At 29.8% G+C, this 288,358-nt stretch overlaps 12 protein-coding genes and 3 long non-coding RNA genes across 17 annotated transcripts; 9 read left to right on the plus strand and 6 right to left on the minus strand.

The window, feature by feature from the left end:
* Positions 1 to 779: 779 nt before the first annotated feature.
* Positions 780 to 11,307, minus strand: LOC136975455 (homeobox protein HMX3-B-like). The gene is made up of 2 exons (XM_067270516.1): positions 11,031 to 11,307; positions 780 to 1,327 (listed from the first exon to the last, which is right to left on the minus strand). Exons 1-2 carry the CDS (start codon positions 11,305 to 11,307, stop codon positions 780 to 782), a joined length of 825 nt encoding a protein of 274 aa, XP_067126617.1.
* A 19,686-nt stretch (positions 11,308 to 30,993) lies between these two features.
* On the plus strand, positions 30,994 to 46,153 carry LOC136975410 (homeobox protein slou-like). The gene is made up of 2 exons (XM_067270458.1): positions 30,994 to 31,337; positions 45,517 to 46,153. The coding sequence occupies exons 1-2, from the start codon at positions 31,160 to 31,162 to the stop codon at positions 46,038 to 46,040; spliced, it is 702 nt and encodes a 233-aa protein (XP_067126559.1). The 5' UTR covers positions 30,994 to 31,159; the 3' UTR covers positions 46,041 to 46,153.
* A 24,222-nt stretch (positions 46,154 to 70,375) lies between these two features.
* LOC136975406 (DDB1- and CUL4-associated factor 10 homolog) lies at positions 70,376 to 108,741 on the plus strand. Its single transcript, XM_067270453.1, has 7 exons — positions 70,376 to 70,460; positions 80,209 to 80,424; positions 89,362 to 89,475; positions 91,792 to 91,989; positions 97,534 to 97,705; positions 105,148 to 105,357; positions 107,341 to 108,741. Exons 2-7 carry the CDS (start codon positions 80,225 to 80,227, stop codon positions 108,289 to 108,291), a joined length of 1,845 nt encoding a protein of 614 aa, XP_067126554.1. The 5' UTR covers positions 70,376 to 70,460; positions 80,209 to 80,224; the 3' UTR covers positions 108,292 to 108,741.
* On the plus strand, positions 91,787 to 154,363 carry LOC136975407 (inducible metalloproteinase inhibitor protein-like). Of its 2 annotated transcripts, XM_067270455.1 has the most exons (4): positions 91,787 to 91,791; positions 153,681 to 153,756; positions 153,827 to 154,009; positions 154,146 to 154,363. In XM_067270455.1, exons 2-4 carry the CDS (start codon positions 153,690 to 153,692, stop codon positions 154,325 to 154,327), a joined length of 432 nt encoding a protein of 143 aa, XP_067126556.1. In that variant the 5' UTR covers positions 91,787 to 91,791; positions 153,681 to 153,689; the 3' UTR covers positions 154,328 to 154,363. The 2 variants fall into 2 exon arrangements, with proteins under 2 accessions (XP_067126556.1, XP_067126555.1); XM_067270454.1 differs by lacking the exon at positions 91,787 to 91,791 and having other exon boundaries at positions 153,667 to 153,756.
* Positions 115,994 to 127,237, plus strand: prel (preli-like). Of its 2 annotated transcripts, none has more exons than XM_067270546.1 (4): positions 115,994 to 116,144; positions 122,138 to 122,232; positions 126,192 to 126,405; positions 126,478 to 127,237. In XM_067270546.1, the coding sequence occupies exons 2-4, from the start codon at positions 122,141 to 122,143 to the stop codon at positions 126,808 to 126,810; spliced, it is 639 nt and encodes a 212-aa protein (XP_067126647.1). In that variant the 5' UTR covers positions 115,994 to 116,144; positions 122,138 to 122,140; the 3' UTR covers positions 126,811 to 127,237. The 2 variants fall into 2 exon arrangements, with proteins under 2 accessions (XP_067126647.1, XP_067126646.1); XM_067270545.1 differs by having other exon boundaries at positions 122,141 to 122,232.
* Positions 127,361 to 128,466, plus strand: LOC136975484 (uncharacterized). The gene is made up of 2 exons (XR_010880789.1): positions 127,361 to 127,464; positions 127,782 to 128,466. It is a non-coding gene; the product is annotated as an uncharacterized lncRNA (long non-coding RNA).
* On the plus strand, positions 144,097 to 145,210 carry LOC136975485 (uncharacterized). The gene is made up of 4 exons (XR_010880790.1): positions 144,097 to 144,218; positions 144,645 to 144,850; positions 144,931 to 144,984; positions 145,075 to 145,210. It is a non-coding gene; the product is annotated as an uncharacterized lncRNA (long non-coding RNA).
* A 2,705-nt stretch (positions 154,364 to 157,068) lies between the features above and the next one.
* Positions 157,069 to 160,023, plus strand: LOC136975486 (inducible metalloproteinase inhibitor protein-like). Its single transcript, XM_067270547.1, has 3 exons — positions 157,069 to 157,227; positions 157,300 to 157,488; positions 159,587 to 160,023. Exons 1-3 carry the CDS (start codon positions 157,170 to 157,172, stop codon positions 159,808 to 159,810), a joined length of 471 nt encoding a protein of 156 aa, XP_067126648.1. The 5' UTR covers positions 157,069 to 157,169; the 3' UTR covers positions 159,811 to 160,023.
* A 3,889-nt stretch (positions 160,024 to 163,912) lies between these two features.
* Positions 163,913 to 165,600, minus strand: LOC136975487 (chymotrypsin inhibitor Ani s 6-like). The gene is made up of 3 exons (XM_067270549.1): positions 165,524 to 165,600; positions 165,256 to 165,447; positions 163,913 to 164,256 (listed from the first exon to the last, which is right to left on the minus strand). Exons 1-3 carry the CDS (start codon positions 165,576 to 165,578, stop codon positions 164,075 to 164,077), a joined length of 429 nt encoding a protein of 142 aa, XP_067126650.1. The 5' UTR covers positions 165,579 to 165,600; the 3' UTR covers positions 163,913 to 164,074.
* A 15,034-nt stretch (positions 165,601 to 180,634) lies between these two features.
* On the plus strand, positions 180,635 to 183,058 carry LOC136975488 (uncharacterized). Its single transcript, XR_010880791.1, has 3 exons — positions 180,635 to 180,851; positions 182,588 to 182,683; positions 182,831 to 183,058. It is a non-coding gene; the product is annotated as an uncharacterized lncRNA (long non-coding RNA).
* A 9,407-nt stretch (positions 183,059 to 192,465) lies between these two features.
* On the minus strand, positions 192,466 to 195,055 carry LOC136975456 (venom peptide SjAPI-like). Its single transcript, XM_067270517.1, has 3 exons — positions 194,978 to 195,055; positions 194,723 to 194,911; positions 192,466 to 192,650 (listed from the first exon to the last, which is right to left on the minus strand). Exons 1-3 carry the CDS (start codon positions 195,030 to 195,032, stop codon positions 192,466 to 192,468), a joined length of 429 nt encoding a protein of 142 aa, XP_067126618.1. The 5' UTR covers positions 195,033 to 195,055.
* Positions 195,056 to 196,679: 1,624 nt separating this feature from the next.
* LOC136975489 (chymotrypsin inhibitor Ani s 6-like) lies at positions 196,680 to 198,382 on the plus strand. The gene is made up of 3 exons (XM_067270550.1): positions 196,680 to 196,828; positions 196,905 to 197,096; positions 198,076 to 198,382. The coding sequence occupies exons 1-3, from the start codon at positions 196,774 to 196,776 to the stop codon at positions 198,255 to 198,257; spliced, it is 429 nt and encodes a 142-aa protein (XP_067126651.1). The 5' UTR covers positions 196,680 to 196,773; the 3' UTR covers positions 198,258 to 198,382.
* Positions 198,383 to 203,932: 5,550 nt separating this feature from the next.
* Positions 203,933 to 206,827, minus strand: LOC136975458 (probable helicase senataxin). The gene has a single exon (XM_067270518.1). The coding sequence runs from the start codon at positions 206,825 to 206,827 to the stop codon at positions 204,014 to 204,016; it is 2,814 nt and encodes a 937-aa protein (XP_067126619.1). The 3' UTR covers positions 203,933 to 204,013.
* Positions 206,073 to 220,843, minus strand: LOC136975408 (E3 ubiquitin-protein ligase rnf8-A-like). The gene is made up of 2 exons (XM_067270456.1): positions 220,805 to 220,843; positions 206,073 to 207,736 (listed from the first exon to the last, which is right to left on the minus strand). Exon 2 carries the CDS (start codon positions 207,733 to 207,735, stop codon positions 206,983 to 206,985), a length of 753 nt encoding a protein of 250 aa, XP_067126557.1. The 5' UTR covers position 207,736; positions 220,805 to 220,843; the 3' UTR covers positions 206,073 to 206,982.
* A 6,965-nt stretch (positions 220,844 to 227,808) lies between these two features.
* LOC136975490 (dopamine receptor 1-like) lies at positions 227,809 to 229,147 on the minus strand. The gene has a single exon (XM_067270551.1). It carries the CDS (start codon positions 229,145 to 229,147, stop codon positions 228,008 to 228,010), a length of 1,140 nt encoding a protein of 379 aa, XP_067126652.1. The 3' UTR covers positions 227,809 to 228,007.
* Positions 229,148 to 288,358: the final 59,211 nt, after the last annotated feature.

A 288,358-nucleotide genomic window follows, 5' to 3' on the forward strand; every position in this document is an offset into this window, starting at 1 on the left:
TATTATATTAAATTACGTAGGATTATAGATTAAATTGCTAACTATAGTAATAATTTGTATCTGAAAATCAATTTTCCGATTTTAATTTTAAAAAAAATAGACAAGTTCTTCGATTCAATCATCCGATTATTCTTTTTTTATGATTGATTTCCGGTTTACTTTGTAGAATTATACGCAAATTCGTTTAAATCTAATTAAATTATTTTAAAATTCTATAATGTATATTTATAGAAAAGTGTTTTTTAATAAAGATCTTTCCTGAATGCCTTTCTCCGCGAGTGTTTAATGTGATTATACTTTTCCATAGAAAAGGCCGTGGAAAATGATTACGTTCTGTAAGATTAGGCCCCGAGGCCCTCAATATGTTCTTCTGACTTGAAGCTCAAATGTTATCACGATTTTATCATAAAGATTCTGACTCGGGCCTTTATATACGCTAGGGATCATGGCTATGTCCTCAGCTTCCCTTCCTCGTTGGCCTTGTGTATAGAGAAGTAAATATATAGTTTAAAACACACAAGAGAAGTGATTAGAGCAAGGCTCACATAGTGTATTTATTACAATATGATCATGAGGTGTACCAAACAACATCATCGGTGTCACACACCAAGAAAAACAAACTGTATATATACACTGCGTCGTCGCAAACAATCACTAGAAAATAAAGGATGAGGAAGAGATTTTCCACGTCACTTCCACGATAATCACGACTTTTTATTTTTATTTTATTTTATTTTATTTTTTTGATTCTCCTAGAAACACTCACCTACAGGCGAAGGTCATACGAGAGAGGGTAGAGGAGCTCGAACCGAATTCACCTGATTGGGATTAAAGGAGGGGTGATAATAGATGGGTGGATAAGGCGCAGTGGTGGAATCGCTGTTGTGAGCGGACCCACTATCGTGATAGATGATGGGTACGCGTACTAAGCGTTGAGTAGCAGCTGCGTGAGCCATGTTTGCAGCTTCTAATTCGGCTGCCAATTGACGTTTCCATTTATTCCTACGATTCTGAAACCATATTTTCACTTGAGTTTCTGTCAAATGAAGGGATGCGGCTAAACCCGCTCTTTCCGAACTGGAAAGGTATCGTTTCATGTCAAAGGTCGATTCTAATTGAAATACTTGACTTCTGGTGAACACAGTTCGAGTCTTTTTCTTCCTTCGGCTCTTTTTGCTGTCTCTGTTTCCATCTTCTGTTAGATCTTGTTCTCCTTCTCCAGAATCTGATCTCGGATGTCCTGATGGAGGAGAAGATACGGGAGAAGGTAACCTGTTAGCGATGTTAGTTTCCAGTCTATTGGAGATGGGAGATGTCGTTGTTGGACCTGCAACAACAAAACAAAAGTACAATAAATTAATTAATAAAAATCATTAACATCGTTAGCATCATCTCCTAATGAGGAGATAATTGATAATTGATAAAATTTTAATCCGTTAATAGAAAAGAAATGGCTTTTCTATTAACGGAATTATTAACGATGGATGAAAATACAGAAATTAAAGCATCTTCCTGATATTTTTTCTCGTGTCAAAACGTACTTAACAGTCGTTTAAATGGAAACTTTTATATATAAATGTCATAAATTAGCATCATTAAAAATTAATTAAGGAGTTTAAGGATATTAATAAGGATATTCTTCTTAGAAAGGTTAAGATATTCTAGAAATTTATCGTTTAAAGCTATTAAGTTTTAAGTTTCATGGAGAATAAATTTGATAAAGTGAGAGAGAGAAAGAAAGAGAGAGGGAGAGTGAGTGAATGAATTTCTTACAACTTTCACTTGATTATCAATTGTTACACTTTATTTGTTTAATTATAATCAAGCCTGAGGGTATTTATTTAATTTTTGGGAAAAAAATGTCCGCAGGAACAGTTTTAGTATTACCAAGGCATGAAAGGTTTTTAAATAAACGAAAATTTCTCTCCAAAGACGAAGGCAAAAAAAGAGGAAGAAGAATTTGTTTGCTGAAAAAACAATATTAAATTTAACAAAAGAAACGAATATTATTCGTGTAAATAGCCCAATTGATAGGAATTGTTATGTACACAATTGCATTTGTCGCCCCACAGGATATCATTTATGTAACGAAACAATTTTCCACTTTTTGAGTTTTATTGAATTAAAAAAAAGCATTTTTAAATCCACTTTACTCTATCGCAAATTAAATTCCTATAATTTTTTTAAAATCTTTGTTTTCTAATTAAAATGTTTAGATAATTGCCATTTTATAATTTATAACTTAATAAATAGGCCCCATCATAAGGGAAGCAATTTGGCTCGTGTCTAACACTTACTGTGGCCTCAAAAACATAAGTGATCCGGGATTCTCCCGACTCTCGAGAAGCTCTGAATTTGAGATAAAGAGTTAAAATCTATTTAATTAATTATATATCATTAGATATTAAATATTTAATAAGATATAGAAAAGTACTCATAAAAGTAATTATATGATTCTTAATTATAATAAATGATGTGGAAGTAACAAAAATAATATTTATAGCGATTTCATTGAGCGCATTGACGTATTAAATTTTTGAAGCGTAAATACTTTAGAAAATACATCATTTTCATCATCATTACAGGTATTTAGTAGGTTCTAAACTGTATCTATGTTCTCTATTTATCTCTAGAGCTTGGCATTGATAACTCTTGCATCTTTCAAAGAAAAAGGGATTTTTCCCTTCTTTTTCTGAACCTGTCCTTTCACAATCTGTCCCAAATTCGATGGGACAGGTTGTGAAAGGAACCGAAAACTGTTAGAAGGATGTGTAGAAGGATAAAGACAGAGAGAAAGAAGCAGGAAAGGATGTTAGATGATTTGATCGTTTATAACAAGTAATCTATATAAATTCTCCTTAAGAATCTTTCCTTTTCCTTCTTCCTATATAGTGATAGATAATTGATATTCGTGTAAGAACCTTATTACACTAATTATCTACAGGTTTACAGCTGATAAATCTATATATGGATCTAATTCAGCATTCCAGCATCCCGGATAAAGATGATAATCCTCCATATATGTGTTCTTACCGGCATTCTAACCATTTCTAGAAAGTATTGAAGCTCATATGTACTGTACAGTACATGTTTTTCTTTATTGTTATTCAGATACATACCTAGGCATTTAGTAAAAAATAAGAGAAATCTGAAAACAAAGTTAAAACCCGTATTTATTGATTGAAATCACATATGGGTAGAGAAAGAAAGCCTAAGTTATTCCAAAATAATAGTCCGGACTAATTCCCAAGACGTTCATGTTTTACTCTTCTAAAAAATCACAAACTTTATATTTCCTTTTCAAACTGTGGTTAATGTACTTGGATATATTTTCTTCTTTATCTTCAACAAAAGATCCGTCTTTCAAATCCTGGCTTCGGATGGATGGACGTTCTCTTCTCCCTTTGATGTGGACTTAACTGTGTAAGTGTATCTCGGTTTGTATTCCTATTCCTGACATCATCTTGAGAATAAATCTTACTGTTAAGTTTAATACGATTTCCTGCCCCTCTCCAAACTGTTACGAAATGCCTTTCGATTTAAAAATCTTCTCTTCACAAGAAGAATTTATTAAATTTTCGGTTTATTTAAATGAAACTTTTGCTTTTCCTTCACCAATTCCTCTAGACGTACCGCTGTCTTTTTTCCAGAATTAGTCATTCGTCATGTCTACGTTCCAGCATCACCTCCGCATCTTTCTTCCTACATCACGCTCTTCGTATGACTCATTCTAATTACTCAACGGTTACAACTTACAAATCATATTGTTTAAAATATGCTTATATAAATTTCGAGTAAGTGAATAACTTATTTAAATCATAATTTACATAATTTAATTCTTTACACTTCGAAGGATGAATTATAAAAGCATCTCTAAAGAGTGTTACGTACGCTTAAATATTATTAAATATCTCAAAATTTCTATAGAATTCAGGCTTAATTTTATCTTTAAATTAAAACTATACATAAAATTCAATTATTATTAGGTTTTTTGTTTTTTAGGTGTAGGTTAACTTTAAGCCTTATTTAGAAAACGTTTAAACATAGCTTCTCTCTCACTTTCTCTGTGATTGCTGAATATAGTTAAACTGTTTAAACATCAGGTATTAGTTAAATAGATAATCTAAGCCATGAAAATCTCGGAAATGTTGTAATTGATCCATATTACATATTCACATATGAATAGACTCGTGATATTTAATCATCTGCATTAGTCTAAAAGGCTTCTCACTATCGCAATCCCTGAAATGATTCTGTATTCCTTCAAAAAGATTAGAAAAATTCGTTTAATTTTAAAAAAATATTTGATACCCTGCTCTAAAATTCGATAATATAATTAAAAAGCTGTTGAATTTGCTTTAAAATAGTTTTAAAAATCCTTAAGGTAAGATCAGATTTTCATTTTCTTTTAAAGAAAGTGGCGACCAGACAGAAAAACGCATTTATGAAGGTGTTAGACTAATTCTCTTTCCTCCTTATAGAGAATTAAATACCTAATTATGCATCTTAGTATACAGTAGTACCATATATTAGTCATTTATAATCCTATTAATAACGATATCTCATAATATAATTGCTTAAAGTAGGCCTAACCAGAATATATAGATGTAGTTCCTTAGCTTTAACGTTCCGTTAATTGACTACATTCTCGAGAAAATATAGAAAAAAATATTTTAAAATTATAATCAAAGGGAAAAACTAAGCGTAAAGAAGATCGGAGGAACGAGAAATATCAACAATTGCCTTAAGGATACAAAATATAGGCCTGTACGGAATAAAAATGTATGTAAAAAATCATGTAAATTTACCTGAAAAGCCATGGAATTTACCCAAGAAAATTAATTGTATAATCTATATAATATAAAACATAAAATATAAGACTAAGCTGTATAATATAACACCGATTCTGTATAGGCTATGCTGTATCAGTGTGTTACACTACAAAATTTACACTCGGTCTTATATATAGAACTGTATATATGTAAAATTGTATACACTAGTAATATATATCAGTAACCTATATTACATTATACAATCTATATAGAGTTTTAGCTTATATTATATAGATTATACAATTGATTTTTCTGTAGTGTCAGTGTATTAGACAGTAGTGTAACCAGGGAGAGACCATAAGTGAACCTGGCCCCCTTTGTAAATAAATAAAGAAAGAACAACAAATAAATATAGGATAAAAATTTGAATATAGGAAATAGGAGGCCCTAAGTTTTCTCCGGGCCCGAGGAATATCTCAACTTCCCTCTCTCTCTCGGCAACGCTGCATATATACAATATAACATTGTGCTGTATTGTACAGTACAGTACGGTACATTCACAGGGAAAATATAGGTTTGCACATTTGAACTCGGACCCGCTAATATCGATTCTAATTATGCTACTGGTATTACATTACGTATATTTATATATAAAATAGAGTAAAATAGGCATAAATAACAAAATTTCTACTACAGAAAAGCGAAAATTACACCCCATTTATCTATCATTATATAAATAGTATCTCAATTTACAGTAAAATTTTACTGTTAATTTATATTTATAAATGATTTTAGAAACGTTTCTTATACGTTAAAAGATACAGAAATTGTCCTAATAAATAAAAATTTATTTAAAAAAAGTTACTTAATTAAAAAGAGATGCGAGTAGAGTTAATATTAATTTTAAAATATGTATCTTACTATTTAGCCCAAAAGACAGTTAATCATTGTCAAACAAAAACAATGCTCGGATTCAGTTTCAGTTTACGATTCGTTTTCACAAATATACTTGGACACAGATACAAGATGCAGTCAACTGACAAGTCACCTTGTTGTATACGTATGTACAGTGTATAAATAGCATCATTAAACTTCGATTTAAGACTCCCACTTTTAAAAAAGGGATATCTAGGTGCTAATTACAAATAAAAATAGCTTAATTAGAGTAAAATAGAATTATTAATAATGTGTTTAAAATAAATTAAGTAAAACTATAAGCAAACAATATAAAATTTTATTTCATGATGATTTCTGAAGATGGTGAAAGAAGCACCCCGATTTAAAGATTCGGGATCATCTTTAAATCCCTTTAAAGACCCTTTAAATCGGGGTGTTCCTTTGTTTCGAGGTTTGTATCTTAAATTGTATGTTAATATGTAAGCTCTATTTATAGTAAGGTATATTTAAGAAGTAAATGATTAGATGCTTTGCTCGTTACTTCCTTACTGAAGTGGATATCAGTAAGGAATAAAAAGTTGCAAAACGATATTAAATGATTTCAAATAACACAATTAAAATGATAAGGAGCTTATATTATTAAAAAAATAGAATTTTTATTTAATTTAATTCTCATATAAAAGGGATATTGGTTCACTCGATCTTATGGTAAACTAAGCTTTCCTGCATAGATATTTAAGTGTTTTGGTTGAAAAAATGTTTTTAAAATTTCTTATTTTCCGCAGATGAGTGAAGATATCTTTCTCCAATTTATTAAAATTATATTTATTGACATCTTTCATTAATTAAACTAGAGATATTTATCGATATCAATCAAGGTTAATATAATGGTAGCGCTCTTTAAAAGATATATTTATATAAATCTTAATGAAAAATACCCTTATATAGAGCTCAATGGAAAATAACCTTTAAACAGAGCTCAACGAAATATACTGTATCTTTACATATAGCTCTTATTTAGAGCTCTATGAGAGATATTCTTATGTATAGCTCTATGAAATTATATAGAAGTTATGCAGAGAAATTATATAGGCCACCCTTAAACAGAGCTCATCGACATACCTTTAGTGTTCAATGGACGATACCTATCTATGAAAGATAGGTATCATCCATAGGCAAATCTTAATAGTAGTGTTCAATAAAAGGCGTCTGTCTCTATTGATTCGTTTCCAGTTACCGCCCTTAAAATGTAATTTTAATTTTATATTATATTTATTTAAATTTTTCATAAATTTTTATTGTTGTAAAAATGAAACATTGTGCATAATAGCTCGTCAATATGAACATTTTCGTACAGGATCAGCGTCATTACAAGGAAAACCCTCTTCCCTGTAGGCTTGCGCCCTTCCAAATGGAAAAGCGATGTAGTCAGTAAATAGCAGCTTGTGGGAAGAAAGTCAATTTGTCACAAGGCCCAGTCGCCAATGACGACATGCATTTTTTTTTTTTTTTTAAGTGACAACAGCTTTATAAAGGGCCTACAGCTTCATTAAAAGATGGAAATTTCTTTCGTTTTCTATTTCTGTTTTACTCTTAAAGGGTTCAATTTGAGGCTAAATGATCGAGCATTTAACACTTTTTTCCTCCTCCCCCTTCTACTCGATACAATGTTTATAAATTTTAACAAATTAAAAATGAAGAGGAAAGATTTAAAAGTTAATTGACGTCATTAAGTTAATGATGATGAACCTTTAAAAATCTCCGCATTATCGTTAAGATGATGATGTAAAAGATAAGTACTGTAGTAGCATTTTATAAAAGAAGCTTTAATACTCATTTAATTCGTAAATCGAGTGATCAGTATTAAAGTATGAAAATAGAGCGTAAAATAGTTTACTTGAAGACTGTCATATGTTATAAAAAATATTCGAAATTCCTGTTGACAGTTTTATTTAATGAAATTCTATTGTCTGTAATGGTTAATAACGCTTCAAACTTTCTAAATTTTATAGAAAATGTGTGAAATTATCTTTATTTAAATATATTCTTTATTTATCTTTACAAAATTTAAGTATAATAACCGAAAAATAGGAGTACTTAGAAGACTTTTAGAGTAACTCTCATAGGACGAATGGGTGCTTATATAAGCTCTATAGTATATTATATACTAGATATATTATAACTCTAATATATCTCGGTAAAAGAGATAATTCTAGTTAAAATTTTATAATTAATAGAGAAAAATATGTCTTTACAATATTCAAATAGAAATAGGCTATAAGATATCCTTACAGCATTATGAAATCACGATGATAATTCTGTACTAATGCTCTTAAAATCATTTGATATTGTTATAAATTTCCTATAGAATATCTTTAACAGTTTATCAACATTATTTTTTATTTAAGGAATAAAAGAATTATAAATAATTTTCATAAAAAAGCTTGATATCTTCTTTTTATAAGTAGAAAATTCTTTTTTTTTATAATAATTTATTTAAAATATATGAAATATTTATATTTTAATAGGCGATATAATTTTTAAACTTATAATTTTTATGCTTATCAAGGAAAAAAAAAAGTTAAAACTTTAATTTTTCTCGACTAAAAACCAGTCGTTAATTAGAGAAACGGTTAATTCTACGATATTCTACATTTAAAAAATGTTAGAAAAAAAAAGAAATAGTGATTAAATATCTTAAATATGAAATAAATTGAAATAAATATAAATTCACAGAAGTATGTAATAACATATTAGCATTTTTCCTTCCCTTTAACTTAAAATCTGAAGCTAATTTACACACAAAAATCTTGTTTTTTGCACGTTTTTTGAATTAGAAATTAAGAAATATATAAATATAAAATATAAGCTATTAGCATAAGTTGTAATACACTGGATGGCCCAGTCAGTTTACTGTTTTCTGGGTACTGTACACCAGCGTGTATATTAATAAATCGACGTAATCTTTTACAGGATTGGTGGAAAAAAAACCTATGACAATGGTTAACTTTTGTTCATCGTACTCTGTATAAGCTGGCCTCGTAATTGACATAAATAAGTAGTATACGGGATGTAATCGTAACATTTTACGTGGTACAACCATACGTAAAATGTTACGAGCCGCTTTAAAGCATTATTGTCTGGAGATTTAATGGAAAAAACACAATCATCTCCTTAATTTGAAGCACATATTTGTAAAATTTAAACAATTTTTTATTAATTTGATACCGAGGTCAAGTGGGATGACGAAAATGTAAATTCAATATACTGTTTATTTATCGTATAAACGATGCTAAGGATTCTTTTAGTAAGCGGGGAAGAGAGGAAGAAGAAAAAGGAAGGAAAAGAAGAAGAAACTTCATTTAAGAACCTATTTAGGGAGTCGGGAATAGGTAGTATTAGGGAATAAAAACCTTATTTTCAGTGAGATATTTTCGGTTTCTCTTGATTTGCTCGGGGAGAAGTTCCAGCAATTGCGTCGATCTTCTTTTATTTATACCTTCCCTATTGAAGGAATTTCAGGAGCTGTTGCAGGAGAATTGCTCGACCCAGAAGTGGGAAGAAGTTGGAAAATCCACTCTTTCATCCTGACAGAAGAGGGAGAGGGCCGAATGCGGGTAATCAAGTGGCGATGTCGTCGGGTGCAGTCCAATTTAGCCGGGTTGTCGGCCTGTCACACTCTCTTAAGAGGCCCGATGTCCACTTGCTGCACCAATCGAAGGATGGCTGATGTCGGTGTTAAATGTTTCATTGGTATCTTCCGTTGCTAAGCAACGCTATCTTGGGACCTCTAAATCCGTTCAAGAAATAGGATCATCTCAATTGGCTTTAAGAAATCTTTGGGGGAAATTATCAACTTTTAAAGAAGTTGTTCCTATTTACTATACTTTTAAATTGACCAAATGTCTTTTTCTATAACTCTTTGTTAACATCTCGTTTCCGATTTAACCAACTGTAACTTAAAGAATGTAATAGTAATGGGGTTATTAATTGAGTTTTATGTAACAGACCATGACACACTTGTTGAAGCCATCAACCTTCGAAATTTCATTCAATTCAACCTTAAAAAAAAACAAAAATTTCTTCCCCAAAATTTAAATTTAACATATTTCAACGAATTAAAAGCTTTTTAAATATATTTTAACACTTATAATACGTAATTTTTAAGATTGTTGCAACAAATATCACAAATCCTAAGCCGCACATCTCCATAGAATGTAATAAATATCCAAACATATTTCATTATATTTATAAAAATACTAAAATAAGCTTACAAATCCTTCAAAAAAGTCGTTTATTTTATGAATTTCTGGATACTTTTATCAGATTTAACGCATCACCACTATGATTAAATTAGTTTAAATACATGATTAATTAATGCTTTTAATATACAATATATTTAAAAATTATTTCTAGTGTATTTTAGCGTAATTTTAATTCAAAAATATCGATTTTTTTAAAGATTTAGGGCCTGTAGGCCGCAACGATTTGATCGTCGTTTTCCTCCATTCGACTCTTATTCCCCGAGAAAGAAGGAATTCCCTTCCGTCTTGCTCAATTTTTTAAGATTTGTGTCGCTGTCAACTCTTATACTCTAGCAAATTTCTCCTTAACTTAAGCAAAAATCTCCTTTTGTTCGACTGGAGTCAATTCAAATGGTCATAAAGACATTATATTCCTAACAAATAGGCCTATTTATAAATATAATTTGTCAGCAATCGTCACTACTATCCTACTACTTTAAAATCGAATAAAAATCTACTTAAACAAGAAATATTTTACTATTTTTAAATAATTCTGAATTTATACTAATAAATCGGAATATTTTCTGTATTTTTACACAGTTTATCAATATTTTATCAGGTTTCCTGGCCTAAAATTTGTCTTTTAGAGAGATGAAGATAGTAGCGGTATTTAAATTAAGATTTATTTATTTATTCGTTTATTACAGTTTTTAGAATTAATTTACATAAAATTTGACTAAATTTGACACGTGTTTCTTAAGAATTTATTAATTAAATCAGCTTTTAACATTAAAAACGCTTTGTTTTTCTCTAAAACACCAAGCTTAGACTTACATTAATTTGCATGAAAACAGGCTTAAAATTACGTTTAATTCTCCTAATTTTTAAAGATTTATTTTCTTACAGAAAAAGTTTATTATTATTATTATTTTTTTACAAGATTTACTAAATTTAAAGTAATTATTTCGCAATTTTCTAACCTGGAAAAAGTAGTTTAAGTGTTTTTCCCCCGTATGAAAATAACGAAAGAGTTATAGAGGCCCTACACGAGTTAAAGGATCGATGAGGCGAGAACAAAGTAGATGATGAGGAGGGGATGAATTGAAATTTTACTCACCTGAGGCCCACGGGTACCACGGACTTGGCTTCCGCACCGGAAGCAGACTAGAAGGTCGTACCACATTGAGTGGCGTGTCAAAGGTCAACCGCGAGATGGCAGCACGATCATCCACACTCACCGAACTATCGGCCAAGTTCTTTCTTTTTGGTTCCGTTCTATTCAAAATGTTAATGATAGAAAAAGGATTTTTGGAAGCGGCAACACCGGCCTTGGCTTCCTGATTGACACTCGTTTCGCTTTTGCAAATCTGTTCCTCCTTCCTTTCCGACGACATCTTTAAAAAAATTTTTTATCGGAAACTCATCGGGATATGACGAAATTATTAACTAGAACACGGGCCTTTAGACGTTTGAGGCCCGAAGACAGCCATTCTGATCGAAAGCCCTATCTGGATCTGGCAAGACGCCATAGCGACGCTCCATTGGATGGACGCGTATGGGACCTCCCCTGTCTCATTCGTCCAATGGCAGGCGGTCAACTCTCTTCCACTCTTCCAGTTATCTTAATTGAGAACAAATGTATAATAATTGGCAGAAATAAAATCTCTTCCATTATTTAATACTCGCGCCCACCGAGTCGAACCCACTTTGCAATTAGTTCCGACATTTTTTCGATTTAACCAATCACTTATCCTCTTTCGTATATAATTTTTAGACCTCGTATGCCACAATTTGCATTAAATTTGGAAGATTTATCGGAGACCGAAAAATCTTCCGATTTTAAAAAGTAAATCGATGTTTCCCACACCAACTTTTCACTTCTTAATTACCAAACGTGAGGCTTTTTTCGATTAATTTCTATATAAAGTTTCCGTTTATAAGTTAATTAACATATACGAGGCTCACTGAGTGAGATTTTTAAGCTTGATTTATTAAAAATTAGAAGACTTTTTCGGTTAATTCATCCCAAATGCGAGATACTCTATGTGAGGTTTTCACAGAATTAATGTCTTGTATGAGGTTTTTGAATGGAATTTTCGTTTATTTATAAATTTAAACAAATTTTTTCTTTAGATAAATTAATTAAAACATTAAAAACGTCATCAGAGAATGAATAAAATTATTATCTGATTAATTCTTTATTAAAATAAGTAAACAAATTATTAATATTATAAAAACAATAACTTAATTAATATTAGATTATAACAATATTAATTTTTTTAAATGCTTCATCTTTACGGTATTTTAACAGCTTTTAAATGAGTACTTAATTCGAATTAATTTTAATTAATTTTTTTAGTTTATTAAATATAATAATTTAAATATTATTTTATAAAATGAAGAATCCAGAGTTTATTAAAATGCTTTAAAAGTATAATTTAACATATATTTTTATATAATAAGATGGCTCTGAACTGGTATTTGAATTTAATATCAACGTGTATTAATTAGATTTTATTTAATTAAAATAAATGAATATTTATAGAAGTTTTATTAAAGAATTGTGTAGAATCGAAGTCAATTTCTTATTATTTAGTTTATTATTTTTTCAGGTGTTTGTTTATATTTTATTAAGGTAAAATCTCTCAGTTTTATTAAATAAATTAGCGACTAATGCGAGGTTTACATTATATACATGTGTCAAGCGTGAGATTTTTTTCGATAAATTACTACCAAATATGAGAATTCTACTAGTGTCAACCGCGAGATGACATATATTCATGTAATATATTCATAAATATTCATGTAATGTAATATTTTCGAGGGTTCAGAAGGAATAGGAATATTTCATATATTGAATAAAAGCACTAAAACGAAGCTTAGTTGATAAAACATAATGTTTTTGAAGAAGACACACTTCATCCGTGGGCTAACTGTGTTGACATAACTTTTAGTGTTATAAGGACATTATTACTAGAGAGGCATTGTAATTCTTCCCTTCCATTTTCAGTCGGGACAATGCACTGCTTGATAATGACCGAGGTTTACATAGAACCCATCTCCAACCATTGTGCACCTCCGAGGGTTCCTCTTCAAATGGATAGATTTTACTCGCTCTATTATGTTCTAAACAGCTTATTGCAAACTCAAATAGAACGGAGAAGCTGTTTCTATTCATCCTGCACAACAGATGCTGTTGAATGAAGTAGAGCCTGCAGCCACGATCGCTCTCGCAATATTAAATATGCGGCATAAAGAAATTATTTTCGACTTCACCTTACTCTCTTTCCAATTTGCATTTCAAGTAGCCTTCAGGCGACTGGTCTACAAATTTATATCTTTCAAAGGCTACAAATGTTCGCTAAAGGAGACCGAAAATTGTGGCCCACGAGACTTTTTTATATTATTATCTACCAAACAAACATCCTAAGTTGAATGCTTTTACATGTCAAAAAATATATTAAAAAATATATTTGAATTTATGCAGATTTATAGGAATTTTTAGGGACTTTATGAGGATATAGGAGTTTTATATATGAATTTATATTCTAAAAATTCTAAAATATATGGTGAAAATTTGAATCACAGCAATTTTAAAAAAATGTTATAATGGAAGGAAACCATCCGTTTGTTTGTCGGTCAGTAGATACTTCAAATCCTATTTGGTTACATTCAGAGGAGAATGATCAAAAGAAAAATCGGCAAAGCGGGTCCGCAGGACTTTTTTCTGGACTGATGGGGTCTGCCACTAAATCCATTTGGGATCGAGGGAGCATGGGCAAGTAATGGACCGTCTGACATTCATTGTGTCATGATCTGACTGCAAATCCCCCAAGATCGTCCATTACCGTCTCATAAATTTCTAGACGGCCTGGTCCGTCCTTCTGCTTTAAATGACTGCTAATGGGACATCGTGTAGCCTTCTATTCCAAATATCGGGGCATGTTTCTCTTACATCGACTTCATTTATGTAAATATTAAAAATTTCCATGATAAAAATCAATAAAAAGATTTAAAATATATTTAATTTAACATAAAATTCCTCAAGATTGATTCATTTTAATGGTAATTAATGTTATAGCTATGTATATATTTACAATAATCGGAGGCTTACAAATATTATTGATTTTTTGAAAAATTACGTTCGATAATTAACTTTTTTTTTTTTACATAAAACGTCATTATATATTTATCATTTGAAACGTTTTAAGAATTGTTAGTCCATAAGCACTTATTAAACAAATAAAAAAGAAAGAAAAAAGGAGGGAAGAAAGCTTCCATCTACGATCAGTGACGTCAGCTATTTGCTTGGTGTTTCGATCATTATGTTTGTCCGTCCAAGTGAAAGTAGTTGCAAAAGATAAAAAACCTCAACGCCTTTTCAAAATCGCGATTTGGAGCTATCCAAACTTTGGTATACGACTATGTATGCGGCCTTCAATAGTTGTCAGTTCCTATTTGATACATGTCGGCCCATCACGGAACGATAAGGTGTAATCCCCCTGTGAGACCAGCCATCGATGGAGTTGGTTCCTTGCTTCAATGCTTCTGACGTCCCTCGAGATCCCGAACAGAGCTTCCCCCTAGACTGAAGCGACACTCCGTGAAATTTCCTAATCTGGGATGGAATCAGGATGCGCCATTTTTTTTTTTTTCCTTTTTTCTTTTCCTTTAGCTACTGCTGCTGCTATCACTTCTCGGTCGTTTCGTATATAGAGAAGAGTATCTTCGTCATTCCAGCTCTCTTCTTGCAAGTGGCAAGCAAATTTTCTAAATCTGTTTTTCTGCATTTTTGCTTAAAAAACCAATCTCTACCGCTATTTTCTTTTTTTTTTTTCCAAATCCCGGAGGTGACGGAATGGTTCGTTATGTGGCAACGTGTTGATTTGTCTGTATTCGAGTTCAGTAAGGCTTGAAATCCGGAGTGTGACGAGTGCGAAGTATTTTTTCCACTCAGATTTGTGGCTTTGAATGTTTCGACAGCAAAAATCCGTCGAGAAACTGTTCGAAATTACTTTAAAGCCAGAAAAAACTTCGATAGTAAAAAAAAATCAATCAAAAATTCGTTTGACGTTCTTAGTTTTGGATATTTTTATTTTCTGTTTAGTCAATTCGGTTTTGTATATTTTTTAAAGATAAATAAAAACGGATATTTTCTTACTTATCTTCTCTCCTTTTCTCTCGCTCTCTCTCTTTTTTCCTTTTTAAATAACTTGCTTATTTTAACGAGTTATCATGAATCGAATATAACTTGTCAGCATGAAAACGCTGTATAAAAACATTGTCTAAATGAGGTATAATTTATTTTATAAATATTTTAAATATATATATATATGAGGTATTTAATGTCTATTAATTTAAATATAGCTTTAAAACATTATATTTAACTAAATAATAGTTTAGAGAGCTTGCTTCATCACTTACCTTGTCGAATACACGAAGAGTGCTTAATATGAGCTCTATTGGGCCAGGTCCATAATGGGGCAATACCTAGAAATATAGGAAAAGGGGCTTATTTTCATAGCTATCAATTGAAATCTATTTTCTTGGCGAGTACAGGAAGCGATGGAAATGAAAATAGGCCCTTTAGCGCGCACAGGAAGAGGAAAACTTTACGAAAAGAAAGCTGTTTATGAGATTTTTAGATGAACTGAAGGTTCTATACGGTCCAATTTAGTAAATTTCTCTTTGTCACACATAAAGGCTTAATTTTTCTATAAATTACAATTATATATAGATCAGTTAATAATATTTGTATGCATAAATAGTAGGCCTAATTAAAATTAAATTAAATCCTAAATGTGGATATTATATATATATATTTAAATAAACGAAAAAAATCTTTGAAAAAATATAGAAAAAACAGAAAAAAGTCAAACATCTGAAGGACTGTTACATTACCAATATTGTGTGACGTAACCAGTAGACTATAAATGGAAATATAATTAATCCAAGAATGATTTTATCAAATCCTTATAATCGCTAGTCAGATTACAGGAGCCATCTGTCAGAAGTAAGATCACGTGATAACGAGGGCTAATTTAGAGATTAAAAGTTAGGGAAACTAAAGCTTCTTTTCTCTCCGACCCTCTATAATGACAGGTATTGTAACCCTCCTAATAGCCATATAATTCTGTAAATTTAATTATAAATAGCTCTTTTATAACATTAGATAAATATATATATATTGAATTCTTTCGGTTTGTTAACAGAAATCTTCATGTAATTTCGTTAGATTATATTTGACGGTAAGATCATTTCTTCTACAAGATAATCAGATGAGATGCGAATTGATTATCTTATTATTGTAGGAAAAAGGTTTATAAGCTTAAATAAAGACTTTGATAATATAGGTTATATTTAAGATTTTACATATTATTTAAGCTTTATTACATATCTAAAGTCCTAAGTTCTAACATATAAAAGGCCCTTCTACTAAAAAGCGTGAGGACCTAAGCTGTCTTGTTTAGCTTAAGTGTAAATTTTTCATTCTGTTTATCTAACGTGTCTTTACAGTTTAGAGTTTATAAGCTAAATAAAACTTATTTAAATTATATTTAAGCATATAAGATCAAAATAAACCCTTTTCGACATTACTATTTAAGCCTTATTTACTCATATTTAGACTTTAAAGTTAATTATTAACCGTTTAAATAGATTAAAATTTAGCTTTTTATTATTTATTTAAATTATATATAACTCATACAGTACATTTGTTTTAATTACCGTAAATAACTTAAAATTTAAATTAGTAAGGCCTTATATACATCTATAGATTTATAAGCCCTTAACAATTAAAGCCGCGCGTGGGGAAAATAATTAAGCAATTAATATAGTTAAAACCCTTTTCTTTAATTAGCATTTACGAAGGTAATTATTATAATAATAAGAGTTAAGAAAGGAAAAATGATGTAGAAGAATTGTAGAGAATTGGTTTCATCCAAGGATTTATTATTACGTTACGTAGACATGCGGGCCAGATAATGAGGCGATTATTCGTGTATAATTTTGCAGATGTTAATATTTGAAGAGCCTTAGAGGGCGATTCTCTACTCCCAACATAAAGGATCTAATCCGCTTGTAGTAACCGGTTATCACTAAGGAGATTTTCACCGAATGCTCCTGAGATTCCAAGAGAAAAAAGGATGATTACGATCCACAGATTCGGCAATCGGCTCTTTCTGAATTATACAGAAGGCGAAAGCTCTGATTGGCAGAAGGACCGCGAAACAAAATTAATGTTCACATTGTTTATTTAAGCGGAACTTTCTCCAAATAAACTTCAACCGGGATTACCTCTAATCTCAACTAGCCTATTTATCTTTTAATATTGCAGTTTTTACGATGGTTTAACTCTACACAAATATATACATTTTTTCCTTCTTTTTCTTCTCCTTCTTTCTAACTTCTATATTTAAATGCCTTTCTTAATAATTAATTTTATTATTCTATCAATTAAAATTTTAATTATGTTTTTGTCTTTATATCTTATTCTATGGACGCTTATGTATTATGGCTCTTAAACGTAGGACTGTAGACACAAAGGATCTTATAGATACTATCTCAGATATAAAGGTTCTTATAGGTACTATTGAAGTGTAAAGGCTCTTATAGATATTATCGCAGGTGTAAAAGCTCTTGCACGGTCAATTGCAGGCGTGAAGGCTTTTTTAGGTGTTATTATAGACATAGAGGATTTTTATAGGTATTATCGCAAGTGCAAAGGCATTTATAAATTAACTATTATGTATACTATTGCAGATGTTAATCATCATCATCATCATGTAGATTTATTTGTACCAATATACATATAAATGAATAATAAGAAGAGAGTTTTATTGAAGATGAAGAAACAAATATAAAAATTGAAATGATTTGTGTTCAACGTGTTAAAAGCTCTTACAAGTAGCACAGAAGAGGCCTCTTAAGAGTATCGAATAGAGGGCTCATTAGCCAATTAGTTGTAGTTTAATCTTAGAAGGTATATGCGATACAGAAGCCTTATTTTGAAGTTTAGGTGACAGAAATCTTACAAGAATCCTTATAGTTTGACACACTGCATGTCAAAAAGCAAGCTGGTTGTCAAAAAATCATTTTTCATGTTAAGATTTATTATGGATAGATTTTATTTTTATTGGAAAATTATTTTTAAATCTTAAGAGATTATATAAATGCAAAGCTTGAGAAATTTTTATTTAATATGAAATAACTTTCGCATTCGTAAAATTCTTAATGCATCTTGCCTTATAGACTTAATGAAATATTCATTATTTGAATGATAATAATAATGAATTTAATGATGACAAATTATTTAATTTTTAAAATAAATTATAAAATAATTTAATATTATTTTCAAGAAAATTTTCATATTATACTAGCGCATGTTTCTGGGCCTTTCTAGGCCTTGTATAGGCTTACAAAGTTAGGTCTATCCCTGAACATAGAACAGACCTTAAAATTTAGCTTTTCTTATATAAACATTTTCACACGAAAGTTATACAAATTAAATAAATCTATTTTTACTTATTTTATTCACATATTTTACTTTTATGACTTTCGGAGAAAAGAGAACTCCACATTTGCGTGTAGATAGGGCCTTATTTCACCTGCCTTCTCTATATATAAGCTTTTATAAAAATGGAACACTTCAATCTTTCGACTTTTATATTTTTCACAAGAATTATTTTCAAATTTGTCACTTATTATTTACTCTTTCAATTATATACTTGTATATTAAATTTTAAATTATATTTTTAAATAAAGGCTTAAAGAAAATATATACGAAAACTTCTTTGTATTCCTCAGACTATTCAATTTACCTTTTAACACCTCCAGCAGTTCTTTTATTATTTTTTCACATTTTACATCCAAGGGAGAAGTCACCCGCACTCTAAACCTCTCCAGGACTTCCTATCTAATTCTAAAGCCATAGAATTCACACTAATTTTTATATTTTACTCATTTATAACATCTGCACTATATTACACCCCGTAACCCGCAGGGAATACACTAAGAGGTCTTCTAACCTTCCGTACAACAGAAGGCAAGGGAGCAGGAGAAGAAGAGGAAAAACAAGAAAAATGCTTGACAAAACGCTTGATTGGAAATATATAAATAATAATAATACAAACAATTAAGTATATTTTTCAGTATTTGGTAGGAGAAAATCGAGGAAACATGTTTTGTTCACTTGACCAATTTCTCCGGAGGCGGATTTCCATCTCGGTTCGATATTCGCAACGAGACCACAAGATATTCACCTGACGTACTCTATGTAAATGATGTGACACAAAAGACGATGCCACTTCTTGTTTAGAGGGAGGGAAAAAAAGAAAAAAATATATATAGAGAGAAAAAGCGTCCAGAGATGCCTGAGGCAATCTCTTACGACAACAGATCCATTAGTCTGGTTGCATTTCTTTATACAGATGTCTTGCAGATTTTCGTTCGTCTTTTTTAAAAAGTAAAAGAAAAAAAATCCTCTTTGCTTCTACAACTCGCCGGCTTTCTTTCCCCTTATTTGGATTAATAAAAAATATTATTAAAGGGTTTATTCTTTAATGATTTCCCTCGGTTGAAAAATCGTCCTTTGCCCTAGAGACGTAAAATGAAATTTAGGTAGGTCTATGGCCAAATTCGATGATTTCAACTCTTGACAAATTATATTAACATTTATAAAAACTTGTAAAAAATATTTCCTTTTTTTTTATTTATTAATCGATGGTTCTTCTGAATCTCTTCTAACAGTACATACTACTAGAACATTGTCCTAATGGAGAAAATTACAAAAATTGCATCAAATATTTAATCTATTATAATTTGCTATTAATATCCTAACGTTAAAAACTAAACTTAATAAAATAAAATAGCATTAATTAATTTATTTAACGTTATAATTTTTTGTTTATTAATCTATGCTTCCTCTGGATTCTTACTACGGAAACAAGTACAAGAGCATTGTCTTAATGACCAAAATATCAAAAATTGCATAAAATATTTCATCTGTTATAATTTGTTATTAATATTCTATCATTAAACACTAAATTTAATAAAGAGAAAAAGATTTAATTAATCTGATTTAACGTAAGAATTGTTGTTTTCATGAAATCTAATTCACAAATAATTACATATTGTTAGAATGATATTGATCCCTAAAGCAATGTTTAAATATATCAAATCAGATTAAATTTATGAATAAAAATTAATCTCGAAAAATCATGGTTTTAAATAATCTATTTAGTTTAAACATTTATGTAAAAATTAATTATAATTTGCCAGAGTACGGGTGAGTTCACCTGCTCTGTATCCAGGTGGTAACTTTACTAGACATGTATACAGTGTAACAATGCAGCGCCCGTAACGTCCTCGATATTAGTAAATAGTATACGCTTAATTATTTATAAATTAATATCATTAATTTTTATAAAATCATAAAAAAATAGATAAGTTCTGTGCAGGTGGAACTAACTCATAATATCTCTAACTATAATATAATTTAATGTCATAAAAATCAATAATTAACTCAGGAGATGATTTAATATTTTGTCATGTTTTTTATATCTATAGAGTTATAAAGTCATATATTGGGTGGCCCAAACGTCAATTAAGCACCACACAGACTAAATTTTCATCTTTACAACTCACGAACTTTACAAAATTACTCGAAATGAGACCCTTCTCGTTCGATGTACAGTACGACTTTTTAATATCTTTTGATAGCTTATTCGAGCGATAACTGGCTTTTGAGCCATCCTATATAGGCTATAAGAAAACAATAATTTAATATAAGTTAGTAACTACCCGCCTGTAATTAAGGAGCGACGAATACATACGCGAAACAGCACTTCTTTTTGAAGGATACGAAGTGAATTTTCATTAATCTCTTTAATGTTACAATATAGCTTAATCGACGTAATAACGAATGAATTTTATAGGCAGCAGTAAAGATAATGTAGAATTAATTTAGGAAATCTTTGAACATAGCTTAAAAGAGCGAAGAGGCCGGAGTAAAGATGACCCTACTGTCCCTGATCATCGGGGATTAACGTCAGGTAATCACTAGGTCTGTAATTTTGCCACGGTAATCCGATAACTGTTCCGTCACAACAAAATTCGGATTCGAGATTAGAGTTTCATTTAGAAAGCAGCGATTAACCTTTACGCTTTTACAGTTAATTACTGCCTGAGGAGTATCTTTAATTGGAAGGATTTCTACAGTTAAATATAAATATTTATAACTTAAGCACACAGAAACGAACTTCGCCGACGATAAGCGGACTACAGACTTAAAAATATACTATATATAAGATAAAATAAACCAAACTCGCCCTATTGAAATTTATAGAAGACTATAAAAATTACAGAAGGTAAGGCGAATCGAGTATCTTAAAGCGGAGTTAAATTTTAGAGGATATCATTTTAAAGCAAAATGTTTACATGTTGTTTATACCTGCTAAGGGACAAGGATTATATTATAAATAAAAAAATATATAAGGATAAATCTATCAGAGCAGAGAAGAGTTTTGAATAGAAGAGGAGGACTTTCACCCACAGATAATACTGTCTGCCTAAGGCGGAGGGAGAGTAAAAATATGAGGGCAGAGTGGCTTAATTCCCCAATCATACTGGTTGGGAGGAAAATCACTATAAAAGCAGAACTAAAAGCTTTGATTCCACTTCATCAAAGAAGCGAGCATCCAAGCCGATTTCCTGTCCCGAAAGATTTTTTCCAGCGATTTGCCAAAAGATGGATTTGATTCGTTTTCTGGGGATTCGATTTTTTTCCTTTCCTTTTTTTTAAAAAGAGGGAAATATTTTCAGGTGTACAACCAATCTAGATATGAACTGTTTCGATTAAAAAAAGATCGCCATGTCGACCTCTTCACTTTGGATTTCCAATAGAAACGTCTCTTCTCTCTTTATCAATAATAGATGAAGTGGTTCATTTTCTTTATGTAAGATTCATTCTTCTAAGAACTTCAAGTGTATTATAGATGAGTGAAGTACGGGCTGACCGAAAGTAAAAATTAAGAATTGCTGCCTAAAATACTTAAAAACTTGGAGAAAAATTATTCAAAATGTGAGTTATTCTCGTTTAATACCGGAATTACTAAACTCTCTTGCAAAATTCGTTGATTTTTCTCAAAGACATCGGTTAAATGAACCACCCCGCACTTTCCAAAATGGCGCATTTTACTTATTAAATGCGTAAGTAATAGAATTAAGCATTCGAATATAATAAATTAATTATAAGTAAGAATAAAATATAAAATTTATTACATTTTCTCTTACATAATATTTTTCAAATGTTAATTACGAAATAAAATAATATAAGTTAAGCTTATTAATATAGTTAATAACTAAAAATATAAATAAGCATCACTAAGCCCGATGAGTATATAACGAAATATTGAATACCAACGATCGCCTTAAAAAGAATAAATCGTCATATTTATATAATATTGTTTTAATTTTTTAATTATTTATTAATTAATTAAGTCTAAATATTTTTAATATAAATCAAAATTATACGAATTAAATTATAACAATTGATTATAATTAAAAGTTTTTACAGTGAATAGTGCTTCCATCTGCAGGCAATAAAGTAATTTAAACACAAATTATTTTTTATTTTTAATAAAATGATTTGTGTTTAAAATTAAAATTATTATATTTTGAATAGTTAATTATTATTTCAAATTATTAAAAATTTTATTGATTTAGAGATTTTACTTAAATATTTTTTCTAGAATTTCTGAAAACTTAATAGTTCTCTATCGCCATCTGGTGTTGAACAAATAAATTATAGTTTTTTATAAATAAAAATTCGAAAAATTATTTATATTAAAATTTCTATGCTTTTGCATTTTTAAAAATTATTTTAAAACATTTGTATTTAAGTAAAAATGTAAAATTAAAATAATATTTAATTAGATTTTAATTTTTAAAAATAAATGTAGAAAAATGTTCAAATATTCGTGCTGCCATCTATTAACTTAAAAAGCACTTAAAAACCTTCTACAGAAAAAATTAATGAAAAGATTTTCGTAGAAAAAGTCACCGATAGGTGGAACTCCAACGCCACCTATCGGTGTCTTTTAGAAAGAAAAATTTTTATTTAATAAATGGCGAGCGCATCACCGGAAGGGCTTGTTGTTCAAATGATGTTTAATTTCAAGCAGTAGAACACTACAGAACCCTCTGAAGTTGGGAAAATTTATTTTCTACTACCCTGTATAATATATGTGGCTCCATATATGTATATAAGGACTTACATTTGGTACAAATTTCAAAATTTGTTGCCAGGTCCACAAACCATTGAGACTCGCTGGAGTCATTTCGTAATTTTATGCTTAATATGTCGGAATGAAGTAGATTCTAATATACCAAATAACGTAATTAAAGTAAGTTATAAATTGTTATAAGTTATAAGTCGAAGATGCCAACCTATCACTTCACACATTATTGAAGTTGTTGTGTACCACACCTGTCATTGAACAGCTAATGAATAATATTGCAGGGTCCAGTAGTGCACATGAAATCTCACAACACTAGGTTATTTGATGTGCACAGTGTAGAAGATACTGAAAAAGTCGGTGCATGTTATTGGTATGAGATCAATCACAGTTGCTTGCCGCCAACAGGGAAATTCTACTGAGCTTTGCGTTAGCCTATCTTGCCAGAATGGAAGTGAATATGTCGTAGTATGGAATATCCTGTGGAGCGACGAAACACATCTTTACCTCTATAGAACGGTGGATAACGTAACTGTTGCAGTTTGACCATGTAAATCCTTGTTTTTCAGCACTTATCTAAATTTACACTCTCGTGTAGATTCAAAGTCATATTTCTTCTTCGAACATTTCTCTTAGAAATTAGTCTTAATGATCTTGTGACATATTCTGTAGCGGTTGCAAGAGTTATTAGTAAATGCTCAATACTTTTGTGTAACTTTAATGCAAGATGGAGCGTCTCCACATATCGGATTTGTGTAAAGCAGCTTCTGATACATTTCACCAATAACAAAGTAATTAGTCATGAGTTTCAAACTTCCTGGCTCTCTCTTTTCTCAAATCTTAATTCATGTAATCTTTGGTTGTGGAGATACTTAAAAAGTGTGGTTTATTGAGAGCATCTCTCAAATTTAGTATTGTTGAAAGACAGTATCTTGCTGCACGTGAGAAGCATCACAGAGGATCAACTATAATCTCCCGTTAAACACTCCGTTCATCGTCTTCAGTTATACACCTTCATAATGGAGACCATATTGATCAGTAGGATCCATGTGAATGTCTTGTAGAAATAAACGTTTCTTGCTCTCAGAACCATAGGTGGTGAGTTTTAGAACTTTTTATGAAAATGTCTTCATGAAAACAGTTCTAAAACTCCCAGGAGGACTTTCTCCGGAAAACAGGCCCTTATTTCATAAAGAAAACCCGGAAATTTGCACGTTGGTCAGATGCTAGCCTGTGACCAGTTATTAGTGTCCAGTCAGGTGTCATGCATTATCCACTCGACCACTCGTGGGCATCTCGAATATGACGAAAATTACAATGTAAAATTAGACCATATGTTAGAAGGTGTTCAGATGAATAAAGCAATCTTCTTCCTCCGTTTACACGAAAGGATGTATTTATCGGGATGTTTTGTTCATCGTGATCCTCTTAAGACAATGTCTTCACTCCTCATTACCCTGCTGTCCATGGCGAATCAATGACAAGCATAATAAGAGCCCTTTCTATTACCCGCAAGAGGAAAAAAGTTGAAAGATTGTCTTAAAACAGAGCATGAATTTTCCAACTTCTTTGAAATAATGTAATTTATGAATAACAAATTACAGCCTTACAATGGAAATAATGGATTAGAAAATATATAAATTTTTGTACATTATTAAAGAGTTAAGACAAACTAATGTTTGAAAATTATTAATAAAATTTCAATGTGTTGAATTTTTAAAGAGATTTATTCGATTAATTATTTAAAAAGCTACATTTAATATAAATTCTTATCGACAGATGGCGACATTTTAGAAAATTCTTACTACATTGAGCTATAGTACAAGAATATTTTCAGTTTCTGCCAATAGATGGCAAGAATAAATTTTTGACAACATTTAACGAAATTAATTAAAGCATTCGACTTAGTTTTAAAAATTATTAAATAATTTAATAGTTAATTTATATATACAGTATTAAATAATAAATAAAGTTATTATTATAATTTAGAAATAAGATGTAAAATTGATTCATCACTTTTATGAATTTTATAAATAATTTAAAGCTTTATCAACAGAGGGCGATAATATAATTTATTTAAATTTTAAAATAAAGTTATCTTAATGGATTAAAAATTTATGTAAATTGTAATAACTTTAAAATAATTTTTAATTAATAAAATACTTGCGAAGTTTTAATATAACAAAGTAAATATTAAAGTAATTAATTTGTAAATGTGTTTTCTATGTAATATATATTAATGTTTACCAAACTTTTTTCTTCATGCCATTACATTAATGTATGAAAGATATTTTAATGAATCAGCCAAATCTTTAATAAATTTTTAATTTAAATTCGATTTTAGTATCAATATCTGTAATAATTTCCCATCTGCCTTCAAGGTTTCTTGGAATTAGACAAAATACATGTATTGCCAAGCCTTTTATATATATTTAAATGCACTAAACCATTATTTAACCGACTTTTCCGGCAGCTAAATAATGCTTAAACATTTAAATATATGTAGGCTCTATAAAGGTATTAAGGTTTAAGCTTGCCTCTCTAGAGGAACGGGTTCAAATTTAGATAGGAGCCTTCATGAGTGGTCATTCATCATTGGTAGAACATGGCATAAAAAATATCCTGTTAGTGATCGCAAGGCGGAGAGTAAAAAGCCCATTATGACAGAACCGACAATAAGTATTTAAAAAAAAAGCCCTCTTAATATGTCTATACGGAAGAAAAGAGTTGCCTATATTTTGGGCTTAGCCGCGACTCTTAATAGTATGAAAACCAATCTTACTGTACGGTAGAACTTATAATAGATTTAAGAAAGGCCTCTCAGCGATCACAGATTGGAAGAGCTTTGATACAACTCATAAGAGACATGAGAAACATGCCTCCTTTACTACCCGCATGGTGGAAAGAGTTAAGGAAAAATAAATCGTCGTTAAAAGGTCAAGAGAAAATGAAATGTTATGATACAAGCAACACCCAAATGTTGAAATCTAAAGCTTCAAAGGATATATTTACATTGAGAATTTAGGCTGGAAGGAAACAACTCAACTTTTCGTTGATCTTCTTGAATACCGACCTTGTAATAAATTAAGAGTTAATTTATGAAATAAATTCAAATTTTATAAATAAATATGGATCTATAAGCTTAAAAACAGAAAAGCTATTTTAGCGGTTGAAAATGCGAATGTAATTTATGCTTTCAGAAGAAAACGAATGGAGATGAAACAGAGTTAAAACGAAGAGATGAAGAAAGATGAATTACTAACTTATCTGGTTCATTTCCAGTAAAAGAAAATTTTATATTAAAAACATTTTCCGGATAGAATATTAAAAGTCATTTATTTAACAGAGGGAAGTAGGATAGCCCGGAGCACGGAGAGACCCTTAATTCCCAAGGGAACCCGACCGACTGATAGGGATTAACTTAATTGACATCATACAGTGTTCTGTATTTATCTAACAAATTAAATTTATGTTCTTTCGGTCATACATCGGGATAGATGGAAAGCTTTTTGTCAACAAATCATGAAGGAAGAAGGAAGCATCGCTTCCAGGCAAGTCTTTCCGATTACACAGATGTATCAACCGACAAAAATCTACTGTTTGCCCACATTTCCCGCATGTTGTGGAGAGATTGATGTACTCTCTCAGGTACTACGTCGCCGATTGAACAGTAGATTGATAAAATGGCGTTATGGTGTCCAATGGATGAACCATTAAGCCAAGATCGTCTGACTTTGTTAGTTTCTTTACTTGGAACAAGCAAATTCTTTTTTTCCCCCCTATCAAAATCCGTCCGATACAATTCCAAGTTTCTGTACTTTAAAACAGGTTAACACAGCAGTTTACCTTATTGTAAATCGGAACTGCACTTAAAACAGATTTAACTTATTTTTTGTATGTAAAAAACTGGTGATGTATTTTCTAGAATAAATAAAATTTACCTGTTTTTAAGATTTGAGATTGGCAAATTGTTGAAACCATTTTCATGTTAATCAAACCTTGAAAACAGAGTTTTATTATAATTTAGTCTAATAGTGGGCCTATTACTATTCAAAGCTATAATATTAAATAAATTAAACGATTATTTTATACCCTAATTATGAAAAAAAGGCTTTAAAATGAGATATTACAGTTAACAAAATTTAATTAAATGCAGTTTTCAAATATTCTATATATTATTATAGAATATAGAATTGAAAATTGTAGAGTCTATAGGTCTTACTTTTATATGTGATATTAAGCTTAAAAATATAATTTTCCAGGAGTTAGTCAAATATTTTAGGAATTAACAGGTGTAAATTCGGGGAGGAGTGGGCTGTCGAGGTTTTATAGGCTACTATAAAACCTAGGCTCTAAAACCTACCCTTTTTGCACAGGGATGTAGAAGCAATTATGAAAAATTCCGTATCGCTCGGGATATAACAGACATTCTATTTTATACACACAGTACAAACCCTAAAATAAAAATATATTTTTCAACACAAAATAGATGTAAATTACTTTAATTCTTTAATTAAATATTTTAATTTGATTTAAAAATAATAATTTAATTTAGGAAAATAAATTAATTTATATAAATATAAATTTTAGAATTCAAATGCTGATCTCTTGTGAGTGATAATTGTAATAAGTTTCGTAATAAAACTTTAAAAAAATATATCGTTATTTAAGTTGAATTTAATCATTCTATTTTTAAAGATAAAAAACAACAACAAAAATTAACTAAAATATTTATTCTGATTGAAATATTCTGATTTATAACGAGACTAAGGTTTCTATTAATTGGAATGATTTTTCTTATTAAATTTTCACCGAGTTTTTCATCTTTCCTTAACAATTTCTGTCTCATTTGTACATGGAAATATTATAAAAAGCGAGGAAAGTTATTGACTCTGTTTTCTAATTAGTTCTTGACTGTTCATCTAATCAAGCTTAATCCCAGAGGAAGATGGAAGAGACGGTTCTTTCTCTTATTTTTTGCTTAAAAATTGAAAGAGGCGCAACACGTAATAAAACACCAGACTCTACGGGTAATACAATATTTATTGTCTTTAATTGTAGATATGAGGCTTTAATTTATATGTTTTCTTCAATTATCAATTCGCGGATAGTTGACAGGTCCTGTGAGATGAGAAAAATCTTCTTCATACCATTTTTAGTACATACTAAACATGTTTTTTTATCTTTTTTTTCCTACTTGAAATTGCTTTCGAATTGCATTTAGTTTACTTCTTCTGTGGTTTGTCATAGGACTCATTTCACTAAAAAATTAATATTTAATAATGAATTTAGTGAATTAATTCTAAATTTCCTAAGGAAATTAAATTAAAAAACACGACAACTCCGGAGATTTATTAAAAAACAAAAGAATATATATATATATATATCATCTTCTACATAGCTTACGTCTCTTTTCTTTTGGAGCTTACCACACTTCACTTGAACCTTTACTATACTCACCGTATAGTTTAATTAAAGATTATCTTAATTAATTAATTAAAATAGCATAATTTTTAACTAAATTAATTAGTATATATAGATAGAACTGTGTTAGTAATTGGAGAAAACTACAAGAAGTTTTACACGAAAATTGCTAATAAAACTTGAATGGAAATTCCTACGGGAATTAGGCCTAATTAGTTAAATTAAAATAATGTAATTGTATCGTTTTACAGTATTTGAAGTAAGCAATTTAAAACTATATTTGGAAGTAGCAACAATAAATGCCAAATATCATTCTTGCCAAGCATCCAATCGCAACACACACAGAGAATAGAAGCGATTTCAACAATATTTTCAATCCCTTGGAAGAAAGATTCGCTAATCCCCTTTTTCGCGATGTAGAAATGGTATACAAAAGCATTTCATTGAATAATTTATATTCAATGGAGTCCTCTATAGCAGGCGATTGATCTAGAGGCCTTCATTCAGCGCCTAGTTTATCAGCTGTTTGCATGCCTTCGTTGAAACGCTACTAATCCGACACTAGCCTCCTCGATAAGGCTGACACTTGACACGTGATCTTCTCCTCTCCGGATTTCACGGGTTGAAGCTTTTATGCTTTAATTGCCTATTTGTAAAATTAATATTGTCGTGACGTCTTCGGCCTTCCGATTCGCTTCGGTTTTAAATGTGCCCATAGGCATTTTGTTTCATTCTGATTTAAATATGCGAAATAAATTGATTCGATTAAGAAAATAGTTTTCGTTTTAACTTTAACAATTATATTAACTAGTAAATATATTATTATAGAAAGGCCTAAGGATATTTAAAACAATGTAGATGCAAACTAATGATTTTATCTCCATTGAAGAAGAGAAAGAAGAGGAAGAGGGAAAGAAAGGAAATAAGAAGAGGAAGAAGGAAAAAAAGGGAAATAAAACAATACAGGAAGAAACGGTTATTTCCTTTTTTGGTCTATCTTTCAAGCATACTTCATTAAAGAAAAACTTTTTATAAATATTATCTTCGGTTTCATTATAGTAAAAGTTTGACTTTTCTGGTTTTATATTAATCATTTATATATATATTCAGTTAATGGTGTACTTCTGTAATGAAACACGAGATTTAAAAAGGAATTAATTTAATATTCTCTTTGATTACTCATCTGATATTTACTAGATTTTATTTATTTTTTGAGATTATATTACTCTTTAGCTGGTTTTTTGCACTGATAAAAATATAGATAATTCTTCCTGTAAAAAATATACTCTAAATATTTAATACAATAAGAATATTCGTTAAAAAATTCGATTAAAAATAATAATAACACCCCAGAAATTCCTACAATCAGTAGAATATATAAAATGAATTTTAATATTAAAAAATAAATTAATATATAATGTGATCCATAGTCAGTTAACCGCATGATTCGCTTGATTTAGCTATCAAAACATTTGAAAATATTATAATTTAATATATTACACAGTAAGGATAATTATACAATTATATAATTGGAATAGATACAAAAATATAGAATAGATATACAATATATACGTAAATCTATCCCGGTTGTGTTCCTGTGTAATTAGTTCTCTTAATCTTGTGTTTACGTATGATGTTATTTTCGTAAATTTTTTAAGAAGTAAAGAGAGATTCAGTTTATACAATGGTTATCTGACTCTTGGGCCACTCCCCGTATCCACTTAAAAGCTTTTATAAAAATGTATCTTACATGAAGAAAGTAAATAATTTTTGTGGAATTTGTAAATGATAAAGACGAAAATGGTTCCACTTTTTCATTAAAATCTGTTCGTTTAATTCTTAAATAGTATTGTAAAAAATTATAAATGTATATACTGTACTACAGAATTTAGTAGAAAATTTTGTGCTTTAAATAATATAAATTTCTTTTTAATTTAGTTTAAAAAATTAATTAATTTAAAGGGGAAAAAAGAAGTCAAAATGAACTCGATGGTACGCTAATTTTTACACAAGTAACCTGTGCGTTAAGTTAGCGACTTAAGTTTAATTTAGCTGAAAATAATTAAAGTTATTCTAATCATTTTAATGTTAAAGAGAGTCTAATTAAGGTAGATTAATTATTTCGGATGAGTTTTGTCTAACATGTAGATTAGTAAAATTCAGAGAAAATATTCTACCTCATGTTATTCGTTTGATATGTTTTCTATTTCCCCCCTCTGCGGTTTAATCCGTTTATAGTTACGTCGTCGGGAGTTTTAAATCGAAATTGCGTCCACCCAATGGAAAGACAACTTCATAATGAGAGAGAAACCCAACCCCTCATCCAGCATCCGAAATCGTCAAAGTATGGAGGATGCAGCGGGCATGCGCATAACCATACCTTCTCTGGGATGAAGAGCAGCGATGTTCAGTACGTGCTAATCGTCCAGTTGTGCTCAACCCATCATGTAATTGGATGACCCATTATCAGGCTGTGTCCAGCCGCTTTATCATCATCGCTTCTTTTTAATTCTTCGATATTTCGTTCGAATTATTTTTTAAACTCTTAAAAAATATATACATTCGAAGATGTTGGTGTAGAGTCGGGATGGATGAAATGCTGGCTAACGGTTCCTCTCAACTTCAAGAAAAAGATGTTGAAGATTGTTTGGCTAAAGGTGTACAGCAACACACCCCCTTGGGTCATACACCTTTTTCGGTAGACGACATTCTCGACCCTAGTAAATTTACGGGTTCTCATCGACATTCTTCTAAAAATTCTTCAGGTGAGTGTAACTCAATAGTCCTAAAAGCAGACAGATGAGGAAATGAGCAAATGTCCCGGGACCTTAAATAAGAGATTCGTAGGCTACGCTACAGAAGAAAGTACCAAAAAGCTAATTCGATTTCTGAATTTTTCAAGTGAATTAAACTAATTAAAATATAATTATCTGGTACAAAACTATTATAAAGTTACGTATTATTTTATTTTAAATAAATTTACTAAACCTGTAAGTGCCCATTATGTATCGAAAAGTTCGTTTTGTAGGCCTTTAATTTATTGTTTATTCGTGTAAGAGAATTAATAAAATAATATAAATTATAATTAATGGTTAAAGCCTAGGATAATTTGTTTCTAAGTTATAAATTTAAAAAAAAGAGGCTAAATTTTATAAAAACTTATGTGTTTAATGAGATGACAATAAATATGAATTAATTAATTCATATTTTACCGTTAAATGAAAAAACTGTGTAAATTTTATAAAGAATTGTTTATAAAGAATATTCGTATTAAATTTTCTTTAGGGATCCTTAATGTAAGCAAAATAGCACGTATACGATAGAATGCTGCATAAGTAGGCTATATAAATTTAATTATACTTTAAAGTTAATTTTTATATAAATTTATATAATTACTTGTTTTTTAATATAAAATTAAGGACATTTCTTCATATATTTTACTTAAAAAATGTAAAGTAATATAGTCTATATCTAGGACAGCATATATGATACAGCCTGTGTATGGAAGCTTAATTAGCTTAAAATAATGCCTAAAACTAAGTTTTCTATTGTTTAAAATCGATTTTAGAGCTTATAAATTTGCCAAAATATTAATTATAATATGAGATATTTAGAGGATAAAAGTTTTAGTTATAGTTAAATTTTATATTTTGTATCATGACAACCTAAATTCTATGTTTAATAGAAAATCGAAAAAAAGAGAAGATTTGTCTATAAACTTACTACCTTTTCTCTTTTAAGGATACTTATCAGAGTCTACAATCCCAATTGGTTTCTTGCTATAAACAGACCGCTTATTATTTATGAGGAGTTTCTCTTTCATTAACTGAGCAAATCACAGGGAAACCATCAATTCTACCAAGATATTCCCTTAACAATAGTCGAATGAGGTCATTGCAGTCTCTTAGGAATTTTACTCCGCACGTTGACGTAGAAGTGGAATCGGTGACACAAGAATCTCCCCATTAATCACAAACTCTTTAATAATATATTAGGCAGTTCAATTTCTAAAGCGATATTAGCATGATATCGCTCATTATTATATTCCAGGAGTAATCGTAATTGTCGATATTCAACATAGGTTTAGATATGCAAGATTACATTTTGTTTATGCGACACTCTAACTTAATGGTGCGTGTGACATTTCATTATAACTAAAGAATGTATTGTTTTTTTTTTTTTTTTTTTAAAGGAAATTATACAAATTTTGAGATTTATATTATAAAAAAAGGTTCTAATCATCATTTATTTAACTACTTTTTGATAACTTTTTAGTAGAGCTACTGAATTATTTTAGTCGATTCGTACTTTTAAGAATTAAACTATCCAATCGTAACGTTAAGAATCAACAAGAGATTCTAACAGTAACCTTAAAAAATAAATTTTATTTTAAACTTATGTAAATAGTTTTTAAAATAAGAATATTTTATTAATCAGGAAATGCCAAATAAAATAGCAATTCTTTTACTATAGAGAGTTCAAAGATACGGTTCTATCTAATGCATCAATATCTTTTATTTTTTAAGAATAAAACAGCATACGCTTACTAAATAACCTTTTTTCAACAAAGACAATATGTATTTTTTTCTTAATTTAAAACAAGATTTATTTACATCGAACAGAAATAACAACATAAAACTAACTTACACTTACCATTACGCAGTTGTTCTATTTTGTGCAGTTTATAAAACTAAAACTCATAAATCTATTACAAAAAATAAAACATTTAAGCTATTTTTTAATTAAGTAATAAGATATCTCGATTTAGAATAAAAGAATTAAATTAAACCCATTGAAAAATAACGAAAATTGAATGTTTCCGCTCAACTGAATCTAGAAATCATACACAATTATGTTGCTTTCGAACAATTTTTGTTTTGATTTTCGAAAATAAAATTTTGAAAATTATCTTGATTTTTCTTCTTAAAATTAAACGTAAATCGTCACTTTAATTATAAACACTCGTTTACTGTATAATTAGCTTCCGCTATTTACAAATTAATACGGTCAAGAAGTACGAAATTTCGATTTCAACCAAATACTTTTAATTATAAAATTATTTCTCATTTAAAAATATATTTATTAGATAATTTTAAAGATTAATTTATATAAATTTATAAAAAAACTTCTATAAACTAAACTACGTTCATTCTTAGATCTACGAATGGGAAGTAGATTAATTCATTAAAATATAATATAGGCATATATAAATGAAAATTTTAAAAATAAAAAATAAATAAATTACATATTTAAGTTAATTTTTAATTTTTATTTGTAGTTTTTTCTTGATTTTTAAGCTTAAAACTTATCATCATTTTTGTTGTCATTGTTCGAAATTTATATACTAAATAAATACAAATCACCTATTAAAATTAAAATAAATATAAAATCATCCCTAAAATAAAGAATTGAATTACTAAAAAGCCTAACAATAAGAAGATTTTTAAAAAAATAAAGGAAAAAATTATTGAAAATATAAAACTCAATTATTGGTGTGATCAAATCTACTCTTTATAGCCTTAAGAAATATGTGTTGTCTATTTGATACTAGATAAACAAATAAATAAAATGGCCCACAGGTGTGTTGTACATCGATTAGACTTTATTGTTTATCATAAGTTATATGAAGCTTTAATAAGGTTGGATATTCAAAAAACGCTGATTTGTAGGGGTCGAATCTCTTGATTTGTGTAAATCAAGTGATTTAACTCCTACAAATTAGTGTTTGAGTCCTGCAAAATGTATGAAATTAAGTACTAAATCATTTGATTTTGTAAAAATTAAGTAATTTAGTGCTTAATTTAATCATCGAGACAGCCAATACTTAAGAAATTTCACTCAATTTTACATTACTTTAAAAATTTCAAGAATTTTAACAAATTTGTTACATTTTAATACAAATTATAGTTATTATTTATGATTTTCGAGCAGTAAAATAATGAACTTAAATTATTACCATAATTTTAAATATTTAATTAGTAAAAAATTAATTAATTATATAAATAATTTTGTGCTAAACTGTAAAATTGCCAATTTATAAAATTACTTTGAAAAGGCAAAAAAATAAAAATAAGTAAATAAATTCACAATTAATTTTTTAATAAATTTTTAAGCTGTTTGCCACAGGGTTTTCTATAAAAGTTTAAAAAAACAAGTTAAATATTTCGAATAATATTATTTTTCATATTCAAGATTTATTTTTCTATAACGTTTATTTAAATGATATGACGTATGATACCAAGAAAATATTTCGACGAATAAAAACAAAAGACGAGAAGAATCAAATTGCATCCAGATGATTGGTTAATTCCCTAAGTGACGCTTTTGAGCACGTGTTTAGTGGGTGGAGCTAGAGTCAAGTAGGAGGATTAGAGTAAACGGAATCAAAGATAATGATACATTTATATTTTAAAAAATTGCTTATATAAACTATATTTAATCAAAAATATCATTCAAATACAGTTATTATTATTATTGGATTTGATTAAAATATATACATTTAAATATCTCAAACAAGTTTATCATCTTTCAAGTTAGATTATAACAAATGATAGATGTTGATATAAGTGTTAAATAAAACAAGAATAGTAGTTTGAATTTCAGAACTAGGCCTTAAATATACCTAAACTAAACAAATTATAACTCAGGGTCTCGTCATACAAGGTTACAGTTTAGAGGCCTTGTCTTTACAGCCTGTGTTATAAGTTTAAATCCGACGCTTTTTAACTTCTACTTCTATTTATAGTTGCTTTATTTTAAAATTAAAATGTAAAAAGACCGTATAAATTAAACAGTTTTATAGGCCTTTTGATATATTTTACTTATAAAATTAATTTATTCGGATACATGTAAAGTGGACCAAGAATTAGTTAACCGTAGCATAAACTAAACTTCCCTAATTCGAATGCTTTATTACTTAGAAACTTTGCAAAAATTGCTTGAGATGACATGTTTCTTGTTCAATACGAAAATTACAGCGCTTGGAATAAATTGCTTGGCATAAATCTAGCAAAATAAAGCACGGTTGGGTCAATCTATGTGTGTCTCAACAGTCAGTTAACCATGTAAAGGCAATATTTCATATATTCCATACAAAATTTAAATTTCTGAAACTTAACTAACATATTAAATTATATTAAATAATATAATTATAACTATATTAAATGATTAAATGTAAAATATTGACTTAAAAAAGGACTTTTAATTTATTTATGTTGAGTTATTTTATTTTATTTAATTGGTTTTTTCACTTTGTTTCTAGATCTAATTATATCTCTAGAGAACAAAAAATTAAGTTGAAATTATAAAGCGTTAAATATATATTAGTGTATGAAAAATTGATATAAACTATCATTAGTTTCATTGAATTAATTTCGTTTAAATTAAATGTAAATAATTAAGAAGTTTTAATTATTATAGCAGAGGAAATTTATTATAGCTTTGACTTGGTTTATATTTATTTTAAATACTATAAATTTTAATGTCTGTTATATCAGGAGTGAGCGCATACTGATTTCGTTGAAAGTTAGAGAGTAATTTAAGTTTATTTTCAGAAATTCATATTAAAAAGTATATAAAAAGATAAAGTATGATTTAATCCAAAATTTGAAATATATATATATATAATATATATATATATATATATATATAGCCTATAGGTATAATATTTAAAGGATAAAATCCTGAAAACGATCTAAAACCAAACCTTGAACCTTGTATAACAATTAATAGCATCCACATTACAATTAAACAATTAACTGTATTGTCTTTAATTATTACATTGATAACTTGATTTTATATTGAATATAAATTTCTTAGAATATTTTTTAAGAAGAGCGAAGAACATTCGTCTTTTCGTCGTCAGCTGTCATTGAAGATCTGGTTGGATTCGATAAAAGTCTCTCCACTTCTCCGAACTGTAACAACAATGTTATTCCTAGGTGAATGTTGAAGGAAGAGTAGTTGCCTACTTGTAAAAAATCTCTCCGCATTGATATATCTACTTATCGCTTTTGTATCTTATTTTAAACAAAGATTATTTAGAATACAACTAATATAATTAATTAACGAGCTTTTAATTATATATTAAATTATGCTATAATAATCATTAACTATTTAAATTTGTCTTGTTAATACTTAGGCCTATATTTTCCCACATATTAAAGTTATTTCTGATATTTATATAAACAACATTTAAGATAAATATAAACCGAAACATTTTATAAATCGGAAATTTTTCTACATTTAATAATTTTAATTACATACAAATTTTTATGCTTGTAAGTTTGATCCCGCAGCTTCATTCTGATAGAAAAAATTAATTGATATGAATTTTACGATATTTATTTTATAAATAAATAAAGTGTATATAACTTAAAACAGATATAAGTTATATTAAAAGTGACACATAATTCTTAGATTTAAATCAGCTACCTCTATAATTTCTGATGAAAGTCTACTAATAGTGTAGGCCTATAGAATAAAAATAGGAAATTTAATCTAAAATACAAGATGTGGTATAAGAATTATTGTTAATATTTTGATTTTTTTACGTTAAAAAAGTCTTTTTGAATTGAAATCTTTGAGATTTATACAATGAAAGAAGATAAAAAGATTAATATAATATATAACTGTCCACACTGAAATAAAGTACTGACGTACAAAGTACGTCAGTACTTTATTTCAGTGTGGACAGTACACTTTAAAAACCTGTACAATTTTAATACATGATTATTCTATAAGTTTTAATAATCTTCTAAACTCTAGTATTAATATTAATTACAACAGAAATAACTGACTTATTCTGCCTTGTTAATACAAAATAAAATAGAAAATTGTACAGTACCTGTATGTAACTTTTCTTCAATAATATGTACTGTACAGTACTGTACAATATGTTTTTATTTTTAACACTTTTCCTTTCAAAAACATAATAGTCTAACCTAAAAATATATTAAGGCATATATTTAGACATATACTGGAATAGTTCAAAATAAATAATGAGACTTCAAAAATATTTTATACTGAATTAGCGTTATCGAAACAAAACATTTTTGTACGAAAATATATAAAGAATTATCTTATTCTAGAAAATATTAAGAACTAATATCGGAAAGATAAAATGTTTTGATTTGGAACAAATTTACCTGCTATCTTAGAAATGAGTAAAGATATTATTTACAGTAAGCTAACATAATTTCTGATCTGTAAGACTAAATATCTGCATCCATAATTCCAGTATAATAAGTCCTGTTAATTGATTTAAAAAAAAGTACTAGTATAGTACTAGTAAGATAAATTTTAAATTACAATAGAGGACACAAAGGCATAATAATTAATTAATTAACTTATATTGTTTTATACAGAAATCACTGTATAATACAATAGAATAAGATTTTAAACAGAAAGGTATTGAGAGAACGTGCGGTACCAAATACCTCAATATAACGCTAACGCTTTCGTCCTTGTTATAAGGCTTTATCAAGCCTTATAATAAGGACGCGAAGGACAGAAAGCGCTCGCGTTATGAAAACTTTTAAGCAAATTTTAACTCATGTTAACAAAATGTTAAAATTAAAATTGGTTTAAATCCGGAGCTGATTTAACTAAATTTGAATTGAATTGAATCAAAGATTATTTACTGTATTTTAGATAATATCGCTAATAGGTTAATCAAATTCTAAACAACTATTCTCTCTATTTATTTTTATATTAGACTAATTTACTTTGTATTATCAAATTATAGAACCTAATTTACTTCAAGCAGTGAGTTTAATTTTTAGAAGTTAACAACAATCTATTATTGAACGTTTCAGAAGAAATCAAACTCATTACAAGACATATTCAGCATAGCCACTACAGTGATATTTGATGAAGATAAGCTTTTAGTTCATTGTTAGTGAATAATTTAATGAACTTACTACATGTTATTTTAAAAAATTAGGAAAATACAATTAATAGTAATATGAAGGCGAATTAAGTTTGATTGAACTTCATTTTATAAATTTCTAAATTGTTAGAATTAAGATCAACTTCATTTGAATTACTTTCTAATAAACAATTTCTTAAATGAAAAATATTATAATAGGTTCATTAAGGTAGGCCTACATTTAGGCCTACAAATAGTATGCAATAGTATGCCTATTGCCTTTTGTAATAGGTTTTTATTAAATATCATTAATTCCCCAATATAAGATCAAATTTTTAAAGAATATTAAATAAAAATAAATTTCCGTAAATTTAATGTTTAAATTAATTAAATTAACGATAAGAATATTAAATAGTGTACATTAAGTAAACAATTCATAAGTCGTAACTGAAACTCACTCTTCTTACGACTTTGAATGAAGTAGATGCCGACTCTAAGGCTAAAATGAGAATGAAATTATCTGTATATAATCTCGTCTTCACTTCTCTTTATTAAAAATTAATATAAACAACATAAACATGTTTTTAAATTTATAAAAATGTTATACTATCTGCCAGATCCTTTACAAGGCGATTAATGGAAGTTCATTTTATGGTATACAGATTCATTTACGGGCAGTGTAATTCTCTTCATAACAAAAATGAAAATTATTTCAGAATATGATAACTTTTCTACTTTATTTTTCCAGATATAATACACAAAACTGCATTATTATCAGCACACAGCCGCGAGTTATCTGTTATAAACCTTATAGTCTATTAGACATATCAAGCAAGATCTGATGTAATATTACGTAATTGTATCACATTATTATTTTTTCACAAGACATAAAAAATATGGGATGAATATTTATGAAATACGTCTAATTATAAATGTAATCGCAGTGGAATTTAATATATAAATTTTGATGGAGTTATTTGTTGTAAAGTTATACTTCTTGATTATGATTAAAAATCTTGAAATATTCTAAGAAATAAGTCAAATTATTTACTATAAATTATTTTATAGAGTAAAGTCTATTAATATTACAGAAAATTAGAGAAAGAGCTGGAAATTTTATTAAAATTATTAAATTTGTTTAACGTTTCATAATTATTGTTATAAGAATTAAAATATGTGACAAAATACTCGAACAACCTTTATTAACAGAAGGGAAAATACATATATTTCGTATATATATATATATATATATTATTTATAGGCCTATATAATCTCACAGGTTTTTATAAATTCTAAAATTGTAAAAAATATATATATAAAATGCATGCTTATTATTATAAATTAAGAACATAAAAATATATTTATTAGACCATTTATTAAAAAAATAGGATATTTAATAAAATAAAAGAATCTCATCGTTTAAAATTTTCCGATTAAAATTGATTAGTTGTAATTTCTGACTTCTATTATGTATTTATTACATGAAGATGACTGAATTTATCAATAAGTAAGAGGCGAGTGATTTTTTAGCCTAGGGAAACGACCACTTAGTCAATATGAAATCAAGTAAAGTAGATGTAAGTTCCAGGTCGTCACATAGGAAAAAAGTATAAAAAAACATTTTAGATTCTCTAGAGAATAATTCTTATTCTTGATGTTTTTTGTTAAAGTCTGCAATAATGGAAAACTGATAGTTTTTTTTACTAAGTTTATATAAAAAAGTGGAAAAGTATTTAGTAAATCTAAATAAACTAAGAAAAACTAATGGCGTAAAGATGGAATGAACTGGCTTGAGTTTTAGTGTAACTGTTTAGATACGGAAGAGGAGGTCAACAGGAAAGCCACAAAATTCAGTTTTTTTATATTAAAAAAATCCTATAAAGTTCTAGCCTACATGAATTCTTACAAAGGAAACAGAATGATAATCTTTAAATATACAACTTTAGTTAGAGTTTATTGAGAGTAAGTCGTTAACGAAGTATTATATTTCAATTTTAATTTAATATATTTACTTAATTAGATATGAACGAGGGACTAGCAAGGCCATAAATATAGACAGGCCCCAAAATTTAATCTTGTGTTAAAAACATAAAAACTTCTAATTGATATAAACTCTAGAAATAGAAACGGGATAAAATTCTTTTAAATACTGTAAACATCAGAACCCATTCTGTGAAAAAAAAAAACAAATGTGATTTGTAAATGACTGAAAAGCTTTAGATTAACGTAATATTTATAAAAAAAATTTCATTATACAATGGAACCTCCAACAACGGCCACCTGTAACGGAAGGCTATTTTTGTTTTCGTCAGTGGCCGTTATTCAGAGGTTTGGCTGTATTTGATAAATAGTGATATAATAGTGATGTATTTCGTTATCTTTTACAGAGGAGTGGGCCTCATATTTGATACGAACTCGGACCCTAATCTCGCTTCTCTTGTCCTTCTATTCATAATAAAATTAATTAGACAATTCGCTTTATTAACATTTATTTCAATTTCTCCAGGAATTATTACAAAAATAATTTTAATCCAGGTTAAGTTTACGATTTAAGAATTAACTGTTACAATATTGAGTTGAGATAAATAGAATGCTGATAAAAATATTTTATCTAGACCAATAGATTGGTTTATCAATAAAAGTCTTATTTAATAAAAATACAGTAGTTTTTATTATGTTTACATGCAATTTTGGAATTAATTCTTCTGATTAAATAATAAAGTACAGCATATTGTTATATAGAACATTGTTTAACATCAAAAATGATTTGATCTTGATAAAACCAATAAAATGGATAAAATAATAATAATTTAAAGTTAAAAAATATATAATTAGTTATTAATTAAGCTGTATTAATTAAAGCTGTATAATTTTTGTTACTTATAATTAAAAAAACAGTATTAAAACTATAATTATTAAAATGAAACCATTAGAATTGAATTAATTGTATAAAATCACGCAATACATGAGCTATCTGCCAAGAGGGGATGCCTCCGAGAGGACTTTCTATGTGAAACTAGCTTCTATTTAAGTTTTAGACACGTGAAGAAATCCTGGAAAACTCCACGTGGCCAGACTGTTGGTCAGGCGCAAACCCGCGATCAGTGTTCGGTGGTGTTATCCAATCTCCAATGGTGGGTCCCATTAATGTAGAAAACCATATGAATGGTTCTAATAAGTTTAAGCATGTAAAGATTAAAATTATAATTTTTAAAATATACTATCTGTAGTTAAAAATTCTAAGTTAGATTGTAAAATATCTGAATTTACAGAAAAAAATAGTTTAAAAATAGTAGTAATTTACAGAAAAATAGTTTAAGTAGACTTATAACTAAATTAAAAACTTTAATTTAGTTATAAGTCTACTTTATGGACTTATGAAACCCATAAACTTATATATAAGAAAAAAAAATCAATTATTTAAAATATAAAAATCGAGATAATAATATATAAAATCCGGAATGTTACCATATAAATTTAATAAAATAATATTTTATTTAAAAAAATTTTGAATTTTATGAATTAAACTTTAATGTTTCGTATTTATTTATTGCCAATAGAAATGATTGTTTTCCTTCTTGAAAAACTTTAATATATTTTTCTCGCTTCGTTTGCTTTTAAAATAAATTAAATTTAGTTATAAATATGAAATATAATAGATAATTAAAATTAAATGATCATCATCAAATAAATATTGATAAAAATGTTTTTCATCATATTAATGCAATATCACTATTATGTAGGATCTAGTTCTAGAAGAAAAACAATCTACTTTATTGTAGAATCATTTTTAAAATATTAAAATATAACGAGATTTCTATCAGTTTCAGCAGTTTGTTTTGCTTTTCTTTTAGAAAATTTTTTTCATATTTAATTGGATATCTTATTTTTTTAGAACGGAATTTTCAAAAAAAGTTGTCAATTAATAAAAATTAAGTTCGTTCTTAACTTAGAGAAATTTAATCAGTCATTTGAATTTTAAAATTAAGATAATTTTCAATTTATTATAATTTATAAATATATAATAAATATTAAATTATATATCAATAATGAATTACATATTTAGATCAATTTTTACATTAAATTTTTGCCCCAGTTGCCCCCAGAATAACACCACCGAACTCCAGTCGCGGGTTCGAATCCCGCAAACGGTAGAGCTTTTCCAGGTTTCCTCACGTGTCTAGCACCTAAATAGAAACAAGTTTCCCATAGAAATCCTTCCGAGATAAACCTTCATTGGCAGTGTTGAGTTGTCTTATTCCATCAATTCAATCCACTCCATTAAATTTCTAATCAACTAATATTGATATGATGCTTTTTCTATTTCTACGGTTAATTTCTAACAAAAAAGAATTTGATTTCAATAAAGAGTTTGGTTAATTTTAAACATATAAATAAGGATAATAATTTATATATAATATGCAGTACAGAATTAAATATTTTTAAAAAGTTTTATCACATAACTTCGGAAAAAACAAGCATTAAAACCTTATAGAAGTAATTTTTTTTTTTTTTTTTTGTTGGACCTTAGGGCAGACATATTACTAAAGTAAACACTCCCAAAGTATCAGGACAAATAGAGTTAATTGACGAAAATCTTTAAAAAATAAAAAATAGCTAAGCGATAACTAAATAAATCTATGTGACATATAGGAAAACGGTCAGTCATTTGGATAGATACTGTATTTAAAGAATATTGGTTGAGTAATTTAATAGATATCTTAAAAGAAAATAGGTTCTAAATTTTCTTTAGATCTTGTTTCATTAGAGATATCTCTTAATTTCTTTCACTAAAAGCGTTATCATTGTAACTAGAGTTCTTACTTTTGAATGAGCACTAATGAAAAAAGAAAAACAATATTTTATATAAAAAAAGCAGAATAAATTTAAGTAATAATTAATTTATTCAGTAATTGTGCGAAAAGTTTCTTTAGATTCTATTCCATTGGGGATATCTTTTAAATCATTCTTCCTGGAAGAAACAATGAAAAAATTGAATAAAACAGGATTTATTGGATTCTGTTTCATTTAAGATGTATTTTATATTTCTTTTAGCAAAAAGATTATAATAAAATTATTGAGGTTTTTATATGAGGTTTACTGAAGATATATATATATATTTATATATGAGGTTTACTGAAGATAGAACCATTGAGAATGATAAGCTAGGGATTTTTTCCCCGGTTTGCAGAAAACATAGTGGTGGTAGCCCGTAGTGATTCCTACCTTTAATTAGTAGAATTAATTTTGATTTTACTATAAAAAGAATCTTTAAGACTGCTTTTTATTAATTAAAAAAACATCCTACGCATTTCATTTGTTTAAAAAAAAGGCAAAGGAGGCTCGCTTTACCCAGGCCCAGAGATTCATACCAAGCTTTCGAAGGCCCTGACTGAAGAAAATACAATATTTTACTTATATAATACAAAATCATATTGAGGTAATAATTATTCAATAAGCAAATATATGGAATTTTCTTCAGATTTCGTTTCTTTAAAGGCATTCTTTAAATTAGTTTCCTTTTAGAAATAAAAGGAACAATAAAATTGGATTTAAATGAAGTTTATCCTATTTTATAAAAGCTGTATGTCTAGCCCTTATTTTTAAATGAGCAAAAGTAAAAAACAATATTAATATAGAAAAAAAAATAATTAACTTTTTGAATAAATACTTGTGTTGAATATACAATAATTAACATTGTGAATCTCTCAATTGTTTCACTGTAGGTTTTAATGTCTGTCAGATAATATAGGCCTAGGCCTATATGCTATAACTAAACTTCTTATGATGTTTGTAGAAAATTCTCTTCTAGATTTATTTAAGTTTTATTATATAAACAGGCCTAGAGATTTATTTAAAATAATCACATATTTATAATTAAAATTTCAATATAAATTATTGCCGAATTAAACTATAAGAAAAATATAGTTTATTTAATATAAGGTTTATTGGATTAAAGATCTATTTCTGTGCAAAGATAGGGCCTCTCAGGGGTCAAGTGAGGCCAGGCCTTTAGTACTGTACATTAAACAAAATTTTAAAAATAGTATTATATTTTTAAATCTCTGGACAAATAATCTGTAAACATTTTTGAGGTCTCTGTAAACACGAGACCCTATCGCAGGACCCATCCTGCATACTCTTCTGTAATAGGACTTTTACATAGATACTCCACAGAAGCAGTTCTCAACCGGTGGTACAAGTACTGTACCACTAGGATACCGATTAGTACTACAAAACTACACATAAAAGGCTAATGAGGGAACAAGAGTGGAAAAGGTTGAAAATCGTTGTTTAGATATTAACAGAATATAAATTAAATTAAATGCTTAAAAAAAAGTTATTTTAAAACAATAAGGGAAAAATGGTCTTTTAGTTTATTTACATTTATTTTTGCTAAAATCCGTAAAAAAAATTATATTAGCAATTTACCTATCCATTTTTAATAGTTTTTAGTAATTGCGGGTTGTAAACAATACAAAATTTACATGCAAAAAAAATTCGATTTGTAAGTATTAAAAAACACTTTCAACATGTTAACTCGTTAAAAAAATTATCCATTAAATATATTTTAAATTTTATTTTGGGAATTTACCTTACGGAATGTATAAATTTTAGTAATAAAAGATTACAGATGTTTGGGACCGGATGACTCCCAAAAGCTACAATGTCTTAACAGAGTGAGATGATAAACATAGCAGATAAATACAAATAAGATTTTTTTTCCTTCCTCATGAATTATTCTATTATGAAACCTACACAGCCAGGCATAAGAAATAAAAAAATATATCTGCATGAAAACTATTTTAATGTTAACTGCTTTATTATTTCATTTAAATGTATTGTTTTTCAATATGTCAAAGGGAATTTTTTAATTAAATTAAAATAATTATAATTTTTTAAGGTTATATCAATTAAAATGAATCATTTGATTTAGGTTATTTTAATATTTAGCTTGCTGTAGTAAGTTTTTCTAATAGTTGAAATTAATCATTGGTTTCCATTCCAAATATTCTATAATGTTAAAACCAAATAAATAAATATAATTTATAAATATTTCTTTTCTTTTTTTAAAGTGGGAGACAAATCAGAAGTCATGAGATTGGATTCAAAAGATGAAATCAAGGGAGTGGAATCAAGTAAAGATGATGTTCGAACAAACAGAAAAAAGAAGAATTCGGGAGATAGTAAAACAGGAAAACCAAGAAGAGCAAGAACTGCTTTTACCTACGAACAATTAGTTGCTTTGGAAAATAAATTCAAGACAACTCGATATTTATCTGTGTGCGAACGTCTAAACTTAGCTCTTTCACTCAGACTTACTGAAACCCAAGTAAAAATTTGGTTTCAGAATAGGAGAACAAAATGGAAGAAACAGAACCCTGGAATGGATGCCAATAGTCCCACTTTGCCCCCTTCACAAAATAGCAGTCTCAGTACTTCTTATGCATCTCCTCCCGTATATCCTACCACGTCCAGTTTGTTGTATGGTAATCAGTTACCCTACCTCTCCACTTCAGCTCTTCCTTACCCTTTAATCGCCACTAATCAACCCTTCACAACCTCTCATCCATATTTTACACATTTGGGACATTCGTAGATGAAATAAAAATCCTTTATAGGATATAACCTATACGTTATGACATAACAGTCTGCCAGGGAAGTTCTGTAGTAATTGATTTAAATAAGTTTAAAATATTCAAAATTTATTTGTTTTTTTGCAAAATTAAAGCTAATTAGATGTAAAATTAATGATAAACAGCTGAATTTCTGTGCAAATTCTTCTTTGAATGTATAAATCAAATACTTCTTAACTTCTTGGCAGTGCTGCTTAAGAGAAAATATCTCCATGATGTGTGCTTCTCAACATCCGGATCTAACTCTCAAGATGAAGAATGTTTGACTAATTTTCTCACGCGTAAGTTCGATATTTTTGTACAGAGTCAATACCATAAATATTTTAAATCTTTCGTTCTCACCTAATTTAATTTCCAGTTTCAAATTATTCCGAGGAGCATAAATCTTATAAGGAAAAAAAAAAAAAAAAATAGTGTCATCTCTTTAATCGGTAACATTCCACAAGGAAAAAAAAGACTGTAAATCAGGGATGTCAATTAAAGATTTTGGTGCCAAAATCTTAAAAAGTAAAATAAAAATGTTCTTTTTTGTCCGTTTTATTTATGAGTGATTTACTTAAACTGGTTGGGTCAAAGGTGACACGAAGTCTAATAATAAATACTCTGTTTTATTTTACTTAATTTTCGGTTGCAAATTATTCCGAGGGACATAAGATTTATGTCCCTCGGCTTAGAAGGCCTAATTTATGCTTAAAAAAAACATCAAAATACACATTTTTTAAAGGCCTGATTGAATCATTTTTCTATACAATGCATTTTAGAAATAATTTTAATGAGCGTGATGAACTCTAGAATAATTAATTTCTCTTTAATTATTATTATCATCATTAATTTTTGAAGATATGAATGTTAGCTAGAATATTGAAATTCGTGAATCGCCGGAACGTAGCTTACAATAGAGTTAGTAAATGATGCTCATGAAAGAATAATTAATATTATCTGAATAAAATTAATTGTTGTTTTAATTAATGAGTGAAACAATATATTAAATAATGGACTTTTATGTAACTCTTTAACTCTTTTTTTTACTCTAGAGTTAATCATGTTTGGTTAGCCTCTTTTCATTTGTTTCGGGTCAGTAAACTAGGTGAATAGAATCACGAATCCGCAACTTTGCACAAGAACACTTCCAACATTCAGAATCCCGTGACTCACGACCTCATCGATCAGGACACTAATACTAAATAATCAACGCTGTTTTATTTTATTTAAAGGCCCAGAAAGCCGAATTTAGACTGAAACAGTAGCGAGAAAAAAATATCTACCTTCTAGTCCAAGGCCTAACTAATTGGATTTTTCTGTGTTTTGTAATTTAGAGATAAGTTTAAATTTATTATAAAATGTTAAATTGGAATATATTTTAGTATATTTTCTTACTATTGATGTTTTTAATGGGAATAATTGCGTACAGAATTGAAAAAAGAGTTGTTTTCGAACGACAGAATAGAAGGGAGCTAAATATCTCAATTAAACGCAACTCGATCAGAAGGTAATAAAACAGTTTTTTATCATAACTAGATGTTCCGAAGGGAAATTCGAGTAGGAATTTCCATTTGCATCGACTAAGAGGTAATCTTCATTTCGCGTGGCAACCTGGCGACAATTGCAGTATGGCTCAGTCAAGTGAAGCACTGCTTCCTCTAGAGTAATATCGGGTGGCATAAAGCACCGTGATGAATAGATACTGCGAACAAATTGACTCCTGCAAGTGCAACCGTCTGCCAATCCGACACGCTCTGCGATTTCTAAATGATTGGCTTATGCGCCTGGAAGGAGTAAGTGATGCTATAGTATCGGTAATTTAACGAATTTGTCACACCCAAAAGCGATTGTGTAACGTCTCCATCCATTAATTACTACCTTCTCTTCTACAATTTCCAAATCAAATCAAAAGAAACCATGCCTGTAATAGGCTTAAAGAGTGCAACTCTGACTTCTTGTAAGTGTTGCGGAGGAGACAAAATGGGAGATTATGTGATGCGATTGGAAAGATGTTTAAGTGGATTACAAACGCTTTAGCGAGATGATAACAGTCTTCTAAATTGAATCAAGCAAAATAGCCGAGGATATCGCAAAATTGATTGTCAATTATAGGAAATTTAGTTACTCTTTATTAATAACTATTCTGTTATAGTTTTATGTTATTTAAACTTATATAAGCGTAATATTCATTTATAACATTCTTTAATTTGATCCTGACATAAATTACGATTAAAATTTATATAATTATTTTCAGTTAAATTATTATAAATGCTTTTAATTAGCGATGAGAGAACGTTAAGAGAAAATTGAGCGGAGAGAGATACCATCTGTCGTGGGAAGCGACAGATGACATTTTGTACAGTACCTGATAAATTCTACTTAGTGGTCCTTTAACAATGATGATATATACACTACTATAACAATTAAAATATTATGAATCTGAAAGTTACCGAAGAAGGACAAAAGATTTATAAACCCATTTCTGACAATTGTCTATTAATAACTTCATAAAAAGAATTTTATCTTAAAATGAATTTTAAAAACATTAGAATTAAGAAAGATAATAATGCGAAATGTATTTTAAAACTAATTTTAAACAAAACTAAACACAAGATTAAATAAATTTCAGGATAAACATTAAAATTAAAACACTAAACTTGCGCAAAAATTTCGTTTTAAAAAATCATAAATATTGAAATAATTAGTTAAAATATTGAGCAGTTTAGGAACAAAGTAAAGCAAGCTCTCCCTCTTTTTTTTGTTTTTCTTGTTTTTTTTTTTTGCAGAAAAGAGGGAACCAATCGATCGACAGTTGGGCAACGAATTGGTCCGACTCTAATCCATCACAAACGCAGACTGCGGCTTTCACTGTGGTTCCTAATTGCCGCAAATAAGAACATAATACTCATCAATGAGAAGGATTTGGACGTAATCCATCTCCTGCAATGGCCAGACCAGGAGAAGAATGATTTAAGTTCATACTATTTATTTTCCTTCTTTTTTTTATTTTTATTTTTTCGTTTTACTTCTCTTAGCTAAATCCCTGCGGTCGGGAAAATGTTTTACATTGTTCTTGTTGAAAATCGGCTTTAATTTTTCAAATGCCTCTTGTAATTCTGGTCTATTTTCAAATTAAAATTTCAATTAGAGAGTTGCGTGATTGTGATTAAAATGCTAAAATGCCCCCCGGTTATAAGGCAGTCACTCGTTTCAGTTACCATAATAATAACGAAAGCATTTAATTCAATTTTCTAATAATTTAGAAGAAAAAAAGATAAACAATTAAAGTTTATATTATTGTTCGTAATTGCATCCTCATGATTAATTAATGCCTCAATCAAATGCATCTTGTGATAATGTTGACGCTAACTAACAGCCGCATGATGGTGATTTAAATGCTATTTATTAAAAATACTAAAAATTCTCCCGGTTATAATATAATCACTCGTTTGTGTTACTACTGTTCGTAATTGCATAATTACGTTAACTCAAACGAGTGATTGTCGTATAACCGGGGGATTTTTAGCATTTTAATAGCATTTTAATCTCTATCATGGGTTAGGATAGACAGAATTATAAGAGACATTTGATTGAGACATCTTATATTTGTATTTAATCATAAGCATGCAATTACGAATTTGTATTATGCTTACATTTTATACATGTATTATGATTAAATAGAAGTATAAGATGTTTCAATCAAATGCCTCTTGTAATGCTGTCTATCCTATCTGACAGCCTCTCGATAGCGATTAAAATACACAAAATCCCTTTGATATACGACAATCACTCGTTTGAGTTATCATAATAATATGAAAGTATTTAATTCAATTTTCTGATAATTTAGGATAAGTATAAGAAGAGATAAGCAATTAAGCTTTGTGCTATTATACAAAATAGCGCACTTATGATTAAATACAAGGATAATTATGGGATAAAGATTAGACCCAAATAACGTATTGATAAATTTTTAAATTTCTGTGAAGTGTATAATTAATTTATTATTCTTGTATAAAGCGAATTTACTCTCGCCACTTTATTCAAGCATTATCTTTAGAAACATAATGAGCAGATTATTATTGGACTTAATTGCTTATTAATCCTGTTATTCTACATCCTTGCCCTTTTTGTATCTAAAATATTAATTATAGAGCATCTCTTGCAACATTTTCATGCATTAAACTTGGTCGGAAAAGTTATAAAAAGGTCATTTTTTTAATTAAAAAGGTATAAAACATCACAATTTTTTATAAAAATATATAAAGTAAATTTCATAAATTTTTATTTTCTTAAAACAATTGAAAATTTGATTAAATGAATTATAACAAAATGATTTTTTTTTTAAATTTAAAATTTAATTTTTTTTCCTAAAGAAAATAAAATAAAAATTCTAAAATTGTTTATGAAAATTATCTTTTCTTTGAGATAAAAAGTAATTTAATTTATAAAATAATTTTTAAAAAAGTATATTAAAAATACTTTTTCATTATTTTGCGAAGAATGTTTTTAAAACAGTAATATAGTTATATATATATATATATATATTTATATAAATATTTTAATAATTTATATTAAATTAAATTTTAATCTAATATTTTGAAAAATAATTTTATAATAGAAAATCATTGATTATCTTGCAAAGATTAATAAAGATAATTGAGGAATATATAAAGATTAATCTATCAGGAATATAAGGATAAACGTTGAGAAAAATAAGGATTAAAATTTGAGTTGAAATAAGAAGTCTAATTGCAATTTGAAATCCTACAAAATAGATGAGATAACACATTTAAACGAATTCAACACAATTATGTTTATATAATAACAATTTTCATGTAATTAAATTAATTAATAACAACAATTACGTTATTTTAAAGCAATTTTTGAACGATTTATTTTTATAAAATTTAATCTAATATAACAAAATATAATTAAAATTCGATAAATAAAGTGATTAGTTTTACACACGTAAACTTATTTTTATTCATTTATTTCAAAGGAAAATAAAATAAATAAATGAAAAGAAAGATTGAACAATTTGCTTTAAAATTTGATTGATTTAATAATTATATAAATAAAAAAGAAAATTAGATAATTAAACGGTGATTTGTTTCAGTATAAATTATCGCGTGTTATTCTAAGAATAACTTGATTGGTTTCTGATAAAAATTCTCCGAATGACTTCTATTTCTCACTTACCAAGAAATTCTCTATCTATTTTGATATCGCAGATAAGAGTAGAGATGCCAATCATCGCCCGTCATGCTTACTCAAAAGCAGATGCTTTCTTTCAAGAACACTATGACAGTCCCTCGATTAATAGCAAAGCATTACTTAAAGGGCAGAAAGAAAAAGATGTAATGCTTAGTTATAATTACAATTTATTTGTCTTGAATTGATTGTTCATACAAACGTCAAGGAAACAAAATTACATATCGATTTTTTATGCTACAAAGTTTATATGTTACAATAAAACATATGTTTATTAAAGAAGTGAGAAGTGTTTTTCTAATTAAAATGCCAGATAGGGCCTTCTTTTTTAGGGAGGGCCTCTTTGACATTCTACAGAGCCAGAGAGGGATCTTGCGGTACAATCGATGTTACAGTGGGCTTTCCTTTTAATAGGGGATCACATATAGCTTCATGTTACATTGCGGGTTACATATTGGTGTACGATCAGTATGCGTGCATAAAGTGAAAATATAAAATATATAATAAAAAATAGCATTCGTAATCTGTTTTTTTAGCTAATTTATTTGAAATTGAAGAAGAACTGTTTCATTTTTTATCAGACAACACTAAGTTTCAGGCTCTTCACCTTACAGCCCTCTGGCTTCATAATATTCATCAGATGTTTATTGGACATTATTACGACTTTTATAAATTTTAATACAATCTATTTGAGGTTTAAATGTTGAAAATAATTAACTAAATTATGTAATTTATCCAGAAAATATTCCACTAAAATGTGAAATATCTCAAGGAAGAGGGTAAAGTCGTTAGTATTTCAATAGTTTAGATCGAGTTACCAGAATTAGAAAAAGGGACGGTTGACCGTTCTGAGGGGATGATATGGGGCGAAACTTCCGCACTTGCTTTTAATGGACTAGAAATTATTAAGTCGGTAAGGAAGCCAGACAAGATGTAGCAAATCTACTTTTTAAGTTATTTACGAGTGTCATTTCAATATTAATGAATACTTAAAGTGGCTTTTGTCTTAAGAATGATAGATTGATGCTAGTTTGACAAATAAGATCAAGTGAGAGTGGTCCCCGAGCGATGTTCCATTGGCAAAAAACTATTCATTCTGCGCCAGGAGAAATGTGTAGCCAGCCACATCCCCGGTGTCACCCTTCATTAAGAGTGATCGTCCGTCCCATTGGTGGTGTAGCTGATATAATTGGCTGTGCTTCTAGCTGGGATTCCGGGTCTCAGGGGAAGGCTCACCATCCCGTAATAGCCACTATTTTTCACTTGATCGGCGTAAAGTGTCAGAGAAAATCGGATCTATTGTCCAAATGAGATCTCGGGACTAGTAATACCGCAGCTTCGTACAAAATGCTGTCTTTCCACTAAATATTTTATACCCTACGACAAGTCAGATTTGTTTTGTGGTAATTCTAATCTCCTTCTACTTAATAACGTCAGTGAAATAAAGACCCGCTTCTCTCCACAATATATATATATATTCTTTTTCTTTCAGTATACGAGAATGATTTTATTTTTCATAACACGTGATCGAATCGAAGTATGTAATTGGTCAAGAACTTTACAAAATTACGTAAATGTACAGTACGTCTCCTCTTTCACGATTTATAATTAAGGTATTGTTCTCGTTAATGAGGAGTTTATAACGTCAAGTACTAAATTTCTTTCCCTTTAAGTAAAAGATCAATAAATTCCTATCTTCTGGGCTCTACCTATAAATAATAAATAATACAACTCATCTATTTTTATAGAAAAAGTTTGCGTTCTTAAAGATGAATATTTTATTATTAGTAAAACATATTGATTAGACCAATGGTTTAAGGGCAATAAATGCTGTAATGACGTCACAATTTGCCACGATAAATAATTAATAAAAGGTTTTTAATAAATAATTGCAGGTTTGGGGTCTTTATTTTATTTTATTTTATTTTTTCTTTTATATTTTAGTTGATAAAAAAGTGTAATAAAACTTTTATGAGTTTAAATACAACAGATCTGATACTGTAAAATTCCCACTGTTCTTTAAATTCATCCTTAAAATTTAATGCCCTAGTAGGTAGGGCCTTTTATAGATCAACGGACGGCCTAGACTCTTACCTTTTTGGGGCCTTCTGTATATCGAAGAACGAAACTTGAATTTAAAATATTTTATTTTTGTCGAATTGTATGAAATAAATAATTTATAATAAGTTTTTTAGGGCCTTATAAATGCGAAGCCCATGCCAAATGACTCTGCTGATCCATCTGTATTATTAAAAAATACACATAAAATGTATGGAAAAAATTATTTTGTGAGGACCCTTAGCCAAATATCCCTGTTTAAGAGTTCTTTGTTATTAGAAGGCACTCACCTAAAATATATAAATGTATAGAATGAATTACTTCTAACAAAGCTTTTAAATGAGGCCCGAATTCGATGGCACATTGGCTTCTGTGAAGGGACCTGCTTATTAGAAATCAATAAACTTTAAATTTTTTATTGATTAGAATAAATTCTAAAATTTCCAGAATATATATTTCTTCTTTTTTAAGTAAAAAAATCCAAAATTATCAATGATTAACTGTCCCTGATGGAGCATGAAATTCATTAATTTTTCTTTTTTCTTCTTCTCCTTCTGATATTTTACATATTTATATAAATTAAATTGTGAGTTATTATTATGTTTAAGAAGCAATTTAACTAAAATAGCAGTCATTAGAAGCAATCAATCACGAAATATTTCGCATCCCCCATTTATAATTAATGAAAAAAGAGTAATTAAATTATGCAGAATTTTATTAGTTTTCGCATCATTAGGGAAGACTGAAAAATCAGCAATAGAAAGAAAAATAAAATAAAAACAATTTAAAAATAACAAATTAAGCAATTTATTGCCCAAAATCTAATTATAAACTCTAGTCAATATATATATATTTTTTCCATGTTTAATCATTCAAAAGTTATAATAATCAAAGAGGATGTCTTATCATCATCTCTCCAACTTTATTAACAAATGTCAAACAATAAATTTGAAAGTATTTATTAATATTTTAAGACTTTATTCTTTCAAATTTATTGCATAAGAGATCATAAAAATGAAACAAAAGAGAGATTTGATGTAGTTGTGGTAAAATCTTAAGTGCTTGTCAGCTTATTTGCTTTCTGATGAATTATTGAACACTTCATTTATAGTCTAAATGATACAAAAATTTACCTTTTTTTAAACTCAAATGCATTATAAAACAAAATCTAAGATTATAAATAATAATATCTCTTGTTACCCCTCAGTACAGCCCCCAAATTTACTTAAAATGAATTAATTATACGTGTATTATCGAGCCCGTCAAGAGGTGAAGCGGGATGTTTTTTCCCGGAGTAAACTTACAGAAATAGGAACCACTACAGGCCCCTAAATTAACCTTTTCTAACAAATAATATAATCTCATTAAAGCTTTTTATTAATAAAGAAACATTCTACGTATTTCATTTGTTTAAGAAGGATGCTAAGAGGCAAAAGGGGCCCACTCTAACTCCATGTCCCATAAAACTCTCGACTTATTATTGTGATAGGTGATTTTAGATTAAAATAAGTCATTTTTGTGAAGGAAATTGTACAATATTTTCTGAATTTTATTCATATTTTCTTCTTATTTTTTAACTATAAAATGAACCCCTTTTAAAGAATTTAATTTTTAATTTATTATATAATAATAATAATAATAATAATAATAATAATAATAATAATAATCAGGTAGGGAATTAAAAACGAAAATGTTCGAAAGGAAAATATAAATTATTAATATCTTTCGTGGAATGAATTTCTTAAAAGGAATCTGGTCAACTCGGTTTTCTTTAGTTAACCTTATATCCGCATGCCAAAGCTATAAAAGTCAGCTTTAATTAGTGGTAACAGATCGTCTGTCTTATGTGTCTCCAACAACTTACGTGGTATGAGAAGTTCTCACGTGGTAGCAATCCAACAGCGTTTGTCACGGTTTGCCTCATATCGCCAGACCATGAAAAATTTGATCTTAATCAACGTAAGATACTGAAGCAGGAGGCACCGAAGTATAATTACTTTAACGATGTTTAAATTCATACTAAATCCCCAAAATTGTTTACGTAGTTTGACAGAACTAATTCAATTTTTTTTCCTTCCTCTTATTTTTTTACATTGAGAGCGAGTTGTTAAATTGAATCCTAGCCAAAAAAGGATACCTCTTATTAGCTTTCTTGTTATTTCTGGAAGCTTTTGGGTGTGCAATTTAACTCTTTGCTTCATTGTTTTATTTTTATTTTCCTTTTTATCTATTTCATTTCATTTGAATGCGGCCAGAAACACGATAGAAAAGGTATAAAACAGAAGTAATTTTATTGTGACGCTTGTTAAAATTATATATATATATATATATATATATTATATTAATAAATGCCATTAAATAAACTAATTAATAAATAATAAAAAATTTAAAAATTGACTCTTAAATTTTTCACAAAAATATTATTTAATTGGCTTCCTAAAAATTTCAAGTGTTAAATTAAATAATTAATTGTAAAGTAAATAGTAGCGTAATTGAAAACTTTAACTGAATAAGGTTTTATAATTTACTGCAATGAATTTTAAATTCGAAGGCATGAAATGTGCTAAATGTTCTTCAAAGCAGTAAATTAGAGGACATGAAATAATTAGTTGGATAGTTTCAAATGAAACTATTTGATAAGTACTAAATGTCAATATAATTGAAAAAGGAAGAGAAAGAGAAGAAGATGAGATAGAGAAAAACAGGAGACAGATAAACAGACCCAGAGGAGAAGAGGAGAGAGGAGGGATACAGATCCGAGAAGATAAAGAGAAGAATAACAGAAAAAAAGGAAGCGAAGACAAGATAAAGGGAAATTTCCAAAATGTCACTCCATTCTTTATAAATAAATAATAAAAGATGTATATTTTACAAAGGTATGTATATATATATATATATATATATATATATACACCTTTGTAAATATGTATATATAAGAAAAATATGAGCCTATAAGTTAAAAATAGAATAAAGAGAAGAGGAACCCAAAGACAAAATTAACAAAATAATTAAAAGTTGAAAAGTGTTTTGTTCAAAAGCTTAACAAAACTAAGAGGGAAAAGGATGATGTTAAACAGAGAGATAGCCAAGTCCAGGGAGATATTGCATCAGGAAGTTGGGATGTTTTTGTCAAGACGGAGCTTAGTTCCATCTGTCTGGTCCCAGTCCCCGACCGATCGTAACAATAGAAGGATTCGTGCAATTGATGCAAGCCACTTCACAGATTTAATTTCTTTCCAATCAGTAGAGGTTCAGTTCCGTACCGAGCTCGCTAATCGGGAGATTAGTGTGTCGATCGATCCAACCTTCTTCCATTAGACCAGCTGTGTATAATGCATTTACTCTAAGCTGAGAAGGAAAATTTCAAAACAGTCTATTTTATCACCTTCCTCCAAAAACTGCACCCTTTATTTTCACAGATGGTTGACTTAATTGGCGAATTTGATACTTATTGGTGACAGATCGATACTCCAGTTTCTATGGACTCTCTTTATACGGATATACATCCTTTGTAAGGGTATTTCTTTAATAAATTTACTTAGATACCACCTGAAGGAGTTTCGCTTTGATTTATTCGTTATCGCCAATTTTCGCATCTAAATCGGGGTTAACACATGTTGGAAGTCGTTAGCTTGTAGCACACGAAATCTTCAAAATGTCGTGCCGTTTTTATGTCAAATGTATCATTACGGTTTCAAGATCAATCGAAAAATATATCAAGTCATTACAGCGTAAGCATAATTGAAAGTAATGTTAGCTACAGGCCCTATCATGTGTCTGTAGTTAACATATTATGTCTGTGGCATGGCCATCTACGGGACCTCATCAATATTTTTTGCAAAATATTCATTTCATTACATGTCTTTACATGTAATGAAATAAATATTTTCATTATATGAATATAATGATATATTTTCATTACATGTCATTACATTGGGCAGAAAAAAATCTATATTTTTTTCAAATTTTATTATTTTGGGGGCCTCAAAAAGACACATGATACGAGTCTCTCTTGATTTCTAAGAGGTTAGGATTGGTTCTATTTCAATAGACAGTTTTTGGAGTATATTTAGAATTTACGTTATAATAGTTTATTACATAAATTAAATCTAAAATACAAATATGTTAAATTTAGGCCGATGTTGTATTAATTTTCTTTATTATAATGCTGCACTTTTTAAAATATAAACTAATTTGAAGTTTTATATAATATATTATAAATTATGATTTTTTTTAAATGAAAAATATCTAAAAGTTCGATAAAATTCAACTGAGATTTATGTATTTTAAATCAAACTTTCTAGAGTAATTCCTATCTCAGGACTTCATAAGGTAGCATGTGGCATTGAGGACTTGTGGTATATAAATATATGCACGAAAGTATGCACATACATTACTTATATACGTATCATTAGTGCAAAAAAAAGATTTAAAAAAAGTAATTTTATAATTCAAAATTAAGCTTATATCGTTTTTTTTATTTATTAGAGCCGCACTAGAAGCTTTAAAAGACAGTAGGTTTCAACTATTGTAGAGAAAAAACAAATTTCTGATACATGGATGCACAAACCTCCGTTTAATAGATGAAATTTAATTTATCGCCACTCATTAGTAGACGTTTTTATAAAATAAAAGGTGAATATAATAAACTTTATTGCATTTCGTGTGTACTAGACTGTACACATCACTACAAATGTAATATATTACCGTATGTTATGTTAGATCGCTGATATCTTAGATAAAAACTTTTAAAAAACTCGACATTTTTTTCTTATTTTAACTATTTTTAAAGGAATTTTATAGTTTCGTGTGAGTTACACGAAACTATAAAATTCCTTTAAAAATAGTAATAAATCAATTTGTATTTGCTATAGTTATAATTAATAATATTTTTTATTAATTTATTAAAGATTTTCTTACGTTAAAATGTCCTATATTCTTATAAAAATAAGAAATTCTCGTAAAAAACAATTTTTCTTTTTTTCATTAAAATTAGTAATCGAAACCTTTAAATGCGAAAATAAAAGAAAAACAAGTCGTCAATAAATAAAATAGGCCTAAATATTTGGATTAATTTAGTTTCAGTCCGGAATATGATCAATGTGGTTGAAGTACCAAATTTGCACGTAAGTTAATAAATTACAGCTTAGAGCCTCGCATTTTTACATGTATTATTATTTGGTGGAAGGAAAGATTTGTTACATGCTATAGCTTAGGGCCATACAAATCCAAGCCCAGCACTGTGTAGACGCCATTTAATTGAACGCATGTTAACACGTCTAATGTTATGTGCACATACATTACAAGTACTGTACAGTACATCCCTTCGGAAGAGCCGGTGTTTTGTATGGAGACCTTTGAACTCACTCCTGTATAATACGTTAATGTAAAGTTACAGATTTTATATAAAACATATTTATAAATCAATAAAATAAAAATAAAGGTTTTATGCTTATTTAGAATGAGTTTAATTAAAATTTATTTTATGAAACTTTCCTAAATTGCACGAAACAAATAGACTCAATATATATATAATTATAAGAAATTTCGTTTACTTACAATATTATAAGTGTAATTCGTATGTATTTAATATTTAATATAATTATTAATTTAAAAAAATTTTGTCGAAAGATTTAATCTTAAAATAAAAATCTCTTGTTTAGGAACAAATTATAAAAGATATCATTTAAAAAAATATATTTTTTAGTTTAATAGTAAGAATTTCTATTTAGATTTATATATAGCCCATACTTAAAATATAAATCGAATATTTAATAACCGTTAAACCTCTGAACAACGGCCATTTTTGTGTTCCCGTCAGTGGCCGTTGTTCCGAGGTTTAACTGTATGTGGACTATATAGAAATATATATGTCTAAATAGAGTCTATTATCATAAATATCATTAATATGGAATAATCGTTTGGTTATTTATAAAGACTAAACTACATTTAAATAAACTCACAAAGACAATTTAGGCTTTCAATTAATTTCTTAATAAATATCGAACTAACATTCTTTGAACAGTTCCAGTAGCGTAACTGGATCTATTAGGGGGTTTCAAGTTAGAGAGTCAAAGCTACATTCACCTCTCTATCTCTGTAAACGATCGGGAAACTCTTAGATATTGTACTGTATACACATGTATACAAGTGCATTTGTCACATTTATCTACAAAGGTAAGAAAAACACTCCCGTGAGCTCCTCTCTGGTTACGCCGCTGTACACTGTACTATACTTTTTTCAAGTTTTTTTTTGTTTTTTTCTTTTGCTTAAAAATTTAAGTTCAATTCAATTCAATAAACTTTTATTGTATAAGGATCAATTTCCCGTTATATGGTAAAGGTTTAAACCGTATAACAATTGTTAGTTTATAACAGTGTTATTACAATAGTTTCTAAACATAAGATTACATTAGTCTTGTACAATAAAATTTGAAAATAGTTATTTATTTAATTTATTCAGTTATAACAAGCAGCAATTTCTCCCCGTTACCTGGGGATTAGGATACAATTGTTAGTTTGTAGAATCTCAAACAATGTCTATGTAACATCTACACATAAGAAAGAAAATAAGACATTAGTCTTGTACAATAAATTTTTGAAAATAATTATACAAATTAAATATTGTAAAAAAAATGAATACAATAGTTTTTATTCGAAATCCGTTTATATTTTGCGCTAAGGATTTCTCAAAGATGTTCTGGATCAATTAGGAACAATGAATTTCTCTAAGATCATTCTCCTCCATAAAATCATTCTTCTCCATTCTTCTCCAATGGTCCTACAGCGTATATCATAATATAATAAAGATAAACGGTTCTAGAATAGGCTATGTATCATAATAATATATCATTATAGAAAATCCATATGTATTCAAAATACAAGAAACTTGGCAATTCAATTATTCGTATTATAGGACTAATTCGCATTTTTTGATGTAACATTTTAATAAATTAGAGTTATAATAAAAATTACATTTTCTTATAGTAGAACTGTTGTATTATATATTGGACTACTTTGGCTCTAGACAAAATATTATTATGGTAAAAAGTAAATTAATTTAAAAAATATTAAAAATTCTTAGAAGTGTAAATTAAATAGCAAATTATTACAATTTAAATTCAATTAAGATAAAAACCGTATAATTCAGAGCGATTTTAAATCATAAAATTGTGAAGTAGTAGGAGGAGCAGGAGCAGGAGAATGAGAAGGAGGATAGGTAAGAAGAAAGTACACATCATTTTTAAATGAAATCATATTCACATCATTTATTCTTACATTAATTCAGCCGTTGGCGACGAAATCATTTTTATTTCAATTAAAAATCAAAAAGTTTTTTATTTTTTATTTTTTAAAGATTCGCTTGGGTTTGTTGAAACAGATCGGGAAGCTATCAAGGTAGAAGGGCAAACAGTTGAAAATTAATTTAGCGAACAACACAATCAGAGGATCTATTAAGTTTTCTAAAGTGGAATGGACTGTCAGTGAAAAGAAGACGTTTTTACTCCCAGGAACCTCATTAGGGTGAAAGGCGATCAATTTATTTGAACGCTCCGGATTAAGATATCGACTCGACTCTTAAAAGTGCTCTCTTTTATTTTTAATTGCGGTTTGTTTTTAAACAATGCTTAATTTTTTCATTATTACTTTTATATTTATTAAAATAATATGACTTATTTATATCTGGATGTTATGAATTATATGATTTCTATCGTTAAAAAATTAATTATTATTATTATTTTTTTTATAAATACTGTAGATGTCATTTAAAAAAGCCGAATATCTTATTTTTCAAGAATTAAAACGATTAAGTATTATAATTATTAAGAATATTTATGCGAATAAATAAATAAAAACATGAAAATTAAATTAAATTGCATTTTTTATAGTAAACTCAGAGACGGATTTATTTATGTGGGGCCCCATGATACTTGTAGTTGTGGAAGCCTCTGTAGCCACTAAAGCTTCGTGCAACTTATACTATAGCTGGGCTGGATTTATAACTTACTGCTACTATAACAGGTCATTTCCCCCTCTATCAAGTATGGTTATGACTGATAGAATAAGGCAACGTAGCATAGGCGATCTCCCAACTCAGGAAATATTTCTATGGAAAAATGGCCCCTATTTATATGTTAGACGCGGAAAACTCCAAGTGACTAGTTCGTTGGTCAGTCCGAACCCGCAAATATCAGTATTAAATGGTTTTACACACTGGTGGGCCCTTTACAATATAATAATACGTGTAAAAATGTGATACCCTAAGCTATAGACTGATAATGCTAGGCACTATCTAAGCTGTCTATTTTTTAGTTAAACTTAACTATCGCCTTCTCTTCTGTAAATTTATAAATATAGCCAGTTGTATTTCGTTTCCTGGATCTTTCATTACTTCTTTTTTTCTTTTCTCACTTTTTATTTTCATTATTGTTATGTTTTTCTAGAGGCCCTTGGGCACACGCCCAGGATGCACAGCCAAAAACCGTTCCCGAGTAGATTCTAGTGTTAGTTTCCTTAATAATTTTATATGAGCCTATATAATGTATTAGAAACTATTTTAACTTCTGTCTTCTTTACATTTATAAATTAATTTAGATGGCATTAAATTAGTCATTAATTAAATTAGTTGTTTGGTAATTATCTTTTGGCACAAGAACCTGTCTAAACTGTGCCAGGTGCAAATAAAGTGGTAAATAAATATAAAGACGAGATATGAAAATAAAATGAACAGGTTAATGACGTCCCGTACAACTGTATAAGGCCTTAGCAATAGATCTACTGTAGGAAACAGTAATTCGAATGATTTAATTTTAATCTAATTAAATTTGATACAATCGGATGAGAATATAGCCTTAGTGAACGTAAAATTTTACAACTTTGATCATAATCGAAGCTATTATTACTTAATTTAATGTATATATATTTTAAAAAATTCATAAACTTTTAGGAAAAAAAAGAAAATTTTCAGGAAAATATGTAAGGTTTACATCTATAAAACAGCAATATTTCTTGAGCGAAGGCAGAGATAGGATTTATTATACCTATGATAAATCTTTGTCAATGCTGAAACTATGACTAAGTAACACAAAATTATTCCAAGAAACAAAAATAAATCTTTTGAGATATTATTTACTGTATTTTTCAATTCTGTGGATAAATTCTGTCGCATTTGTTTACGTGTAAAATCATCTTCGGAACGGATTTTTAAATAAATTTATACAATAGCCCTTATGTTATCTAGTTTATCTTCTAGTTTCCCTACTTAAGAATAGCTTGAATTAAACATTACAAATTCACAATAAAAAATTATATTTACACGCGGTAAGATGTCGATACTTACAAACTTATTAAATTACAATTAAATTAAATTTTTACTTAAATTAAAAAAAGCGATTTAAAAACCTAAACAGATTTTGTTTGTTTTTATATTTTAAATGTTTATTTTTTTATTAAGCAGCATTTCTAGAAATAAGATGTAAATTATTCGTTTATTATAACTTATTATCAAAAATACTGCCGGAATAAGAAATGAGGAAAACATCAATTGAATATTCAACGAGTAGATCAAATCAAGGTAAAAATAAGTAAGTTACGAAACGTGTTATCTGCTACAGCTTTATTTAAATATAGCGAGAGTAGAAGGGGGAACAAACAAAAACAAAAAAAGAAAAAAAATGGAGATGTAGTAAAAGCGCTTTAAGAGCGTATCCACCCCCTCCCGGAACGACTTTTTCTGCTCGTATAAATCACATTTAACAGAATAGAGGCTCCATTATTATTCGCCAGACAATCTCGGAACAAACACAATAAACATTTTAGCAAATGGCGCCCGTTTCGTCCAATCTCGACTCTTATTACCGGAGATTGCGTGGCCGTAAGTAGACTGCAGCAGTGTCATCACCTCTGATATCGGGGCAGTATTTCTCTATTACAGGAGCGTCCAAGCCATTTCGTTGCGGACAGCCCATCTGGAAACCCGCGCCGCTCCATTAAATATTCACGGCCTCATATAGACCGCAACATCTCCTATATTTCAGATTTCCTGAAATATTAACGAATTCGGCCGTTTTCTGATGAAATGGTAGGTGATCAACCCAGGATTTATACGTTGTTTGTGGCCGGATGCAGTTTTGTTACTTCAATACTTTGTACCACCGCTTGTTATTAAGAGAAAAATAGGTCCATTTTATCCGAAAATTGCCGAAAACTACCAACCTTCCCTCAATAACTTTGTAGATGAATATTTATTAAGTAGTGATACCGTTTATTTACATTGAATATCTTATAATTAACAATCAAATTCGAAAATTTTATATTTAATTTGCTTATTATTTATTCATTTAAGAACGTTCCGCCGCACTAACGTTATAAGCTATAAATTCCTATTAAATATGGCAAATAAAACATAATAAAATAATTAAAATAAAAAAAATATTTAAAATTCTACAATGAATCTCTTTACACACAGCGTTGTCTGTTAATCGAGATGTTCTGTAACCTATGAATGTTATGAATTCATTATTTAATTGTAATCTTAAAGTAATTTTAAAAAATTAAAGAAAAATATTACGATCAACTGAGTTTTGGACTATTTCGTATTTATAACAAATATAATCGAAATAAAAATTTAAAAAAAAACATAAAATAATAAACAAATTAATAATTAATAAGAATAAAATCAAAAGTGATATTTTGTAATCTTTTAACAATAAAATCATAATTCTTAACCAAATTGTCAAATAACTTAAATGGTCTTTAATATTAAACGAATGGACGTAAAATAATCGAAGATTTTACGTCTATACTGCGTATTAATACTGTATTAATCAAAGATAAATTTATAATTTTTAAAGGCTTTTTTAAACCGTTTAAACCGTTCACATCTCATTGGTAACTGGACTTAGACTTATATAAATAGGCTACATATATATACAATAAATGAATTCGATTATTTAAACTAAATGAAATTAATATTTAAAGATAAGAATAAATATTTAATTCTTGATTATTCGAAATTTTATCCTCGTTTACAGATAAAATTTATAATTGTTGAGCTTTAAATATTTATACAGCCAGCAAAATCGGATCATTCTAAATACGATATCTTCCATTATTCATTAAATTTTTTAAAATTAGTGATCATAGTAAGATCATACGTATTATAAATATAAGAGCCTATTACGGTTCATATAGACATTATAATAAGTTCCTATCTATATATTTATATATAGATAGGATAGATATATATACACACGCCTTATCACAGTTGTAATCAGCATTTACAAGGGCCTCAAAAAGTTAAAAAACTAGATATTTCTCGATATATGTTTAACGACCTACGTATTTATGTTTAACTATCAATTAGTTTAAAACTAGATTAGGAATACAATACATATTTTATGCAGAAAGGCATAAGTAATACGGTTTTATATAATATATATATATAGTAGAAGCATAATATTTTACCATAAACTGTTATAGAAAATATAAACCTATAATAAATGATATTATATTAGAGTCTTCTATGTCTATAATATGTTTTAGCAATTATATTAACTAAATATTTTCATTAAATTTAAAATTTGCGAAAGAAATTTAATATTTATATTAATTTTAGAGCAAAACAAAATCTATTTTTAGTTCGAGCACATCAAAAATTTTAAATTATAAAAAATAAACAGTTTTTCAAGAATTTCATTTTAAAATTAATTTTTTTCTTTCATTTTTTAAATTTTTCTTATAAAAAAACTTTTCTAACGGCTAACTTGTTGGAAAGTTATTATTTTTTTCTATAATTATGTTATGAGAATTTTAATATAAAACAATAAAATGATTGTTAACAACTAATATAAGAATATATAAGAATAAAAATTATTTCTATAAATTTTATATAAGAACATACAAAATTTATAAAAATAAACAACTTCTAAAGATTTTAGTAATCGTTTTTAAGTCTCTTAGAAGTCAAGGGATGTACTGTACGAGTCATTTATTTATTTACTTATTTTGAGAGGGGATCCCAGTATATTATAATTCAAAATAGCGTTAAAAGTAGAGTAAAAAATATTTTTAAATAATAAAATTTAAAACATTTTCCCCTTAATTAATAGACAAGAAATGCAATGAAATGAATATTTTGTGACAAACGTAAATGAAACCCCAGTCAAAAAAGTCCGTTAATATTTAAAATATTCTTGAAATTTATAACAATTAGAAATATTATGTACTGTACAGACACAATGAAGTGACGTTTTTTCCCAACACCAGGCTAGTTGAATCTTTTATTTAGTTAGAACGTTTTCCCATACATCAACGTTTCGGGCATCAGCCCCTCTTCAGCTAACTAAATATATATATAAAAAAAAGAAATTAATCTACAGAACACAAATAAAATCGAACTCGCATAAATTTTCTGTAAACCATACCTCACTTCGACGTGGGTATTGTGCACTCAGCAGAAATTTGACTGCACCCAGGCTTTTACATTCACAATATCAATTTTTATCACAATTTACCTTTACAGGTCAAAACCCTTTCTACGTTTTATTACACAGATAAAAACCAGAACCAACGAATCACGAAAGTCTCTTCACCACTTCATCGGCCAATCTGACAATCCAATCTGACAATTAGAAATAATAATAATAATAATGTTAATTGTAAATTTCTTACTATATTGTAGTGCAGTATTTTATAGTAGTAAGATTTACCATAAACGTTACTACTAAGAAAATATTGAAAAATAAAACTACCGAAGATCAGTGTTAAACAGTAAAGAAATATTACTATAAAATATTTATTTAAAGTAAATAGAACTAAACCTCATTAACCACAGTAGAGAAGAGTAATAAACTTTACTGTTCTTTACCGTATTTGTACTGTTTGGTCTAGATTAGTCAAAGGGTTTAGAAGTTAATACAGGGGAATAAAATTAGGGGAAGAATGAGATGTGATAGCCTATTTTTTGCATGGTCCTAGAGAGAGAAGATAGGGTAACTATAAAAAATTTTGTCCGGATCAGTCAAAAGGATTTAGAAATGTATAGAATAGAGAAACACACTATTTTATACATAGGCCTACAGTAAAGTTTACTTTGTTTATCTGTTTCTGATTGTTATTAATTTTATCAGATAATTTATTTATTAATAAAACGTTATGATAATTCTTCTTAATGTTTTTAAAATTAAAGCAAAAATCAAAATATTAATAATTATCTATTAATGGTTATAAAAATTTAAAATCCTACTTTGTTTTGTTATTAATTTATTGTATTTATTTTTAACAAATTTAACAATGTAACGCAAGAATTATTCCTAACGCAAAAATATAAATATGGAATTTATATATTTACTGCTTTATTTTATAACTTATTATATTTGATATGAGGTAATAAGTAATAAAAAGAAATAAAATAACTGTTAACGCCATCTGATGTCGTTAATGTTAATTACGTTGTAAATATTTCTAATGTTCTAAAGTTAGTTTACTGAATAAAAAAACTAATTACACATTAAAAATAATTATATATAAATATAAATAGATTTTAAAAAATTAGACTCAATAAAATAATTCAAAAATTTTAAAATATTGTAATAATTAATTCTTGAAGTAATATGATCCAAGGGCGTCGCCAGAGGGGGGCAGAGGGGCAGTTGCCCCTCCCTAGACATGCGAAAAAAATTATTTAAATGCTAAGTCATTTATTGCCCGATTTATAATTCCCGCGCGAAAAACCCAAGAAGATTATGTTTTAATTAAAATAATCTTCTTAAGCTTCTTAAAATTTATGAATCGTTTTTATTTTACCTACATACAATTCATATCCTCTATCAATTTATATCATCTTGCCCCCCCTGGCCCATTGGCTGGCGACGCCCTTGATATGATCTAATAAATAAAATAAAAATACAGGAGGAACAAAAATCAGTTAACACAGGTCATGTGTTCTACATAACATTCATTTTGGTCAAGTTAAAACATAAACATAACAGAAACAAAAACTATGCTTCAGTTCTGTTTCTGAGTTTCTGTTTTCAGGTAATGTGGATTTCAGGCTTTAAGTTTGGAAACTTTCTGAAAACAATGATTTTCCAATATTAATTTTGGAATCAGATTTCTGTTAGTGAGCAAATCCATTGTGAACAAAAGACCATAAAAACATTTTATTGAAAATTAAATCATTAATGGCAGCAAAATTTTCAAAAAATATTTTGTAATAAAATAAAGTTAATATGAAATTCGAATTTATTATTACATATTTGTTCGATTATAGTGTGGCCGTCTAACCCTTTTTCCCTTGGGTAGGATTATTTTTTCCACGAAAATAAGTGAAACAAAAAACGGTGTGGGGCTCTGGGGCCAAACGGACAGAGAAAGAGTCACTTTTGGTGAAAACCTCGAAGAAGTAGGGAGGGAAAAAGAGTGCTCCAGACCTCGAGAAAGACGATCTGAGACTGAGAGGTGCCGAAGAAGTTAGAATGAAAAAATAGACTACGGATAGAAAACCTTGGGGACCATCGACGAAGTCAAGAATAGACAAAAGGTCTACGACAAGAAGAGGGTCACAATAAAGGAGAGTTTCGAAGTGGTAACGTATCCAAGAGCACGTCGCTACGAAAAACCCCGGGTATTTCTATTCCTTTCGCCTTTTTTTTTTTTCTTTGCTTTTTTTTCCATTTTCCTCAATTGTAAGAAAGTTATGAGTCAGTATAAGCTGATACGACCAGCGTTTGATTGTCGCGCGTGTGAGAATTTTATATATTTATATTGTTATAAATTAAATAATTACTATGGTGTATGAAATAACGTCGGCTACGATTTTACTTTATTGTGATAGTAGCGAAACACCAGAGGACGTTTTACATTTTTGCATGTTTGTTCTATTCTATTCTATTCGTCTCCTCTCTGGTTCATATGGAGGTTGTAGCCTATTATTCACCTTTCCTCCGACGAGTGGTGTAATGATCGCTTCGCGACCGAAGAGCCAGCCGTAGATTTCACGGCCTAAACGTACGCGCGGGAAACCGTGCCTTCCTAGAGGACTTTTATGGGGAACTGGCCTCCTATTCAGTCGTTATTGGCTAGGAAAAAACCCAGAAAACTCCTAGCAGCCAGCCTGTCCGAGTCGCGGCGCGAACCCACGACCGAACTTCCCAGTGTTTAAGGTCCGGTCACCACCGCTATGAGCGGCGACGGAGACCATTCGGCCACTGGTGGGCCTTTGCATGTTTGTCGCAAAGGCAGTTGCCTAAAAGGGGAGGTCGTCTCCGTAATTTTTATAATTTTCGATAGACGACAAACGGTTTGATGGTGTGCAACGACAAAGGTTTAATCTTTGTGAATGCTCCGTATTTTTACATTTTATTATTTATTTAAATTTAGGGAGTTTCAGATAACGTCATTTATGTTTCGAAAAAAAATTAAACTCAGATTTATGGTATCTCAAAATCCCATAATATTTGAAGCTTGAATTTAGGTGCATTAGCAGTCCATAGTTTGAAACAAACAAAAATCAGTAATTTTACCAAATTAGTAACAACTAATAATTGAGAACCTTAGTGAAGTACTGGAGGAGGGTTATTTCTATCAAATTGCAAAATCCGAGCTTGCGAAGCCGCGGGTAACAGCTAGTAACATATAACTATGCAATAATATGCCCGAAACACTTAAGAAAAATAAATAACTAAGGCAGCATTATCAAAATTATGACTTCTCAGAAAACTTGATTCGATTTTGGATGTTTTAGGATTTGACTGTGGTAATTGCAGTTAGAAATTTCTTAACTAAAATTTTTGGATTTACAGACCAGCAAAATGCTGTCGAAGATTTGAAAAGACCCATTAATCTCTTAAGATGCCAATTGTAGTTGTAGGCTAAATTCCGAATTCTGTACAAGATATTTTGTAAAAATTAGAATTTCTCTTTTGCACGTTGCAGATTACAACGTCATAAATGAGTTCATAGCATTAAAAAAAAAAAAAAAAATGTCATTCAAAGCAATTTTTCACGTATAATTTTACCGCCCTCTCAATCTGTCGTTCCCATATATCGGGTTTTGATAAATGGTAACCATTAAAAGTATTCCCGTTTCTCGAAGACACTGATGAACAGCCGCACAGGTACTGTACTTTTGGCTGAATTAATTTAATTCAATTTAAGGAATTAATTTAAAATGAGTTGTTTAATAGTTAGATTTTTAAATGGAAATGATGTCATGCCTATATACCTATATTGTAAAAGTTAATAAACTACATAACAAAAAAATAATTTATTTTTTTCAAAATCCCATTCTGCGAATCTGAGGTTCATGGGCGAGGTTTTCTTAGCATACTGAGGATTGCTATAACCAAATTATAAAAGGAGGATTCCAAGAAAAGTTTTGGTTAAAGAATAATATAATATAATAATTCAATATCTACAAATATTATCTTGTATAATGAAAAAGACAGAAAAGTATATACAATTTTTAATTTTAATTTAATTTTTTTGCTTTTTCCACCCTGTGGGCACTAAGAGGACCTCATTTAGGGTTCGGCCAGGACCACAACGAGGCGGACGGGTAGTGAGGGACGGGGGCTGTACAGGAGGGTCTAATGATGTGTTCACTTGTTTATAATCGATCAGCGCCGCCGTAACTTATCCGTTACAATTCCCAGACACGCACCTGTTATCAAAGAGTTGACCGTTACGATTTGACCGTTACGAGATTGACGGTTGCGATTTGCGCTGATCGATTATAAACAAGTGAACACATCATTAGACCCTCCTGTACATATCCAGACGAACCCCCCGAAAAATTCCTAGGGATTTTTCGACCCTTCGGCAGTCGATCCCGGATCCTTCAAAGCGGTAGACTGCCACCTTTATTATCAATAAAGGTCATCGGTCATCCGACAGAAGTCATACATTTAAGTCATACAATTTAAATCAAACATTAAATAACAATATTTAGACAAAACTTTATTTCAAACATAAACTTTTATAGGATTTTTAATTAAAAGGAAAGTAATAAAATTATTTTTACCTTATTACATTTTACTCGATTTTACAAAATTGGCGTGTCGCTGCGATCGGTAATAAGATGGCGATTGTTTAAGTTGTCATCTAATGATTTCTTCAGATATGAATTAAAAGTGAGTATTATTGAAATTTTTAAATAAAGAATTGCAACTGTAAACCAGATTTAACCAATTTTAGAGTCATTTGCGCATGGTTTATCCAATGAACTTTGTTGGAGACGAATTCGTCTAAGCCTAACTTAAGACACGGAATAAGTTTCTAAAGAAAAACTTATAAAGGAAAATATATAAAAATTTATTTATTTTATATTATTTCTACAATATAATAATTAAATACAATAAACATCACGTCATGACACTCGCTAAATATTATTTTCATTCAAAATATATTAAATACGTCAAAAGAAATTCTGTAATCATTTAATTGATGCAATCAATTGACAATGCAGATTACTTTATTAATATAAATGGAATTTTGTTTTATTTTAATGATCGTTTCCCTTATGAAAGTTCTTTAATGTTAGTTGAATTTATCACTTGATTCTGCGTTATTGTTTATTGTTTTTCTTCTTCAGATGTGTTATGTAATATTTGGTAAGAGAAGCGAAACTTATTTATAATTATTTTGAATGAATCGTTAAGTATTCTTCAAGAAATGATGAAGATAAGTACAAAATTATATATGGTAAAAGTCCATTCTTGTATTCTTCTATATGTATTGTTTTATTTACATATTTATTCGAATAACCGTCATGCCATCTATGTTTTTCAAGCTTGTGTTTACTATTAGAGGGTGACAATTTTATTGTTTGGGAATTAAGTGTGATGATTATTTGAGAGCAACTATTTGTACGACAAATCTACAAATTTTTTTGCTTTACTATTATTTGAACGACACTCGACACACATGCATACTTGCACTCGCACTTTATTTTAACGTATGGTAAGAATGACAATGCAGAATAGAATTTTTGATGAGACTATGTCTCGTCTCTAAAATCATGTTGCTATCGATGGCTGTATGCCTTAGAGCAGGGATGGGTAATCCGTGGCCCTCGGGCCGCATGCAGCCTGCAGTAATATTTTTTGCGTTCCGCCTCGCATAAAATATGAATAAATATATCAATTTTCCAGTTTAAGGAAGTATGCCACAAAAATTCAAACGTTATTTTCTACAACTTATGTTTGTGAATAGTTTTTCCGCAATGAACTTGGTAAAAATTAAAACAAGAAACTGGCTAACAGATACGTCGAAATTAATTTAAAACTACCAGTGATTAATATTTAACCAAATATTTCCAATATATTACATTTACATCAGTTCCAGAAGCTAAATTAAGTATACCTATGCTAATTTATAATTATATATGAATAAATAATTGTGATTTACTGACATAAATTTTCCTCTTTTCACTTGTATGTGGCCTGTGTCAGTTCAAAAGTTTTGAAATGCAGCTCTCACATAGAAAAAAGTTGCCCATCCCTGCCTTAGAGGTATGAAGGAGTACATGTCGGGAGTTGCAACTTGGCACAGAGTATTTGGTGCCCAAATCATGTGCACATAAAATAAACTAGAGTTGTAGGTAGTCGGGGAGACTAGGTCAAAAGAAAATATGAAATGCTGAGACTATTTCTATAAACAGGCGTGAGTGCAAGATTTGCACGTGCATTGCGCACATTTTTGGGACAAGACATATCTTCCTTCAATAGACTGCACACTTACTATTAGACAGCAGTGTTTATACTTACTTAGCATTTATTTGTATAATAAACACAACATGTGAAATATAAAATATAGATATAAGGTGTCTGTGGAGTGGGGCCAAGAGGAGCAATTACAGTTCCTGAGATTTTCTAAACTTTTTTCCTTAACTTATTTGTTTTTTTTAATAACATTTTTTTAAAGCATTGGTATTTTATAACACAATTTTATTTTAATAGTCAATACACAAGTAAATACAGTGAAACCTGTGTAAAATGGAATTGCACACTACCAAATATTTTTCTGGTTTGGCTGGTTTCTGTTTAAACAAAGAAAAATGCTGTACCAAAGAATTTTTTCTGTTTAGGCAGTTTTCCTTTTTATTCAGTTTCTACTTTTAACAGGTTTTACTGTACTGTTTAAATGCAACAAGACATTAGTTCTCTGTTAAGTGTATACAGATGCTATAGTCTTTGGAAGGCCTCACATTTTTTAATTGGAGATTTTGCTTGTTTTGTTTATTATTCACTTTATGAAGATTGATGAAGATAAGTATGTAGAAAGAAACTTTTTTAAAGATTGTGATTTATTGAATCTATTTTCTGGTTTGTAGCTTAAATCAATGCTGCTCAAATATTGGACCATAGAATGATACTAGTCCACAAGCTATTGGTTGCTGGTCCACAGAAAGTTTCCAGGAAAGCATAATATGAAATAATATTGTTTTCAGAAAACATAATTATGCCATACTACTATGATTTATTAGATCTATACTATCTCATAAAAAGTATACACTATTTTTCAAATTTGTCTAAATCAGTAAACCTGTGAGAGGCAGAACTTCTCTAAGACAAACTTGTGAAAGCTAGAAAAGGGCATTTATTTCTGCATTACCATAAAAATTTTTTCACATTGTATTATACTTTTATAAATTTTCATTACATAACAAAAATATAATGAAGAATACAAAATAATTTTTGTCTTTAAAATCCACCATTTTCCAGTCAACATTGACAACCAAAAAAAAAAAAAAAAAGAAAAACATATTTTCTCTTACAGAGACAACCTTTTATTTGAAGCTAAACCTCTGTAAAAAGAATGTAAATTTGTATAAAGACATCCAGTGACAATTCATAAATTAAAACTCAGCTTCTTTAAAATATCTGATGGTAATTCATATAAAAATATAATGAATACAAAAAAAACTGTCTTCAATTATGTGATTTTTTTTGTTTTGTTTTGGTTGTCAATGGTGACTGGACAACAGCAGATTTTGAAGACAAAAATTTTTTTTGTAATCTTCATTATATTTTTATTATATAAATTAACATTAGCCATTTTAAAGTAATTTTCATTACTTAGAAACCTGTTAGAGATGGTAACTTTAACAAGTATTGGATTAAAAAGTCTGTCAAAATTATTAGAAATAAAATCCATTCTATCAATATTTATTTTGCTGATGATGAATTTTAGGAAAATTAGAAATTTAGTTAAGTAATAATATATTTGACATTAATAAGTTAGTAAATGGTATCAAAAACATAATACAGGATGATTACAGTCTTGATCTATTTTTGTGAAAATGATAAAATCATTTGTTTGCAAGTTGTATGAAGCATGCTGACTCAAGAAAAGAGAATCATAGTGGTTTTTGCATGTTTGAGTGGATTATTATTTACAGACATATCAAATTCTCGTTCCATAGCCTTCAAGAGATCATGATACATTGCTTGGCAGGTGGCATAGTCCTCTTTCTCTTCCAGCTTATGTAACACCTATGCACACTATGCACATTTTATAAGTTTGTAATGATGGATCTCCCACATCGTCAGTTGTGACACAGTGACCACTTGGCTTAGTCTTCTGGTTGATGACAGACTCTGTGTTATTGTAGTTTCTACATGTTGAACTGTTTTGTGTGATATGGTGGGTTTCCCAGAACATTGTAAATCTTGTACATTATCTGTTCATTTGAATTTGTTAACTAACAATCTGATATTGGTAGGAGCAGACACTGAATTTCTGGATGAAGTTTGTCTGTACTTTCATGTATGTTAATCCACTAAAACATGCAAACAACAGTGATTCTCTCTTCTTGGATCAGTATGTTTCACACATTTCGGCATACAAATGATTTTGTTACCATTTTCGCAAAAATGTATCAAGACTCTATTATCACCCTGAACATGTGATTGAAGCCTAACAACTTGTATACACACAAACTACAGTTAAAATGATTGACAAGACTTAATAACAAACAGCAAAGTGAAATGTTAAAAACTAGTAATCTTGAATATGTGCAATGTGAATCTTAAAACAAATCTAGATTTAAACATCTTTTGGTTTGGTGGCCTGCAATTCTGGTTGCTCTCAAAGAATTTGACTGTCCGAAAAACATCTACAACCTTGTGAAAAACTATCTATTCAACAGGCAAATCATAGTCTCTACCAATAACAACTTCCTACAAAAATATGTCAACAGAGGCTGTCCCCAAGGTTTCAGGTCAGGCCCCTTTCTTTGGAACATTATATACAACGGTCTCCTCAATATTCAACAAACCATCCCCCAAGCTTACAACGCCTGTTTCCAAGGTTTTGCCGATGATACTATGGTCATCATCTCTCATCAGAACCAGGAGATTTTACAAGCCAGGATGAACAAAATCTTAAGGAGTATATCACATTGGAGTGAAAATAACAAACTAATTATTAATTATTACAAGTGCAGCTATATTGTTTTCCCTAAAACTACTCCACTACAGAAAGGACCAACTATTAAAATCGATGACATCAGGATAATGAATACCAATTCGTTAAAATACTTAGGTGTAATCCTGGATAATAAACTAAACTGGAAGCAACATGTCCATTATATTTATAACAAGGTTGTAAGTGTTATGCACTCGCTAGCCTCTATCGCAAGGAATCGGTGGGGATATGGCAGTGAGGCAAGTAGGATAATCTACACCACTGTTATTGAGCCTATTATTACCTACGGGTCAGAAATCTGGGGTACCACAGTGGATAAAACACACATCAACAGGAAACTACTGGCTATCGATAATCTCAGTAGTCAAAGCGTACAGGACTGCCCCCACTGATGCCATCCTTGTCATTGCAGACCTTCTTTCCATTGATCTCATAGTAAAGGAGAAAGTATGGAAATATAATCTGCACAAACTAGCCAACCAGCAACTCACCATTGATTCTTATAACACCAACATCAATGACATTAGGGTCCGCACTCCTGCTACAAACATCGCTACTCTTGTTGTGGAACACAGCCTGGATCAGCATATGCAACACCATTTCCTTTATCCATGTACTTCTACAGAAACTTCAGAAATTATTGTTCAGTAAAGCAGATTTTTTATAATTTGAAAGAATTTGGAATTATTCCTCATTAATTAACATTTTGTTTCTCTTCACATATATGTTGTATTTTATGTATTTGTATTCTTGGCCTAAGTCATCTTTTGTTTTAAAACAGTGAGAAGATTACCTTGTATTCCAGCAATTGATTTAATAAATCGTAATTAGGATTTGTAAATTTACTGACTTTTTCATTTATCAGTAATTCGGTAAACAAAAATTTGAATACCAGTTTACCAGTAACTTACTAGTAAATGTTTTCTGAAAAATAACATGTTAAAGATGATAAATACAAGAATTTTTAGTTTCTGTTTCATATTTATTTCAAAAACAAAATATTGGATAGTAATAAATGTAAACATTTAAACACTAACAAAATATTCCATTTAGGTTGCCCTTCTCCAGCTCAAGAATATGAACATCAAATTACCAATCATCATTATGTTAGATTTTGAGTAAATTAATACACCTTTAAATACAGTAATTGCTTTACAGTTCAATGTGCAGTATTGATGTTCTACAGTACCCAAAATGCAAAAACAGTGCAAGATGTTCAATGCAAAAGTAATAATAATAAAGTGTGATATCCAATGAACAACTATAATTTTGTGGTAGAACAGATTATTTACAGATCTCGATCTTTATACACTTTCCAGGTTTCTCTGTGATAACAATACAACAAGATATTTAAAACAGATTCTGTTACAATTACCAGTCCTATACTATTAATCATACAATAATACATATCCTACAATTGCAAATCAAATCTTAACCTACTTAAAAACTAAAAGACTCAGGAGATAGGAGGGGAAGGAGGAAGAATTGATAGGATGGGGTACCCAATTTCTCAATGAATAACTTGGTGTGATTTCTTGTTTTCAACTTTCATGTTCAAATGGATGTTCTCTTCTGAATTATGATTTCTCCAAGGAAGATTTATCTCAAGTCTCGCTTCTGAATTTCTAGTAGGTCTCCTACTCTGAGGTCCGAATCACCAGCTCTAGTCAATCTCGAGAACTCAGAGCCTTGCTTGTCCATGACTTACTTCCTCCGTGTTCGGCCAAAGAACAAAAATCTGAAAAGAGGTTTTGTCCTAAGGGCTACCTGTTAACTTCCTACACTCTGGTGGGGAAGGGTTGGGTCAGAATTTTAGAAGTATGGAAACAATAGAATAAGGTGATCAGACATCCTGCTTTTGGTGGAACAATCCCGATTTTTAACAATTTGTCTCGTGTCCAGCGGTGTTTTAAAAAAGTCTCAACTTTTTGGATGGATTAAATGTTTGTCAATTATGTGTCATAAACTTGTGTCTTATGTTTAAGATTCGGTAAAGATTGTTTCGTATTGTGGTTGTACGCCATATTAGATATATATTTTGTTCTAATTTTTGTATATTTTCCTTTCTTTCGTCTATTGTTTGTCCCTTGTAGAAATTTCCTTCCCAACCCTTCCTATTTGGGTAGTGGTGACTAATCCCTTTAGAACAAAAGAGAGAAATGTGAACCTGAGGGCTGTGTGTGTGAACAACGGGCATTCTTTGCTGGGACATTACAATGATATTTAACATTTTTATTGGGTCATGTTAAAAGACAATGGCGTAGTGAGGGGGGCATGATACACCCCCTTCAAGACAAACTATATGTGTTTCTGGAAGGGGAGGGGGTGCCAATAAAGTGTCATGCCTCAGGCACCAGTTATGTTCACTACGCCACTGTTAAAACAAGAACTTAATTGGGAAGATGTGCAAAAATCATTCGATCACATTAGTCAACATTTTCCAGATAGCAATATTTCCAAAAATGATCTTTTTAATGAAGTATCATTATTAAAACAAATATGATAAGGAAGAGGTTAAATCTTGGGCATCAGCAAAAATCTCAACAGAGAACAAATGGCTAGAAATATTTCATCATTTTGAAACAAACTATGTTCCATACAATAACACATTAAAAATTGTGGAATATGCACTGTTCTTACCAGGAACAAATGCCCGACTGAACACGTTTTTTCTACCGTGAATAAAGTGTGGACATCCGACAAATCACAATTAAGTGTTGAGAGACTATAAAAGCAATATTATGTGTAAAATATAATTTAACAAATTCTTGTGAAAAATTTTATGACATTTTAAACAATGACAGCAATTTATTAAAAAAAAATTCACTCAAATGAGAAATATGTAAAAGAATAAAGAGTTTTTAAAAATTTATAATAGTATATGTATTTATTATATTTCTAAATTTTACATATGTTGAAATTTAAAAAAATACAATACAATTTATACATTGTTTTGATGATAAAATTTTGTTGCTCTAGAACAATTTTTTTTAACAAGACAACCCCTCCCCCTCCCTGTGAATTTTGTCCCGCTTTACCAATGTTAAAATCTGGTCACCTTACAATAAAACAAAGAAAGAATGGACAGAGAGACAGGAATAAAAGAGATAAAATATGAACTTAAAATTATACAAAAAATATGGCATACTGCCACATCAGGGTGTTTCTTGATTATCTGAATTTTTGTTTATCTGAAAGCCCTGGTCTCATTAAGTTCAGATAATTGAGTTTCTATTATAATCTTAGTTTAAATATAATTGATGGTATTATTTTATATCAGATAGATGTTTTATGAAAGTAAATGTTATCTTGAAAGAAAGAAAATAAAACTAATTCACATTTTTCTTTTTTCTTGAGCATTCTATAAATAAAAATTATAATATATATAATAAAATTAGTTATCTGCTCAGCGATGATGTATAGCCTTGGAAATAAAACATTTAACAGCATTGAAAAATGAATAAAAAGTAATATAGCAGGGGTGGGCAAGCAAGAGTTTAGTGGGAGCTGAAATGTAGGTTTTACAAAATGCATGGGAGCCACAGTTCTGTACTGTTGTGGTGGATAGTATGGTAAGGTGTGCGATTTTATTATATAATATAAATATAATATAAAACAAATATTGAATTTTTTTAATAAACATATTTTCACAAAATTATAAAAATAAAATTGTAAAAATAATAATAATAAACAGAAATTAACACTTTCAGCAAGAGCCGCATGTAACTCAAAAAGAGCCGCATTTGTCCATGCCTGTAATATAGCTTTGAGAATAAAAAATTGGCACAGTTTAATTTTGATTTCTTGTCTTTATTAAACAGTCAATAACGGAGTATGATATGTTTTGGTGAAGGAAAAGAGTTTTGCAATATATAAATACTATATAAAAAAGATACAAAGTTGTATTTAAGACAAGAAACAAGATACCACTTATTCCTTTTCTTATATGAGGCTAGATTGGATTTTTGAATGATTTCTTATCTCTTCCAGTTTTATTTTTGGCCAAGTCTACAATTTTCTTATAGGTGAAGAAATCTATATTATATTAAAGTAAAAGTGTCCTTTGTGTTACAAGGTAGATACCTTCCAAAAAAGTGCTGTGCTACATGAATTCATGCTATATGATGCAAAGGACTAATGCAAAACATAGGGTTACGTTCCAGAATTTAGCAAAAGTATACTATTTTTTTGTTACTAAGAGAAATATGTTTATTAAAGCAATCAATAATTAACTAACGACCATAATTAAAAGTACTGTATTATGTGTTAATATTAATTTTAATTAAATGGAGGTGTTTTTCTTTTACAAAGTATTGTTGTCATCTTAGCTTTTTTGTTGATCTTGATCAAAAGTATCAGCAATATTTTCATGTTTTGTATTTTTATCATAAAAAATTTTTATGGATAATGAAATAAAAATAGGATTTTAATCGAAAATTTGTTGTAGTGGGTTGCATTTGTCCAGTCAAATATTGAGTGTCTTTTTTCTAGAATTTGTGTTTGAATTCTTTGAATATTGAGATACTGCCATATTTCATTCATCATTTTTATGAATAAAGTAATCATTTGTAGCTAATTAATACCTATGGTAAAGAAGAGTTTAATAACACTTACCTAAAAATGTTTAAACAAACATTTTTAGGTAAGTTAAACATATTTAGTAAAAAATATGAAGATTAACCTATAAAAAGAAAACACTGTGACAGTTTTAAAGTCTGAAAGCAATGATAATGACACCTGGTGGATAGGAAAGTTAGTAATTTTTTTTTTTTTATCCTATCAGTTTTCATTAAAGTAACCTGACAAAAATCATAAAATAATTTGAAAATTTCAATATTCTAAAATCCGTGAGCAAATTTGAGACAACACATATGCTTACTTGAATAAAAAGAAATATCAAATAAGGAAGTTTACACTTAAAAATTGTGAAATTTTGAATGGAAGATTTCCAAAACAGTGTTAGACTGAAACTGAAAGTTGTGTTGTATGGGGGATATTTCCAGTTTTCAAACACTGTTAGAGCAAAACTGTGTTGTAGTATTGTGTTGTATGAGGGATACTTGTATATCATAATACAAGCAGAATAGATTTAAAAATAATTTCATTTGTAAACAGATTTCTTTTGCTATAAACTATTTCTAGAAATTAAAATATTAGAAAATCACATTAAACATATGTAACACAATGATATATAAAATCAAATTTCTAAATGAAATCTATGATGATAAAAATAAGTGAATATAAAAAGCTTAATGTTAACTGTTATGGCATTAAAATTATGATATTAATTAATATTATAAATTGTTTTTTCTTTTGATATGAAGATAATTTTATCCTGATCATTTGAGTAATTAAATAAAAGTAAAAATTTTCATTTGATGTAAGGATTTAAATGTGAATATACTTAAATATTTCCAAATTTTAATTATAGGAATATATTTTCTTTTATAGTTAATCAACCTGTGCCATGAATAAAACTGGATTTAAATTGTGGAGCAAATTTTTGCAACATCGAGAAGAAGGAGGGAAAAAAACTGTTGGTTATATTAATCATTTGAACAAGAAACTTTATTTTTCTATTGCAAATGTTGGTTTATGGGACCCAATTGATTCAACACAATGTGCACATCATGGTGGTGTTTTTAATTTAGAATTTTCACCTGAAGGGTAACTTTTTTTCTTAAAAGTAGTTCTCATGATGTGAAATACAAATTTAAAATTAAAACTTATATGATGAAAATATTCAGATTTAAATACAAACTAGATTCAGTATTTGAATAATCTTGAAAAATTCCAATAGATATAAACATTTTTTAAAAAAGTAAGAATGAAAATGAATTATTAAAAATTATTGTATTTTGTTCAAATTCAAATAAAACAGTTTGATGTATATTCTGTATTTATGATAGTTAAATGAAGTTATTATTTTTATTGTATATATAACTTTGAAATCATTAGAATATTTTAAAAATGGATGAGAACTAAGGAAAGAATGATGCCACTTTTTTTAGTATACTTATTTTTTTAATAATTCTTAATTGAATATTTTCATTCTTAATTTTTTTTCACTTGGTGATAATTTTAAATGTAAAAATATAAACATTGATTAACTCAATTTTAAGATTAAAACTAAATGATTGTCAGATTATATTAGACTTTATTAATTAATTTAATTAAATTAAATGTTAAGTAATTTGACCTAGTGGTGGGATTAGATGCCATCTTTTCATAAATTTATTATAATTAAATTTATATATAATAATTAATTTAGAAGGTTCTGAAAATTGGCCTGAAGCAGGATTCAAAACCACAACTCCCACTTATCATGTGAATGTGTTGTCAGTTATGTACTTGGACTCCATCAATCTTTGCTTCCAGAACTATTAATTTAGATATAGCTATACTGGCTACTCAAGGCACTGACTGGGGATGCCTTCAGGCCTGTAAGATTTTCCACAGCACTCAGCCTACTATCACTTTTCTCAATATAGTGTATACATACAAATATAAACATTGATTAATTCAATTTTAAGATTACTACTAAGATTATATCAGGCTATATTAATGGAATTTAATGTGTTCTTCTAGGCCAAATTATTTCACATTTAATTATTAATACAATAATATCAGTAATATAACCCAATATAATCCAGCAATTATTTGGTGTTAATTTTAAAATGTAATTTAAATGTAGAAAATTATGATTAAAAACATCACAGCTGATTTAATTAATTCTTATTTTTGTTTATTAAAAAAATTTAATATTTTCAATAGATCGTAAAGAACAGTTTGCAATCAATAAATTCAGTTAATGTTATTCATTAATAATCAATTAATGCAGTTAAACCAAGTAAATGTTGTATATTTAGAAGATTTTCAGAAAATAACTCAGGTATTTAATACACAGTTTGATAAATGATAGATTAGAAATTTAACTTGAATTACCAGATAAAATACAGTATTAAACATCTCAAGAACTGGGATATATTATCTGAAAACACACCAGTACACTAAACACCAAAAATATAATATAATGAACATTTTCATCTATATCAATTGAACATCCTCAGGTTACATAAGCCTATTAAAGAACAGAACACCAAATTGGATACAGAACTTAAATTGAATTTTTTAAACAACCAAGGTTTACAAGATGAAATGAAAGAGCATACTTTCAATCAAGTTTTTTAGCATGTAATACATTTCAATATGTGCTCCCTTCACGGCATTACAAACATCCAAGCAATATTCTGTCACTTCCCAGTGTCTGTACCAGTACGTCGGGTCTGATAGTTGCAGCAGCATTAGTTACTCTCTCTTGCAGATGGTCAAGACTTGCATATATCATGTTTGTTTCTTGTCTTCACATAAAAAAGTTAAGAGATGATATGTCTGGACTCTGAGATGACCATAGAATTGGACCACCGCTTTTCACTTGACTTGTTAGAAAATTTGTTTATTAAAGCCATACAAACATAATTACTGAAATGGGATGGTGCTTTTGTGTACCATTTTGTGTACACTGGTCGTAACAAATAGTAATTTCAAACTGCATCATCCAATCACTTTCATGGATTTTGAGTGCAGAAAACTCTGATCATTCCACATTATCTTCTGATATGCATGATCTTCCAGGTGGTTTACCTTTTAAAACATTTCCTGTCTCTTTAAAGTGTTGCAATCACTGGCAAATAGCTTTATCTGAGGATACTTTACTGCCATACTCACAGTAAAAATTTCATTGAATAATAACAAGAAGTTTAGTTTTGAAGAACTAAATCATACACTGCTCTTTCTGCTGGAAAGTCATCACGTTACTAACACTGTAGTGCCTTTATAGTGTTATTTTTACTTAATATGCCAAAAAATTTTTTGAGTTTCTGAAGACACTGACACCAGCATATTTCTAATATCTTATTTAAGAAGATTAATAAAATTTTTGAAATTTCAGAGTTATTTTATGAAGATCCTGTATAATAAGAACTGTAATAAGAATTATCATGTTTCATGATATTACAGAAATCATCATAATGTTCTAAATTTGCAGTTACAAATGAAAACAATAGCTTCAAAAAGTTTTATAAATAAAAAATTAAAAAAAATACACTTTGTCAAATTACTCAATAGACATTAAATAGAATGTGCTCAGCAAAAAATTATATAAACAAAATCTAACACCTTATCTTTGCCGAGAAAAATATAGAATTGAATTTTTCTCTAGTTTGCAAGATAATTCCTTATTAAAATTCAGGATTGAACACCTTGTATTTTAATAAATAATTATTCAATTACAAATGGCTGTATTTTAACAAGGAGGCATAGACATATGCTCAAATGCCACAAAATGAAAGATATACTCACCAAATTATGAGTTGTTATGCCATCTACCATTGTAGTTCAGCTCATAGCCACAGCTGATGACTGAAGGCAGAGACTTTATCTTACAGATAGATGGTGACCCACCACATTTCCATGATATTTGTGCACATTGAATGAGGAATTTCCATATTGTTGGAATGTATGATCAGGAACTCATTCTGACCACCAGGTTACTGGACTTGATCCCAGAATTCCTTGTGGGGTTATATAAAGGAAAGTATGTTCATATCACTCCTATCATAGGTCCTCCAGGATTTGCAACACCACATCACAGCAGCCATTGCCACAATCACTCTGATATGCTGGGTTTGGGTATGGAGCAAAATAGACTATAGGTTAGATGTGTGCAATGTGACTAAAGGTGGACTTATTGAATATTTGTAAGATGTGAAAACATAATTTGGTGAATACATCTTTTCTTTTGTGGACATTTGAGTGCCTATCTGTTTCCTTGTGAAAATACAACTGTTTGTAATGTTTCATGGACTTTGTAAACACTGTATATTACATGAAATTGCAAAGGAATGGTTTTATGAAAAAACACACACAAAAATTGCACACAGAAAAACCCCAGTGTCACATTTGTGCACAAGAAAAATGGGCACGTGGGAAAATTGTTCACTTTGAAAAATTCCTATTTCATATGGAAAATTACTCACATCAATGTATGTGTCATTTTGAATACCATAGATATTTATATTTGTAGATAACCATTATCACCCATTTGTGAGAATGAATAGGTATTACCTATATATTAAATTATTATTATTATTTTATGATTAAAATATCTTATATTTATATGCAACAATTTGTATTATAATTTTGTTGAGTATAATTAAATAATAATTTTATGTTATAAGTATATTGATTTATTGCTGTACAAAAGTGTATGAAGAGGGCTTTAATGTTCTTGAGTGTAAATGTTTATAAGGGAAAATACAGGAAAAAAGTGAACAGTTTTTTTATCAATAAACTTTTTATCATAAACTTAGTCAAAACAGTCAAGTATTAATGATGGGAAACTGCCAGTTGATTAAACTTATGGGGTAAGGAGAGTTATAACACCATAGGAAAGTATCAACAATCCAACCAGACTGTCCAGTTCGTGACGTCCTGTATCAGCCAAAACTGGACACTGCTCAAACTATGAACTAGTAAATCTAGTATCATGTTATAACTCTCCCACGCTAAAAACGTTTAAAAGGGGTCACACCCTGTCATCAGTGGGATTACAGAGTGGACTGACTGGCCGACAGCAGATTTACCCAGATGAAAAGGAAGAGAACAGGGAGAGAAAGTGAAGAAAGAAGCGAAGACAACTCTTTTCCTGGTATGTTGTGAGTCACACAGTTTGGATACCCCTCATTAGGTACCCACTCAGTTTTATAGATAGAAGTAGGCTAATTTCCTAAATTGGATTTTATAATTTTGTTCAGAACTTTGTATCTGTTAATAAACTTGGTATTTGTCCTGAGAAGCTCATTACTGGACTTCAGAGTGACTCTTACCCTTGCGCCTTAACTATTTTTTTTTTTTTTTTTTTTTTTGTCTAAATCGAAGGTGTGTCCAACAAAATGCACCTAGTAGCAGGACCCTACCCTAAACTTGAGTAATCTGATTTTTGACAGCCCCCCTACAATATACACAACTTTTTAACGAGTAAGTTACATGGTGTAAAAGTCTTCAAATATTTTATGTAATCACTTATCAGTATTGTACCTTTAGTGTGTTTCATCTGTGGGTAATACCCCACATTTAATCATTTACTGTGGTGTCACTACTACTGTACAACTATACACTGAAGAGCAATTGAATTAGGGATAGCTGGTGTTATAAAAATTTTGAGTTGCGCGTAAGCATGAAAGTGATTTGCAGGTGAGGTAAGCAGCAGTTTGACAAAATAAGGAGTGCTGCTAACAGTATCAGTAATAGAAGCAAAATGGGTAAAAGTTTACTCTTACCCATTTTGGATTAAGGTCAGGTGACCGTGATGGCCAGGAAGGCACATGCAGGTCTGTAGAATGTTCATCCAACCATTCCGATACAATTTGGGAGCAATGGCATGGTTAGAAGCAAATGGGTAAGAGTTTACTCTTACCCATTTTGCTTCTAAATTCATTTGATCATAGAAAAATCGTCAGGGCCCAACGAATGGGTCACTCCATTTCGGAAGTAGTGGAAACACTGGGATTTTCACGCACCACTGTGTCGAGGGTGTACTGTGAGTATGTCGATTCAGGTAAAACCATTGCTGCCAGGGTCAGCTGCCACGGACAACAGCGTGTGGATGAGTGAGGTTGTCGGCGGCTAGCCCGCATTGTAACAGCAGATAGATGGGCCACAGTGCAACAGATCACTCGTCAATTTAATGCTGGTGCACAGAAGGTGTAAGCTGCCACATCATACAAAACCATCTCCTCTCGATGATCAGAGTCCCCCTGCTGACTGCACAAAGCAGGGCACAACGATTAGTATGGGCACGGGAACATCACCAATGGACCGTCGAGATGTGGAAAAATGTTGCCTGGAGTGATGAGTCGAGATTCACTTTGGTACATGCTGATGGCAGCATGTATCAAAGTGAGTCTCGCCATGGAGTACATGTACGCCATAAAGCACATGAAGCAATGGATACTTCCTGCTAGCAGGGGACTCTTCAAGCTGGTGGAGATGGCATTCTTGTGTGGGGACTGTTCATATGGATTGAAATGGGACCCCTGGTATGTGTGACAGCATCGCTGACAGGTGAACGTTACTGGGATATTTTTGATGACCATCTGTTCTTGTTTGTTTGTTCTCGATAGCCCACTACAGAGATTGTCTTTCAACAAGACAATGCATTGTGCCATTGCTCCCAAATTGTATCGGAATGGATTGAACATTCCACAGACCTGCATGTGCCTTCCTGGCCATCACGGTCACCTGACCTTAATCCAATCGAGCACATCTGGGATGCAATTGAGAGAGATGTTCGAGGCTCTGACCACCTTCCATCTAATCTTTGTGATTTGTGGGAGATTATTCAGGACTCGTGGAAAATTATGGTTTCCCATCACTTCCAGTTCTTGTTGAGTCCATGCCAAGACGAATCGCAGCCATCATCAAGACAAAAGGTGGTGCTACATGCTACTATACAGGTATCCCTAATTCAATTGCTCTTCAGTGTACATTAGTTTTTACCAGTGTATACTGTATTTTCAATTCTTTTTTCATTTATTAAGTAGGCAAAGCAGGCATCCATGGTTCCCATAATCATCTTGAATCTTTCCCTGTCTACTTTCCCTCCCTAAATGCTATCTCTTCCTCTTCTTACTTCCACAACTACTATTTCCATAGGGTCAGTGTCAGTGTCCAAACAGACAACCTCTACTCCTTTTTAATAAATAAATAAATAAACATAACATAACATAACATAAACTACTGTACCAAATGTTAAAGCCATAACATAAAATTTAAATTATTAATACACTTCAACAAGACAAAATAATTTAAATATCTTAAGTCAATTTCCCTTTACTTTTATTTTGACAAATATGTATGTTGGGTACACCAAGTGACTATGACAAAGACTATCTAACTCTAATAATAAAAATCTTATCTGTAATGAGAAAGGAGATATTTAGAGACAAATGCACTAAACTAAAAGTGGTGACAAATGAACTATAAGAAGAAACAACTGACAACAAATGCCACAATTGCTGTCCTGCACACAAAGAGAGATGCACAGAACATTCAATTTATTATAGTTTCCTTTAAAAATATATAATTCTTTTATGCCAATAAAAATCTACTTGTCTTAACCTGACCTAATATTGCTACAGAGGTGCTATGAACACCAAAAAGAAGTGTACATATGCTTTATTGACTATGAGAAAGCCTTCGATTCAGTAGACCACAACCTCCTAATTGACCAACTGAGAAAACTTGGGCTCGAAAACAACGATATCAACTTTATCACAACTCTCTACTGGAATCAAACAGCCTGGCTCCGCTATGACAACGACTTGACAGATCCAATACCAATACAAAAAGGCGTCCGGCAAGGCTGCCCGTTATCTCCCATTCTTTTCAACATCTATTCGGAAATGATTTTTGACCAAACACTGGCTGACAAGAACATTGGCATAAAAGTTAACGACAATACATCAAAAACTTGAGACATGCCGACGACACAGCACTAATATCGGATTCTGAACAAGATTTACAGACCATCTTGAATGAAGTGGACACAGAAAGCCAAGCATGGGGGCTATGAATCAATAAAAAGAAAACAAAGGTGATGAAGGTCAGCAGGACTCCAAGCGAAATCACGATCAAATTAAAAAATGAAAAGTTGGAGCAAGTACACTGCTTCAAGTATCTCGGAGTACTCATTGATGACCAGCTTCAAGTATCTCGGCCACAAGGCTGAAATCAAGAGCAGAATTGAACAAGCCAGGCATGCATTCACCAAATGGAAAACACTCCTTGCCGACAGAAGCTTGAACATCATGTTCAAATTATGCACATTGAAATGCTACATCTGGCCAATCCTGCTCTATGGTGTAGAAACATGGACTCTAACATCAGCCACTACAAAAAAGCTACAGGCCTTCGAAATGTGGCTCTACCGAAGAATGCTGAAAATCCCGTGGACGGCCAAGATAACCAACGCACAAGTCCTGCAGAACATGCACACAGACCGGGACCTGATCAGAACCATCATCAGCAGGAAATGCAAATACTTAGGCCACATCACTAGGAACCACCAAAAATACCATCTACTGCCACTCATCCCGGAGGGCAGGATTGAAGGCAAAAAATGTCCAGGCAGACCGAAAATGGCCTGCCTAGAGAACATCAACACCTGGCTTCACATGACAACAGCACAAATTCTACACACAGTGCAAGACAGAGAACTATATCAATATGAAGTTGCAAATGCCATTCGGCAGCATTAAAGAAGAAGACGAAGTCTTAACCTAATAACCAGAGTGCTAATGCTCTATACAGTAGAGCGTCGAAAAGTGGAACCAATTGGGGACTGGGGTCCTTCCAGTTAATGATTTGTTCCAGTTTCCGACTTTGTACGAAAAAATACATTAACCTGTCCGATGTTCAAATTTTTCTCCGTTGCGTATCGCTTCCTGTTGAATTTTTCTCCGTTGCGTGTTGCTTCGTGTTGAATTTTCGTCGATTTTAAGCCTAACGAAAATTTTTATAATAATCATCGAGGCTATCGTATCGTTAAAAATTATTTCTGCATTTTGTACAAACAAAATAAATATATTAAAGAATATAAAAAACATGAAAATTATACTTTAGAAGTAAATTTAGTATCAAAAACATTCGATTCAGCACGACACAGTCCGACTGAAAATCGTTCCACTTTCCGGCCATTCCACTTACCGACGTTCCACTTATCGACGCTCTACTGTACTTGCAAATGTTTTCAACACCCGTTCTGGGCTCTGGGTATTAGGTTAAGGCAAGTAGATATTTATTCATTCCAGTGTGGTGGTGGATAGTCAAGTACGCCAATAAAAGTTATAGCATGAAATAAAACTGTAATATTATGAATATGAAAATTTTTGTATGTGCATATTTTTCTGTACAGGCATTTTTTGATGTGAGCAGTTTTCTTGTGTGAGCTATATGACAGTGGAGTTTATTTGTGTGGGCTTTTTTTCTGGTTACACAAAGGAATATATAAAATATGATGGTAAAAGTGTTTGAACAAATGATGATTGTTTTCATTTGAATCTTGATTTTTACATTGATTATTAGCTAGTAAAGAATATGATAAATTTTTATATAAAATATTTTTCTATTTCCTTTATTTATTGAAAAATTATTTCTTAATTTTCTTTATTAATTGTTTTAATAAAGAATTATTATGTGAAGTACTGAAGACAGAATTGCATCAAGAAAGATTTTAACTATTAAGTGCACAACTGGAGTAGCTATAAAACTATTACAAACCTTTATTTCTCCATCAGATTGTTTTTCTTGATTATTAAATTACTAGAAGTGTTTCACTTCACTTTTTTCAATTAGAATATTTTTGGTAATTTATAATATTGCAATTTATAGATATAATTTGGAATAAACACATTTGTTTCATATTTGCAATTTACTTTATGTCAAACTTTATAATAAATTGAATGTATTTGATGAATTTTGATCTAGATGATATAATTAATATAAATATAGTAATGATCAAATGCGGAATTTTTATTTTTGCAGGTCATTATTAGTAGCAGCTACAGAAAGAAAAAGTATATTAATATTTGATCCTCTTAATCACAAATTAGTGAATTATGTGAATGAAGCACATAATGATTGTGTTAATTATGCCAGGTAACTTTTTGTGTGTTTTGATTTTACGATATTAAAGTTTAAGATGATTTTACAAATTAAATTCATTACATGTTTTTTGTAACAATAAGTTATTAATTAATAATTAAATAAATTAAACTTTATTTTATGTTGATAATGAATAATTAATTATTATTAACAATTAGCTGATTTGTCAATAATTAATTATTGACAAATCAGCTAATGGGTGAAAATATATAATATAAAAAAACATCACTAAGCCTGATGAGTATATAATGAAATACCAACGATCACCTTAAAAATCAGGTATAAATTGTCTAATTAAATGATTGATATAAAGTAATTTGTTACTAGAGGTAGACGTTGGGCACCATCTCTTATCTAAGTTAATAATTATAATTTAAGTAAATATTAAATAAATTTAGAACCTTCTGGAATAAAAGAACTGATCTTGGGTGAGGCTTGAACCTGCAACCGCTGCTTGATGTGTGGTGCGCTTGCCAGTTACTCCACCCGGATCCCAAGCAAGTCTTCGCTTTCAGAAGTATATTAATTTAGATATAACCTTACTTGGTTAAATACCGTACTGGGTTGGGGATGACTCCTATGTCCATGGCCTAAGAACAACTCCACAATGACACTCAGCCAGCTAATGTACTACCCAGTGAGGTATATATATAATATATATAAAAAAAAAAGTTTACCATATTTAATAAAGTAAGGTTATATCTAAATTAATATACTTCTGGAAGCGAAGACTTGCTCAGAGATCCGGATGGTATAACTAGCAAGTGCACTGCATGGCAAGCAGAGGTTGCGGATTCAAGCTCCGCCCTGGGTCAGTTCTTTTATTCCAGCAGGTTCTAAATTTATTTAATATTTACTTAAATTATAATTATTAACTTAGATAAGAGATGGCACCTAACATCTACTTCTAGTAACAAATTACTTTATATCAATCATTTAATTGGCTTATTTATAGCCTGATTTTTAAGGCAATTGTTAGTATTTCATTATGATGAGAATATGTGTATATATATTCTCAACAATTGCAACTTACTTTTTGACTCTGATGTCAACACTGGTAATATTTTGGCTATAAGGTGTACCATATTTGTCAATGTTGCTGCAGAGGTTAGTCTGTTTTCAAGCATGAAAGATGATGTGTCATTTGGACATTGTGTCCAAATTGGAAGCTCATGCAGTAACTCATTTCTTATGAACACAAAGGTGTAGCTGCACTGAAATTCAATGCCAGTTGAGGAAATTGTATAGTGAGAAAGTACTTTCTTCTTATGCCAAAAGGGACTATGATTAATGTGGACATATATTGGGAAAGGCTGAGAACGGTGATTAAATGTTGCCAGCCAGAAAAATTGTCAAAAAGCTTTGTGCTTTTGTATGACAATGCCAGATCTCATATAGCATGCATCACAAAGGCTCTAGTGGGAAAATTCAAATGGACTGTGAGGGAACATCCTACAGTCCAGACCTTGAGCCTTGTGATTTTCATGTGTTTGGCCCCCAAGATAAAGGATCTTTCCAATTACTGACATTCTGAACAGGAATACTTCCAAGAAGGAATAGAAAAACTCATTTCATTCTGCAATAAATGTTTAAATAAACTTGTACTTGGATTATACATTTTCACAAATAAAAATTATTGACTCATATATTTCATACTTGTATTTTTGGTATGAGTGCAACTTACTTTTCAACTCATCCTTGTATTAAAAAATTTCAAGTTGATTTATAAAATTTAAAAAATTTTTAATTTTAATTTTCCACTGGCAAGAATATAAAAAAAATGGTTGTTGCTGGAGGCTATTCTATATATTTTTTTGTTAAAATAAAAAAAAAAAACAAAAAAGAAAACACAAATGGATGGGACTTTAAACTATACAAGAAATATATGGTCCAGTACTGACACGTATCAATGTGAAGGAGCCAGCACTGGTTGGTTGAGTAGCTCTACCGTCATGTCTGGAAATTTTCTGGGTTGCCACCAGCCCACACATTCCTGCAAAAAAGAGGAAACATCAACATTTGAAATATATATAGTTGTGACCAGTTTGACCAGTTTTTCAGGAACTTTTTTTGGTTTTTTGGAACAAAAAATGCATATAAAATAACTTCTGAACAACAACCATTTTTTATATTTTTGTCAGTGAAAAATTAAAAGAACAAAATTTTTAAATTTTATAAATTATTATTTTTTTAATCTGATACTGTTACTTTTAATAACTATCAATATCTATATTCTATAATAGTCTGTTAATGTGATATTTGTTAGTATCAAAAGTAAATAAAATTAAATTATTAATGCTTTTTTTCCAGGTTTTTAGATTCAAGGATGTTTGCTACATGTTCAGATGACACCACTGTTGCTCTTTGGGATATTCGTTACTTGAAACATAAGATACGCACATTAAAAGGACATTCTAACTGGGTTAAAAACATAGAATTTGCTAGTAATGTTGGTCTTTTAGTAACATCAGGATTTGATGGCAGTATTTATACATGGGATATTAATAGGTAATAATAAGAGTAATTAAATATAAATAAAAAATTAATTACTTTAGTTTCATTGCTTAATTAGTGACACAAAAAATACTGATATATTGAATATTTAATAAGTACATATTACTGTCAAGAATGAGATTGATTATTTCTTGATATTAATATCACTTTGAAAAATAATAAAAGTTATTAAACTTATCAGTTTTTAAACAAGTACATAATACTTTTTTAACTTTCAGTTATTAAATTTTGAAATTAAACATGATTGACTTGTATTTATTTCTTAGTTTATTTTTATTTATCTCTATAATAATCCAACAAAATGAATTCCAGTCAATTATATAGTTTAATTCTGTTAATTGAACTTGGAATTTAGAATTTTACAACATATATGTCATAAAGTATCTCAAATATATAATATGACATAAATTATTTTTGGAGAGCAAAAATCTTAATCATTCAGGCACATTCAAAAGTATATATTTATCTTCAAGATTCAACTGAAAATGAATTAATTTAGTTGATACATGAAGATGGATAGATGTGTAATCGGAAAGTGCTTGATTTATTTTTAGATATTTTGCAACAACAAAAAAATTCAGTAACAAAGAATTTATATAATTTTATTATTATTCAATTACTAAATTAGTAATTAAATTTTAAAGTTTATAATAAAGTTTTAAAAATTTTTCTTAATTTTTTTTTAAGTTTGATATTGTAATCAATAAAAAAATTTATCTATTTTATCATTGAAAAATTTATTATATGCCCTATCATAATTTATCTATGATAAAATTTACTTCGTAAAAATAAATTCATTAAATCTTTAAAATATTGTGATGTTAAAAGTTTTCCTAATGTTGATGAAAATTTGCACACCTAAAACTTTTAATGTTAAATATATATTTCTCAATTGTGAATGACATATTTGTAAATTCTTTCTTTAATACTATGATTATTCCATAATTGAATTTCAAAATTTCCAAAAATAAACATTAATTTATAAATTAGTCTGTAGCTACATGTATTTCTTTAAGATAGCTAGAATGACAGTGATTGTAGTTCAGATGGCATCGTAACTACATACATAGCAAAATGTAGTGTAATAACTAGAACTATAGATTAATAGGATTAATTATTTTTAAATTTACAAAATTTTATAAAACTAAGTCTTAAAGTAGACAATACATAAAAATGTCTTCTCACTTTGTTCTTTTTCACATTTTTATGTATTGTCTACTTTAAGAATATTCTTAAATTTTATAAATTTAAAAATTTTATTTGTCCTGGCAATTTTTATGAAAATAATTAATTATATTAAAAATTTTAATTAAAAAATTTAAAATGAACTTTAATCAGATGCCAGTCTGCATTTCATTTTCTATCCACCAATACTAGAATGAAATAGTTTGAAATTTTTTAATAAAAAAATGCAAATCTATGAAGTAGGGTTTCTCTAACAAGATTCTGGGATCCCAGCTGTTTTTTAACTTGGGAAATTCTTATCCCAGGAAATCTGGCAAATTTCTTAAAAGTTCACTTTTTCCTTATTTTGTGTTAGGGTTGAGGAAATTTTGCAAATAGAAAGTACAATGGGTGACGGATAACGAACATAATCTGTTCCAACACTTTGTTCGCTATCCGAATTGCTCGTTAACCGATTATCGATTAACCATAGGTTTTTATGAAAATTTGATTAATTCGTTTTGGAGACCCCAAAAAATAAAAAAATATATACTTTCTTACTACGTTTATTTATATGTAATAATAAAAATACATATATGCACAGTCTTGCATTTTTATTAGTCATGTTTTTTCTGTTTGTGGGGGTTAAAGAATCTGTCTAATGTCGATTGCTTTTCTCTCTTCTTTAGGATTTTTCACAAGTAATTAATAACATAGTAATTGTAGAGATTCCTAAGCCTATTAATGTCAACCTGGTTTTGATGCCATTTTGAGACCGTTGTTCTGACATCCTCCCTCTTCTACATAAGATCTTTAATAGCAGATATTGGCATTAATCCTCTTTTTCAGAAGAAAACATATCTCGCTGTGTTTCCTGATGATCTTCATTTAAGAGTTCTTGGCGTTCTTCTGTAGTCGGATCCATTTCAGGTTCCATTATGAGCTCTTGAATGTACTTTATTTCTCAGATATGATTTTTGTGACTCCTTAAGCTGCTTGAGTCTTCTTGATTATACTGTATCTTTCTTAGATAGGATTGAACTGTAAACTACTGTAGACCAGTTCAAGCCATACTGCCCAGCAACATCAGACATTTTCTGCCCACTCTCTACCTTTACTATTATACTCTCACCTTTCAAAAAGAAAAACCGAAGCAAAACATAATGAGTGCCCACCCGACAGTCTCAAAAGAATTGTTTCTGTCAGAAAAATAAAAGGCTAGAATTACAAGGGAGAGTTTCAAAGTTTGGAGGAATACTATTCGATCAGTAGACACTGGGTTGAGCGTTGATGTCGACATCTCCTGCACTCTGAAAAGTTTTGAATTGTTGCCTTAAAACAAGGGAAGACCAATCAGTATTCATTATTTTACGTCGATTCTTCTTGTATTTGTTCTGTGAGGTGTTCATAATCCAAAAATGTGTTTATTATCAGAACATAAAAATCTTTCACGAAAGTGTTCATTATCCAATTTGTTTATTAACTAATCCCCCACTGTATAATTAGCTCATAAACTGACAGAATACGTTTATATTTATTAATTTTAAGCATGCTTTTTAGTTTTTACAATTTTTCTTGTTATGGCATGTCACAGATTGCCAATAACCAATACGTAGTCTATTTGTGGCAGAACTCTGAAAATTAGTTATTTGACAGAACCATGTCAAATATTAACTAAAACTGTTGATAAATGTGTATGCACATTCTATACTTAAAAACTAAAAGGAAAGTCTCAATAAACATAATTTATAAAACCCATAAGAAAGAGCCTATTTTATTATTTTTTTTACTTCCTTACATCAGAGGTGACCATTCTCAACCATAACACTGCTGAGACTCCATAATATTGAATGCCTTACTCTAAATTTTCAGGCTGATTTCTAATATATAAAATCAGTGCAATTATTTTGAATAATTGCACTGATTATATATATTTTGAATAATTGCACTGTTGTTGTCTTCATTTTTAACCATGCCCAGTAGCTTCAATAACTGCATTATGCCAGGTTGTGCAAATTGGGCAAGGATACAAATGAATATGAAGTATGCAAATATAATGCAAATATAAAGTTTTTCTTCATAAACCTGATTATTAAAGCCAAACAAACTGCTGAATTATTATGCTATAAGCTTGATGCTACTATTAAAGCAGCTGAGGCAGCCAAATCAAGAATTCTAGACAGCAGAAGAAGTACTGCAATAGGTATCTTGAAAATGAACTAGAAATCTTTTAGGCTATGGGTGAAAAACACATAACATCTATCTTCTCTTAAATGCATTAAAGATGATTCCACCCACATCAATTGAATTGAAAAGGTCATTCAAGGTAGCAGGATTTTTCATTACTAAAATAAAAACCAGATTGAGTGATCGGAGTATTGACCATTTTTGCTTTTTAAAATCTTGTTATAAAAATTTAAATAATATTTTGTATTATGTTTTATTTTGAAAAACGAAAATTACCTTGTAGGTTAAAAGTTTGATCTAAGTTCATTTTTTCTTTAACTTTTTAACTCAATTCGAAGGCCTGTTTTTTTTTTGTGTTGTAAGCAGTTTTAATAAACTTTAATAAATTTTTTCTATTTGTGAAAATTTCTGTGTAATTCAAAGGTAATTTTTAATTTATTTTACACAGCATTAGTAATATTATTATTTTGGATGTTGCATGACATATTAAATTACTTAAAAGTAAAAAATATCATTCAATTTCAAGATTTATTTTATATCTTAAAAATAATTAATTATATCCTGGGATTTCCTAGAATCCCGGGAAACAGATCAGTTTTTTCTTGAAATCTCAGGACAAGCAAAGAACTGAGAAATGAGAAACCGTATAATGAAGCTTATAAATGAAATTCCAGTATAAAATACAAACATTTATCTGCATTAAATTATACTGGAATTTCATTTATAAGGTTCATAGGTTTGCATTTTTTATGACATACTTTATTTCATTCTTGCAGTGTTTGAAAATTTTTTTTTTTAAATTTAGAGCATCTTCAACAAGATTTTACATCTTCTCACAGATCATTAGTAATTTTGGAGTATTAAATCTGAATTTGTACTTAAAATTTCTTCAAAATAAATAAGTCAGAAAGGAAAGAAAAATTGATTTTTTGCTTATTTCTCTACAATACCATTAAGTAAGAATTGGTTAAAATTTCTTGTTCTCTCTAACCTGGCCAATTGTTTTCCGTGAGCATTATTGTGCAGTTTTACTGACACAAAATTGGCTAGTATTATATATTTATTAATATAAAGTAATTATTTCTATTGTATCTATTTATTTATTTTATGCCTTGAATTGTCATAAAATTTTTATTAAAAATGTTTGTAGATGTAAGAGAAATAGTGCATGATTAATTATTGAAAATAAACATGCATACTTGATGAAATGGCAGGTAATATTTATGTGAGAATTCGAGAGTAGAGAATAATTTAATTTAATTTATTCAATTCATCAACATTTTAAAGTAACATTTTTAGCATTAAAAATGACACATTTTTGTCACTTTTTGTGGGAAAAGGGAAATCGAACTTCCCTTCACAATTTTGACGAACATCTGGACATCTAACTCATTAGTACGTCCTATCAGCTGATGCAAACCCCAATTTTCTATTGGAAGAAACTTATGCAAAAAAAGGGCATTTCCCGCGATTCGAGGCAATTGCTGATATAATTGCTTATAACAGGCAGTCAAAGGAGAATAAGAAATTGCCATAGAAGAAAGCGGTCTCTGATAGTAAGCACCTGCCACAATAACGAGCAGCTGACAATCATAGAGGACTGCTATCAAGACGGCCATATAGTAATTTAAGTCTCTCTCGGAAAGTAAGTCCATTCAAATAGAAGACATCAAGTAACCAAAGGTATTATTATTTGAACCAATTGTAAACTCTCTCTTCGTGTTTAGAGGTGTACATAGTTAGGCATTGATATAACAATAGATTGTTCTTTGATGTATTTCTTCATTTTTTTCATTAAATTTTTGTTAGTTATTTGTTAACCTGTCTGTTCCCTTGGTTAAATACAGACATTCAAACCTCCTATGATTGAAACTTCCCCACTCGATAATTATACAGCCCTCGTTTTTACTGTAGATTTTAATATTGCAAATTAGGGTGCAAATTGCTACCCTAGCTGGTGTCAGGTCCCGACGATCCTCTCCACTTGAATAATAGCCCTCCTAAACACCATCCAGTGACCCAGTGAGCAGAATTAATGGTTCTGATGATTAAAGGGATGTCAAATCTAATCTCATACCCTTGTGTTCTCACATTTAATAAAAAAATGAAGATGAGTTATACTTAAATATTTTTGATTTACATAAAAATAAATAAATAAATAATTTAAAAGAGTGACTTTATTTATAGATATTCTGAAGAAGATATACAGTTTCAACGAGTGTTTCACACAAATGGATTGATGAGAATGAGACTTACTCCAGATAATTCTAAAATGGTTATATGTACCACTGGAGGTTATTTAATGGTCATCCATAATTTGGATCTAAATAATTTAGCTGAGGATCTCATGGGATTTAAGGTAATTAAGAATTATTGTTCATATTTGTAGCATGGAGTATCTTTAAATATTTAATACATTGTAACTAGAGAGTAAATTTTAGTAGAAATGCATTGCTTTTGGTTACTTTTATGAATTTAAGAATCTGGTTTTATTATTTAAAAATTATTTAAGAATTAAGATATTTTGTTTTTCATAATAAAATTTACATATTTGAACATTATTGCATAAAATGGTACTTTTAATATTGTAACAAGAATGCGCTTTGATTGGAACTTTCCTGAAAGAATGATAAGAACAAATGGATCAGTCAGTTGGCTGACTGGGTTGCTGATTTTTATTTTTGGAGTAATTCCTTGTCTTCTCCATGCCAGTTGCAACTGTGACAGAGCTACAAGTGCATGTCAAGAATGTATTCAATGGTATTAGAAATCAGCCTGAAAATTTAGCGTAATTCATTCAATAATTCGTTAGAGTCTCAGCAGTGTTATGGTTGAGAATGGTCACCTCTGATGTAAGGAAGTAAAAAAAAAAAAAAATAAATAAAAAGGCTCTAACTCCTTTTTTCTGGATTTTATAAATTATGTCAACAGTTTCAGTTAACCTTGTGTAGTAATGAAGGGTACACAAAGGTTGAATTTGCAAGTTTAACCCCGGTATTCAGCAACACGAGTTAGAGTTAGAGTTAGAGTTAGGGTTAAATCTTGAGTTAACCAATCACCGTTTGCTTTACTTTTAATACGTGAATGCTCATTGGTTATCTTTTAACTCTAACTCTAACTCGTGTTGGTGAATACAGGGGTAAGAGGTTTAAAAGTTATGTGATTTGGTAATGACAATGTCATTAGCAGTGTAAAAGTATAGATTTAGTAAGTCAGATATTAGAGGGTTTTAATTTTTTTTACAAAGATTTGTTTGTAAATGTTCATTAGCATTTTCAAGGTGATGCTATGCATATATGGGAGTGTGCTATGTAATGGTTTGATGATATATTCAAAAATAACTGTTTCTAGGATAGAGTTAAGTTCTATTAATAAAGTGGATAAAAGTTCTAATTTCCTATGTTTCATGTTTCAAATATTATATTATGCTATTATTTATAAATACTGATAAAACTGAAATATTGATAGGAACTGTTTAATATTTTTCTTAGCCATAGTTCTTTATGAAAAATTTTTATTATTATAGAAATAGAGGAGATAGGTAGGAAAAAATAAGTTTTATACAAAATCACTTAAAACATGAAAAAGTGGATTTAAAGTAGATTAGGACTTGAAAGTGCAACTTTCCTTAAAAGTTATAAATGTGTGTGTGTGTGTGTGTGCGTGCGTACTTAAAAAATAAAAACAATACTCAACACGTACCTGAACCTGTTACCGGTGTTGGAGAAAAGACGAAAAAAATATCGTAAATGTTTTCGAATCTTAATAGTTCTTCTTCAAACGATAAAAAAGAAGGAATGCAGAACAAAAAGAGAACTTTAAAGAGACGTGTGTTTGATTTCTGTTTAAATATCGATGTTCATTAGAACATCGATATTTAAACAGAAATCAAACACACGTCTCTTTAAAATCGTTGGATTGGACATGCACATTCAATGTGGATAGACAGTGATTAAAAGTCTGCATCAATGAGGGCCTGCCAGGCAATGGACAAATTGAGTTCTTCTTTATAATTTATGCACGTGGTGGTGTGGCTGGATTTATAAATGGAGATAGCCTCCAACCACCTCAGGTGCTCAGGGTGAGGCAAAGTGATGATGAGCCTCACTGGGTTGAAGGCTGCCTTGATGTCAGGATTGGCTGTGTAAACAGCAAGAGCCATAAAGTTCCTCCCATGTAGAATGTCTGCATTGTGCTCATGTATTCTGATTCCCAATGATCGTTTGGTCGAACCGATGTAAACAAGGTTCTTAAACAAGGTTACCATAAGCTATTCAATAGATTAATTAATCGTTACTACCACTCCACAAGTGTGTCCGCTATCTGCTCATGTGATGACAACCCTCCGGAAGATGAGGCACGGACCCCCATCACATATAATCCATATATGGCTTCGTTACATAAGGCGATTGCTAACAAATACCGCATTAAGATCACATACAGAAGATGTCCTACCATCTTGGACATCCTCCAAAACAGGAAGGAATCCTTCCTGTTTTGGATACCAACAGACTCCCAGGCATTTACTCTATACCTCTTAAGTCCCACAGGTGTGACAGGAACCTTGTTTACATCGGTTTAACCAAACAATCATTGGGAATTAGAATACATGAGCACAATGCAGACATTCTACATGGGAGGAACTCTATGGCTCTTGCTGTTTACACGGCCGATCCTGACATTGAGGCGGCCTTCAACCCTGCTTCATCATCACTTTGCCTTACCCTGAGCACCTGAGGTGGTTGAAGGCTATCTCCATTTACAAATCTAGCCATGCCACCACATGCATAAATTATAAAGAAGAACTCAATTTGTCTGTTGCCTGCAGGCCCTCATTGATGCAGACTTTTAATTGCTGTCTATCCGCATTGAATGCACATGTCCAATCCAACGATTTTAACGAGATGTGTGTTCGATTTCTGTTTAAATATCGATGTTCTAATTTTTTTGTTATGCATTTCGTCGCTTCTTTTTTATTGTCTGAAGAAGAACTATTAAGGTTCAAAAACGCTTGCAATATTTTTTTGTCTTTTTCCAACACCAGTAACAGGTTTAGGTCTGTGTTGATTTCATCCTGGTGTTTTGTAAATGTAGAAGTTTAAAAACAATATTTTGAAGAATATCTATTGGGTAAATCAAAGTTAAAATGTTATTTAGTCATTTTAGGTATATTCTATTCAATTTATTTCAATATCTAAAATTAATAAAATGTTGGTTTCTATATTGTAAATTGAGATTTATTTTTATTTACAATTAAATAGGTTATAACTTCTTTTAGTTATCAAAGATTATTTATTTAAAAATATTTTTGGCTCTACTTCAGCCATCATCATTTTAAACTTACAGATTTGCTATTCATTTTTGGAATATGAATATATGAATATGATTTAAAACTGAAAGAACATATTACTTTGATCAAAAAGTATCAGGAAAGGTTCATTTAAACTGTGTGCAAAGGAACACTTGTCATTTTTTTTTTTGCAGTTTTGTGCAACTTTCATCAACATCTAGCAACAATCTGTATGTCATTGTCTGTTTTCATTTATAAATAAATACTTGTTTTGTATGTAAAGAATTTTTGTACTGGTAATTTTTTTAAAAAGTTGAATGTAATTGAGCAAAGAACATGCATTAAATTTTGTTTTCACAATGGAATTACTGCTACAAAATGTTGAAATGTTGCAAAAAGCTTTTGGTGATGACACACTATCAGAAACAAGAGTTTTTGAGTGGTAGACGTTCAAGGAAGGCAGAGAACATGTCAAAGATGAACTACTCTCTGGTAGACCATCCACTTCAACTGATGAACAACATATCACTCAAGTCAATGATTTGGACCTCAATGATCATCAGATAAACATGTTTTGCTTTTGTACTATATATTGCACATTTTCTTCTTGAGGGTATGTAAGCAGGCTGATGTGCAGAATTCATGAGATACACATACAGTAAGACCCTGCTTAATGTGGGGGATACATTCCTAGATGACAAAGCACTAAATGAAACAGTGTTAAACGAGGTCATTTTAACATAGAGTAAATAGGGATAGGGGAATACACAACCAAAAATAAGCAAACTTTAATTTTAAGTTATTTTTATATTAATTTGCATAATAACATATGTTAAATAACACACAAACATGCAAAAAGTGAACTGCACACAGAAATGTGAAGTTCACTTTTTGTGATGAAGGTCCTGCTTTTTCTGAAATTCTTGCTTTTTGTGATAAAGTCATGAAGTTTCATTTGTTGCGTTTTTCTTTCCTTAAGCAAATGTTGGTAGCAGAAGATCACATCCAAAATGCCTTATTTTGCTTTTGCACTTCTTTCAAAATCTTGATCATTTGCTACGATTTGATAAACGATTTCGGTTATCATTACCAAACTTTCACTAAGGAAATCTGTAGAGAAATTCTTTGGGTTCTTTGTTTTCAGAATCTCTATTTTCCAGTTCTACACGAATTCCTTGTTCTGCCAGTTCTTAAAGGTCTTCGTTGGTAAGGCTCTCACCAGAAACCTGCAGTAACTCCTCACTATCCTGCTTGTCTACATTGCCTAGTCCTGCTATATCAATTAGGTTGAGTTTGGTCAACCTAATGATATAGCAATAGACTCTTCATGTTGAGAATTCTTGGATACCTTCAGCCATAACTTCTTCTACACTTTGTTCTTGTATTTATCAGTTAATTTTTGCCAAGCGAAACTGATATTGCCTATGGCAGGGATGGCAAACCTTTTTGAGTACGTGTGCCATATTGTAAGCATACTTAGCTTTAAAGATGTTAATGCATGCCAATGTCTTAGACTTTGAATAATGATATTTAAGGAAATTAAACAAATACGCTTTAATTCGAATAAATGTAGAAAATCTAATTAAAAAAAAGATGATCAGGTGATAAACAGAAAGGATGATTGAAAAAGACAGAAATCATATGATACATTAAGTGCCAGATGATTTCTCTTACGTGCCACTTTGGGCACCTGTGCCATAGGTTCACCATCCCTGGTCTATTGCATACACAATGTTATATTTTTTCCAAAATTGAACCAAACAAACATAGATTTAAAGAAAGTATATCTTTTTGCCACCTTTTGCTGATTGGTTTGTGTTTGCAAATAACTGTATTATATATGAATCAATGAAATGTCACAATAATTTAAATCAGTGTAAATTTTGAGCTTTTTTTGAGGCTTTGAGCAGACTTTGTTATATCGAGGCAGCATTAAGTGAGGTCTTACTGTACTTTTCAAAAGTGAAATTGCAACATCATGAAGGAATGTGCATAGCGACATGTACGTTGATGGTACCAGTAGAAGTGACAAAGATAAGCAAATGATTAAAAGAACAAACCAAAATATGCAACAGACACCTGTTTATTCAGTAACGAATAAACAGGCATACTATCAATGAGAAGATTAATGGTTGCCTGAAGTATCACTTGCCAAACTGTATCCACCTCAATGCATATGTTGTTGTCTATGGTGTGTAGTGGTGATCCCCAGTGCACCTCACACCAGGCAAGGTCCCACAGGTGTTCAGTGGGAGAGAGATCAGGTGAAGCTGCCAACCAAAGAAGGATGAGAATTCTGTTCAGGCTGGTGAGAGTTTGCTGTGCAACATGTGGTTGGGCATTGTCTTGCTGGGACACAGTGTTGGATGTGGCCTGCACCAGTGGCCAAACCATAGGTCCCACAACTTGTGTGATGTACTGATCTACTGTCAGAGTACTGGAAATATGCACCAGAGCTGTATTGGGGGGGGCATCATGTTTGATGCCTCCCCAAACCACGATACCTGGTGTGGGGTCTGTGTGATGTTTGGTGAAAAGGGCTGGAAAGTATTCCTGTATAAGCACTTTTATCTGAATGGACTAACACTTCTACTTTTATTATTTGTCACAGATCTAAAGGGTTCCTAAAATCTTACATGTACATACATTAATGTAGACCATGTAAAAATAATTTTTATTGATGATAATTTTATTTCATATATAGTCAAACCTGTTTTTATCATGTGTTTGCCTTACTGATTGTTTTAGAGTAAAACATATATATAAATACACACTATTACTTTTCTTTACATATACTGATTATATTAGTATACATTACTGCTTTTATTGTAATTTTAATACTTGTTTTTTTAAATTTTATTTTATATTAAGAATACTATTTAAAAATCTTATGTTGTCTTAATATGTACTTTTAATTTTAAAGTATTGTATCATATTCAAAAATCTGTTTTATAAATTCACATGATGATGAATGTTAAAAATGTGGAAAAAACATTTTCCACTGGTTTTAACAGTCATCATCAAGCCATACATTCAAAGATCAAATAAAATATAGAATAAACATTTTAAACAAGATAGAACAAAAATTGCCATTTGCATAAAGCCAGGAGCATTTGTGATGAGAAAACATGCTATTGGTTCTATGCAAATGGCAATTTTTATTCTATCTTATTTAAAATATTTATTCTATGTTTTATTTGATTTTTGAATGTATAACCTGATGACGACAATTAAAAACAATGGAAAACATTTGGTTCTTGCATTAAAACCTTGTTTTCTTGCTGGTTTTCTGGTGATAGGGGTTACTTTATAGTATATTCATTCATTCAGTTTATCGTACATACATTGAGGATTAATGAATTTTATTTACATTGTTAGATTTTTTAATAATTAAATTATTTATAAATTGTGCATGCTTGCTCAGTTAAACTATGTCTGCAAGCTATAAACGATGCATTAAATTTATCTTTGTATACTAGTACATTTATCAATTAACAGGACTTATTATACTGGGAAATTATGGATGCAGATATTTAGTCTTACAGATCAGAAATAATATTTTTTATTTGGTTGAACTAAATAAAAACTAAACAGGTGAACTAAATAAAAAATATTATCTCTGATCTGTAAGACTAAATATCTGCATCTATAATTTCCCAGTATAATAAGTCCTGTTAATTGATAAATGTACTAGTATACAAAGATAAATTTAAGCTACGATAAAGGACACAAAAGCATAATAATATAAACGATGCAATTTGTTCATCTTTAGGCCTAAAGATGAACAAATTGCATCATTTATATATATATAAACAATATATACCGTATTTTATGGACTATAAGATGCTACGGACTATAAGATGCACCTTAATTTTTAAGCAATTTTTTTAAAAAATACCTATAAGACGCTACAGACTATAAGACGCACCTGAATTTTGGAGGCAATTTTTTGAAGAAAAAAGTGCGTCTTATAGTCCGTAAAATACGGTATATAGTTTTATATATATATAAAATCACTGTGGCAGATTTTATATCATGTAAATGCTGAAAAACCTACTAGTGTTCCAATTAAGACTATCAAATGGTAAAGTAGAGTTTGTCTTATAATTCAGTCTGTGTTTAATCAGGAGAGAAAATTCAGTTGGCAAAAGAAATTTTATTTGCTAAGCATTAAAACCTCCTCTTTGAAATTCATAGTGAATAAAAATTTTTTTTACTGGTTGAACTTTGCTTCCTGATTAAAACAGTCTAAATTATAAGACAAACTCAGGTTTACTGTTTGATAGTCTTAGTTAGAGCCCCAGTTGGTTTTTTTTCATTTATGTAAATTTCATAGTTTAATTATCTAATTAATAACACTGTTATAGCCCATTTATAATTTGGTAGTTTAGATTTTTGATTATTTAAATAATAGTTAATAGAAAGTTTAATTTATGTATTTGAATAGTTAGTTTTTGTAACTTTAAGAATTTATTCATTAGATTTTTTAATATGAACATAATTTTTTGTAGCCAAACATGTACAGATTAATGCAGATGGGAAATACACCTTTTCCAATTGGTTATTCATATAATCATTTATTTACTGCTCAGCGTAATCGAATTGAACTTATATCAGATTTTCCTGAAGGAAATGATGCTGAAATTATCTCTTCATTACAAGTGCATCCTTATGGATGGTGTGTGTTATCTCGTAACACAAGCAGTGATGAAAATACTGAGGTAAGAAATATATAAGCTATTCAACATGGTATGACTTGCTAATCACAGAGATGTATTGTAGGAAAAGCTCTTTCTAAAAAGTATTGAGTAGTTTATCTGATTACAGTTAACCTTAAATCAGCAGTTCCCAACCTTTTTTTGACCAGGGACCACTTTGATTTCATTGTTGTTAGCAGGGACCACAAGGTTTAAGAAAAATAAACTGTGTCAATCTAAAAATAAACTTTAATCAAAACTGTTTACATAAGTAATTGTTAAATGCAAGAGTAGCATGCTTTAGCAGTACTATTATAATAGAAAACATAACATTTTTAGTAAAAATTAAATTCAGTTTGTATCAATGTGGGAATAATAATTTAAAACGAATAAAAGTTTTAAATCTTTCGCGGACCATATTTTAGCTCTTGCGGACCACTGATGGTCCACGGACCACTGGTTGGGAACCGCTGCCTTAAATCCTCACTTAAATACCCATGGACAATTACATTTTCCTTTTAGTATCATAGTACCTGTAAAGGGTAATTTCCATTATACAATTTTTTCCAGAAAAATAGATTCACATAGACCCACAACTGTTGCCTGGCAATGGCCCATTTATGGACTTTTGAAATCATGCTTATAGATAGACATCATCAAACTTGCCAATAGGTAATATTTTCAGTTCAAGGTTAGTTCAGTTGTCTTGCAATGAAAACCTTATTGAGCTTGTGGGGAGAAAAACATTTTCTGTTCAATGTCAGTCTGGGAGAGAATAGCATTATAAAATTAAAATAATAATAATATATATGTGAACAAAAATATCAGATGCATTAGAATTTGTTGCTAATTCTTATCACGTTTGTTATTGAATGGAATACTTAATGGAAAATATCTAGTGTGATGAAATGGTTGAAACTTCCATGTACCATTGCTCACGTAGTTGTTCATTGGTGGTTAAGTGAAATGTTTCCAATAAAAATTGTTTTTAAAACAGGAATGCCTCACCTAATCACTGATGGGGATTAGGTTAGGATTTATGGTAATAATTAAGACTAGAATTTTAATTAATTTTGAAAGTAATATCTTTAAAAATAATATCCTGAAAATTATTTTAAGAAAGGAATATTTTTCTTTAGAATAAATATATACTATATACATACATAACTATACAGGTATACTGGGTGGCCCAAAAGTCTAGATTTATGGAGAAATAAGGTATATGATTTATTTAAATATATATAATTGCAACAAATGATATGCTGAAATTGATGGTCTTTGGCTTTCAAGCACTTGTAAAAATGCTGAGTGATCTGTGAACAATGTTCCCTCTAAGCTGTGCAGCCGCGCACTGCTCAAATTGTTGCTGTACATGAAACTATGTGCCGCACAGGTGAGCATGCGCACTGATTTGAATTGTTGTTTACTTATTTCTCACTTTGTCTGCAACATGATTATTGCTACATATATTTCAATTAAATACATTAAATCATTGACAAAAGATAATATTTTGTATGGAAGTATGTTTTAATATGAATTTTAATCTCTATGATTAATTATTTTAATTTTTATAGGAAAAAATAAGATTTTATATATATATATGCTCAGAAAAATTTTTTGCTCAGAATCTGCTCAGCAAAAATTTTTTTTGCTCAGAGAAATATATGTTCCACTCATCTACAAAAAAAATTAGAGGGAACATTGTCTGTGAATCCTTAAATTACTTTAGTGATGTTATCTTGTACCAATATACCAATATAATTGTCATTGATAGTTCTATTCTAACAAAGAAAAATTTAAATTTAACCAAAAAAAAAAAAAAAAAAAGGAAAAAGGAAAAATTTGAACTGAAAAACATTATTAAGATTAGAAAAGGATCTTATATAAGGCAAATTACTTAAAACCCACACTTTCGGACATCCTGTATACTTATTTATTTATTTTTATTCATACTAAGTAACTAAATAATTTGGTAGTGATATTAAAGTTTTTGTAATGTTATTTCAGTGGACTTGTATTCATGACATTCAAGAAGTAGAGAAACCTTACAGTCAAGTGAGTGATGATTCCCAGTTAACAACTTTGATTGGTGTTTCTCGGAATGAAAATGAAACAGTTAATGAATCAAGTGTAAATAATTCAGAAAGTTTTAATTCTGTTGAAAGTAACAGCCTGGAAATTTCTCGGGAAATTTCTGGATCTCAGTCACTTCGAGAAAGACCAGTTGTGCACATTAGACTCAATTACGGTTCTCAGTCTCTCAGACACCAAGAAGTAAGTCATTCTGATACTCAGGGCAATAGAAATACAACAACAGAGAGTTACCGTTTTGGTAATATCGAACTGCGTATTTCACAACGAAGAATTACGCAGTCAGTGCCAGTAGGAACTCAAACTTCTATGAATTCTCAGGAAGGAACATCTGGAGCAACTCAAGCTTCTCCCACTATTCAAACTAGATCACAAAATTCTGATGATAGTAATAGCAGTGAAGAAGCAGATAATAGTTCTACCCATATTGTTCCTTCAGAACGTCCAGCATTTTTTATTAGGACAGGATCAGAGCGTGGTGCTCATACATTTTTGTTGTTAGGTCCAAATAGATCTCAGGATCAATCAAATCATACATCTCATAAGATTTACAGAAATACTCCTCGACTAACTCATTATATTTCAGAACCTAACGTCGGTAGAGGTTTTATCAAAGAACTCTGTTTTAGTACAGACGGTAGATTGATTTGTTCACCATATGGCTACGGAGTTAGATTATTAACATTTCATCCCTCTTGTAGTGAATTGTGTGACAGTGTTCCTAAATCCGTTTCTCCTCTTCATGAATTAAGGTCTGACTCTAGTCATTCAAATTATGTTGTCAGCACCAAGTTTTCTCCCACTCATTGCCTGTTTGTATCTGGTTGTTTAAGTGGTAAAATATGTTTCCATCAACCTGTTATATAGCAAATTAATTAGAATTATAAAATTACAATGCATTTATCAGATACATTGTTTTTATATTATTAATGTATATTAGAATCTTCCATTTTCAGAATCTCATTTCAGTTTTTGAGATTAATTTGTTTGTGACAAAGCCAATATGTACTTTTGAGTGTACTATAAACTCTTAAGCATATGTTTTTCTGTTATTTCCAAAAATTTTGGAAGAAGAAAATTCCATAAATTTTGATTGATTGATGAAATGAAAATGTTGGTATGACACAAGAATTACATTTTTAATAACTTGAAACATCATTTATAATTTTAATAATCTTAAAAATATCTTGTTTTTAGAATTGCAGAAATAATCTGTATCTAATTCACCTTATTGCACATTTTATGAAAAGTCAATTGCCTTCCTTACATCTGTATTTTGTGAAATTCTTGTAAATAAAACTTTAGGATAAAATCTTATCTATGATACTCTAGTCTAAATTATTAAGTTGCTCTAATTATCATAAGCCATATTTAATATTTTTTGAATTTATATTTTAATTGCTTTACTTAAAAATCAAAAAAATTCTCAAGAAGAATAAAATATTAAGATTGCTTCATAATTTTATTGTATGTAAGAGAAGAAACATCAAATAAGTATAACTACTTTAAAAACCAACAAAGTTTGAAAGTTTGGTTTATGGTATTTTGTTCTACACACAATGAGGTTATATAATAATAATAATAAATTTTGTGCAAATTAAAATTTTAAGGATTTTTAAGGCAAGTTTTCTTATTTGATGTAAAAGGAATTAATGTAATTTAAGAATGTTCATAAAATCTTATTAAAACTTTTATTCTATGAATATATTTTGCATAATTTTTTTAATTATACACAAATGTTTACATTATGCCATTTCTATCATTTCTTAAGGGATGATACAGGGTGGCCTTTATCCAGAAGGCCACCCTGTATTTTATTTACATAATTCTTCCCATTATATAAGCAATAAGAAAGTCTTTATTGGTATACATTATAGATTTGGCCAATGCTTTCCCTTGTTATTTATACATAACAGCCGAAAAAGTAAAATTAATTATGTTTAGAAATAACTTATTGGTACAGAATATTTTGCCTTGTTTAGAAACGTTTAAATAAAGGGTTGAAGAAAGAAATGTATTGTTATTTACTTTCAAAATTAAAAAAAAAAAAACTAAGTAGGATTATTTTGACTGGCTGGCACCATCTCAGTTAAGGGTTAAAACTCTTCCTTTGCACACTTTTACACGAGTTGGAATATTCTAATTGTTGCCTTTACACAACACAAACGTACGCCCCCTTGGTGATCGGTTAAGGAACAAAATCCGTTTCAAGACTCTGTTGCTATCCGAATTGTTCGTTAACCGATTAACGATTTACCATAGGTTTTTATGGGAATTTGATTAATTCGTTCTGAGATCCCCAAAATAAAAAAATATATACTTTCTTCACAATTTTCTGAAACCGTGTTTTTTAGTTTTCTATGATTCACGAACACAAACTGTGCTACTACTTTAACACTTGGCGATTAAATAAAGTTGGGAAATCGCCAAGTGTTAAAATAGTAGCACAATTTATGTTCGTGAATCATATACTTTCTTACGACGTTTATTTATATGTAATAATAAAAATACATATATACAGTCTTGCATTTTTATTAGTCATGTTTTTTCCGTTTGTGGGGTTAAAGAATCTGTCTAATGTCGATTGCTTTTCTCTCTTCTTCAGGATTTTTCACAAGTAATTAATAACATAGTAATTGTAGAGATCCCTAAGCCTATTAACCTCAACCGGGTTTGGATGCTATTCTGAGACCGTTCTGACATCCTCCCTCTTCTACATAAGATCTTTAATAACAGATATCGGCATTAATCCTCTTTTTCAAAAGAAAACATATCTCGCCGAGTTTCTCGGTGTTCTTCATTTAAGAGTTCTTGGAGTTGTTCTGTCGTTAGATCAGTTTCAGGTTCCATTACGAACTCTTCAATGTTCTTTATTTCTCAGACGTGATTTTTGTTACTCCTTTAGCTGCTCGAGTCTTCTTGATTATACAGTATTTTTCTTAGATAAGATTGAACTGCGGCCTACTGTAGACCTGTTCAAGCCATACTGTCCAGCAACAACAGATATTTTCTGCCCACTCTCTACCTTTACTATTATACTCTCACCTTTCGAAAAGAAAAACCGACGCAAAACTTAACGAGTGCCCGCCTGACAGTCTCGTGAATACTATAAAAGAATTGTTTCTGTCAGAAAAATAAAAGGCAGGAATTACAAGGGAGAGTTTCGAAGTTCGGAGAATACTATCCGATCAATAGATACCGGGTTGAGCGTCGATGTCGACGTCTGCCGCGCTCCAAAAAGTTTTGAATTGCCTGAAAACAAGGAAGACCAATCGGTATTCATTATCTTACGTCGATTCTTGTGTTTGTTCTGTGAGGTGTTCGTTATCCGAACATAAAAATCTTTCGCGAAAGTGTTTGTTATTCGATTTGTTCGTTAACCGATCACCCACTGTATATGCTCTCTACCTTAAACTAGCAGGATCTTGCTCCTATATATAATACTTTTCCGTTAGCAATAGAGTCGTGCAGATAATTCATTATCTAACTCCTTTCAGAGGAAACATTTTGAATTGAAACAACGTGAGTTCCAGTTTTAAATCGGAAGTTCGTATATAGTTAATCGGAGCCTCCTGTCCCTAATCTTTTCACACGTGGTCTCGGATTTTATCTATCTAACTCTGCTCTCGAGATTAAGGAAAGACAAGCAGACGACATTGGGAATTTATAGGTTTACAATTTTTTCAAATTGCAGCCCAAACAGGAAAAGTATAGAAATTATATTATTGTTTCCTAGTAAACATTTAGTTGTTGATGCAGAATTATTTGAAAAATGTTTCAATAATGATATACGTATATATATATATATATATACATATAGTATAATCAGAACCGTGGTAATGTTTTTAATGCCCTAGGCAATACGTTAGTTTTTTAGTTTTAGTCCACGGCTCATAAATGTTTGCCAGGCGTGAGAGGCATTTACGTCTGGCAAACATTTATATAAGACCTTAGCAACAACGTCTTGGCACTTCCCCGTTGCCAATACAGTGCTACCGCTCTCAGTATAATAGATTTACACAACAAAAAGTATTGTAATAAACAAAATTCAGTTTAAATATTGACTAGAATTAACATTAAATATGTACTATACAAATATGTAAAATTTTATAGGACTGAATCGCATCAAATATATACAGTGGAACCTCGGTATACGTCTGCTTTAGAATACGTCCAATTCGGAATACGTCCTGTTTCGACGAAACAAATTTTGCTCGGTATACGACTTAATCCAATTATACGCGCATATGAACAAGTAGCACTATCGGTGTATTAGACCAGACTAGACGTTCGCGGTCCCGCGGTTTATAACTTTGTTAAATTTCTTCTGATTTTAATTTGTAAGTAAAATTTTAGTATTTTTATTAATCATGAATTGCAAAAAGGCAAATGAAAAGCAACAGAAAACTAAAAAAATGACTAGAATTACAATGGACTGAAAAAAGAGAGTGCTGAGAAATATGAAGTTCGCATGGATGTTCGAGATTTAACTGTTGCATACCGTATTCCGAGAATGACGATATCGACAATCGTGAGAAATAAAGACATTATTAAATCTGCTAACGTTGCGAAAGGGGTTTAATCAATTTCTAAACAGATTATAACTATTAAGGAGAGTTCGATTTGATTTGATTTTATGATTTAAATAATATAATACAATATACTGTAATAACTTTAAAAATCTATAATAAAATCTATTTTTATTAATGTGCTCAAACAGTGTTTAAATTATTTTACAACCTCATTAATATATCACAGTGGCGTGCCGTCATTGGAAGCGATGGAAGCGCCGATTCCACCTTCCAATGACTTTCCCTTGAATTTTATAAAATATAAATTTTCATATTTTAACGTACTTTGAATTAATTAAAATTAATATTTTATTATAACTGCATTATGTATCTTTTACAAATTTCTATACTACATGTGAAAAAAAAACGATAAGATTGCTATTGTATATTCGAATAATTCGGTGGCGGAAGGAATGTCGAAACCGGGTCAGTCTCCAATCAGCCAGATTATATAGGCATTAGCACATGCGGTTTACAGTGCACCAACCTCACCCGGTTTAGCCGGGTGAGCTAAACCGGGTAAGCGACACACTCGTAAAGAGTACAGCTTTATATCCCGGAGCGGTTGTGGGCTGTTAACCACCTGCCTGTCAACTTCCAAGCAGGCAGATTATAGGCATTGGCGCATGCGCTTTACAGAGCACCAACGTCACCCGGTTTAGCTGGTGGATGCTTCACACATAAAGCTTCTAACTTTATATCCCGGACCGGTTGTGGGCTGTTTAGCCGCCTGCCTGATAGATATTCGGCCGCTCTCGTCCGATTACGTGAATCACGAGTAGACTAGATCAACGGCGGGCAACCCCGGCCCGCGGGCCAGCTACGGCTCGCGAAAAGTTTCTATCCGGCCCGCGAGATCTTTAATAGATTATTAAATTGGAAAAATAACTAATTAATAGTTAATTTTCCAATTCTTTGTAATTTTCGAAAACGATAAGAGAAATAAATGTAGTATAAACTTTTTATTTATTTATTTCATATTTGCAGACTAAAAAAATTACGAGTCACAAAAAGGCGTCAATTAACTACTACGGCCCGCGGAAAAACGTAAAATTTATTCTGGCCCGTGTTATAAAAAAGGTTGCCCACCCTAGACTAGATTTATAACTTAACCCAACCGATAGGAGTTTACTGGCATGTTTTTATGATAGTTCTGTATAGTTGACGGGAGTTTAAAAAAATCCATTAAAATATTTGATATATTTATTCCGCTCTCCCATCTTATATTACTTACGGGTTTCAATGTTAAACCGGTGATATTACGATTATAGTATGTCCCATCTGTAAGGGAATGCAGAAAAAACGTGTACAATTCTTGTATAATGTTAAAAAATTAACTGTTACTTTGGCATCATTATTTACAACCAAATTTAATGAATGAGACGTACAATGGTACAAAAAAAGCTCTAGAATTTATTTTCCTTAAATGTACGATCTAAGTATCGGTTGTCATAAAAATTTCTTTCCACTTTTTTCCCAAGACTACAGATATTCGAGTACAAAGTAACTGGTTTCGAGTTATTTCTACTAAGAAGTAGTTAAATAATTAAGAGATTAGGGAATGGTGACATAAGTAAAACCCTGCTGACTTAAACAAAAGCTTAACCGAAGCAATTACTAGCTCGGTACAGTGGGGAACTGATTTCCGTGTACACCTGGTACTAAAACGAATTGCAGTAGTTAGAAAACAAATGACTATTAAGTTTAACATATTTACATCTATGGTGAGAAACGTTTAAAATTTACAACGGCCCTGTCGCGTCCTTTGAGATATACTAGTGATGCGACAAAAGAGGCATTTGACATTGACCGGTATCGGCACCCTCGGGATTTGTCATGCATGCATTCACTGTACACCTACCAAAATCGTCTCTGTTTCCATTCGTGAGCCACTCGCAGGGAGCAATTTTAACTCAGTGGATTGTTTAAATATTTAAAAATAAACAATATTTTATGTTATTTTTATATACGTTTCTTCGCAAAAGTATATTCATACAATTGAATATTTTGTACCAGGTATGTATAATTGTATATCCATCACAAATTTTATTTTACTAAGTAAGTTTTAATAATTTTATTTTTAATTTTAGCCCTTATATCATGGCTAGCGATTTAAACTTTTAAATACGTTGATGGAATCAACGACGAGTTTTATGATAAAGTAATTAACGACTTTGCGGGAAAACATCGCCGAATAGAGTTAATTTATAGAAAATAAAAAAAGAAACAAGTTTTTCTATAATTGTATTATGTATGTATTATTTGTATTTTAGAATTAAAGAACATAAATTGTTTATTTTTGTCATTCGCACGTACGAATGGACCCTAGACCATCACTGACGCGCAATTAACTGATTGCCCCTGAAAGTCGGCTTCTTACAGAAACACAGCTTCCCTATCATCAAATGTCACGGCACGCCACTGTTCCACAAAACCTATAAAAAATTGACACATTTTAAAAATTTTTTAATGAAATTTTTCGTCATAAGTGCGAATGGTCGTAACTCGAGAAGTGACTGTAGATCATTGGGACTGAGCAGTATTAATATTCTTATATTTATTATACTCTTAATTTTGTACAATTTAAAGGATGGTCTGGAAGAAGTAAACTATATATCTATTTCATGGTAAATAATGAAATTTGTAACTAACCATATATATAAAGGAACTTCAATAAAGACCATAGCAATAGCTAATAGTATTGTATTAATAGGGAAATTATTATCCTCATTTTTTCAAAATACTAATTTTGCTTCTTACTCCTTTCTTCCACAGATCTCGTAAATTCAAATATCACATCATATGCCAATTAATATCTGTCAGATTAACAAAATAACATAAAAAGAGAAAATTACTAAACTTTACATTAGAGAACTAAATTTAAAATAGAGCCAACTAAGGTTAACAGGAGATTGGAGATTGGTTAGAATGCAACACATCATTATGTAATTAACCTCAGGAATTAAATTGCAGTCAGCCATTTCTCTTTCGTCCCAGGGTAGGCCTATTCTTCATGCGGGAACGAATAAAACTTTGTACTTGGCGGCTCAGTAATATAGGTAACACTACAACCGACCACACAACAGTTATTTTTTGAAGTTTTGTTGGCAGAAAGCTGTTTTTCATTATCACAGGCAGAAAACAAGCACCGCGTCTCAGTACGTATCTAACCCAAAGACGCTCGTGTTTTCCCGAAAAAGTTTCCTTTGCCTGCGTACAGGTGGCGCTCAACGCAGTTCCACTAGCTCTATAGGCCACAGATTAATCTGTTATAGGCTCTGTAGGTCACAGCCACTCTATGTAGTATATTCTAGCTCGTTGGTACTACAGTACTACACGTGAATCATAACAAAAACTTAATCACAATGAATTTAAAATGAGAAAGTCGTTTAATCACTATAAATAATCTTGAATATTAAAAAAAATTTTATATAATATTTTTTCAATTACAATATAACTGTTTTGCCGATTGCCGGCCTTGATTTAAAATTACCGGTCAAGCCCATATAACCCCACGAATGTTTTCTGTGATGTAAGCTGTTCCAGATATGTCGGACCCATTTATCCCATTTTGGGCCTGAAAAAAATCCTTCTCTATGCCCAGAAGGCGGAAAGATTCGAGTAAAAAAAAAGTATCGCCATAATTAATTCTGTTTATTCTCTAGCGTTTAAAGTTTCTAATCACTTGTTTATTTAAGTATTTCATCCAATAATAGCGCAAAACTTGATGCCTTTTTAAATATATAACATGAAAACACGTAACAATAAATACAGTATAACAGTGATAATTATGCCAAATGGCGTCTGAAATATACTGTATTTCCTTATTTTTCCTATTTTTACCAAGATATTTATTAATTATATTGAAAAACACAGTATCATATTTTTGCGATTTATTTTAGATTAGAAAATATTCCAACTTTAATATATTAAAAAAAAATTAGTAAATAATTTTGGCTATATTTTGGCGATAAACTCAACCACGATCCTCGAACTACTACTTTTTTTTTCTGTTAGCATCTTGTTTTGTAGCATGGCTGACTCAAACTGCAGTGTCCAAATATATAGAATATTTACCGTTTAAACGCTATTTAATATATTTTATCTTTTATTATTATTATTACTTTTACATTCAGAAGGATCTCTAAGGTCGGTAATATTTTTGTATTATTGTAATTTTTCTAATGTTAATATTATAAATAAAATCAATAATTGAAATATTTGTATTAATTTTGTATTGATACATATTTGTTTCCAGATATTTTATAATGTTCTGTGCTTACAAGTAATGGAATATTTTTTTGAAGTGAAGAACATTTAATTAAAGAAAATGAAATGTTGCTATTTTAATATTTAATATCACATTTTTATTTCAGCATTTTTTTTTTGTTTAAATTCTTAGAATAAATTTTTTCCAAATTAAACATGTCTAAATATAATTCATTTGAAGAATGAACCAGCAGTTCTTTTTATTTTGAAAAGATTTTTATCAGTACTTAAGTTGGCCTTTGTTCTTAAACAATATGGGGTATTGTTATAGAATTTATTGAAATATTCTGTTTTAATATTTCTTTATTAGCAGTTCAGGAAAAATACAAATATATAGGAAAAAAAACCTCGGTAAATATTAGAAACTGTTTTCACAAAAAATGGAAAAAATTTCTCTGCAAATTTCTGTAATAAAATTCTGTAAGAAATTTGCACATTTTGTTACAGAACAGTAACAAAATGTATAACAAAAAATCTAAGTCCTACAGTAACAATGTTTTAACAAAATACAAATGTGTTCAACCTCCTCATGAGGTCTGCATCAAGTTTACAAATACAAGTTCTATAACATTTGTATTTTGTTACTGGAAGGGCTTAGGTTTTTTGTTGTATTTTGTGTTTTACAAAAAAGAATACCATCTTAGGTAAAATTTAACCTGTGTGTACTGTCATGGCAGCCGTTGTGACTCCCGACAGATTCTTGGAGGGGAGTTGCTGGCAGGCCGCTGATTGTTTAACGTCACTAGTTATTGATATGTGTGTTCAAGAACTACTGTGAATCAATAGTGATGTTAAACAATTGGAGGCCTGCCGGCGGCTCCCCTCTGGGATGAGCATGAACAGTCTCAAATGCCACCATGACAATGCACATAGGTAAAATTCTACCTCATTTTATATCTTTATTTAGAAACTTTGAGTATAGTTATAAGTCACTGTAATACATACAGGATGTCTCTTTCATAAGTCCGGAATCTCAGGAGTGAAGTTGATCTTTGTTCATTCTTTTACAGGTAAAGAAATCACATTGCTGAGTAAGGATGAAAGAAAATCAATTTATTTTGATAGTGGGAATCTGCAGTCAGAAATCTCCAAAGAGCATAGATGTATTATTCGTGAGGCTAACTAGGCTGAAATCTAGGTGGTCTAATAGTTTTTTGCCAAGGCATTGAGGATTTTTTTAAAGTCATTAGCTTGGTGACCTGGTGGATCATTTTAACATCTACAATGTATTTAGTTTAGGAACACATGCTTTCCTCATTTTAATTTATCATTAATGTTTTCTCATCCTTGATATGTCATAGTTACCATACAAACTATCTTGCTGATATGGTTAGGATGGTAAGGCACCACAGAAGCTGTTGACATCACTTGTGTGGTCTAGGAACAATTTTTTCAAAAATAGAGAGGTAATGGTGAGTTTAGGAAAATCTTCACTGTTACCTGTACCCTAATTTCTAACAGTATTACTGTTGGACTGAATATTCAGCATTATTTGGTATATTTCGCCACAAAATCGGTATTCATTATTTGACTGAATACTATGCACACACATTTGATATTTTGACCTAATACTTCCTCACAGTCAAGCTGTTTGGATGAATAGTATCATTTTAGTTTGAGGAGAGAGAGAGAAAAGGAAGGAAAAATAAATGATTTTGAGCAAATATTATTTATTAATAATCAAAATTCAAAAGCAATAAATTGTAATGAAGAAACATTAATATCTCTGCATCTGTAAGAAGTAAGCAATTTTGTTGGTCTTCATAAATACTTCCAGCTTTGTTGAACATACTATATGTTATGTTTACTATAGACTCCATTGTGGGACTGCCAAAAGAGCAACAAACTTCAATGGTGTGAATTAATTTTTTATTTTCCATTACATAATTATAATCTTTTAAAAACAAAAACATATATAATCTGTATTATTGAACAGAAGAGGCTGCCCTTCATCTTATTCTAAGGCCTAAGAGTCTAATACTATGTTTGCACACAATCCATGACTCACTTCGATCTCAATTTGGATTGTGACTGTCGCCAGTTGAACGTCATGCTGTTCGCACAGGCATTCTGCTTGAGAAGAACCTGGCTATTACACGCAATGATAAAACTGGCGTAACTACTCAGTAAGTCATGAACACCAACAATAAATACTTTTTCTTGCCATATATCTAATAATAGACAAATGTCATTGTCTCTCCAAATATTTTTTTTATTTTTCTGTTGATAGCACGACACGTGTTCTGCCACCATCTTGTATTTTCTTGCGTGGGTGAGATTGTGGGATCTCTCTTATGACTGGATCTAGTTTCAAGAACTTTCGAGTCAATCGCGATTGAACCTCGTTTCAGTCGAGATTGAAACGGTCGAGGGAGGTCGCACTAAGGCATAGTTGCTGACCTTGGTCACAATCTAGATTGAAATGCTCGGTGCGAACGGGGTATAAGCCTTCTGTTTTAGGAAGTTCTAAATAAATCAACAGCTATTCAGTATTTGTAGTCAGAAAGGCAAGAGTAATTGATATTTGATATTTGGCAACACTAACATCCAGATAATTATTTGATATTTGGCCAAAAATTATTCAGTCCATTTCTAATATTTATCCATGTTTTAGAGGTATAATTGTATACTCTCATTTTTTAATTTTATCTCCAAAATTTGCTTCTCTGAAGAATTCTACATGCACAATAAAAATAATAAAAAAAAAGAATGGCTAGAATTTTTCAGAAGACCATGAAAATGTATCGATATAGATCTATGTATTGATCATACAAGATCTGACTGTCAGCTGTAAGTGAGTTGAAAAATTGAAGTATCAAAAGGGACCTGAAAGCCTATAGACCTGGTCAAGGGTTAATATGACTTCTGAAGAGTTTAATGTTTAACAGGCTGCACACATTGGTATGGATGCATCCTATTAAACTTTTCACAGCTTGTTGACTGCAAGTTTCCACTAAAAATTATTGGACTTCATTCCTCCTTATGCAGTGCCATGCTTTGCCTGTATCAGGAAAAAATCAACATAATTCCTAAAAATTAAAATGTATAAAATTAAGTTGAAATAAACAAGATACACAACTGAAAATACAGAAATAATACAGAGTTACATTTGAACAATGTGGGGATTAAGTGGAATTACTGAAGATGCAGAGTCAGTAATGAACGTTTATGCTCATCTCCTATCCTAGTCATAACTGTATCAAGCCCAATATTGGCCTAACATTGAGGTCAATAAGAAAATGTATGTGCAATCCCAAGTGTCTATTGGCAAAGGCCTCATGAATTTACAAAATTTGTCTTAAAAGATGGGTTTACTTCACTTTAGAATGCTGTATCTTTGCTTAAGAGTATTAGACTTGAGACAGATTTTCATATGGGAGACTATTAGACATTTAGGGCTATAAACCATCCAACAATATATCTGTCAGAGTATTGTCTAATTCTGTATGATTTGCTTTGTTCTAACAAAATTACATTATTTTCTACTTTTAATTAATTAATTTATTTATTTTAATTTCATTACATATTGAAAAATTTGACATAGTTTGTTGGTTTGATTTAAATTTTATTCAACACGCAAGAAGTTTGTAAGATTATATTGTAAGATTATGTCTTGTTTGTTTTTAAAATCAATTTCCTGAAGATGCCATCATTGTAAATGTCAAAATCATTTAAATTTTGAGTAATTTTCTTATTAAACTGTGAACAAACTAACATCAAATTCTGGGTTATTCTCTGAACAGATGATAAGTTAGTGCTGTAAGCCATAGTAAAGCTTTTATTTTAATAGTTGTTTGTTGAATGCTGTTTTTATAAAAAAAAAGTTTACAGAATATTTTATCTGAGAATGAGGTAATTTTTGTAAGTATAGATGTAAAATTTTTGGAGAACAAATTTAATAGCAAATTATTAATTACTACAACTTTCATTTGATTGTATAGTATTCTACAGAAAAGCTATCCCATGCTTATAACTCAGGTCCTAGTAGAAATAAAAAATCAACTAGCATATTGTGTCACTTTCCTGGCTGTTATGAGATGTTTATTTAAAAAAATAACTTTTATATTATTAATATTAATCATAAATAAAATTGTGTGTGGTGCCATCTGTTATGGATTTTATAAAAAAATAAACATTTATATTATTATAATAAAATAGCAAAAAGCTTAGTTTTGAGTGTAGTGAGTAACATCAACAAACCCTTCAAAAATATACCAGCAAATGTAATTTAATATAAATATGCTATGATAAACATTTTCACTCTGAATATGATCTGTTTTAAGTCAAAACATTTGATAGAATTAGAATGCTAAAAGATCAAATTTAAATTTTTTAAATTGTTGGAAGAATTAAGTATTAGAACGAATTTAAAAATCACATCTATGTGTTAACATTAAAAATTAAAATTAACATAAAAACTTCTGTAGTTTAGCTTCTACGCCAGTATCAGAAGCATACATGTCTAGGGCGGTGGTCTGCATTTTGCTTTGTATATCATATTTATGTTCTGCCAGCTGTTTTTTAAGGGTCTGCTTGATCGAACCAATGTACTGTACTATACATCAGATCTCTATGAAATGTGTTGTCTCTCACAGGTATAGTATACTTGTGAGAGACAACACATTTCATAGTATGTCTCTCACAGGTATACTATACCTGTGAGAGACATTTATATACCCCAGTGTGTTGTAGGTGTTAATGGCATCCTTGCTGTTTCTTAATAACGAAAATAAATGGATGGGTTACATCTGTATGTTATCATTCACCTTTTATTAGTAACAATTTCTTTGTATAAAGGCTTTATACACTCCTCAAAAGTGAAATTGCAACACCATGACAGAATGTGTGTAGCCATCTGCAAATTGCAGGACAGATAGAGGTAATAGAGAGAAGGAAATGATCAAGTTTGCATACACATTGGGTCATGTGGTACCCAGTTTTGGGTTTTAAAGAGCAGCAGTTGGCTTGGGCCATAAATGCTAACATTGTTAGTTCATGACAGCTGAAATTTCAAAGAACTGTAGAAAATACCTTGGAGATGACAATGAGCTGAATACCACCAGTTATTGGCTGGGTAACAAGACTATACTGGAGCTGTGTGATCTCAGTTTGTTGATTCACACAATCATCATGCATGTTGGGCATGATGTGAGTACCATCCAGTAATGTGTGACACAATTTCATGTGAACATGCCAAAGAGGGAGTGGATTGCACCAGTGCATGACAGAGTGCACAGACTAGCAGATTTGCTAAATGGTCTGTTGAGATGGGTTTGCCGCAGCATGTGACATCTGAAGCAGCCTGTCACTGTCAATGGGTCCATCTATGTGAACCCAAACCATTTGCAATAGGTTGCATAAATTTTGCTAGGTTGCATAGATTTTGGGATTGCAAGATTGGACTATAAGTAGCAGATTGAGAGATTTGTAGGATTCTAGCCTACTACATTACTATTAGTTAATGGAAATAGCATTCTTTATATGTAGCTGTATTCTATTTGCTTAATAAATTACATTAGTTATATGGCATTTGGCATATTGTAAGAAATATGTAAATCTTGGATAATTTGAAATCACAATTATTTCGTCTCTTGAATTTCAAGCTAACAAGGATATCCTGTACTTGATTATCAATGAAATTTCTTATGATGGAAAGAAACTTGATCAAAAACAAGCTTATTTGTTTGATGATAATCTTTTGTTATATATTATGAAGCATAAGTAATTGATGGAATTATTTATACAGTAATTTATAAATGAAAAAAATCTGTTTGTTTACTTACTTAAAGTAACTTACTGAATAAAGTTACATAATTTTTTACAAAGTAGTTGTGTTTAAACTATTTTTGTTAAAGTAATTTTTTTTTTTCCAGCAGATGGGTAAATTTTATGAGAGATCAGACATTTTCAAATACACATGGGATCAAGTAGCACAAGCTTTTTGGTCCAGATATCCTAATCCATTCAGGTATTTTTAAATGTTATGCTTAACATATAATTTAATTACTATGAAAACAAATTAAGAATGAGATTAAGAATAAAACAAAGGTTGAAAAACTGGTTTTGTTATGATGCATACAGAATTGTTAGTCTTAACTTTAACTTAATTAATCAAATTAAACTATTAATATATTGATTAGTTGATTGGTAACTGATCAATACATTCATCTTAATATTGATCAGTGGCTCTTCATTTCTAATAAGAACAAATGTATATCAGCTTATTTAAAAGTATCAATCTATTATTGGATATTGGTAGTTAGTAAATATGGAAATATGATGTAAATGTATAAAAAATTTTACAGTCTTTTGACTGTAATAAAATTTTATTTTATTACATTCAAAAGCATAACATTCATTCATAACAATTTCCCCAGTACTTCTTAACTAAGTTCATCTATTAAAAAAATTCTTAGAACACAAATTCAAAGTTCACCATCCTTGAAATCATGAATTTCTTTACTAAAAGTGGTTTTTTTTGTAATATCATCCCATGAAGATAGACTTAATCACTCCAAAAGTATTTGGAATGTTATGAATGAAAGTAACTGTTGGTGATTTGAATTTTGATTGAATATTAAAAATGGAATAATGTTGGATTATGTTTGAAAAAATGCTTAGTTGTATGATCCATGGACCACTTAAACTGAGTTAGATCAGTGGCAGACTATTAATTTTGTTCACTCTTTTATCATGTAAATATCATTTTAGATTTGCACCATATACACTCAAACCTGTTTTTATGCGGTCAAATTTAATAGGTATGTGATGTATGAAAATGGTTTTTCCTCTAGCTAAAGAACATAGATATGCATTTTGGGAAAATGAATAGGTTTGAGGACCACCTCCAAGCATGCTCACAGATTACCAGTGGTCCATGCATCATACTTTGACATCCACTATTATATATCATTGCAATGTATTTTGATATTATATATAAATCCCAGTGATAGCTTATGATAACTGGACAGTATCTAATTCTTTGATTATTGAAAAACAAAATAAATAAAAATGTTCAATTGGTTACTAGTTATTGAAACATTAAAATTTAAGAGAAATTTTAATTCAAATTTCAAAAATACTTTATATTTTGATTTTTTCAGAAAAATAAGAATCTATTTTATTAAAGCATCAAACTACAGAAACTTTTTAGATTTATTAACCCTTTCCACAAATTCATACTGAGTCCACAGAGGAAGTTAACAGTGGTCCTTTTGAGGAATGAATTATAGACCCCACCTATGATCTGATATGACCTACTTACATACATCTTTGTAAAATGTTGGTTTTAGTTTTGGTGGAGACAACATTTTGCTTTTAATATATACATATACAGATAATGTATTTTTATGAATTAAAAACAAATTCAGAGTATAATTACAATGCTTACTGGCTTTTAGCTCTTAAAAGGACTATTTGAGAATTTTGCCTTAAAATATATAGTGATATATACCTGACTATCATTGTACCAGATTATCACATTGAAAACGGACTTAGGTTAATAAATAAAGATATTAGGTATACAGATTTATTTTAAATTTCATTAACTTCATATGCATTTTAGAGTTCTGTCTCTCTCTTCAGCCAAAATTTAAAACAAATCACAAACAACTTGTCCCAGAATGGCAACAAATATAATAAAATATGTAATATAAATCACAATTATGAATTTAATTCATGATATGTATACAAATTTTATAACATTATACTTAAAATGCATGTGAACTAATGTCGTTAAAAGTACTAACACATGCTGTCTTCTTTTAACATATTTCCTTTCTTTTATTTTTTAGTGCTAGAAAAATATCAAAATAATTACTGTTATAACATTATAGCATATTTATTATAATATAGGTTATGCAGATGCTTAACGTGAAGAAGGCCATTTAAGATAGCTGAAAAAGTTTAGTTTGTTTAATTTTAAAAATTTGCTAGAAAAAGAGGAAAGGTGTTTTGAAATTAATACATGTAATTTAATTTTTCTCTCTATAATGTAACACTAGTGTCAAATAAGTTATTGTTTCAGTAAAATAAGAATGTTTTATTAAATCAAACTACAGAAACTTTTTAGATTTATTAACCCTTTCCACAAATTCACAGAGGAAGTTAACTGGTGGTTCTTTTGAGGAATGAATCATAGACCCCACTTATGACCTATGATTTACTGGCAACACTTGTTAATAGTATCAATTCTATGTGTTAGCAAAGAATATAACTCCTTTTCCAAAATACCACCATGCAAATGTCACTAACTCAAAAGTAACCACCAGTCCAGTAGCATAGCGAGAGGGGGCAAGAGGGTCTATCATGCCCACTCGCAGAGGGGCACCCGGGGCATGAAGGTAATAGTAACTATTTGTAATATATTATAGATATTTAAAATTTATTTTGTATACTAGTACTTTCTATATATTAACAGGACTTATTATACTGGAAATTATGAATGCAGATATTTAGTCTTACAGATCAAAAATAATGTTCTTTATTTAGTTCACCTGGTGAACTAAATAAAGAACATTATTTTTGATCTGTAAGACTAAATATCTGCATTCATAATTTCCAGTATAATAAGTCCTGTTAATATATAGAAAGTACTAGTATACAAAATAAATTTTAAATAGAGTTAAAAAGGACACAAAGGCATAATAATTAAATTAATATTATAGATATTTTAAAGTAGGTACTACATTCTATTATTATTTGTATTATATTCTTATTACGAGTAAATTCTATATATTATATTACTATGTGTTTCTGGAGGGGGGAGGGTGTCAATAAAGTGTCTTGTCCTAGGCGCCAGTTATGTTCACTATTCCAGTGCACCAGTTTTTTTAATTAAAATTTAACTAGAAACAGAAATAGTCGTTATTTATATGTAATTAATACATACACAGTTTTGATTTATTATATTTGTCACCAATCTGGCATGTTGTTTGTGATTTGTTTTAAATTTTGGCTGAAGAGGAACAAGGAAGTCCCCAATGCAAACAAATTTAATTGAAAATAAATCTGTGTTTATTAACCTCTGTCAGTTTTCACTGTGATGAGCCCTTGCAGTGATAGCCAGGTATTCAAGATGAAATTTTCGATTAGTGTATAATTAATTACATTACGAAAACAAAGTTACATTAAGAACTATTGAACACTAATCCATTGATGTTCATTTATATATGAACTATTGAATATTTACTGTTGAAATTAAATTACAAAATATACCTTATTTTACATCATATACAGTAAAATGCACATTTTGTTCATTAAAAAAAGCTAAAAAATCCTATGGAAGATCATACACATAAAATGCAATATAAGTTGTGATCTCCCATAGGCTAATGAATTTCCCAAACACCCTTTAATATGTTATAGGTAACCTGACTTAGCCCAGCTCTTGAATAAAGATGTTATTATTTGCTGTATCTAAGCAGCTTTTGTATATATTCATATAGAATAGTTTAATAATAAATTTTAACTGTAAATGAATTATTTTATTTATTAGTGAGAAAAGGTGTTAAAAGTGTATTCTAATTTTAGCTTTTTAACTAGAATACAGTAAAAAAACATTTGGAGCCAAGAGTACAAAGCAGCTTAAATACACTAAAGAATACTTCCTAAATATTCTGCATTGAAATGTGGTTGTGTCTTATATGCCATAATATATGGTGCTTTTGTAATTTTTAATTTGTGTACGTGTAGCAATAATGTTTAAAATGCAATTTAGTACTGTCTTATTCCAATTAAATAATTTTTAATTACTGATACATTAACTATAACTTATGGATTACTTAAAATGTTTCAGTATAAATTATCATTATAACTGTTTACTATTTGAAAATCAAATTATAAGAATTTTAAAATTATTTATTTATTTTAAACTGTTGAAAACTGGAGAAAATATATACTAAACTTACATTATTGTTTTTATATTAGTCAGCACGTTTTGTCAGAGGATGTCGTTTTTCGGCAAATAAAAGATGGCAAGTTACATTCTAAAAGACTTTTGACCAAAACAAACAGGATACCCAAATGGGGGGAGAGATTTGTCAGTACAAAGTGTGTTCGAATAGTTGAAGAATCAGTGGTTGATCCAGTCAATAAGGTTATAACAACATATACAAGAAATATTGGTTTTAAATCAGTAATGGTAATAATAATTTATTTCTAATTATTTAAAAATAATTAATCGTTAATTTTATAAAATTTTCTTATTATTTAGACAATTGAAGAAAAATGCGTATATCAGATGTGTGAAGATAATCCAAAATGGACTATTGTGAATCGATATGCCTGGGTTTCGTCGTCAGTTTTTGGATTTGCCCGAGCCATTCAGGCATTTGGAGTGGAAAGATTTCGACAGAATTCAATCAAAACTTGTCGAGGCTTCAATTACGTACTAGAAAACTTATTTCCTCTGATTCATAATCAAGAAACTGTTCCTAATTTGATAGTGAACAAAGAAAAGTTAAAGGACAAAGCAAAGAAAGCCACAGAATTAGCCAAATCAAAAGCTGAAGTTCTTGTTGCTGCCTGTAATCCAAACAGTCAGTAACAAATACATTTATTATTTCAGTACTTAAAAATCTCTACAAGAAATTCTCAATTGTATATGATCAAATTGAATTTTTAAGTAGAATATCTAAAATTATCTCTCTAAATTACTTTAGTTAAGCTTTTCTTTTCACAATTTCTAATAATTAAGATTGAGAGAGAAAATCTTAATATTTTACATTTAAAAACTATACAAATATTGACATTCGAAGACATCTGAATTCAAACTGCCATATAAAAGTATCTTAGCCATTCCTACTTCTTTACTTACAAACCACTTTTGTATAGATTAGTACAAAAAAAATTTACATCATAATTTCTTTTCTTCTATATTAATTTTTGTACTTTGATCAAAGTGTATATTACATAAAAATTTTCAATTATGTTAATAATTATACAGTAAAATAAATTGCACTGTTTTTGCTGCATTCCTTTCTTTTTCTTTTACTTTGAAACTCTAAATTCATACAAATTAATTTTGATCTTTTGGTTACTCTTACTCTCAAATCTTTATTCTGTACATTTCTTAATGTTCTACAAAATATATGAAAGTTAAGACTTTAAAACTTGTATTTTTATTGATTTTCTGTTGAAAAAACTGTTTCCTCATTGTGTCTGCATTAAAGTGAGTCTGCTTTAGGTTGTTGTGCTTTAGGTCAGTGATTCTCAACCACTGTGCCGTGAGATTTTTAAGTGCCGCCACTGGGAATGCCGTGAGATTTTTAAGTGCCGCCACTGGGAATACCTACTGGGAGTACTACTGTTCTACTTTCCTAGGGAACATTTGGAAATTGTAGCTGGTGTTACCAAGGGGTTTAGAAATGTGACCTAAATAATGAACGGCATTTAAAAATTACTGTTATGACGTCACCAGTTGTCCTGTGGTTCTTACTGAATAAGCATGTGCCGCCAAATTTTTAAATTATTATAAGTGTACCATGATGTAAAAAAGGTTGAGAATCACTGCTTTAGATAAAACTATATACATAATATAAACCACAAAGTGTGGTCTTATAATACAGAGGTATATTGGAAGAGGGATAGAAGGTTACATATGTCTATCCTTAATCTGAATTTTTTAAGTGTCATTTTAGATCTGTCTACAGAATATGAAAATTTGTTCCAACATACTCTAATGGCAAAATCTGACTAAGTCTGGGGATTATTAGACTACATTTATGAATAACACAAGCCTACAAAAAAAAAAAAATTGGTGCCTAGGATTTTAGAACTGATTTTAGCTATATTTGGGTCCCTGAATCCAAATATGAAATCAATCAGCTCTACTTTTTTAGATCACTGTTTTTTAACATACAGTGCTACACGAAATGTGCAGCTCTAATTACAGTTTGTACAGTTCTAAATCACATGCAAGGATTGATTCCTGTATATTTTCCGCATTGTCAGTCTGCTGTCCAGTTAGTTCCAGGTAAATCCACCAGATGAAGTAAGCATCCGGTAACGAATTGACGTTCAACACTCCCAACTAGAGTTGAGGTAAGTTTGTAAGTTCTAGCCGTGCAGTGTATAGATCGAAGTTGGCCTCTTGTGATATTTGTGTTAAGGCAAGACTTGTTATAAAGTTAACCTAAAACGTACTGTGTTCTAGATGCTTTTATTGTGTTGTTGAATAGAAATAAAATGAGTTCAAGTAGAAGTTGTGTAAATCATTCTGATGTGTTTTGCTACATATGCGGATAATATATGTTAAAAACAGAAAAACTATTAGTGACTTTGTAAAGAGAGCTTATCTTGGATACTTTGGTGTTAGGCTTGGTGATCAGGATAAAAGCTGGGTACCACATCAGGGCTGTAAAACTTGTACAGAACATTTACGACGGCGGACTACCAGGAAAAGTAAAAGTTGAATTCGGTGTACCGAAGGTTTGGAGAAACCCCAAAAATCACTTTGATGACTTATTTTTGCCTAGTAAATATTAATGGAATCAATCAATCAACCCTAACAAGTGGACTTTAGTTTCTGCAAGACACCCGGTCCCTCACTCAGAGGAAGTGACGGTTCCATCGTTTCACCAGCTACCAGAGCTCTGTGAAACAAGTCTAATCTGTGAAACGAGCTCTGATCCTAATGAAGGTGATTGTAATTATAAGAGAATGTCATCAATTCAACGTTTCAACCAGGATGAGTTAAATGACCTTACCAGAGATCTCAACTTGCCAAAAGAAGCTTCTGAATTATTGGCTTCCAGGTTGAACAAGAAAAATTTACTGGAGCAAGGAACCAAAATTACCTTTTACGGTACAAGAGAAAAAAAATCTGCTGCCCTTATTCTCTCAAGAAGACAATCTTGTGTTTTGTCACGAAATTAAAAAATTCTTGGAAAAAAATGGGTCGTCTTGAATATTTTTCAGATGATTGGTGCCTTATTGACAGCTCAAAACGAAGTTTGAAATGTCCTTCTACACAATGGGAACAAATATGGTTCAATACCAATTGCTCACTCAACGAAAATGAAAGAATATAACACCATAGCTTTTGTCTTGGAGAAGACAAAGTATCATGAACATCAATGGGTAATTTGTGTAGACTTAAAAATAGTAAACTTTCTCCTTGACAGCAAATTGGCTACACCAAATATCGTTGCTTCTTGTGCCTCTGGGATAGCAGAGAGAAAACACACCACTGGGTTAGAAAAGAATGGCCTAAGAGAGAACACATGGACGTTGGAGGAAAAAAAATGTCATTAACGACCCCTTAGTTGAACGAGAGAAAATCATCTTTCCTCCACTGCATATCAAGCTAGGCCTAATGAAGCAGTTTGTAAAGGCTTTTGATAGGAACGATCATGCTTTACATACATAGGGAAAATGCCTCAGTTGAGTATGGAAAAAATTAAAGCAGGAATATTTGACGGCTCACAAATAAGACAACTCATTAACGATCCTGCCTTCGTAAATTCGATGAATAAACTGGGTTCTGGCCACAAGTCTTGTCAATATGGCATTATGGTTTTTAGCCACCCTTTGCAGGCCAATTTTAGTCTCCCTAATATGTATTTAAAATGTGCTGATGAATTTGAATTGACCAAGGAATTTAAGGCGTTAGCCTATACTGATCTGGAGACCTGAGATCAAGTCAAGGCAGTTGGAAAACCTCATAAACTTTTTGTGGATTGGTTGGAGCCTGGCTGTACCAAGATGAGCATGATTTAAAGATCCTCTTAGTGTCCACAGGTTGGAAGGAGTAAAAAAAGGGGGGGTTTGGCCAGGCTCTTTTGCCTAATAGTGCAACAGCAGCTAGCCCGTTGATTAGGACCAATTACTAGTGCCAAAGAAAAAGAAATTTGAAGTTATACAAAATTCTTTTGGCTTAGGAAATATAATGAGCTCTGCAGGTAACATTTAAAAAAATAAACTATGCTATTAGCCAAAAATGTGCACTTAGGCTAGCAATGTTATGGATATATGCACTATCCTAATTAATAGAAAATATTAAATACCATTTAAGTAAAACTGGTATTTATCACCTTATCACTCCTAACCGGGCTAGGACCGAAATCAAAATGTTTTCTCCGATAGAAGAGTTGGAGGAAATGGAAATTCTTACTATTGGGTACTCCCACGACCGATTATTTCAATTTGAGAGCCTTTTAGCATCCCCATTATGGGTTCGGTAAGGCCCACAATGGGACAGACCACGATCCCGGTCCCCAGAGCGGTAGTCTGCCGCTTTAGCAACTCAGCCATTCGGCGGTTCTTAAGTCGACCCTATTCGAGATATGACAAATCACCTTTATCTCCCTACTCTCTTGACCTTTAGCCTCGAAAATTAATAGCATCAACTTATAAATCTCCCTGCAAAATTTTGGAAATTTTCGACAAAGACCGGAGTTATTAAGCTTCAAATTAAGTGAACTGTGAAGCTCCACATATCCGAAGCCTCACTAAACTTCCCGTTAAAATAGTTTTTGAAAAAAAAGAAGCTAGAAATAAATATTTTGTATAAAAAACGTGACACGAAGGTATAAATACAGTGGAAGAATATGTCTTAAGATCGGCCATTTCCGGTTAGAATCGAATTAAACGTCGATTTTGATCTCCCGCGATCTAAGTTGAGAACTCGTTACGATCATCAAGGAGTGATCAACCACTTAGAAAGCGAGAACGAGGAAAAGCGACCAATCGCAATGGGCGATCAGGGACCAGAAATTAATAAAAACTTGGAATTTCAAGGACGTGACGATTCCCGAAAGTCATTGGAAGGTGGAATCGGCGCTTCCATCGCTTCCAATGACGGCACGCCACTGGTGTCTCGTGCCTATTTTGTCTTCCTTCTTCGAATTAACTTCCCATTATCGGAAGTCGACGCATTGTCCAGACATCGAGAAACTCTTACTTGGGAATTAGGGACACACTTTCATCCGGGACTATCTTGGAAAGATGAAAACCCAGAGATCGCCGCTGACTTAGAATTTTTAAGATCGCGGAAATCTTGTAAGTTCCTTTGGTGTCACATAAACGGTTTCTCGTAATCGTAGAGTTTGTCTCGCAAGTCTGCGGATCGCATCCAAATAAGATCCTTCAGCACTTCTCGTCCGTCTTAACCATCTCACCCCATTTTAGGCAATCTCACAGAACAAAATAGTGTTCTTCCCCCACACTTCCATACATACAAAAGACCCCAACTTTTTGTTTTTGCATTTCTCGACGTTTAAAGGATCTTTGGATGCAAAAATGTAAACACGTTGGGGTCATTTTTTGACCGATCGTAGTACTTTCTATTATGCATAAGAGCCGGGAAAGTAAAATATTTTGAGAATATATCGTTCGTGCCTTTAATGCCACAAAATTCTAAAATATTAGTTTCTAAATATAAATAAAAAGTTAAATCATATATTTAATATCAGCATTAACTTCGTCAATAAATTTTCATATTATTATTATGGGATCTCCCGCGATATTCGCACAGAATTGATTTCAGCACATTTCGCGGATACCAAAATCAGCGAATTATCAAGCTCATTTGTGGCCTGAAGACCACGTTTTCTGTTGCCTTACCGGTTCGTAATCAACCCCTTGGGTGGTTCACGGTGTAAAGTAGAGACAGGACCTCGTAGCGTAAAAGCTTCCTGTTGTAAAAGTTAATGGGAGAAGGGGAGCTATGTGGTCCAAAGATCACGTGTTCTATTGCGTGATCCTTGGATGGACCAGTTTTCGGAGGAAAAAAAAGGAGAGAGGGGAGATCGCGCATGCTCAACGGAAGAAGACTTTTTTAGGGAAGAAAGAATGGAGAGAGGACGTGTAGACGATAGAGTCGCGAGATTGTTTTTTTTTTTGCGTGTGTTGTTTCTTTTGTTTTAGTGTCTGTTATAGCGAAGGGACAGAGTAGTGATTGGAAGGACTAAAATAAACTTTAAGTTCCTTGCATTGGAGTCATAGAGCGTGTGATTTATTTCTTTGAAGTTTCTTTTTGTTTTGTTCCTGCACGGGGAATACTCTAAAGATCGAGTACTTCCCCACACATTGTATAAAATGGCGGAGTATTTGCATATAACTTAAGAACATTGCATAATTTAAATTATCTCTTGAGATTTTCTTATTATTTAATTGCAAAACCGTCTTCAACATCATCTTTTTGTCTAGTTCATGATTGACGATGAAAGTGTTTTACTTTCTTGACTGTTAGATAACAGAGGAAAAGTATGGCAATCGGAGAAAAAAATGATCACTCAATATTTTTACATTTTTGAATTCATGAAAACTTAAAACGTCGAGAAATACAAAATAAGTTCGAGGATTTTCAATATGTATGGATCTTTGTATGGAGGACTGATTTTTTCACCCACTTTGAAACTTAATGACGTCTGTGCTTTTTGTCGAAAATTTATGAAATTCTGTAGGAAGCTTTGTGTATTAAAGAAAAATGTTTTCAGAAATTTTCGGGAAAATCGAACCATTGGTTTGGGAGATATTAGGGAGATGGAGACCATGTCTGAAAAACCTGTTATGAATTTTTTAAACTCAGAAATTTTTAGTTTACCAAATAAAAACTCGCCTCTACCTTAAAAATTACTTTTTTTTGTCTTTTTATTAGTTGAGTAATTAATAATATAAAAGTTATTTTAAAAATAAAATCTCATAACACACTTTTTTGAATTTACTATGTTTCTTAATTAAACATATTTTTCGCCGGTAAAATCACGCAACTCGTTGCTGGATATTTTATATATTAATACTACTAAACAGTTTTATCCCTTCTTAAGTTTGCAATAATTCCTTTATGAATTGTTTCTAAATAAAATTATTTTATTATTATGGTTATTATTCTGAATATTTGCGCTGTAAACGCTTACACCATTATGCTTAGGCCTAAGGGATCTAATGGGAAATCACTCGGTTTTGGAATGAATGTGCACGTTTTTTTCTAATCCATCTATCGATTGTATTTCATTTCACTAAAGAAAAAAAAAAATGCCTAGTTTCCTGTGGTGACACTTTCTCCCTCTTTTAGTCTCTGAAACACAAAAAACATTTGTGGAAATATATATTAGCCTATTAGCTGTTAAAATTCAATTTTGTTTTATTTGTATGTAAAGAATAGAACAAATTTACAAGTCAAGAAAATTGTTTATAATTTACTTTTAATTTAAAAAATACATTAAAAGTATAATATATTGATAGTAGAGAGGTTGAGGCCATCGTATTCAGCCCCAAACCGCCATCTGGCAATTCTAGACGGTCGACAATGGCGTTTGCTTTGTCTACGATGGTGAGTGGAAGGTCGGTTAAACTTCTTCAATTTTTTTTCTGTTTGGGGTTAAAATTATGACCTATTTTATTAAAATGACGATTATTTAAGCATTTATGAATAACACTGCAAAGAAACAGACGATTTTAATCCAAAAATTATTTAATTATTTAATATTTTTTAATGTAATGTGAAGTGACCACAGAAACTCTAAGGCTGTGTTCACTTTTTCTTTTTTTTTTATATTTTATTTTCGCACAGTAAGCATTTAATTAAAATTATATTTGTAGTCTAGTGATGAGGTATTACTCTTGTTGGATCATTATGAAAATGATGAAAATGCCATTTTATTATATATCACTAAAGATCTATCTACCTGTGACAAAAGCAAGAATAAATTTAATGACTGATTCTGAGGGGATACTATAGATTACCACCTATAGAATTTCGGGACTTTCAGTATATATCCGAACTGAGGGGACCGAGACGAGTTCAACGATACCCTACTTTTGGACCGAACTGCTTTGGAAAATAAAAAAGTTATCATAGTTTTTAAGTTATACTTTTTTATGCTTTCATGCAGACGGCACCGCTAGTAGTTGCTAGTGCTGCCATCTCGCGGTAAAGTTTGCAAACAAAAAAGCACTCTGAAAAGCAATAAATTGCGAACGTCACTTATTTTTTTTCCTTTTATTTAAGAACTACCATGAATCAATAACTAGTGACGTTAAACAATCGGCGGCCTGCCGGCGGCTCCCCTCTCGGGGGTGTCCGTCGGGAGCACGAACAGTCGAACGCGTGTTAAAGTTTTGTCAATAAATATGGTGAGATATGGGCATAAAATGCATCGTAACGGCAAGCGACGCGACTCCCGATCGCGATAGCGTTGTCTGCTCGTAGTACTAGCCGACCGCGAGCGATAGCGAGGCTGAGGGGCCGTAGCCCCCGAGGTCGAGGAGCGCGAGGGTGTGCGAAAAGAACTTATCTCGAACTGCAGACGATCAGTGTGCTCGTGAATTAACATCTGCCTCTGTTGAAGGTATATACGGCCGACTTGCCGGACTGCCTGTTAAACACGAGATAGGCTTAGCAGAGAGAGCGACGCAACTCCCAATCATCGCGCGATCGCCTGAAAAAAGTATGATAACTTTCTTATTTTTTGTCTCCGGTCCAAAAGTAGGGCACCGTTGAACTCGTCTCGGTCCCCTGAGTTCAAATATGTACTGTACAAAGTCCCGAAATTCCATAGGTGGTAATCTATAGTACAGCCGATTCGGATTGCTTGTTTTATTTCCGGTAAGTGATATATTTATAAATTAAATTACATACTTAAAAAAAGGAATAATACTTATAAAATTTTTAATTTTAACAGAGACGATTTGTTTCATCTGCATTCTGCTTTACGCCTTCCATCTGTAATCATTTGTGAAAATGGATCACGCTCACTTGGAATTGATGCATTATGTATTTTATTACGAAGATTAGTTTATCCTTTTTATACTCGCTGCCCATCAAATATTTCATAATTTTTTGTTACCCCCATTTTTTAAATAATAATTTATATTTCATAATTTATCTATAATAAATTGATTTTTTTATTATTGCTTTATTTTATCATATAATAAATGTAAATCATAACTTTATTATTTCATTATCTATTTAAATAACATTCAAACTTCACAATTAAACATGAAAACTCATTAATTTTTAACAGAAAATAAAATAAGAAACATGTCGATAAATCGATCCAATGTCGATGCTAAAACTAAACTAAAACTAAAACGCCCACTTGTCGTAAGGATTTTGCATATCTTTTGCAAAAATATTTAAATTTTCAAAGCCTACTATTTTTCTTAATTATTTTTAAAATTCCAAGCATTAATAGTTTCTTAGAATCGCTTTGGAATAAAAAAAGTAAATACTGAGGTGTAAGTAGCATTTATATTTGCATTTATTTCTTCTGTACTAACAAAGTTGTGTGTAGGAAGAAATAAAAAATAAATAATAAAAAACTAAATAGGAAAACTTTAACTTTCTTATTTCACTTTTCAATACGATATTCGGTTATACATCAATTTTCTTTTTATTATATTTTGAAGAAAATTTTGCATAATTTGGCGGCTCCCCGGCAAATTTCTTATGGACCCCCAGGAGGCCGCGGCTCCCCTGTTAAGAATCACTGGTTTACGGTGCATTCGTATTCATTTGTTCGATAAGCCAGTAAAAACTGTAGACTTCTCTAAATGTATTTTTAATATCACAATTACATTCTGAATCGCTAGCCACGATATAAGGGCTAAAATTAAAAATAAATTATAAAAACTTACTCGGTGGAATAAAATGTGGGATGGATATACATACCTGGTACAATATATTGTTCAATTGTATGAATATACTTTTAAAGAAACTTATAATTAAATATAACTTTGTGAAGAAACGTACATAAAAATAACAAAATATTCTTTACTTTTTAAATCTTAAAACAATCCACTTAGTGAAATGGCTCCCTACGAGTGGCTAATGAATGGAATCGGAGACGGTCCAGGTAGGTGTGAGCGTGCCAAATCCCGAGGGTGCCGATACCGGTCAATGTCAAATGCCTCTTTTGTCGCATCACTAGTATATCTCAAAGGACGCGACAGGGCCGTTGTAAATTTTAAACGTTTCTCACCATAGCTGTAAAAATCTAAATATGTTAAACTTAATAGTCATTTGTTACCTAACTAATTCGTTTTAATACCAGGTGTATACGGAAATCAGTTTCCCACTGTACTAAGCTAGTGATTGGTTGGGTTAAGCTTTTGTTTAAGTAAAATTCTGGCTCTTTCAGCAGGGTTTTATTTATGTCCCCATTCCCCAATCTCTTAATTATTTAACTACTTCTTAGTAGAAATAAGTCGAAACCAGTTACTATGTACTTGAATATCTGTAGTCTTAGGAAAACATTGGAAAGACAAATTTTTATGACAACCGATAATTATATAAATCGTAAATTTAAGGAAAATAAATTCTAGAGCTTTTTTTGTACCATTGTACGTCTCATTCATTAAATTTGGTTGTAAATGATGCTGCCAAAGTAACAGTTAATTTTTTAACATTATGCAAGAATTGTACACGTTTTTTCTGCATTCCCTTACAGATGGGACATTATAATCGTAATATCACCGGTTTAACATTAAAATCCGTAAGTAATATAAGATGGGAGAGCAGAATAAATATATCAAATATTTTAATGGATTTTTTAAAACTCCTGTCAACTATACAGAACTATCATAAAAACATGCCAGTAAACTCCTATCGGTTGGGTTAAGTTATAAATCTAGTCTAGGATGGGCAACCATTTTTATAACATGGGCCAAAATAAATTTTACGTTTTTTCCGCGGGCCGTAGTAGTTAATTGACGCCTTCTTGTGACTTGTAATTTTTTTTAGTCCGCAAATATGAAATAAATAAATAAAAAGTTAATTACTACATTTATTTCGCTTATCGTTTTCGAAAATTACAAAGAATTGGAAAAATAAGTATTAATTAGTTATTTTTCCAATTTAATAATCTATTAAAGATCTCGCGGGCCGGATAGAAACTTTTCGCGAGCCGTAGCTGGCCCGCGGGCCGGGGGTTGCCCGCCGTTAATCTAGTCTGCTCACGATTCACATAATCGGGCGAGGGTGGCCGAATATCTAGCAGGCGGCTAACAGCCCAGAACCGCTCCGGGATATAAAATTGGATGCTTTATGTGTGTGTTGCTTCTACCCGCTAAACCGGGTGAGGTTGGTGCTCTGTAAACCGCGTGTACCAATGCCTATATAATCTGGCTGATTGGAAACTGACCCGGTTTCGACATTCCTTCTGCCACTGAATTATTCGAATATACAATAGCAATCTTATCGTTTTTTTTTTCACATGTAGTATAGAAATTTGTAAAAGATACATAATGCAGTTATAATAAAATATGAATTTTAATTAATGCAAAGTACGTTAAAATATGAAAATTTATATTTTATAAAATACAAGGGAAGGTCATTGGAAGGTGGAATCGGCACTTCCATCGCTTCCAATGACGGCACGCCACTGAAACGTAATATCAGTTAAGAATATAAATCTGTTTGATTAAGATAGTTTAAATGATATCGCGTTTGTAGATACATATAGGTACAATATATATTTATTGTACCTTTATGTATATATTATATCTGTATATATTATATATATGTATATAATATAGTTTTAAATATTTTGAATGATAGGATTTTTCAATCTCAGAACTCGTTGTTTCATCTTTAAATAATTGAGTAAAAATTATTCATGTACTTACCAAATACACCATCACTTTTCTGATAAGCATTTACAACGATATTAATTATATTTGTAATTAAAGACTTTGAAATAGAGAATATTACTTTCATTCTTCTGCCTTGGCCCCGGTTAGTTTTGTAAGGATAAACGACAACATTTTTAAACTAATAAACTCGTTTTCTTATATAAAGGAACTACTCAAAAGATATAAGCAGTTTTTTAATCAGATATTGTAAACAATTCAGTAATAATTCTACGATTAATTTTAAAAATTAAAAAAAAGGAAATGTATATCTAAAATTAAATTTTCATATTAGTTGTATAAATGAAAATTGTTGTAAAAACAAGAATATATAGATGCAAATGACCTGGAATAACCTTGATAAAAACATAACCGGTTGTAATAAAATTGATTTACTAACATCAATAGACAATACTGCGAATGAAAATAACAAGTTTCAAAGTCAAGTATACTATAAACTTTCATTTAGGTGAATATATTTTTTTAAGATATATTAATTACAATCAGGATAATTCTAATAATTTTTGTATCTAAGAGCAAACCTAAGAACAGCGCCAATGTACAGTACATTGGCGCTGTTCTTAGGTTCTTACACTGATCTCTATAAACATGACGCGTATTTAGCATCCCCCTTCCAATTTGGCTCCTGAGAGTTTAAAACTTTTATTTATTGAAAACTCTATTGCATGATTTCAATAAAACAATTAAGTGTATATATATATATTTGAATATGAAGTGAATAATATTCTCTTCTCTTTGCAATTTGTCTGATATGGATTGGCTTTAACATATTATTGTACAATCATTCTCAAAGTTATCTAAAGTCACAACATCGAGATTGAAATTTTTGAGATGTGGTTATTTAGAAAAATTCATTTTGTAAAAGAAACTGAAAATCGGGGATTGCTATACACATAACTATTTCAATATTTAATGTTATTTGGAGAAATTAGTTAGGGCTATTCGAATTGCAATTTGTCAATTACAGTAAAACTTCAATTATCCGAATTAATTGAGACCTCTGGCCTCTATCCGGATAATTGAATTTTTGTCTAAAATAGTCATATTCTTCCTATCCAAACACTGTTATGTACTGTACGTATGTACATAATTATGTCCAGATAAAATATTAAATACAGAAGTGTACCTACAAATAAATATAAATTTATTTTCTATATTTCGAAAAAAATTACTTTTCATGCATATACAGTACATTTACATACACGCCTGTTTGTTTTTAACAAATTTTGAAGGAAATTCGGATAATTGGAACTTTACTGTAGCTGTTAAATACATTTTCGAGTTTCTTTACGTCGTTTTACCTCTAAAAAATTATCTAATAATATGAAAATAATTTTCAAAAAATAATTTTGTTTTCCTGAATTTAATTTAAATGTAGAGATTCTTAAATTGGTAATAAGTGAATTAGCATAAGTGTCAACATTTTAAGTGTTATCGCGCTGTAAAAAGTGTAAATAATATCCTATAGTATTAAATATTTAAATAATAATAAGTTGACAGAACTGCGTCAAACAGCTGGTTAGCTCGGGGATGCCTCTTTGGAGAGAAAGAAGGATTCATGATTGCCATACAGGATCATGTCATAAATACTAAAAACTACAGAAAACACATAGGGGAAGGGAGGGCATGATGGAAGGTTTAACTTAATGATGTAAAAAACATAAAACAACATAATATAAAGCTTTTACTTTAATTAGTCTCGACAGAGATCTTAGATGGTTAAAAAAACTGTGTAATTAAAAATAATTAATATTAAGTATAAAATCTGTTAGGAATCATGAAGTAAAAACGTCAAAAATTTCATCTTGCTCTCACCCTGAAGGCAAGACGGAATACATAGGATATCTCTACTTTTTACAATTGACACATAAAAACATCCATCTTTTGTGTCTGTACATAGTTCATGTGCCCAATCACAACACACTGGACACGTTCCGATAGAAATTCCATATTTTTTTGACGCTGAGCTTATTGTTGTAGTTTTAGCTTCATCCATCGCCGTCTGCATCGTTTCTTCAGTTCAAGAATCGCTGTTGCTCTTTCTTATATACTTGTTCACCATTTAAAAACAATTAAATCCTAAATTAGTTAGATAAATTGAAAACAGAAAACAAATCAAAATAATTGCGCGCGGGCAACATGGAAACTATTACATCTTGGCCTAAAATGCAATTTTCCATCTTGCCCATATGCCCATTGCCAATAATAATATCAAAGCTTTAAAAATCCTTGAATTTTTTTCCTCTAAATATCAATTCATGCAATCTATTCTTAATAGGTACTTTGTATAAAAACAAAATAATAATACTTACCTTTTAGGTATAAATAATAACACTGCAAAAGTCCAACTACCGTTCCGGGAGAACCGAGGTCGAAAAATCCCCACAAATTTTTCGGGGGGTGGTCCGTCCGGATATGTCGGGCCCCGACCCTCACCACTCGGTCGCCCCATTGTGGGCCTGGCCGAACCCATAATGGGCCTGCTATAAGAGACCCTCTTAGTGTTCACAGGGCGGAAAGAGTTAAAAAAAAGCTGTAAATAAAAATCCAAAAAACTCATTTTCATAAAATTAAAAAATATGTTAACTTCTTATGATTTCCATATATGTAGGCTAATTTTTCAATTATTAAATATTTTTTTGTATTAATAACAGTAAATAACTTATAATTGTTAACGTTTTAAATAAAAGATACTTTACTATTGTCAAGAAATATTGTTCAATAATATTTCAGCGAGTTTTTCAAAGAGAATTCAGTAAAAAATGAACTCAGATTCGGTAATTATAGATATTCCGGATGTTCCTCACCAAATAGTGTCCTTACAGTAATTGGATATGACGGAAAGAAAATTTTTTCAGTTTGTCAAGGATGGAGACGTAAATGAATTAAGAAATTTCTTATCGGTAATAGCTTTTTGAATGAGAAGTCTTTTGCGTATCTTTTACAAATTTCATTTAAAACAGAATGAGATAAGATAAAACAACTAATTCATTAATTTATTCATATTTCAGAATAATGAACTCAATATAAATTGCGTTAATTATCAAGGTCTTTTTGCGCTTCATATCGCAGTCGAAAATGAAAACGTCGAGATGATTCAGTTCTTACTCACCATTCCCGACATAGACATAAAGGATTGTGTTCTTCACGCCGTATGCACAGGAAATATAAACATTATAGAGATAATATTGGATTCTCTTAAGTAAGTACAAAAGAATTCATGCGATAATTTTCAATTTTCTAAAGTTTTATTAATTTTTTTTTTCAAGGAGAGAAATTTGGAATTTCAGAGTTGTTGTAAGAGCATAGAATTCGATTACGGCATGACACCTCTTATACTGGCTGCTCAAAGAGGTTCTGTCCAAATAATTCGGCTTCTATTAAAAAGAAATCAATGTATACCCGAACCTCATTTGCCTATATGTAAGTATATTTATTGGGCTGCAATTTGAAAAAATTGTAGTCCTATAATTTCACACTGTCGTCCGTTTCTCTGTCCGTCTGTCTTTCCTTATTCTCGAGAACGGAGTTAAATATTGACGTTATATTGACTTACACCAATCCAATCCCTATTTACTCCATGAAAAATTAATTGGCTAAATTTTTATATAAACAAGCTTGAAATTATTAGTGCACTTGTAACTATAGAATTTAAGAATTTGCTTATTTTTTAAACAGGCAAATGCAAAGAATGCAGAAGAATTCTCAAGCATATGGGTGCAGATCCAACTTCACAACGATTAAATATATACAGAGCTATATGCAACCCATATTTTATCTGTTTGACAGCAAGAGATCCTATCCTGACAGCGTTTACTCTGAATAAACAATTAAGAGAATGCGCCAGACTAGAAAAGGAATTTAAGGTTTGTTTCGAGAATTCAAATTTTATCTTTGATTAAAAATTTAATTAACTAATTAACAATTTCAGATGGAATATAATGCCTTGTCGGAATGCGTTCGAAATTTTTCAGTCGATCTGTTATCGCAATGTCCAAATGCTAATGAAGTAGAACGGATTCTAAAAATTAAAAAAGGGTTCAGTGGTTTGCATGTAAAATATCCGAGATTACAAACTGCGCTCGATTACTCCCAAGAGAGAGTAAGTCTTCTAGCTATTGAAATAAAAAACTGTCCTATAAATTTAGATTTTACAAATTTTGAATTTAATTTAGTTTGTGGCTCATCCACACATTCAAAAAATAGTAAGTGCGGAATGGAATGGTCCTTGCATAACTTAGGTGAAATATTCATTATTTCGAAAAGCGGTTCATATGCTGCTTAGAATATTGATCCTTCCTATTGTTTGTATTGTCATTATGATTGCACCAAATACTTATTGGGGTAAACGATGGCGCTGTCCCCTAAATAGATTTATGAATGAATTTGCAACGTATATAATATTCTTCGTTTTACTCTTTGCCATGATCGGTATTGATACGAACACTTCTGAAAGAGGTCCTCCAAATACAGGTTATTTTCTACTTATTCTAAATTCTTTTCATTATGAATTTGAATTTTTAACAAAGGATTTAAACTTTTTTTTATTATTATTTCAGGACTAGAGATTCCAATCGTACTTTGGGTTGCCGGATTTGTTTGGGCTTCCATCAGGCCTCTCACGTTGCTTGGATTTAGACGGTTCTTTCAGAATCCATGGAATTGGTATCACCTTCTTATTCATTATAATTAATTTAAAATAATCACAGCTTAACTTCAATTTGACATAGGAGGATCGGAGAAAAAATCCGGAAAATTAGGACGAATCAAATCAGTCAATTTACTTAAAATTTTAAACTATTGAATATTTCAATAATATCTTTTTGAAATTGTTTTCATATTCGAAACAATGCATATGAACTTTCTAAACTCTTCTACTCAAATATTTAATGATAGAAAGTTTTTAGTAATCACAATTACTTATGGGCTATTTTCATTTCCGCAATAAAAATATAAATTCTCGAACTTTTTTCAATATCAGTTATTTTCTATTTTGAAATTGTATCATTAATTATTTGTAAATAAATGATAATTTATTTTAATTATCGTAGGTACAATATCATTTTGGAATTGATGCTAACGACGACCTTCATCTTTTGGTTTAAATCATGGATTGACATACATCACATGGGAGCTAAAGATGTCCCTAGACAGTTTTGGTCACCATATGACTCCACACTCATACACGAAGCTTTACTAAGTTTTTCCGGAGTTCTAGCTATTGGAAAAATGGTATATTATTTTCAACAAAGTTTTCATTTGGGTCCCATTCAGGTAATAATACGAAACGTATTAATTTCTAAGTACAGTCCAATCTCGATAACAACGGAGCTGAATAAGAAGATTGCCGGATTAATGGAAGTAAGATAAATTCAATAGCACATAAATAAATTTGATAGCGCGGAGTAAACTGTTAATTAATAATAGCAAAATACGATTTGAATTACTGATCAAAATATCCTGACTTTGCCCATAAATTGTTTTGCCAAGTTGGTAAATTCCCACTAAATGTAGTGGAAGTAGTGGGAGGTGTTTTTGGAAGAAAATTTTGAGGGATTGATTGTATATTTATATAGAATTTACTGTGTTATAAGATACTATACCTTTTTTAAACAGCTTAATAATTTTTAATATCGTGCCTAAGTTTGAGTGTTCAAGCTCAGGTTCAATTTATACAACCTTTAGAGGGAAATGGAGTTTGAACGGTTGGAAAGATTGCCTACGACTTGTCAACAATGCCGGCAATACCCCAGTCGACTAGCGTTCTAGCGATCTAGAAGTGTCGAGATTGTACTGTAATCGCTCAGCAAATAGAAATAATCTTTCCTGATCGAAGTTTATGTGGAATTAAATAACTAACGTAGATAAAAATGTCAAAATTATATTTCCTAGGTCTCTTTAACACGAATGCTAGTAAATATCGCATGGTTCTTGGCCGGAGTTTTCGTTTTGCTGAGCATCATAGCCATTTGCATGACAAGTTTATATCCCCACTATAAAGGAATGGAACGAAAAGAAAACAGCGGGGAGATAATCCTTGAAGATGCTGCTTTCACTTCGTAAGTAAATTTACGCTATTAATTTGAATAAAATAAGCAAGAATACTAATTTTTGAAAATTTTATAGTCTATCTTTCTTCGATGAAAACTTTATTCTGGGCTCTGTTTGGATTAATCGATCTCTATTCTGCAGATGTGATAGTTGGGATAGAAACCGAAACATGCACCCGATGGAATCGTTCACCACAGTTTTACCCAGGCTATCGGGACTTTATTATTTGGCAGTTATCATGTGCTAATGATTATAATTTTCATTAACATATTGATTGCTGTTCTAACAAATACTTTCCAAAAAGTCGTGGTAAGAACTTTCATCTTTCCTATTAAGGGTCTATTTGATTGGTTGGGATAGTGTACATTTCGATTTCAATTTGACGTCATTATTGCAGTTTTACAATGAATAATTTTAAAAATGACGTCAAATTTATATAAAAATTAGCATTATCCCAACCAATCGAACAAACATTAAATTACTATCAGATGGCCATTACCAGACTTTCATTATTTATCAAGAAGTCCGGACACCATCCATTGTTTTCTGACTTATGCCAGTTGAATCCATTACTGAACGGATTTGTTCGTAATGAGCATAATCATGGCTGGCAATATACTCTTTGATGTGCATGTGTTAATTCATACAAGCTGTATTTAATTTCATATAATTTATATACGCTAAGCTTTGTTTTTCGTGTCGGCATTATCCTAAACTATTATTTTAATGATTCAGGATAATGCCGATATGGAATGGAAATATATCAGAACCAGACAATTGCTACATATTTTTATGTAGACGAAACCGTACCCAGTCCTTTCAATTTAATGCTAAATTGGTATGAAATATGTTCTAAGGTAAATTCTGTAATAGAAGCAACAAAAGTCAGCGATATAACAAGACTATTTACACCACCCAAACGAGAATACTTCTCTTGGCTGGTATGTAAATTATTTTGATCATTTAAATAATTGGATCATTAGGATTTTTTTCAATAAAAATTACTCATAATGAATTTTAGAAAAGTTGCTACAAGATAAAAGAAACAGAGATTGATGACGAGGAAGCAAACAAAGTGAGCTTTATTTGTAAATGCAGTATATATTTTAAAAGCTGAAATTTGATCATCTAGTTAAATAATTCCTTTTTCTTCCCTTCGAAATAGGAACTGATGAGAAAAATTATGCAAAAATATCTACGAACAAAAGCCAATATTAATCACGATTTACACAGTATTAACTCTAATAAAATGATATAAATTTTTTTAATGTATTTTAATTCGAAAATAAAATTATCCTTTGGTAAATCAATTTTCGTACAGTACAGTTTGTTTAGTACACGATGACCTAATTTTGTCTTTTTACGAAGATTCACATTAAGGAACATTTTAAAATCAATAGCAAAAATTCAAAAACATGACAAAAAATGAAAAATCTTTTAATATAATTCTGGAAGAATTATATTAAAAGATTTTAAATATTAAAAGATGATAATATAATTACGAGTTAAGCCAGCAGTTCAAGCAACTTAGAAGCCTACGTATTCCTCAACTGCACCCTCCAAAACCAAGCCTAATTTAACGTGATTAAAAATGTCATCGCTGCATCCCTGACTTCCTGCCCAGCAATGGCTTGTGGTGGTGATTTCTCAAATGTTATCTGGGCTTCATATTTTAACTCTTTTATTTCTTGTAGAAGTTGATTACGTTCTGTAAATTCCTCTTCTGTTCCAGATCTTCGCAAACTGGCTTGATGATTCTGAAAAGAAAACTATGATAAGCTATTTTATGAACACAGATATAGAAATTTTTCACAGTATAGTTTCATAGTTTCTAACCGAGAAATTTGCTGAGACCGTCTACCATAATTTTGGATTACAAAGACGTTTTATATTGATATATAAAAATTTTATCGACATTTCATATCACTTGCTAAAAAAATTGATTAATTAAATAATTTCTGGATTAAAATCGTCTGTTTCTTTACAATATTATTCGTAAATGTTCGTTATGACCTCCAGTTAATGGACCAATTGTAATCATATTTTTGTCAACAAATACTAAATTAGTTTTACCTTTCCATCTATCCCATTTACCTCCAAAACTACCCCAAATCATTACAGACCCATGGCTTATTTTAACTCTGCTTTCTCTTCTTAAGTCATGCCAATAATATGAAAACCCATCAGGGCCATATAAATTAAACTTCTCATCACTAAGCATTATTTCTTGCCATTCTTCAGTGTTAGTCCTAGTGTCAGATGTTAATCCTAAATAATCGTTATTTTAATAAAATAAGTCATAATTTTATCCCCAAACAGAAAAAAATGAAGAAGTTTAACCAATCGTATACTCGCCATTCTAGACGAAGCGAACGCCGTTATCGACCGTCTAGAATTGCCAGATGGCGGCGCACGGACCGTCCGCCGTACACGTTTTGCGCTGATACGAGCGCCTCAACCTCTCTATTTTATACTTTTAAACGTAGGGTAGGTTCTACAGCTGTTACAAAAGTATAAGAACACCATAAATTTTGTTTTTTAAAAATTTATTTTGAAACTATTACTGGAAATATTAATTATATTTAAAATCATTTTTTAATTATTTTATTAAGTTTTTTACATTTCATAAAGCAGCATAAATTTTTTTCACAAATATTAATTTTTATATATTCAAAATATATTATGTTTAACATCCAGGAATATGAGAGAAGTTTTGAAGCTTATAAATAAAAAAAACGTCAACAAACCAAATTGTTGCTGAAATACCAATAGATGTATGTCATGCAACTGTTTGGAGAACTTTAAAAAACTATGACAATGTAAAATATTTAAAAATGAAGTTGAAACCACCTTTAACTGCCAAACAGATATCAATGCATTTATTTAGGATTAACATCTGACACTAGGGACTAACACTGAAGAATGGCAAGAAATAATGCTTAGTGATGAGAAGTTTAATTTATATGGCCCTGATGGGTTTTCATATTATTGGCATGACTTAAGAAGAGAAAGCAGAGTTAAAATAAGCCATGGGTCTGTAATGATTTGGGGTAGTTTTGGAGGTAAATGGGATAGATGGAAAGGTAAAACTAATTTAGTATTTGTTGACAAAAATATGATTACAATTGGTCCATTAACTGGAGGTCATAAATGGTAGTTTCAACAATGTCAACAAAAAATTGGTTTGAAAAAAAAAAACATTGATGTAATATTGACTGGCCTTCACGTAGTCCAGATTTAAATCCTATTGAAAATTTATGGGGGATTTTAACAGCCATTGTTTATCAAAATGGGAAACAATATGAATCTGTAAATCAATTGAAAATTGCAATAGTGGATACATGGGATGAAATTAAGAATGAACAATTAAAAAAGTAATAAACTCCATGCTAAACAGAATTTTTCAAGTAATTGTAGCCAAAGGGTGAAACCAAATATTAAAAGTGTTTAAAATATATTTAAAACTTTTTTTAAATTTAGAAAGTGTGCTTATACTTTTGTAACAGACTGTATATCTGGGAGGCAAGATGGCCGTCTACTACCCAAAAGTTAATAAAATATCTTGTCATAATACTCTAGAAGTAAAGTCGTTCTTTCCCGGCATCTTCTACGGTCGACATCGTAATGCGTTTGTAAATTTTCAGATATACTTTTTCAAGCACCTTTCGGATTTTCATACGCATAGAGATTTACAGCCACTACTTCCCTCAACAGAAGTATGTCGTGATAATAGGAAAAACGCTTTGGCACTTTCCTATTCTTTATCGCAGGAAACACGCCAATTATAGTAAAAAAATAATTATTTAGTGTTATTAAACATCCTATAAATACTTTTAAACAGTTTAATTTGTTTATTTACCTTCGCTGGTAACATTCGTTGTCAAATGTTTCCGCCATTTTTCAACAAATTTCCCTGAGTCAATACGCGACGTTCACTGAGTCACGTGATGTTGTGAACGTGCGCCTCAACGATTTTTACTTGGACTTAAAACGTCAAACGTGTACGTCTGCTTGCCGTACAAGTTGATTGGCTTTCAACTTTTCGAGATGATGGAATGTTGCTTTTGTTTGTGCTCTGAGGAATCTTGTTTTTATGTGGTTTTTTGGTGATAAATCATGATGGAATTTGTATACAGTTTTTTCGTAAGACAGGACGGACGATAATTTGTCAAGTAGGACCTTTTAAATCGAACATTTGTGAAATACGGTCGAAAACGGTACTTTTTTCGATTATCCGGTATTTCCGCAATCCGGTAAACCGGATTTGAGACGGCGTCTAACGCGTATTGTCGTCTTACTATTCGACACAAAATTTGGGGGTCCTAGGACCATTTTTCGCTGAGATAGCGGAAAAGTGCCGATACTTCCGGTCGGTAATTGAACGCCGATATTACGCTTCCGGCTTTACGGATCCAAATTCTGTCCGGTCATTTCTTCGGGGACACGATCAGTAACCTGTGTTGAAAATTTTAAGCAAATCCACCGAATAGAATTTAAATTATGGCGATTCTAGAATTTAATAAATTATCAACATCTTACTCAACATTGGTTGTCATGGCTACGGTCATTGATTTTTTGCCATAGAGCGTATAAGAACAACCGGAAGTTCGAGTCTTTATTGGAGCTGATATTTATAGTCCTACTTATTAGCTCTAATTTATTCCCATTGCACTTTATATTATTGATATAATTAGACATTTAATATTGGGATGGAATTATACATTAAGGAACAATTTTCGCAGGATGCAAAACGTATCATGGACGAAGTTAAAACATATGCCATTAATAACCCGAATGGTAAATTTCATGTTACATCACACATGAAATTTATTTTAGATCAATTCCAAAAATTAATTGACTCTGCCGAATCCTCATTTGACAAAATGAAATCTATGGAGCCTTTTATAGATAGAATTAATACATTGGCAACCAAGTCTGATTTGACTGAAATGATTAACACAGGAAAAATTTCTGATATTCAGGGTACCATATTAAGAAAACTGGACGCAATTGAACATAATCTCATTCAAACTGTAGGAGATGGGAATCAGGCAGTTATACAGAGAGAGGTATTAGAGAAAATATCTGCGATAGAAAGAAAAATTACAGAAAGTACAGATAAGGTTATTACAGATAAATTAAGAGAAACTGGAAATCGAATTAATGCCCAAATTATTCAACATTCTACAAAAATTATGAATAAATTAAATGTGGATTCCATCTTAACGAAAGCTCAAAAAATTGAGGAAAGCCTTGATAAGAAGACAACTCAGGAGAATTTGAGTGGCCTTGGGGCGGCCTTGCCTGACGCCCCATCTCAGAAATTCTTAAAAATCAGACATACATTCAAGAAAAACTGGAGAACTTGGCATCATACAGACACACAGACACTCCTCCACAAAGAAACTATAGTCAAGCTCTGAAAAACGGCAAGCTTTTTAACACTGATAAAAGACTGAGACACTTAGGAACAAACAGGGAGGTACTTCTCCTATACAGTAAAGACAGCGAGAAAAGTTGCAATAAAGTGCGGCAGATATTATTTGAGATGGTCAAACCATCGCAGTTAGGTATTGGAATTGACAAAGTGAGAAACATTGGAGGTGGAGGAGTTGCTATAGAGATTGGGAACCCTGAAAACGCTCTTAAGCTTGAGCGGCACATAGCTACAGAAGTTCCCCAATTATTGATAAGGAAGCCTCGGAAATTGCTGCCACATGTGGCCATTTTTTCAGTTCCTACTGAGATTACTAGGGAAGAGCTACCATTGTACATTTACAGACAAAATGACCTTATCAGTGAAACATATAAGGAAGAGGAATTCAACGAGGCTTTCAGGGCGAAATTCAGAATGGGAAGGAAAAATAAATATTACAACAATTGGGTTATTCAGGTAACACCTAGTCTAAGAAATCAACTTTTAAAGATAGAAAAACTGTCAATTCAATGGTCAAAATGTAAAACAACAGATTTCTGCCCAGTGCTCCAATGCTTTCGGTGTTGTCGGTATGGCCATTCCACAGCAATGTGCAGCCAAGAGATGCCCACATGTAGCCACTGCTCTGGTCAACATACCTATAACGAATGCACAAATATAGACCAACCTCCGGTATGTTGTAACTGTAGACATGAACACACCATGGCTGGGCATAATGCCAGAGATAGTTCTTGTAGGGTATACACGAGAATCAAAACCAATCTAATAAATAGAACTGACTATGGAATTACAGCCTAAGACTAAATTAGCTTCCTGCAATACAATATAGGTAGAAGCATTGCTTCTACTTCTATCTTAACTTCTATCATCAATCAATTTGATCTCATTCTTTGCCAACAGCCATATTGTGTGTTCCTGGATTTCGTTAACTCTAGCTCACCGTGTATTCATCGTCTTCACATCTAAATACTTAGTAACTACTTTAAAAGAGCTACAAGAGTCCTACAAAAGTGCCAAGAAAGTGCTTCAAGAACGCTTCAAGAGTACTTCAAGAGTGCTTCAAGAGTGTGACAATCATTCACGTCAAATACGCATCGAAAACGATAGTGAGATGCGTGAATGAAATAGAATTGTAGAATTTGACGTCAATATTGAAGAGAAAGGTACGAATAGCTGCAAACATAACTGGACCAAATGGAACTGACGCTAAAGAAAGTCCATATGCAGCAAAGAGACGACGCAATTTTACAAACAATTATTGCAAGTTTACCGTCTCGGCGAAGACGCCTCTAGTTTATAAAATTGTTCGTGCTATGCTTGTTATTGTCTGTGCTCTGTGCTCTGTGCTCTGTGTTTTTTTTTTTTTTTTGTCTACATGTCACTATATTTGTAGTTGATGTTATGCTTTATTCTGGTTAAATAATTTACATATCTGTAACTCATATATTTATTGTAACTCTGTTATATTTCATCCGGTTATGTATTACGGCACCGGTTATGTACCTTTGGTATCTTTTTAATTAAATAACTGAACTGAACTGCCGTACAAGTTTCACGTTTGAACTTGCTCCTCAACCTCTCTAGTATATCAAGCAGCATGAAGTTACTACAAATGAATGTGATAAAGTCTACTTGGAGGAACTCATTTAAAAAAATTATCTTTGGATTACAAGATGAAATGTTTATAATTTTTTATACGTTAAAATTATTTATTGTGACATCATTGCAATGCTGGACTGCAATTTTTTAACACATTTTTAATTTAAAATATATGCTCTCCATTTCAAATTAGTAGTGTCTTGCCCCTGCACATTATACTTTTCCTTTAACAATAGAGTCGTGACGGTCATTTATCTAACTCCTTTAGAGAAAATTTTTGACTTGAAATAACGTGACTTCCGGCTTGCATTGGGAGTTTGTATATACTTAATTAGGGCCTCCTTTCCGTAAGCTTTCTGTATCTGGTTCCGACTTTAATCCTTCTATCTCCGTTCTCGAGATTAAGACACATGTTTAAAAATCTAGATGGCTTTTTTCCTCCAATTATTAAATTGACTGTAGGTTTTTATATTCAGGAAACTTGTTAAATACTTATCCGGCTTTATTAATTAAATCACTTAAGTAGAAGTGTTACTTCCTTTTTGATTGCGATAAACTATATGAATTAAATAAAACATTTAATTTATATAATTTTTTATTTTAATCTATATACCTTATTTTTCCGAAAGAAATAACTAGAACCATATTTAAACTTGTAACCCTGTGCTACAACATACAAGAAACCCTTCTCCCTTCACCAAATAATGATGTACACAGGGCCGGATTTACATAAGGGCATTTGGGGCCTGTGCCCAGGGCCCCCACAAAATAGGGACCCCCACAAAACTAAAAAAAATTATGTTTAAACATAATTTTTTTTTCTATTACCGCGACAGCCTAGTGTGGCCTAATCATGAGGGCAACAGGCAGAGAAAACCAAACCTGGAAAAAAACCTATGAAACATCGGAAAATTTCGGGAAAAAATTTCACATAGGTATTTTTCAGTTAAATTAAAATAATTAGTTTTACACAATAAAATATATGTATGTTTACAATAACCTTATTTTTAAATGAAATTTACAACTTCCTAGTTCAAATCTAATTGAAAGTACAGTATTTTGTGTAAATTTTTTAAATCATCAAATTTGTCTACTCTTAAAGGGGGGACCCCCACCGAATTTGTGCCCAGGGCCCCTGGATTGGTAAATCCGGCCCTGGATGTACAATGTATTTAATGATTTTGGGATTAGAATAAGACCCCTTGTAACTTGAGGCCCTAAGCTGTAGCTTGTTTAGCTTATAAATAAATTTGACTCTGAAAATAACATTTCTACCAAAAAAGGTTTTTTTTTTTTTTTTACTAAGGATGCATTTATTTTCTCGAGTTTGATTTTTCTTCGGTATCAATTAATTGTAAAATTTATAAAATCGATTGAAGCATTACGTAAATGTGTTTATAAAACATCCGTGATATTATTACTGGATCTACAATAATAATCTTGTATATTTTCAAAGTTTTATTTGAAATTAAACGTTTATTCTTTGTATATTTACTATAAATTTGAATATGAAGAAACGTGCTTATCTGTTCTGTAAAAAGGCGCCTCAACAAACTCCACAAAAAATTTAAAAATCTGTAAGAATTGATGTTTTTATACTCCATGCATTTAAATCATTAATTATAAATTAAAATTATAATAAATAACACAATATATTTCTTCCTGAAAGTAATTACGTTACATTCGGGTTTTATTAATTTCGAAAGAAAACTAATTTCAGAATACAAAGTTAATAAAATTGTTTTAGTAAACGTAATTGCTTCGGAAACGCTTTTGACAATGGTATCCATTTGTATTCGCCATTGTGTACAGCCTCTTCAGCACCTATGTTTAATTTGTCAAGGGAAGAAGCAGACTAGATCTTGAACGTTTTGAATTCTTCTTTTCTTAAATAAAAGCCCGCAGTTGGTGAGAATGAAAACAATTATTTATTAATCTAGTGAATAGGTGGGCTACATTTTTATGCATCAAAATGATATAAAAATGGGTGTAATATGTCTCATTCAACGGGAGAATTTGCTGTGTGCGGCATATAATTCTGTAGTTCTTACACTTTAATAAAGGACGGAAATGTGACTGAATCCAATGTGTTTAGTGTCTGCGTTGGATTCATGATATATGCACGCCATCTGATTATTTTTGTGATGATTATGCAGAGGACAATTCATAAGAATTACTACTTATCATTAATCGTCAATTATTACGTACTCTCACAATCAGTTGTTAGTTATCCTTAGTTACTCTTTTAAGAACAATGGCAACTTGTATGACACAACCATCAACATTTCTGCGTACGGCCATATTACCTTGCTGTTGGGAATATGGCATTTTGACACTTTTTATTACATACTCTGCGATTAAATTGTCAAAACTACTATCCGGTATTGTAATTAAAGGTTATAAAAATACTTTCATGAATTTGTTTTGTTCATACATTTATTCGAGTTATAATATAAAATTAAGTTGCCATATTTCCCCAACTAACCTTACTATCAATACTTTATTAGGTGTCGACACTTTTTATGATTTGACTATCTTAGTGTATAAATCGGAGATGCGCACGATTGAACTAGCTTTAAATAAAAACTTACAAATTTTACGAAGGATATATTTTTCTAACTAAACAATTAATCATTTAACAGCATCATTCTTAATTAATTTCCTCTGATATTTATATCGACATTTGCTTCCCTTTAGAAATAAAAATTGTCAGGGGAATATATCCTCTTTTTCAGTTGTCTAAAATGAAGTCAAATATATTACTTTGCTTTATTTTGCTTTCATTTGGCAATGTTTTTGCTACTAATATCAGTAATATTTTAAAAATTTTGTTTTAATTTTCTAAATTTTATAATTTATTTATTTATTTATTTATTTGCAGGATGCAATTTCCTACTAGATTATTCAGAATGTGAAGTTAATTGTGAAAGATATTGTGAATGGTCTAATGGAGCAATAATAAAACCTCCTTGTACAGATTGCCAAGAAGGTTGCATTTGCAAAGAAGGCTACGTTAGGGAGTTTAATTATTATTCCAGTTGTATTCCCGAATCACTTTGTAAACGTAAGTTTTACTTAAATTACACAAAAGACCAGAATTAGCAAAATAACATCATAATTAATTAAATTAACTTAATATTAAATAGTTTTTTACTATAAATAACTTTTATAAAATATAATCATACTTATCATATTTATAGCCTGTCTTCCTAATGAGCATTATGATAGATGCACTCATCATTGTCAATCCAACTGTAATAATAAAGATGAACCATTTCCATGTGAAGCGATGTGTCATCCCGGATGTATTTGCAATGATGGATACATCAGAAAAGAAAACGATAATTCTCCGTGTATTCCGATTGAAGAATGTAAAAGTTGAGCCAGTTTGTTAGTGAGTTTTATAAGTTTCAAGCCACTTTGTAATGATTTCATTATTAAAGAAAATTCAAATTAATGCTTATGTAGTTATTCTATAAAAAATGTCATAAGGATTTATTCCTTTAAATTTTCTTATCTTGTTAGAGAATGATAATGATAAATAAATGGTGAAAACATCTGAAATAAACTGAGTTTTTTGGTCATTTTTTTTATTGATAACAGTTTTTAATGTTGAAGCGTTAGTGTGTGATTCGTAAATGTAGCTGACAGATATCAATAAAATATGAAAATGACTGTTAAATATATGATTTAAGCAGCGTGTAAGTCACATAGGGTCGCAGGTGGGGTCTACAGTTCGTTCTTCGAAAGGATCACACGTTAACTTCCTCTGTGGACTCGGCATGAATTTGTGGAAAGGGTTAACTTTAAAATAAAATGTATTAAGTTGAAATAAATTTGCATTTGTATTAAAAAGATACTTAGGCCTATAGTAAAGTTTAACGATAAATAATATAATTATTTATGAAATTATTTTCATAGCGTGCGTTGTACAGCTGAAATTATTCGTCCGTAACACATATGTTCGTTATTTAGCAACTCGCAACACTAATACAGAATGATTATATTGGATTGTTCGGAAAGTAATTTCGTTTTTTCCATGGAAAAATAAACGCAATATTTTTATAATAAATAAATATTTTATTGAATTATATATTGACCATTTTGGCCAAATACCTGTTGTCATTGTTTCTGGTAGTAGCATGATTTCACATTCATAAAAATTTTGATCGTTGTTTACAAAAACTGATCCAAGTGATTTTTGACATTGTCATTTCAAGTAAATGTCTTATAGTTAAAAAAATTTGTATAGGCCGGAACAAGCAATAATCTGAGTGTGCCCGATCTGGCGAATATGGTTGGTGTGATAACACATCCCATCTAAGCTATAACAGTTTCCAGAGCCGTAACTAGGGTATGACCAATCTGGCCCCCGCCATAGGCGCCGATTTAATAAAGGCGCCAACGAGAAGGTTTCCGAATAATATATATTCGAAATTAATAACACAAAAAAATTATATTTATACTGTATTTATATAGTATTTTGAATGTCATTAGATAACATTTTTACAATAGCATTTTTTTAGAATAAAATTATTATTTTTTTAATAATAAAAATTAAAATGGCGCCATTTTTATTCTTGGCCATAGGTGTCCAAAATCCTAGTTACGGCTCTGACAGTTTCTGACGAGTTACCAAACTTGTGTGAAATTTGGCATTATCACGGTAAAACACTACACTTTGTTTGTTGATCAATTCTGGCTTTTTCTGTTTGATGATATTACTCAATTTGTTTACTCGATGGCAGTACACTTTTGAATCAATTGTTAAATTGTCTGGTAAAAGCTCAAAAAAAGATTTCTTTAAAATCCCACCATAGAGAGCATCTCTCGTTTAATAACATGTGGAACCCATATATCGAGCTTTGAAACGAAAGAAAATTATTTTAAGTAATACTAAACGGTTCAGTTTAACAGATTTAATCTTTTAGTGATTTCACGTGTTGTTATACGGCAGATTGCTTCAATCGATACCTTTATTTTGTTTTCATTGGCTTCAAATAGCCATCCAGAATGTGGTGTATCTTCGATATTAAAATTGCCAAAATGCAATTTTGTAAACCAGTTTTTTGGCACTGTCTTTCTCTCAACACATCTTCTCCAAGCATGTATCACAATTATTTTCTTGTTTGAACAGCATTTTGATTTTTTAGTTATAAAAAAGCAAAATATGCCGAAAATGATGCTTTCGATTTTCCATATTTGATAAGTCACCGAAAAAAACAATTGTACAGAATCTCATAAAATTTTTTACAAATAAGCCTTAAAATGTCAACTGTCGAAGTATATAATGAAAATGTGGTTTAAAATAAAATTGGCTGGTAAAAATACATCTAATTCCTCTAGTAATAAAAAAAAAAAAAAACAAAATTACTTTCCAAACTACTCAATATAAGCAACTTTAATTATGAAGTTCGTTGTGGACAAACCAGGTTCATCGGTAAAAGATAACGGGTGAGGCTGATTCTTAGTGGAATTTGTCTCAAAGTTAAAAAGATGGATAACGTCTCGATTGATGTAATTCACGGAAAGATGCAGATAGAATAAAACCACTGAAGAGTAGCAATTGATCCTGGGTTCGCACTTTATCAATGGGCTGGTGACATGGAGTTTTCCGCGTTTTCACTACGTGTCAAATTCTTAAATATGGACCAGTAGTTCTTATACAAAGTCTTCCGGGAGGAATCTCCTTTTGCAGATCGCCCATGTGTTGTGTTGAGTTGCCGCATTTAACCAAACCTACTGAAAAGAAGAATTTGTGATAAAATCCAGGCAATTTTACATTTTTACAAACAATGGCTTAAAGAAATTATCTATTATAGCTCTTTCAAGGAAATAAGAAACACCTTACATTTACAAGAACACAGGATATTATTGTTTAGAAAATTATAATGTTAAATAATATGCAGTATCAAATAGATCATTTCTCTTATCAAACAAAAAAATAAACAGTAAAACTCCAAACTAAAAAGAAATTCTTTAAGAGAATTAAAATTTAATTAGATCATATGTCATTGTGATAAATATTGCGCTAAATAAAAGCAGGTACAGTACATCATTTGAGAAATTTCTAAGAAACTTTATTACTCGGAAGGACATAGCGCACCTAGAAGATTGCAACAGACAGGATGTGTATTTCTCAATACATATCACCTCTACGTCTAGTTATCAATATATAAATCTGATAGACAGTTATAGGCTAACTTTACTCACACCTTGACACCATGCTTCCAGTTGTTATAGTCTTGTTCTTTTTATATGGTAGTTTGGGCATTGCAAGAGGTAAATTTATTTTAATATTTCATTAAATAATTTGAAATTTATTGAAAATAAAACTAATTAAAAATATTGTAGAATGCTTTGTAAATGAACAGTTTTCCAAATGTCAGGCCCATTGTCAATCTTATTGTAATTGGACTAATGGGACAATAGTGACTCCTCCTTGTCCTAAAATCTGTGTAAATGGATGCGTTTGTCAAGACAATTACGTAAGATTACTACCTGAGGGAAAAAGTTTCTGTATCCCTAAAACACAATGCAAAAGTAAGTATAATAGTCGTATATCTCTCCTATCTCTTCCTATTCTTGTGTCGATTCCGGCCATCTTTGGACCACGTACAAACAACTAATTATGACTTGCTTTTCCCTCTTCCCTTCCCTTTGTTTTTCTTCCTTTCTTTCCAATACCTCTTCATTCTCTCGCTCTGCTGTTGTCTTTGCTCCTGAGTGAAGAGTCTTCCACGTCTGTTATTTTCCTTTTCCTGAAAGCCCTTGAAGTTCCTTATTTTGTTCCTAAACCTTTCCCTGTTCTGAATATCTTCTTCCAATATGCCCATTCTTCCTATTATTATATAAATGTTAAAAGAAATGTTATATATGCAATGTCTACTTTATTAATTAATAAATAATCAATTAATTTAATACATTTAAAAATTTGTATTCTTTTTTAGACATTTATATCGTTAACATTTATAAATTAATTGAAATATTTATGTTTATAACAATATTTATAATGCGTGTAACATGTTGTAAATGATTATAAGCAGAACAGAAGTAATTTATGAATAAAATAAAATTTGGGGCGAGTTCTTTGATTTTTGTAGAACAAATTATCGCAACTATTTAGAAAAATATAATTAACAGGTAGCCAGAACACCAGAAAGATTTTTTAGACGAAGCAGCAATGGAAGCAATTTCACAGCATATAAAACAACTTTAAAAGGAGAAAAATCAGATTTGAAGATATGAATTTTTAATAAAAGTAAACAAAAAATGCTTGATAAAAACCTAACAATGTCGTAAATATTTTATGAACGTAGTAAACAAAATAGTAACACATTTACTTTTCACTTTCCTGGCTTTATTATATATCCTATATCAGAGGGTAAAGTATGTGTATTAGGGCAATGATGTTATTAAATTTTTGGTGATTAAAGTTCGAGGGGTGGAAAGATGGAGGATTAGTGTGTCTTATCTCGAGTAGGGTCGGACTTAATGAAGATTTTGCTCATTATTAAAGATGGCATTAATTACTAGAATACAATATGATCTTGTGAAAAGAAACTCGCTTAAAATACACTTACTCGTATTATACTCCTGATTCACAATACTGTAGATGATAAAACACATTAAAATATTATCTAAAACATTCTGGATTAGATTTTGTTAGATTTATATATAAATAATTACACATGAAGTATATATACGTAAAGATAAGTAAACTGTTATAAAAGTTTGCTTTTTGCTGACACTATGAAATGACTTTCTCTCAAAACTGTTATAAAAATACTAGTACAAAACATAGCATGAGTATGCGGTATACTTTCAGTATAATTCATTTTATGACGTTTTAAACGACGTACTATTGATTTAAATATCTTCAGATTAATTTAACAAATCATTTTTGCTGTGTAATTTTTAATTTTTATATGTCCTTTAAATACCCGTTTATACAGGCCTACATGTTTCTTTATGGAGGATCTCTATTATACATTTATTCTCTTTCGAATGATTTTACCAAAATTATTGTTCATATCATAACCGCATTACGGTTTTTATGTTCTTTGATACGAGTATTTAAAACTCTACCGATTTCTCCTATATTATGCTTTGGGGAGAAAAATTACATTCTATTTTATATACTGTTCCTTCTTTATTATTCATAAGTATTCAAATTTTTTAAACATAATTTACAAAATTTGAAGTATGAGGTTCACATTAGAGGACATTGTTCCCCTGTTTAATACCAAATAAAAATTCCTTTTGCCAACTTAACTTTGTCTCCTGATTGAAACAGACTTGGTTATAAAACAAATTCGGGTTTGGATATTTTTATAGATATATTTAATATAGTCATATTTGTAAGTAAACATTGTCAAAGTTTAAATAATAATATTATAATAACGATAGTATATAATCATATTTGTAATTAAACATTGTCACAATTTAAATAATAATATTATAATAAATAATATAATAATAATATATAATATTATATAATTATATAATTATAATAATAATAAATAACGAAATAGTTTTGTTAAATTTAACAGATAGCCTATAGGCTATCTGTAAATTTAACAAATCTATTTCGTTTTACTTGCTTTAGTATATTTAAAAAATATTTCTGTTCTTGAGCTAGAATGTCCTGAACACGAACATTTCGATCAATGTAGTGCACAATGCCAAAATACTTGTAAAAGTGAAGATGGTAAACCATTGATTTGTCCTTTGATTTGTGCTTCTGGATGCATCTGTGACGACGGGTACGCCAGAAAAGATGGAACTCCTAAATCACCTTGTGTTCGTATACAAGATTGTCCAAAATTGAAAACTTCCACTATCAGTTCTGAAAAAGTAAAATAATTTCAATAAATTCTTCAATAAATTTTACGTGTTGTTTTATTCTGTTGTTGTATACAAAGAATTCCTTGAAAAACAAAACAGATAACGATGTTATAATTGTATTTTTTCCAGCTTTCTGTTACTTTATCATCTGTGAAATATATTAGACATTTTTAATAAAATAAATGTAATCTTTCGAAATTATGTAATAAAGCAAAACTTCGAGAATATGTATATGATTGTCTGTAAACTTCCACCTCAGTGGTCGAGAAGACAAAACCACTAAACACTAATAGTTGGTCGCGGGATCGTGCTTAGCTAACAGGCTGGCTATATGGAGTTTTCAGGTCCTTCTTCATGAGTTTATTATTGTTTATTTTCGAGTAAAACATTCTGACTTTCTCGAAATTCTGTCTATTCATAAAATACTAAATTGGTCCACCGCCACTCCACCCTTTCGAATCTTCCTCAACTACTGTACACCGATTTTAACAGCATGAGCGCTGATACTGTCAGTAAGCAACCTGCGCATTGCTTCTAAATCATTAGCTTCCGGGCGCACATACCAAGATTGTATAACACGGTTTGGGTGTGGGTGTACCTGTCTTAGAAAAACCACCTGTACGCTTGACCACGTCACTATAACTACTGAGCTGTCCCTGACCCCCCGAATGCCCAACAGCCGAGAGGGCCTGCCCCGAAGTACGAACCGATTCAACCAGCCCATTGATAGCTTCTGTTTTAGTCGACTGGGACGCAAGGGCTTTGTCTAGATCAGTGGTTCTCAACTGGGGTCCATGTAACATTACTGGAAGTCCACAGAATAAAATACCGAATTGGGGGTCCACAGTGATATTTTAGTGGTCTATAGGATAATTCTACTTCAGAACAATTATTTTACTGAGAATCAAATTTCTACAGTATACAGTATATATTTTCAATTTCTTTATTACTCATTTCTTGCATAAGGGTTAAAATATAAATTATATAAAATATTGAATCCGTATACCACATATACGTGGTACGATCCAAAAGTTCGGGGACTGCAGTAATCTATGACAACAAAAGCATGTATTTGAAGTTACGGCGTATGAAATGGATTCTACCAAACCACCTCTACGTATTCAGGTTAATTTCACCCATGTCATGTAATTAAACCGCAAGCGCTGTTGTTTTTTCCGGAGATAGTTACCTTTGTTCTGCGACGTAATCAAAGTGGAGTTTCAAGAACAACCTCCAACATTAAATTTTGTCAGCGTTTAGGTAAAACACCTACAGAGATTTTAAAATTGCTAAGAAAGGTGTACGGTGATAGGGGTACGGTGAAAGGTCACGGTGAAGTCGAAATGTTGGAGGTTGTTCTTGAAACTCCACTTTGATTACGTCGCAGAACAAAGGTAATTATCTCCGGAAAAAAAACAGCAGCGCTCGCGGTTTAATCACATGACATGGGTGAAATTAACCTGAACACGCAGAGGTGGTTTGGTAGAATCCATTTCATACGCTGTAACTTCAAATACATGCTTTTGTTGTCATAGATTACTGCATTCCCCGAACTTTTGGATCGTACCACGTATATCTCATTGACAAAGGTCAAAGAGAGATTATAAAGCCGGGGTTTGTAAGGAGAGTCTTATACCATCAGCGTCATGTCACTTGACAGTGACATTTCTGAACGTTTTCCTTTCTTTTTTTATTAGTGAAAAATATAAGATTTTGTTTTCTGTGCAATGTTTATAGGGGTGCACAAAAACAATTAAGAGGAAAAGGGGTCCATGGGTAAAAAAAGGTTGAGAACCACTATCTAGATCATCCTTTGTAGGCAGAGAGTCTATCCTCTTATTAATTTCCTCAGATGAGCTGTAAAAACAGCTTGAGCAAGCAAGCTCAATGATCTGAAATTGATCGACAATAAACTTCATATGCTCCTTGTTACCCAGCCTTCCATTGCTGTTAAAGGCTAGGTACCCTTTAAGATAAGGTGACTAGATTTTAGCATTGGAGAAGAGGGACAAAATTGACAGGGGGTTGTCTTCCTGAAAAATTTGTTCTAGAGCAACAAAATTTTATTATCAAAAAACGCAAAAATTGTATTGTATTATATTTTCTTAAATTTAAACATACGTAAAATTTATAAATATAATAAATATATATGTTATGGACAAAGTGATTAATCGGGCATTATGAATAATGACCAAAAAAGGGCGAGCAGTGTCATACGGCCTAAATATTGATTAATTTATCAAATTGATCGGTCATTATGAATACTGCTATCACCTAGTAGGACAAAGTGATAACAATAAGTTGAAAGGTGAAATTTTTGTAGATTGCTGTCGTTATTTAAAATGTCATGAAATATTTGTAACCATTCAACTCTGTTGAGAGTTTTGCTACCTATGACAAACTATATTTTAACAATTATTTTAATCCTTCTCTATTTCTTTCTAAATAATATTAATACAGTACTAACTTGTATTACTTTTCCTCTGAATTTGCCTTGAGTGTCAGTTTATTATTGTAATTTATTTATAATACTGTCGTAACCAAGTCCCACCGCTAGCAATAGAACGATACGAACCAATGTGCTTACTCTCACTAGTCGCTACCTTTTTTTTTAAACTCTTTCCACCCAATGGGCACTAAGAGGGCCTTTTTTAGTAGGCCTATTATGAATTCGGCCAGGCCCACAATGGGGCGACCGGATGGCGAGGGACGGGGCCCGACATATTTAAACAGACCAACCCCGAAAAAATTCTTGAGGATTATTCGACCCGTTCGGATTCAATCCCGGGTCCCCAGGGCGGTAGGCTGCCACCTTGACCGCGCGGCCATCCGGCCGTCTAGTCCTACCTTTCTAAGGCGGTAATAGACGAGAGCCTTGCACCATGTAACATGCAACGAACAAAATGTTCGCTGGTTTGGATGGCCTGTGAACACGCGCCGCTCCGTTGCTGCAGCTGCGCGCCCAAACCATTTTCTGTCGGTCTTTGCCATGAACACAAACGGTTTTGTCGGCGCAGCATTCTTTATTTCTGATGCTCACGTACACCTTGGTACCAATAAGTGTTATATAAAATGATCTTTACTAATCTTAAACATAAGACATAACTTTATGACATATAATTGACAAAAACTTAGTTAATGTTTCCAAAACTCCAGACTTTTTTAAAACGCCGCTGACGCTGACGCTCCTGCGGAGAAAGCGGCAACTGGGACAGCTGCGTCTAATCCGAGTCAGAAAAGACACATTGGATCAAAATTTACGGGAGCGTCACTAGGGGAAGGGCACGACCCGACTCCCGATGGGAACGGCCCGGACGGGGAGTGTTTGGCGACCCTACGGCCCGAATCGTGTTCATGGCAATAGACCAGGGACCAATGGAATTACAGGGGACCACTGTTTGGGCCAACCAAAACCTCGGGATTTTGGGTGAAAATGTTATAAAAGCTCGAAATCCCAAGGACACAGGAGGTTGAAATCGAGAACGCCAGTCCCAGAGACCCGAACTAGGAGTATACGAAAGGACCCTCATTCCGAACCCTAGGAAGGAAGGGACCAGGAGACCCGACTTACCCGTGACGACTCTCCCCCAACTTCCAAGACAACGCCGGAAACGAACCTTTCATCGAACAAATTGTTTTCGATTTTCTAGAGGTGGATGTGGTGCCGCTATTGATGTAAGAATGATTTTCTATACAAATAAACGCGTTAAGGTTTGAAATTTGGTCTCTGTGTGAGTCTTCATACGACAAAAGACTTCAAAAACCTTAGGCGAGTGGCATCAGACCCAAAACCATAATATCTTTTCGCATTTATACTTTCCTCGCCCTTTATTAATATTATAGAAAGCTTTGTTTTCTATAATATTAATAAAGGGCCGAGAAAACTTTTTAAAATTAATTTTTATGAATTTTAAAAACTTTAATAAAATTATTTATGCTTATTATGAATAAAATATTTTTATATCATTCGTTTCATTTATTATTTTATTGCTAAAATTATTGTTTGTATCTCAATTTAAATGTTCGTCATATTATTCTACTCTTATATATTAATTTAAAATAAATTGTAATATATTCTACTTACAGATGTAAAAAAGGAATAAATTCATACGACAAAACATATTTTTCATAACAGTACTGAACAGCATTAAAGAACATTATCTTGCTTCATGATTATAAGACATTTAATTCTATTCTATAGGTTATTACAAGATTTTTCATCTCTACAACAAAGCAAAACCAAACATAAATTGAAAAAAGACATTAAAGTTAATAAAGTAATTCAATTATTACAATCCTCAACAGGGATGCATGGGGAATTTTCATCGACTTCTCGGACATAACCTGAGTTGCAGATGCATCCAGGTATACATATCAAAGCACAAGGAACTTCTTCGTCTTTATTTTGACAGTTTTTCTGACAATGACGTGTACAAATATCAAAATGTTCATTATCGGGACATTCTATTAAAAAGAAATAATTAAATACTAATTTAAATAATTATATTGTTTTAGTTATATCATAGTTGCATATTCCGTAATTCTATTTTTTACATTACTGAATAATAGATTAAGTAGCTAAATTACTTACTTAAGTGCTTAATTGTCGTATATTTTTAATCTAAAATATGAATATGTTATTTTAAATGTAAATAATTTCAAGGCAAAACTTATACTTAAAAAAAGAATAAGAACTTAAGAATTGTCGCTTTGTGTGTGGTTCGTTTGTTTTGACTTATATGTTAAGTGTAGTGTCGTCCTGAGTACTGCATTGTGTTTTCTAGAAATTTAATGAGCGAACAGATCTGACACAAAGACTTATCCGGATGGTGACAGAGGGGATCCTCTCCTATTGCTAACACAAACGTTATTATTCTAAAACGCAGTAATGTACTGTACGTGTCTAGGTGTCAAACAGCTAAGTAAGAAACCAATGACAGATTCCGTTTAATATAAAACAAACTACTGTATATCATTGGGTTGTTTTGCTGCTTGACATTTACATGCGCCTAATATGTTTATATATTAATATCATTATCGATACTTTCTAATTTTCTTAAATTAATTGAAAGTTTAATATTAAGTAGTTATTACAGCAATTAAACTTTTATATTTAGTATCTTGCATAGTTTATTACACGAATCGTGTACTAAAGATCGCCCAGTAGCTGATCGAGGAACGTAAACACCTATCCAAAACAGAACCTAAATAAATCGGAAATCTGCCTAAACATGAAAAATTCTTCGGAACGGAGCGAATTTTTGTAACAAAAAAAAAAACCTGTTTAAAACGGAAAGAATATTCCGGTTTACACAGTTTTTACTGTAATTTCTGTTATATTTATTTCTCTTAAGGAATTCAGATACTTTTAGTGCAAAAATTAATCAAAATTTAATTTAGCTTGTATTCAATTAAGTCTATTTTAATTATAGCCTATGTATATATATATATATTAAATCTTACTTTTACAATTTGATTCAGGAATACAATAAGCGAACCATTCCTTGTGGATTCTGACGTATCCATTTTTGCAAACACATCCTTCTTGGCAATCTTCTGAACAACGAGGCTCCATTATAGTTCCGTTAGACCACTCGCAATATCGATCACAATTTCTTCTACATTCAGAATACTCTTCGGAAGGTGAAAAGCATTCTGGAATATATAAATATTTTTATTTATATTTATTATTTTACATTTTTTTAATTATATAAATAATAATTATAAATACGTTTGTTATAAGCGAAGACATTTCCAAGAAATACCAAGAGTAAAATTAGCAACATGTTTAAAAATCTAGATGGCTTTTCTCCTCCAATTATTAAATTGACTGTAGATTTTTATATTCAGGAAACTTGTTAAATACTTATCCGGCTTTATTAATTAAATCATAAGTAGAAATGTCACTTCCTTTTCGATTGCGATAAACTATATGAATTAAATAAAACATTTAATTTATATAATTTTTTATTTTAATTTATATACCTTATTTTGCTAAAGGAAATAACTAAAACGGGATTTAAACTTATGACCTTTTGCTACAACTTACAATAGATCCTTCTCTCTTCATTAAATAGTAATGTACAGTACAGTGTGTATAAATTGTCTTTGAGAATAACATTAGGCTTTTTGTACCTTGAGGCCCTCAGCTGTGACTTATTTATTTATGACAATTACAACCGGAAATGTCATGTATATGACGTAAGATTTTCTCTCCTCGTTTAGCAATTGAAACCGAACAAAATATTTAAAAGTACAAATACAAATAAAGCGAGTAAAATAAATAAAATAGACTTAAAATGATGATATGATAAGAATAAGACAAAAATATTAACATTAAGAATTATAAGTGTTTAAAACGATTAAAATATTCATGTAGTAGTTATTTTCGTAACTTCTGGAACGTAACCCCATGTTTTACATTAGTCCTTTGTTTCGTATAGCACGGATTCGCATAACACGGGACTTTTTCGGAATATAACTGCTATGTTATACGAGAGCTACCTGCACTTTAAATAATTTTTCCTGACATATCAACGTTTATTTCCTTGTAGAAATCGTAGGAGGATATTAATTAAGGGAGAGGAAAGTAATTAAGAATAAGGTGTGTAAACACTTAATTCTTTAATTTACAAAAGAAGTTTTCGAAGGATTTTATAATGAAATACTTTATGATAAATTCTAGGACTTTTACAGAAAGTTAAAATTATTATTTATGGTTATTTAAACAAAAGTTTAGTTTATTGTTTGTGAATATACAAGTATAAACTCGAAGAAACTAAATGATCTTGATTAATTATATGTCTATTTTCGGAAAACGTAACACCTCAAAGTTAAAAATATATTAAATTTTAATCGATTAATCTTTATTGAAATACAATAATAAATAATTTGAATGTTTTATATAATTACTCTAATCTCATGATTGATAACACTGTAATTATTCATTTGTAACATATGCGCTGGTTGGTTTTGCAACGCACCACCAACGTTACGAAATTGACTTTTATTAAGCGGTTCCTCGCACTTCATGTGTGTCAGACCTCATCCATAACAAACGAATTCATTATGGTTGACAATAGGTCGTAATGACATCATTATGATTAACTTTATATAGCAAATGTCATTAACATTTATGTCAGATGTCAAACAGGATTCTTCACAGCAGTAGGACGATATCTTGCAGAGTAGCAATCTGGCCGACATATGCAAGTTTATATTTAGGAAATGACGATAATATGATATAATTTTAATAGAAAGCATTATTAATATCATTGTAAAAATAAAAATAGTAAAATTCATGTATCTTTAAGAAATTTGGAACTTAAATCGTGTTCTGTTGTTTGGAACATCCAAATAATTAATAAATCTCTACTATATTTTAATTATATTCAAAAGGATTTAGCGCATTCATACGATTGCAATATTATAGATAAATATAATTTTTATATAATATACATTATATAAACAGGAAATATATATTTCTCAACCGCTCTATCTATATATTTATATAAGCAGATAAATTGTTAACGTAAAAGCCTTCTTTGACATCATGCTTCCACTTATATTTTTGTTATTTTTGTACAGCAGTTGGGGCGATGAACAGAGTAAGTATATTTCGATATTAATTAGTCTAAATTTATTGAAAATGTAACTTATTTAAATTATTACAGAGTGCGGTTTCGACTGAACAGTACTCTCAATTGTCTGGCTCATTGTCAATCTTATTGCAATTGGACTACTGGGGAAATAGAGACGCCTCCTTGTCCTAAAATTTGCGTAAATGGATGCATCTGTCAAGACAATTATGTAAGGCAATTTCCTAAGGGAGACGGTTTCTGTATACCTGAAAAACAATGTAAACGTGAGTACAATCATGATAAATTTCGCCAATCGTTTTACAGAATAGAAAGAAGCAATACGCATAATGGTTACTTTTACATAATAATAAATACGAAATAATTTCAATTAAATTAAAATAATATAATAAGTCTGTAGAATATACATTTTTTGAAAAATTATTTTCACTCTGTGGACATAAGAGGATCTTTCTTCTATGCCATTTTGGGTTCGATCAACTCCTTAACCCGATTTTATGACATCATAAACTAATAACATCTAGTTGTAGATATAGAATTATTAATAAATTATGATACACAATTTCAACGGTAAAATTGCCTTATTTTTTCAATTTCGATTCGCCCTTCATTAACGGGCGTTGAGTATTCCGGGTTTTTTCACGTGTCTATCACCTAAATCAGTGTTTTTTAACCTTTTTCATTGATTGGCACCCCTGATTTAAAAAAAATCGTGGCACCCTTGACCGGCGGCAGATCTAGAATCTGAATAAGGGGGGGCTAATGAGCCAGATAAATTTTTTGCGAAAACGAATATTATGCGCAATGCTGGGGTGGGTCCGGGGAGGGAGTCCCCTCCCCGGCGAAGAAAAATTTTAAAAATTGACTGTGTGAAGTAGCATTTTAATGCAAAAATAGTGTTTCTACGTGTCCAAAATCAAAATTTAAGTCCATTGAATTTTGTTGAAATACTGACAATGAGTTATCTTCAAACTACACTAACCTTAGGGTGCCACAGCGACACGATTAGGGTGTCGCAAAGTTTAAGACCTACTTAAGACTTAAGTAAATTTCCAAGAAAATGCCTAAAGGTCTTAAACTTTGCGACACCCTAATCGTGTCGCTGTGGCACCCTAAGGTGCCGCGGCACATTGCCGCGGCACCTTAGGGTTGCTATTTAGGTCAGTTTCCTGGGAGACGCTACTCCTTAGAACAGCGCCCAAGTGTTGGGTTGCCTAATCTCATCAATCCAATGCTTATTGTATCGATTTATTGACTTTTTGCAACAATTTAAATGCGAATGAAGAGTAATTTGCAAGTAACTCAAAATACGTGATTTAAGATTATTTTTAGCTAGATTTGAACAAAATACAAAGAAGTTGGCTCAACTACATCAGCTTCAGAGATCACGTTAATACACGTAATAATTATTTATCTTTAGATGTCAGTTTTAGAGTTGTATGTTACTTTTGCGAAGTCTGTATTTAATATATATATATGATTATATACGATTTTTTATAAAACGTAAGACAAAAAATAAAATATAAAATAATATTTAATAAATTAAAAAAGAAAGGAGCGATAATTCTGATAAGGTTAAGAAACACTGGGTTAAAACAATTATCAACAGAAAAAGGACGTAAATAAACTGAAATAGTATTATATTTGCGTAATAAATTGGATTTCTCTTTGATACAACATTATGATTAAGTTGCGTACGATTGTTTCCCTACAAAATGTTCACTGTACGATAATCATTCATTTTAACACGTGTTAAGGATTGCAGTTAATTGAAGTATAAAGGTACGAATGAGAGGTTCGAATTCCAAGGTTTCGGATAAATATCATTCACAAATATTCAAATTTCTTAAACATATTTTACAAAATTTGAAGTATTAGGTTCACATTAGAAGATATTAATAGCACTATGCATTTCGGGATTAAAATATCCCCTGTTTAATCCCGATTAAAAATTCTTTTTGCCAACTGAACTTTGTCTCTTGATTAAAACAGATTTAGTTATAGAATAAGCTCGGGATAGACTTTATTGGAACACTAGTAAATTTCCTGAAATTTTTAATTTATTCATAGCACTGTGCTATAATAACTGCCAAATACAGGCCTAACTAGTTATTACTTTGTAATTGATATAATAAATTTTTATACGAATCAATTTCTTCTCGTTTTTCAAATATACAGGCCTACTTTCGTAATGTTCTGGCTAGAGTTTCTCAAACGGGATTACGGGATTCCGGTTGTTTTTTTAACCCGGGAAATTTTTCTTATCCCAGGAAATCCCGCAAATTTCTTAAAAATTCATTTTTAAGAAATTTGCGGGATTTCCTGGTGATTTTTTCTTATTTTGTGTTAAGGTTGAGGAAATTTTGCAAATAGAAAGTATAATTAACTGAGAAGCTGTCAGAATACATTTGTATTTATTAATTTTAAACCTACTTATTAGTTTTTTTTTGAATTTTTGCTCGTTATGGCACGTCACAAATGGTCAATAATCATTACGTAGCTTATTTGTGGCAGGACTCTGAAAATTCTTTACCAGTAATATCTGGAATAATTGTGCTTATGCTGTCTTCATTTTTAACCATGCCCAGTAGCTTCAATAACTGCGTAACACCAGGTTGTGCAAATTGGGCAAGGATACAAACGAGTACGAAGTCTGCAAGTATGAAGTTTTTTTTTATAAACCTGACTATTAAAGACAAACGAAGAGTTGGGCTATGATGTTTCTATTAAAGCAGTGGAGGTAGACAAGTCAAGAATACTAGAGAACAAAAGAAGCACTACAATCTCGAAAACGAACTAGAAATCTTTCAGGATACAGGTGAAAAACACATAATATTTGTCTTCTCTTAAATTAAACACGATTCCAATCACATCAATTGAATCGGAAAAGACATTCTCGGTTGCAAGACTTTTCATTACTAAAATAAGAATTAGATTGAGTGATCGGAGTATTGACTATCTTTGCTTTTTAAAATCATATAATAATTTACAATATTTTGTATTATATTTTATTAAAAAAAAACAAAAATTATCTTTTAAGTTAGACGTTTGATCTAAGTTCATTTTTTTTTTATTTAATTTTCAACTCAATTCAAAGGCATTTTGTTGTTGTTGTATGCCGTTTCCAGCAAACTTCTTCTATTTGTGAAAATTTCTACGTAATTCAAAGGTAATGTTTAATATTTATCTTACACAGCATTATTAATATGATTTTGGAGGTTGCAGAACGTATTAAATTACTTTAAAAAACGAAAAATAATTATATCATTTGATTTCATGATATTTTGTATATCTTAACAATAATTAATTTAGTCCCGGGATTTCCCGGAATCCCGGGAAAACAGTTCACTTTTATCCCGGAATCCAGGGACAAGCAAAAGACCGGGAAATGAGAAACCCTAGTTCTGGCGCATTTAGCCATCTCTGGGAGCGTTCTGGCGGGCCCAGATTTGAAGAGAGCGAACATTAAACATTTTTCTCCATAATTCAGTCACGTGGTACATCACTTCAAACAAAAATTACCGCCTGCATCAGGTGCGTGAAACTGTAGCGTTTTTATTAGGAATCAAAGACGAGAGAGACACATTCTGTGACGACAAAATCGACCAATAGAATACGTTGAAAAGCAAAAATGTGTTACTGTAGATTGATATTCATCAGAAAGTTCATTTATTCTGTCGAATGAACTAGCTAACTTTACCTGCATAGTTTATATCAGATATAGGTCTATTATATTTTACAGTAAAAAATATTTAAAAATTATTCATTTTAAAATATTTTATAAATATTGGTTATTTTTATAGATGAATTTAATATAATCATATTTGTAATTAAACATTGTCACAATTTAAATAATAATATTATAATAACGATAATATAATAATAATAATAATAATTATATAATTATATAATTATAATAATAATAAATAACGAAATAGTTTTGTTAAATTTATTTCGTTTTACTTACTTTAGTATATTTAAAAAATATTTCTGTTCTTGAACTAGAATGTCCTGAACACGAGCATTTCGATCAATGTAGTGCACAATGTCAAAATAGTTGTAAAAGTGAAGATGGTAAACCATTGATTTGTTATGAGATTTGTGCTCCTGGATGCATCTGTGACGACGGGTACGCCAGGGAAGATGGAACCACTAAATCATCTTGTGTCCGTATAGAAGATTGCCCAAAATGAAAGCACTTTATTAATTCTGAAAAAGTAAAATAATTTCAATAAATCCTTCATTAAATTTTACATGTCATTTTATCCTGTTGTGTACAACGTAGTCCTTGGAAAATAAAAAAAATAAAGATATTGTAATAATTGTATTTCTTACATTTTTGTGCAATGTTTTCTATTTCTTTGTTATCTGTGAAATATACTAAACATTTTTAATAAAATAAATGTAAATATTTTGAAATTATATAATAAAGCAAACCTTCGAAAATAGTTATTCACGTCAAGTTATAATTCACGTCATTACCCTTTAATTACTTTTTAACTATGTTTCACTTCCTCAACCGTCAATACTAAAATACAAACAAATTAACGTTTACGTTTCCTCTATTCACGCAAAAAACGCAACCTCTTCTTATATACGACATGAACTTCCCAGCATTGTTCTCATGTGCAGGTGTGGCGCACACTGTATAATTGGCACGATGGAAAAACAAATCCCGAGGTTCATTATAAGAATGCATCTTAAGAAAAGTATGGTAGAGTTGTGTAATACAGGTGTAGAGCGCGAGGAAGATTTCTTTACAAAAAATAAGTGTGCCAGAGAAATTTTTGTAAAAAGTTTCGTCGGAAATGTTGCCAACCCTTCTACACAATATATTGTGTAACTTAACATACTACAACGATACATCGCTGTTATAAATACAATATTCTATACCGATGTATATAACTTTTTATATGTGAAATTAATTAGATACACGATTAGAGAATATAAATTTTGCATGAATTAAAGAATTAATATCAAATTGAAATTACATTCTGTGTTATGAAAATATAATTACATTAAGTTAAATGCTGAAATACGTATTTTAATACACTTAAAATTTTCTACACCTTGGTGTATTTGGAGGATTTACAGTAAATTATCAATCTAGTAATAATCTCTTTAATCCGAACAATATTGACGGTAGATTGCCTCACAGCTTAACAGGTTTCAAAAAACTCCTTTATTGTTTTTTTACAAATGCATTTCGGGTCAGTATTATTTTTTCTGACCCATCTTCAGTGCTATAAAACAAAATTTATATATTAACAAAACTAACGCGAGCAGAAAAAAGAAGAAACATTTTTAAAAAACCGCTTTTCAATACCTTAAGTTCTTCATATACTCCTTAACACTGTACAGTACTTTCGAGTACTGTTTACATTGCCTTCTAAAAGTAAGGTTAGAAGGCAATGTAAACAGAACTCCAAAGTACTGTACAAGTGTTAAAAAGTATATGAAGAACTTAAGATTTTGAAAAGCGGTTTTTTTAAAGGCGTTTCTTCTTTTTTCTGCTCGCGTTAGTTTTGTTAATATATAAATTTTGTTTTATAGCACTGAAGAGGGGTCAGAAAAAATAATACTGACCCGAAATGCATTTGTAAAAAAACAATAAAGGAGTTTTTTGAAACCTGTTAAGCTGTGAGGCAGTCTACCGTCAATATTGTTCGGATTAAAGAAACTATTACTAGATCAACATATAATACAGCTACCATAGGAAATTTAATAAGTAAATATCAAATTAAATCCTGATTTGTAGTATACTACAATTACGGATTGCAATCCAGCAGTGTTTTCAATCCAGCTGGATTTTTGCTGGATCCAGCGCGGATGTATTTTTGGTGCAATAAAGTGTTATCTATCTATCTATCTATCTATCCAGCAATTTATGGTATTTTTTAAAGAAATAAAACATTTTTTAAAATACTTAAGAAACTTTTATTATTTAGACTGGTCACTATAAATCAGTAAAACTTCTTACACATTTAGGTAGTAAACTTAACTTTGGTTCGGTTTAACACTTGAGATAGAGATAATTAACTTTATATGTTTAATTGTTCAATTTCGTCTTTAGGTAATTTTTTAAATTTAATCAAAGAAGACACAGTCTGTTCAAAAATAGTTTTGAATCCACCATTTATTTCTTATTACGTGTTCCAGAACACCTTTCGACCACCGGACCTTTCCTTTGAGGCTGCTAGGTCACCAGGTAAAAATCCTTCCTTTAAAAAACACGTAAAAAACACCAAAGTTAAAACAAGAGTAAAAAATTTGGAACTGGCAGTCTCACAGACATCTTCACGTTTTTCTTTTTTCCCCCATCCAGTCAGGGACTTCCAGACTTTTATATCCACTTAGAGAGCGCTGTTTAATATAGATCTCGATGGTGTCCCTCTGGTGACGAATTTTTAATTGTTCAATTTTGTCTCTAGGTAATTTTTTAATTTAATCAAAGGTGTTCTGGAACACGTAATAAGAAATAAATGGTAGATTCAAAATTATTTTTGAACAGACTGTGTCTTTTTTGATTAAATTTAAATGTTCAGTTAGATTATAATTATAACGTAATCTTTAAGTTAAATAATAGCAAAGGTAATTCTAGTAATTAACTTATATTAATATATTATAATAATTTAAGGACAGATAATCAGTGGCTAAGTGGCTATCATTCTTACCAGTTTTCTTATATAGGCTCTACTTATCAGTCTGTAGTTATTTATAAGTAATTTAATTATTAGTGTTAGTAAAGTAGTGAGTAAGTAATTAGTAGTAGTCTAGTAGTTAGTTATTATTATTACAGTCATGAATCACATACATTCATATCATCATATATCTAAGATACTGATACTCATTAATTTAATTAACTATTTAACTAACTAGGTAGTCTTAGTTTCTCACTAATTTTCACAGTAAAATTGCTTAGCCCAGTCCACTAACCACTTATAGAATAAAAGTTAAAAATGCTTACTTAATAGAATTAGAGTAGAAGTTATAAAATATTAGTCTTGTCTTGAATAAAGTATGTTAAAGGATTAAATTAAATTAAATCAATCACTTCTGTTATTATTATTATTATTATTTTTTTTTTTGACTTTTCTGGAGGTACGATCTCAAGAAACAAACGGCGCGGTCTCCCAACCTACTTCTTAATGAACTGCATATATATTCCGCTGCGGTTATAAGGCCCTTTCTGCCTCTACGTTAGTTGGTTTCAGGGTCATCAAATAATCATAAATCGTTCCGTCACGTGATTCATTGACGTCACAACTAACTGTAAATTAGAATTTTGCACTAGGACTAGGAGAGGAGTTACTTATTTTGTTTAGCGCGAAGACACTTTATTTAGCGAGAGCGGAAAGTCAACTGGCAATTAGATCAGCAAAAGCAAATGGGCGGGCGGTGCGGTATAGAGAGGGAGGGTATGGCACGTGCCACACTGAACGGCAACGTCACTCTCGCTGCTGAGCGACAGCGCACGTAGCAAAGCGGGAATGCCGACAATGTAGACTTTTGCGCCATTATTTAGAAAGTTAATTGAGTATTTGCGGATCCGCAGTGCTGGATGAGGGATCCAGCAATTGTAATTCCTAACTACAATATATAGCATATTTCATTTGAAATAAAAATATTTATATTGTCCTGGTAATTTATTCATACACAATTTTTAATTGCGCCGTTACCAGAAGGACTTTTAATGTGGTTTTTGTATATCAGAGCGGACGAAAGCCTCAAAGAAATAATCGACTTTGTGCACACTATTGTTGCAATTAGAAGATATAAAAAAGAAAAGATGAAAACATCTTTATATTTTTAATGTACGGTTTCTTCTTCGTGTGTAATTATATATTTTTATATATTTAAAACATAAAATAAAATGTAACAATATAATATCTTATGTATAATATCTTATGTCTAAGAGATAGTGATATACCGAGATAGGTTTACGAGCTAAATTTTAACAATCAATGGGTTAAATTTACATTATTGTTTAATTTTTAATTCACTTACGTTCATGAAAAAAATTACTGTACTTCCGATGCTATGACACAGTTTAAAAATAACGTGTTCCATTTCTTTTTCCGTTATGTTCACAGCTAGCAGTTATATATTTAATATGATATTTCTATATATTTATAAGTAAAATAAGTTTTGGTTTTAATTTCTTTTCTGCATAGTTCTACCCCATAAGTTAGATTGATATAAAGACCATTTTGTAATATTTATTGAAAGATTCGTGATCTGTATCTTATTTTCCTCATCCTCTTTTAATTACATCCAGAAGTTTTTCAGATTCACTTTAAAAATAAATATTATAATAACTTTTTAAATGTTTTATTTCGTAAAGTTTTTAATGAATAAAATAAATTTTTATTAGTAATAACTGTCTTGGAACTTTTATATGAGCTTTCACATAAGGCATTGGTTTTCAGAAGGTGGCGACACACTGGTGTTCCCTTTCTCTTAAATGTTGCATGCATTTTTCTAAAGACCATTAAAAAGCGTTAATTTTTGTCTAATTTTAATAATATCGTATTTGTCTGTGCCACTAGGTCAAAACGTTCAGGCCAGCTGACTGAATGGAATTTTTAAATATTCAATTTCTGTTCGAGACGTTTCAAAAGAATATTTTTTAGCATTTTCGTAGCTAAAGTTTTATAAAATGTTAGTTTTTGAATATGCTTATGTAAAATTTAACGTAAGTATACTGTCATTCTATATATACATTTTTCAGACTACGCATTATGTTCAAGGGCATATTCATGTTACTCATGTAGTTATTTTACAATTCAAGATTTAAGTTTTATTTCGTAATTTAACTTTTATTAGCGGAACATAGTATCATTACAAAGAAAGCTGGCATTCATTCATTCTGTCTCTTCTGCCACGTAGTACATATCGAATGTTGCACGTTTTCTTCCAGGTCCATCGGCTCGATTGGCTTGGGCCAGACCAACAAGAGCTTTGGCAGCTTCATTGCCGGAATTCGATCTCGATATACCAAAATCCACTTCCTTCTTACTTCTGGAAGTTTTATATCTCATCATTTATATGTTATATGCTATTTAAATTTATATTTATATAATAAGGTTCGTGCATCATACGATGTAAGATTAGAAACAAATTAAAGAAAAAAATACAAATTAAATCTTAAGAAAGTTGTTCTTACATTTTAATTATCAAACATTGTTATTGACAATGAAAAATGAACAAATAAAAATGTGATTTTTACTTTATCATATTTAATTTACATTAGATTGGCACAAGAAAGTATTACCTTAACATCACTGATTGATAGGCAGACAGAAGAGTCATTACACATAAAATGCAAAAAAATTCTTTAATGTTCATCTTCAATAAATCTGTCTAAGAAATAAAATAAATGAATACGGTATTTTGCACAAGAAATAGGAAATCCCTAATTTTTCCTATCAAATTCCACAGCTTAAAATAAGCTGTGGAATAATTTAAAAATGAAATGTTATTTTATCATTTCATTTTTAAATTATTTTCAAGATTACCTGTGCAAAAATTTATTTAAAAATTAATACCATAAAAGTGATTTCCATTTATTAAACACCAAGCGAATGTACGGTACAGTACAATAGTATCACAGATATTACTTTATATTCGTTCAATTTTTGCTCCAGAAGATGAAAAGCAACAAATCAAATAACCTATCATGAGAAACTCAATGAATTTCGAGTAATATTAAACACGATATAAAATATATCATTTCGTAGATATGTCTAATTTCTATTATTAATTCTCAGAAGTAATTTGTATGCAAATTATAAAAGATAAATGATAAGACTTACAACCTGCAACATTCAAACGAAACAATAACTATGTGTAATCCGAAACGTCTGTTCTTTCTTTTAGAAAAAATTTAGAAAATAAAATGAATTTAAAAGGAAAGTTAATAAATTTTGAAAATATTTAAAATATTTATAAATAATTTATTCCGAATTTTGAATAAGCCTCATTAGTAAAGGGAGAAAGTGTATTAAAATTCAAATCCTGTCGAATGTCAAATAATATCCACCTTCTAACAACGGACTCATCTAAACGGTTGCCATTGTTTCGGAAACGTTTCTTTATGATATGTATACAAATAACCTGTAAGCAATAGCCATTTTTTGTTACCATCATTGGTTAAACTGTTTATGAATGAAGCCATTCCCGAAATTATTATTTATTTATATTATTTTATCCAGTTTATATTATTCTGTAAAGAATACTGAAATGATACTTACGTTCGAATTCAATGTTTGAAGTGATGATACTTGTCTTTCCCCGCTTTTATAATACTACGCATTGTTATTTTTAACACTTGAATGATGTTGAATATTTCCGAATTTCACTCAATAAAGATTATGAGATCGAAAAAATCTTTCTTTATCCATTTAATCTAATCCTACTTTTCTATAAATAGAAAAAAAATAATTATTTTATTTATATAGTTTAGTTTGAACTGTAGCTTTTAAATCTGGTTATTTGTATCCATTTATTGATTTCCTCCAATTTCTACATTTGAAACAAGAAAAACAGATATTTTATTTAATACTTTTCACTGTGTTCCGAAAGTATCATACAGTACATATAGGCTACTATACATAGAGATTGAATCCTTCACACCGAAACGTGTCGTATTAAACTTTACAAATGCTACCAATAAATATTGTATGGTACAGTACATCCCATAAATATAAAGCCACTAACAGATTTCCGTATATAATTGTTCACACTGAAAACTGACAAAAATAATTTAATTTTGGCTTGAACTTTCACATATGCTCAGACAAAAAGTGGTAATCATATATTGAGACATCAAGAACACAAGAGTTTGGATATAACAGGGGTCGGCAACCTTAAATACTTAATGAGTCATTTGGACCCGTTTTCCACAGAAAAGAAAACACTGGACGACACAAAACCCTTTTGACATTTAAAATGAAGGTAACATTTTATATATAGTTCATTATCTTTATCATATGCTTTTAAAAAACTAGTGTGTTGCATTTATAAAATAAACTGCTAAAGAGAAAACAAAATTTTATTTCTTCCTGCAATAAAACATTTTAAACATTTTGAACTCCGAAAAAAGAAAAGCTGGGTTGAAGGTTACTTTCAAATAAAATCCTCTATGTTTATTTGAGTCCACATTGTATTTATGAAATAAAAAACGAGCGTAAATTATCTACCTGTAACGAACAAAAAGTGCAGTCTGCTTCTGTGTGCCGTTACCTTTATTGCGCTCGAATGCCAAAACTTCCTCCAGCTGTGCCTTCTTTCATTTGAAAAGTTGTGTTCAGCGTGTTCGGGTGGGCTGTCATATCTACCGTGAAGTGTAGCTTTTCCAGTCATTGAAATATTTTTAATTGAAATACCACGACTTGCGGTACAAATCAGAAGTTCATATATAGTTAATCTGTTCCTCTTTCTCTTACGATTTCCATGTCTGGTCTCGACTTTCATCTTTCTAACCCCCTTCTCTCGATTAAGGAAGGACAAAAACGAAAGGATGACAGTGGGAATTTATAGGTCTATAATTTTCTCAATTGCAACCCAATAAATACCCTTCAGTAACCGAGTGGATAAAACCACCGAACACCGATATTTGTTCGTGGGTTCACGCATGGCCAACGGACTGGTCACGTGGAGTTTCTGGGTTTACTTCGCGTTAGTAGAACTTAAATTGAGTCAAGGTTTACTTAAGTCTTCCCGGGATGCATTCCCCTCGGCAGATCGCTCAAGTGTTGCGTTGCCGTAGCCAAATAAATCAAAGCAGTTCTAATAATTTTTCTATAAACGCAATATTTACGACGAGGACATTCTTAACTACCAGGAAACCTGGAACATCCCGTCCCTTCGCCTCATCTCATCTCCCCTTAGTAACTCATATCCCCAAACGGCTTTCCCTGATACTGCTTAAAGATATTCTAACGTCCATTCGAATTAATATACGTGAAACGATTTTAAAGCACAAAATAGAGCTCAAAGACTTCTGTGCCGATGTTTATTTTTCTTATTTATTATCACGGTGATATTGCTTCATTCGAAACTTTCTGTAGTTGTAGTCTGTGTAACGTGCACCTTATTCACATGTTGAGTCTTACTGTCAAATCTGCATCCACTATTCTTATGCCACAAGTTTCAAAAGTTTCCTTTACTTTGATATTTTTGCTAAACTTTACCCTTTCAACCAAGTTTCACGCATTTTTACGACATTGTATTTTTACTTAAATAAGTCATATGAAGTCTTTCGGACTAACGTTAAGGTTAGCAACTTCGATTACGTGCGGGGCCATCACACTCTATCCAACACGGATCACTCTTTAAATATTAATAGTACACCAGTATTAATTAGTAATCGTTGACCGTCCTGCCTGTATAAAAGTAGTATATATAGATATAAATGTAAATATTGCATATTAAATCCTTAATTAAATAATAATAAATAAAATAGGGCTGCGATATTGTTTTTGCACCTGGATGGCCAACAACGGCCCTCGTGCTGCTCGTCCATTTGGTATTACCGAATATAGCGATAGCATTCGCATTGTGTCCTTTTCCCCGAATACAACCGTGTTGCAACCGTGTGACCAAGACCTAATTGCTAAAATCAAGGCTTGTTCTATGCAAAATGTGATTCGTTCTGCTGTAAGTGCCAAGGACAGAAAACCACTTAAAGCGAGTTCCAATTAAATTGTTCGGACTAATAACAATAATATAATAAAAATAATAATAAAAAGCCGAGGTCGTATTGACCTCGGCTTTTTTACTTTGACTCTTTTTGCTCTATGGGCACTAAGAAGGTTTTCTGATCAAGACCATGTGGTTCTTCCAGACCAAAAATGGAACGATGGGCGAAGAGGGTAGATAGACTGACAACATATTCGGGACGGATCACTCTGAAAAATGCCTGCGGTTTACATATTCCAGGTTTCTGATACAGAAAAGGACTCAAAGTTTAATCTTTATTTCTTTTTTTAATCAGTGATGGAATTTTTACGTAATTAGGAGCGTTGAGTATCATTGAAATAAATTATTACTTAATGTGATTAAATCAAAAGAACTTAAATATTAATCATAAATTACATTGATGCAATAAATACTTAGCCATTTGTAATTAGTGTAATTATAATTACACCATAATTAAACAATACAGAACCAGTAATTCCATTTTCCTTCGTATAAAACCGTTTAAAAAGCAGAATAAATAAATTGGAGTCGATTTAAAATAATCAATTCTCTTCTTGATCTAGTCTTAAAATAAAAATTCAGCAAATGGATAAAGTTTGTGCAACAACTAATCTATAAACTGATTTTAAATCCTTCGTAATCTTTATACATCGAATTCGGAAATATTCACATTATTCAAAGGGTAAAACAAATAACGTGCAGTAGCTATAAAAAGAGAAACTGAGAACATCAACATCACTTTAAACAGCGAATTCGCAGGTATGTATACAAAATTTTATTTTATTTTTAGCGAATATTCACAAGTAGTTTAACAAATTTAGATGTAGATATATCGAGAATTACGGCAGAGACTCCACGCCAAGTGAAAAAGTCACTGACTAACTATATACAGGAATTAAAGTTGCCAATTTTCGTGGTCAATTTCTTCGCCCTCTAAAGGCCTATAGTAAGTCGATTTTGGTCATAATTGGTTTCTTAGCTAGTGTACACAATTTCATATTTTTTAAATAAAGGAATTGCCGAAATATAAGCAATAGGAAAACGCAAAAATCTCCAAAAATGCTGTATTTTCTTTTTCTTCATCTGTCAATCAGACCTCCCTAGAGAAAAAACTACTGGGTTTAGAAAGCTAAAATTTTAAACTCGTCTTTCTCGTTACCAGTGAGGTGCTAGCGAAAATTCCAAAATACAAAGAAGGGTCGTGAGGGATGGGGAAATTAGAGTCAACTTTCTTGACTGGTACTTTTTATGAACTATAGGTGTTAGCCATGGGTATCAATCGGCAAAATTAATCTCCAAGCACCCAAATGATAAATGTCTAAATATGGTCCTGATATACGGTGTTACCATGAAACTCATTCATAAAGGATAGAGGAACATATTCTATCAATATTTTTATACCGAAAAATTTCTTCCTTCCAACATATTTTTATTTTATAGCTGTACTACAAAAATCCGGCAGCGAGTTTGCTTAACTTTCCCGATAACAATACTTAAAACCTCATGTGGTGTCATCTGTCATGATATTTTATATTTTTAATTATTCTATAATGACAAAAAGCTTAATTTTGAAGAAAGGAAAGAGTTTTATTTATTTTTTTTTAAATTGTAAATGCTAATAACGAGTAAAATCGTCAAGTCCGACCATAGTCGAAATATGATACCCGATCTCCATTATCTCCTCACCCTCTCGACCTTTAATCACCAAAATTTAACAGCATCGTTTCCTCTAATAAATAAACCTCTCTGCAAACTTTCAGAAATTTTTGACAAAAAGCACAGGAGTTATTAAGCTTCAAACAGGGTGAACAAGAGTTCCGCAAACACACACACACTAACATCCACACATGAAGCACATCTAGTATACTTCATTTTTATATCTACTCAAAACCTGGAAATTCCCTTTCTTACTCATTGTCATTGGTTTTACTCCCCAATATACTGTATATGTATAGAGATCGACGCAAGTTTACACACAGTATATATTGTAACTCAGTCTTGTTTTCATTTTTAGATTTGGATCGCTTGCCACGAGGTAACGTATTCGATGTGTAACGTAACGTTTATCAAGGCACTTTTCATAATGAAAGACAAAGTTAGGAAACTCGATTTCTTCTTAATAGCAACGTACTGTACAATTCCTTAGCTTAGACAATGAAATCAATGTTATATTGTTACATTAGTTTATGTAACTATTAAATTTTATTCTTAGGGGAAGAAGAAGAAGACGGAAGGGATTATTTATTTAAAATTCCATGAAGCTAAGATTAGCTTAATCCAGAAAATTTTAGTTTAATTTAGTTTGATGGGATACGTCAAAGCAACACTAGGACGATCTGCTAAGAAGGAGGTGCCCCAGTGAGGGCTTTCTATGAGAAACTAGACAGATTTAGGTGTTAGACACTTGAGGAAAATTCGGAAATTAACAAAATGATCTCAGTTTGTTCAAATGAAATTAGATTAATGAAATGTTTTTCAATCAAATTTTTTTCCAGGTAATTTCGTATCTCCAAAATGGACTGCAAAAGACTTCTGTGGATTTTGCTTGTTGTGGCTGTTCTTTCTTCTTCTTACGAAACTATGATATCAAGGTGATTTATTGTATTATTTAAAACTAGAACTAAATGAAGTAAAACAATTTAATTTTTAAAGTTACAAAGTTTATTGCTTTAATTAAAAATTGTTTAAAGAAATTCTATTTTTATTTAATTATTTAATGAATGTTTTCATACTTTCAGAATGAAGAAGGGAGTTGATTTTGGTCTAACCAGATCGAATTCGGGTAACGAAGCTGCCAAATTTATTATTGGACTAGCTAATGCCAATAGACCGAACGGACCTGGGAGGAAACGGGCATTTGAGTTGTATATCCCGGAAGATTTAGAATGAATCGTTATCATGAATCGCTTCAAGTGATTTATTATGTCAATGAACAGAAGGTCAATAAAGGTTAAATTATAAAAAAATGAGTTTTATACATCTTAATTGTTATTTTTCTTGCTAAGATTATACAAGAAACTCAAATAGTAAATATATAGAGTGAAAAAAAAAATCTTTTCCTCGGATATGTCGGGCCCCATCACTAACCATCCGGCGGCCACATTGTGGGCCTGGACGAAACCATGATAGATTGAAAAAAAGGTCCTCTTACTGCTTAGAGGGCGGAAAGAGTAAAAATCTCATTTAATTTATTCCATTAGAAAATAAATTAAACGGATATTTTCTTTATGGATTGGATGGATTTTCAATTTAACTATTTATATAAATTTAAAAAATCTTAATTAATTTGTCCTAATTAAGCGTGTGAGAACAGTGCGATTTTTCCAATTATTAATAGCATTGATGTCCATATAGATGCGAGACATTTTCAGTTGTAAGTAGTTCAACAACTGAAAGTTTAATTCGAAATTTGATGTTCATTCATAACTGCCAGAAATCCAATTTTACAGATGTATGACGATGTGAAAGGAACAGATAAGCAAGACTGCATCAATTTTTTTTTTGCGGTTGAAATTCGTTTTAATTTTAATGTGTTTTCGAAGAGATTGATGAATTTCTTCATCGGTCTTTGCCTATATTCCCAGTCGTCGTGTAATTATAAAACGAATTTGCAATCTAGTTCATTAACTGACAGTTTTTTGACGTGAACTGAGTCTTTGAATTCGGTCCGACGTGAGGGTCCATACGAAAACATAAGACAAAAAAAGCAAGATTTCACGCACTTATTTCTAGTAAATTTAAATGATAATCTAATGATTTAAATATTGTTAGATAGAAGGTTCGTATCTAAAATGTTGGTGGTGAGAGTAAGCAACGGTGAGGGGGAGTAGCGCTTCTGCGTGAACGGTGAAAATGGTATCGCGGTGCGGTGTAACTTCGATTGCGAAGAGATAGAACGTTGAAATTTATGTCGATTTGCGGAGAATAACAGGATCTACACTATTATATAACAATAATAACAGATAAAATAAAATTTGTAGAGTTATAAGTTGAGAAGTGTGTCGAGTTGAAGAAAATTTTTATAATATCGAAGAAATTGAAAAGAAAATACGAACAGAAATGTAAGAAATGTATATCACGGAGAAAAACAATTCAAAAAGAATCAGTAAAGCCAAAACTGAGTAATGCCGAACGATGCATCCCTGTTGTTGTAAGCTCTTGTACCGTAAGATTAAAGATAGATCCTTATAAATCTTCCTTAGAGTAGTGATCTTTTATGCAGATTTTTGCTCTAAAACTGCCATCGAAACGGCGTCTTTTAAACGGACTGCTTTCTTATCTGTTGTAGGTTTACTATCAATGGGATATCCCCCTAATGTAAAACATATACGAGAAAATTGGAAACTTAGGAGAGTGGTTTCAACAACATCTTGACGCGGTTCTCTGTTAAGTCGACTCGACCGTATAATTATTAAAATTTTTCAAATGGTTTAACTGTTTGTACATAAGTCATCAATTTGCCCAATAAAGTATAATTTAAATCAGTTTTAAACTTCTTAGAAATTTACGAAGCTATTGTAATTTTTTGTGATTATTTTGTCCACGGTTTGATGCAATCATCAAACCGTGGACGGATAAGGCAACGTAACACATGAACGATCTGCCAACGAGAAAATTTCTATCGGATTTAAGTGTTAAACGTGTCAAGAAAACCCTGAAAACTCCACCTGACCAACGGGTTGGTCAGGTGCGAATCCGCAACAAACTAACTATAAGTGTTCAGTGGTTTTATCCATGTGGCCAATGGTGGAATGCTAGTCGGTCCTTTAAACTATCGTTTTATGGACAGTTAACAGTATCATCTAAATCAGTCCTGGCCAACCCAAATTGTTTCGCGGGCCACTTTGATCACGCGTAAAATTACGGTAAGCCACAATTTAGCTTTTAAAAAAGTAAAACAAATACAAAATGAATAAGATTTTATTGTTATACCAAGAATTCGTACTCGCACTTGTGCATTATAACAATGACACATGCAAATTTTCATTTATTTAATTGTTTTGGTATACACATAACGGGAAACAAAAGTTTTAATAGATATATAATATTGCTTAGCGGGCCACACAATTTAACGTGACGGGCCACATGCGGCCCGCGGGCCGCGGGTTGGCCAGGCCTGATCTAGATAATCTAGAACTTTGTTTCTATTCTCATGCGTATTGCTTGATCCAATCTGGATCAACCAATACATGAAATTAGATTAACTCAAACTACATATACTCTCATTACTGATTAACTTGACTTATACAGAAGGCTGATAATTAAAATTTACCGGACAATAATACTTGTGTACTAATAGCCGAATATTACAAAATCAATTAATGATAAATAATATCAATCGAACAAATTATATTGTGAAATACTGTTTTTAGATATTTCGTATCAATTAAATGATATCATAAATTTAGAATTAAATTGTGAATACCTAACCAGTTGTTTAAATTTTAAAGCGAATCACACAAGTGAATATGATATTAAAAACGACAATAGTTTATTCTACAAGTATATCTAAATTTTACAATCAGTATAGAATAAAACAATAATTTAATTTTAAATACACCCAAAATGCATTCCGGACTCTTTTGGAGTCCCTCTGCGGTTGGGATTTGATAAAAATAATAAAAGAAAATTTACATAAAAATTACGTTAGAAAGGTTCAAATAATCATGAAAACATCAGAATTAAACCTGTGTTACCTATACGCTACAACAGTTTCCATCTTTTCTCTCTATTTTTCTTTTATAAACGATCCAGCCGTAGACAACAACACTACATATAATTAATACAATTAATAGCAAACTATCAATGCATTTGTATTAAAGGTATTAAACACTAAAGGTCAATGGATTGATAACTACATTGAGACCTATAGAGGATTGACAATATTATTACATCAAAACTAGGATTTCTCATTTCCCAATCTTTTGCTTGTCCTGGGATACTGGGAAAAAAGTGAACTGTTTCCCGGGATATAATTATTTGTATTTTATGAAACCGTGTCCTTTCCCGTATTTCTGAGTTATTAAACACTAGTTTTATAGTGTATTTCGAAGACATTCTGGCAAATTTTTCATCAATTATCTTTATTTTTATGCTTCAAAACTTGTCAGATGTCTTCGAAATACACTATAAAACTAGTGTTTAATAATTCAGGGATATAATAATTAATTTAAATATATAAAATAAATCTTAAAATCGAATAATATAATTATTTTTCATTTTTAAGTAACTTAATACAACTTGCAACCTCCAAAATAATAATATTAATAATGCTGTGTAAAATATGTATAAAAATTACTTTTGAGTTACGTAGAAATTTTCACAAATAGAAAAAAATTTACTAAAGTTTGTTGGAAACTGTTTACAAAAAAAATGCCTTTGAATTGAGTTGAAAATTTAAAGAAAAAAAAACTTAGATCAAACTTCTAACTTAGAAGGTGTTTTCGTTTTTTAAATAAAACAATACAAAATATTATTGTAAATTTTTATAATAAGATTTTTAAAAGCAAAGATGGTTGATACTTCCATCACTCCATCTGGTTCTTATTTTAGTAATGAAAAGTCCTGCTACCGAGAATGCCCTTTCCGATTCAATTGATGTGAATGGAATCGTCTTTAATGCATTTAAGAGAAGAGGGATGTTATGTGTTTTTCACCCATATCCTGGAAGATTTCTAGTTCATTTTCAAGATACCTATTGCAGTACTTCTTTTGCAGTACTTTCTATTGCAGTACTTCTTTTGCTGTCTAGCATTCTTGATTTGGCTGCCTCAGCTGCTTTAATAGCGGCATCAAGCTTATATCCCGATAATTCAGCAGTTTGTTTGGCTTTAATAATCAGGTTTATGAAGAAAAACTTCATACTTGCGTACTTCGTATTCGTTTGTATCCTTGTACGATTTGCACAAACTGGCATAATGCAGTTATTGAAGCTACTGAGCATGGTTAAAAATTAAGACAGCATAAGCACAATTATTCCAGATATTACAGGTTCTGACAAAGAAGTTTCAGAGTCCTGTCACAAATAGTCTACATTTTGGTTATTGACAATCTGTGACATGCCATAATAAACAAAAATTTAAAAAACTAATAAATGGGCTAAAAATTAATAAATACAAATGTATTCTGACACTTTATGAGTTAATTATATTTTCTATTGGCAAAATTTCCTCAATTTAACACAAAATAAGAAAAAAGTGAATTTTTAAGAAATTTGCGGGATTTCCCGGGTTAAAAAACAGCCGGGATCTCGGGATCCTGTTGGAGAAACCCTAACGAAAACGATGGAATATATTGAAAACAATTGTAAGAACCTCTTATTACATAGTCTGTTTATAAAATATACGGGCTATGTAATAAGAGGTGTTCATAGCTATCTGGAGAAAAAACTGTTAGGTAAATCTCAAACACATTACTATACATACTGTCCTGACTATACGGTTTCGATTCAACTAAAAACAAATTTACTTCAAAATTTAGCTGCTAGATAGAAATTTGACACTGATCATTCCTTATTATGCATGTTAACGTAGGTTTTCTAAGGATTTTCGAATGTAAGAAGAATCACAAAACGTTCTTCACAAATCTTCAACAGGAGTTATTTGTTTGATAGAAAAGCTTAACAAGTAGGCTAATGCACGATCAGACAAAATAAACATCATGACTATTCATCTGTCGAAGAACTGTCAAGAGCGTTTTGCGACTCCTTTTATTCTCGAAATTTACTAGAAAAGGTACAAATTTGAAAGTTCAATATTAGCAGTGCCAAATTTCTCCCAGCCGAATAAAACACGATTATTAGAAAGATTTCAGAACTTTTTTAAATATCAGTTTTAAATAAATAGTTTCATACGAATATAAATTTTGTAAAATTTGTAAAATATCTGTTTTTCTTGTTTCAAATGTAGAAATTGGAGGAAATCAATAAATGGATACAAATAACCAGATTTAAAAGTTAGAGTACAAACTAAACCATATAAATAAAATAATTATTTTTTTCTATTTATAGAAAAGTAGGATTAGATTAAATGGATAAAGAAAGATTTTTTCGATCTCATAATCTTTATTGAGTGAAGTTCGGAAATATTCAACAACATTCAAGTGTTAAAAATAACAATGCGTAGTATTATAAAAACGGGGAAAGACAAGTATCATCATTTCAAACATTGAATTCGAACGTAAGTATCATTTCAGTATTCTTTACAGAATAATATAAGCTGGATAAAATAATATAAATAAATAATAATTTCGGGGATGGCTTCATTCATATACAGTCTAACCAATGATGGTAACAAAAAATGGTCATTGCTTACAGGTTATTTGTATACATATCATAAAGAAACGTTTCCGAAACAATGGCAGCCGTTTAGAGGAGTCCGTTGTTGGAAGGTGGATATTATTTGACATTCGACAGTATTTGAATTTTAATACACTTTCTCCTTTTACTAATGAGGCTTATTCAAAATTCAGAATAAATTATTTATAAATATTTTAAACATTTTCAAAATTTATTAACTTTTCTTTTAAATTCATTTTATTTTCTAAATTTTTTCTAAAAGAAAGAACAGACGTTTCGGGTTACACATAGTTATTGTTTCGTTTGAATGTTGCCAGATTGTAAGTCTTATCATTTATCTTTTATAATTTGCATACAAATTATTTCTTAGAATTTACTAATAGAGATTAGGCATATCTACGAAATGATGTATTTTATATCGTGTTTAATATTACTCGAAATTCATTAGGTTTCTCATGATAGGTTATTTAATTTGTTGCTTTCTATTTTCTGGAGCAAAAATTGAACGAATATAAGGCAATATCTGTGATACTATTGTACTGTACAGTACATTCGCTCGATGTTTAATAAATGGAAATCACTTTTATGGTATTAATTTTTAAATAAATTATTTCACAGCTTAAAATAAGCTGTGGAATTTGATAGGAAAAATTAGGGATTTCCTATTTCTTGTGCAAAATACCGTATTCATTTATTTTATTTCTTAGACAGATTTCTTGAAGATGAATATTAAAGAATTTTTCTGCATTTTATGTGTAATGACTCTTCTCTCTGCCTATCAGTCAGTAATGTTAAGGTAATACTTTCTTGTGCAAATTTAATAAAAATTAAATATGATGAAGTAAAAATCACATTTTTATTTATTAATTTTTCATTGTCAATAATAATGTTTGATAATTAAAAAGTAAGAACAACTTTTCTAAGATTACAATTTAATTTGTTTCCAATCTTAAACCGCATGATGCACGAACCTTATTATATAAATATAAATTTAAATAGCATGTAACATATAAATGATGAGATATAAAACTTCCAGAAGTAAGAAGGAAGTGGATTTTGGTATATCGAGATCGAATTCCGGCAATGAAGCTGCCAAAGCTCTTGTTGGTCTGGCCCAAGCCAATCGAGCCGATGGACCTGGAAGAAAACGTGCAACATTCGATATGTACTACGTGGCAGAAGAGACAGAATGAATGAATGCCAGCTTTCTTTGTAATGATACTATGTTCCGCTAATAAAAGTTAAATCTTGAATTGTAAAATAACTGCAATATGCGTAACATGAATATTCCCTGGAACATAATGCGTAGTCTGAAAAATATATAGAACGACAGTATACTTACGTAAAATTTTACATAAGCATATTCAAAAACTAACATTTCATAAAACTTTAGCTACGAAAATGCTAAAAAATATTTTTTTGAAACGTCTCAAACAGAAATTCAATATTTAAAAATTCCATTCAGACAGCTGGCCTGAACGTTTTTGACCTAGTGGCAAACACACACACACGACCCAGTACAACATCAAAAATTTCGCTTTATGTATATATAATGAACAGTTTTTAATATAGATAATACACAAATATTATTAAAAATAGACAAAAATGAACGCTTTTCAATGGTCCTTAAAAAAATGCATGCAACAGTTAAGAGAAAGGAAACTTCAGTGTGCCGCCACCTTCTGAAAACCAATGCCTTATGTGAAAGCTCATATAAAAGTTCAAAGACAGTTATTACTAATAAAAATTTATTTTATACATTGAAAACTTTACGAAATAAAACATTTAAAATATAATTATAATATTTATTTTTAAAATGAATCCGAAAAACTTCTGGATACAATTAAAAGAAGAATAGGAAAATCATAAGATACAGATTACGAATCTTTGCAAAAATATTACAAAATGGTCTTTATATCAATCTAACTTATGGGGAAGAACTATGCAGAACAGAAATTAAAACCAAAATTTATTTTACTTATAAATATATAGAAATTTCATTAAATATATAACTGCTAGCTGTGAACATAACGGAAAAAGAAATGGAACGCGTTATCTTTAAACTGTGTCATACAGTACAGGAAGCATAGTAATTTTTTCATGAATGTAAGTAAATTAAAACTTAAACAATAATGTAAATTTAACCCATTAATTGTTAAAATTTATCTCGTAGACCTATAATTTAATATCCTATCTCGGTATATTACTAGCTCTTAGAGCTACACACATAAGATATTATATTGTTACATTTTATTTTATGTTTTAAATATATAAAATATGTAATTACACTCGAAGAAGAAATCGCACATTAAAAATATAAAAATGTTTTCATCTTTTCTTCTTTATATCTTCTAGTTGCAACAATATTGTGCACAAAGTCAATTATTTCTTTGAGGCTTTCGTCCGCTCTGATATGCAAAAACCACATTAAAAGTCCTTCTGGTAACAGCACAATTAAAAACTGTGTATAAATAAATTACCAGGACAATATAAATATTTTTATTTCAAATGAAATATGCTATATATTGTAGTATACTACAAATCGGGATTTAATTTGATATTTACTGTAAATCCTCCAAAAACACCAAGGTGTAAAAAATCGTAAGTGTATTAAAATACAGGTAACCCCCGTATAACACGGCACTTCTATAGCACGGATTCACTCTAACACGGTTCCAGAATTGGGAACATCCCCGTATAACACGGTGCTTTTATAGCACGGGTTCACTCTAACACGGTTCGGGAATTAGGTAAAACCCTCGTACAACATGAAATGTATTAAAAACTGTTACCAGTTGATGATTTTCATGCTGAAATCATCATATAGGATGAATAATCTCTGGTAAAATTTTACCCATAAAAAAATCTACTATATAAAGCTGAAAAACCGGATTCTATCACTGTATGCCAAAAATGGCCACTAGGGGCGCCCCTAGCAATTATTTAAATTAATTTAATTTAACAATATAAATTATTTTATATATATTTTATATTTTTACAGTATAATATTCAGTATATTATTATTTTTATTTGTAATTTTGTATGCCCCGATGCCTGCAACGGCCTTTTGTGAATTATAAATCCGATTTAAAGAAGGATTTAACAGCATGTTTTTGTTTTTTAATTTTTGGAACCTAACCCCCCTCTTCGCACTAGTTCTTTGTTTCGTATAACACGGATTCGCATAACACGGCAATTTTTTGGAATGTAACTCCCGTGTTATACGGGGGGATACCTGTACGTATTTTAGCATTTAACTTAATGTAATTATATTTTCATAACACAGAATATAATTTCAATTTGATATTAATTCTTTAATTCATGCAAAATTTACATTTTCTAATCGTGTATATAATTAATTTCACATATAAAAAGTTACATACATCGGTATAGAATGTTGTATTTATAAAAGCAATGTATCGTTGTAGTATGTTAAGTTACACAATATATTGTATAGAAGGGTTGGCTGGCACCCTTATTTTTTGTAAAGAAATATTCCTCGCGCTCTACACCTGTTCAACAACCGAACCAACAACCACACACAACACCACTTTTCTTAGGATGCATTCTTATAATAAATTTCGGGATTTGTTTTTTCATAGTGCCAATTATACAGAGTGCGCCACAACTGCACATATAAACAATGCTGGGAAGTTCATGTCGTATATAAGAAGAGGTTGCGTTTTTTGCGTGAATAAAGGGCACGTAAACGTTAATTTGTTTGTATTTTAGTATTGACGATTGAGGAAGTGAAACCTAGTTAAAAAGTAATTAAAGGGTAATGACGTGAATTATAAATTGACATGAATAACTTATTCTCGAAATTTTGCTTTATTGTATAATTTCAAAAGATTTACATTTATTTTATTAAAAATGTCTAACATATTTCACAGATAACAAAGAAATAGAAAACATTTACAAAAATGTAAGAAATACAATTATTATAGTATCTTTATTTATTTATTTATTTTTTTCCCAAGGACTACGTTGTACACAACAACAGAATAAAGTGACATGTAAAATTTAGTGAAGGATTTATTAAAATTATTTTGCTTTTTCAGAATTAATAAAGTGCTTTCATTTTGGGCAATCTTCTATACGAACACAAGGTGAATTAGTGGTTCCATCTTCCCTGGCGTATCCGTCGTCACACATGCATCCAGGAGCACAAATCGAAGGACAAGTCAATGGTTTACTATCTCTTTTACAACTATTTTGGCATTGTGCACTACATCGATCGAAATACTCGTGTTCAGGACATTCTAGTACAAGAATAGAAATATTTTTTAAATATACTAAAGTAAATAAAACGAAATAGATTTGTTAAATTTACAGATAGCCTATAATATTATTATTTAAACTTTGACAATGTTTACTTACAAATATGATTATATTAAATTCATCTATAAAAATAACCAATATTTATAAAATATTTTAAAATGAATAATTTTTAAATATTTTTTACTGTAATCCCTATAATATATCTGATATAAAACTCTGCACGTAAAGTTTTCATTTCATTCGACAGAATAATATGTTCATTCGACAGAATAAATGAACTTTTCTGATGAACATCAATATACAGTGACACATTTTTGCTTTTCAACGTATTCTATTGGCCGATTTTGTCGTCACAGAATGTCTCTCTCTCGTCTTTGATTGCTAATAAAAACGCTACAGCCTCACGCACCTGATGCAGGCGGTAATTTTTGTTTGAAGTGCTGTACCACGTGACTGAATTATGGAGAAAAATGTTGTTTAATGTTCGCTCTCTTCAAATCTGGCCCGCCAGTACGCCCTTAGAGATGGCTAAATGCGCCAGAACATTACGAAAGTAGGCCTGTATTTTTGAAAAACGAGAAAAAATTGATTCGCACAAAGATTTATTACATCAATTACAAAGTAATAACTAGCTTAGGCCTATATTTGGCAGTTATTATATCACAGTGCTGTGAATAAATTAAAAATTTCAGAAAAGTTACTAGTGTTCCAATAAAGACTATCAAACGATAAACCCGAGCTTATTTTATAACCAAGACTGTTTTAATCAGGAGACAAAGTGCAGTTGGCAAAAGGAATTTTTAATCGGGATTAAAAAGGGGATGTTTTAATCCCGAAATGCATAGGGCTATTAATATCTTCTAATGTGAACCTAATACTTCAAATTTTGTAAAATATGTTTAAAAAATTTGAATATTTGTGAATAATATTTATCCGAATCGTTGGAATTCGAACCTCTCATTCGTACCTTTATTAACGGCAAACCTTAACACATGTTAAAATAAATGATTATCGTACAGTGAACATTTTGTAGGAAAACAATCGTACGCAACTTAATCATAATGTTGTATCAAAGAGAAATCCAATTTATCAAGCAAATATAATACTATTTCAGTTTATTTACGTCCTTTTTCTGTTGATAACTGTTCTAACCCAGTGTTCCTTAACATTATCAGAATTATCGCTCCTTTTTCTTTAAAATTTGTTAAATATTATTTTATATTTTATTTTTTGTCTTACGTTTTATAAAAAATCGTATATAATCATACATATTTATTTTTTAAATACAGACTTCGCAAAAATAACACACAACTCTAAAACTGACATCTAAAGATATATAATTATTACGAGTATTAATGTGATCTTTGAAGCTGATGTAGTTGATCCAACTTCTTTGTATTTTATTCAAATCTAGCTAAAAATAATCTCAATTCACTTTTTTTTTTTTAGTTACTTGCAAATTACTCTTCATTCACATTTAAATTGATGTAAAAAATCAATATATCGATACAAATAAGCATGGGATTGATGAGATTAGGCAACCTAACAGTTGGGCGCTGTTCAAAGGGATAGTGTCTCCCAGGAAACTGACCACTATTTAGATGATAGGCACGTGAAAAAAACTCGGAATACTCAACGCCCGTTAATGAGGGGCGAACCTGACGTCGTTTAGAGGTTGTTGGGATTACCCACTCGGCAAGTTGGCACCTACACTCTCCGAATTTCGGGGTTCCGAAATTGAAAAAATAAGGCAATTTTACCGTTGCAATTGTACATTATAATTTATTAATAATACTACATCTACAGTTAATCATTATTAGTTTATGATGTCATAAAATCGGGTTGAGGGGTTGATCGAACCCGAAATGGCATAGAAGAAAGGTCCTCTTAAGTCCACAGAGCGAAAATAATTTTTCAAAAAATGTACATTCTAAGACTTATTATATTATTTTAATTTAATTGAAATTATTTCGTATTTATTATTATGTAAAAGTAACCATTATGCGTATTGTTCTTTCTATGCTGTAAAACGATTGGCGAAATTTGTACTCACGTTTACATTTTTTTCCAGGTATACAGAAACCGTCTCCCTTAGGTAATTGCCTTACATAACCGTCTTCACAGATGCATCCATTTACGCAAATTTTAGGACAAGGAGGCGTCTCTATTTCCCCAGTAGTCCAATTGCAATAAGATTGACAATGAGCCAGACATTGAGAGTACTGTTCGTCGAAACCGCACTCTGTAATAATTTAAATAAGTTACATTTTCAATAAATTTAGAATAATTAATATTGAAATATACTTACTCAGTTCATCGCCCCAACTACTGCAGAAAAGTAACAAAAATATAAGTGGAAGCATGATGTCAAAGAAGGCTTTTACGTCAAAAATTCATCTGATTTATATAAATATATAGATAGAGCGGTTGAGAAATATATATTTCCTATTTATATAATATACATTATATAAACATTATATTTATCCATAATATTGCAATCGTATAAATGCGCTAAATCCTTTTGAATATAATTAAAATATAGTAGATATTTATTAAATTATTTCGATGTTCCAAACAACAGAACACGATTTAAGTTCCAAATTTCTTAAAAATACATGAATTTTACTATTTTTATTTTTACAATGAAATTAATAATGCTTTTTATTAAAATTATATCATATTATTGCCATTTCCTAAATATAAACTTGCATATGTCGGCCAGATTGCTACTCTGCAAGATATCGTCGTGAAGAATCCTGTTTGACATCCGACATAAATGTTAATGACATTTGCTACATAAAGTTAATCCATAATGATATCGTTACGATCTATTCTCACTCATAATGAATTCCTTTGTTATGGATGAGGTCTGACACACATGAACTGTGTGGAACAGCTTAATGAAAGTCAATTTCATAACGTTAGTGGTGCGTTGCAAAACCAACCAGCGCATATGTTACAAATGAATAATTACAGTGTTATCAATCATGAGGTAAGAATAATTATATAAAACATTCAAATTATTTATTATTGTATTTTAACAAAGATTAATCGATTAAAATTTAACCTATTTTTAACTTTGAGGTGCTACGTTTTCCGAAAATAAACACATAATTAATCAAGATCATTTAGTTTCTTCGAATTTATTTGTATATTCACAAAGAATAAACTAAACTTTTGTTTAAATAACCATAAATAATAATTTAAACTTTCTGTAAAAGTCCTAGAATTTATCATAAAATATTTCATTATTAAATCCTTCGAAAACTTCTTTCGTAAATTAAAGAATTAAGTGTTTACAGACGTTATACTTAATTAATATCCTCTTAGGATTTGTAGAAGGAAATAAACGTTGATACAAATGTCAGGAAAAATTAATTATAGTGCAGGTATCACTCATGTAACATAATAGTTACGTTCCGAAAAAGTGTTATGCGAATCCGTGCTATACGAAACAAAGGACTAATGCAAAACATGGGGTTACGTTCCAGAAGTTATGAAAATAACTACTACATGAATATTTTAATCGTTTTAAACACCTTTGCAATTCTTAATGTTTAAGATTTTTGTCTTATTCTTATCATATCATCATTTTAGGTTTATTTTATTTATTTTACTCGCTTTATTTGTATTTGTACTTTTAAATATTTTGTTCGGTTTCAATTGCTAAACGAGGAGAGAAAATCTTACGTCATATACATGACATTTCCGGTTGTAATTGTCATAAATAAATAAGTCACAGCTGAAGGCCTCAAGGTACAAAAAGCCTAATGTTATTCTCAAAGACAATTTATACACACTGTACTGTACATTACTATTTAATGAAGAGAGAAGGATCTATTGTAAGTTGTAGCAAAAAGTCATAAGTTTAAATCCCGTTTTAGTTATTTCCTTTAGCAAAATAAGTATATAAATTAAAATAAAAAATTATATAAATTAAATGTTTTATTTAATTCATATAGTTTATCGCAATCGAAAAGGAAGTGACATTTTTACTCGTGATTTAATTAATAAAGCCGGATAAGTATTTAACAAGTTTCCTGAATATAAAAATCTACAGTCAATTTAATAATTGGAGGAAAAAAGCCATCTAGATTTTTAAACATGTTGCTAATTTTACTCTTGGTATTTCTTGGAAATGTCTTCGCTTATAACAAACGTAGTTATAATTATTATTTATATAATTAAAAAAATGTAAAATAATAAATATAAATAAAAATATTTATATATTCCAGAATGCTTTTCACCTTCCGAAGAGTATTCTGAATGTAGAAGAAATTGTGATCGATATTGCGAGTGGTCTAACGGAACTATAATGGAGCCTCGTTGTTCAGAAGATTGCCAAGAAGGATGTGTTTGCAAAAATGGATACGTCAGAATCCACAAGGAATGGTTCGCTTATTGTATTCCTGAATCAAATTGTAAAAGTAAGATCTAATATATATATATATACATAGGCTATAATTAAAATAGACTTAATTGAATACAAGCTAAATTAAATTTTGATTAATTTTTGCACTAAAAGTATCTGAATTCCTTAAGAGAAATAAATATAACAGAAATTACAGTAAAAACTGTGTAAACCGGAATATTCTTTCCGTTTTAAACAGGTTTTTTTTTTTTATTTTTGTTACAAAAATTCGCTCCGTTTCGAAGAATTTTTCATGTTTAGGCAGATATTCAGGTTCTGTTTTGGACAGGTGTTTACTTTCCTCGATCAGCTATTGAGTGATCTTTAGTATACGATTCGTGTAATAAACTAAGTAAGATACTAAATATAAAAATTTAATTGCTTTAATAACTACTTAAGATTAAACTTACAACTAATGTAACAAAATTGATATTAAAATATAATCATATTAGGCGCATGTAAATGTCAAGCAGCTAAACAACCTAATGATATAGAGTAGTTTGTTTTATATTAAACTTAATCTGTCATTGGTTTCTTAGCTGTTTGACACCTAGACACGTACAGTACATTACTGTGTTTTAGAATAATAACGTTTGTGTTAGCAATAGGAGAGGATCGCTTCTGTCACCATCCGGATAAGTCTTTGTGTCAGATCTGTTCGCTCATTAAATTTCTAGAAAACACAATGCAGTACTGCAGGACGACACTACACTTCACATATAAGTCAAAACAAACGAACCACACACAAAGCGACAATTCTTAAGTTTTTATTCTTTTTTTAAGTATAAGTTTTGTCTTGAAATTATTTACATTTAAAATAACATATTCATATTTTAGATTAAAAATATACGATAATTAAGCACTTAAGTAAGTAAATTTAGCTATTTAATCTATTATTCAGTAAAGTAAAAAATAGAATTACAAAATATGCAACTATGATATAACTAAAACAATATATTTATTTAAATTAGCATTTAATTATTTCTTTTTAATAGAATGTCCCGATAATGAACATTTTGATATTTGTACACGTCATTGTCAGAAAAACTGTCAAAATAAAGACGAAGAAGTTCCTTGTGCTTTGATATGTATACCTGGATGCATCTGCAACTCAGGTTATGTCCGAGAAGTCGATGAAAATTCCCCATGCATCCCTGTTGAGGATTGTAATAATTGAATTACTTTATTAACTTTAATGTATTTTTTCAACTAATGTTTGGTTTTGCTTTGTTGTAGAGATGAAAAATCTTGTAATAACCTTTAGAATAGAATTAAATGTCTTATAATCATGAAGCAAGATAATGTTCTTTAATGCTGTTCAGTACTGTTATGAAAAATATGTTTTGTTGTATGAATTTATTCCTTTTTTTTACATCTGTAAGTAGAATATATTACAATTTATTTTAAATTAATATATAAGAGTAGATATGACAAACATTTAAATTGGGATACAAAGAATAATTTTAGCAATAAAATAATAAATGAAAGGAATGATATAAAAAGATTTTATTCATAATAAGCATAAATAATTTTATTAAAGTTTTTAAATTCAAAAAAATGGATTAGCGAAGCTCTATATAATATTAATAAAGGGCCGAGAAAAGTATAAATAGTAGTAGAAAAGATATTTACAGGGAGTCATTTCTAAATATTCTGTGAATGACGTAAATGTCCGTATGAAAGAGGTATACTTATCAAAACCTATATTTACGTTATTGCTTTTGTAACGATAAATTGTCAAAAGATTTATTGTAAACAATTTACTTTTGATTTGCATAATTTCACAAACAAAATAATTGCAAGAATAAGAAAGCGGGAATAAAATTTCCTCTTTTTAGCATCCTAAGTTAGCTTGTCCTAAAAATGGTAGTTCTCTTGTTAGATATCAACATAAAATCAATGAAGATTTAACTTTTGTCAGTAATATATTTAAAATTTTATAATGATCTTTTTCGCGTCGAACAGAATATAAAACGATAACAATATCAAATATTGGACAGTTGCATAAGCCTTCAAAAGAATACACTGAAATTATTATAATTTAGGTTAATAGTAGATGATATAATTTATGCGAGTTTGGATAGTGAAATCTACCAAGTCAAAGACGAACTTTTCTATATAATTGTAATATCTAGCGAAACGTTTGATAATTGAATGTGATGTTCTGAAAATAATGTCTATAGTAAAGTCTAAGATAAATTTAAAATATTATTTTAAAATAAAGTTGACCTAAAGAATAAAACTGACATTATAGTTCTGTAATTGTTGGTTGAAATGTGGTATTCTAATGATAATGCCGACGGTTTATTTGATAAACTTTGGCTTCTAGACTTAAAGGCTTGTAGACAGCATGCTTTTGGTGGTCAAGAGGAGGTACCATTATTGGTCTTAATACAGATATTTGTTAGTTGAAATCTATACTGTATCAATCTACAGTTATAAGAATGATATTAACAGATTTAACGGACATTCAAAAATGTCGTTATAGTTTATTATATTCCTCCTCATAATAAGTATAATAAAAATACTGGAGATTTTAGAGGAATATATGTAGAATGTTCCAATAGCAGTGCAGATTTAACTGGAATAAAGCTCATCGTTTACTGAACAACTGTTGATATTTTCACTTCAGTATAAAGTAACATTAGAATCCATTTAAGTGAAGTCATTTTTAAGTGTGTTCGCCAAATGTTATCGACGACTCTGGCTGCGCACATGCATTCTTTTTTCTAAATTGTTTACGACACTGCTACATAATTCCGGTACACTTCCGCCAATCACCGTCTTGAGGAAAGGAATTATTCGTAGGAATAGACACGAAATTTGACAAATCCACAGAAGTTGTCAATGGTGCGCAATTTACATCCAACACTATTAATGGAATACCCTTTATATGAATACAATTAGAACATCGCGCGACTTTGTCGTATCGCGATAGAATTGAGGCAAAGACGGAAAAAAAGAAACGATCCCTGTACCTGTTGGCTACGGGAGAGGCGATCCTTGTATCTGCCGACACGGAGGCGAGCCAAGAACAAAGCAATCGCCGTTGATTGCATTATTCTTGTATTTTTGTTCGTTTTCGCGCCCATTTTCCGTTAGGCGCACGCAATGCTGTTTTTATTTTTGACCCGTACCCTAAATTCAGTTAGGCGCGCTCAGTACTATCGGACATTATCACTTTAATACCACAGTATATTCGAAAACGAAGTCATGGACTCCTATTTTTTACATTTAAATGGACCCTTATTACATTTTTTGATTACTCATTGCAATTAATGGAAATGGCAAAGTTTTATCAAAATCGGCACATAAAATTTTGAGAACAAACTCGACTCTATAGCGAAGAACGTGCTAGCGACGTGTAGCACGTGAAGCATCGAAGACGTGCTAGCGACTGTGAAACATCGCACGACAAAGTCGCGCGATTCGTGCTATATTGCTTTGTCGCGTGCGCTCGTAAAATGAGCTTATATCTCGAAAACGAAATCATGGACCCCATTTTTTATTGCATTTTTTGGATTCCTCGTCGCAATTAATGGAAAATGGCAAAATTTAACCAAAATCGATCGAACATATTTTGAGAACGAACACAATAAGGATATGCAAACTTGAATGCTAGAATGGGCGAACATCTTTCATACCATATATATTTAATAATTTTAATAACTGTGAGCTTTTTACAAGAATTTCTAAACAAAATTTCTAATTATTTTGGTAAATTATTACATAATTTTTGTATGGATAATGAATGTATCTACTGAAGTGACATTCCCTTCTCCAGTGGTAAAAAACAGGGTTTACTTCTTTTTTTTCATAATAGAACTAGATATCATTAATTTTACATTAGTTTAGCGTAATTTTTTCCCGAAGAAATTGCTGACTTTCGAGTTTTATCTATGATGGAGTTTGATCATTTTACTATTTTGACATATTTATTAGTACCGAAGTGATACCTAAGAAACGTTTTTACGTGTCGGCGGCTTAAATTTCAAGACGAAATCCTAATGTTGCTGATTAATTTACCAGTTTATCAGACTCAACAGGTCAGAATCCTTTGATCGAACTTGTTGAGTATTTTAACAGAAACGGTAAAGCAACTGGGTATAATTTTTGTAAAGGATGGAATAATGTCTGACGTCAGTAAAATCTGGAATAAATGATATGATGAAGGAAGTTGAAAAGGTCACTCGATAACACGATGAAAACGAGTGATTAAACTGCATATGTTATGTATAGAAAACAACTCTCTTGGCATAAATATCTTTGTTGTAATAAGAAAAATGATAACTTTTAGAATTTAAATAAGCAGCTTATCAACAGTAGAAATTCTAAAATAATTTGGTCTATTATCAGAGAAAATTTCAGAAAACGAAAGGCTTTTTATTCTTCTAGTCATATCGATTTACGTATTACTCTAAAGATTGAAATATGAGTTTACAATGACCATTCGAGTCGTTAAACATGCTACGTTTTATACCCTGTAATGAACTCTTGGAATTTGATTTTGTCGATGAAGAATTTAAAATGTAGTAGCTAAATTTAAATCTAATAACAGTGCTTGATTAACCAAAAGACAAATAAGACAAATGTCTAAGGCCCGTAAATCGGAGGGCCCGCTTCAGTACAGAAAAAACTAAAATTAAATAAGTTTTTCGTTATACGAGAAAATCATTTATTATACAATTATTATTGTTTTCTCTATTATTAATAAAAATTTTAATTTTATTTAAGATTTCTTTAGAAGCAGTTATTTAAATGAGGTTCCAATTTAAATTTTGTCTGGAGGCTTAATCCGGCACTGTAATAAGACACCTGTATAGATCAATTAAAACAAAATGTTTTAAATGTTTATCTGATCAATTTCTGTTGAAGATTTTAGATCTGTTTAATAAAATTAAAATAACTGCAAATTTTCCAATAGCTGGATTGAAATTCTGATATTTACCCATTTATAAACGAGATGTTGTTTCAGACCCAGAAAATTATTGTCCTAATTTCACCAGTTGCAGTAATTGGTAAATTATTTACAGCTATTTTGAATTCTCGTTTAATTGTCCGGATTAACGCAATGAAAATATTACATCAAGAAAAAGCAGGTTTTAGAGAGGGATGCCATAATTTAGACTAAATATCTATTTAAAATGAGTTAATACATAGACAGCTAATAGTTTTAATATATAAGTATAATTGAATACTTTCAGTAAAGCAAATATTAGGAAGTGTAAGAGTAAAATTGGTAAATTCTAGATTTAAAAGAATAAGAACAACCGAGACCCTCGAAGGCCATGAAATTCGATTAGAGCAACATCGAGTAAGAATGGCTTTATCAAGGACTACAGAAACTCTAGTGCTGAACTTAAAGCTCAGTGTGAACTAAGCTTTTAAGAGACATGTTTACTAGAGACTGCTCTCTGGTACACAGTTCAAAATTATGTCGCTTCGGCGAAAAGCGCCAATCGCGTCAACTGGATTTGTTAGTTTTGGGTCGTGGTTACAAACATTATCGTTTGTTTATCGTACTTTCAACGTTGTTGAACTCGTTACGCGTTAAATAAAATGGAATGTAGTGAGTGTGGTTTAAAATATAGCGGTACAATACTTGGGTTTTATATTCATAATTATAAATGCTTTACTCGAAATTATTAGTTATAAGTGAAAATAAAAGAAATTTCTGAATACACACCTTGCTTAAAAATAAATTATTCTATAAAAACTTAATATTGTAAGATTACGAGATGGAATTATGAATAAAATAAAACATAGTGGGACTTAAAATTTATGATTTATGACAGTTATAATACATAGAACTATTAGGCTTAACGTTCGTTTCTGAACCACTCATTATAATGTACAGTACGTAACGGTATTTTCCACTTCATATTTTTGTTTCCATTGCTTAAAATCACTAAATGAATTAAATGTCTGATTATAATTAGATATAGTAATCTACTGTAGCTTTCTGAAGTGTAACAATATTTCTTTTTTATGAAATTCATCTGAGCACAAACATTTAATTTTATAACTTCATAATTCCTGTTATAGTCCTTTTTATGCTTCTCTTTCATATGTCTGCTTAAACTTTGCTTATACTTGTACTTTAAATTGCATATCTTGCATTCCATTTTCAACAAAGACAATGAAACACAGAACAAAATAAATCCAGTTGCCGCTATTAGCGCTGTTCGCCGTAGCGGCATAATTTAGAACTAATGTTTACCAGAGAGCTACTCTTGTTGCAGAAACAGCATCACAACGTCAAGCTCGACTTAAAGCTCTTCTCAATTCTTCGATCTCTACTTTCTCATAAAAAATATTCTGTCATGCTCGACGGAGGAATTTCTAGTTAATATTTTACAATTTTATTTTAAATTAACACATAACCTAAAAACGAAATAATACTTCAACAATCAACTGTAATGCAAACATAAATTTTAAGCAATAAAATAATAAAGGAAAAGAACAATATAAATATTTTATTCATAATGAATATTAAAAATTTTATAAAATTCTTAGAGAAAGTTTTTAAACTTTTTAAACTTTCTAAGAATTTGTTAAAAGAAAAATAAAAAAAAAAAAAATACAACACATTTATAAATAACATTCCATCTAATACCAGAAATTCAATAGAAACAAATATTTAAATTTCTACATATTTTTCCGTTAAAAATAACTTATAATTTGTGGAATTCGTATATTATTTCAAAAGATAAAACAAAACGCAGATACATTTACAATTTAAAATACAGAACTTAAAAGTAAAAATAAACTTCGTTTCATTAATATTTAAAAATTTTCAGTCGAATACTGAAAAGTATTTATCATATATACATTTATCTCATAAAGTTTTATGAGATAAATGCACACATGAAAGTTATCTTTATCACAATTCACGTTCATACTATTGCATTTATAATAATTTTCAAAAAATTTTCATGTAAACAATTTATTTTTGGTTTGCATAATTTCACATGCAAAATAACTGTAAGAAGAAGGAAGTCGAAAAAAAATTTTCCTCCTTCTAGCATCTTGAATTAGCCTGTCCCAAAAATGGTGGTTGCTCATAATAGTAAGATATCCACATAAAATCAGTGAAGATTTAGCTCTTGTCAGTAATATATTCAAAAGTTTATAATTCTCTTCTTCGCGTGGAGCAGAATATAAAACGATAACAATATCAAATATTGGACATTTGCATAAGCCTTCAAAAGAATACACTGAAATTACATGACTATATTTATCTTTATCAATTAAAATATCTCTGATGGTATCTCTCTGATATTTATACTTCGTAACGATGCCTACAGTTTTATCTTTAGGAATTATTTTTGAAATACCATCCCATAATTCGGCAACAAATTTCGTCTCCAGGATCGAACTCTCTTCGCTTTTAACATCAATCAGATCAATAACACAATATGGGAGAATTGGAAGTTCACTTGAAACATTCGCAGATTTCAAATTATTAGAATAAAAATACGATGAAGGAAAAGAAATTATAGACGGATTAATACAATACTGTAACGATAGCATTAACACTGGACTTTTATCAGTTAATGTTTCAAAATAATTAAAAAATCTCTCGAATAATGACACGTGAAAGCCGTATTCGTACGCAGCTTTTGTCAATAATGAAGCTGAAAATTGCTGAGGATCTCCTACAAGCAGCAACTTTTCTATCCCAAATTGCAATGGAATTAAATTTTGTAGTTCTGTAAGTTGTGTCGAATCATAAACAATACAACAAGTAAATCCATTTCTAAAATTCGTAAATTCAGAATTTAAATTATCAGTTGTTGTCAATACTACATTGGCATTAATTATAATTTCACTTTTCAGATTCTGAACTAAATCCAAATAATTAACAATAGCAGGAAACATTTTGTTTACATTTCTTTGAATTATTTCTTCTATGCAAAATGGCTTTAAATTAACAAAGTTTTTCTGGTGTTTACCAATACAAACTAAACGTATATTTTCGTTATTCAAATCATTTAACTTCTGTCCTATTTCTTTGATACTTCTTTCCGATAGAGACAAAACTAAAATTTTTGATTTATTGTTGAGCTGCAATAAAATCTGCTGTATAATACCGGCAACAGTTTGACACTTGCCAGTACCTGGTGGTGTTTGTAGCATAATAATGCAACGATTATTTGATTGAACTAATGTGTGTGATATATTTATAATAGCATTTCTTTGACAGGAAGTGTATTGATTGCTTGCTGCAAGTCGATTTTCAGTGGCAGTATCTATTCTACAACATTCAAAATCTGGTTCAAGTACATACTTAAGTAGTGACGATTGTTTTAACGACACTAATGCTTCACATTGCTGTATAAAATTGGTTATGCTACAAACTAAAGATATTCTGATACGAACTCCTTGTGCTAAAACTAGGCCATATTGTTTAAGGATTTTAATTAAATATTTGTTGTTGCTGTTATTCTCGGTGCTTTTCCACTGAAAATCTTCTTGCAAATGTTCAGCAACAAAACCAAATTTATAGCTTTTTTGCATATTTTCCAGAATTGTAACCACTTGAAAGCAAATCAAATCATTTACATGAAAATTCTTATTAGTTAGCATTTTGCACTTAATACACCAAAGTTCTGTTACCGAAGTTTCCAAAATAATTGCATCAAATTGATTGTTCTTGTACTCATCAGATGATTGATTTATAAATTCCAACAAATCAAGCATGAGCAATTGGAAATATGTATTAAAATATTTTTCGTATGAATCGTACTGAAGAGAAACTTTCATCAAGTAATTTAAAATAATTTTTGAAGTTTCTTTCCTTCTCATCCATTCTAAGATAACTGCTATAATTCTTTCCATGATAATTTCTGTGAGCCGTTTAGAACATTCTAAATTATTTACAATATTTGGGAAGAATCTAGGAGTTTCAAGAGTTTTCAGAAATGGTATGTAGAAGTCTCTTGACATGATGTTATCATTCTCATCGTCGAAACAAAATGATGTATTATTTGCGAGTTGAAATGATGTATTTGCTAAGGTCACAATTTGTTCTTCATTATTAAATACAGAAAATCTGTTTGTGTTTTCAGGTTTTTTATTGCATGAAATATTATCTTTTGATAATAACAAAGAAAATTGTGATTTGTTGCCAGAAATCTTGTCATGTTCAGTGATATTTGTTTTGTTACACTCTGAATATTTAATTTTAATCTTCGGTAAAAGCATTCTTGTTTCTTGTTCATTCGGTAAACTTAAATTTCTTTTCTTTTTATTTTCTGAGGTAGATTTAATTACGGGTAAAGAATAAACTTGTATTTCTTCCAAGTCTTGCGTTGTATTTGTTATTGTTTTGCTTTCATCTTTTTCTAAATAACTGGTACTTTGTATTTTATCCTCTGGATTCTGTTGCAGAGTTTTGAGAAATGAAATTTCTATATTATTTTTTATACATCCTGAAGGATAGTTAACAGACATTTTTTCTGAAATGACTGATGGTAACCATTCTTTTTCAGTACTAAATAAACTTCCAACTTCATTCGATTCATTGTTCGATGTAATTCTAACCGAATGTAAATCTTTATCTTTTCTAAATTGTTCGTTAATATTCTCTTTATTAGTTGCGTGTTTTACTCTCTTAATTTTAATTTTTAATATGTCGGAATTCATCAGTTTTGATTTTGAACTATTATTTTCAAATAAAGTTTTCTCCGAGACTTGCTTCATATTATCTTCAGATGAATCATAAAACGTCTCTTCAGCATTCATCTCTGACCATTGTGGACTGGACATAAATGCCTTTTCCTTGTTTTTTGATTTCGAATTCGATAATTTAAATAATCTTGAATTTTTGTTGTTTGATTGAGTTGACGTGGTTTTAGTTTGAAAATGTGGTTGTTGTACGCAGTTATGTTGTAATCTAGTTATTTTTTGCTTTCTCGAGAAATCTTGCCTTTTAGTACTTCGTTTATTATCTCATAATTGTCTTTACAAACATTTTTCGTACTTCTCTTTACAGAAAGTTTAATGCTTAACTTTTTCTTTTCAAAACTATTTCGCTTGCATTTTGGCGACGAATTAACATTTTGTTTATTTTCTCTTTTCTTTTCGTCTTTGCTCGATGTCGGCTGTTCTTTTGATTCGACTGAAACAGATATAGAGGAACCTTCAATAGATTCATCACAATCAAAATTACCCAATTTGATCCTTTTATATTTCGACGATGTTTTAGATTTAGTTGTTTTACGTTTTTTCATTTGTAATTTTAATTTATTATACCTATCAGCAATCAAACTTGGTTTTCTAAATTGTCTTGTATTATAATATTTCCTGCATAGGATAAACTCAAAATCAGTTTCTTTCTTTACATCTGCCACACCAAATCCTATCACGTCACCATCGTTTACTTTAAAATCTTTATCGGGTTTTACTTTTACTTTATTTAAGTAAAGTCCATTGCTGCTGTTTAAATCTTTTATATACCAAACGCCATTTTCGGTTTTATGAATTTGAGCGTGTCTTCTGGATACACGAGGACTTACTTTTAGATGCGAATTGGTATATCTACCAATAACGATGTCGTCTCTTGTAAGTGGTATAACTACTAATAACTGCACATTACCTGTGCGAAGAAGATACCATTCGGATGGAATAATCTTCTCATCTACTTTTTGCATTCTGTCAAAGAAAAATAACCTGGTTTTAGAAATAATTTAAAATGTCCTCAAATAAATAATAATTAATATATTAATTCCATTTTACTGTAAATAAAATGATCATATTAAAAATATAATTTTTAAAACTAAGTGCTACTTGTTTGGTTTATTCTATAATAATAGAAAAGTGAAAGTACAAGGTAAAAATAAATTTTAAATTTTATAGTTTTTTCTGCATTCTTATCTAGATACATACACAGATGATTTGGTGATTCAACACGACATACCAACATTATAATGTCAAATTCCAGGCAGAATGTCCTCATTATAAACGTTTCTAATCTGCAATGGAATTTATTGACATTGCTAGAAAATAATGTCGATTATTCGAATCCATGATAAAATTTGTAGTCTTGATCGGATCCACGTTCAGATGCCGACATTTTATCGTACCTTTTGCTATATCCAACTAAGATGTTTCGAAAACTGTTGCAATTAATAAAATAACAGCTTTTACAATTTTTATCAAATAAATTTTAATTTAATTTACTTTGATCAAATTCTACTTGTATACTTGGACCTTGTTTATTAATAGAACTTATTATACTAGTGTAGTTTTCGATTAGCATAAAAATCTTAGTCAAAAGTCAAATCAAAATACGGTCGAGTCCGCATAAGTCGACACCCGGATAACTCGACACCATCGGTTAAGTAGTCAGCTTTCTGTGGTCCCGGCCGACTTACAGAGGCATTATTGTTAAAAAAAACTCCGGTTTACTCAACACCGTTTAACTCGTCACCACTGGATAAGTTGACATACTTTTGCTGTCCCACACTCCGATTAGTCACCCCCTCTCGAAAAAATGAATTCACTCCGCAAGTGTGGTGCGAATTCATTTTTTTCAGGAGGGGGTCTATTTATTTATTAATATATAATTAATATATTTAATATATTAATATTATTAATATATATATATATATATATATATATATATATATATACATATTAATAAAAATGCCTTAACATTTTATGTATTTTTATGTATAAAATAATAACAGATAAACAAAAAGAAAATATACAATCTACATCAACGTCACACCAGAATCCAATTTTGCAATTTCTCATGCCAGAGGCATTAAGAATCCTTAGACGTTACTTGCCAACAATTGACAATTGCGAAGATGATGTTTTCAAAGCGTTCGTGATCGTTGAAAAAGAAAGTCGAGACGGTTAAGTGCTCAAAACAAACAACGCTAAACGAATTTTTCAGTTTTTCATCTACAGAGTAATTGTAAATGGAGGATACAATGTATTGTAAGCCTATACTACTGTAAAACGCACTACTATATTTTCCTAATTGTAGTTTTGTGGTTTTTTCCCCAACTTCGCTTTAGTCGTCACATCGGATAACTCGACACATTTCCACTTCCCCTTGGGGTGTCGACTTATGCGGAGTCGACTGTATCTTTATTTTCACCTGTTTCTATTAGCAATATACTTCTTTTCTTTATAATATTTTCTACTTTTACTTCCTCTTTACATACTTTTCTACCCGTTACACTCTCTATAAATGATGCTATTCCATGATTGGTGAATTGCTCTTCCTAAATTATTATTAATTCCATTACCTTTTTTTTTTTTTTTATATGAATGTGTTCGAATAATTGTCTCTTAAATCCATTTCTTTCTTTTTTCTTTATTTTTACTGTACTTAAATTTATCTCACATCCTTCTTTAGTGCAACGCTTGGCAGCTGCTGAATTTACATAATTTCCTTTAATTACTCCTTTATACATATTATATCCTTTATACCAAATTATTTTTTTTTCTCGTTTCATTGTTAATCTTTAATCTTCGTTGTTAATCTAATAATCTTTTAAAATAACCGTTAAACAAAAATATTTTTACTATTTGTTGTATTTCTGTTTCCTGGTTTTCTATTTTACTAGTTCTACCTTTAATTTTATCTATATACATTTTAAATATTTATATTAATCTTCATAGTTATTGGTACTGTACAGTACATTTGATTTACAGTTGATTACTTTGAACACTTGCCTAAATTTAACATGTTTTTTATATTCTAGTTTATCTTCTTTTCTTTGTATATACTGTCTAAATAATTTATACTATTTTATTTTTTATTTTTTTGTTTCTATTTCAAACTATATTTTCTTTAATGTCATTTGCTTGTTTCATTATTAATTCTTCATTTGTCTCCGTTCTGTCAAAAATAATTATACAGTCATCTACATACCTATTATCAAATTAAATTCCTTTTATGTTCCTCAGGTGAAAATAAAGATATTTTTTTTAATCTTTTGACTAAGATCTCGTTTTTTGCTAATCGGAAACTACACCAGTATTATAAGTCCTATTAATAAACAAAATACAAGTAAACAAGGATACAAACAAAATTTTACAAGAGTAACGACATAAAGGTAAAAAGAATTAATTTACTCTGAATTTATTTATACAGAAGAAACATTTCTTTTACTTTTCTTTTGATACAAGGTACAGTACACAGATCCGAAAACGATCGTATCTTCGTCAATGTTTCTTGGTTGTCAGGGTCATGTGATCTTTGAGTTTCAGATAAACGTGCTCTCTGTAAATGACGTCATGTGTCTCCTGAAAGTTTTGTCATCTGGTCTTCATAGTTTCAATCTCATAATTATTTTTTAATTAAATGTTTCAAAAAAATTTTTACAGTAATAAACTTCTTTAGAAGTATATATCGAATTTTATTTTATATTTGAATTAAATTTATTTATTCCATAATCATAAAAATATAATTTTTGTATATACAGTGGTGCCTCATATAACGTACTTAATCCGTTTCAGGTGCACGTCCGTTATACGAAACGCATTTTCCCATAGAAATACATGTTAAAACATCTAATTCGTTCCGCAGCATAAAAGATCCGTACTGTATCATAAAAAATGAACATGGGGTGCGTTCTTTTATTCCTCCGCGTAACTCTGCGCGAGCGACATCCGTTTAAAAATTCCCGCGGAACCCGTTCCTAAATTCCGGTGGGAATGCACGCCCTCGAACGGCAAAAACGACTCCTTGTAGCAGTAGTTTACGGTGGAAAGCAACATGGCGTCCTCCATGGCTCAGATAGTTTCGTTTCGGGTCCATTATGTGGTTTTATGAATGAGAATTTAGAAATTGTGAAAGCGCGAGTTAGCGCACGCGGTGATGTAAGTGTCTTTACGAATTTTTTTTTTCGAGGCTATTTTGAATGCTTTTTCAACAAATAATTCATTTTATGGTTGAATTTTACAATTGGGACCCTTCTTTTGCCTTTTAAAGCTCATATTTTAGAATTATAGATTCCTCCATCACGATACTATCGATAGTGCGTGCGCCGCCATCTTTCTTTCTTTCACCGTCGTTCCTAAATGCCTACAAACAGCAGCGCACTCCCGTAGTAGCGGAGACGCAGAGCGACCGCTATTAAAGAACGCACCGATGAAACAGTCACCAATTATGCTGGAAAGTCCGTTGTTCGCAGCGTCCGTTATTCGAGGCGTAAGTTATACGAGGCACCACTGTACTGTTTAGTTATTAATATACAGTAACTATTCTTTCGATTTTAAATACAGTTATCGTACAGAAAATTTATTAAATTTTCTATATGGTAATGTTAACGTAACTAACAACTTTAATAAAAACATGAAAATACTTTATGGAGATTAAAGTATATATAATTCATACAAAGATAAAAGCTCACCCTGTTATCCATAGTAAAAATATAAATAGACATAATTTTCGCACATTAATGATGAAAACTGGTAGGAAGGAATACAGTAGAGCATCGATTATCCGACTTAATTGGGGACTGGGGTTGGTCGGATAATTGAAAAGTCGGATAACCGAAAAGTATGAAAAAATACATTATTAGTATAGTGCATTAGGCGTGGATTAAATACTAGTCCCCCTTTCATGGTCGAGCCAGTGCTGCCAGCTAAAACATGCAAAAACTTAACAAAAATAACATTAAAGTAGCCAAGACAACCAAATATTGTAGCGCCACATCACTAGGGGACATTTGAATTTGCCGACTAGAACGCGGTCGGTTAACCGATAAGTCGGTTAATCGGGGGGTCGGATAATCGATGCTCTACTGTATTTAACAAATGATACAAGCAAATAAAATATTTGAAATCAGTTTATTTATAGATTTTATAGATAGATTTATTGGTTATACTTTTATCTACAAAACGAAAAGACATTTCAAAACTTCTCTGTTAAGAAAAAAAATAAATAAAATACACGTTTTAATTAGCACAAAATCAATTTAATTGTCTAAACATTTGCAGGATTCCATTTCCATTGAACTAATAGTACAAATGTATGTTTCGTACAATACTATTAAAAAATTATGTCATTCAATGCTAAAAAATGAAATGTTATTACATAAAGTACAAGTTTGGACATTAGTGATTTATGCAAAATTGATAGTTTTAGAAGCTAGTAATTAATCTTTTGTTAATATCATTTAATGTATAAATTATATATTTTGTTTCATTCATATCAACAAATTTTACTTGGTACTTAATTACTTATTGTTCTCATAATTAACTGTATGTCCTTCGGAATTAGGACAAAGTTGTGGTTTGAGAACAAATCACCCAAGATTCATATTTAATTTTTGCCGATATATTTAATAAAATAGGACTGAACTGAAAAGGAGCATTAAACCCGAAATGCATATCCTGTCTATATTATAGAAAATAAACCTACTTTTTCCATCAAATTAGTGTTCCTATGTGATTTGTTCTCAACAGTAACTTTGTACTAATTCCTTAGGACATAAAACAAATTTTACTTAAATTTAAATAACAAATTTTACTGAAATTATAAGATGTTTGAAAGTTTTCTTTATGTTGGAAAAATTTGATCGTTAAGATAAAAATTGTTTTCATAAATTAATTGATTATAAAATAAAAATTCACTATTGTTCAGGAAAACACTGATAGTTGGCAATAATGTGTTCATTATTGTTGCGCAGACTACGGACATGTAGCAAGAGAATGTGATCAGCCGTTTCGAGAAAATGAGTTATGAATAAATCTATAAATACAGGTATCCCTGTGTTCAATATATAAATTTAAAAAATAATCAACATCGGGTAATACGAACTTCTGAAGGAAGTTTTTCTTCATCAGTTATAAAATTCTGGTCGCCAATCGACAATATAGTATCAGAGCAACTAGGCTATATTTAACGTACTGTACAGTACAGGCGAAACGTGATACCGGATCCTTTTTCATACCTTGCTATACAATTAACTGCACGGCAACTCGGTGGCATTCCTGTTATGCTCTTGTGACAATTCCCGCACACTCGAGTCTAAATAAATAGCAATTACGTCAGAAATAGCTACCATAAATCGGCATAACAATCTGTCCACTACGTATGCACTTTTTGCCTCAGATTGTCATAGCGGCGTCTACAATCTTTGGCATGAAATGGTGGCGCTAGTTTCTACGTTAACTTTTTAACGATTCGGGGTCTATGTCGTGGCTCCGACTATACGAAAGAAACGTCCGCTGTGACAGACGTCGCGTGCTGTATATTGTCGACGTGAAAACTTCCAACAAGCTAATATTTAATTGTTAATTAATATCGTAATTTAAAAAGTTTTTAATTTTTGAAACTAATAATTAATTTTCTTCTTAAATATGGAAAAAATTGTTTTATGAATCGGAAATCGTGACGAGATTTGCTCGATTCCGATTAATCGTCCCATCACTAGTCTTTATTAAAGTTGTTAGTTATTTTGATATTACCATATAGAAAATTTAATAAATTAATTTTCTGCAAGGTAAAAAATTAATAAACTGTAAGGTAAAAAGGATACTTCTGATACATGAATATGAACCATTAAATGCACTAATGAGAAAATGTTCAAAACTTACATAACTTTTTTGTGCTTTCACTGGTAGCTCTACTTTTTCAGCTAATCTTCATTCATTTTCTGCTTTATCAAAGGACAAGAATATGCGTAAGATCACTTACATTTTTTGAGTTAAATTACAATATGTTTCAAAATATCTCACCGGACGATTTGTATAAGTTTTTCAATTGCTCGCAATATTAAACTTACTCTTTCTGTAGTTATTGTTACGCGTATTGAAATTTACGTATACCAGTATCCCTTATATTCATTTTTACAATGGCGTCATTAAAGACTTTATTTAAGGATGAAATACGTACAGCATTAGAAGTTACTTCCTTTTATGAGTCATATCTAGAAAGTGATGCTGTTGTAGAAAAATTTGTTTAATGAATATGATACTGATTCAAAAATTATTTCAGAAGAGAGTTTTGAACTTGATGAGGAACATGAGTTAAACAATGATACTCTTTGTATTGCACTACGAAACGTTACAGTTGACAATTGGTTATGCCAATTAAGCTCTGCAATGAACTGAGAGCAAGAGGACAAACTTTTGGCACAATGCACTTATATAAGCTGCAGATATTCCAGAATTTAAACCAATTTATAAACTAGTTCAATCTGTCTTATTGAAAAATCTTGAAATTGCGCTGGTCACGTTATATATTGAAAGCTGTGATATTCCATCATTTTTTTCGGAAATTATGAGAAATTGTAGCAAACTTGGATGAAATTTCATAATCATCAATTTACTCTCTGGTTAAATTATAAAAAGTTGTAAGATATTATGTTTGTCCAAGAAAGAATAATAAAAATAAATAGTGATTTCTGAAAAATGACACAAAATTATGTCCAGATTACAGAAAATCAGTGTACGAAAACCGTCTGTAATGTTATTAATCGCATTTAAAATACATAAAACAGTTACTGGTAAGAAAATAAATATAAAAGTTATGAATCTTCCAGTTATAAATATTTTTGAGGAATAATTGAACAACCCCACTAGAATAATAATAAATAAACAAATGTATACAGTAAGACTCCGCTTAACGCTGTTTCGGTATTACGCGGTAGTATTGGAATTATCCGAGATCGCACGCACTGTTGGGATCAAGGCGTAATATCAAATTTTAAAGTTTATTATCTGCGGCGGACATTCCGACAACTGATTGATAAAACAGATGGAGTAGATAAACAATGCATTAGAGATTTTTGGAAAAACTATAATATCGTGGATGCTGTAGACAACATCAACCTTTCCTGGAATGAAGTGACCGAGAAATGTTTTGAAAGGAGTATGGAAGAATGTATGGCCGGAGCTAAGCAAGAATGTTGACACAAGAGAATCCATTGTTGATGTCGACGAAATTGTCAAGCTGGCTAATGAAACACGGTTGGATAATATAAATGCGCAGGATATTAAAGAATTATTGCAAGTTACAACTGGAGAAAGTTTTTCCAACGACGATCTTAAAGAATTAGTAGAACAACAGGTGCATGAAGATGACGAAATTAGCGTTTCTGAAGATGAGGAAAAAAAAGGAACTTTCAACGGATTTTCTAAAAAAAAAGTTTAGCCACTATAACGGAAATAATGAATCAGTTTATACAAAATGATTTCAATTTTGATAGAAGTTCAAAGGCAAGACGAAGTGTCATGGATACGATGTCTTGCTATCGACAACTGTTTGCTGAACGAAACATGAAAAGGCAAACGACGTTAGACGACTTCTTCACAAAGAAACAAAAGATGTCAGATGAGGAAAAACCTTCCTCATCTCAAACATAACTTCTTTACTCGAACTTTTTTTTATTTTCATGAATGTTTTATGAATAAATTTCGATATTAGCAATAAATAAGTCTATAATTAATGTAATAAAAAGTATTTAACAATAAATGTTATAAAATAAAACAAAAAAAAACTGATAAATTTTCCTAATCTCTGTCCTGTTTCACGTATCCCCCTTATTTACGTGTTAAGATGACCCCGTTTAACGCTGTTTCGTTTAGCGCTCTGTCATCTAGGAACGGATCCCCCGCGTTAAGCGGGGTCTTACTGTACTTCTACGCTTACGAATTAAATAAAATTCGACTCTAAAATAAAATTTGATGTACACTTTTAAACTTTGTTATTAAGTTTTTCGAAACATTTAATCAAAGATAATTTTTAAACGATAATATCGGGCTAGTAACTATGTATAAATAGATCACGTGATCCTGAAAGCTAAGGTACTGTACGTACTGGAGTTTCACTTTTCCCGGTTCTTTGCTTCTCCCGAGATTTTGAGAAAAAAGTAGTCTGTTTCCCGGGATATAAAAAACAGTGGGGATCCCGTTAGAGAAACCTTCTGAAGTATGTACTGTACAACAAGGTCTATAAACATAAGGTCAAGACACGATACCGTTATGCATCGCAGCAGTCGCCATTTTAGCTCAGTTTTAGGTTATGTGTACGGTGTTGCTAGAGCGATGATGATTGTTTCTTTCGATCTCAATTGGTTGGATTTCTTGTTAGATATATAAATATTTTTAAAATGGTTAGGTGTTAAGCATCGAATTGTAAAAATTCGACAGAAAAAGATGTAAGATTGTTTCGTTTTTCCGCCGACAAAGCCAGGAGAGCTAAATGGCGTCAAAATTGCAAAACAGATAAATGGAAACCGAGAGTTCGAGGCTGTGTGAGGTTAGTGAATAAAATAATGTTAAAAATATAACTTTTGTAATGTAACGTAATTAAATTTTTAGATACATTTTGAGGAGTCACAATTTGAACTTAGAAGAGCGGATGAAAAAAAATTATTGAAATGGAATGCAATTCCGACCCTTTTTGATGTTCCAAATCCACCGTCCCGTCTGAAATTAAGAAGAAAAACACCAAGAGAAAGAGAATTACCTCCAAATAAGTGCAACTTTAGTTTAACAAATGTATTTAGGGCATTGCTTTTACAGATTTTAAAAAATATTTACCACAAAAACCACATATCACCATAAAAAATATTCAGTAATTAATTATTATTCAAAAACACTTAACTTTAATAAATAATAATAATTTAATTATTATTGTGAAGATTTCTGCTGTGATATTTGTAATAATACATATAAAAAATGATTACTTGCTTAGAAGACTACAGAAAATTATTTTCCGCTTCTAGTTGATGTTATCTTTTATCAGGAACAACAGCTATACAAGATTGCTTGAATATATTCAGTAAGAAAACACTCCAACTGAAATTTAGTGAAGTTATAAAAACTTCATATTTTGATTCAAATAATGCATATACAGTGGAATCTTGCTTAACGAGCATAATTCGTTCCGGAGAATTACTCGTAATGCAAAACACTCGTTAAGCGAAACAATTTTTTTCATAGAAATTAATGTAAAATACGAATCGAAAAAATGCTCAATGTTTTATGTATAACGTTTATTCAAAACAAAAAATTGTACAATATACACTGTTAAGGAGCGTGAATCTTCATCATATTTTCTTCTAGCGCGGAATGAACCATCCTGGAATGAGAATTTGATTTGCAGAAACAAAAAAAAAAAAAAAAAAAAAAATCACAGTTAATAAATATGTTTGATAAACACCACAAACGATATGCTAAATTCTTGGGTTATGTAAAGGCTATAATTAAATATTAGAAATTAATTAATTTGACTAGAGTTAGGCAGTTATGTTTCCATCTCTTATTAAATATAATAATTGTAAATAGTTAATTTTTAATTCAGACATTTCTAAAATTTAATTTGGAATCGGTCATTAAATTTAATCTCCCAAGAATTTGGCATATCGTTTGGCGTGTTTATTATATAACGGGCTATGGTTGTTGATGTTTATAAGTAATTAATATGTGTGAACACAAGTTTTGAAAAATATGTGATCACAAGCGACACTAAGATGCTAGCGGAACGAATGCTAAACACAGACTGATGGAGCATGCCGCATGCGCACAATTCGGGACGTCCCCTATCCCCATCACTCGTTATGCGAAATATCGCTCGTTAAACGAGGGCATTTTTTACAATTTGTTTTTGCTCGTTATGCGAAATACTCGTTGTGCGAGGTGCTTGTTAAGTGAGGTTTTACTGCACTGTCATTCAGTGTGAACGTGTTGCATTTTCTGAAGTAACAGTTTTAGTGAAATGGGAAAATACAATATTCTGTTACTAATAGAGGTTTCTCTTAAATATTTTGTTGTTAAAAAAAAAATCCAGTATATAAATTGCTTTAATATTTAACACTTATTATAAAATGTTTGCAGTAGGCATCATTAAAGTGGTTTTAATTAACGCTGTTTAAATTCATTAAAAGATAGTTCTCGGATCAGTACTAGTCTATAAACTGTTTGTGGTAAAGTTTTAGTTTTCTGACAGATTGTATAACAACATTATGTAACTTATTAAACAGAATAACAAAAACATTAAAACAAAGATTTTAAAACAGAATAAATGTTATAATACGTTGTTTGTGGAGTGAAGACCTACTTTAAAATTTAAAATAAAATATAGTAATTGAAATTAAAACTTTCAGCCATTTAAAGTAATATTTCATAATAATTCAGAATACATATTACAAATTGCATATATTAATGAGTAATTGTTGCTTAATAATCATTTTATTGTAAAATAACACAATAAATAAAGTTGAAACAGATATTTCTATTTTTTGTCTACTGTTTAATAAATTTTTATAAATGTACTTATTTAATTCTCTATAAAAATAAATAAATTTAGTTTATATGCGTAAGAAAATTCCTAAATGAAGAAAATTATTCTCTTGCAAATACTTTCGAAGGTTTACTTTACATAATATATAAAGTTTGTGAGAATGGTTTTCTTTCCTTTTCATCTAATTTTAATTTATAAAAATGTTTAATCTGAGCTCCAGTTTGTAGTTTGTGTAATAATGTAAAGTGCATGCGAATATAGAAAACTAAATATATTTTTATTTTAAGAAATATCTCCAAAATTTCTTCTCTAATTTTGCATTTCAAAACTAAATAAATTTATTCTCGTACTTTATTATACAAACCTTGATATAGCTTTTTATTTTGAAGCCTACTTTGTTAAAACCTTTAATTATGTGTCAGAGTAACTTCTAAATCAATGATTCCCAAAGTGGTTTATATCGACCCCTAGGGGTCGACTGCGAACTGCAAGGGCATATTACCTCCGAACTGCATGTCAGCGAAAAAAAATTGGGGGTACACGAGATGTAAATGGGGGTCCACGAGAATGAATCCCATTTAAGCAGGTCATGACCGAAATTTTGGCTTTCCATAAATGGAATAATTTACATAACACAGATAGTACCTATGTACAGTACTTACACAATACTTTCTTATAATAGACATAAATTACCTATAAAGTAAAAATTTTTTAAATATAAATGTTTATGAAACATGATGAAGATTTAGAGCTCGATTTGGGGAACTTTATGACTCCATGCTTTAATCATGGGAAAATTCTCCATCGACGGGTCAAACCAATAAACTTAATTAATGCTAATTGTTAGAATATTCTCTTGAGTTCAATCAACCAATCTAACCATTTTGAAACAGTTTTACAGTTTTTGGATGATAAAGATCCAATTTTAAAAGAAAATTTAATTAAGTGGAAATCAGACATTGCTTATTTAACAGATTTGTTCACTAAATTTAATGAGGTTAACTTGTAATTACAAGGTGACAGTCTAAATTTGATATAAACAAAGTCCATCATTTCAGCTTTTCTTATCAAAATTAAACTAATGATGCAAAATATTGGACTATGCGAATTTTTCCACTTTGTCACAAACTGCTAAGATGATGTTTCAACTTACGTTTAACATTTAAATATGTTTCACATAGACTTTGAAATTAGGTTTGATGACGGAAATACCACAATGGATTATCGATCCATACGGTGACATTGAAGAAATGGATGTCATATTACAAGAAGAACTGATCGGAATAAGCACTAACAAAGAACTTAAGGTACAGTTCAGAAAGGGATATCAGCAATTTTGGTTTCAGACAGACATACCTATTACTTATCTTGCATTATGGACTATCGCGAGAAAGTTTTTGATGGCTTTTCCATCTTCAAACCTCATGGAACGGGGTTTCAGCGCGGTTGCCAATCTTCTTACAAAAGGAAGAAATAAATTAGAAATCACCGATCGAGGAGATTTAAGGTTAAACCTAACTAAATTGAAGCCAAATACCGAAAATTTGCTATTAAAGCATCAGGCTCATCCCTCCCATTAAAAGCATTTATTTTTTTGTGTAGTTATTTTATGTTATAATTTTAGTAGATTTGCATTTTGTGTCGTCTTAATTAATAAATGTATAAAACCTAACATGTGTTTTTTTTTTTAACTTTTTCACTGTACAGTTAAACCTATCAAAGTGAGTAGCACTGTGTCAGCTGTCAAAAACACATTTGAAGTTGATGAATTTGTAACAATTCAATATAAGAAAGGCGGGGAGTCTACCCAAAACAGAAAAAATTGGCAAGTGGTCTATGAGACAAAAAAGTTTGGGGACCTCTGCTCTAAATGAAAAAATACTCTATTTGAAATTATAAAAGGAATTATGTGGCTCGAACTCAAAGGAACGTGCAATTTACACCACGTAGATAGCACCGTGACCTTGGAACTGCTGATCCAAAATGGCGGCTCCATAGGGACCATTGGTGTCCTGACCTTATGTACAATACAGTAGATGTGCGGGGAAAAGCTTGTATCCATAAAATTCTCATTAACCATACAGTGAACTCTTTAAAGAAGAAAACATCCGTTCCCATGCCTCTTTTTCGTAATCTTTTAACTCTAATTTTTTGTATATCATCTTTTGTTTCTAAATTTCATAATGGAAATTTTCCCTTAATTATAATCAAATATCCAATGTTTACTTAAATTGTTTGCTTAATTTAACAATTCAAGTAAACATTAAGACATATGACATACTGAATCATGTGTCCAAATACAAGCAATCGCATTTGATAATTTTATTCGATGAAAGATGGCAAAAATGGCGCCGATATCTCCCTAGAATTTTCCCTAGATAATCTCAAGAATTTTGGCGCCGTTTTGTTAATGAAATGTCCTACGGCAAATACATCGTCGGAAATACTTAAATATTTTTATAATTGCTCTTAAATATTTTTAAGATTAAATTATAATTATTACTTACGTGTTTAATCAATATTTTTTTCAAATAATCCGAATTTTTCTTGGTCAAGACTCTCATGCCACCGGATTGATTCCTAACACTGTCAGTGTTGCCAAACAAAAATTATAAAATTAATTAATTAATTATATTCTTCGTTTTGTTCAAAGGCTTAATTTGACAAAATCTGTCTGAAATATATAAATGTTGTATTTTGAAGAGTATTAGTTTCGTGTATTTTATTAAAATAATAATTCTTTTAAAAATTATTCTCTTTAATCGGTGGATGTTGGTAGAGACCTTAAGAATAAATTATTCAAACTTAATTTGCGATTTGTGATTTCGTATGAATTGAATAAATCGAAATAAACTGAATCGTTTATTACACGATTTTCGGACATACAAAGAAACGAAAAATCTTCAGTGCTGTTGAATTTAGAATTTTTTGATTTTACGTACAGTACACTGTATGTCCACTTTTTGAATGTAAAATTTTTATCGGGGGCAATTTTAATACATACGTTTAAAAAGAAGACAAAAACACAACCCAAAGTTAGAAATTATTTTTGTGCTTTCTCGTTTTCCATTATAAAATAACATCTGTAAAGACTGAATATTTACACTATATTAATTTTTATTTATTTATTAAACTCTCCGTAGGTGTCTTCTTTTTTACAGATTTGGTCATAGAAACCCCATTATATGTTTCAAATTGAACAAAGAAAAAATGCTAGGAAATTTTAGGGGATTATTAAAATTTGGTTACTTTTTATGAAGCATTTTTAAAACTTTTTCAGTAAAATAACGTTTTACGTTAAGATAGCCATTTAATGGGCAAAATAGATGAAAACCTCTATTAAAATAATTTTTAGATATCGGCCACAACAATTCAAAACATTTGATTCTGCAGATGTATTTATCAAGTTTTGAAAGTTGGTTAAAATTATTTCTTCACTTCTACGCTCCAACGCAAAAGAGCCGATAGGCAAAATGATAAACGTTTCAACCAGCCGCTCTGGACAACCCAGGGCAGGGGCAGTTTTAATACTAGACCAAATAGGCGATCGCTTGAGTGCGCCAAAACTTACTCATAAACAAATTCTGGAAAATACTGTTTAATTTAATATTAAATAAATATTTGGATATTATAAATAAATATATTTAGTATTTTAATACAATTTACGTATTTTTAGAAATAAGATTAATAAATACTAATAACATTTAAAGTGGACTTTTTATTTTTCAATTATTGATATCGCAATTGCATCTACTGATGAAAACTTGAAACACGTGTTATTGAAACTACAGTTGTTGCGTGTGCTACAGTTATTGAAAAGTTTGGTTTTCTTTTTAAATATGTATTAAGTACAAAAATTAATTTGGCAGAACTGGGCACTTTCAAACATCCTATAATTTCAGTAAAATTTGTTGATATGAATGAAACAAAATGTATAATTTACACATTAAATGATATTGAAAAAAGATTAATTAGGCCTACTACATTGTAAAACTATAAATTTTGCATGAATCATCAATTTCCAAACTTTTTATTTTATGTAATAATATTTCACTTTTTAAGAATTGAATTACGTAACATTTTAATAGTATTGTACCAAACATACATTATTACATTTGTAGTATCAGTTCAATGGAAATGGAATCCTGCAAATATTTAGACAATTAAATTGATTTTTGTACTAATTAAAACGTGTATTTTATTTTTTCTTAAGAGAGAAGTTTTGAAATGTCTTTTCATTTTGTAGATAGATTTATATTTTTTGGGGTATACTTTTATCTATAAATAAACTGATTTCAAATACAGTGGTGCCTCATATAACGTACTTAATCCGTTCCAGGTGCACGTCCGTTAAGTGAAACGTCTGTTATACGAAACGCATTTTTCCATAGAAATACATGTTAAAACATCTAATTCGTTCCGCAGCATAAAATAACCATACTGTATCATAAAAAATGAACATGGGGTGCGTTCTTTTATTCCTCCGCGTAACCCCGCGCGAGCGACATCCGTTTAAAAATTCCCGCGGAACGCGTTCCTAAATTCCGGTGGGAGTGCACGCCGTCGAGCGGCAAAAACGGCCGCTTGTAGCAGTAGTTTACGGTGGAAAGCAACATGGCGTCCTCCATGGCTCAGATAGTTTCGTTTCCGAGTCCATTATGTGGTTTTATGAATGAAAATTCAGAAATTGTGAAAGCGCGAGTTAGCGCAGATGTAAGTGTCTTTACAAATTTTTTTCGAATGGTAGCTGGCATTCTAATTTTTTTCGTGGCTATTTTGAATGCTCTTTCAACAAATAATCCATTTTATGGTTAAATTTTACAATTGGGACTCTTCTTTTGCCTTTAAAAGCTCATATTTTAGAATTATAGATTCCTCCATCACGATACTATCGATAGTGCGGGCGTCGCCATCTTTCTTTCTTTCACCGTCGTTCCTAAATGCCTACAAACAGCAGCGCACTCCCGTAGTAGCGGAGACGCAGAGCGACCGCTATTAAAAAACGCACTCATGGAGCAGTTATCAATTATGCCGGAAAGTCCGTTGTTCGCAGCCAGTCCGTTGCTCGAGTCACGTAACGGCCAAACAGAAAGTCCGTTGTTCGCAGCGTCCGTTATTCGAGGCGTACGTTATACGAGGCACCGCTGTATTCTATTGGCAATTCAAATATTCTATTCATTTGTGTCATTTTTTAAATTTTCATACCAGTTTTTATCATTAATGTGCGAAATTATGTTAATTTATATTTTTACTATGAATAACTGGATGAGTTTTTATTTTTGTATGAATTATATATACTTTAATCTCCATAAAGTATTTTTATGTTTTTATTAAAGTTTTTAATTATGTTAATGTTACCATATAGAAAATTTAATAAATTTTTTGTACGATAACTGTATTTAAGATCAAAAGAATAATTACTGTTTTATGTAGTATTCAAGTAACTATGTTTACTTCAAACATGGTTTTTAATACCATCGTTTTATAAAATCGCAGAAATTAATTAAGCTGAAATTTCAGGTATCCGTATATAAAAACATGCTTTTTAAATAAAAAAAATAAATTATGGTTTAACTGGATAATTTTTAGGGTCGACCGTTCTGCCACAATTAAGACTACAATATTCGCATTTTTCTTATTTATTTATTATTTTTTTTTTACTCCAAATATTACGAAAATGAAATATTTCATATAACAGGCCTATATATTATCGTAATTAGTAATTTATTTATTTCAAAATTTATCAGTAACAGCAATAAGCTATTCTACGTGTTTCAATTCGATCTGTCAGGAACAGGAGACATCTTGAGCTAGAAATACTCTTAGTATTGGCAGTGTAATTCCTCTTCTCTTTGGTTTAACACGTGGCTTGACACGTCTACAATGAAGTTTATAATTTGTTTTAAATAGAAAACTAAATCATTCTCAAGAGGGATGTTTACTCACTCAATATATCTCATTATCTTTCGTATATTTCAGAGCACCTTCGTTCTTCGTATATTTCAGAGCACCTTCGTTCACCGTGACTCGCACCTTAGTTCTTAGCATGTATAAGCTTATAACTATAAAATTCGGATATCTTAACAAAACTTCAATTTTATTAATTAATAGATTACAGAACGTCACTCAAGTAAATTACAACAATGATAGATAAAAGGGGTGTTAGTATACTTCAAGTCTAGTCTTTTTTTCGGTTTGAAGTATCAACATAAAATAGAAATTTTTACGTATCTTTATACGCAGGGCCGGATTTACATAAGGGCATTTGGGGCCGGTGCCCAGAGCCTCACAAAATAGGGAACCCATAAAACTATGTTTAAACATAATTTTTATATATATATATTACCGCGACAGCTTAGTGTGGCCTAATCATGAAGGCCACAGGCAGAGAAAACCAAACCCGGGAAAAAACCTATGAAACATCGGAAAATTTCGGGAAAAAATTTCACTATAGGTATTTTTCAATTAAATTAAAATAATTAGTTTTACACAATAAAATATATGCATGTTTACAATAACCTTATTTTTAAATGAAATTTACAACTTCCTAGTTGAAATCTAGTTGAAAGTACAGTATTTTGTGTAAATTTTCTAAATCATCAAATTTGCCTACTCTTAAAGGGGGACCCCACCGTATTTGTGCCCACGGGCCTCTGATTGTTAAATCCGGCCTTGTTTATACAGACACGAAACACGAGAATATTAGATTTTTTTAATACATATTACTGTTAATATAAACGCATATGCAAGGAATGATCCGCGAAAATTCGTCTCGTCAGTGACAAGGAGGAGCAAAAATTACGAAATTCGTTGAAAAATCGAAACATTTTACATTAAATTTCTTGGGGACGCAAAAATTAAAAACTCTGACAATTTGTTGCGAGCGGTTGAATTTGCTGTCTGTGCGATTAAAAGTCATTTATTTCAAGCGTTTTTCTAAAGTTGGCATCATTTGCAGAGTTCAGATCACGAACTTTCTAAATTTAGGTATTTTTTATTAAGTCGAATATCACAATTATTGGCAATGATTTTCCGACAAAGCTCCATTTAGATAACAATTGACCGGTTTCGACATAGAGTGGATAAATGGGGTCTTTCCACTTATTTTGAGAAATACTTTTCATCCTTTTTTATTGTTAATTTTCGTTTAGCACAAATCCAATCGAATTGTTAAAGACTTGTAATTGTTAAAGCAAAATGAGAATTAATAAATTCATTAAATTGTTATTCCCGCTATGGTTTATACACACATTATATCCCATATGAAATTCGCACCGCTATACTATAAACTTTAATTAATTATAATAGAATTTCTCTATTTTCACAAATATTTTGCATTATGACAATTGACAGAATTATATAATTTGTATACACCGATTTTTTAAACCATATATCGAACATTAAAAGTGACAAGGTTGGATTCCTCCCGGGAGCAGTTTCACTGGAAAAATGTCCCCTATTTACGTGTTAGTTACGTAAAAAACCTGGAAAATTGCACTTGGTCAGCTTGTTGGTCAGGTACGAACCCGCGACTGTTCAGTAGTTTATGCATTCGGCCAGTAGTGGATTGTTTGAGAATTGAAATTGCACATACCATATAATGAAAGCATTACTGTACAGTTTCAAAAAATCTCGAAGGTAGTTTAGATTTGTTTATTATTTTCCATCAATCAGAAAGCTTTAAAAGAAGTTTGTTATTTAAAATTCCGTTTGAAAAGGAATTTACTGTTAATTTGTACACTTGATCGTTCATCAAATAAGTAGTAAATTAAAAAAGTGATGCCTATAAACCCACAAATATCCGTGGACTTAAATTCTTAAATAATATTTATATGTACAAATTATAAATTAAAATTTATTAAACTTTTACGTAGTTTAATATAAATATGCATATACAAATTCAATTACATATTTAATATGTTAATACCTATATTCAGAAAAAATCTTTGTCTCGTATAAACATAGGGATCTACATAGAGACTAATAGGATTTAAGCTCTGGACCCCCAAATTTCAAGGCCCCAGAAAAATTGAAATATCTTAAATTTTTAATACTTTTTCATTAATAATAAGCACTTATCGTATAGTAATAAATAGTTAATAGGTTAGGTTAGGTTAGGTATAGTAAAAATGGTAAAAACGTTGGACTTCAATAAGCCCTAGGTCCGAAAAACTAGATCCGCCCCTGCGTATAAATTTGCTACCCCAAGCCTGGGTCTCATGGGCATTATCCACCATTGCATCTGAGTAAAACAAGTGCAAAATCTTCAAATGATTTTTATCTAATTATGTTGATTTTTATTCTGATACCAATGTATTATAGATGGAAAATGAATGGACTAAGATTAAATTTATTTAACTTTAATACATTTAATGCCAGAAAGAATTATAGAATAATTTCCGAAAAGAATTTCAACTCTGTTTTAAAAATATAAAATATTATTTATAATGAATGTTAAATTTGTCTGATATATATATATATTTCTGAAATACATATATATTTAAATTCCTTTAAATCTAATAAACAATCAATCATATCGATTTCACATGTGCTTGCTATATTAAGTTTATATTATAAACTTATACTATAGCCTACTTATATTTTTTAATATAAAAATATAAAAATGATGTTAATAGAGTTAAGATTATTTATAAATACTGAGAATTTATTCAATGTACTGTGTAAATTGTTTTTTCAACAGATCACTGCTATTAGTGCAATTCAAAAGAATTTTCCATATTCCTCACCTAAAAGTATGAAAGTTTTTCTAACATCAACTCAAATTTAATTATAATATTTCAAAATTTTATTGATTGAATTACAAATATTTTTTATTTTTATTACGATAGAATTTAATATGAATTTCATTGATCTCTTAGACTTTTTTAACGCTTTCCACAAGGATGGACCCTTTAGTTCCATATAGTGTTCTATCATGCGTTCTATCATATTTGTATTGTGTTTTTTCGCATATTAATATAATGTAGTACTTAAGCAACAACTACAATGCAGCAAACAAAGAAATTGAAAACTGATAATACCATATCAGTTATCAGGCCTACCATGGCGTCACTCAGGCCTGCAATGCGAGCTTGAGCAAAGACACGCGGAGAGATATGGTGAAGGTTAGTATCAGACCCGTTCTTCCTGGATGGTAGAGATGTACCTTTCATAATTTCTAGAGTTATAGACAGTACTTCGTCTGCGCCACCCAGCAGTTTTCATATATTAGTCAAGATAACTGTAAAATCTTCAAATAAGAAATATTTTTATATCCCACTTTATGAATAGAAATAACATATTACTTTAATATATAAATGCTTTGTAACATACAATGTTTTCTTTTTCTTTTTAAACCAAACTCAAATTTATTCTTATACAGTTTTAATAAACTAATCGAACAGATATTTATTAAAACTAAATTAAATAACAGTGTCTATTATAATTTTTTATTTTTGAAATACATGAAATATATTTTGTTGTTTTTATTTATTTATTCATTGTTGCCGAACATTAATGTAAAAACAGTTCGTTCGTATTTTTGTTGATTGTCGTAACATGTAAATTATAATTATTAACATCGTTTAAAATGATTGAAAACGAAAAATGTCGGTGGGTTTCATCATGGCTTAAACACAATAATTACTTAGCTAATTAATTAATTATGACAATAATTTCGAAAATATTCTCAAATATTTTCTTTGCAAATGTTATATTTGTGTACTGTCACCATTTGTTTCTTTCAACGGATCATCCGTTCTTTGATTAAAACCGGAAGGTGCCATATACAGTTTTCCATCGCAGGTTCGACTCTTTCTTGATTTATGGTAGGAACGACATCTACTCACGGAACAACAGTCAGTATGGAAATACGTAACTAATACTTTTCTAAACGCATCACGGAATTCCGTGTTAAAAATACTATAAATAACTGGATTTAAAGCAGAGTTACAATATCCCAGCCACGTAAGTGTCTTGAAGACGTCGTCAGAAATACATGTTTTACAAAATCCAGCGACAATGTTGATACAGAAGAATGGCATCCAACACACTAAAAACGAACCCATAATGATACCCAGTGTAATGGCTGCTTTGTGATCAGTCGTAACATGAGAGCTATGGCTGAGTGATCTTGTTGGATTGTTTATTTGATCACATGGAGTAATTTTGGTCACAGCTCTAATACTTTCAACATGTTTTCTCGCATAATAATATAATCTACTGTACAAAGCAACCATTACAATGCATGGAACGTAAAAGCTAATAACAGATGATACTACAGCATATAACGCTGTCAATTCTAATGCACAAACGGGTTTCTCTTCGATAGTTTTTTGAATTTGGTTCTTTGGTTTATGCCAACCAAGAGAAATAGGTAGAAACGATACCAATACCGATAATAACCATATAGCGACTATACTCAGTAGAACAACTTTTTTTGTCATCCACCGAGTGTACCTCAACGGATCTTTAATATGTATATATCGGTCGAGACTGATGGCACATAAATTAAGAATAGAAGCTGTAGAACACATAACATCAAACGCTGTCCAAGTGTCACAGAACTGCTGTCCAAATACCCAATACTCCATTAAATCGTTTGCAACTGCAAAGGTCATCACTAACGCCGCCACAAATAAATCTGCGACAGCCAAGGACACTAGAAATAAATTACCCAATTTCCTAAGACGACGATCGGTGCATATAGCAATACAAACTAGAATATTTCCTGTTATAGAAAGAAATATTATGAGACAGAGGATAATGCCAACAAGGATTTTTATGGTAATACTTGATGATTCTGTAGAAGGCGAATCTGTAGAGTTCGTGATTACACTTGTGTATTGCATGATCCTGTAATAAAAATTTTTAAATTATTATTACTTATTAATACTTATTTTTTCTTCTAGATTTTAAATATGAATAAACTAAGAGACAAGTTTCTTAGTTTATTCATGATTTCATAGTTTAATGGTATTCAAGAATCTATATTAATAATCAACTAATAATGTTAAACTTTTATCTACTGTACGTTTATAGTTAGTTGCTTCTTGATTACAGTATTTATATATTAATAATCACATCTTTTTCTTGTCTATGGTAGATTTTACTAAAATTATTACACGAGGATCATCCTAAAAACTGCAATGCTAAATGCATGCAATGCTAACATTAATCTCAGAAGGAGTAGTAACCTTATGTATATCGCTCAGAGGAAATCCTTCCTTTCTCTTCTTTCTATCTCCTCTCCCACCTTCATCCCTTCCCCGCTTCTCTCTCCTTCCGCTGGCTAAACACTTTGTGTATGGCCGTTGTCTTTCGTTAAAATAAAATATGAGGAACACCAGCAGTCATTGTTTTCAGAAAAATTCTCGCTTAGAAACATTAACAGTAGCAGAAGATATAATAATGGTATACAATCAGATTTCTGTGTTAGCGAGATCTGTATTTGAGAATTCGTGCTTTTGCGAAAGTGGTCGCAAAATTTATTATACTAAAAATTTGGCTGCTGTTCATTGTATTTACTATAATTGTTTGTAGAAAACGCCAGCGTCGGACTGGCAACAAATTTCAGCCGGGGAATATATACCAAATACAGGCCAATATATATGGTATATGTATATCGCCAGCTTGATTGTCGGAGTGATTAAACCCTATCTCTGTGGGAAACTGAAATTAAATTCAGGCGGACGACAAACACTAGAAGTTTTTCGGGGTATATGTCTCCGATATGTCGTGCTTTGTTACCTGGTTGAGAGCTTAGGTAAAACCCACGATGTTAAGAAAAAACCAAGAAAAAATTTTTCACCACGATAGAATGCTCATCAAGCAAATAATACTGTAAACACTCTTTTCAGTGTTACCTGTGTTTAATACAGAAAAGAAACGCTCACGCAAGCACTTTCGACATTTACAAAAATGTATTCGTCGGGCGAAAAACGAAAGAACATATTCTAGAAAGTTGTATAAAATTTTAAATTTTAACGTTATTTTGTAAACGTAAAATTGTATCGTTACTCGTAATTCACAGTGTAAAATTCGTGTTAAATTCGTAAACACAGGTAACGCTGAGAAGATAAGTGTTTTCGGTACTATTTACTTGATGCTAAGGAAAAAATATGAAAGAATTAAGTGAAATCTGCAGATGCTTTCTTTAAAAATTAAAAAACAGATAATTTTTATCCAGATTTGTATCTTAGATATTAAAAAACAAAGCTTGTTAAAAACTCTGACTACAAGGTTAGAAAAATTCGGATGAATTAGGTCGCGAATGGATTGAGGCCTAATTTATAATAAGAATTTTTAAATTTTAATACAATAAACATAGTTTATATTTTGTTCATTAATTTATTTTTCTCGAGCAAAATGTACTATATAAAAACAAGGAAACCCGCCGAGCAAACGACCCACTTCGAAATCCCCGATTTCCCAGTGAGCCAACTCACCACTAGAACACGTGTCTTCAGATAACACATGACCCCAAACGCCTTGAGAAGTCCTTCTACAGCTACGACCATAACATGATTCGTAAATGAAGTTCAGAGTAGAGGAGACTGGGAAAGGTTGGAACAGTATATGGTTGGATTTTTTTTCTTGAATAACCGTTAACGTTAGCATGCTAAAGGTCATGTCATCAGATGTGGAGAATTAGTTGGACGTCATTATGTATTATCTGTTTTAATGTTTTGTAAACAGTATTTTTAGAAAAAAAATATTTTTTTCAGAATGTCGTTTGTTTCAATTTATCCGTACCTGGAGTATATTGAAACAGAGTACAGGGGAAATTGAAACTATATATTCTGACTAATGTGAAACCATGACAACCAGTATGTATATCATAGAAACATGTCTTTATTCTCATGTTGAAAATAATTAATTCCGTTCTGAATATCATACTTTAGCCGCACAATGGTTACAAAGATCACGAGATATTGTAAGATAATTTTACGCAGAGTTTTCTGAGTCACAATGATGGCGTACCTAGAATGGATCACTATTCATGCATTTTTCATGCGACCATTCTTTGTACCGCAACGTCAGCTTTTTCATTTTTTGCCCATAATTTTGGGATCTGTATTGTTCACTTTTGCATCCTCATAAGCCGGCCGCCTAACACCATCAGATGCAAGGCCAAAGTAAATGCTGCTAGCTTCCTCAATGTAATGAGCGATATCGTTTTCTTGAGAATCGGTAAAGATCATCTTTGATGTTGCATAGCTCATTTTCAGTCGCAATACGCTACATGTATCTTCATGAATACATTGCTGACGAAACGGCCGAGACTGTCGTGGGTGCTTTGTTTATACCTCTTAGTAAGAAGAACAAACATGACATCGAATGGGAAAGAATAATGTGCATAATATTTCCGCCAAAAATGCTGCCTAATTATTCATATTCTTTTTAGCTTTCTGAACATATCTGTGTAGAGTCACATGTGGTATTTTGCTAGTCTTTGCCACAACACGCGCAAACTCATTTGATTCCAAAACCCTTCTGACTGGATTCAGCATCTCCTCTTCACTCACTTCTGTATTTTCTTTTACCGTTTCGTACCATTCAGAGAAATGCAAAATTGATAGATTTTAAATACATCGCAAATACGGGACACGTTGAAACACTTTCAACTTGCCTCATCTCATTTGTTGCTACGTGCCCCGAGAGGCCTTTTCGACGACGCCATTTAATATCAAAACGGTTCTTACGTGTGCCTTGACTAAAGTTTAATAATTCTTAATGCCAATATCCATTTTTCTTATAGACCAACATAGAAAAGATTATCAGAAGTGTATTCACGAACAAAAAAAATAACAATTCTAACATGAAAAAAATTACTCCTCCGCCCGTAAATCAGAAAAATCCTTCAAACTACAGTGCTTCCGCCGCCATGCTCGTACCGTTACACCAGCAAGTCGATTGCCCCATCCTCAAGTGCATGTGACAGGATGACTCATTTCATAGGTTGCACAAAGAAATAGAGCGAATGTTTCAATATACCCCGTGTTCCAACCTGCCCCAGATATTGATATTGCTACTGCTGAGAGAAATGCCAAATCACCCGAAATTTTTTATTATTAAATTTAAATTATTCCGGATTAATCAGAAAAATACAGAATTGGTTCGGGCGTTAATTTATAGCAAAACACATTAAATTTGTCTCACATAGTGCAGAAATGCTGCGTGAGATTGAAGACGACGAGATTTTCTTGGACATTATCTTCAGTGATGAGTTGGAATTTTATTTCAGTAGTTAAAGTAAACACCCACAACTGCAGGATTTGAGGTTTCGAAAGTTCGCAAGTAACTATGAAACGTGGCAGTCCAAAAGTTATTTTCTTTTCGGTGCTCTTAACAAATATAATGTACCGTCCTTCTCTTTTCATGAGAGGTCCGTGCTGTATCTGGATATGCAGGACGATTTTCTTATTCCATGATTAAACGACGGTGACATAGAAAAACGCATACAGTTAGCAAGATATCTTTTAGAGAATACTTAGTACAATGTTATACTTAATTTCAAATGGATCAGAATTGGACTTGCCAACTCCCGAAGAGTTAAGATTCTATATGTTTTCAAAGTTGTAAAGTTCTTTTACTTTCCCGGCTGTTATAGATAACAGAGGGAAAGTATGGCGATCGGTAAAAAATGACCTCCCCAAGATTTTTATATTTTTGGGCTCGGGACCTTGAAATGCAAAAATATTCTATGCTTTTTTCTGTATGTATGAATATTTGTGTGAGAGGCATGATTTTGTTTACCCTCTTTGAAGTTTAATTACTTCTGTGCTTTTCGTCGAAAATTTCTGAAATTTTGCAGTGAGATTTGTGTATTAGGGGAATTGATGTTATTAAATTTTGGTGATTAAAGGTCGAGAGGACGAGGAGATAAAGCGGGATCGTGTGTCATAACTCGAGTATGCTCGGAATTACTGACGATTTTACTCGTTATTAGCATTTACAATTTTTTTTTTATAAAACTCGTCCCTACCCTGAAAATTAAGCTTTTTGCCATTTTATAATAGATAAAAATATGATAACAATGGCATCACCAAATGTTGCTGGGAAAATTAAGCAACTCTTTGCTTGAAAGACTGCTTCAAAAAGCAGTCTTTATTTAAATTTATTCGACATTTCTGTATAATTTTCATTCAATTTACAAAATCAATTAACCAAATTTTATTACAGTAAATTCATATAGGAATTGATTTAACAACTAATGATCAGACTAGTAAACTATTTTTAGTTTATGAAAAAGATAACATTTATTTCCACAAATATTTAAATAATTACGGACAGAGTGACACTGTGGTTTATACCGCCCGAGGCAAGACATGCATTTGACGCCCTTTAATTTCCTTATCCCAACATTTTTTGAGGTAATTTAATGAAAAAAATTTGCTTTGAAATGCCATGTCAGTTAGAAGTGCAATACCTTGCTCCGTCAATCAATATTCAACTTGCGCCGTGTAATATAAATTAGGCCAATTGGCCCAAACCCCGAATTACGGAGGAAAACCAAAATCTTTAGTCTCATAAAAAACCTGATATGAAAATGATATAAATTTTGATAACCAATGAAAATATAGTTTTAAATTAAAAATAAATAAATAGAATTAAGAAATAAATAAAGCAGTTATAAAAGTCAATAAATAAGACGCAATTTTGTTTTTTGCTACGATAATGATAATATTTTATAGTGGTATATTTTATTATTTTTCAGCTAACTAGAAAGATAGTTAACTCAATAAAGTGAATACAAAGCCACTATTCATGAGGAGTTACCAATTAATATCTGAGGAGGAGAGAGGAGTTAACAATTAATATCTGAAAGACTTGACTTGAATGAGGTTGAGTGAGGAGAGGGTTGAGGTCTTCTATAAAGAAAAACTTTTGTTTTATAAACATTGGTTCCCTAAAAGACCTAAACACTCAACTGCAGGTTATACAGTATATAAATTCACACGAATAGGTTTATTAAGAATTTATACACGGTTTCACTAATACTTTAATTTAGATCCCTAGAAGATATAAGTTTTAATGTACTGTACAGTACTTTAGTATGTGGCAGCTGAATTTTACTTAGATGTACGTTATACCATATGTACTGTACAAAATTTCTGAAGTCTCAACATTACTCAGCTTAGCAAGCTTCGGTACTTTAACTATAAGTTCATTTAATTTCATAAGCATAGATTTTATGAGTGCCTGCTTGGACTGCTTTGGGAGAATTCCTAACCTTTTGAGGGGAATGTTTTCTCCTAGATAAAACGTTGTTGGGAAGGGCAAGTTCCTTCATAAGCAGATCGAAAATCATTATAAGAAGGATTTTTGAAGTGTTCTTATAAAATTATTATTATTATAAATGCCAGTATTTTAAACAACTCTTTACTTTAATCTTTCATAGATTAACTTCATTATTAATAAAGAACCTTAATAACAATATATAATTCCTAGATAATATCGAGTTGATTTTATATTTATATGTTTATTAAAACCTTCTTAAAATAATAATCCAATTAAAAGTAATTAACTTATTTTAAGATGAAAGTTTCAATAAAATATTATTTCATAATTTTATCAATTAAAGTTAATTATCATCAAAAACTTCTTTTTGTAATAATTTCTATCGTTAATTATAATTTTACGCATTATATTCTCTCGTTAATTTGCAAATAATTAATATCGCATGAAAATATATTGCACTAAAAAGAAAAATTGAAATCTAAACCTCAAAATTCATCTCCAATAACACTGTATATATATATAGAATTTCTTAAATTTATGCTACTAGAACATAGAAAAGCTAGAAGTTTGATGTTAAAAATAAGAATTTAATTAGATTTATTTATGAATAAAATTCATAAATCTTGTCATTGATATCTACTAAGCGTATGATGCCTTTGTTAATATGCCTTTCATCTTGATAAATGCCTATTGACGGTGTTTATTCCAGTAAAAACGCATATTGCCCCTCTCTACGAATGGATGAACAGCTGCATTCTGCTGTTAGACATCAGTTTTCCATTCTCTTTATCCTTTATCTACAACATAAATCTGTAGAGTAACTTAAGTTCTCTTTTATTTTATTCTAAGACTTATCAACTACGTATTCCCGTGAACATATAGATGGTATTTTTCACTTCTATACTGTATCTACCGGTAATTACTGTATGTTATAGCTTTTCCACTGATATACACCAAGTATTTTTTTTTTTTTTTGCTATTTTATCCAGTTTATAAATAAAATAATCTTTGAATTTTTATAGTTATATTTTACTATATAATATTTATTTCCTAAAATCATTTTCCTAAGTAAAATTTAAATTAATTTGTTTAATTTTAGTTTATTCAACTGTCAACAGATGGCGAGACTAATTAACTTGCTATTGTTACTTTTTTTAAATATTAAATTATGTTTTGTGTATTTCAAACACATTTATTTTCTAAAATGTATTATTAAATATAAAAATAATAATAATTATTATTAATTTATTAATTTTTATATTAGCATTTCTCTTGATTTAAATACTCTGATTGAACTTTAAGATTGAAAATTTGAAAGTACTCTTGTATTTTCAAATTAATATTTGTTTGAAATTCAACAACTCGTTGTTAAATTAGAAAATTTTTATTGTTATTTATAAATTTAATATTACCTTTTGAATTATCAAGCATCTTTATTGAATCTTTCACTTGGAAAGCCTTCATTTGGATTCTCCATCCTGCTAAAATATATATACATATATACATTCATTAAAATATAAGTATTATTAACATTTCTATCTTTGTAGATAGATTTAAAACTTAACTTATATCAACTAAAGTTGTGTACATATACAAGATTATTTATTGTATATCTACAGTACACACACACTGCATACACAAGCAATAATTTATAATATATAATCAATAATTATTAATTTATTATGAGCCTACTTAATGTTTTAATTCTTAAAATAATTTATATTTTCTCAGTAAAATTTTTAATAATAATTTAAAAAGCATTAAATATTCTTACAATATACAGCATAAAAATAGTAAACTATAGATAATGTTATTTATTTTTATGGCAACAAAAACCATTCTCATGTCCACATATAAATATATATAAAAAATGATTTAACTTATTTCCTAAAAAAACTATATATTGTAATTAAACAAGAAAATTTTACTTCAGAAAACTTTTTTATTTTCTCTTAGTTGAGACTTTGAAAAGTAATTTTCATAAGTTGATAAAATTTATTATTCATTTTTTAGTGGAAAAAAGTAAATGTACTTTAGATATGTTCAGAGTTTGCAAATTATTCGAAATTTTTACAAGTTTTACTACTTCGTGAGAGTCGTACAAAGTTATTTATTACAGAAACAACGAAGGCTTTAGTATATTCCTCAGATTTTTTTTATTTTTTTTTATAGATTTAAGGCTGATATGTAAGTTCCGAAACGTGAGAAACAAAATTTGTATGTCTTACCTTGTATCTGATATATTTATATGCATCTATATATATATATAGTAGTAGAATGTTTTGAATAGGAACAAGAAAGAAAAGAAAAGAAAAAAGAAAAAAACAGGTCTTATCTATAAGATGACCTTGTTTACATTAAGAATCCGACGAATTCACAAATGTTTCGCCTTTTTTTAAAAAATATTACTGATACTTCAAAGTATCTTTGAAGTATCAGTAATATTTGAACACGAGTAATATATTATTTAAAATTACAAGAATAAATAAAATGTTAAAAAAAACTAAATCGTTTGTAATATTTTAATGATCTTATTTAAATTTCAATACATTAAAATACAATTTTCTGCTTCAATTAAAATTCAGAAATAAATTCAAATTAAGAAAAATGTAAAATATTGTCTTATTTAAATGTGATTTTTTTTAACGTTGATGGCAGAACATTGCCGAGGTACGAAGGAAATTAGCAATTACATTATTGTGTCGAATTCAATCTCAAATATATTTTTATTGATCTAGTTAACAAACGTTTCGTTTTTTATTTTTATCAAGTGGTAGTCTCTTTAATCCGAATAACGGTAGACTGTTTCACAGCTAAACAGGTTTAATAACTCCTTTATTGGCTTTTTAACATATGCATTTCGGATCAGTGTTATAAGTCCTGATCCCACCTCAGTGCTACAAAAAACAAAGCCACTTGATAAACGTTTCGTTTTTACTTTAAATTTTAATGGAGACGTACAGTACTTTAAGATATCTAAAAATTAATATACAATAAAGAAATTTATTAATAGTACTATTGTCTTCTAACATTTATTTTAAATACATTATATATATATATATGTATATAACCTTGATTTATGTTAAATGAATCCAGAAGGTTGCTTGTAAATTTCAACAAGCAACAATTTACTCATTCAATCAAGTTTTTAGATCCAATTTAAAACAATTTATTTAATATAAAATAATTTATACTAGTTTAAAAAGATATATAAATACGTCTTTTAAATTTAACATTAAAGTCTTTTGTAGCCCTCAAATAAGAATTTTTTTAAATATTGTAAGTCAATTTACGAAGTTAAAAAATTAAATATTTAAAATATTTCATATTTTAATAATAATAATAATAATAATAATAATTGCAAATAATTAACAAGATCTGAAACAGATGTGATGGGCCTCATAGAAGTGGGTCTCGGGAGCTGTCCATAAATTATGTAATACAGATATAGGTAAATGGGTATTCAGGGAATTATTATGTTGTGTTACGAGGAGTGGAAGTATTTACAAAAACGTCACGTAATGCTGGATCTCAACTCTTGGGTAACATTCATTCATTTTTGCTTAGAGAAGTTGCATAGAGAATCGTATTATATCACTGTTTTGTACGTTATAAATGTAATTAATAAAATAATGTAACGTTCGGTATCCCTTACTGTGCATTATTCCTTAGAATAATTAAAGGGTTGATCAAGAATATGCGTTACGTAACTTTAGGGAGGCGTGGTATGTGAGACAGAGTTACAGAGCGTTACAGGGGATGGGATAGTAGTTGAACAGTATAAAAATAGCGTTACGTTAATTATGGAAGATCCCTTACCTTCTTCAAATTTCGTAAAATACTAAAATTTATATCACTTTCTTACTATGTTTATTTACAAAAATGGCTAAAACATAAAGACCATCTGGCCCACCCTTGATAAACTTTTAATATTTAGCACGGTTCGTACCTATCTGTTTGAAGTCCTAGCCAAAGCCTTCTGCTTGTTCTCATTAATTAATAAATATTGATATTATTCATTAAAATGATTTAACTGTTTCAATTAATTTATGTTACGACAAGTAATTTTTATTATTATAAACAGAATAAAGTTAATTTTAAAAGCATTCGAAAGCCTACATGTCTTGTCATCTCAATCCTACGCTGCCTGTTATTTGTATATTTATAGAAATTTTCACATTATTTATTCATAAAGACAATAAATTTTTGATATCCAGATGATGTTCTTGATATAATTTTAAATTCTGAAGAATTAAAGTTTTACTTGAAATATTATTATTGTGTTACTACATATGCATAATTTAATATTAATTATTTATTTAGATTTACGTTCTTAATATGTAATTTTTAACGTTTAAATATTGAGTTTTTTTAACTTTTAAATCTTTTAATAATAATTTAGTTATTAATATGAACACAAATACTTGGTATTAGGGCCATCGAGAGGGTAGAGTTGGGGATATTTCCCCTGGCCTGGAAAAAAATTATGAACCTATATTGGTTCCTACTCCTATAAATAAATGTTATCTTTATAAACAAAAAGTGAAAACTTATTTTTGTTAATACAAACACATTCTACGTATTTCATTTGTTCAAAAAACAATAAGAGCAGCGGGGTGTTAACGGGCTGTATTATATAATACAGGTTGATTCTATCGGTATTGAACACCTATTATGTAGAATATCTTCGTATAAAATGAAAAGATGATCTCGAAACTCGAACCGAACAATTCATTGTTTCAGGACAAAGGTATATTTTACATTAGATCTACTTTTTATTTAAACTTGACTGCGCAATCACAAGGTATTGAGCAAAAGTGTTCAGTCTCGAGTGAATTATCCTTCAAACAATAATTTTAAAGCTTTCCTTTTTCGTTTATTACTTGGACTCCTATAGCTAGGAATTTAATCATGTTTGGAATGCTATATTAATTAAGTATTTTAGCAAATTTTTGTGTATTCAATTTTATACTTTTGTACTTAAACAGAATTTGTGTACTAAAAGAAGTACACAAATTCGGGATAACTTTTATATTGCAATGCACGCTAATAAATTGGAATATAGAGAGAGGTTGGAAGAAGATGCTGTGTGTAAGTTTTGTGTATTCATGTGCAGGTCCTTCAACTGCGTGCTATTTTTTACCTTACCCTAACTGGGAAACGAAAAATTGCGTATAAACTAACATAATTATGCGTTTTAGTGATTTTATTTCCGTATTTATCTATTGCGCATGAAGAAATTTGCGAACTACAAACACGCATTATAACAGAAGATATTCTATAGATCAGAATCAATTGGATAAATAGAATTCCGTTATGGTAATTGAAAATGAAAATTTAACATGAAATGATATGTTTTACGTATAACATTACTTATGGATAAAGAAAATAAATACGTGATGTTAGTGCGATAACTAACATTTCACGTGCCCGTGCGAGATTTTAGTTTTGACCCCTTTTTTTTGGGAAAAAAATATTGCGATTGAAATGGCCGAATACTTTTAAACTTTAGCAAAAAACGTTATGGAATCATCCTACACAGTGGAAAATTTAGAATTTGAAAATAAAAATATAATATTTATCATTTTTTCACATCTCATCCTCCTTGTCGTCTTGGGCTCTGTGCCGATGCACCCATTGCACCTACCTAGTTACGGCACGGTGGTGTTCAAATGTTAATTACACCATTCTTAAAAGCTGTTTTATTAAGATGTTTTATTTTCATTAAAGAAAATCTAATATCAGAAAGATTAACGTATCAGAAGCAATAAATATTAATACATACCGACTGTAATATGAAGCTGAAAGATTGTAAATATTATACTAATATACTAAATATAATCTTACGTTTGTACACGATTTCTATGAAGTAATTTTCTTTTTAACAAACGAAGTATCTGTAATTAACAAATTTTTGATGTAAGTACCACTTCGAAAATATTTGTATTCTCATCCCTTATTCGCACGTATGGCATCGCTTAGTCACAATTATGTCGCGTTGAATTTACCTGTAAATAATTCAGTGGCAGTTTTAAGCATAAGTACAGTACCTATGATTTTGCCTAAGGAAGGCTTCACGCTCATAAAAGTCTCCAAGAAGCATAATACGAAGCTTGTTGATACTCAGTCTTAGTAGAGTATTCGGAATGCAATACTAGCTACATCGTGTACAATATCAAACATGCGATACATGTTTTATATTATATACACTTATATTCAGTTGAAAATTGGTTATCTGAAACTTATGGGACCAGGATAATCCAGTAACTCGTTTGTTTATGTGTTTTGAGTACATGTTACGTATATGGTCGCATATATATATAATATTACATTACATTTTGAGTAAATTAATTTTCCTTTAGATAAAGTAACTGCATTAAAGTTCATAGTTCATGAAATTTTAAATGCACAGTGCTCGATGTACCAAATTCTCCACGTAACTAGACATTACTACATCATCTGTCGATTGTAGCGCCGCGAAACTAGGTCGAACCCAGTTTCGCAGCGCTACAATAGACAGATGACGTAGTAATTTCTAGTTACGTGGAATACAGTACTCTGTGGTATGTACTGTACAGCGCTGCACGTTTTTTTTTTTTTCATTCTTTATTTTTTTTAAACAGTTTCGGATAATCGATTCATATTGTATAGATTTATATAAAAAGGGTCTCTCAAATTACACGGTTGAATTAGGACCTTGCAAATCTACTATCGCTACTGATAGCATCATATAATTGATCGCAAAATCCTTTATCCTTACTGAGATGAAAAAATTTCATTAAAACATATAGATTCTTATAAATAAATTTCCTAAATCTCATCGAAATTAAAGGAATTATACTGGAATAAAAGAGAGCAAATGACAAAAAGACAATATAAATAATAATTATTTTTGAACTAACTATTATTATTATTATTATTATTTTCTAAATAAAAATTTAAATGTTTAATTCCGTTGCTTGAATATTTTTATTTAAATTTTATTACTATAGAAATGCTTTTGTGTAAGTTTATTTCTCCTTTAATATATATAAACCAGTATTTTTTTGCTATTTTGTCAAACTTAAAAAAAATCATTCGTGAAATCTGTATCAAAATAAAAATAATCCGCAGTAGGCTATTTTATAAATGTTGAATTACACAAATATATTTTTGAAAAACCAAAAAAAAAAAAAAAAACTAAACCCTTATGATTTGACTTTGGAAAATACCAAAATACAACTCGTATTGTTATCTTGTTCTATGAAGGAGTTGAACAATAGAGGAGTAACTCGCATTTCACGTCATAGTTCTCACTATACAGAGCGAAAATATAAATATACACTAAATTTACAATTAAAAATTATAATTTTGATGATAATTAAATACAGTTACTTAAATTTGACAACGTTTTAAATTATATTGCAACATAAATCATATGTTAAAAACATCAAAAACGTTATTAATTTATGGTTTTAATTATTACAGTCAAACGACGGCTAGTTTTTCAAAGAGGTTAAACAAAAATGAAAACAAAATAACCTCCATACAATCGAAATCTATGTAGCTAAATACAGCCCTGAAGGGCCATTGAATACCTCACTCAACAGTGTTTTATGCTGTTTTGTTCAGCCCGGTATACAATTGCCTTTCAGAGCCTTATCTTACAATTTTATTTATTTAAAAAAAATATTAAAATGGTAGATAAAATTTATCATTTTTAATATAAAAATATACATCGATATTTTATTAAATAAAAAAAATTACAATGTATAAATAGAAGCTAAAAATGCACTATTTCATATTACTGCTTCTCGAGGAAAATAAAATTAGGATTTTATTTTAAAACAGAATACAAAAAATGTATATTGTTCTGATAAATATTGAACGTATAAGAAAACAAATAAATGAAAACAATAAATATTAAATTAATATTTGCATTTTATATATAAAAAATTCACTATACTTTTTAGAACTTATCGCAAATAAAAGGTGAATTGTTTTTCAGTTTTTTTTTCTTTTGTTCAAGACGAAATTATATTCGTAAATACTCAAAATAAATAAATAAAATTAAAATTAAACATAAAACTGTCCTAAAAAAAGAGTAAAATTTCACGAGAAGCAATAAGAAAATGTCAAGCTGCAAACTTCTTTTTTAATAACAAACGAAAGTTCATGTTTTATATTTGGTTGCTTGAATAGTAAAGTCTAACTGTAAATTTTCTTTCTAGGAATGGTGACTGTAATTTTATTCTAAACAGTACGCATACATTTAAAAAAATATTTATTTATTTGCATGGTGGGGCACTTGAAGGTGTAATTATTATTGGGATGGTGCAATTTATTAACGGTAGGAATAAAGTTACAGTTAATATCGGGGAATGGAAAAGGTACAATTTATTATTGGAGGATGACGAAGGCGAAATTCATTATTCATTAAGGTGAAGGTGCAATTTATTATGGGGAGCGTGAAAGTGCAAATATGATCGAGACAATTAACATCACTTGATAATTATTTTGGGTATTGTTACTTATTACATACTAAAAGCGAAACAGAAAAATTAATAATAATCCTATCTGATATATTATTTTATACTTTATGAACAATCAGATAATAACCATTATTCTTATGTTAACACCCATTATATAAGATAATCCTCGATAAATTGTATAAATAAAATATAACAACAACTTTTGAAACTACGCAATAACCGTATGAATCAATAATTGCAAATAATATTCTTGTAATTCCCGTAAATCCCTTCAACAAACTAATAAGTAGAGGATGACGATATTGCTGACAGTAAAACAGAAACGTTCAATTTAGAAGTACACAGGTACAGAAAGTGCTTGTCAGAAATGACGGCTTTAGTAGGTGTATAAAGGATATTTACATACCTATAATTATCCATATTTCTGAATAAAACGTGACCTTCGATGTATCTTACGACAACTAAATTATATTTACAACAGGTTATATTTATAGAATTTAATTAATTTCGATTTTAATTATCGTACAATGAATATTAAATATAAATGAATTTTGTAAATTAGTTTAGGAATTATTTTATTAATACCATTTCGGCATATACATTCATAAATATAATTTTACTCGGTGGAGTAAGATCTTTCCTTTCTATTGGAAGAATATGCAGTTTTCAGTATTACCGTTTACATAAAAATTCTTTATAATTCGTGTTTCCTATTTTCTTTTATGAAATAAAATCCCGTAAAATTTTAGTATAATTTATTTATTTAACTTATTAAATTAACTATTTACTTTACTAATTTTCTAGGAGTAACGTTTTAAAACCACGTATTTTAAGATAATATAGGTATATCTACACTGAAAACTCGATGTAGTGCCCTCTTAAATAGGGCAACTCGCGTAAAGCGCCAATGCGTGATTTATTACTAGGTGCGTGATTTTGTATTGCAAACTGCATTATTACTAAACTCGAGCTCAGATTTGTTTGTAGACCTCATTATTACATATAACCCATTGATAGAGATACTTCGATTTAGTTCCACACTCCACTTAATGCCAATCGTAGAGGAGAACAGTCTGTGGCGCCGAATCGAAGTTTGACAGTAGATTTATATAACGTTTTAGCATTTAATATATCTCTTAATTTGAACAATTAAATGTTCTAATACTTAATATCTTATTTTAACAAAATATTTATCAAATCTTAACTTTTTAAGGAAGTTTAAAAGTTAAATACAGGGTGATCGTAATTTGCGTGTTTTAATGGATGTTAAGAATACATATACCGCTGTTAACTGACCTTTGTACCCCTCATATATTTATTTTTCTTATTTATTATCTATTTAATTCCAGAGATATAAACTATATAATGGCTCTTTCAAAGATATGACATTCAAAAATTGCATATGACGTTATTAATAATCACTAAACAAACAATTAATGATTGAAATTATTTACTTCATTTATTTATAAATGAAACTAATTTAAATTTTCAGAGCTCGTTTAAATAATTAAGCTTTGTCTTTATAGAAAAGATGGCAATTGTTTACGAATTAAATCATAAGAATTCTGTTATCGTCCAGCATAATATAGAGGAAATCTAATTAAAATGTTAAATAAAGTCTTTTCTAAACGGCAAAACTTTTCGTCTCTTATCAAAGCGATTGAAAAGCTTAAGAATTGAATGTTGGCAAATAAGTCCCAATACATGCTTCATGTTGAGAACGTAGGCTACACATAATTTGTCACTTCTTGACGTCTGAAGAGTATAAAGTATTTTTCTTCTTCTATCTCTGATAATCTTTTATGCTGCATTTTACTTTAAGAGATTTTTACTTCTTTTTAAGTAAGCTATAATTAGATAGCACTCGCGTATTTCCTATCTATTCAATGCCTTATCAATTTTAAAATGGAAGATAAGAAATGTGAAATTCATAACTTTAATATCTTAGTGTAAAAATATTTTTTAAAAGCAAAACTGTATGTAAATTTATTATTCTTCGAACTCAACTCCGTCAATTTGTATAATAGATAGAGCGTTGAAAAATTCTACTTAATGGAGGGATAACGTAAGGAAGAGAAATCTTATATAGGAAATATAAATTTTAATATTTTTAAACAAAATTTTACTTAAATCATGCACACATCTTACATTTATATACATTTTAAAAGTGTTTTTAAAATGTTTATTTTTAAAAGTAGTTTTATTTTAAATTTGTTGTATTTCAAAATTTAATATTGATGTTATTAGGGTTATATGTTATAAGTGTTGGGAAAAACAAGAAGAACAACACAGGAAAAAAGAGTAAAAAACAATATTCATTGGCGTTTACGCGGAAGATACTAATTAGAAGGTTGTGTATCAAAATTTAACTGTATTTAAATATAAGAAATCTTTTTATATTTAAATATTTTTAATCGAAGTATCTAAATTTCAATACAGAATTAGATAGTACTAAAGAGTTTTTGTGTTAGAATCCTATTTCATTTTTCTATTAACGTACAGTTCAGTAGGTTTTATTCGTTTACGACAATGCAACATATGGGCGATCTGCCAATGGGGAATGCCTTCCGGGAGGTCTTTTGCCCCTATTTAGGTGTTACAAACGCGAAAAAAACCTGGAAAACTCCACGTGTCCAATCTGTTGGCGAGGCGCAAACCCACTCCTACCAGTGTTCACAGTCGGCAGTACAGTATAGAATTTTAAAAATCGAATTCATTAATTGTCTATGATTTTAAAGTAAATTCTGGCTATGCCGCAGAGAAAGCCTCTCTATATGTGATGTAATGTAGTATAATTTATTCTATTTTATTGATGTAACAAATACATTACTTTTATGTGTTTTAATTACTTCTTAAGTAAACTTCTATTTTAAAAGAATTCAAATGTATAATTTTATATAGGAAGAGAAATTATGCAAAGAAATGGTTTTCTAAGAGTTGAATATATTAACTAATTATAGCAAGCTGTGATGAGAAAGCAACTAACAAATGAATTGATAGAAGATCATTTTATTGTTTTAATATGGTTGTTTATGTATTATGTAATTTATTCAAGCTCACGTTTTCAAATTTGAATAATTTCACTTCAACAATTACATTATCTTCTTCTTGAATAATGTTTTTTTAAAAGTCTTTACATCATTTTTCAAACGATAGTTTAAACATTTTAAAAATATTTATTTAAAATCTAATATTACAATTGTATTTAAAATGTATTATTTTATGATTTTTTTTATAAGCTGTAAGTAAATAAAATGTTTGAAGATTCAAAGAGAAATCACCATTTTATTTAATATAAACATAGCTTTTATTTAATCGAAATTTAATTTCAATCGCTTGTAACTTTTTATATATGGAGATTAAAAATAAACTAAATGAATGGAAAAAAAATTTCGAGTAAAATATTACTTTGATAAAAACGGATAATTAATTAAAAATATAATTTTATTTATTTAAAATTAAATTAATATTAGTGAAATGTTTACTTAATTAATTTTTATTATTTATAAATTAAAACATCACTTAATTAAGAGTATCTATTAATATTTTTATGGTATTTCAGAAGATTGAAGAAGCCCTAAAATTATTATAAGTGAAAAATAAATGAAGCCCTGATAATATACTGAGACACGAAAGAGATAATTGATTCAGGCAATGAAAGGCCTAGATTCCTTATTTCTAAGGCCTTCGTATTTAAAGAATACGGAACGATGTTGAAAAAGGTTATATTATAATTTTATTAATTTGATTTTAAAAGGTTTTCTTTTAAATGTAATGGATAAGCTGTAAGAAATGTGAGGCCCAGACTTAGACCAACGAAAGGAAGAAGTCGTGATTGTAGTTCTGGGGTCCTGGCTCTTACGGCGTTACAGAGCCGGAATCGGATGGAAAATAGTGCACGACAGAATGTCACGTCAGAAGAAGAGAGGTATATAGGGGTCCTGGATGTCTTAAATCTAATCCCGTAATTATTTTTCATATCCTTTTCCTAACTGATTATGTCCTATCAATAAAGGGAATCTCTGTGGGAGGGTTTCAGTACCATTAACAGCATCGGAAATTTATTTTAAGCAAAATAATAAACTTTTTACTTCTTAAAAATTCAAAAACGAAAAAAATTATTTAATTATTAATTTTATATAAAGGCTAATTTCTAATCTTTCTATTTTTCTTTGAAAATAACAATTGAAGTGTGTACATATATAAAGATTCGATTAAAAAAAACAAATTTATTCGCCAGAGGATAAACAAATTCTAATTTAATTTTATTATAAAATTCAATTTTAAATTTTATAATTATATTAAAATTGTATGCCCACCTTACAGTTAAGTTTAGTTAATAACAAATTTTAAATTAAAAATAGAAAAAAAATATTAAATGTAAAATATTAATAATAAAAAATTTACTTAAAATTAAATTATTTATTTTTAATAATAATGTAAAGTATTTTTATTATGTAAATTAAATAAAATAATTCTAAATTTATTAAATTTTAATTTTAAACCTTTTAAAGTTTTAAAAAATAATTAAGAATAAAACATTATTTAATAATTTATTTATTAAAAAATGTTCATATTAAAAAATATAATTTTTAATATATCAGATTTTTTAATTTCAATTATTGGGATTTCTATAAATGACGTAACGCTATTTTTATACTTTTCAATTACCATACCACTCACTTAACGCTCCGTAACGCTCTCATATACCCACTCCCAAAAGTACAAAATTACGTAACTCATATCTTCGATTAATCTCCTTAATTTACTAAGGAATAATACCCATGAGGTACCGAACATTAACTTATTTTATTAATTTCACGTAGTCTATAACGTACAAAACAGTAACGATCCGCTTTGTAACCCTTCAGATACAAAAATGGATCATTCTGTTACTCAAGAGTTGAGACCCTTGTATTACGTAACGCCTCCTACCTTTTATAACACATCGTAACGACCACCCGCATGTACTGTACACATTTGCGTTATTTAATTTATGGAGTGCTCCATTTGTTATAGAATTTTAACAATAAGTATTGATAAAAGATTTATAAAAATTCTAAATTTAAAAAACTAGTTTTTAAAAGCTCTTAAAAAATATCTCGATTAACTGAGTTTTAGACCACTCTGTACAAAAATATCTGATGTCCAAATTCAAAAATATACATTACTATACTCGCATTCTATTACATTCTCTAAATTCTTTTCCCAAAAAAAAAAAAAAAAAAAAAAAAAGAATGTAAAGAATGTAAGAGAATGAGAGAGAAATATTTGATTTTGGACTTCAAGTATTTTTATTTTTAAATAAAAAGAAATTTAACTTTTTTTAAAAGGAAATTTATAAACTTCTTAACCATTCAGTTTATCTCTAAAAAGTGAAGAGTGTCATAGAAAGTACATTCTTTCGAAACTTGAAGTTTTTTCGGTATCAAAATATGTTTTGAATTATATCTGAATGCATTTTGATAAAGAAATATGAAGCAATGCAACTCTACTTGGATGTGGTACTGTGTTATAAATCTATTACTATATTTCTTTCTGTATTGTTGAGTACACTTATGATTCTTTATAAGAATCGTGTTTAAGCTGATGATTCCTCTCCGTCGCTCCATCGTGAACTTGGCCGAACTCATAATGGGCTTGATAAAAAGTCCTCTTAGTGCCCACAGGGCAGAAAAATAAAAAATCATAAATTGAAATCAATTTTATTAAGATTACTTCTCGAATAATTAATTAATTTATTTATTTTTGGCGAATAAAACTAACTTTTTTGAATCGAGTAAAGTTCAAACCATTCTACGATATCCTCATGTTATTCGTCAATTCTTTATATATTTATCAATAAACTCAATTATAATTTTTAGTATAGCCTATTTTAATTCTCATTTAAATATTGCCATCTTGCAAATCGTAGGAGGAGACAAAACAAGCGGCTGACTGAAGCCAATTCAGCTATTTTGTAACTAGATTTTGAATTTAGCTATAAACAGTTATAATTTTTCTAGTGTCCAGATAGGGATTTATCTATCTTCCTCTAGCTACAAAAAACAAACTTTTTTCAGTGTTAATATAGCACTTCAGCTACTTCTGCATTACGATTCAACAAGTTTTATTTGACTTCTGTTGGCAACATTGTTTGTTTTAAAAGCGGCTAACGTAAAATTTTGATGCTTCGTCCGGTAAAGTATTTGACTTTTACCAAATTTGTGACTTTTCTGGTAACGTATTGGCCAACGGACTATTTACATTCTCGGTAAGAAGTTTACTTCCACTCAAACATTTCATGTCGGGGAATTAGTTGATGAGGTTAATGTAGTTGTACTCAATAAAACGGACTAAAACGGAAAAAATTTCGTCACCGTGCGATTCCGGTTTACACAGGTTTTACTATATTTATAATACACATATGTGGAGTATATAATAAACATACATTCTGTATATGGGCTACATATAGGCCTACGCTGAAGAACTTTTCATATATGAAGTAGATAATAATTTTAAAATTATTTCTAAAGATAAATATTGTTTATTGTCACGGTATTCCCAGCTTTCTCCAGCAAATTACAGATTATTTTATATAGAGTAAAATCTGTCAATTTGGACAACCCTATATCTTGACAAATCCCTATAATTTTACATATACAATATATAATATTCTGTATCTTGAACACTTCTGTACTTTGAATTAGGACATCTTTTTGTGACTTAAGTTGGATATTTTCAGAAATTTCTCTTTAATTTTTAACTGTTGAATCGTGTCCTGCTTTAAAGTTTTATCAGTTAAAAGCTGATAAGAAAACTTTTGACAAACATTCTTTTTTCATGGCATTTGGGGAGATTTTCTACATTCCTGACTACCAATGGCATCAGGCATCCTTTCTTCCTAAAGACCAGGGCTGCCATATTTGGTTACTTCATTAATTGACCATTTTTGCACAAAAAAATTATGCTGTCAATTGGCTACAAATTTCACTAAGTAACTTTGGAGAAAAAATTGGTGGCCTTTGTTTGCCATTAGTTGGCATTCATTAGTGTGAGTCTGATCAATGTTTTAATGCATTTGCTTAATGGCTGATGTAAGTTTAATGCTAAACTTACATCAGTCATTGAGTGTAATACACAGTCTTTTTTTCAAGTCTATGGTGGGCTCAGCCAGGGTCACAATGGACGATCTGATGTATCCGAGGACAGGGAATGACATATCCAGAACGGACCACTCCCCAAAATACTCCTTGGGTTTGTCGACCTGTCTGGATTCGATTTCACTTCGTCCAGAGTGGTCATTTGCCGACTTTTATTTGATTATTGCCTTCTAATGGCTATGTGGATAGCATCACTGAACACTAGACCGGGTCATGGGTTTGCTCCTCACTAGCAGATTGGCGAGTGGATTTTCCTGTGTTTTCTTCACATATCTAACATCTAAATAGGTACCATTATCTATGATAGCCCATGTGTTGCATTTCTCACATTATTAAATCAATCTTTTAACTGTTAGTCCTACTCAAAATACAGTATAATGATTTAAAAGAGCGTTAAAGCTAAGGCAAGGTTAAATGATTGTCTTAATAATGTTATTCACTCAACACATATACACAATTTGCTTTATACAACTTAGAACAGGCACACTATTTCTGCATTCTAGATTAATTTCCATGCTTTCAGAACAGAAACTATTCACTCTATATCTGGACACCTGTCTAAATTGTACACATTCACACTTCAATGTAAAGAGGTTATATCGTATATAGTATCAAAAATGCGTTTTTTCAACTTGTAAATTTTCTTATTTTTGTATAAAAATATAACAGAGTCTTACCACTGAATATGAAAAAACCAAAATAAAGAATTCGTACTGAGGTATCACTTAAATATTACTTTACAATACAATAAAAACATAATCCCGAATATTCTTAAAACGTATATTTAATTTATAACTAAATTTATTTCTTTACTTTCCATTGCTGTATAATTGTGATCCATGTCAAATATTCATACAGTAAGATGTTTCCTTTTTAATTAGTTTAAGAGCAACGGACAAGAGACTGTTGATTTGTTAAGATGGAAGAAATGAAAGATAAAAATAGGGGAAAATACAGGAATAAATGATAAATTAATTAACAAATTATTAGGATATTAAATTCATTATAATTTGAAATGTCATTGAATAATTCATATTTGTAAGAGAACAACATGCAAACGATTGTGGATAATTAAGTTGGTCCGCAATAAGAATTGCATGCTGAGAGTTAAACAAGTAGTCATTGATAATTCCACAGCTTGATTGTAATTAAATTGAATAATTTATCACGATTCAAACTTCAATATCATTTAAAATAGATTTTCTACACTTTTAAGTAAATTACAAGTAACACTTACAAAATTGTAATTAATAAATAAATAAATCTTTTATTTAACAGGTACCAGAAGAAGGTTTTAATTAAATATATTTGTTTTTAAAATAGTTATGTTCTACCTTTACTTTCTGTAGATGAAAATATAAAACATACATTAAGAAATATAAAAATATACATGTTTACTAGTATATCTGTTTTATAACATGAAGTTATTTATGTTGTTTAATTTATCAGTCTTTTACATGTTTGATGATTATTTCGAACACCGTTTATAACAGATACAGCTTATCACAGAGGCCACGATCTGATAATAATAGAAATATTCATGAGTTTATTTTTTAATCTTTCTCTTAAAAATCCTTGATGATAAATTTACTTTTATATAGTTAGCTGCTCTGACTTGTTAATTTATAAAACAAGATGTTTCTAAATAGCTGGATAAATTACTTCAGCTGACATAAATTAAAGTATAATTAATACAATTAATTACTATTACTTGTCTTAATATATAGTTAATTAAGATTAATTAAACTTTTATTGCTTCACTTTGTTTTTCTCCTATTATGTCTTTGTTTAAATCAAGTGATTAAAAACTTCAATTTCTTTTATTCAAATTACATTCTTTTTATGAATATTTGTAATTTAAATATGTGTACAGTATTACAATTAGTAACGGTTTAAAACCATGAGTAGGTTTGCCAAATTTCTATGACTGAATTAAAGGTCACTTAAAAAGGATTAATGCTACCACTCCCCAACTTTACACTCCATTCGTCCTACCCGAAAAAAGTAAAATTGGATCATCCAAATCATCCAATTTTACTTTTTCCGGGTGTTTTTAATATGTTATGTTTTTTAGATTTCAATTTAAATATTGTAGTTTTCATATTGAATATAAATATTTACAAATTTTAATTTTCATTTAGAATTTTAAAAGTTTAATGGTAAATCATAGTTTTCTATAGGGAAGAATATAGTTTGGTATATAAGGTAAAGCATCAATAAACCTGTGCGAAAACTCACCACTGCCATTACGAAACACGGGCTTAGAAAATGAAAATAAAGGACAAATTACGTCCTTTCTCAGTTTAATAATAAAGGACAAGGACAGTTTAACTAAAATAAGGATTTGTCCTTTGAAATAATAAACGTCTGGAAACCCTTGCCTTAGCAACATTGACTTTTGTCTTCTTGAGCCTCGCGCTTTTAAGGAGCATACAAACATGCTTACAATGAAATGAATAATTTGTAACAAGTGTTTTCGATGACCCTGTAAATATGAAGTCACGATAAATCCCCCTCCTTATGACAGATCATATTTTACTGATACTCTGTCTTATTTGTTAGTCTGGAATCCAATATTGCAGGATCCTAGGCTTTATACTGATTTTACATTATATAAAATTATATATAAGAGCCTCACAAGTTTACGCTTACTTCACAGTTTGCACAATTTAAAACTGCCACCGATAATAATAAATGAAACAAGTAAATAAATATATTTTTGAAAGCTAATTTTAAAGTTTTTCTATTAACATCTTATACAGATAAACAGGGCCTCTATGTATAAGGCCTGGGAGTAGAGCTGGCCCCGTTTGCCTTTGTTTGTTTTTCGAATATTTATTGCTAAAAAGACAATTTTAAATATTTTAACTTATTGTTGGTAAAGAATAGCATTTATTTATAGGATAAAAACTTAAATTTTTCTCGGTCTAGGGGAAAAATCATCTTCTCAACGGTCCTGTAGATAAAGCTATTTCTTGCATTTTATTCGTATTCATGAGTTTCAAAGAAATACAACGTATCTATAAAATAATCCACGAAAAAATTTCTATTTTCATATGGTTACAATAAAAAAGGGGAGAAAAGAAAATTTATATTTATCAAAAACTTGATACTTCTAAATAAAACTTTTCGATAAGCTTTTTTAATATGTTACTTTTTTATATCGAAGTCTGTGCAAATTGAAATAAGAAAAATTTGCATTATTATCATATGTAAATCCTACTTTGGAAATCAATCTTGAGTATTAATGTTTGTTATTCGAGATCAAGTATAATGCTTCCAATTTTCGATCGCATTCACGGATCTGAAAATTCATCACACAAGTTAATTCATTGTTTCAGTTAGGAAAAAAAAAAAACTAAAATTTTGGAAATTCGCCAGAAAATCATGCTTCAAATTTTTATTTTCCTTTCCCTCTATAAACCGATATTATGCAAAAATGCATAATGAGAAGGAATGTTGGGGTGAATAACAGACAATAACATACACTAATAAAGTTAAGCAAATTTTCAATTGAAAAAGGTATCTTGACCCAGCAAATTTCTATTTACATTTTTATAACCGGAAAAAGAATTTTTTTATTACTTTTTTCCTACTTTTTAACAAATTATTTTTCTTTAAAGTTCGAATTTTAAATAAATTTACATTATTTTAAAGTGCATGCTGGAAATATTTTTTTCATCTCTGATAATATTTACATTGTTAGTTCATCCATATTTATAAGCATATTATATCCAAGTATTCTAGGATTTAAAGAAAATATGTTAATAATAAGATTATATTTTTCTTAAATTTAAACTTATTTTGTTTATTATTAATTAGACATTATAATAAAATTAATATTTAATTAAATTTTTAATTCTCGTCTGAAATATTGATAAAAATAAATGTAAATATTTAAAAATTATTTTAATTATTTACATTTATATTATTAATATAAAAACTAATTTAATTTCTTTTCTTATTACATATCAAGTCAATAAATTTCAATTTGTATTAATATATTTTTAAATTTTTATAACTATTTTTTTTAAATTTGCTAATTACATTTTAAAGTAATATATTTAATTATTACTTATTTACTTGTTGTTTGTTTATAGTAACGCGTTGCTATAAACAAACAACGTGGGCGATCTGCCGAGAGGAGGAAGACGAAATTGAAAAATTGAAAACATTTTACACTAAAAATTGAAAACATTTTACATTTACAGATTACATTTTCTTGTAGGAATACGAGAAAATGGCCCTGTTTAGGTGTTACAAACTCGAAAAACTCGACGTTAGCGAGGCCCAAACATGCCCCAATTACCGGTATTTAGTGTATTCACTGGGCCTCACGTTTATTTATATACTTAATTGTTTATAACGGCCAGATCAAATAATTATGAATATATAAACACATTAATTCGAATTAACGAAAATTTTTTATCTATACGATAATTAATCCCCGCTTTACGACCTATTCGGTTCCTAGAAAATCTTCGTTAGCTTGTTAAATCGAGTTCTGATTTTGCATAAACTCAATTTGAAGAATTGAAGGTTTATACGTGGAAATAACAGTTTTCTTTGATAGGATAAGGCAATTGAACAGGGACGATCTGTCAAGGGAGAGTTTTAGTAGGAAACCTTCCCTATTTAGATGTTAGACAGTTGAAGAAAACCCGGTAAACTCCGTGTAGTCTGCTCGTTGGTGAGGCTTCAACACGCAAGCAACTACCAGAGTTCAGTAGTGTATCTACTCGATTACTACTAGTTTAAACTGTAGCAATGCCACAGTGAGAAGAAGAACAAATCACATATATTTAAATACGAAATTTAAAGATAAATTAAGCTATCATTGGAAATTCATGCCTTTTGTAAGAACTGAGTTCTTAGTAACAATTTGCAGATTAGTTGCAAAATGTGGGTTTACTAAATTCTAAATTAATTGATTGAAATTTAGAAGCTAATGATTATAACATATTTTTCTATGTAATAATTCTTAACATATAGTATTTTTGATTTATAAATAAAAAGTTTAAACATATTTACAATATTGTTTATTTATATCCATTAATTGATGTGAATTGTTAGATTACTGTATTGATTAGATTTTTGTATAAAAATTATATTTGCTCGTTCATATTTAAATTTTTAGATAAAATAATAATAATAATAATAATTTTTAAACATTCATTCAAAGTTTTTTTTTCGAATTTTCGATAATTGAAATAAATATATAGCCTATTATATATAAGAAAATTACTTTGCAATATATGCTTAAAAATTCAATGGTATAATTATAAATAAAATTAACGTAAAATTCTAATGAACGAGAAAAGATATAATAGAGAAAATAATAAAATTTCTATGTATTTTTTCAAAACATCAAAGATCTTTCTAACTTTCATGTTATAATTTTTTCGGGTCCATCAAATGTATTATCGATTCTTAATTTAAATGGACAGAAAACGAATAATAATAATTTTAGTCCTTATTTTATTTTTATGAAAAATAAATTTTAATTTAAAAATTGAATAACAAACTATGAATACAGAAATGCGATATGTAAAGGGAGAAAGAAAACAAAATAAATAAAAACAAAGCAATATTTTCTCTTCCTATCTTTCAAACGATAAACACGATGATCCTACCTCTTATTTATACTATATCGTAATAGAAAATATTTGCACTTAGAATTACCCAAGCGCATTCAGAGAGCACCAATGGGAATAATCAGCATTGTGAGATTTTCCATCGTTAAGACGATCTTCCATTGAAAGTATATTATAATTTTTGAATTAATTTTTCTCGTAGAAGGAGCAAAACAATAAAAATGGATGCTAGAACTTCAGTTTAAGGTTCGTCTTAAAAAATCCTTCATCCTGAGATTTTGCTCTTGAATTCGCACCTAGAATTATCGTAATGTTTTTAAAGAATGTCAAATTTATTTTAAAGCTTAATAACATGTAAAATAAATGTGTTATTTTATAAAATCGTTGATACTTTATTAAATATACTTTTATATATATATAATCAAAACTTTTTAAAGCTGGAAAACTTTGAAAAGTTACGTGAAAATTGTTAGAAATAGAAATACTTTAATTAACTGCAAACGTTTAGCTTCATTGGCTTTAATCAAGTAATTAACTGATTTTGAACATATTTAAGTATTTCTGATTTCACAAGTTTTCAATTACATGCATCACTCAACCATATTATTCTCTATTATTCTCTTTTATAATAAGATTATTAATTGATCTATTTATATTTGTTTTAAGATATGACTCAATTTTCTTCTACAGTTTAATATTTATCTAGTAATCTTTTATTATTGATCTTAATACGTTGATTACATAAATTAGTTTTTCGAAACTTTATTCTATCGAGATAAAAGTTAATTATTTGATTGAATTGCGTATCAAATATCAATATATTCGGTATTTAAAACAAAAAATAAAGAAGATTTTTAAACTTAAACGTAAACCTCTGATCTATCGTCCTCTGAGAGGCCCGGATTACTTAGCTTTTTAAGGACCCATTATATTAAAAAAACAAAACAATATTAGGCTGTTTTGCCCTTTTTTAATATATTCGAGGCATCAAAATGAACCCTTTAAATATAATGAACCCCTTAAATATAATGAAGGAATAAATGGCCAACTATAGTAGACAATTATTAGTAACTAGACTCTTTCAGAGCAATTTTCGTGGAAAAAAATTCATTTTCTGTTAAAAAAAGGTGTATGAAGTTGCAGCAAACAAAAGCTTATACATTTCACAAAAAATAAGAACGTGAGTTCCTTTTAAATAAATAATTCCTTTTTTTAAATATATTTTTCATTCTTTTATACTGCGCAAAAAAAGATTTCTTATCTTCTATTTTTATATTAGAAAAAAAACTTGAATGGTAGGATCAAACAACAGTTATCCTTTTTCTCAGAACAGCTCATTATATTGATGCTTACAGTAGATAATTTTACAGTAGATAAATTCATGTTATCATTGATTAACAATGACTTACAAAGGATTAAAAATTATTATAACGCAATCAAATAGTTATAAGCGTTATAAAGTTGAACAATATTTTAGGTAAAAATATGTTTAAAATTGATCGAATCAGTATAAAAGCAATATAATAATTTTTCAAGAAAGAAACTCATTTTTCTCAAATATTTACTTACCCATCCTTTTTTAATATCAAGTTTCAATTTCGTATATTATTTTTACTGTGGATATATATAACACTCAATATCTTACAGCTTATAATTATAAAAAGATTGTTTTAATTTAATTTTAAAATTGAAATATATAATACTGTAATATAGAATATTTTAAATTTTCAAATATAGTAAAATCTTGTTAGGTTTAATACAAGAGTTTCCAACTTACATTTTTACCTACCAAATTTACTCAATTTAGAGATGTTATGGATCTAAATCAATAAAACCTCTGTAAATTGGACACAAGCATAGAGACGTATCCATTGATAGAGAGGAATAGATAAACTATAATCAAAATACAAACATCTAAAAGTAATTAAAATTATCTACAGAATATGTAATTTTAATTACCTAAATGTAACACTTTATTGTAGTTCCTTACGACACGAAAGCATAAAAATGGCAGTTAAAATTTACCATTTTACTATATTATAGATGCCGAATCTCAATTAAAAGAATTCGATAACATAAATTTAAACTGTAATACTCTTTTAGAAATCAGTTATTTCGATTACAAGTAAATATTTTTAATAAAATTTAAGTCAAAAAAGAATAAATTATACTAAAACCTTTAAAGAAATGTTTATTGTAATATTATATTACTAAATATTCGCCAATTCAGAGTACAGTTTAGATATTCCTACAAATAAAGTCAATAGAAGACAGAAATAATAATAATAATACTACATTACTGTTTTGAATAAATATATCTATTTTTATTCATCGAAACGACCTTATAATAAAAATATAAATAAAAATAATGCTATTTAGAAGCCATTTATTTCTATTTTCAAGTAAATATTTTGATAAAACTCGAGTAAAAGAAAAGTAGTATAAATTGTGTGAAAACCTTTCGAGTAAAATGTTTTAGAAAGAATATGTCCTTGTTACGAAATGAATTTAGTTTCCTTTTCTTTTCGTTTCTTGACAGTTTTCAAAATCCGCTTATGACGTCATCCGTTGTAACAAGTTTAATTGTCAAACTTGACAGGGTCATTGCGGCGAGGTTCTAAACTTGATAAAAGTATTCGGAGAACAGGGAAATACAATGTTTGAAAGAAAGAAAAAAAAAAATATTTTTTTAATACTGGTTTATTGTTCCTTCAAATAATTTGCATCTCGAAATCTACATCCGGTATACCAATGAACAACCTTCCCCCTCTGTTTTTTTTTCTTTCAAAGAAATTTGTTTTACAATAAAAATTTAAAACAGATTGGGATTTTCTTGAATAAATTAATGTTTTTAATTTTTTCTTATTTTTAAAATTCCTTTAGAATTATCCTGTCTTTCTGTTTACTTAAAAGGATTATGTCTTTCTTATTTGTTATGTATTCATTTTCTTTATTTAAATTAAATTCTTGTTAATTGATTATGTACTCTTTCTTTGCATAAAATTTATTGATTATTTAATTAATGATGTTGAAACCGAAGACAGTATTCAAGTTATTTTAAAGTAAATTATATTTATTAGTTTAAAAAAAATAAATAAATGATTGTATTATTTTTTTTCTTACTAATTTTTAAAGAATCTGATGAATATCCTTAAAAACAAATTGGAAAAATTGTTCATACGGTATTAAAAAAAGTTTATTTTTTTCCAATAAAATATAATTTATTTAAAATTATATTTATTTTTTTTGTAATTTTATAATTTATTTTTATTATTATTATTATTTTAAAAATACATCAATAAACGCAAAAAATGTAATAATACGCTCGAATGATTACAATACAAAAATTTTCCAATTTTCTTTAAATTTTTTCTTTTTTTCCCCCGCTACACGATTTTCTTCTGCTAATATATTATTAACTGCATACTTGAGATGCCACACAGTCAAATGCAGTACTGATTTATCCACAAAATTACACTCGACATTACAATTTCCGTTCCTTTCATTTATCAAAATCAATATAAAATTTTTGTAACTTTTTCTTTATTGCTACTTATGAACAGTTACATACAAAATCCTTATTTTCATTTGAAATTTTTTAATATAAATATATCAGAGTTTTCAATAATGAAAATCGATTCGAAAGTTCGGATCTAAGTTAAATTTCAAGCAGGTTACATGATTCTTATATATATATATATATATATATATATATTATAATTTCTAATCTAAGATAATTATAACTAAAACGAACAATTATTTAATTTTTAATCATATTCTTAATTTAAAATATATGCTCTCCAGTTCAATTTAGTATTGTAGTTACTTGCCCTGTAAATCGTACTTTTCCTGATAACAACGGAGTCATGCCAGTCATTTATGTAACTCCTTTCGGGGGGAAATGTTTGAATTGAAATAACACGACTTTCGGTATAGAACAAACGTTTCTATATAATTAATCGGGGTCTTCCGTCCCTACACTTTCCATATATGCTCTTTAATTTCATTTATCTAACAATGTTCTCGCGATTAAGGAAAGACAGACAGACGGAGACGACAGTGGGAATTTATAGATCTATAATAATTTAAAATCGTCATCATCTATAATATATTTTGGCTACATAAAATCATTATATTAAAAAAACACTATATATACAAATTCTCCAAAACTTAAATCGTAATTCCTTTGTATTATTGAATGTAATGGCAGTAACATAAAACAAATAGCAAAATTGAAATTACACCTTCAAATTGCATTATCATTCGCACGCCTACGTGTATTTATTGATTTACTTTTATTTTTATAATTGTATTAATTTGTAAAAGATAAATATATTTTTATCTTTCATTTGGTAATAATTACAGCTTCGACCTGATTGCATTGAAAGATGTAAAAAGTACAATTAGAATAGAGTTTTAGCATTGTAGAGATATTGATACATGTTAGAAATTTTTGTGTAAGCTGGATTTAAACAATTATTTTATTTTCATAACTGACTACAAGAATATTTTTTAAAATATAATAAATTTTTGATAAAACACTGCACGAAAATTCTTTTGTCATTCCTTCTGATGGGGTCAGCTGATGAGGTCCGTACTTCCGTCAACCCTAATCATTTTTATTATTTAATTAGTTTTATATCAAATCTATTCTCTTCAGAAATATTATCTAACTGTGAAGAGAACAGATTTGATATAAACTTAATAAATTCAATTTAGTAATAATGGATTTAAGAATAAATTATTCAATAAATCATAAATAAAACTTCTGCAATATCTGCCAAAACAATATAAAAATAGTATAAACAATGTCAAATTTATTATGAACCTTATTACTGGATATTCGAAATGAAATCGGTTTCGTTATTAATAAATAATTACATAATAAATAATTATAATTACGTTTTAAACAGCAGCGAAGGAAACAAATACGACAGAATTCATGAAATTTTAACTTGTAGACTATATTTTATAGCATCAGAGATTGACTACACACTGCTTATCTCATGTCAAAAAGTACTAATTTCTGAAGTCTGCTTCAAGAATTGTAATGTAAACAGATTGTTTAAACATTAATTCATCTTTTCTGATATTTTAATTTCCCTAGAGATTGATGAATTCTTAAACTCTCAAATTTACTGACCTATATTTGAATTATAACGTATATCTGTCAGATATAATATAATAGTTGTGTTATAATTTACATTTACGACTTTCTAAAATCTTAAATTAAATTAATAAGAATTAAACTATGCAATAAGTAAGCTTAATACTTATTAATTTAATTGAAATTTCATCAAATCATTTATTGTTGAATCCTTTAAACTCATATCAACTTTAGTTTAAAGTGTTTTGACTATCAAATATATTCTAAATATGATCAGAGACTAAAAGGATTATTTACAATAATAAATATATTCAAGTTATTTGCCTATGGCATATTTGTTCTAAGAGATTGTTTTATTTGAAAATTGAAATTTAGCTTACTGACTTCTATTATAACATATTAAGTCATAAAAATATAAATGTATTTTTTATTTATTATAATGATATTAATATTTTAAGCAGAGAACATAGCAAATGATAGTCTATTCAACATGTAGAAGTCAATACTTATCTGTACTTATCTGTACTTGATCTTGTTGATATTAGTTTTAGAAATTACTTGCCTGTTTAAAACTAAACACTACAGTCAGGAATAAACTTCCAAATCCTGTCACGATAAGTGCCATGTAGGCCATACAGGTCTAATGCCTATCAGAAGTATATGAGAACCTCATCTACTCAATCTACTGGAATGATATATTATAGTTATAATACTATATTTATTATTATTCTATAGAAAATATAACTATTATGATAGGTTAAGAATGTATACGTTTGGGTATGTATGTAAGAAAAGCGGTCTGAAACGACTTTGAGAAAATATGTTTATTATAAATTAATTACTTTCTTTTTGTCTAAATACATATAAATGTTTATCTTTCCTTACTAGTTAAAGTTTTGTAGATTTATAGTCAGGACAATAGGCTAATTGTTTAAAATTCGTTTCATACGAACCTACCTTTAGCCTCCAGTTGTCTATTCAATATAAAGTAACGAGTTACGCTTACAATCCGTGTATATCTCACACACTACATAACAGTCAGTAAACTTACATAAATATTACATATGTATAAGCAGTATCTACCAAGTTTATAGAAATAAAATGTATAAGTATACGAGAGTAGCAGTAAGAATCATCACAAGAACCACAGTTTGGCCATCGTGGATATATTAAAACAAATGTCACGTGTTTCCAACTTCAAAACAAGAAACAGATGCATATCAATATTACATTTAAGTTAAAATAGAATTTCTTTATTTTTAAAATTGATTTTTTAGAGATATATATACTACTTCCTCTATGGTTACGCCAGTGATATTGTTTTCTTTAATTAAGGAAAATAAAGTTAATTTTTATACCTTTTATACAGTATACCATTTTTAAAAAATTTATTTACTATCTTACTCATACTTTTCTTTAATGAGTAGTCTTTAAATATAGTTCTAGAAAAATATATGTGTAAGTCTATGTATATACAGTGGAATCTCGATTTAGTGAACTCTCAATGAATTAAGTTAAATCATTTAATATATCAAGGTTCACTATATATCGTGTAGTCATTATATCAAAAGTCTACTGTATTTAAGTTTTATATATATAATGTCGAAGAAATTATTTTATAAACAATATTTGAATTTTGACGAGTTATTAAAACAAATTAGCATTCACCTGACGAAAACAAGCATTAAATCCGACGCTTTATTTAAAATTAACCTGTAAAAATGTTCATTTTATATCATTTTTCTTATAATCGTCTCTTTTAAGTATAAATTTATCAAATTTTCTTGTATTTGAGAAAGTGACAACAAATATTTTTCTCGAATTTCTGTCAATAGAAAAATTACAAGTGCATCAAACCAGTTAAAAGTTTCCGGTAAGTTGATATTACAGAAGCAAACTTGTGACAGAACTTAAAAGATAATCAATATAATTTTATTCTTGTAAAGCTGTGTTTATCTTGTAAGTTCTACAAATTCATTCAATTTTCTTTAATACTTATTAAAGAACACGTTTAATTAAAATATAACAGTTTACATATCGATCTCGTTCGAATAATTGTAAAATAATAATCCCTCGTTTAAATAAATAAATTTAATTTATTGTCTAATTAATTTGCTTATCATAGCAATGTTTGTGTTTAGATAATAATAACAATATTGAATGTTAGAACACGATTTGAACCGATGATAATCGTGAGCACTAAAAGATAGCGAGTTTAACCTTGAAGCTGATGTGTTAAGTTAATGACACTGCATTTATATTGAATTTAGTTACGATTTATAATATCGAATACGATCAGATACATTATTATAATATCTGTCACATAGTTAAAGAAGAATATAAGCACGCTGAGTAATCATTTTTTTAAAAAAATAACTCATTAAATCTAAAATAATCTTGACACTTTCTATTTTTTACACGATTTAAGATTTCTTTTTGTACGTCAATTAAAAGCAATATTTTAAAAAAATTTAAAGCTCTTATCCTCAATTATTTTATACATTTTTTATATTGATTAATAGTGAAGTAATTTGTAAAAATATGTGACTTTAATCTTATGATTGAAATCTAATGGTCTATATAAAAATTCGCATAAATTATTCCAGAAATTCATGTTCTGTTCTGGAGGAGGTAAATAATATGTTAGCATATTTCAAAATACATTACTTACAATAATTAGTGTATATTGCGATATCAAATTTACACTAAGCAAAATTAATATTGTCAATGTGATTTAATATTTAGGAATTAGGTGCAATGTTATTCACTAAATATTCCTGGATAATCATAATGCTTCCATATCAGAAGCGCTCCTGCTTTAACACTTGCAAGATATTTCATATTCCACTACAAATAAAATACTTTGTCATGAGATTACAACTGTATTAAAGTTATTGTAAATAGTTTATCTAAGTGTATTATTTATTTAACCGTTAGTTTTACATAAAACAAAGCCATCAATTCCTATGCCAGCCTGGGCCTTTATTATTGTTAAAACCTAATTGTTTTGAGCAGTGTAATTTATTAAGACTTAAGATGTAAATATTATTTTTTAAAGTATTACATTTTAAAATTTTTATAAGGATATTAAACTATTGATAACTTATAATTCTAAGTTTTCAAATAAATCGATATTTTCTTTTGTATTTTTCAATATGTGTTAGAAAACTCATATTAAATTTCACGTCGTCAACTCTCATACATTTCAAAGTTTCACATTTCTAATAATCGCATTGGATTTTCTTAGACTGAAGCATTATCAAAATTATGTGGAAATAATTATTAAAATTTATATTTCTTATAATTTTCATTTTTGATTGTTGTCACTTGCTCTATCTAACACGATTATACCTTTCATAGAAGATATATTAACATACACAATTCTCTTATAGTTTCAGTTTTATAAGTTATTTAAATTGCTTTTCAATATTTTAAACTTGTATAATCTTTCAATTAAATTTTTTTAAAATATAATTTAAAATTGTCTATACAATAAAATATTTAGCAGTTTTTCTCTATTTGACTCATCAATTTTCTCATTTCTTTCTAAGTTTTTAAATGTTATTCTTTCAAATTACTTTTCGATTATTTTGTGATTCTGAATTCCTTTTTTGAAATCCTTTCTGTATTACTGAAAATTTCCAATCTCTTTTCTTTTATTTTTCTCTATTTTAAGAATCAAAATTACTCTTAAAGTTTCCTTAATTAAGTTACACTTTCAGTTCTCTTGTTTTACTCTACTAGATAAAGAAAGAAAGTTTATAAGAAAAATTTAAATTTTTATATTCTTAATTAAAATTTGTTATCGAGAAAATTCCGTATGCATTCTATAATGCATATATAGCTATATATACAGTCAAACTTCGTTTTACTGCCACCATTTCTTTCTCTATGAAATTGGCACTAAACCGAGTATGGCGCTTAACTGAATTATGTTAAGTAATAAACATTATATTTAGTAATAAATTATCATCACAAGTTGGAGTTTGGAAGTTTGATTTGGTAACAATAATGTCGTTTGCCATGCGAAATCGTAAATTTAGTAATTCACAAATACTGAAGGTTTCTTCATTTAATATTCATGGGGAATATTCTTCTATAAGTATGTATTGTTTTTACGAGATTGACGCTATTTAGGAGGACACTGTAAAGAGATACGTCAAGTTCAAATGCTAAACTCTATTTTCGTGAATTGCTCTGATTTAAAACTATTAATTTTTGATTCAACTCTATGATGTTTCCATATATCTGTAATATAATCTGATTTACTTGGGCAATAATAAACAATTTTGATTCCAACTCCTCTACAATTTACCAATTTCTATTTTTATTCTTAGCATAGACATTTTTTCTCTTCTATCAATTCTTTAATTCATTTAAGTGCCCTTCTAGTTTCAAATGGAATTCCTTATTCTTTCTGTAAATCTACAAAGCGCATGTTCCTTTATGCTTCTAGCCTCCATTACTTATAAGTGACTTGCTAGCTGTACAACAAATTTATCTTACGTTTCTCTTCGATTCGATCGATTTTCCACGGCTTCTTTTCCCGGTTATATTTTTCACTTTCTTCACAGTGACATAGTTCAAAATTATATCAAATGGATTAATTATAATATATATTTATTATCGAGATTTTCAATTACGATACATTAAGTTAATCTTTTCTCTTCGTTATCCTTACATTTTTAAATGATTATAGTGAATTTGTTTATTACTAAAAGTAATTACTCTGCTAATGACAAAATGATAAATCTAATCCTTAATAAGAATAAAATATATTTCTTCAATTTTTAATTTAATTTTATTTTTAGAAAAATGTAAGATTTCTTTCTTTTAATAATTCTTCTTCTTTAATCATTAAGTAATGTACGACTATTGGTTATTGGTTATGTACGACTTCGTAGACGAGTTTCCTCCAGCGGGTTCTGTGTAGTGTCCAGTCTTTCAGGTATTTAAGTTCCAGGCTGGTATCTACATTGATATTATCCATCCACCTGGTACGTTGCTTTCCCCTTTTCCTATGTCCCTCTACCACTCCCAGCATGATCTGTTTTTCCAGGGAGTCAGCACGAATGGTGTGACCAAAGAACTTTAACCTCAAGCGTGCAATCATTGCCTCCAAGGAGATTTGTGTTCGAATTTTCTCTAGGACTTCTTTATTAGTTGTTCTATCTGTCCACGGGATTCTGAGGATCCGCCGCCAACACCAAAGTTCGAATGCATCTATCCTTCTTCTATCGCTTTTTCTTACAGTCCAGCTTTCACAACCATAGGTTGTGATTGGGAACACAAATGGCTGGACCAGTCTGGCCTTAGTACATATTGTGATGTCTCGGCTTTTCCAGATGTTGTCCATCTTGGTTAGAGCAGTGCGGCTCAAGATTAACCTTCGCTTAATCTCCTCTGTGCATGCTCCTGTTCTGCTTAACTTTGAACCAAGAAAGATGAAGTTATCTACAATCTCTAGTTCGTAATCATCTATTGTCACTTTCCCATGCAGTTCAGCTGTCGTCATGATCTTGGTCTTTTGGATGTTGAGCTTTAGACTCATCTCCTCACCCTCGTCTTTTATGCTCTTGATTAAAGTGACCAGATCTTCTTCCGACTCTGCTAGTAAAGTTGTATCATCTGCGTACCTTAACTTATGGATGACCTTGCCTTCTATGTGGGAACCAAAATCTGTGTCTTGACAGACTGTCCTCCTGAAAATCCTCTGCATGTATATTAAACAGTGAAGGTAAAAGGATTCATCCTTGCCTGACTCCTCTGTCCATTGTTAGCCAGTTTGTGTCACCATAGACTGTTCCTACTGTTGCTTCTTGGTAGTGCTTGAAGTTGATTGATGATATGATCAGGAAGGCCCATGTCCTTCAGTGTTCTCCACATTTTATTGAGGTCTACACAGTCAAAAGCTTTACTGTAATCAATAAAACACATGTAGACATCTTTCTGAAATTCTATTGCTTTTTCCATTATCCATCTGATGTTTGCTATATGATCCCTTGTTCCTCTGCCTTTCCTGAGTCCTGCTTGTTCAACAGGTAGCTCCTGTCAACAAACTGTTGCATCCTGTGCTGTATTATTTTGAGAAGAATTTTGCTAGCATGAGATATCAGAGCAATTGTGCGATAGTTTGAACAGTCCCTGTAGTCACCCTTCTTAAACAAAGGTATGAAGATAGATCTCTTCCAGTCAGTTGGCCAACAAAATGACGACCATATCCCTTGGCAAAGTTTTGTCAGAATCTTGACAGGCACTGCTTTGAGAAGTTCTATTGGGATTCCATCAATTCCCGGTGCTTTTCCTTGTGGCAGTGCTTCCAGAGACTTTAGAACTTCACATTCTAAGATGCGTAGCTCTTGTATCTCATCTTGTTTGCAAGGGTTTGTATGACCTGTTTGACTATCGACTGTTGAGAATAGTTCAGTTCCCATCATCTTTCTTTTATATCCTATTGATCGTGTAGTACAATCCCATTCTTGTTTTTTAACATTCCTTTTTTTGGCTTTGAAATTTGATCTTAACTCTTTAACCTCCCTGAACTTTGGCCTGGTGTGGCCTTTCTTGCTTTCTTCTTCAAGGAATTGACATTTCCTGATAAGGAAAGCCTCCTTGTCCTTGCTGCTGCCTTTTGGAAATCATTGTTTAACTTTTTAAACTCATCAATCATGGCATTAGCTTTTGCTTGCCGTCTTTTTTTCTCCAATTCTCAGAGACTCCTCCGTTAACCATTTTTTGTTTTTCTCTTTTGTTTTGTACGGAACTGTGATCTCAACAGCTATTAACACATTTTGTTTTGTTTTCCTCCACAGATCCTCCGGATTATTGTCATCGCAGGAAAGTGCTTCAAATCTGTTTTTGACTTTTACAGCATATGCTGTAGTTACTTTCTCCACATCAAATCTTTTTGTTGGATTAGTAGGTTTGAAACTGCACAGCCTCAGTTTCATCTTTGCCATGAGTAGCTGATTGTCTGAGTTGCAGTCAGCACCCGGTAATGTTTTAACTACAGTATTTGAGCTTCTCCACTTTTTCTGACACAATACATAATCAATTTGATTTCTGTATTGTCCATTTCGAGAGGTCCAAGTGTATAGACGCCTCTTGTGCTGTATAAAGATTGTGTTCATAATTATCATGCCATTTTACAGGCAAAATTGTATTAATCGGTCTCCTGCCTCGTTTCTCTCTTCAAGACCATGTTTTCCAACAGGGGGTGGTTCTTCACCAGTGCCCACTTCGGCATTAAAATCTCCTAAAGTGTAAAACATTTCCTTCCTTGGTATGGTTTGAATCGTGTTGTGAAGTTCGCTGTAGAATGCTTCTACTTCTTCTTCAGTAGCGTTTGTCGTGGGGGGCGTAAACTTGTATGAAGTTTATATTCATGGGTTTGCTGTTGGTTTTGATTAGGATGATTCTTTCATTACTGGCATTATATCCATTAATGCATTTGGCGACTTTTTTGTTGACTATAAATGCCACGCCTTCAAGCCTGATGTTGTCCTTTCCTGAGAAATATACAGTGTGATCATCAGATTGGAAGAAACCATCCCCTTTCCAGTGGAGTTCACTGACTCCTAGAACGTTAAAGTTGCATCTTATCATTTCTTTCTTTACTGTCTCCAATTTGCCGAGGGTCATTCCTCTTACGTTCCAAGTTCCCATTTTATGTTGTTCTTTGCGAAGCGCAGAATGACCCTTTCATCAAGAGTATCAGTCACAGGGTGCTCCTCAGAGTTTGACCCTGCTACTCCATCCAAGTCTTGATTGAACAAGCGGGCGATACAAACTGTGCCTTTCTCCAGTAATATTTTAATTTTAAAAAATGAATTTTGATTGACTATAAAGAGATTAATTTGTATAAAATATTTAAAATTATTTTAAAAAATGTATATATTAATTATAAACCGCATTTAACAAAATATGAAAAGCAATTCCAATATCCTACAGATAGATTATAGTAATTTAATGAAGGAGAATGAAAAAAAAGATTGATAAAATGTTAGTTAATGATGAAAGAAATTCAATGAAAAAGAAATATTTAGAGATAATGATTGGAATAGAATATACGTGTATGTCTACCCTTGTATTTAGATACAATAAACTCAATAAAAAAATCTAAAGAAAAGTCAGATTATTCAGAATTAAATATAAATGTAAAGGAAAGAGAGTTGCCATAAATATCATCAATGAAAAATACATTAGAATTAGGAATAATTTTTGAGATATTGTTATGAAACTATATACTGTACAGTATATACAATCGAACTTCGATTTAGCACCATCGTGAGAGAAGGAACTAAAGATTTAGGAATTGATAGTTTAAGGCAATGCAACACATGTGCGATCTGCCAAGGTGGTATCACCTTGGCAGGTCGAGCATGTGTCCCTGAGAGGACTTTTAAACTGAGACACGTGAAGAAAACCCCGGAAAATTCCACGCGGCTAGCCTGTTAGTGAGATTCGAACTCCCAACCAACTACCAGTATTCAATAGTGTTATCCACTCCGTCACTGGTCGGTGAAAAACCAAAGAAGATAAGTTTATTCAGGATAATTTAAAATAAGATATAAATGTGAAAGAATGAAAGAAAAAAAGAATTTGTTCACCTGTAAAATTGGCACTGAATCGAGTTAGGTAATAGGGCCTAGGAAGGGAAACCAGATCTGTAACCCCGAGACTTCGGTCTCGGGGTTGATCTGGTTTCCCTTCCTAGGCCCTATAAAATGACGAGCCGGAAATCTGTATAATAAGATTTTAATTAGACGGAAAGTCTAGTAAATTAGTTTATTTAATTCCAAGCGCATAAAGAGAGGGGAAAAGATATGATAACTCTCAGCGTCATAACAGAAGAAAACATAAAGAGGCAAGGAATGCAGTAGCATCAGGGACCCCTGATTCTTCTACATAGCCCTGGGTGATGCTGAACTGAAATATTTCAAACATTAAAAGTTGTATATACTAATGAGGTTTACACACAAACTTGAATTTGGTGCTTAAAAGTTACGTATTTTGTTGAACAATGTCGTTTGCAATGCAAAATCGTACATTTAGTATTCACAAACACTGGAGATTTTCTAATATTTATGGAAAAAATGCGTTCTTATGAACGGATATTCTCCATAAATATTAATTGGCGCTACCAAAGTTGATTGTGTAAGGAATATATCAGGTATTTCTGACTGACTTGTGAGTAATTTCGCTATTTTAAGCCAAACCTTGATAACAGAATACCATATATAACTAAATTAACGTAATTTGAATCCAAACTAACAACTATTAAAGTTAAAAAGTTTTATAATTAAAATAAAAAGGTCATCTTCGTGACCTATAAATCAACAATGTTATTTTCGGTTCGTGCATAAAGAACAACGATGCTAATTAGTCTTATCTCAAGTCGTTTATCATTTTCTCACCATTGTAAATAAAACTGCATTTCCCATTGGTTAAAGATGAGATTTTCTTTATCTGTTCAAACTTTAAATTATCAATTATATATCAAGAATTAAAGAGCAACGTGAGTTTTTTCTGATCACTGCATTCATACTCTACAGAAGGTTCGAATTGCACAAACTGATAAGGCATCACGTGCACAGTGTAGAACACGTATGCCTCCCCTTCATCTTATATGTTATTTTAGCTGTATTTACAAAAATATTTTTATTATAAGAATTAGGGGCAATATTTTTTAAAAAATTCATGTTACTGATTCGTTCAATAAATTCTTTCTTATAAAAAAAAATTGATTTTTCTCGTACAATAAAATAAAATAAAATTCTTAAATTAATATTAAAGCAAGTTCTTAACAGTTTTATCTTTATAAAATATTTATTTTTTGCTTAAATATTTTCGAAAATTTACTTGACAGCAATTTTTTTCTTATATTTTTGTTTCTAAATTTCAAGGGAATTAAAGAATATAATTATAAATAAAAATAAAATAAAATAAAAACTAAATTTCTTTTAAAGTATATGGATAATGTATGAATAATGAATTTTAAAATTGATTTTATTTTATTTTTTTAAAAAAAGGAAAGAAAATACAGTACTTTAGAGCATAGTTTTAATGTACACTCAACTTCTCTGATAACAAAATATTGAATTATATTTTTATCAAATTAATCAATTTATGAACAATTGTTCAAAACTGCAACAAAACTCTTATTTATCTTATCTTAAGAGAATTGTTGGAAAGAATTCTTTTAAGAAATATTTTGCTGCTGCAGCAACCAATGGAACTAAATGAAAAAATAAAAAAAACTATTTGCAGAATAAAGAAAAGGACTGATTAGGAATATGTCTATGGATCTATGAATGAATATGTCTAGGATGAAAATGAATATTAGGAATGATCCATTTACTTATATTTTTTCTACTACAAATAAATATATTGTAATATGAAATGTACTGTACTACGTAAATATATATATATATATATATATAGCGCTATCTTAAGTAGTTTTAAACAAAACTTTATTTAAGAAACAATTAAAACATACAAATGATACATTTCTAACATATTCTAATGTTAGAAATGTATTATTTGTATGTTTTCAAACCTCGATATAGGCCTACTATCCTTCTAAATATCGTCATTCTTCTTGTAAAACGCCAATGAATACTTGTAAACGAATCTTCCGTATAAATAATAAAAGAGAACTTTCAGGGTCATTCAGAGTGATGGAGCCTGGTGCATCTCTCTATCCTTGGGGGGGGGTCGAGTGGATGATACTATTGAACACTGATCGCGGATTCGCGCCTGACAGCGTGGAGTTATCCGGGTTTTCTTCACGTATCTAACATATAAATAGGGCGAGATTTCCGTGGAAAGTCCTCCCGGAAAGCATTCTCCTTCGCAGATCGCCCATGTGTTGAGCTGCCTTATTCCATTAATCCAATCCAATCCCTCTATCCTTTCTTCTGACGTGACGTTCTTGGTTTATTACATCCTTTTTTTACTTTCTTTATTCGTTTAAAATTATATAAAGTGATTTTTCTAGACTATAATTAACATTTTATTATATGAATTCTCTCCCACGTCCCTATACTGTTCTGGGTCATCGATTTTAGAACCTTTTAATATTTGAAAATTATCAAATACACAATTTTGCGTTATAAATAATATTGTTATCACCAAATCAAGTCACTGAACACACAAGTAGAGTATAAACCTCATTATTTATTAAAATTCTTGTTGTTTGAGCTACTTCAGCGCTATACTTAATTTAGTGCCATTTTCAGAAGCGAAAAAATGACGCTAAATCGAAGTTTCGCCATAAATTGTGTAATCTCGTGGCATTTTTAATTATAAAAATGTATTTAATTAACTTTAAAATGAAAAATTTTAATTCGATTAATTGATGAGTTTATTTTTATTTCTCTAAATTATAATTAAGAAAATAAAATTAGCTATTCTTTTTGATATATTAATTTACGTTTAATGAGGTGAAATAAATGTTTATTTAATAGATAAAATCTATTCGAAACACTTGGAATTTTTGGTTATATATATATATATTCTTTTTAAACTTTTATCATTAGGAACACTTTTTGATGAGGAACAAATTCAAGATTCCTAAAAAGTTCATTGATTTTTCCAAGATTCCTGTCTGCTAAGTTGTGAGGCTGCTCTACTCGATACTAATAAAATTCAGTTAAGCAAGTAAATACGCTAAAGGCTATGATTCTAACGAAAGAATTTTTATTTTCCGTTATTTTTTGATGTTTTATATACTACAAGAATTAGATATACATCAAGATGTACGCTCAATAAACCCAAATATGTTTCAATAACTAATCTCTTTCGATTTAAACTTATTTTCCGGTATTGATAAGATGCTGAAGCTGTATAAAGGACACATTATAATTAAAGTGACTGATAAAACTTTATTTCTACAGCAAATTACACGAACGATTACATTTATCGTTCGAAACATTGAGAAATAGCTTGAGTTTTATCTACAAGAACACTTTTAATGGTAAAATTGTTTTGTCTTTTGAGATATAAAAAATCCCAATACCAATATCCAACATAAAAATCATTTTAAGGTATAATGTCTCCTTATTCTTTTCAATAAATTTTTTACTTTTAAATTGTTTATCTTGAAAGACAGAATGATTTTAAAAATAGACAGAGATTTGTAAAAAGAAAAACTAATAATAGAAATATTTATTCTGAGACTTTTTCTTTTTCTTTTGACTTTTATTTTATATTTTATTCTCTTTCCAAATATCTTTTCAGTTATGTGATTGAAAAGATATATCAAGTCACACATTCATTTGAAACTCAATTATATATATATATATATATATTAGTTTATACGTGTTTGTGTTATCTGTGATAGCTTATAAATTATTATGTACGGTATGTGGCTTTATTTTACGCAATCCTTGCTATCAACACTTGTCACATAAAATGTGTTTTAAACATTTTACTTAGGTTTGTACTATACATACAGAACGTCATAATAAAAATAGCCATCATGTACAGTACATTAATAATTAAAAATCTCCCTTTTCACCCAAGAGTTTTCTCACTTATAGACATTAAGAGGGGTTTTTCAGGTCCATTGTGAGTTCGACCAGACCTACAAAGAGGAAGCCGAGTGAGACGGGGTTAAACATATCTTTACTAGATTATATATCTTTTACGGTATGTCTAATCTAGTAAAGATATATATATATATAATGAGTTACAAGGACCTAAAATGAAGACCCACAGACCGGAAAATCTAGAGGAGATAAATGATCCGCGAATCTGCTGGCAATACTAGAATTGAAGATATAAGTATATCTTTGATAACTTTTTAAATTCAATACATATTGTGTAATGATTTCTACATTGTTAAAAGACTAATACATAGATTTATATGAGATTTAATGTTCACATACTTTTGTAAGGATTGTTAAATAGTATAGATAGATGTTTACCTAATATTTTATTAATATTATAGCAATTTAGAAAACAATTTTGTTAATATGTAATTTTGGATTATACAGTATATTGCCTATATAGCGAAATCTCTTTACATAAATGATGCTATAATAATTCTTTCTATAATCGAAGTCGTTTATTTTATTTTTTTCTTTAGAAACCAATAGCAAAATCGTTTTTTTTATTTATTAAATTGGATTTATTTTGATGTTGCATTAACACATAATGGACAATGGGCTATTGATGGTCTTAATTTTGCCAATTTCGGGCGGGTTTGTAATAGGAACGATTTTGGTTGTAAATTACTGATAAACAACATATAACGCAAGCTTAGATATACAATAGGATCTTTATATTTTATATACATATACACACAAAACATAAAATAAGTACATACGTACCGCGTAATACAATAAATACATATATAACTATAAAGGACTGTGTTATACAGTGACTTTCTATTTTATTTTATTAATATAATGGAAGTTTCTCTCGAACTCCGAGATGGTTTTAAATAAAGAGTTTTTTCACGATCAACGTACGACTCTCAAACATATATTTATTGGCAATTAAAAGACTAGGTATTGTATCAATAAAAATTTTTATTGCAGCTTTCATAATTCTTTTATTTATTTGTTTCTTTAATTTGGTGACATTTTTGTAATTAACTTTCAAATGAATAATTAAAATTTTCAACAAAATGATTATGTAGTTCACACCAAATTTACAACTTTCTGTTTTAATATGAAATTGATAGAGAATTAATTAACGTAGGATCAAAGTCAGCTCGAGATACCTGGAACACGAGTGTCAGAGCAGTGGGACTTTTCAAATTCAAATAGAAATAGAATTGGATTGATGAACTACGGCAACGCAGCACATGGACGATCTGCCAAGAAGGGGGTGCTTCCCAGGAGAAGTTTCTATAAGAAATTGGCCCTGGGTAGGTGTTAGACATGTGAATAAAACCCGAAAAACGCCATGCGGCCAAATCGTCGAGACACGACCCGCAACAACTGCAAGTTTTCATTATTTTATCCACTCGGTCTTTTGTGGTCACAGTTAAAATAAGAAATTCTCTGATGTGAAAATGTACTGTATACAGTATTCATTTTACTTGCTATAAAGCATAAATAAATAAATAAGTTACTATACTTTAAAGGACAGCTTTCCTGGAGTACCAGAACCCCAAGGCTCTGCGTAAGACATGTGGAATAAAGTTCCAATTGATAAAATTGATAAATAATTTCGATAATCTGAAGAGGAATATAGTAAACACTATATTTGTAAGCATCCAAAAATTAAGAATAATGAATGAGCAATAAAGTTTAAAAATAATTGGATTAATAATTCAAATAGATCATCATAAAACTGACATAGAATGCCTTAAACGTCGCCATCTTATTGAAAAATTATGGATTAAAAACGCTATCTTTCTAAGATCATTTGAAGAATTTTTACCAAGTAATGAGAGAGAAAAAGTAAATAATAGAATTATGAAAGCAATAATAAAAGTATCTATTGATGTCAAACTGTAATTGCTAAAATAATGTAAGTCATTAATTGTGAAGAAGTTTATTTTATAATTTATTTTCTAATATAAAATACAACATGGTTCCAATTAACAAAAAATAAAAACAGCGTTAAAAATTGTATTATAATTTCTTAAAATTATGACAAAAATAATTTTTTAAATTGTTTTTAATACACAAGAATTCGTGGATTAAGTAACTTGTAACAAATTTTCTTCAGGGCCTCTTTCTGTTAGCCGTAATTGGTATTTAGTATTATGCATAAGTCTAGGCTATAGGTATGTCAATTAAATTGGCCCTTAAGCAAAACTTGCGATCCGGATACTCAAAAAAGAGTCAATAAATTCACTTGTTAAATTTATCGTTGGACCCTTGTGGAAAAACCACGAATGTTAGTCTAATTAATCGGCATATTATACACTTTAAATTTTATTTATTTAATTTACAAATTTTTTACGAGTCCCTGTCAGTTAGGGCCCTACACAATTGGCTAGTTACTTAGACCTAATTCCAGCCCTGTATTTAAGGTTTGTGTTATAAATAATCTATGGATGTATTTAAAAAATAAAATATTTACATTGTTTAAAAACAAAACAAACTTTTTTGTTCACTTTTATATAAATGAATGAGTTAAGGTCAACAACTAGACGAATTCTTAAAAGGACCTATAACGAAATAGAAATTGTGTTTTATATAAGTGTGGTCAGCTTTGTTTCAATTACAAAAATGACCAAAAAAAGGTTACATTGTCTTATCTAAACAAGAAATTTTCTGCTACAACTATTCTCCTTCAGTTGCAGATATCATAGAATACCATTTGGTGTTTTATTGATCCTAAAAAGAAAGAACCAAAGGATTTAACCAACTGAAAGAACTATCTTGTCATTGGAAAAAAGTTAAGTTTATTTTATTACTCTTATATAATATTATCCCAATTAAACTATATTATCGAAACAATGCCCTTACTCTATATTTTTATATATCCTATTTCTGCTATTTAAAGTTCCATTTTCTGTTTACTTCAAGCACAATTTAAAGCAAACGGGAAAAAAATGTTTTAAATGTTTAAAATTTTATATACAAATACCTTAAAAATTTTTGAAGATGTGAGTTTTTATGTTTTCTTTGTGAAAATATTAAATAAAAAATTTAATAATATTTCTTTAACTGTGATTTCATCATTATTCTTTACTTTTGTCTGCATATTTAATTTTTAATTTAATTAATAAATTTGAATATTTCTACTTTAATTTGAAATATATATATAATGTATATAATTATATAAATAAATATAAATTTTAAATTTATTTCAGATAATAAATAATAAGTTTTTATCATAAAATAACATAATTAAAATATTAAGCGGATTTTTCTTTAGCTTAATCAACAGAAATATTATTGATTCAGCTGAGAAAAAATTCTGTGAAATTTGTATGTATAAAAGTATTATATAATATTAAAATATTATAAAAAATAGGCAGATTTCTTGATAGTTTCTTTTATAAGAATTGAAATGTTTACTTTTTATCATTAAATATTTATTATTCGGTATTTTTCAATTAATAAATCGCTGTTATATAGATTATTAAAGATATATTCAGATAAATATAAATATATAGAATTTGAAGAAGTATATAACAATAATAGAATCAAAATAATATAAAGTACCATTGTCTGTCGTAGTAAGAAGTCATACAAAAATGGCTTTGAATTTTAAAAATAATATATATTATTAAAAATTTTAGATAATTTTAAACATTATTAACTATACATGTGGTGCTTTATTATTTGACAAGGGACAATTGTCTCATATATTGTAACTTAAGCTCTAAAATGAATGTAAATTACACGTAAATGTAAAGGTGTATTTACGATTTTATTTTTAGTTTTAAGAAAGAAACGAGAAATTTGTATAATAAGCAAGAAATCATCGCTGAATATTAAACGGCTTAAATTTAAAAAAATATTAAAAAATAATTATGGAAGTTTATCGATTTATTAATGGATAATTTTTAATCTTAAAAAGAAAACATACGTTTATTTAAATAATAAACAAATCTATATAGTCATTTTATGACTTTTAATGCTAAGATCTTGCAACGATCAATAAATTCAACAAGTCGCTCGATGCTTATTTCTTTAGCTTTTTAGAGACTTTCTGGAAGTAAAAAAAATAAAAAAAAGGATTTTCTAACGGGTTACTCTCTTAAAATTTTGTTATAACAAGTATAAATTTATTTTAAAAATCTTTTGATGCGCCTACAAGATACATTTAATTAGTTACAGAAGAACGTAAAGCACTCTTTCTGACGGAGCATTTATAAATTTCTCTACCATAAAGTTAAAAAAAGAAATTTTAATAAATTTAAAGAGAATCTAAATTAAAATTTAAAAATTTCATTATATGTTTTCGTACTGTAAACGAATAAATAAATAAATAAAAATTCTTCCAAACATAAATCGTATCCTCCGGATACAACTATATTTATTGACATATCACATAAAAGAGACAGTTAAAGGATACAAGGAAAGGAAAAAAAAAATTCTACAAGATATTTATTATTTAATATTTTGTTAAAAAATATATCTAAAGATTAGTTTAATGTCCGAAAGGAACATAAAAATTGTAACGTCCTTTTACAATAGCGATGAAAAAATTGCACGAAACATTTTAAAAGGGGTTTTAAAAAAATAGTGTAGAATTTTTATTTGATTATAATAGCTAATAATACATGTACATGAATTTATATTTTAAAAACAGAAGAGTTTATTTTTATAAACTTACCTGATAATTGTAGATGTCAACTTGACTGGCAGCTTTGCTTTACTTTATCTAAGCTGGCTGCACTTGGAAATGTTGCGATGTTTCCTCTACGTGACGTCACTTCATATAGAGGGAGCTCGTGCTTTATATACTTTTGTGTATTAACTAGCTTTTATCTTATTATTAATTCAATATTTATAGCTTATACATACATATATATATATATATGTGTGTGTGTGTGTGTAATTAATAATACATTGACTATTATGGGAGTTCACCAGGAAAAAATGTTATTTTTTTATGTCATTCATTCCTGTTGATATATAAAAATATTTTATTTAATGACTATTTAGATTTGAAGAATGTTTTATAATTTATCAATTTTTATTGTATTTTATAAGCGCGTATTTTACTTAAAATTTATTTAAAAAGTAAGAAAAATTCAAAATAATAATATAATTAAAAAAAAAAAAATTTGCATTTAATTTTATCATTTATTTATTTATTCTAATTTTTATTATTAAAGTTTTAAATTCTATTAATAATATTATTATTTGCTTATTTTGTTTTCTTGTTTAACATAAGTAAATTTCCAAGAAATGTTTATATACTTTAATCTGCCATTGTTAATTTTTTGTTTATTTATTTTAATTTTTCGGGGGGTCTTAATGTAGAGGGAAAGTAATTCCATAGTGTAAAAGTATTACCAAAAATTTTAGTAATAAAAAAATAAATAAACGAATAATTTATTCTTTAATTTTATGAATTTTTATTGAAAACGACAATTTTAATAAATTATGCGTTATAAAAGGGCAAGTTTATTTTATAATAGACTTTATTTGTCTGCTATAAAGCGAATTATTTTTATAAAACTTATTTTATTGCTTTTTCAAATAAAGTCTATAAAATTAAAAATAAATTATTCATTCATTTATATATTACTAAAATTTTTGATAAAACAGTATGTGATTTATTTTCTTCTGTTGATACTGTTTGTTATTATCTATACATAAATAAAATATATTTTTATACTATAAATTTAAAGAAATATTGAGTAGGGATATAAATATATAATATAAATCTAAATTCTATACATAAATTTCACCTACCTTATTCTAGAACAAAATATGAAATGAATGGAATATATCTTAATATTTAATAATATTTAATTTCCTTGAATTACTTTATTAGATATTTAATTAATTATGAAAGTAAATTAATCTTTTATATTAAACAATAATTTGTAATATATTTTCCTTGATATTTTATGACAGGAAGATTATGTTTAGTTGCATTCAGGGTCGGATTTATGTGTAAACTAAACAAGTTATAGTTTAGGGTCACATGCTTTTAAATTTATTATTATTTGTTGGAGGAAAAGGGCTTTTTATATATTATACCTTCTAATACTGCTTGATACACAATATAAAATAATGAAATTTAATTTACCGTCGTGAACTTTGAGTTAAAAAAAATATTTTGTCTTCCTTTTTCATCTATTTAAATATACTTTGTGAAGTTTTTTTTTTTTTTTTTTTGTCAGATGTATTGAATTTATGCTGTATATAGATATGCTTATTCACATATTTTTTATGTAATATACGGCTTGAGATATCTCTGAAATAAGACTTGGCTTTTCCATTATAAAAGGTTGCTTATGTCACTTCTGGTTTAGGGCTTCAACACAATGGTGCACCCACCGGGGGCCAAGAGACCATGGCACCCCGAAAAGTAAAAGGAAAACAACACTAGTAAATTCTCCAAAAAATTTTTTCTGAGTTGAATTCGCATTTAAAATGTTTTTATCCGTTTTACTCGGCTATCAGATTAAATTTTGAGTGCGCCATTGCTTCAACAAGTCTGAATTCACATTTAGTTGCATAGAATCCTTCTTGTTATATTTATAGAAGTAAAACTATGTAATTATGAAGAAGCCTTTGACAAGGGAAAAACTGCAGTTTTATGTTGTGTTTGTTTTAGTATTCTGAAGGAATGGAGAAGTCGTATTTTAAAATATAAACTATTTTATTTATTTTTTCAAAAATTAACAAAGGAAATGCAACGAACTACAACATGTAGCTCTTCTCTCGTGTATAAAAACCTACAGTTAAACATTATTAAACGATAAAACTTCCAAATAATTCATAAATTCATTAAATCTGTTCGATTTGTCAAAAAATCTTCATTTTTATATTTTATTTTTTAAAACAAATTTATCTATATTTTACACTTTCCGGTTCCTCTATATTTTATTTAGAACATTTTTAAAATAATTTATACAGCGTTTTTTAAAGAAAGAAGATTAAAGTATACAGAATTGAATAAAAATAAATTAATAAAGTGATTTAAATGTAAAAATTAAAAAATATATAATAAATAAAAAAATATTTAAAGGTTATAGTTAATAAATTGGTAATTTTTAATATATGAATAATTAATTATTAATTTCTTGAGATAATGATACATATATAGAAATCATATTATTAATTTATATGAAAAATGTGGTAAGTTTTTATTTTTTAACATTAATTATATACCTATAGGTATATATTTTGAATTTAATAGTAAATTAATAATAGCAATAACGAGATTTTTAAAAATAATAGTAAAAAGTAAATATTTAATTAAATTATTATCAACATAAAATATTAAAACTGTAATCAATACATTTCAAAACGTAATTTAGTAAATTTTAAAAGATTAATTTGGAAACTTCTAAGTTTCTATTTGGTTTGACAAAGATGAATTGTAATATATTGGAAGGCGTTAAATCAAGGAAAACCGCTGCCTTTGTAGTTAGGATTTGATAGCTTGTCTTAATGTAATGATGCAAATGTCAATAGATAAGTCGTATAGTCCCTCGAGCCTTTACTATAAACCTTTCATTTTGCTCCTCCAAAATCATGCTGTTTTCTAAAAGAAGGAAAAGAGTAAGAGAAAGAGAAGCAGAAAAATATCTTACATATACCTGCTTTAATGCAATTTAAAAATTTTTTTTTATAGGGTTAAATCTTCGAAAACATGTTTGCTTTCATATTAAATTAAATTAAATTCATAAATATTTTATTTTTGTTAAAGTAAAATAATAAATTAATGTGAAGGTTACAATATAATCTGATAATATATATATATATATATATTATCAGATTATATATATATATTTCCATATTAATATATATATATATATTTCCATATATATATATGGAAATAATTTACCTCTATTGTATATATGTATTTAAGATAATATAATATTCATAATAAACTGAATATATTTATTTAAAATAAAGAAAATATTAGTAAGAGTTTAAATTAGCATAAAATTAAAATTGGATTTTATTTGAGAAAATTTTTCTTCCTCGTGAATTATTTCTTATAATGTATAATGCAATGATTATGTAAGTTGCATATTTAGTTAGATTATTTAATTTGTAATTAAAAATATTCAATTATTAGCGAATTTGAAGGTGTTAAACTAGTCCTCGCGTCCGTTTATTGCGAGAGGATTATCACGCTACGTAAATAAAATGTACTTTTTATCAATGATTGTTACTTTTATTTTACATATCACCTTCGCAAATCTAAATATAGTTTATAAAATAATCAATTGAACTATAGCAGAATTATGCCAAAATCGTTGTTGATACCAAACAGCAAAACCAACATCAGGAAACTTAGCAACAAGTTTCTATTTATAGAACATCATTCTTAGAAAATAGCTTTTAAAAATTTCGAAAAAAGTATTAAAACCTTATCACGAGAGGATCCAGAAGAGGAGGCCCCTCTTGAACAGGCTTTCAAAATACTTGTTGAGACCCTATTACAGGAGGAGATTCAAAATTAGTAATTTATCTTTTGAGGGAATTTTGAGAGAATGAATAATTAGTAACAAGCGTTTTTGAAATTCCCTTCACTGGGACCCTCAAAAATGTTACTGACTATTTATTCTATTGCATTTCTTGTATTCGAAAAAGTTTTTATTTTTTTTAATTCATATTTTATCTTTTAAACTATAACTTGATTTTTAACGCTGTTTTGTTTTATTTTAATATATTCTAGGCCTCAAAACCTTTCTCGACCCCCAAAAGGCCCGATTAAGATTACTGTAATACCGTTTCAGTTAACTCAAATATGATCTAAGCTATGTTAAGTATAAAAGATACATTTCTTTTTAGAGACAATCCGGTTAAAAAAATAATAATAATAAAGAATAAACGGACAAAACCAACAATAAAGAATAGATAAGATAATCTTATTGATTCCATCGAACAATACAGTAATATCGAATTCGTTCACCCGTATATGAACTGTTTATTTAATCTTTTAATCCACTCAAAACTTTCTTTAGGTCAAAAGTCTTGTATACTTTTAATGGTCTTTGCCATTGTCTTCTCTTTATCGATCCAGCCTCTTTGATACTTTTCATCTTTCATCTCTGGTTACTTTATCAGATTTTAATTATTCTTCTATAAATTATAAAATAAATGTTTTATCTTCATATTATGAAGATTAAAAGTAATACATTCGTTTGATTTAAAGTGACATTTTATTATATATAAAAGTTAAAGTTTATTATTACATTTATATATATACAATTCATTTTATAATTCATAAAATAGAAATTAAAATAATATATTCATTTAATCCTTTTAATAAAGCTCATTTTCTTTAAGGAAGAACGAGTAAACATTTTATGTTTATTAAACCAGTAAACAAACATTATTACATTAATAATATAAAAAAATAATTTAAAATAAAGAAGAAAATACGAAATTTTATGAATGCTAAATCCATTTAATCTAGAATTTTAATTTTAAAAATTTTAGGAGGAGTGTGTCTCGAAGGTGTTGGCGCGTTTATATCAAGAGAATATCGATACTACTATGTATGATAGTGGTTTGTTCTCAGGTGAATAGGTACAACCACAATTGAAATGGATCTACAAAAATAGACTATCCCTGCTATTGATATTATATCTATTGTTTATTTCAGGGATAGAAACTAATCCAGGTCCGTTGTCTAGATCACCTCAATATGGTGGCCATACAGATATGCAAAAGAAGGGGCAGGGGAGGCCTCGCAATGTTAATCCTAAAGTTACAGATAAAACAAATATATCTGAAATTGTGCCCAGTCAGGAAATTCATCCAGAAGAACAAGATTATGATAGAGGTGAACTAATAGATGTGAGATCTCCAAAAATACAAGATTATTTTCACACCGTCCGAGGAATAGACACTTCAACAGCAGAAGAACAAAGATATTCGTTGAAATCAATATATGAATTAATTCAAGAAAAATTCACTAAATTAAATACCGAATTACAAAATATCAAAACAAAAGTTAATATACTGAAAGAAGAAAATAGAGCTTATCAACTGGAATCCAAAAAAATTGCACAAAAACTGGAAGAAATTGACTTACTAACTAAGGATAATTCCCACACTAAAGGTATGCTAGAATTTGAAATAGATCAATTACTGAATGAAAAAATGAACAAAAACATAGTAATTATAATTTAAGTAAATATAAAATACAAAACATGGCCGACGGTAATACATTTAATTGTATAATAACGGAAGCAAAGTAATTTTGTTAAACGTTGTATTTTATATACTTATTTATACAATAGTAATTATAAATGTTCCTTTTGAAACTTCTGAATATCTAAATGAAATATAACAATTTATTATAATAGAACTAGGCATAACAAATAGTCCTATAGATAGTTTAATTAAATCAACTAATAATGAATATAAGCCTATGGTACAAATTGTATTATCCTCAACATATGATAGAAATTTAATACTTAAAGAATTTTGGTCTAAGAAACCTAAAATTAATTTAGAAGAATGGAAAAAAAATAATATTCAAAACAGATCTGTGCAGAAGATCGAGGCTGAGGAGAAAAATTTGATTTCAATAGCTCAACAAGCAAAAGCCAAAGACATCAAAATACAGTAATACCTCGACTTACGCGAACCCGGAGTTACGCGATTTTCAAATCTCGTCGATTTATCTTTTGTTTGGGCGCCACGCAACTCTTGATTACTCACTCCCCCAAATTATTGTTCAGCTTACATGTTCGGACGTGTCGCGCGGAATCGACGCATAGCTACAATTTATTTTGTGTTTGTCGAGATAGAATCGTGCAGGAACATGATTCCCGCCTTTTTTTAATCAGGTAACGGTCGCCGTTACAAAAAGACAGTTGAGGAAGCGACCGTCACACCACCTGCGGACCTCCAATAAAGCTACGACCATCGGGAATAGCTGATTGGTCGACCGAGATTGATCGAGAATTGCTGATTTTATGAAGCCTTCTACATCAAATAACTTCGGTTTACGATTTTAATAATATAATTTGCTATACATATGTATTATCTAAGATTTTATTAAACATTTTTTTCTAAATTATTGTTTTCTTTAGTCTCCGGCCCCAATTAAAAATAATTTGTATGTATTTATATGCAAAATTATACCCCGACTTACGCGGTTATCGCTCGGTCCCACCTATCGCGTAAGTTCGGGGTATTACTTTAATAATAAGAGACGATTACTATATAAATAAAGAGACTATCTACACATATGATCTCAACTTAGAAAAAGTTATACAACTAAAGAGTTTTTTAGGACTAAGTTAAATGGTTCATCGTATATGCACACAACAAAATCATATGTTACTATGAATTCTTGGAGAACAGATGATATCACAAATCAAGAAATAATAGAAAATATTAATCAAAAAAGGCATAGATTAGACCAGACGAATATAGTTATAGACATGCCACTAGAAGTTAGATTCAATACCAAAAGTGATAATTTCAAAATTCTCATCGGTTTTTGGAATATTCAAGGAATTCATAGAAAACTATACACGGATATATTTTACAATTACTTGGAATCTAATGCAGTTATTGGTCTTTCTGAAACTTGGTTAGTGCAACTAAAAACAGAAGATAAAACATACTTGGAACGAACATTCTTAGTATTAGAAAGTAAAGGTCAAAGAAATAGTAAATTCGGTCGTCCCTCTGGAGGACTATTGCTGTTAATTAAAAAAATTAGTGTAATTTGAAGTTTTTTTTTACGTTGACAACAATTACATCCTAGCTAAATTAGAACTTTTTCAACGTTTATGTACACTCTGGGGATGTTTAGGACTCATACTTATATACTTACCACCAACCACCGATAAAAGGATTATCTTACTAGAAGTCCAAAATATGATAATACAGAGAACTAATATTATAGATCTGTGGATAATAGGTGGAGACGCTAATAGTCGAACAGGTGAAAAAATGGACACAAAAAAATAAAAATAAAAATAAAAATGGAATAATTGATAATATTAGAATCTCTAAAGATAAAAAAATCAACTTAGGAGGAAAATTATTACTAGAATTTGTACAAGAAAATGGTTTATACATATTGAATCCCTAACGATTGCCTCGCAGAATACACCTTTCTGTCTAATGTTGGCAAATCCATAAGTGATTATATTATTTGTTCGGAATTCGTTCTAAATAAGATCAAGAAATTTAAGGTTTTAAATAATGATATTTCTGACCACTTCCCAGTGCAACTAGAATTAGTTGAATTTCCACACGAAAATAAGAAAAGCCAAACCCCCCTCCCCTCCAAAAAAACAGTCGAACCTATAAAAAAAAAGAGATGAAAGAAGATTTAATTTGATAAAATTTAAAAATGAATTCAGTAATAAATTGTCAGAGATACTAGATCGTGATAGTAATACTACGGCTATACAGAAACTAATACAGAAAATAATAGACCAATTCAGTTATAAAATCTCCAGGAACAATAAAAGAATACAACTCAAACAAGCCTGGTTTGATAAGAGTTGTTAGCTTCATAAGATTAAAAAACGTAGCTTACAGCATTTTAGAAAAATGAACTCGGAGTCAACGTTGAAGGAATATATAAGAAACAAAAAAATTTATCAAAAGTTAATTAAAGCAAGAAAGAAGAAATATTATTCTGAAATGAATGACCAATTATTGAAGGCCAGAGATACCAAAAAATTTTGGAATATTATTAATCAAGTCCGTAACAAATCGCAAACTACAGAGCCTAAGTTCTATGTGACGTAGGATAATTGGAAGCAATACCTAGAGGAATTTTCTATTACCTATGAAAATAAATACAAAGAGCAGAAACTACAATGTATTATGACTACGATTCAATCAATAACTGAAATATTCAATGTAAAAAATTTACACAGATGTATTAAAAAATTAAGAAAAAACGGCTCCTGGTGCTGACTCTATTACCAACTTGATAATCAAAAATTTTTCGATAGAAGGCATTCACGTATTGGCTAAGCTATATAATAATTTTTATTACACAGGTACAATACCTAAAGATTGGAATAAAGACATTTTTTCAAATGATATTTAAAAAAGGTGTAAGAAACTGTCCAGCCAATTATCGGCCTATCGCTCTTCTGTCTGGGTTCCGCAAACTCTTTACAGCAGTATTAACGGAAAAGTTTAATGAGTGGACTGATACTAATAAATTCCTCAATTATACACAGTTTGCATTCACAAAAACGGAGGTACTCAAATTGCATTATTCACATTGACGGCACTAGTTAAATTGCAATTATATAAAAAGAGACATAAAGTCTACGCCTTATATCCACAAACATTAAAAAAGCGTATGACCGTGATTATTGCAGTATTGATAGATAAGTGGAGTAAATATGTAGCAGATACTTGTATGATTAGAATAATTGACCAATTGTTTGGACACTATGAAGTAGTAATAAAACAATTTTACAAAAAATGGCTAGCATTACAAGTGGACAGAGGACGACCGATGGTCCCCACATCTTTTTAATTTTTTTCTATCTGATATAAATAAATGTTTTGAGAGAGAAGACGATGGTTTCTATATAGATGGCCAAGTAATTCACTCCATATCATATGCTGATGATATCGTAATAGTCTCACCCACAGCTGCAAAACTCCGTAGGAAAATCAGAAAAGTTCAAGAATATTTTGATAGATTAAAATTAATTATTAACCCAAACAAATATTCAATTATGATATTTCGAAATGGTTCCAGACTTGCTAAAGAAAGTACATCATTCTATTTGAATAAAGTACAACTTAAGTAAGATAACACAAGAAGTCAAATTTCTGAGAATTTTACTGATTCCCACTCTAACCTTTGAAAAGCAATATAAAGAAGCCGTTCACAAATCTAATCGATTGATTAATAACATGGTGAAACTTTTTGCTCAAATTAAGCTAAAAAACATATACAGCCATTTTAGATTATTTACTTCTGTAATTCTTAATGCGATAGCCTACGCCTCACCAATTTGGAGTCTAAGAGCCGCCGCAAACTAGCACTTTGCGAGAGCAAAATGCTAGCAAACGTGCCCTAGCACAACCGATGACGTCAAAGGCTCCGCCCCTCTCTTCTTGCTCACGTGGTTTTTCCTTTGCTAGAGCAGCGATACGAGAGTACTCTCGCTGTTCACAGAATGCAACAACGAGAGCATTACGCTAGCAAGAGAGAGCAGGGGAAAATGGATGACTACGTAAACATGCCACACGTCGAAAAAGAAATAATAGAATTTAATCGATGTACGTAAATTACATGATTAATACATTCAGTATTGAAGAGAAAATGGTATAAACGTTGTATATTAAAATAGTTATTTATAAATAGGCTTAAGCCTGGTTAGGCTTAACTAATAGGCATATTTTTCCCATGCTGTTTCAAAGTTCGGAACGAAAACTGACAAGGATAGGTTATAATAAAATCTTTGTTCTATAGCCAATCCACATCTGGATTCCACGTCATGTGGACTAGTTACGCGAGCAAACGTTGTGTAGTTTGCGGCTGCTTCGTGCTCGAGTAGCTCACCTAGCAAAAATGGCTCATAGCATCATGGGAAAAAAGGCGGGGCTTAGGAGCGCGACCGAGAGTACGCTAGCTCTCGCTTCCTGTAGTTTGCGGCGGCTCTAACAAAATATAAAAAATTTGAAATAATCCAAAATAAATTCATTCGAAAAGTTTTTACTCTGGACTATGACATAGCTGGATATGCTCTTAGAATTGAACTCAATAGATTCAAATTAACTCCCTTCCTTGTAAAAAGATTTATTAACTTTAAAAGATCAGAGACAATGGTAATCTGCCAACAAAATTGTTACACTTGCTGTATAAAGAATCTTGTCAAAATCTCCAAAAAAGTTCCTGGATTAGTCAAATGAGAAATATCATCAATGAATATGGAGTTTCTATA

This window comes from Centruroides vittatus, unplaced genomic scaffold (genome assembly GCF_030686945.1).
Source record: "Centruroides vittatus isolate TY-2023 unplaced genomic scaffold, ASM3068694v2 contig_371, whole genome shotgun sequence".
In the NCBI taxonomy this organism is placed as follows: Eukaryota; Metazoa; Arthropoda; class Arachnida; order Scorpiones; family Buthidae; genus Centruroides; species Centruroides vittatus.

Bases quoted from the DNA above. Each gene is read 5' to 3' on its own strand.
- LOC136975408 (XM_067270456.1), bottom strand. From the start codon at position 207,735: ATGCAAAAAGTAGATGAGAAGATTATTCCATCCGAATGGTATCTTCTT.
- LOC136975487 (XM_067270549.1), bottom strand. From the start codon at position 165,578: ATGTTGCTAATTTTACTCTTGGTATTTCTTGGAAATGTCTTCGCTTAT. The intron at 165,448-165,523 runs GTATTTATAATT...TATATATTCCAG, and splicing joins TGTCTTCGCTTATAACAAAC to AATGCTTTTCACCTTCCGAA. The intron at 164,257-165,255 runs GTAAGATTTAAT...TCTTTTTAATAG, and splicing joins TCCTGAATCAAATTGTAAAA to AATGTCCCGATAATGAACAT.
- LOC136975406 (XM_067270453.1), top strand. From the start codon at position 80,225: ATGAATAAAACTGGATTTAAATTGTGGAGCAAATTTTTGCAACATCGA. The intron at 91,990-97,533 runs GTAATAATAAGA...CTTTATTTATAG, and splicing joins TATACATGGGATATTAATAG to ATATTCTGAAGAAGATATAC. The intron at 105,358-107,340 runs GTAAGAAATATA...ATGTTATTTCAG, and splicing joins GCAGTGATGAAAATACTGAG to TGGACTTGTATTCATGACAT.
- LOC136975490 (XM_067270551.1), bottom strand. From the start codon at position 229,147: ATGCAATACACAAGTGTAATCACGAACTCTACAGATTCGCCTTCTACA.
- LOC136975458 (XM_067270518.1), bottom strand. From the start codon at position 206,827: ATGAATGCTGAAGAGACGTTTTATGATTCATCTGAAGATAATATGAAG.
- LOC136975455 (XM_067270516.1), bottom strand. From the start codon at position 11,307: ATGTCGTCGGAAAGGAAGGAGGAACAGATTTGCAAAAGCGAAACGAGT. The intron at 1,328-11,030 runs GTGAGTAAAATT...TTGTTGTTGCAG, and splicing joins GTGGTACCCGTGGGCCTCAG to GTCCAACAACGACATCTCCC.
- LOC136975486 (XM_067270547.1), top strand. From the start codon at position 157,170: ATGCTTCCAGTTGTTATAGTCTTGTTCTTTTTATATGGTAGTTTGGGC. The intron at 157,228-157,299 runs GTAAATTTATTT...AAAATATTGTAG, and splicing joins TAGTTTGGGCATTGCAAGAG to AATGCTTTGTAAATGAACAG. The intron at 157,489-159,586 runs GTAAGTATAATA...TTCTTGAGCTAG, and splicing joins CCCTAAAACACAATGCAAAA to AATGTCCTGAACACGAACAT.
- LOC136975410 (XM_067270458.1), top strand. From the start codon at position 31,160: ATGGATGAAATGCTGGCTAACGGTTCCTCTCAACTTCAAGAAAAAGAT. The intron at 31,338-45,516 runs GTGAGTGTAACT...CTTTTTTTAAAG, and splicing joins TTCTTCTAAAAATTCTTCAG to TGGGAGACAAATCAGAAGTC.
- prel (XM_067270546.1), top strand. From the start codon at position 122,141: ATGGGTAAATTTTATGAGAGATCAGACATTTTCAAATACACATGGGAT. The intron at 122,233-126,191 runs GTATTTTTAAAT...TTTTTATATTAG, and splicing joins AGATATCCTAATCCATTCAG to TCAGCACGTTTTGTCAGAGG. The intron at 126,406-126,477 runs GTAATAATAATT...CTTATTATTTAG, and splicing joins TTGGTTTTAAATCAGTAATG to ACAATTGAAGAAAAATGCGT.
- LOC136975489 (XM_067270550.1), top strand. From the start codon at position 196,774: ATGTTGCTAATTTTACTCTTGGTATTTCTTGGAAATGTCTTCGCTTAT. The intron at 196,829-196,904 runs GTAGTTATAATT...TATATATTCCAG, and splicing joins TGTCTTCGCTTATAACAAAC to AATGCTTTTCACCTTCCGAA. The intron at 197,097-198,075 runs GTAAGATCTAAT...TCTTTTTAATAG, and splicing joins TCCTGAATCAAATTGTAAAA to AATGTCCCGATAATGAACAT.
- LOC136975456 (XM_067270517.1), bottom strand. From the start codon at position 195,032: ATGCTTCCACTTATATTTTTGTTACTTTTCTGCAGTAGTTGGGGCGAT. The intron at 194,912-194,977 runs GTAAGTATATTT...AAATTATTACAG, and splicing joins TAGTTGGGGCGATGAACTGA to AGTGCGGTTTCGACGAACAG. The intron at 192,651-194,722 runs GTGAGTACAAAT...TTCTTGTACTAG, and splicing joins ACCTGGAAAAAAATGTAAAC to AATGTCCTGAACACGAGTAT.
- LOC136975407 (XM_067270455.1), top strand. From the start codon at position 153,690: ATGAAGTCAAATATATTACTTTGCTTTATTTTGCTTTCATTTGGCAAT. The intron at 153,757-153,826 runs GTAATATTTTAA...ATTTATTTGCAG, and splicing joins TGTTTTTGCTACTAATATCA to GATGCAATTTCCTACTAGAT. The intron at 154,010-154,145 runs GTAAGTTTTACT...TCATATTTATAG, and splicing joins TCCCGAATCACTTTGTAAAC to CCTGTCTTCCTAATGAGCAT.